We start from the raw sequence: 288,358 nt of genomic DNA, 5'->3' as shown, positions 1-288,358 counted from the left end.
CTGCGGCCCCCCGGGGCACTGAGCCTACAGGGCTGGTCCAGGACTTCAAGACTGAATTACTCACCTGTCATCTTTCCTGATGGAAGGACGCTCAGCACGATTGGTTGGTGGACCATTGTCCTGGCACATCCTGTCCCCCAGCTATCCTCTCAGCTCCTGGTTCTTGGGCACCGTGTCACCTCCGTACACAGTCTGTAGTCGCCCCTGGAGGATCCATCACTGGAGGATCTGCCCCTGGAGATCCACCCCTCGAGGATCCGCCCCTGGAGGATCAGCCCCTGGAGGATCAGCCCCTGGAAGTCCACCCCTGTAGGATCCGCCCCTGGAAGTCCACCCCTGGAGGTCCACCCCTGGAGATCACCCCTGGAGGATCACCCCTGAGGGTCTGCCCCTTGAGATCACCCCTGGAGATCCACCCCTGGAGATCCACCCCTGGAGGATCCGCCCCTGGAGGATCCGCCCCTGGAGATCCACCCCTGGAGATCACCCCTGGAGGATCGCCCCTGAGGGTCTGCCCCTTGAGATCACCCCTGGAGATCCACCCCTGGAGATCCACCCCTGGAGGATCTGCCCCTGGAGATCCACCCCTGGAGGATCCGCCCCTGGAGGATCCGCCCCTGGAGATCCACCCCTGGAGATCACCCCCGGAGGATCGCCCCTGAGGGTCTGCCCCTTGAGATCACCTCTGGAGATCCACCCCTGGAGGATCCGCCCCTGGAGGTCCACTCCTGGAGATCCACCCTCCGAGGTCCACTCCTGGAGGATCTGCCCCTGGAGGATCCGTCCATGAGCCCGTGGCCCAGTCAGCCTTGGGGCATCTGTGTGGATGGTCCGTGTTCTGGAACGTCTGCAGCAGAGTCAGGACTTCGGCCCCGTCGGCTTCCCCTCGCCCCACAGCCGCGCCCCCTCGTCCCCACGCCGCACGCCCCGGCCGCAGCTCCTGGCCCAGCCCTCGCTCGTAAAGAGGGACGGGGCTTCCGGAGGAACCGCCCCCACGAAGGCCGGAACCTGCGGGAGGACCAGGGCCCTCTGTCCGCGGCCCCGGGAGCACCGAGGGGCCTCCTTCCTGGACGGCTTACGGCCCTGGCTCGGGGTCCGGGGCGGCTGCACCCAGGAAGGCCTCGGTCAGCGGCGGCGGCCTGCTGCCCGTGCACGGGTGGGGGCACCGATGGGGGCACGGGTGGGGCACGGGTGGGGGCACGGCTGGGGGCACGGCTGGGAGCACCGCTGGGAGCACGGCTGGGAGCACGGCTGGGGGCACGGCTGGGGGCACGGCTGGGAGCACCGCTGGGAGCACGGCTGGGGGCACGGCTGGGAGCACGGCTGGGAGCACCGCTGGGAGCACGACTGGGAGCACGGCTGGGAGCACGGCTGGGGGCACGGCTAGCCGGCCAGCGAGCTCCCCTGGTCCCCTGGGAGCAGGGACTTTCTAGGGGCGCGGCCTGCCGAGCTGTCCAAGGGGCCGCTCTGGAAAGCCTCTCTGTTCCTTTCAGAACCACCCCTGAAAAGGGCGCAAAGCAAAACAAACAACCCCCGTGATGCTACCCAGGCCCGGGCTGGCCGGCGCCCGTTGGGCCCCCGTCCCCCTGCCCCTCGGGGTGCGGGCCGCCGGGTCGGGCCCCAGTCTGGGGCCAGCCGCTGCCCCCACCAGGGCTGCCCTGGAGCCTGGACGGTGCACCCGGCAACCTGCAACCCGCGGCGTCGGCCTCGCAGGACAGTAACGTGTGGTCGCGGCTTCGTGCGAGGAGGATGCTCCCGGGGGGCTTCCAGGACGCCCTCCCACGTCCGGCTTCCCCCGGCGCTGTCCCTGTGCCTGTCCCCGCCCTCGCTGCCCTCAGCCCTTCCTCCTCCTAAGGCCCCTCATTCCCTCATTCCACTCTTCCAACAGCCTCACCCAGCGGCTCCCCGGGTCCAGAGGTGGTCACCACCGACGTATCCGTAGCTCCCGCAGGTCTTTCTGGGCCCAGACAGCGTCGTCCGCGGCCGGTACGTCGACGGGCTCCCGGACGTCCCTTGGCATGGCTTTCTCCTAAGTCACCCTAAAGTGTCCACAACTAAGTTCCTGACTGTCCTTCCAAGTGCGCAGCTCCTGGGGGTCCCCCGAGGTCTGCTCAACTGTGAGAGCCGGGGTGGCCCCTCGGGCCTGTTGCACACCCCCCACCCCGCTGCCCCAGCCTCCCGGGCCCCCTGCCCACGCTGCTCTGGACCAGGCCACCGCACCCCTGGGCTGCCCTGGCCCCTCTTGCACAGCGTCCCCTCCAGCCCGCCGGCCCCCATCGCTGCCCTGCGGCCTGCCCCCTGCGCCAGCTTCCCCGGCCCCCCTGCCCGCACTGCTCTGCCCAGGCCGCCGCACCCCTGGGCTGCCCTGGCCCCTCTCGCACCGCGTCCCCTGCGGCCACCCTGCCCCTGCCGCACAGCAAACCTCCTCCGGGTCTCCGAGCACAGTCCGCCCTCACAACGTCCAGCTCTTGGGGGGAGCAGAGCGGCCGGGGGGACTCCCCAGGGCCCACGAGACCCAACTGCACCTGCCCGCACACCGCACCTTCCTTCGCTGGGCTGCTCTGTGCTCCCCACTCTGCCGTCCCCCTCCAGTGTCTGGGCCTCCTTGTCCCCCTCTGTGTGCCCTGCTCCTCCTCGGCCCCAGCCCTCCCTCGGGTGCGCCCCCACCTCCGCGCCTCCTTCCTCATCCTAACCTTAACCCTAATCGCCCCCATCCAGCCAACTGCTAGGTCCGAAGTCTGAGCTCCAGTTGAACCCGTGTGGCCTCCAGGACCCCCGACCCTGAGGCGAGGCCTCCTGCTTTGCTGCACCCTTGCATGCTCGGCCGGGCCGTCCTGCCTCATCCGTGCCTGCCCCCGTTTGCCCCTGCTGACCCCACACTCCCCTGCCAGCACCCGCAGACCCCCCCAAGGCCGACCCAGCCCACCTCAACCCTGCCCCCACCCACCCCTGCTGACCCCAGGCTCCTTCGCCAACACCCCAGCCCTGGGGCTTGGCCCTAATCCTGCACTGGGGTCCAACCCCCCAGCTCCGGGGCCTGGTCCTAACCCTGCCCTGGGGTCTGACCCCCAAGCCCTGGGCCCTGGCCCTAAGCTCCAAGACAGCCCCCCCAACTGCTGCACTGCTATCTCCTCAAGCAGCACCACAGGAGCCCAAAGAGCCTGAAGGCCCCGTGGGGAACCCCGCTCGGAGCCCCTCTGCAGGAAGTAGGGTCAGTCCATGGGGGACGGACAATCATGACAAGGCCTCGCTCACACGGGGAGGATGAGACACAGTGACAGGGACCGAGTGGGGAGCCCCAGACAGGGAGACAGGCCGTGACACCCTCCTATTGTGGGAAGTGGACTAGGGGCGGCCGGGCCGGGCCGGGCACGAGGGGGCAGGGACGGGGGAGCCCCGGGGGTGTGCTGCGTGCTGGCGAATGGAGCTCCGGTAAAAATGTACGTGTCCGTAGGTGCATGTGAAGGAGGCCAGGCCCGCCCTCAGCGCTGCCGGGGGTCAGCCCCGCTGGCACTAGGGACCCCCAGCTCCCGGGCCCTAACCCTCCCCCCCAGCTGGGGTCTGTGCTCACCCAGGCCCCGAGCCTGGCTCTGGGTTCCGGGCACTGAGGACACGGAGTGACTCCGGAGAGCTCGTCCCCCACCCCCGGGTGCCAGGGTGCCATTTGGGAGGACGGCGCGGGGTCGAGCTCGGACAGCCCGAAGGCCCGAGGACAGCGACCCCGAGTCTAGTGTCCTGCGCTCACTCTAAGCCTTGCCGGGGCGCCGGGCGCCAGCGGTTGGAAGGCCCCGTTCTTGGGCCCTACCCTGAACCCGATTCACCACCTGCCCACACTTTATCCAGCTTCTTAAAAATATCTCCTCTGGCAGGGGTTGGCGTTGGGTGATGGGGAGCGTGTGTCGAGGTTTCTCCTGGGAGCCGCCCGGCCCGGCCACCTAAGTCACCAGGACAGTTCCATGTGGTCCCGCAAGACCCCGCACGGAAGTCCGGGGATGCCATAGGTAAGCAATCAGTATCCCATTCAAATAAGATGTGACATTTCAGAGGGTCTTTGCCTCCGTGTTTCTGTCCTAAAGATTATGGGGTGTGGTGGGGAGAGCTTTATGGGCTTGGCTTCCAGTGCCATCCTCGCCATCGAGGCCCCATCAGAGCGGCCTCAAGCAGCGTCTTGGGGAGAGGAAGAGCGTTTAGAGGGCACGCCCCACCCTTCGGGACCCCGCGTTGCCAGCCTCGATGCCTTCGCCCCCGGTGCCCTCCTGAAAGCAGGGAAACTGAGGATCCCGTGCCAGTTAAGGCCTTGGCATGTTCACCTTGGCATCAGGCGGCCGCAGCGCCAGGGAAGCCAAGCGAGCTCACGTGCAGACGCCTGAGGGATTCGCTGGAAAACACGACTTTGGGGGGCAAGAAGCTAACAGGAGGAGTTCCAGGTCAGGCCAGTTTACTTGGGAGCAGCGTGCCCCCCGAGAGCCAGACTGCCAGGCCCTCCTGGCCTCCCGCCGGCACCCCGGGCAGCAGGGATGGAGCCGCACAAGCCTGCCCCCCCCGCCCCGATCCTGAGCTGCGGCTGCAGGAGCAAGCACAGCCCGTCCAGGGGACAGCCGCCGGCAGCCCGAGGGTGGCACTGGGTTGTCCCGCCCCTGGCAGCGGCTCCCGCGCCCACGCGAGGGGGCCACGGCCCCAACCCGCCTGAGAGCAGGGCCCGAGCCTGCACTTGGGGTCCCCGGAGGCTTCAGGGCTCATCCCTTCCCCTGGGCCCCGGTCTCAGGCCTCTCCAGTCCTACGAGCTCCCCGGTCGGACTCCCTTCCTTCCTTCACGGAACTAAATTTCATCGGTTTTTACTTGGCAAGATATTGTTCTAGACCGACCGCTCCCATCCTTGCTGTGCGCCCAATCATTTAGAGACTTAAAAAAAAAGAACTGGGCCAGGGCACCTGGTGGCTCAGGGGTGGAGCGTCTGCCCTCGGCCCAGGGAGTGACCCCGGGGTCCCGGGATCGAGTCCCACATCTGGCTCCCCGCATGGAGCCTGCTTCTCCCTCTGCCTGGGTCTCTCCCTCTCTCTCTGCGTCTCTCATGAATAAATAAATAAAATCTTTAAAAATAAATAAATTTATTTGTTTAACTTTCATTTAACTTAAATTCAATTTGCCAACAAAAAGTCTAACACCCAGGGCTCAGCCCGTCACCTGCCCCCTGCCGTGCCTCACCCCATCCCCCTGCCCAGCTCCCCTTCAGCGACTCTGTTTCCCAGAGTCAGGGAAGTGTACGTATGCGGCGCCTCGGACCCACCAGAGACCCCAGTTCAAGTGGGTCACGCGCATTTAGGCAGCAGGGACTTCTTTTTTTTTTTAATTTTTTTAAATTTTTTATTTATTTATGATAGTCACACAGTGAGAGAGAGGCAGAGACACAGGCAGAGGGAGAAGCAGGCTCCATGCACCGGGAGCCCGACGTGGGACTCGATCCCGGGTCTCCAGGATCACACCCTGGGCCAAAGACAGGCGCTAAACAACTGCGCCACCCAGGGATCCCCCAGCAGGGACTTCTAAAAGGCTCCAGCGGGTCTAATGCACAGATAAGGTCAGAAGCTGCTGTGCCAGGTTCCGGGGATGCAGCGGTGACCGAGACAATAGGGCAGGGCTCACATCTAACAGGTTCAAGTCCTATGCCCTCTTGTTGGACGCTGCCTTAATCCCCCGCCAGTCTACCCTTCTGCTAGACTTGCCCGTCCTGGTCTGGGTCCGGGTCTGGGTCTGGTCCTGGTCCTGGTCTGGGTCCAGGTCGGGGTCCGCGTCCAGGTCCTGGTCCTGATCCTGGTCCAGGTCCGGGTCCTGGTCCTGGTCCTGGTCCTGGCCCAGGTCTGGGGCAGGGTCCGGGTCTGGGTCCTGGTCCTGGTCCTGCTCCTGCTCCTGGTCCCGGTCCGGGTCCTGGTCCAGGTCTGGGTCTGGGTCCTGCTCCTGGTCCTGCTCCTGCTCCTGGTCCCGGTCTGGGTCCTGGTCCAGGTCTGGGGCAGGGTCCGGGTCCTGGTCCTGGTCCTGCTCCTGGTCCTGGTCTGGGTCTGGGTCCGGGTCCTGGTCCTGGTCTTGCTCCTGCTCCTGGTCCCAGTCCGGGTCCTGGTCCAGGTCTGGGGCAGGGTCCGGGTCTGGGTCCTGGTCCTGGTCCTGCTCCTGCTCCTGGTCCGGGTCCAGGTCCTGGTCCTGGTCCTGGTCCTGGTCCTGGTCTGGGTCTGGGTCCTGCTCCTGGTCCTGCTCCTGCTCCTGGTCCCGGTCTGGGTCCTGGTCCTGGTCCTGCTCCTGCTCCTGGTCCGGGTCCAGATCCTGGTCCTGCTCCTGCTCCTGGTCCTGGTCTGGGTCTGGGTCCTGCTCCTGGTCCTGCTCCTGCTCCTGGTCCCGGTCCGGGTCCTGGTCCTGCTCCTGGTCCTGCTCCTGGTCCTGGGGCTGGGTCCTGGTCCTGGTCTGGGTCCGTGTCCGGGTCCTGGTCCTGGTCTAGGTCCGGGTCTGGATCCTGGATGAAACGATCTACTGCGTCTCAAGCACGCCGGTGTCCTGGCACAGCTGTGGTGAAGGTGGCGCCTGCCATCAGCTCCATTCCATATTCACGAGCCTCAGCCAGGTTTGGCCCTCAACACTGGCAGATCTTTTCTTGTTTCCTGCCAGCTTCCTCATTTCCGGTCTCTCCAGGTCTCTCCAGGCCTCTCCAGGTCTTTTCAGGTCTCTCCGGGCCTCTCCGGGTTTCTCCAGGTCTCTCCGGGTCTCTCCGGGCCTCTCCGGGTCTCTCCAGGTCTCTCCGGGTCTCTCCGGGCCTCTCCAGGTCTCTCTGGGCCTCTCCAGGCCTCTCCAGGCCTCTCCAGGTCTCTCCAGGTCTCTCCGGGCCTCTCCAGGTCTCTCCAGGTCTCTCCGGGCCTCTCCAGGTCTCTCCGGGCCTTTCCAGGTCTCTCCCTCTCCAAAAGCCCTCTATCAGGATCCTACCTCTCTCCCGCTCAGCCAGTAACCCAGCCTCTGGTTTAACAAAGAGAACAGTAGAGGAGTAAACTCCAAGTAGGAAGCTCTGTCCTGGCCAAGGACACCTGTGCCCCCAACATGCAGCGTTTGCACCCCGCCCTCAGCCGTCCTATAGCAGACGGTACTGATCATGACGGTTCTTTATGTAAAATGACCACAGTCCGGTCAAGATAATGCGGAAGCGGAGGCCACTTTCTCCGAATTCCAAACATCAGGATGACTTTTGTCATATGTGAGGTCTAACCTGGGACTGCCTGGAGCGGGCCAGCGCAACGGCGTCCCTTCCCTTCACGGTGGGGTCCCGTCCTCCTAGTTGGCCCGCATCACAAAGACAAGGTCAAACCTGACCAACGAGCACTTGGCCACTGCGGTGGCAGGAGGTGTCGTGTTAGCAGCTTAGGCTACATTTAAACTGTACAGCAGTTGGTGTAGGGGTTGTTTGGGAGAGTAGCTGGTTACCCAAACCCCGAGGTCATCGGTCTCTGTGGTGGCCCTCCCATGCCTATGGAGCTGGCCCCCCCAGCTGAGGATCTGGACGGAGTTCAATGTCTTGGAAATACTTACCACCAACCCCTGGTCACGGACTCCCAGGACTCCGTAGGGAGCTGTGATGGTCATTCTCCATTTGCCCTTCCAGACCCACTCGCTCCCTTCTCTGCCCTGTACCATCTGGCCTTCCTCCCTCCAGGCCAGGCACCAGCAGGAAATCCAAGGGCGGAGGAGAGAGGTCAGATCACTGTTCATCTCACCCGCCCCCCCACTCCATCCTCCACCGGAGGCCACAGCTGGTGGCAGCCCCTTTCCACAGTGCTGGCTCTCACAGGCACTGGAGACACCTGTCCCTCCCCTCCCCTCCAGGCCCAGAGGTGATAGTGACCTCCAGTGTCCCTGGGGGCTTCGTCATTTCTTGGTTCATCTCTGAAGTGGCCTCTCCAACCACATCCCTTATAAGTAGTCCCTTCATTAGACTCTTTGGTTCATCTCTTTGGGCATGCCAGCCTTTTCCCGCCAAGGCCCTGGCTGTATGGAGTACACGTATGGCCCTATGCCTATGGTGCAGCGTTTCATGGGTGTAACTACTATCATTCTATGTTTTCCTCTTAACTTTTTCTGTTGGTTTAGTCATATGCAACTTAAACTGACTAGCATGTTGCAAAGGGAGTTATCCTAGAGATGAAGGGGTGGGAGGGCAGGAGCCAGAAGTGGTTGGCACCGGCAGTCACTATTCAAGTGGGTTCTAAGCAGGTCTCCTGCAGTCCATGAGTTGGGGCAAAAAGCTTTGAAAACAAACGTGAAAATAAATACATTATACGTCGAGTCCCTTCTGGGTGAAATATGATCACGTTCTGATAAGTGTAACTCTAATGTGTTCATCTTATTTTCCAACTGTATGGAGAACACTTTGAAGATGATTGATTGGTTGGTTGATTGAGGGTGCACACATGCACGGGGGCAGGAGACAATCTCCAGCAGACCAGCAGACGGAGCAGGGGGCCCCACGAGGGGCTGGTCTCACCGCCCTGAGGTCCTGACCTGAGCTGAAATCAAAGGTCTGACCCTCAAGCTACTGACTCACCCGGGGCTCCTGTGTTGAAAACACTTTGAAACCAGGGATCTATGCTACACCTTTGGTCCCCTTATGCCACTCAGCATATGGTAGGTGCTTGATAAATGCTTATGGGGCAAAGGGACTCAAAATAGATGAAAAGTACAGTTGATCAAATGTATTTACTGAGTAGCAACAGGTGGCTAAGTGGAGAAACCCGGGATACATACAATCAATAAGATACTTTTTTTTCTTCAACTTTGATCAGAAGAAAAGTGGATATATTGAGTGAAACCAGACCAAGGAATCTTGGTTAAAAGAAGGACAAAGATCAATTTATGAGATCTAGCTAAGGAGAGAATGAAGAACCTCAGGGTAGAGGTAGGAGTGGGTGATATAATGTCAAGAAATTAAGCAGAAAAGAATGGATTTTAAAAACACAAAGGAAAATAAGACATGGTTTTAAAAATTACTATAGGCAATTGCTTTGTCCCGAATCTTAAAGCGTTCAGATTAAATATTGGCTGCACACTAAGGAGCCATCAGAATTTAAGAGGATGTTGTAAAGATATAATAAGTGAGTCAGTGATTTATGAAAGTAGTCCGGCTCCTTTTCGGTGACAACATCGGTATAAAAGCAGGTGTTATTTCCCATCAAAATCATAAATTATTCATATGATTGTACAGTCTGTGGTGGCCACTGCCTGAAAACACGCCAGACATCGGAAGAATCGAAAACACGAAGTCAGAGTTTCATCTGTGATCACTCACTTTCCAGGTCTCCTTATCCCTACCTTTAGTTACTAGAAGGTTTATGTGATCTTCACGTGGTTGTTGTAGCAGTTATTCCACGACTGGGGTTGTTGGGGGGATGCGGGCCGCAGGAAGCACAGCGCTACCCGGTTATTACCTCGCTCCGGCTACGAAGGGCGCGGGTGAGCCGACGGGCTGCGGCCTCCCGCACGGGACACTTAGTCTCAGCTAAGGGCTGGAGGGTCAGGGCTGCGCAGTGTGGGCACCTCCGCCAGCAGCATCCTCCTCCTTCACGTCGTGAATTAGAAAAAAATACTCAGGTTTCAATGTGCACTTCAAGCCCCGCTGCTTTTAAGGAGGGCACGTTGGGGCGAGGGCAGAGAGTCATGGTTGTGCCCCGGTAGATTGTGGAGGAGGAGGTGTGTGCACGGCCTAACTGGAACGGAACCGCGTCCTAAACGGACTAGACCCGTGTCCTAACTGGGATGGAACCGTGTCCTAAATGGAGCAGAACCACGTCCTAAACAGACTAGAGCCGCGTCCTAACTGGAATGGAACCGTGTCCTAAATGGAGCAGAACCGCGTCCTAAACGGACTAGAACCGTGTCCTAAATGGGATGGAACCGCATCCTAAATGGAGCAGAACCATGTCCTAAACGGACTAGAGCCGCGTCCTAACTGGAATGGAACCGTGTCCTAAATTGACTAGAACAGCGTCCTAACTGGAATGGAACTGCGTCCTAAATGGAGCGGAACTGCATCCTAACTGAAATGGAACTGTGTCCTAAATGGAATGGAACCACATCCTAAATGGACTAGAACCACGTCCTAACTGGAAGGGAACCGCGTCCTAACTGGACTGGAACCACGTCCTAACTTGAATGGAACTGCATCCTAAATAGAGCAGAACTGCATCCTAACTGGAATGGAAATGCGTCCTAACTGGAGCGGAACCACGTCCTAAATGGACTAGAACCACCTCCTAACTGGAAGAGAACCACATCCTAACTGGACTGGAACCTCATCCTAACTGGAACGGAACCGCGTCCTAAATGGGCTAGAACCATGTCCCAACTGGACTGGAACCACATCCTATCTGGAACAGAACCGTGTTCTAACTGGACTGGAACCGTGTCCTAACCAGAAGGGAACCGTGTCCTAACTGGCATGGAACCACATCCTAACTGGACTGGAACCGGGTCCTAACTGGACTGGAACCACATCTTAAGTGGAACGGAACCACGTCCTAACTGGAAGAGCCACATCCTAACTGGAACGGAGCCACGAGGAACCACCGGAGAGGCAGCCCACGGGGACGGCGCCTGCGGCCTGGGCCGGGAGCAGCCTGTCCAGGTGCGTCCTGCAGGGCACCAGCCTGTGAAGTCTGGGCTCCTCTTCAGTGAAGCTGAAAGTTAAAACTGAACTTCGCTGGGGTGCAAGGTGCCCGGCCCTCTGGACGCTGGCTCGCAGAACCGGCCACAGGACGCTCTCAACATGACAACGGGGCTTAGAGCTCGTTAGCAAATTTTCTCCCTGCCGACCAGTCCCCACCAGCGACTCACACAGGGAAGGGGCTGGGAGTAGAACTGGGGGTGGGGGGGACCCTCCCTATTGAAAAGCAGCCTCGGTGCCCTGGCGTCCCCTCCACCCCCTGCTCCCTCTGCCTCCTACCTAACCCCAGCCCTCTTCAGGATCCCGACAGCCCCTTCCAGAAGGCACGATGCCAGACTGAAAATCAGTATTTCCTTAGGAAGAGAGCAGTCGGCTCAACAATATGGGGAACAAGGTAGAGGATCATTGCCATGGGCTCAAACTGTCCAGTTGTTTCCCAACATTAGAATCCTACGAGGGGGGGGGCCTGGTGGCTCGGTTGGTCTGGTGTCTGCCCTTGGCTCAGGTCCCCGTTGCAGGGTCCTGGGATCGAGCCCCACGTCGGGCTCCCTGCTCTGATGCGCCTGGCAAAGATGAGCATCCAGATCCCAGGTCCAGAAGGTGAGCGGCCTCACTCTCTAGCTGTCCGGCTGTCACCATCTCTCCGAGGACACTGCTAACCCCCCATGTCGTGAACTCAGCCCACTGTCTCCTCAAGTTCCAATGTTGCCTGCATTGCTATGTTTAATTTCAAAAATAATACAGGTTTTCATCGAAAAATAGTCCAGAAACACAAGTTTCCCCTTCACGCTCTGCCCTTCTATGTCTCACTGTTAAGAGGTAATATGTTTGGTTCTGGATTTCTCCATGGAGTGGTGTTTGCCAAAAACGGTGTGTGTGTGTGTGTGTGTGTGTGTGTGTGTGCGCGTCTGTGTGTGGTGTACATCCTTCCCTCTGCCCCTGTCATGGCTTACGTCCGTGACCGACAAGGGCAGTTGGTAGGGGACAGCCTGGGTCCTGCCTCAGAGCCCCGGAGTGGATCTCGCTCCACTCGCCGCGGCCTTACTAAGCAGAGACCCAGAGAAAGCTTCCAGAAGCGGGAGGCGGCCCGAGGGGCTGCCACGGGCACCTGTAGGGCTGGGCTTTCGCAGGAAACTGAGCGGGGACCAGGCACGTCCCTTGTCCACGGCGGGCTGCACACTCGGAGCAAGCAAGGGGCCCTCGTAACGAGCGTCAGGACGGACAGGTGACTCTGTGTGAACGTGAGCGCAGGCCAGGTGTGCCCGTCCCACTGGTCAGTCTCTGCCCCCTAACAGTTCTCTACATCTGGGGGTTCAGTGAGCCTCGTAGCCCCTAAAGGGGGTACTCCCTAGCGTTACGGAGCTGGGAGTCGGGTTTATTGTTTGCTGTTTTTACGGTCTTATCTCTGATTTCGTGGGAAGCGTAGGAGCCTGACTCAGGGGCCTTTCAGTGTCCTTGGGGTTTAGGGGAGCCCACAGATTCCTGGAAGCCTGACTCTGGGCCTTTCCCTTATCTCTCCCTGCTCAGCCCCTCTGCCCCTAACTCATTCCTACATCACAATTTTCTTTTTTTTCTTTTTTTTTTTTAAGATTTATTTCAGAGAGAGACAGACAGACAGAGAGCACATGCACCAGCAGGAGAGGCAGCGGTGGAGACAGAATCTTACAACCCTGAGATCATGAGCCCAAACCCCGAGTCAGACGCTTAACCAGGGGTGCCACCCAGACGTCCCAACAAGGGCAGCTTTCTGAAGTCAGAGCCTCTGGGATGTTTTTACCCTTTTATTGCCCCATAGTATCCCATAACTTGGAGTCACTTCACTCTTGGTTTGTTTTGTTCCCTTGTTCGTTTGTTCATCTCGCTCGTTGGAGACTACGGGCCGGGCGTTACGCTGGACCCTGGAAAAATGATAAATAAGGCCGCGATAAACATTCTTAGCAAAAACTTTTTAACAGAACTTTCCCATCGTGAGACCGATGTTTAGAAGGTGCACACGGTGATTCCTGGATAAGCAGCGGGGGCACAGAGTAGGATCTCAGTGAACATTGGTGATTGAGTCAGTGGTTTAAGTTATGTCCGAAGTAGGAGTTATTATAAGAGGAGATAAGAGCTGCAAGTGTTCCCCTGACTTGATCGGTATGTTTTTGTCACAACAAAGAAATATCCGCCCCGCGGTATTCACACTATGCGCTGGATTAGAAACGACTGCCAAGAAGACAGCGGCCAGCCCTGCCCTTCCCTTAAAGCCTCAGGCCGACTGTATCTTTGGAAGGTGACTAAATCAAGGACTTAGGAGACTTTAATACATTGTAAGAACAGAAAGTCATAAAAAAAAAAAAAGCACCTCTTTCTGTGAGAAGGACAAGTTACTGTTTTTCACAACATAGAGATCGAGATGGGCAACTTCCTTTCTCATGTGTTGACGACGAATAAGACGTAACAGTTCACGCAGCTCGATCGCCGGTATCCTATTACATTTCCTGGAGGGTCTTTACGTGAATAATAAAATGACTCAATTATTGGTTTCACGATATTTAAACCGAGGCACGCTAGTGAGCACAGGTCCAGAACTATCCACTAAACAGCCTTCCCCGCAGACAGGGGCCTCCCCGGGTGGAGCTGCAGCGTCTACGTCTACGTCGCGCCGTGAGACAGCAGGACACGAGCTTGTGGGCTTCATCCTCACGCATAGGCCCAGAAGCCCACGCGCCATTTTTTGAGAACTGTAGAAAACCTTATTTATTCTTCTCTCCGTAATGCCCAAATACTTGAACACTATAACGTAGGGAGTCGGTAGGCTCTTCACCCAAACGCGCCTGTGGCCGCGCATCAGGATCCGGCCCCTCTGTGTGACCAGTGGACAGGACATCCAAGCTCCGGTTAGGTCTGTGATTCTCTACAAAGAAAAGTGTCTGAATTTCCACATACTTTGCATCCGGCAGACCGAGCTGCCTGCTATCGTCTCCTGGGCCAGATGCCTGGGCTTTGTAATGCTGTGAACGAGCCCCGAGCCCCGACTGAACAGGGAAGATGAACCCAAGGCGAATGAACTTCAACTTCCATAGTTGGTGTTCTCCTCCGGGGGCTGACCTTTCTGTAGCTTTCGGTGCTTTAGACATTTATTTATTAGAGAGAGAGAGAGAGAGAGAGGAGAACAGGGGATTGGGGGAGAGAGAGAATCTCAAGCTGACTCCCCGAGGAGGACTGAGCTGAGGAGGGCTCCATCCCTCCAACCCTAGACCATGAGCTGAGCTGAGACCAAGAAGACTTGGGAGGCTGGACCCCCGGGCCACCCAGGGCCCCTCACTTTCCACCGCAGTGACCCCAGCCTTTGATTCACCTCAGGCGCCTCTTCCTTGTAGGGGCCTCTCACAGCGTGGGTTTGGGGACGGCCCTGCATATTCTTTTGTCCCAGTAGTTTTCAATTGCCATAGATAAAGGGCTGTTTGCCTACAGGATTTCGGCAAGAGGCACCTAGAGATGCGTCTGGGTTATTCACGCGGTGCCATATGCGATCAGCCACAAGCCCGCGCAAATTCTAAACATAATTAGCCTGTCCAGAAGCGGAAAACGAACATAAGATATTCGTCATTTAAGGTCGATCAAGTTTTGGCCACAATCTAATTCGTCCCAGTTAGAATCTGAGACTGAGCTTGTTTACTTTGAAAACCGCCCAGCAGGGGTGTGACCAGCAGCTCCCAGCAGCACAGAGCCTTGACCACTGTTGAGGAAGGCACCGCCCTGCCATAAACGTGACTGCTGAGCTGGTCACGGAAACCACGGGCCGGAGCCCTCCTCCTGCCCGGAGAGTGGGGGTTCCCTTGGACGGACACCTGCGCTTGCACCGTTTATGTTGGTGATGGTCGCGCGTCCTTCAAGAGAAGCAAACCCATTACCAGGACCCACGAAGTGGGTGGTCACGGAGGGCAAAGTAGTTAACTTGGAGCAGCCCCAGCTCAGCCTAGACTCGGCCACCGGGACCTTCCCTGTGCGCCTGGACACCCGCCTCTGCACCCCGGGCCTGGACAAGCCCCCTTCGGGTGACGGCTGCTGCCCCCCAGTCTGGGGAGGTGGGCAGGCAGGTCCCGAGTGAGGCAAGGCGTGGGGGGACCCTTCCGGCCCTTCCTTAAAGGGTGCTGGAGTGGCACCCAGAGCCCTCCCCAGATTGACCTGTGCCCTGCGCAGAGGTCCGGGGGGCCCTGAGGCTTTCCACCAGGAGGCCACAGCCCCGCCTTCTTGTGCCCCAATGGCTGAGGGGGGGCTGGGGGTTTCTTCAGGAGGCGCACCTGTTCCTGGAGTTCTGCTCAGCACCCTGAAGGCCGCGGTGGGGGAGCAGGTGTCACGGCCACCGGGCGGGTGAGTCCCTGATAGGAACCGCAGGGGGCAGGGGGAAGAGAATGAATGAGGTCAGAGGGCTGGGGGGGCGGGGAGAGAATGAATGATGTAGGAGTGCGAGGTGGGGGGGACGGAGCCCCAGGGGAGGGGTGAGGAGCACCTGGAGGGGCGGGGCCTGGGCCATAACTGAGTCCCAGCCACCCAGGAGCAGGTGCCTGTGGGGCCCGAGCGTCGGAGCCCCAGGGGAGGGGTAAGGAGCACCTGGAGGGGCGGGAGGAGGCCAGGCTCCAGGAGCCAGGGGTCCCACAAGGCGCAGGGAGGGGAAGGGGGATGGCGAGCTCAGGGGAGGCTCTGGTTGGGCCCCTGGCTGAGCCCCAGGCTGTCCTTCCTGGGGGCTCCTGGGAGGGGGTGGATGGTGGCTGAGTCCTCTTGCTCTGAGCTTTCCTCTCGTTCATTTGCAACCCTTTGGGGTCACTGGGTCCTGGCGTTGGAAGGACACAGATTAGGCCGGTTGGCGTCCAGAGCCACCGGGAGGGGAGGAGCAGGGAGGAGTGGGGAGGAGGAGGAGGAGCAGGAAGAGGAGGAGGAGGAGGGGGGGACTGTCGTTTTGTCTTCCGAGGGCCACCTAGGGTCGCGGCGTGAACAGCAGTAGCCCAGCCCTGGGCTGCCCACCCTGAACCCCGGCATCCCCGAGCCACTGGCCTTAGGAAAGGGAGGGGGGCCTCTGCGCAGGTGGGGGGCGCGCACCTGTCTACGCCCCCAGACCCCGAAGGGCCACCTCGCCAACGACTCAGATGCTCTGCCTCCCGTTATTGCCATTTCAAGCTTCGCCGTTCATTCCTGTTGCGCCCCGTCTGCTCCCACACCAGCTCACAACGCTTTGACGTTTATGCTGCATCTTGAAGGGATTCAACTGTTTAGTGACGCTCGGTTGGGCTCGGATTTTGAACTTAAAGTTTGCGAATCCTCGGTGTCGCTCGTAGTCTCATCTATTAGCGGCGGGGGGGGGGGTGGTGTCAGTCACCTTGCACACTGACCTGTAACACGGGACAATAACCAGAGGTGCTCGGTCTTTCAGGCGATCAGGCCCCATTACTCCCATGCCATGCGGCGCCCGGAGGACCCCAACACATGGCGATTGTGCACGGCAAGCAGCGCTGTGCTCCCCAGGGGCAGGGGTGATGCCCGTTCACGGCCTCATGTCGGGCCTGTGCATGGGCTGGGCTGAGGCGTCGGCTGGGGGGCTTGTGGCAAGTTCCCGGGATCGTCAGCAAGTCGAGCGTGTGGCCGTGGGCGCCCGACGAGTCCAGCATGTGGCCGCGGGCACCTGACGAGTCAAGCGTGTGGCTGTGGGTGCCCGACGAGTGGAGCGTGTGGCCGTGGGTCCCTGACGAGCCGAGTGTCCGGCCGTGGGCTCCTGCAGGGATTTGGGTGCCACCCCACCTCACTGGACCTGCAGATCGCCCCATTGAAGCAGAGTCAGGGCCCCGGCCGAAGCTGACAAATCTGGAGTCTGCAGGAAGCTGGACCGACGGCGAAGTCCGACCGGGGCCTTCTTTGTCTCCCAGCACCCGTGGTGCAGTCCCGCCAGGGGACTCCTTTCCTCAGTTGTCGCCGTCTTACCTCTCAGGAGCCTTCTGGTTGGGGTGTTGCTTTCCGCGTTGGTATTTCATTTGGTTTCTTTGGGTTTCATTTTTTTAAGTAAAGCTGGTTAACTTAGCCACCTGGAGCGGGACACGGGACGCCCTGGGTTGCTGCCTCCTGGCCTCGGTTTCTCTCCTCCCGGGGAACCATCTGGAAGGATAGGAAGCGTTTGCTCGGGTGTGATTGGAAAGATTTGTTCTGTAGCGTATCTGCAACTGCATTTAGGGTCAAAGGTCACCGGGAATTTTCAACACCACATGATGTGGAAGGTCTTGGGCTTTGCCATCCAGGAGCCTGAGGCTCTCTGGGTCGTAACGCACTTGCCATATTTGAGGAAGTGACATAAACTCTGGGAATCTGGGGTGGGGGGAGACTTTAAACAAAATATAGGGCAAAATAGAAGTAACCTTACATCTATTAAAATAGCCATTGGAATAAATTTGGGAACTTGTTTCTTTCTTATAAGAAGTGATACTTTGAAAAGAGGATTTGGGACGGTTCTGGACGGAGTGCCTACCCTCACCCAGCTCTCCTGCGGAGGAGCTGAAGCCTCTGACCTGAACCATCGGACACGTGCTCGCTCCGTCCCGTTGTCACACGGTCGGTTAGTGAGCAGCCGCTGCGCCGGGTGTGCGGGCTGCTGTGACCAGGGCCGCCCACACCCTCCTTGAGGCTCCAGTGCAGCAGGGAGAGGCCGTCGCCTGGACCGTACAGTCGTACAGGGGCAGAGTCTCTGTGGCCCTGCGGGAGCTGCACCCCTGGCTCCACCAGGACAGGAGCCCCCACGCCAGGGCTCCCTGGCCTCCCCTTTACCTTTGTCCTCACCTGGCTGCCCATTTGTGTCCTTTGGAAGCTCCTCTGCAGCAAACCAGCGACCACAAGGAAAGGGTTTCCCAGAGTTCTGATGCCTAAGTCACAGCCAAGCTCCAGGTCTGAGGAGGGATCAGGGGACCCCTCGGCTTGAACCCCAGTTGCACAGAAGTTGAGGCCCCTAGGAGGCCATACCTGTGGCTGGAGCCTCCAGCAGAGAACGGCCTCGTGTGGCTGAGCCAACCTGCGGCGTCCACACCAACTGCAGGTAGGTAGCATCCTGGAGCAGGGCCTTGCCTGACTCAGTGTCCCCGGGGCCCTCCCTGGGAGCAGGGCCTTGCCTGACTCAGTGTCCCCGGGGCCCTCCCTGGGAGCAGGGCCTTGCCTGACTCAGTGTTCCCGGGGCCCTCCCTGGGGCAGCAGGGCCTTCCCAGCCCAGGACCACCGTACCTGTTCCATAGGAGCACGTGCCGGCCTGGGGGCCCTGTGGTCACACTCTGGCCTCTCCCTCCTTGGCTTCTGACCACGACCCCTTCTCGTTGCTGAAGGCGGAGATGACCTCTGCCACTGACCATGTCCTCATCACCCTCACCCTTCTTGACCTCATCAGTCCCAGAGGGTGACGACCCTGCCCAAGAGCAGAGACATGAGGAAGCCGATGGAAACCCTAGCACAAGGGGCCAAGGAAAATGTCCTGTGTGGTGCAATCCGGGTCAGGCCCCTGACTCAGCCCCCACATGACCTAACAGTGCCAAGAGGAGGAGAGAAGACCCCAAGAGTCAGAATTCTTCCCCAACACAGGGAGGAGGCACAGCACGGGCTGGGGGACCACAGTAGATGCCGGGCCCTGGGCCCCAGTAAGGTGGGCAAATCGCTGGGGCACCCCAGAGCCAGAGCCGAGGGCACCATCTGCACAGGTCAGCAGACCTGAGTTCGGGGCACAGCCCGTCCCGGGGAGCACCGGGAGTCCAGGCCCCGCATGGGAACACGGGCCAGGGGGCTGGCTGCTGGTGAGACTTCACACACATCACCCTGCGCCCTGCACCTGTCACCTGGCCCCCCGCGCCTCACTCTTAGGAGGCCTTCCCAGAACCCCAAAGACCGTTGCCCTGCCACAGTGCTCACCACGATGCCCACCCCACCTACCCTGCAAGGACCCGGAGGAGGGACCATCTTCTCTGTCTTCCCCCCAGGCCTGGTAGAGAAGACAGCGCCTTGCCTACCGTAGGTCCCTCAATAAAATCCATGTAAGTAAGGTGCTTAAGGGATCGTTTGGGACCAGACCTTCAAGAGAAGGCAGAGGACGTGGTCGGAGGACGCACCGAGTTCGGGCTGACGGTCAGAGGCTTCTTTTACAAGTAGGCGCCCCCCATCGACCCTGCTTTAGTCTGTTTGAGCTGTTATGTGAAAATCCCGCAGCTGGGTGGCCCATAAACCACAGAAGTTTATTTCTCAGGGTCCTGGAGGTTGGGAGGTCCGAGACCAAGGAGCCAGCAGCTTAGGGGCTGCTGAAGGCTCACGTCCTGGTTTACAGTGGGCCACCTCCTGGCAGCGTCCTCTACCCGCGTGAGGGCTCCACCACCGCGCCCGGCCGCCTCCAGATACCATCACACTGCACACTGGGTCTCAGCGGAAGCATGTGAGGGGGACGCAAATACTCAGCAAGCCCATTAATCTCACCGTCTTCTTCTTTTTGGCTTTCATCATGATATTTAGACAATTTGCAATTACTTCATTTACTCGTCCACTTACAGTGGTGTGTCTGTCGGGGAGGGGGGTGACCTCGCATACTGGAGCATCGTTTCCTGAGGACGCGGGCCTTGTGCAGCTGGCTCACTGTGTTATCATAGCACCTGGCACCTGGGAACAGGGAACCGTCTGTCTCGTTGTTGCTGAGATCACTATTATTGCCAAAAGGATTTCTTTAGCATATATAAAACTGAATCGATAGATCAAATCATGAGCTCCGGCACCAGCTTCTCCGTTTTTCCACATACTCCGTGTATCTTGTATCAGAAAACACTTCTTAATGCTTGCAGAGCCATGTCGCCGTTCAGTGATGTGTATTAAAGGATGCTGTGTAGGTGTGACTTAGCCTTGTGAATAAATCCCTCCTAATACAAGAAAACGGGATTTCGTGATTAAGGGGTTTAGAGATAATCAAGAGAGGGTTAAAAATAAAACTAGTGGAGGCAGAGCAGACCAAAGAATAGCTACTGGCAGGCTTTCCAAGATGATGTCCCAGATTATGATTCTACGAGGAAAAAAATAAAATAATTGCTTGCCAAGCCACCTAAAAAGGATGAATTTTTGGAGAACTCAGGAGTGGAGCAGTGACAGGCCTATGCAGTCTAGCTTCTCTCAGCAACCTCGAACTTCCCCCGAACCCACTGTCCTGCCATTCTGAGCGCTCCCGGCCTGGCTTCCCAGCATCCCCACGGTAATGCGGTGGCCTTGGCGGGCTGGTCTTCACAGCCCACACCAGACCTGCTAAGTGAAAAGACAAAAAACAAAACCAAAAAACCCACCACCACCACCACCGACCTTGCCTCATGGAAGCCAAATGAAGTCTTCCCAGTTTGCAAACGTCGAGGAAGGCCCGGCTCAGGCCCTCGGCAGCTGAGGCCTCACTAGCCTGCCTTCGCCCCCGCTCTGTCTCCTCACCTGGGCAAGCCGTGCCCCACCTTCTTTCAAAGAGGTTTCGAGACTAATTTTGTGATCAACAAAACATTCCTTCCCACATGGGGTGCCAGCGGCTCTGTCTTCAACCTCGGAAGGCGTGAAAATGAACCTCACATTCAAAGTCAGAGAACAAACTCTCCCAGGCATCCCCACATTCAGCTCGCTGCCATCCGGCCTGCGAGGTTCCGCCCGGGCTCTGCTCCCTCCAGGAGGCCTGCTCTTGGTCCAGCCCCAGTGGTCATCCTGAGCTTCTTAGATGGACCCAAGCAGTTCACTTTTGTGCTGTTTTCTTTTTTTTTTAAATTTTATTTATTTATTCATGAGACACAGAGAGAGAGAGGCAGAGACACAGGCAGAGGGAGAAGCAGGCTCCATGCAGGGAGCTGGATGCGGGACTCGATCCCAGGACCCCGGGGTCACACCCTGGGCCAGGGTGCACAACCACTGAACCACCCAGGGGCCCCAATTTTGTACAGTTTTCTAGTTGTAAAAGGTAAAAGGAATAAAGTGAGAAGTAGTACAAGAAGCAGGAAATAAGAGAGAGCAAATTATGCCAAGGACTGTTGTGTATGTTACGTAGACAATCTCACCTAATCCTCACCACAGTCGGTGAGTAAGAATTACTCTGCACCTTTTCCCAGATGAAGAAACTGAGGTTCACAAGAGACTAAGTAACTTACCCACAGTTCAGAGCCAGGAAAACAGAAAATCGGCTTGGGCCCGCATCTCTGTATGCTCTTCCCGTACACTGGGAATCAGTAATCCCTCCCTTGCCTCACCCCCAAGTGCGGATCATGCTAGGACTGAGACCAGGAAGATGAAGGATAAGAAAACCATGGCATGTTCAAGAATAAACAATGGGGATCCCTATTTTATTTAAATAAAATAAAATCATAAACATCTTATCAGGCTGAGCACAGCACTCAGAGCTTTGGAGAAGGCAAAGGGGGAGATTTCATTATGATGAAAGAAAGAGCCATTTATACAGCACTGGGTAGATGGTAGAGACGCTCCTGACAAAGTAAACGCAACCCAGAGGTATGATATCCCCAACAGAGGTGACGATTAAGCCTCCACAGACTCTACTGATCAAACCACACCGGTATTTTTTGTTCCCCAGGGGACGTGTGCTGTGGAATCCCCAAGAAAAGCATGAGGATATGCAGTCAGGGAAAAAAGAACCCTTTAGGGAATTGGTTAAATCTTCAAATATCTAAATACCTATCTTTTTTATGAACAAGGTACTTGGATAATTTCTGTGCAATTCTAGAAAACAAAACTCAAATAAAGAAGTGATGCTACAGGAAATCTCACTTCTGTTTTTGCTGGACAGAACTTTTGACAGTTTGAACCACACAAAAATGGAACAAACCACTTCTGGATCTTGCCAATTCCCACTGAGGACAGAGTCCCAGAGCCTGGAAGACCCTTACCAAGCATATGGCAGAGGAAATTCATGTACAGGGAATTAAGTGGGGGCTAACGCCCTCCAAATCCCTTTCAACTGGGATTCTTCAATCCCACTTGCATGTAATAGAGTTTTCTCAAATCTGTACTCATTTCCTATTGCTGCTGTAACAAATTGCCACCAACTTAGTGGCTTAAAACAATACAAATTTATCATCTCACCACTCTGCAGTTGAGAAGTCTGACACAGGACTCACTGGGCTAAAATCAAGTCTCAGAGGGACTGCCTTCCTTCCTGTAGGCTCGAGGGGCAATTTATTTCCTTGCTTTTTCCAGCTCCTTGGCTCACGGCCCCCTTCCTCTGACTTCAAGATCACAATGCAGGCTGAGCTCCTCTTATATCACGTTACTCCAACCCCTTCATTTGCTCCCATTCCACTTTTAAGATCCCTTGAGATGACGCTGGACCCACCCAGACAACCAGGATAGTCTATGTTAATTATTACTAATCTTAATTTCATGTGTACCCCTAACTCCCCTTTGCCAGGTAACGTAACATGCTCACAGGTAGGTCCGAGGAATCAGGACAGGGATGTCTTACAGGGTTGGTGGGACATTGCTCTGACTGTTCCAGTGAGGTTCTAACAAATGCCATCAGTACATCCCACCAGTGTAAGCTGACCTGTGACTCCCTGCTGCCCCTAAAGATCACAGTGGAAAAGAGAAGGATTTGGCAAAACTATACTAGGCCTCCATGGGTTACTTGGGACTCAGTCTATACCTACCTAACTCAAGCCAACCAAACAAAATGGTAGAAAATATTTTTCTGTTTGGTACATTTTACCTCTTGATATGGGATGCCAAGTCACCTAAGTGACCTCCAAACATAACCTTGGGACTTCCGGCTTAGGTAAGTTAACAGAGAAATCAGCTATAACTATCTAACAAGGAAATGTCCAAAATTGGTAGGATAGATGACCAGTAAGAAAAGAAAAATAGGGGATCCCGGGGTGGCTCAGGGCTTTATCACCTGCCTTTGGCCCAGCATGTGATCCTGGAGACCCGGGATCGAGTCCCACGTAGGGCTCCCTGCATGGAGCCTGCTTCTCCCTCTGCCTCTCTCTCTCTTTGTGTCTTTCTTGAATGAATAAATTAAAAAAAAAAAACTTTAAAAAAGAATAAATCAGATTGTCCCAATTAAAAAAAAAAAGAATAAGAAAAATAAAAGGGCAGCTCTCCTCTCTCCATCTGTCAACACCATACATAAGACCAGATGCTGCTTCCACACGCCCTCCCCTCACACACAGTGGGCACTAGCACCCCATCCCCCTCTCCCACAGCCTCAACGGGATCACAAGGCTTCTTCAGTCTATGCCCCAAGCAGGCACTAGCAATGATCAGAGTTGGTACATGAAAGAAAAAAAACAAAACAAAACATTTGCTTTCTCTTTAGGAAAGACTGTTCAGTGACTTCAGGGCTCAGATGACAGTTACTACTTTAGCAGTTGCTCCGTATAGGGCAATGTACTAGAAATCTTGTGTTCAGAAACCGCGTAGAACCCATACCGTCAGCTAGCTGAGAACACAATCTAGTAGCACTTATTGCCATTTTGTTTTTATTGATAGATTTCCTGATGCTATATTATACTCCTTTGTACAGTTGACAACACAAGAGTTAGAGGTGCTGTCCTCCCTCCAATCAAAAATCCACACTTAACTTTTGATTCCCCAAAAACGAATGCTCATAGCCTCCTGTTGACTAGAAAACTTGCTGATAATATAAACAGTTGATTAACACATATTTTGTATTTTATATACAAAATACAGACTATATTCTTACAAAAGTAAAGCCAGAGGAAAGGAAATGTTGTCAAGAAAATCATAAAGAAAAGAATGCATTTACAGTACTCACTGTATTTATTGAAAATAATCTGGATGCGAATGGACCTGGGCGGTTCGAATCCACGTTGTTCAAGGGTCAACTGTACTTAGCTGGAGTTCTATTATTATACTACCTTAGGATCCCCATTATTTGACTCCCAATGGAATTCTTGAATTGTTATTTCTTTTCATGGGAATATTTATGTGAGGTGTTTTTCTGAGAGTCCTTTTGGTCACCATAAATGGTCTATCACTCAGGATTATTTTCACTGTAGTCAATAGAAAACCAGTTCAAGAAAAAAAAAAAAAAGGAATTTGTTGACTAACATCCTGAAAACTCCAGGGGTAGATCTCACATTGGCCCCTTTCCAGAGCCTCAATGCTGCAATGCGCCCACTTCACCTACCCTCCCTTTGAATCTGGGCTGGCCTGGGCGTTGCGTTGTCCAACAGAAAGAGGTAGAAGTGATAAGAAGACTTGTAACTTCTGCTTTTGCACTTTTGGAAAACTCCCACTTGAAAGCCAGGCACCGTGCTGTAATAAAGAAGCTCTGTCTAGACTACAGAATAAGGAGAAGCCACACACAGAGAGACCCTGGAAAAGCAAAGCCACCTGGAATATTCCAAGCCTAGTTGAGCTGAAGAGCTGCACAAATGTCCTCAGCTTACCACAAGCAGCAGAAAACCAGCCCCGCTGAGTCCAGTCAACCCACAGAATCATGAGAAATGACAAGTCACTGTGCTCTGAATCCTTTAAGTTTCAGGGCAGTTTATTTTTTATTTTTTTATTATTTTTTTTTTTCAGGGCAGTTTACCACAGAGCACTGGTAGTTGAAACAGTGTGTTCCTGTGGCCCTTGTATTGTCTGCAGCTCTTCTGAAGAGGAATATTATTTGCAGTTTAGGCAGAACAATTCCTCATTTGTGGGAGTGTCTCATGTTTTGCAGGACTTGCAGAACCATTGGCCCTTACCAGTCATTGAGAGAATCCAACACACCACCCCTCCAGATCCAAGCACTCCCTGCCATGAACCAGATCCAAGAGCAGCACTTACTTCTGGGAGAGTGAGGACTTTAGAGGTTAGCTTCACTAGTAAGGCAGGAACTTATTTGTCCTGTATATCCTGGTCCTCATTATGAGTTGAAACATCTCCTTCCCTGACATTTCATGCTGTCTTCAAGGTAATGGGCTGCATCAGGCCATACCAAAACTGAGTCTATAATGCCTATAAAATTATATGATACCATTTGGTGTAAATAATGCAACCAGATGCGATAAATCCGCATAGTTTGGCCTTGAAGGGGCTCCAGAGAAAACTGTTATCTATCACCAAGTACTGTTAATGTGCAAATCATCAACATTCTTTTTCTAATTTATCCCATTTATTAGCACTTCGGGATCTGGAGAAAATAAGTAAATGAACATTATTCTTGGCTGCATGATCACCCTTGCCTTCCTCTCTTCATGGATCTTTGTAATGGAAGCTCCTAATTTAACAGACTGACAATGCAAGAGCGGATATTGTGGAGATGAAACTCCTCTAAGATAAATATCATTTTCTAGAAGACAGAGGACTTGAGAAGTGACCTCCTAAAATAGAGCTGTCACTAGCCATGAATATCTGTTCCTTGTAAACACCAGGGAGGACCAAAGCTTTATCTGTTAACTTCATCACAGTGGGGTTCCAGAGTTTATATATTCCCTTCTAGAGAGTTTCGAATTCCAAGGACAGCTTCAAGGGCAAGCATTCCTTCAGACACGGAAGCATCAGTCCTTCTATCTCAGTAAGATATAAAATATCCCCTCTACCCCATCCTTTATCCATATCCATTCCCCCTTTCATATTTGCATTACTTTATAATCTCATGTTCCTACTATTGGATGAAACAGGGATGATAATTTCTTTGAGCATATCGCTTGCCTATTTAGCTCCGGACAAAAGCTGCTAGTGTGCTGGGTTGGCCCACGGCATCCAAAGGAGATACTGGAGTCTAAGTTAGAACTTGAATTAGACTTCCCAAAATAACAAAATTTATACTTTAGGTCCTTGTATTTTACTTAAGATTATATAAATTCCTCAGTGATCTTCCCCAATGAAGTAGAAGAGAGAAATAACTAGATTATCAGGGAAAAGAGAAGATATTATGCAAGAATATAATGACATCTGTGTTTCTTGCACGGCTATCTGAACATGGTAATACATGTACAGGTTGTACAAGTGAACGAAGCAAAATGTAGAAGTTCTCAGCTTTGAAAACTAGCTGCTATATTAAGGAAAAACAGAAAGAGAGAGAGAGAAAGAAACCTAAATACCCAATCTGCTAAAATTTAAACCTAAAAATACTCCTTAGAAAAATACATATGTTACGATTCAAGTAGGTGAAAATATGCTACTTTTTACCCTGATCTCTTTTAGAAAAATCTGCTCCTTGGTAAATGAATAATGTGTTTATACTTGAAGTATATTTTTAGTAGTTAACATTTCAAAGTCCATGTAACATTTATTTTAATAAAACTTGATATTTTTTATTTGATATTTTTAAAAAAGAAAAAAGAACATTTTTCATTTTACAGAAGGATTCACAACCAGGTTTCATTAAGTACTAATACCCTTTGGGAAATCTAATGTGATTACACTTATTAACAGTTAACGTATACACAAATTTTCATAAATTGATCTTTTATGTAAATTGAGATACACACCTCTAGCAAGGGCTATATTCATCTCCAATTCCTGAAATGTTAATCTCTCAAAAGCCCTCTTCTCCTCTCTGCCTTAATGCCGTTATTAATCTTCAGTGACCTCTCCAAGAAGTCTCTGACATCACAACCATAACTCTCTTTCTTAGTGTCAACCAAAGAAATACCAAACGACAGACATTTATATTTAATTAGGTAATGTAGTGCCATCAGCTAATCCAGAGAACTGGACAATTTAAATTTCAGAATAAGTCAAAGGACCTGAAACATCTGACAGCCCATATTATTTACCTGTCGGGGCTTAAGATAAAGTATCTATAGTGATCTTTTCTTTTAATGAAAAATGAAGTCTTCTGTGGGAGAGTTCACTATGGAATAAAAAGAGCATCAGAGCAGTTGTGCAGCCTGGGTAGATAAAATATAGATCTACTGACCAACCACAAGAAAAAAAAGAGGTCGACTTACATTAATTACAGTCTCTAAATCTGCCCCTGTTTCCACAGCTATGGAGTGGTGGAGAGAGACCAAAGTCTAAACCTATCTTAAGCTACAGCCAAGTTCTCTTGACACCACCGCACTGCCTCCTGATTTTCCTCTATCAGTTTTCTGACTCCTATATATGATAAGTAAGCATGATTAATGACTGAATCCTGGTGAGACCATTACGTAGTTTTGTTTTGAGGGATGTGCTAATGTTTTTAGTTTCCACTAAGCTCATTTCTGTTTGTCTTGATCACAAAACATGCTGTAATTTTAATTAAAATACAAAGAAAGGGGTAAGAGGTGAGGCCATCAGAGAAGCTGAAAGAAACAAAGCCAACAGGAAGAAAGAAGCAAAGAGTAAAGTGAAGCTTGGTGCTGAAGAGATAAGATAATGAGAGGACACGGAGAGTAAAGAAAGAAGAGATAAATTAGATCTAGAGGATGCAAGTATAAAGATCTGAGAACTTCCTCCCAGTGGTGGCAGACTGAGTAATTTGGGCCAACTCTATTGCTGAAGAAAACTGAAATATCTGGACAGAATATAAAAATCATGTTCTTTAAGTATCAAGCTAAAAAGATAGTATGGAACTACTGGGCCAAGATCTACAAGAAAATAGAAAGCCCGAGATGTGAGTCTGGAATTTTGCCAAAAGCACGTTGGCCAATCTGGAAGAGGCAGCTGAGAGGCTGGGCAGTGCTTCCGACATCTTCATGGGGCTGAAGGGACAAAATGTGTGGGGCCTTCGACGCGGGACTTAGAGAGCTTCACTGAAAGACAGTAGAGGTGACCTAAGCAAATGGAGAGAGATGCCATTGTTCGTGGGTTAGAAGACTCAATATTGCACAGACGCCCCAAGACACAAATAAACCTCTGGAACAGACTAGAGGGACTAGACATAGGCTAAGTCATAAATGGCCCTTGACATAGAGGAGATACTCACGGGAGTGAAGAAAGGAGGGTTGACACAACTGGACACCCACATGAGGGAGATGAAACTCGACTTCCAACCTCACACTCTACACACACACGCCCATTAGAAAAACTCTTGCGTGTATGCATTTGGACACATGACATAAGAATATTCATAGGAACACTGTGAAACAGTAAAATTTAAAAAAAACTCAAGCAACACATGTGCATAAAGAGTAGAATGAATAAAGTGTGGAATATTCACATAATGAAATATGATAGTGCCATGAAAATGAAGGTTGCCACATGGATTTTAAAAATGTCAAAAATGTTGTTAGAGAAAAACTAAAAATATACTAAAAACATATTGTAAAAAAAACCATATTGCTCAGTGATGTAAAAACATATGCATGTGAAATAAAAGCAAGGAATTGATAACTGCAAAACTCAGAAGACTGGATGCCTGGAGGGGGGCGCAGAGGATGGGCTTAAGGAAAGCACACAAAGCACTTAATACTAAGGGTGTTGTTATTTTTCTTAAATCAAGTAGTAGGTGATTGATGTTCCTTTTATTCTGATTGTTAATTTGCATCTGCATTGAAGTTAACAGAAATGTAACAAACACCCGCGTTGGCCCAATACTGATGGGCCAAGTGTGAAAGCAACGTTTAGATGAGGTGAAAACCAAAGGTGAAGGTTCCTATCGCAGAATGAAATTCTTGAGATGGGATAAATCTGAATATTTTTCCAGAAAATAAACGAATCACCGCTCTGCTCTGATTACTTAATATATCATTTCTCAAACGTCAAAGTTGGCATTATAGTGCTGGAACAATCCTTGCTCAGCTCCATGGACTTACAGGAGGCTCCTATGAATGGCCAATGTACACGCAGTTACAGAATCAGATAGATCTTTCCTTTCAACTGGGGTTGGCAAAAGGGAAAGATTTTTTTTTTTTTTTTTTTGCCAGATGTCAAAATAGGCCACTGCTGGCAGTAATGCTGCCCTTTCACCCTAGTAGCAGCTGGATTAAAGTAAACTCTTGCTCCTTCTGGACTTGAGATCTAGTCAGCAGTTATTGTGCAATTTCACTGAAGCAACCTCACAAACAGGACCTCTGTGCGCTGGTGGAGGAAGAAGCTTTCAAAACACTCCGAGAAGCAAAAGCAAGTTTTTGCCCTCACATTTTTAAGAATTTTAAATACTGTGCAAGAACTTACTACTTTAATTTGCCCTTAAAACTTAGATCTAGAAAAGTGGCAATAGAACACCACAGATGAGTTCCAAGATAGCAAAACAGTTTCTGAATTTCTATTTGCACCTTAGCTTTCATTAGATGCCCAGCAATTTCACCATCTTTCCTGCAGCAGTAGGAGAAATGAATCCTTCTAGGAGGTTTCATGCCTGAAATACTTGTGCCCTCAAACTCATGCATTAGGTTACCTGGTGCTTGTCTTCAGCTGAGGAAGAATAATAAGTGGGCGCACTGCCTTGCAGCCAGCAATCTTATCACGCTACCCCCATGCTATAATTCTTTTCTGAACCTACAAGTGAACGGTGCGAACACAACATCATACTTTTTAAAGCTGAAGTCATTCACACCCTTCACAATGTTGGGCTGCTTTGTTGTTGTTATTGTGTTTGCAATAGCAATGATAACACATGATATTACGCTGATTTTCCTTTTTAAGAATATTTCTTTAATCGGATTTACTGTTGTTGGCTATTCTGAGGTCCAGATCTCTCAACAAGCTAGTAAGCCAGAAGTCAGCTTAGGGATTCCAGAACAGACACTGGAGGAGGCATTTGGTGACTTAGTCTTCTAACGTTTGAGAACAAAGCCCCAGCTTGAATCACACATTTTCAGCTGAAGAGTGAGGTCAAAGCCAAACTTTGGAGCCTCAATCATCTTTGATAAAATAATTGCCAAAAATAAAGGGGCAAAGTCTAAACTAAAGGGATCAATGTATCCGTTCAACGAATTCTTATTGAGTATTTGCCATATGCCAGATGTTATGTCAGCACTGATAAAGTAATGAACGAAACAGATAAAAGTTCCTTTCCTCATAGAATTTACACTTCAGTTTAGAGGAATGGGGAGGAATAAACAGTAACAATAAGTATACAAACAGGTATCAGGGAGGGATAAATGCCATATGGAAAAATAAAAAATAAAGCCGGGAAGAAGAATGCGGAGTAGATGGAGTGCGGGAAGAGAGTGCTTAGGGAAGTCAGTTAATGAGAGAAGCTGAGGAGGACACAAATGGCAAGATAACCCGTGTTCATGAATTAGAAGAATTAATACTGTTAAAATGTCCACACCACCCAAAGCCATCTATAGATTCAATGCAATAGTTATCAAAATGCCATTTTTCACAGAAATGGAAAAAAACAACCCTAAAATTTCTAGGGAATGCCAAAAGACCCCAAATAGCCAAAGAAATCTTGAGAAAGAAGAACAAAGCTAGAGACATTGCACTTCCTGATTCAGACTACACTGCAAAGCTACACTAATCAAAACAGTATTGCGGTGTCAGAAACACACACACACACCAAGGGAACAGACTCAAGAGGCCAGAAATAAACCCTCGCGTGATTGGTCGAGGGATCTTTGACAAGGGAGTGAGGAACCCTCAATCAGAAAAGGACATTCGTCAGCAAATGAAGTTGGTGAAACAGGAAAACCACATGCAGAAGATCGAAACTGGGCCCTTATTTTATACTACTCGCAAAAAGTGACTCAAAATGGAATAAAGAAACACAAAACTTCTGGGAGAAGACATAGGATCTCGACATTGGTCTTGGCAGCAATTTTTTGGATATGGCGCCAAAGCACAAGCAACAAAAGCAAAACGTTAATAGTAGAACTACATGAAACTAAAAAGTCTGTGCGCAGCAGAAGAAACAATCCACCAAATGAAAAGGCAATCTAAGAAATGGGAGAAAGCATTTGCAAATTACGTGCCAGATAAGGAGTTAATATGGAAAATGCATAAAGTGTTCATACAACTCAATACTGGGGAAAATCTGATTTGAAAAGTGAATAGATATTTTCCCAAAGAAAACGTACAAATAGCCAACAAGTATATAAAAAGGTGCTCATTGGGCACCTGGCGGCTCAGTTAAGGGCCCAACCTTTGACTTCGGCTCAGGTCATGATCTCAGGTCATGGGATCGAGCCCCACACTGGGCTCCGAGCTTGGCAGACAATCTGCGTCTCCCTCTGCCCTTCTCCCTTGCTCACTCTCTTTCTCTCAGATAGATGAATAAATCTTTCTAAAAATCCTTGCTCAACTTCACTAATCATCAGGAAAATGCAGATCCAGGTCACAGTGTGATATTGCCTGACGGCTGTCGTCACAGAAACAAGCAACCACAAGTGTTGGAGACGATGTGGGGAAAGAGGAAGCCTTGTGGCCGCTGATGGGATGTAAACTGGCCGGTCACCATGAGGTCCCTCAAAACAACCAAAAAAGGAGCTGCCCTGTGAACCAGCAGTTCCACCTCTGGGTGCGTGGGGTGAACGAGATTAAAACAGGATCTTGGAAACATCTTCTCACCACAAAAAGGAAATAGGAATCATGTGACTCGGTGGAGGCAGAGCCGGTGCCCCGGTCACCATCAGGTTGCCGGCTCCGCACCAGGCCCAGGGCGCCCCAGGCTCACACCCACTGCCAGTTGATATATGCCAATAGAGGTCAAATAAATACATTGCACACACGCACACGCGCAGGCACAACCAAAGCTAAGCCTGTGCATTAGAGAAAAGAGACGCTTGCACACCCCCAGCTGTAGGGGGTCGCCTGGGCATCCTCCGACGGCACCTCAGTGCTCACACCACCAGCCTGTGCACCCCCAGACGTGAGGGGGTCACCCGGGCATCCCCGACCAGCCCGCAGCGCTCACACCCACCAGCCTGCGCACCCCCAGCTGTAACGGGGTCACCCAAGAGCCCAGGCCCCTCCCCCCTACATAGGTGGCCCCCTGCGGCCTCCACCTCTCACCCCCAGAGCCTCTTGTAAGCTCACTGCACCTGCCTCAAGCTTACCTTACCTCACCTTGAGGATGGTCATTCGGGTGTTCTGGTCCCCCAGGTGTCACCTGCAGTCGTTCCATCTGAAATACCCAAACGGTGCAGATGAACACGATTCCCCAAGACTTGGTCACCCTACTTGTCCCCTGGTCGTGTCTCCTGGCCACCGTGAGGACCAATCCCTGTGCCCCACTGGCATCCTGCGGCCTTTGCAGGCTGTGGTGTGCCCTCCAAACAGTGTCACCTTGCTCTTCATATTCTGTGACACCTCTTTCAGTTAAGGAGTCTAGAATTATCCTTGGAGTAATTGCCACCACCACCACCACGACCAACAACAAGAAAAAGATAATAAACCGGGGAGGGGGGGAGAAAGAGGAGGAGGTCACATATGCAGAAATCACTAATAAGTTAACAATTTAAGGAAAACAAATACCATAAAAGAAGCATCACTGTTTATTTTATTTATTTATTTTTTTTTAAAGATTTTATTTATTTATGAGCAACACAGCAGAGAGGAGAGAGAGAAAGAGGCAGAGACACAGGCAGAGGGAGAAGCAGGCTCCATGCAGGGAGCCTGATGTGGGACTCGATCCCAGGTCCCCAGGATCAGGCCCTGGGCTGAACACGGCATTAAACCCCTGAGCCACCCGGGCTGCCCGGAAGAAGCATCACTGTTTAAATTGAAAAACTTATACACAAGCGCGACTGACTTGCTAGTTGCCTACCCAATATCTATTTTTTTTCTTCCTTCCTACCAGAATTTTGATTGAATGATTTAACAAAACTCTACCTCTCAACCACGTCAGAGGAAACTGATGTATGTGGCCAGTAAGAGAGAAGTCCCCCCAGCATCTCTGGGTAAGGTTTGCTCTCCTAATGATAATGGAGCTGGCCAGTTGTCTCCTAATATTCATTCTTCTCTTCTTTGTTCCTGTTAAGACCCCTGATTTTAGCCCTGTCTCTGGCTGCTTAAGAAGGAGGGGGAGACGCCACTGGAAAATTCAGGGGATCTCCCTAGCGGCTAAGTTGGTCACAGAACTAAGTTCTGGCCAGGTGGTGTAAGTTGATGTCCTCATTCTTCTATTTCCTTGCCAGCTGGAGTAAAGACATGATGGCCACATCTTGAGCAACCACATTGGATCACGTAAAAGGAGCCACATATTTTGGATGAGAAAGCACAAAGAAAAGGAGCCAAGGTTCCTGACATCATGTGGTGGGATATCAGCTCTGGACCAACTGCATCCAGATTTCATCAATATAAGACTAGGTAAGCTTCATATTTAACTCTTTATGATTTTGGATTTTGCCAAATGCATGTGTTACGCTAATATGGACGCCAATCCTTGCTCTTTATTCTTTCCTTTTCTGGCCTGTAGTACATACCCAGCGCTTGGAGATGTGGCGGTCAGCTTACATCTGGAAGGATGAAGCCACATGCTCAAAATGTTAGGCTAAAAAAAAGAAAAAAATACATAACTTAAAAAAAACAAAAAACAAAAAACAAAAAAAAACAGATGGAAGGGGCCTGGTCCCTGGATGACAACTCTAGATGCTCATTCCTGGACTTTTGGATTCATGAGAAAAACCAACTCATTCCTGCATAAGTTACAGTTTGTTGTTATTTCTGTTACTTGAAATTGAGCACATCCTATCTAGTACATCTCAAAGGAAAGAAGGCCGGTACAGGAAAAGAGAAAAATCTGTTTGTGGGGTCCACAAAATAATGAAAATGAACCAATGATATATCCTTGTAATGAAAATATAAATAGTATAAAAACCAACGGAATGGACATAGGTCTAGAACAAGGCAATGGGCTATGAGAGCAGGTTGAGAGATTCTTCCAAATAACAGATGATGCTACTGGAAAGACAAAAAAAAAAAAAAAAAAAAAAAAAAAAGGGCGAGCACGACCGCAGTTGTACTAGTTTCCTAGAGCTGGAGCGACAAAGCACCACAAACCGGGTGGCTCAGGCAATACCAATTTATGGTCTCCGTTCTGGAAGCTACAAGCCCAAAATCAAAGTGTTGGCAAAGGCTGTTCATTCTGGGGGAAAATCTCTTCTCTGCCCCCCTCCTAGCTTCTGTTGGTTTACTGGCCACCTTCGGCCCCTTCTGGCTTTCAGATATGTGGCCCCGATGTCTCCCTTCGTGCTCACGTGGCATCTCAATGTCTGTGTGTCTACATCCAAATTCCCACCTGTTATAAAAACACTAGTCATGTTGTTCACAAAATAAACAACGGTAGAAAAGTTCCCTGAGCTGAAGAACGACAGGAGTTTGCATATAGAAAGCATCCCCTGAGCGCTGGGCAAGAATGAAAAAAGGCCCACTCCCATTCAAATCATGATAGAATTTGTTCAGAATAAAGACAAATTTTTTAAGTATACAAAATAAAAAATAAAGATGGCACTTCAAAGCAACGAAAGTCAGATACACGTTTGACTTCGTATCAACATGACTAGAGGCAAGAAAACAGCGGAGCGATATGCTTAAAGTTATTTATTTATTTATTTATTTTTATTTATTTTTGCTCCAAGTTTTAAGGGAAAATTATTTTCAAACCAAGAAAGACTATAATTCAAGTGAGAGGCAAAATGAGAAGTCTCAGTTAGCAGATGCGGGACTGTGGCCCCAAGCGCAGCTCCGTGAGCGGGACCTGGCCCAGGGCAGTGGGTCTGAGCCCCGGTCTCTGGCTGGGGCTGGGTTCGGTGGTGAGCGGTGAGCTCCTGGCTGAAATAGCAGAGACGCTTGTCGGCCTCCGGAGAAGTGCCTCCTCCTCCTCCTTGGCCCGGGTCCCTTTTCCCCCCCAGGAGCAAACAGGGAAATACCATCCGCAGCAAGAGCAGTTACCCCAGGGCCACGGAAAGGACAGGGTTTAGGGCGAGGCTAACGCCCACCGTGCCTTTCCCATCCGGGATTCTGCAGGGGAAGTGCGGCCTCCGGAGAGGCTCAGCGGGAGCTTCCCCGGTTCTCCCAAGGGTGCTTCAGAGCCGCGAGGGACCGTGCTGGCTTCCTGAAGGCCACTCATCCATCCCGTCTGGCAGGTACTCCATGTATGGCCAGAAAGGTCTAAAATATTTATGATCCGGCCCTTTATGGGAAGTGTCAGTGGACTCTGCTCCAAGGAACCCACCCTGGGAAGGACCTGAGGTGACCTGGCCTGTCACCTGGACCTTTGCCCTAGCGTGGCCCTATTGTCAGGCTCCCAAGGGTCACCAGGCTGTGATGTCTGCCGTCACCTCCTTCACTGCAGCCCCACCAGCGTCGCTACGGGGGTTGAATCAGCAACTGTCAGGCCACGCGATGCATCTGAACACGTAGGAGATGCTGGCTGGTCCAGCCCGGTGCCCGCTGCCACTTCCCAGGCTGCGGGCAACCGCCTGCCCCGGGCTGGCCAGGTGATGCTGCTGACATTGGCCGGAGCAGCACCGTGCGCCCAAGAGCTACCCACCCATCAAATCCAGGCCGTGCGGCTCCTCCAGGCCGACGGTCCAGGATGGTCCCATCCACATGTCTAGCGGGTGGCGGCTGTCACCAGGGCCAGCGGGCCACGGGGTGGGCAGCCTCCTCCCCAGGGAGCGGTCTGGCTTCTAATGTGGTGCCAAGAGGGCCCCAAGACTGTGGACGGGGCAAGGCTTCCTGAGGCCTAGGCCTGAGCCCAGCCGGCGCCACCTCCACGGTACTTTACGTCCAGATGAGGCACAGCCCAGCTCGTGTCCAAATGATGGGGAAATAAACTTCACTTCCTGGTGGGAGGACCTGCAGGGTCACGAGGCAGAGGGGCAGGCACCCAAGGAACAACTGCGGCCACTGACGGAAAGAATCTATAACGTTAAGTGCATATGTCTTGGGGCCCCCGGTGGCCCAGAGGTTGAGCGTCTGCCTTCAGCCCAGGGCGTGACCCCGGGGTCCCGGGATCGAGTCCCACGTCGGGCTCCCTGCATGGAACCTGCGTCTCCCTCTGCCTGTGTCTCTGCCTCTCTCTGGGTCTCTCTTGAATAAATAAATTCTTTAAAACAAAAAGTTAATATATCTCAAATTCAAATATCAAACAAATATTTAAGTACTTGATAAATGCCAATACTGTGTGACACGGCTTTGCTTTTCTCTTTCCTTTTGAAATTCAAAGCTATTTGAACAGAAGCCTTTTAGAAAGGAAAAGATAAGTTCTTTTGCTCTTCGTAATTGTGTGTCTGTGGGAGGGCATCTGCACGCATGTTACAACAAGCCATCAAATCTAACTGGTTGACCCTCAGTCTTTTCCAACTATAGCAAAATGCTGAGCTTATCCTTGAATTTTAACTCCTCTTTAAATAAAACCACAAAATTCTATTTTGTTTTAAATGCACGAAGTGAAAGGGAATGTGATCTCCTAATTTTTTGCCTTGTCATGAACATCTTCACAATGTACTAAACCAAACATTGCAACATGTCCGCCCCATCCTCTTCAAAAATAGAAGAGTAAATTGACTTTTTTCCTCCACTTGGAAACAGAAACAATAAATAATGATGAAAATTGGAGAAGAATCTAGCAATCTCCTGGGACCTCCCAACCTTCCTTTCTCCAATTGTGTAAATCATCGAGTATTTATATTTATTTATTTATTTATTTATTTATTTATTTATTTATTTATTATTTATTTATTTTCCATCAAGTATTTTAAGTGATCAACACATTCATGATCCGGCTTGCTAGAATAAATCACTTAGACACCTACCCTTGACTATCTAGATTCCTTAGTTTCTCTTAAGCAAATTAATATGTCCTCACATTCCAGGGCCTAAAAAGTGTTATAGTCCCTTCCATTACTTTACATCCTGACTTGCCAGTGCTTTTTTTTTCTTTTCTTTTTTTTATAATAAATTTATTTTTTATTGGTGTTCAGTTTACCAACATACAGAATAACACCCAGTGCTTTTTCTGTTAAGAGGATTTGTTTTCTCTCCTCTACCCCCAATTTTGGACGGAGTATATTTTGGACCTGCTTTCTAGGGCCTGGCTCCGTACCGTGGGAGCTAGCAGAAGACGATCTTTTGAAATGCAACTGGAAAAAGAGAAAGGGCATATTGGCTATTAGCATCCTTAATAAGATGTGATAGCAAACACGTATAAGTCACTTAGGATGTGCCAGGTGCTCTTCTGTGTAGTTTACACACGTAAATTTATTAATTCTCATAAAATTCCCTGACATAGGTACATTACTTCCCTCAATTTTACAGATGAGAAAACTAAGGAACAGAGGTTAAAGGCTTACTTACCCCAGGTTACAGAGCAAAGTGGTGGAGCTGGGGTGTGGACCCAGGCAATCTAGTTCTAGAACTCAATGATTTAATCACTACTTTACACTGTCTCTCCATAAAACATCCAGGAACCATGTTGAGACTATGAAAAAAATCTGATGGTGCTGTGTAGATGCTTGACCCCGAGGCTGGACCAACGAGTAGCGTGTCCAGCCACCCTTTCTTATTCCAGCTTCGTCCTGGGGAAAACCAATGCAGCTCAGTGACTAATAGCCAGAGCGGAGGGAAAAAAAAAAGTGGGGATTAGGAATTGGAGCTGGGCAGTGAAACGCCGGGACCCCTGCACCCCGATGTTCACAGCAGCAATGTCCACAATAGCCAACCTGTGGAAGGAGCCTCGGGGGTCCATCGACAGATGATGGACAGAGAAGCTGTGGTCTGTGTCTACAGTGGGACATTCCTCAGCCATTAGAAATGACAAATACCCACCATTTGCTTCAACGTGGATGGAACTGGAGGGTATTATGCTGAGTGAAGTAAGTCAACCGGAGAAGGACAAACATTATATGGTCTCATTCATTTGGGGAATATAAAAAATAGTGAAAGGGAATAAAGGGGAAAGGAGAAAAAATGAGTGGGAAATCTTCGAAAGGGAGACAAACCATGAGAGACCCCTAACTCTGGGAAATGAACTAGGGGTGGTGGAAGGGGAGGTGGGCAGGGGGTGGGGGTGACTGGGTCACGGGCACTGGGGAGGGCACTTGATGGGATGAGCACTGGGTGTTATGCTATAAGTTGGCCAATTGAACACCAATAAAATATAAATTTAAAAAAAAGGAATTGGAGCTGGGGTTATGGGAGAAGAGCTTTGAGAAATAAGGTGAATCAAGGGGAAGAGGGTGACCCCACAAGACCGAGGCTCCTGGACTGGGTGGAAGAGTCCTGGAGGGAGGACCACACGGTGTCCAGCAGAGGAGCACCACCCACACCCAGGATGGGAGCAAAGGAGACGGCCACTCAGGGTTCCGTGTCCTCAGGGGGCTCCTACACATGGATGGCCGCTGCCCAGCCTGGGCCAAAGGCTTACACCGGAGGGGCGCTGGTCTCCCTGAGCTCTTCAGGGAGACTAAGCAGTTCTCCGGATGTTGCCATGTGTTGAGCTAGAAAACGGCTCAACAGACCAGGGGCGCTGGTCTCCCTGAGCTCTTCAGGAGACGAAGAGAAGTTCTCCGGATGTTGCCATGTGTTGAGCTAGAAAACGGCTCTTCCCCCCCGCCCCAGTCCGCTCTCCCCTTTTCTGTTTACACACTGACATGCAAATGCATTGTTTCCTCCAAATGAGGTGTAGATGTGAATTCACTTGATGGCCTTAACAAAATTAGTCTAAAATAAGGTACCGGTTCTCTATATATGGTCACCAGTGGAAGGCCCTGGACTTCTCCAGTGATGTACAGCAGTATTCTCCACGATGATGGCGCATTCGAAGGAGCGCTCCTGCTCTGAACACAATCAAGGGAAATTGGAGAGAGATGGGGGAGAGCAGAGCTCAGCAGTGCAGATCACCACGGTCCCGGGGCAGGGTTGTGACCTCCACCCCAGGATCGTTCTCAGCTTGAAAAACAGCTCTTGGCGTTCTACCGACTAGAGGCAGTGGGCGACCCCCGGAGTCATGACCCCGGGGCACTTGGGAAACCAGGCCCAGGCAGGCCCAGAAGGTGTGGGCAACTCAAATGAACAGGAAACTTGGACTCCTGTCGGTACTGTCCCTTCACCCGCATGTGCAGCTTCATAAGGAGCTCTCTGTGAGCAAACGTTGGAGCAAGGAGGAGGTACTGAGGTCTGCTCCACGGGTGAGGTCTGCTTACGTTGGCGCTAGCTGGAACTGCACCACCGCACGGTACAGCACGACTCGGGGATACCCTGAGAAACACTGGAGAAGGGAAATTCTCCTAGTGGGTGGATTTCCAAGCAGTATACTTGGTTGGGAAGTTGGCCTGCGATATGCATATAAACAGTCACTTGAATATTAGCAAATAGTTTGGGTAATTGTTCAGGGCCTGGAAGGCAAGAGGTCTGAGGGCCAGTTACAGTGAGGCCTGTGGAAAGGTCTATGGATGGACCCCTGGAAGTAGACCCAAAATGTAGATGCTTCCGTCTTAGATAAATGTTCACCAGAAATCATCCACCTCAGAGAAAGAGCTCAAAGACCAAATGGATAAGATGATGCCACCTACGGATGTCAGCCAACCTCTGTTCCCCCAGCCAGCCCCCGGGAACACTTCAATAGGCCATGAACTGAGTGGCCTTGTGGCAGTAGTAGAAGCTCCACGTGGGCCCAGCATCATAGACCCCCTCCCACCAAAGCTAATCTAGCTATCACCACGGCTGAGTGCCTAACCCACCAGATGCACAGGGCAATGATGAGCCCTCAGTGTGTAGCCATTCATGACTAAACACCATCCACCTCAAAGAGACAGCAGTTCATCTTTATCAGAATTAATATCCAGTCCAGGTCGCTTTCTCTGGCTGCATGGTCTCCGCCAGCTCCAGCATCTGGGGGTCTATAGGATGCCTAACCCACCAGTGTGATGTTTCACACTGCACCATTTCAAACAGAGGAGTCCATTTTAAGACAAATGAGGTGTGACAATGGGCCCGTGACCACAGGACTCACTAGTCCTACTCCACACCCCATTACCAGGAGAAGAGGACCTGAGAGGGTAACAGTGGACCCTAATGAAGACTCAGCTAGAGAGCCTGCTTGGGTTACACTCATACTTTTCCAGGATTCGGTAAACACACAGAATCAAAGGCCAATATATGATGCTGGGTCTCCGTAGTGAGACTCCCTGGATCTAAGAGCCACGGTGTAGAGGCAGAAGTAGTGATTCTAACCCCTACTTCCCTGAGCACAATTCATATTTCCTGTCCTGAAAATGTAAGCTATGTCAAGTCAGAGTTCCTAGTGTGTGTGTGTGTGTGTGTGTGTGTGTGTCCAGGGAGTCAGGGAAGGTGGAGGACACTTCCACCCACTGACCCCGTGAGGATCCCACTGAATTGGAAAGCCGTGCTTGTTACCACCTGGCTGTGTGGGGCTCCTCAGGCCCATGAACCAGCAGGCAAAAAAAAAATCCCTTCCTGCTGAGGAATCAACTCTGATAATCATGAGGAGTTTAGGTTGCTACTCTACAATAAGACAGAAAAGATTATTTATGGAGTCCAGGAGATTCAGTAGGCCATCTCTTAACACTGATGTTGCACGGTTATTACTGTTTGTGGGCAGTTACAGTGAACACTACAGACCACGAAGACAAAAGCCACCATGCGGTCAGGCCGCTTAGGGACGAAGGTGTGGAACTCCTACCTGACTAGCAAGCAAGACAGGCCAACGTGTTTGCCTGGGGTAAAGGAAGTCTAAAGCGGGTGGTTAAAGAAGCTGATGGTGAGTGTCAGCCAGGCTTTGGCATTGGCTGTCGCAGCCGGGACTGCAGCTTAGTTCACTGGCCCACGTGAAGGGCTTTTAGCGGATTGGAAGTAATGCGGAGTCTGTGGTGAACTGATTTCTTCTGCACTCTCAGGAACGAAACGAGGGCACCCGGGTCTTAGAAAACTGAAGGCCCACTCGCAGCGCCTGCAGCCAGAGCTCGGGGATGGTCAGACCAGGGCATCCCTGGCGCTGCTCGGCTCTGTCTGCCTCCTGGGCCCGGGCCCGCTGCTTCACTCCGGCAGTGTGAGGGGTCTTGCCTGCTCTCCTACCCGCCCTGCCCCAGGAGAAGGCCAGACTCACAGCAGCTCGGGTACTGGGCCTGGGACGGCCGGTGCCCCGGGAGCTCCAGTGGCTTCTCCAGCGGCCCACTCCTGAACCCAGGAGACAAACCCAAAACTGCAAGGGAGTTGACGTCCCCGGAAACAAACGTCCCGGGTCAAGAGGCAAAACACAGGAAAGAGCTCTCAGAAAAAGTCTTCTCTCTCTTCCTCTCTCTGTGGTGCGTGGTCCCTTATGGCGTGGCCAGAAGCAGACCGCATGAGCGAGCACCGGAACCTGACTTCTCATGGAGCCACAGCCGTTCTGCCTCCTGGCAGCCTCATGCCCACTTCGCCTTTGCATATCCTCCAATAAAGGGTTATTAGCACAGGAGTTTTGCCTAAGGTTCTGCGTACAAGGGAATACAGGCTGAAAAAGATGGTACGTATCAGTCTCCTTTAGGGGATGTTTCAAATGCCGAGTGTGCCACCGTAGGTACCACTTAGACTGCGAGCCTCGAGTATGTGAGGATGAGAACAGAACGCCACTGCATTAAAGTCTGAAATACTTGACCTAAGTTTGATCCTCTGCTGTTTATGGTGTGGTCTTGAGCAATTCGCTGAATGTCTCTGAGCCCCATTTCCCCCTCGGGATCAACAGAAGGTCAGTACGCTGCACACGGGCTATCAGGGAAGACTGCTTGCGGTGTCTGTAAGACTTCAGGCAGTTGGCCCCTAAATCTCCTAAATCTCAGTTTTCTCATGCATAAAATGAAGACAGGAATGCTCCCTTTCTCACTGATGTGTTTTAAGGATTGAATGAGACCATCATTCATGCAAAGCGCTGGCAAAGTCTTTTGTCTACTATCACTGCCTCTGATAAAGGGTACAAACTCCCTCCCTGCCTTCTGAAAATTATCCGCCTTCTCCAGGTAATTGGGTTAGTTGTGTGCACCTGAGCTGCGGCAAAGCATGGTGCAATTATAAAATATTTTCTTTTTTTTGTTCTGGGAAAAAAAGTATTGTGTTATAATTTTTTCCAGTTTTATCGAGAAATAATTGACATGCATCACTGTAGGTCTACAGCAAGGTGGTTTGGTTTGCATGTATTGTGGAATGATTACAATAGATTCAGCAAAGATCTATCTTCTCATATAGATACAATAAAAAGAAAGAAATGAATAAAAGGAAAAGATTCCACTTGAGTGATGAGAACTCTTAGGGTTTGCTCTGACAACTTCACGGTGTTTCATGTAGCGCCATGCTGCGGGTTACCTCCCTAGTACTTCTTTATCTTATAACTGAACCTTGGTACTTCCAATTCCTCTTCCCTCCAACCCCTGCCTCCAGTGTGCACAAGTCTGATCTCTTTTTCTATAATTTTGGTTCTGTGGGGTCTTTTATTTATTTATTTATTTATTTATTTATTTATTTATTTATTTATTGTGTGTGTGTGTGTGTGTGGGGGGTCTTTATAGAGATCCCGTATGTCAGTGAGGTCATACAGTGTCTTTCACTGTCTGACTTATTTCACATTCCGTTCATGTTGTTGAAAACGTCAGGATTTCTTGTTCGTGGGTGGATAGTATTCCATATATATGTACACACGCACGCACGCACACACCACATTTTCTTGATACATTCATCCACCGATGGACACCAGTTGTTTCCATGTCTTGATTATTATAAATGATATTGCTTTGAACATGGGGATGCAGATATCTTTTCACATCCGTGTTTTCATTACCTTGGATATATTCCCAGAAGCAGAATTGCTGAATCATTTAATAGTTCTATTTTTAATTTTTTTGAGGATCCTCCGTTCTATTTTCCACAAGGGGTGTGCCAGTTTACATCCCTACCAACGGAGCAAAGGTGTACTCTTCTCTCCACACTCTCACCGGCATTCGTTATCTCTTATCTTGTTTTCTGAGTCATTCTAACAGATGTGAGGAGATACGTCATAGTCAGTTTGCATTTCCGTGAGTAATGTTGAGTATCTTAGTCTGTACCTGTTGACCTTTCACATATCTTCTCCGGAGAAACATATGGTCAGGTCTTTTGCCCATTTTTATTTGTATTTTTTGTTGTTGTTTGTTTTGTTTCATTTTTTTTGTTTTTGAAAAGTATGAATCCTTCACATGTTTTCCATGTTAACCCTTGTGTTATAATTCGTGTCCGCCATTCTTCCCTTTCCTACTGATAGAAGCCTGGGCCCTTTTACATGGTCTTAGCTCAGGGGATTGACTCCATGCCGGCACAAACTTCAGCTCATATCTTCCCTGTCCCCCCAACAAAACCGATCATTTCCGGCTTCTTCTCCAATCTCCACTCCTCGTTTTCTCTAGCCCTGGCTACCCCCACAGAAGACAGATACAGCAAATAAGAACATTGATAATGATTCACATCTTCATTCAAGTCTTCATTTGAAATAAATACTCCAGAGGCCCAAATCCGAGGAGAGTGGAAAGACAGATGCTTATCAAGTGACCTTGATTCGTTTGACGTAGGATTTAAAGCAGCCCCCTGTGCAAAATAATTTACAATATGAAGAAATGAGCTTGGCAAAAATGCCATGTCAGAATGCATTATGAAAGATTTTGTAGATCTGTGTATACGATCTGAGTCCGTCAGGCTGGCCGAGGGTTATATTATCCTAGTAATCTGAGAAGCAAGCATCCATCTATCCCTTCAACAAGTCTTTATGCGAGATGGGAAGAGGGAGGTGCCAGATTTTACAGCAGATGCGGGTTCTTGAGCACCACTGCTAGAGTAGCTGCTCTTCCGTGACTCGCAGTCCTGTGACATTACCCGTGGCCTCAGGGTGGCTAACAACATGTTTCAATACCATGAAACACTGTTATTCGTATAATTAGTGGCCTCTTGCAGACATCCAGCTAATACTGATTTCCCCCGTTTGCCTGGATAAAAGGCTGCCTGTTACCAAGAGGCTTCGCAGCAATCCCTCCAGTTAACGGACACGCTCGGGCACTTGTCTGGAAGACAACGGCAGATGTTGCTGTGTCGTTGCCATTGTTTACCACAAACTGCAAGGTGCCTTGGTTACTTCGTCCTTGTCACGGTGATCACTGTCATCATTATCGTCACCATTGTTATCAATATTTTTTGAATACCCACTGAAATGTACTTTTTTCTACTAAGTGCTCTAATGTGTCCTACAGCACGGCTTGACAAAGAGGCTAATCATGAAATAGCACAACAGAGTCTTAACTACTCTTCCAGTATTTAAAAAAAAATCATAAAAAAATAAAAAAAAATAAAAAACAAAAAAATAAAAAAATCATTATTATTCACTTTGGAACTAAAAGTATGGAAGTATAAGCTCAGTGAATGGTCTTTTTGTTTGCTCATCTATACTATTGGCGTCTGGCACATAGAGGCTCTCCGAATATTTGCTAACTAAAGGAAGGTATGAATGAATTTAGTGAATTTAGCACGAGAAATCTTTAGTGAAAATATCCAGTGAGATCTGAGACTCTCTAAGAACAGAAGAGAGATTAAAAAGTGGTTGGTGCCCCTTGAGGTGTGGGTGTTAAGGGACATAGTGTCCTTCTCCATACAACATCGTCCCTAGGGAAAATCAGGCCCTATTTTTTTCCTTTCAGAGGGGAAAAAAAAAAAATCACAGAAGGGCAGACTCTCAGAGGCTCTCCCAGACATCATGTGATCTCACATTGCGCTATTTAAACTTTTTTTGTTAGGACACCGCTGATACTCACATAGGCACAAATATTCTCACGGATGTACCCGAGCTTGAATATAACCCCTAACATTTCCTCTTCAGGAAATGAGGGAATGTAAATAAGAGATGGGTATGACGGTAGAGAGAGCCTTGAATTTGCTCTCGTTACTCTAGAACAACGACAACAACAACGAAATCTTTCAAAAATCTTGGCGCCTGAACTCTTACTGGTGATGAGTCACCTGGAAGCGCATCACAACGGATTCTAACACGGCTGCGTCTCCCAGCACAGCGGCCAAGAGACCTGGGCTCCGGGTCCTCATCATACCCTGGTTAGCTCCGTCTAAAGCAAGTAATTTCCCTCCGTTGAATTTCCGTTTCTTTACTGTAACACGAGAGGGTTGAACAAGGGTCACCCTTGGGTTGAACAAGGGTCCAATCTCTCCATCCGAGGTCGGGGGGAGAGCCCTCCTCGGATTCTGAGCTTAGGGGCTCAGTGTGGCAATCCTGGGACGAGCCATATAGGAGGACTTAGAGCTTTGCCAGTAGTTCGTATATCTCTGAACATAATTTATCCCCCCATCGTTTCTTCCAGCGACTTCTACATTAACAGGAAAGAAAAAAAAGAAAAAAACGGAAACTTTTCTCAAGCACAGAAGACTTTGCAGCGTGCCTGGACTCCGTAAGCTGACGCTTTGGGACATTATCGTTTGCCTAATCTTTCTCCCCCTGGAGATGCACCTCCTTCCGTCCCGTAACTGCCTTGCTCAGTGGTTCAAGTGCCAGTTACCGCACCCCAGAAAAGACACGTCCCATATCCCCCTTGCACACGCAGGATTCTCAATTCTCACAGCAGTGTTGTGAAAGGGACAGGATAGGTGTAGCTCTGCCGCTCATTATAAGTGTCAAAAACCAAAATTGATTCGGTTTCTTAACTAGATTAAAGTCATACACACAGGAGGTACTATGACACAAACCCTAGGGTTGTTTTTTTTTTTTTTTTTTTCCCATTTCAGATCTGGTCTTCTTTTATTTCCCCACAAGCTTATGTACCCCATGACTGGTCATTATATCCTTATCCTATACATAGAGAAATAGAGAACTTACCCAAAATTCTGAGAATAAGGTTAATACAACCAACCAACATAAAAGAATAGAGCAAACATTAGCGGAAGTCACTACAAAGACGCAGAATGTTTGGCAGGTGCAAGGCAGGAAGAGCAACATGGACTGTAGCTTAATAATACCGATTTAAGGGACAGAAATATCAGGAAAGAGGAATTTTAAGATAAAACTACTTTAAAGAGTCCAAGGAAAAGAAAATACGATCATGCTTATCCAACAATGTCTCTGTGAAGGACACGTATAACCAGGGAGACATAAGAATTGTAGTCAAGAGAAAGATAGTCTATGACAAGGGGCAAAGCTAGTTTATCAAAATTCACCATAATCTAAAAAAATATATATATATATTCCCCAAGATTATCCTTTTGACTCTGCTCAGTGTCTGTGTACTAATCCATGACATTGACTATTTAATCACACTTTTTAGTTCAACATAACATGTTTTGAGCTTTTCTTGTGTACCAGACATTGTACTAGGAATCGGCAATAAAAGGATGAGCAAGAAATAGTCCATATATTTACGGAGGCAGGTGAACGAGAGGAAGGGGTTGAGAAAGATCCCTGAGATCCTGGCTCGGGCATCTGGGTGGAGGCCATTAGCCGAAGGCTTATCAGAAGAGGGACAGGATGGGCGAAGAGGTGGGAAAGAAGAAGTTTGGTTTGCGGCCTCAGACAGGCTAAGAATGCTTTTGGCTGCAAGAAACAACCTCAAGCAGCAGAGTTTAAGCAATAGACGTTTGATCGCAACAATGTGAGGTCTGGAAAGCCAGTGCAGGAGTTCGAGGATACCATCAAGGAGGCAGGCGCGATTCTTCTATTTTCCCCCCATCATTCTTGGCATGTTGGCATTTTGTCCTTGTGCTTGTTACCTCATGTTACAAATTCCAGGGTATATGTCAGCTCTTTGATTAAAATATTCTTTGTCATCCCCTTTTAATCACTAGAAGGAGCCACCTAAACCTCCATAATAACAAAAAAAAATCCACCATTCTATGAAATGCATTAATCCAACAGGGAGGATAAGTACCAACAGTGTGTGTCCTATTTTCCACTCTCCATCCAGCTATTGCATAGGTGGTAAGAAAAATAAAAATACAGTCTTAATTGCTAGCTAGATGTAAATCACTTCCTAACTCCAAAAACATTAAGTAAACAGCCATTAAACAGGTAAAAAAAAAAAAAAATCTAAGAACTGATTTGTAAATGGCATTTTCTTTAGAAGCCATGGGTGGTCCGGGAAGCAGGGGCGGAATGTCGTCTGCAGATTATCTCTGCCCGCCCTTCACGTCTTACGAGCAGCCGTTCCTGGCTGGATATTGGAAGAGCATCGCATCCGGGCTTAGCTGACGGCCTAGCGTCCCGACTTCCCCAGAGCAAGGGTAGTACCTAGACGTTCACCTGTGCGCACCAAATGTGCGAGAGTAGGGCTTTTCCTGGAGAACGAGGTTCGCCCAGCGTCCCCTGCAAATTCAGGAATGAGATTCGAGTATTTGTCATTGGCGATGCGTTAGCATTCAGCCGCCTGGGCCAGCTACCCTATTGATGTCGCCTGAATGTTCGTCGGAGCATGTGAACAAGTCGAGAAACCTGTCTCCTTTCTTTCCGGAAAGTCGTTATTCTCTTGTTCAAAGTTAAGGATTTCCAGAGCAGAATGTCTGCCTGGGATGGGGGGGCAAGAAGCACTCAGATGCAATAATACACTGTCCATAGCCCGGAGTGTTCAGCCCCCAAGGAGGACGCCGTCCTCTAGAGACAGACCCGGCGACGGGGTTTTCACAAAGCTCCGATTGCCTCCCGCTCGCCCTTTGGCCCCTGCTCACTCAGAGGGCGTGCAGACACACTCGTGCCCACGGATGGAGCCAAGCATGGGCTCTCTGGCCTACCCCACTTGCACAAGGTCCCCCTTATCTCCTTTTCTTAGTCCCTTGCCAGATGCCATTGTATTGGAGGAGGTGACCCTCTCCCAGACAACTGGGCTTCCTGGAGAACAAAACTGAGTGAAAGCAATTGGGAATTTGTAGGGTATTTATTTATTTATTTATTATTATTATTATTTTTTGTAGGTTTTATAGATGGAATACCCTACTGTATGTAATGGTGCCCAGTGGAACGTTGCTGCTTTCCCATCTCTCTCTCTCTCTCTCTCTCTCTCTCTCTTTTTAAAGATTTTATTTATTTATGAGAGACACACAGAGAGAGAGAGAGAGGCAGAGACACAGGCAGGGAGAGAAGCAGGCTCCATGTAGGGAACCCGATGTGGGACTTGATCCCAGGACCCCGGGGTCACGCCCGGAGGCAAAGGCTCAACCGCTGAGCCACCCCAGACGTCCCTCCATCTATACATTTTTACATATCCTTGGAGGGTAGCCTAAGAGTCTCTCCCATTGATAGAGAATTCGGGAAATCTCTTATTTCACAGATACCCAAAATATACATTAATGTAACGGGTATCTCTGCATGTACTAAACCCACAATGCAGTACCTCAAAGGGACATTCATTACCTATTTGGAGTTCCAGACAGGACTGACAGTGACCGAAGGCCTCATTTCACATGGGGGATTTATCTCTTGCTTTTAGGGAAGAAGGGTGTGGGGGAAGTCAGAGGGATCTTCTTGCTTCTACGGTGCTCTCAAGTCTTTCAGCTAACATATTCGATATGTCAAGGCCCCATGTCTTTGGGCATCACGTCCTGAACCCCATCACTATCTTGACTCCCAGGACTCCATGAGCTCCTCGCGGGGGCATCAGGGCCATATCTGGTGAGAGGGGTTCCCTACCTGGCTAGTTCCTCTATCAGTCAGAACAGCTGCATTTACCTAATAGCTTCACTTCCTTGCCAGCCAGAAATATTATTTTATTTTATTTATTTGCTCTTTTTTAAAAATATTTATTTATTTAAGAGAGAGAGAGAGAGACCATGGAGAGTGGGCAAAGGGAGAGAGAGTCTCAAGCAGACTCTGTGCTCAGCACGGAACCTGATGTGGGGCTTGATCTCAAGATCCTGACGTCATGAGCCAAAATCAAGAGTCAGATGCTTAACCAACTGGGCCACCCAGGAGCCCCGGCCAGTAAAATTATTTAATTCAGTTGGGAAGGAAATAGACTATTCCAGTTTTGCAGATGAGAAATGGCGGCGCTTGCTCTAGCCTTTGGAAAATGGGAGAGGGAAGACGTAGATCCCGTGTCAGCAGACTTCCAGTCCACTGGGACTCGAGTAGGTGAAGACGCAGCGATGGGTGCCGGGCCTCTCACTCGATCAGCTGTTAGGTGAAAAATTCCATCCATTCTGATAGAGAAGGTAGGGAGAGAGAGAGAGATTTGAAGAATACTGTAAACTAGGAGAAAAGAGGCTCTTTGCAAGAGAGTGATTGCTGAAAAAACGCTTTCAAGTATCTCAAAGAAAGAGAGAGAAGTAAATGGATCGTTGATTAAACAAGCATGGTTTTTGCTTGTGTTTCTCAGCGATCGGGTCGTCATTGGGGATCTTTGACAGAGCAGCTTGGGGCGCGTCTGGACTAAAGCGGCCTAAGGGCTTGGAAGAGGGTGAAGAAGTATAGACCACTGAGGTGTAGACCACAGAGGGGACCGTGCCACAGAGAGCAGGTACGAAATAGAGCAGGAGATCACTGTTGGGAGTATTTTAAAGTAGACGTGGGTGTCTTAGGAGGGTGGGCAGTACATTTAGTCGACTGAGTGAAGTTGTGGGTACGTCAGTCTGAAGAACAAATGGTGTGGGATGGTCGAGGGAACCACATCCAAATCACAAAGGGTTAGTAATGTTGGGTATGGAGACGGCCTGATGTCTTCTTCTTGGACTCTTTTTTTTTTAAATAATAAATTTATTTTTTATTGGTGTTCAATTTGCCAACATGCAGAATAACACCCAGTGCTCATCCCCTCAAGTGCCCCCCTCAGTGCCCGTCACCCCATCACCCCCACCCCCCACCCACCTCCCCTTCCACCACCCCTAGTTCGTTTCCCAGAGTTGGAGTCTCTCATGGTCTGTCTCCCTCTCTGATATTTCCTACCCATTTCTTCTCCCTTCCTCTCTATTCCCTTTCACTATTTTTTATATTCCCCAAATGAATGAGACCATATAATGTTTGTCCTTCTCCGACTGACTTATTTCACTCAGCATCATACCCTCCAGGTCCATGCGCGTTGAAGCAAATGGCGGGTATTTGTCATTTCGGTGTCCATCGAAAGATGAATGGATAAAGAAAATGTGGTTTGTGTACACAATTCCTCTCGGACTCTTCAGTAGCAGTGGCGTATGCAGTTATCCTAAGGTTGAGAAAGAATCGAAAAAGAGACGACCTTTAATCAGAAAGAACTTGAGGACACTGGGTGTTATACTACGTGTCGGCAAATACAATTCCAATAAAATGTCTAAAAAATTTAAAAAAAAAGAACCTGCGAATATAAAGCGCTGTAGGGTTGTAACCACCATCGTAAAACATTGTGAAAGGCCTGGGGGTAGAAATAAGGGGTATCGGCTGTGTTTGTGAACAGTTTCGTAGGGCGTAGGCTTGGCCGTTTTCCTCCGTAGCCAGAAACAAACGCATTTTTAAAAATTGTCCCAGATTATTCCGCTGCAAGCCCAGGTATGGACGAAAATCAAGAAGTTCAAGCAGCTGCGCATGTGAGTTATGGGGAGTCGAAGGGTTTGCTTGCAGGGTCGTCCTGATAAGACAGAAAATCAGGGGTCCCAAGGGAAGGACCTGAAAAATAGACACGGGGCTCGTGTGACCATCAAGGTTCGGAGCGGAGTCCAGGGTGTGCAAGGGAGCCTGTGGCAGCGGGTCGCTGCCGGCGAAGGCAAACCAGAGGCTCCGAGTGTCGTCCGGGGCGGCGGGGTGGAGGGTCAGCCTGGCCGGCCGCGGCTCGCTCAGTGCTCAGCTGGCACAACGGACGTCCACGGAGGTAAAGGCCATCCTGAGGTTGGCGCTCGCTCGGGCCCGTGACCCAGAGGCCAAGGCGGGACCTTCGTCTCCTGGCGACAGGCCTTCGGCCTGACCCTGAACAATCTGTCGGGGACCTGCCCACCGGAGGCCGCCTAGGCCGGCCGGGCGCCCCGCTCCTGGGCTCACCGGCTGCATCGAGGCCTTCTTCGTCTCATCTATAAAATGACAAAAATAATAGCAGGTGGCCCGCGAGGCTGCTGGGAGCATGAGCAGGAGGATAAGTAGGAGGATGTCAGCGTCCCCGTCCCGCCAGCTCGCCGCGGCCTCCCGCAGCAACAGCCTCTCCCCCAGCTCCTGGCAGCCGTGCCCTGCTCCCCCCCCCAGCCCCTTACCCTCCTCGTCCTCCGCACTGTAAGGTGCTGCAGGAGAGGAGGACAACCTCAGCCCCCTGCCCCTTCCCCACCAGCCTCTCCTGCTACCTGTGCAGCCCCAGGGCCCCTCCCACGTGCACCACACCCCGAGCCCGGCCCGGCCGTCTCTAAGGAGCCCCCCCCCCACGTGATTTAGGGTCAGCCCCTCCTGAGCTGTCAGCAGCACTCGGAAACGAAACTCAGACGCCCGACAGGAGAAAGGAAACCAAAACTCCCTTCCCGGGCATAAAGGCGGGGCTGCCCCGGCTCCTCCGCCCTCGCTCCCTGCCGGCCACCCCACAGGGGCCCAGCAGCTCCGGGCGGCAGGTAAGACCCAGGCTCCGGGCCCAGGCCGGTGCCTCCCTGCGCCGTCTGGCTGCTCCCCAGGATGACGGGGGCACTCGGGGGAGACTCAGGGTGCAGGTGTCCCCAGGGCCCAGGACGACAGGGGGAGTCGGGGGAGACTCAGGGTGCAGGTGTCCCCTGCAGGGGCTCAGGACGACAGGGGGACTCACTCGAGGCTGCGGGCGCCCCTGGACGTGCTGGGCTCGCCTGCCCTGGGCTGGGGGCGCCCCCGTCACAGCGGGGGCCTGGTCCGATCCTGGAGCGAGGCCAGGTGAGGGGGGACAGGCAGGCCTGTGGCGACGCGTCTGCTTGGTGTTAGGGAAGCCCCAGGATCAGCAGGTCAGGGTCCTGCCGGGGGCGCAGTGCTGGGGACCTGGGCCCGAGGGCACCTGGATGTGACCCCCCGCCCCGGGGTCCCCCCTTGAGGCAGCTTCTCAGCCTCCAGCCCCGGAGCGTGGCTGCAAACCTGCAGAATCCGAATCCGCATGTGACTGGTCAGGGGGTGCTCCTCGTGCATTCGGGTGCTCGGGCGGTAGGTTTGCTCCTGGTGCAGCAGGGACGGGACTGTGCTCGTGCTCAAGGGACATGCGTGGCTTTTCCACTGCTGCGTAACCATCGCACACTTAGGGGATCCCGGGGGCTCAGGGGGGGAGCACCACCTGCGGCCCAGGCCGTGACCCCAGGTCCCCGGATCGAGTCCGCCTCGGGCTCCCTGCGTGGGGCCTGCTGCTGCCTCGGCCTGGGCCTCTGCCTCTCTCTCTCTGGGTCTCTCATGAATAAATGAATAAAATCTTAAAAAAAAAAACAATCACAAATTTAGTGGCATAAATCAATAAAAATGAATTAGTTTACAAGTTTCTGTAAGTGGGAAGTCGAGGCACTGTCTCCTTAGGCTGGAGCTTAAACAAGTGGCCTCACCCCAGGAACCTCAGGCCACACCCTGCCCACCCTCGGGGGGACATTCAGGGCTGGGGGCCTGGGGACTGGGGGCCTGGGAGACTGGGGGCCTGGGGGCCTGGGGGAATGGGGCCTGGGGCTGGAGGACTGGGGGTCTGGGGGCCTAGGGCTGGGGGGCCTGGGGGGCCTGGGGGGCTGGGGGGCTGGGAGCCTGGGGCCTGGGGACTGGGGTGATGAGGGCCTGGGGCTTGGGGGGCTGGGGCCTGGGGACTGGGGGGCTGGGGGGCTGGGAGCCTGGGGGGCTGGGGCCTGGGGACTGGGGGGCTGGGGGGCTGGGAGCCTGGGGGGCTGGGGACTGGGATGCTGGGGGGCTGGGGGGGCTGGAGCCTGGAGCCTGGGGGACTGGGAGCCTGGGGACTGGGGGGTTGGGGGGCTGGGGGCCTGGGGGCCTGGGAACCTGGGGGCCTGGGGTGCTGGGGGCCTGGGGTGCTGGGGCCTGGGACTGGGATGCTGGGGGCCTGGGGGCCTGGGGACTGAGGGGGTTGGGATGCTGGGGGCCTGGGGCCTGGGGACTGGGGGCCTGGGAGCCTGGGGGCCTGGGAACCTGGGGGCATGGGGGGATGGGGCCTGGGGACTGGGATGCTGGGGGCCTGGGGGCCTGGGGACTGGGGGGCTGGGAGGCTGGGAGCCTTTTTTTTTTTATAGTGATATATTTGATTTTATTAACACATAATCACACTCTTAAAACATCTTATTGTAACATTCGAGGTGTATTTGATTTTGCCATTCCCAAATATTATTCATTCATTCACTCACTCAGCAAGTATTCACTGCATGCTATAAACACACAAGGGTGGGTGCTAGACTTTTTCCATAACTGGCCCTAACTGGATCGTGAAGCCTTTCAGAGCAGGGATACTGCACCTTCCTCGTATTTTATCCCAAGCCTCAGCCTGTAGCAGACATTCAACCAATGCAACAAACATATATCACGTAAATGAAAAGTGGGAGGCACTATGCTTGCTGTGCATAACCAAATAATAAAATATTTATTTCTATGTCTTGTTCATCTTTAAACTCAAAATTTAAGAACACGAATGCCTGGGGACTGGGGGGCCAGGGGGCTGGGGGACTGGGGCCCGAGGGCCTGGGAGCCTGAGTCCTGGGTGGCTGGGTGGCTGGGAGCCTGGGGTGCTAGAGCCTGGGGACTGGGGGGCTGGGGGTCTGGGGCCCGAGGGCCTGGGGGCCTGAGGCCTGGGGGACAGGAGGCCTGGGGGGGCTGGGGACCTAGGGCTGGGGGACCTGGGGGACTGGGGGTCTGGGGCCCGAGGGCCTGGGCGCCTGAGACCTGGGGGGCTGGAGGGCTGGGGGCATGGGGGACTGGGGGCCTGAGGCCTGGGGGCTGGGGGCCTGGGAGCCTGGGGGGCTGGAGCCTGGGGACTGGGGGGCTGGGGGCCTGGGAGCCTGGGGGGCTGGAGCCTGGGGACTGGGGGGCTGGGGGTCTGGGGGTCTGGGGCCCGAGGGCCTGGGGGCCTGAGGCCTGGGGGACAGGGGACCTGGGGGGCTGGGGACCTAGGGCTGGGGGACCTGGGGGACTGGGGGTCTGGGGCCCGAGGGCCTGGGTGCCTGAGACCTGGGGGGCTGGAGGGCTGGGGGCATGGGGGACGGGGGCCTGAGGCCTGGGGGCTGGGGGCCTGGAGGTTGGGGCCAGGGGCGCTGGGGTCTAGGTGCTGGGGGTCGGGGGGCCGGGGGTCGGGGGTGGGGGTGTCAAGAATTCCGTCCATTGCTGCTCAGCTCTTCTCCAGATGCACTTTAGGAATTTGAGCCTTTCTGTCCAGTGGTGCCTCCACTCCCTCGGCCTTTTTCCCTAAATTGGGTGGTCCCAGCCATAATAATCTCTGATTTCTCTTTTTTACCCTTCTGTTCTTCCTTTTAAAGATTGTTTAACCCAGAATCCAAGTAAGGTTCTGGGACTACTACGATGGGATGATATAGCTTTCAATTTGTCACAATCTCTTTCATCTTCTTGTAATTTGTTAATAAATTGAGGTTATTTCCCTTCCTTTCCTTTGCCTTCCCTTCCCCCCGCTTCTTTTTTTTTTTTGTCTCGTAGAGATTCTAGTCTTACTGGTGTCATTTAACACGTCCTGTCTCTTATAAATGTCTTGTCAATGAATTATTGCTGCTAGAGTTTTGATTAAACAAGTTAAAATTTTTTTCTTTTCTTTGGAAAATTTCAACAATGGTGCAGTTCCACATGACGGTAGATATTTACCTGTATTTTCGTTGCTACCCCCTAAAAATAACAAGATCTATTAATTCATCAGAAGTTGTAATATAAATATAAATGAAGTTTCCCCATTTATGTTATTGGATCCCCCATGGTTCTGTACCTATGTGAGGAAGGCAATTGAACTTCTTGATTCCAGAAATCCTTCACTTTTGATATATTATCTTTAGATACTGTCTCTGGACTTCCTGGTATGAAAAACAAGGAACTTAATATACACTTTTCTACTATTCGTCCCTTTCTGAACCTCCCAATTTGGTTAAGTATAGTGGTTTTATATTGTCAGGGTTTATCATAGTTTACGGTATTTTAAGACTTAACTCTTGTGATTTGTTTCTAGTTGAATAAAAAAAATGGAAAGCCAAGTAAACAAGTCACAAAATTATTTACTTTGTTATTCATTGTAGAAGAAATTTATGTTTGGCTTGAAATGTGGTTCTTTATTATTAAGACTGCTGTTTGAAATTGATGCTTTTGTAAATTCAAAGTATCATGGATCCTCCCATTTTTCTTTAGAGCTTCCTTTAATTTTTCTGGATCATATGACGTTTCACTGTTTCTTGGTTGTCCTATGCTTGATCTTCCCCTCCCCCCCTAATTTTCTGTTTTATCTCTTTAAAATAAAATTATCAGTTAAGATACGTGGTTGGTGAAAATCTGACTTCTTAAATGTCTGGTGATATGGTCTTTCCTCCCTCTTAATGGATTGAATGACTAGGTACAGAATTCGAAGTTCAAAATATTTTCCCCTGGGAACTTTGAAAACATTGTTTTCTTTTATCAAAATATCCAGTGATGGTTTTCATTTTATGCAGTTCTGTGTGCCAGGTACTATTTTAATCAATTTGTATACATCAGCTCATACACTTAAATAGCCTAAAAACACAACCAAAAAAAAAAAAAAAAAACCAAAAAACACAACGAAAAGAGCGTATCATCATTGTCTGTCCCAATTTTATAAATAAGGGGACTGAGATACAGAGAGAGTCAATAGTTTGCCCGAGATCACTAGGCTACAGTACGTCTCAGAACTTGGCCAATAGTGCTCATGCTTAGACACCTTACACCTTACGCCTCTCTGACTTACCATTTCTTTATAACATATCTCCATTTTTTTGCTCTTAGAGCTCTGCAATTTGAAAGTTCTTTTTTTTTTTAATTTTAAAGATTTTATTTATTTATTCATGAGACACACACAGAGGGAGGCAGAGACACAGGCAGAAGGAGAAGCAGGCTCCATGCGGGGAACCCAATGCGGGACCCCAAGATCACACCCAGGGGCCAGAGGCAGACGCTCAACCACTGAGCCCCGCAGGGATCCCTGCAATTTGAAAGTTCTATGTTCCTCTTTGGTCATTTCTTCCTAGTCCTTGGAAAAGCTTCTCAATCTAAAAATGTGTACTTTTCATACTTGTCATGTAATATGAATGAGTATCTATCATCTATCGTCTATCTATTATCTATCTATTATCTATCATCTATCAATTATCTATCTAATCTATCATCTACTATCATCTATCATCTATCTATCTAATCAATCATCTATCATCTGTCTAATCTATCATCTATTATCTATCTATCAATTATCTAAGCTATCATCTATCATCCATCTATCATCTATCTATCATCTATCTAATCTATCATCTACTATCATCTATCTAATCTATCAATCATCTATCTATTATCTATCTATATCTATCTATCTATCTATCATCTATCTATTATCTATCTATCATCTATCTATCTATCTATCTATCTATCTATCTATCTATCTATCATCTATCATCATCGTCATCATCATCAAGTTTCTCTGCCCTATACTATAGGGTATATTTGAGGGACGTCTCCTTGGTTTTCCTGACAGGGTGCTCAAGGGGATTTCCTTCTGCCTCTTTGACAGTCCTTTCTCAGTTACCTTTACAGACTCTTCCTCTACCCTGTTGGCCTTTATTAAATATTTGTGATCTGCAAAACTGGATTTTCATTCCTTTTTGCTTCTTGCATGATACAGTGTCTCTGTCCACGCAAGCTCATCTATATCAATGGCCTCGTGTGCAATAATATTAAAATTGCTCACATACTCAGGCCTAAATCGGACCTTGTGTTTGACCTCTAGACCTGCATATTTAATTACTCACGAGGCATATTCTACAGCAGGTCCTAAAATCAAGTCAAACTCAGACTGGACACAAATTTGGACTCATGATCTTTCCCTGAAATGTGGGTTTGTTCCAAAGTGTCCTGCCCAGGGAGTGGCCTCGTTCTGCATCCTAATGCATCAGGTGCAATCCTAAGAATCATCCTGACAACACTCACCCTCCCCCTGTTTCTCTGTCCGTATCAGATCCGTGACCAAATTATGTCAAACTTACCCTCTAAGTATTTACTATCCATGGATGCTCCAAACTACCATCAAACTATCTTACACCAAACTATGATGGTTACCCTCCTGCACAATGGTTTTTCTCTCTGCCCCAGGAACAGGAACTTTGTTCCCATCCTGTCTATCGTCTCTACCGAAGCAAGAGGATTCTTTCAAAACGGATAGCCGCTCATAACACTACCTGCTTAGAAGCCATCCATGGATTTTAGGATGAGAACATGCCCTCAAAGGCTCTGCGTCCTCTTCTAGCACGGCCAGCTCTTCCCTCCCTGTCTCCACTCCAGTCTGGCTGGCTTCTATTTTGGATCTAGGACCACCCATACCCCTTCGCGCCACAGGATTTCTGTACGTGGTATTTTGCTGTTCTCTCCGCCTGCTGTTCTCTCCTCCCCTGTTTAATTTGCTTAATTCGTTCCTTGTTTAACTAGTTCTTGTTTCATCTTTTAGAAATCAGCTCAAGCATTATTTGAGGAAAGCTTCCTCTATTCTCTTTGACTTTGTCACATTTGTGATTTTCCATCGTGTATATAATTATCTGATTAATATTTGTCTTTCCTGATGGATTTTAAGCTCCATGAGAACTGACAGCATGTTGCCTTTTTGGTTCATTTTTGTATTCTCCTTGCCTGACGTTTTGCTTAATATGCAGTAGTCACTCAAAACTATTTGTTGATGGAATAAATGAATTTCTGATTTTTCTTCTTTCTTTGTAGGTTTGTCATTTTCTGCAGTTCAGGTTCGGGCCCCAGGTAGCATCAAGAATGGGTAATTTCCAAATTAATTTTTTTTTATGAATTATAACATAATGATTCTTTTTAGAGCTACACAGATTTAATAGAAATAAAATTACTTTATTGTTTCTTTTTCAAATTATAAGTCAATACTTCTCTTTTCAGGTTTAGAAGAGCACATGATGATTTTAGAGAAAATGTCAGAGCTGATTATGAACGCAGTGCCAAAAGCTCAGTGAGTATTGTCATAAGAAATAAAGAGATGTACAATTTGATATCATATATCTTACGTATCTATTTGACATTAAAGTAATGTCTATCTAAAAAAGGTAATGTTTATCTCAGTATATATTATATATAATTCTATATATATAAAAAAATAATTCTATATATATATTTGCACACACACATATATGGTTGTTTAACACAACTTTTTGAGCAGTTTGATGGTGAATGGAAATAGTTTTCTCTTGCTTTATTTGTACACAGTTGTCAATGAACCTATTGTTTTATAAAGAAATAAGATTGATTAAGCAGGAAGCATTTGATACGGGCCTATATGCAGAACAGCGGTGTTAAATTCCTGATTCGAATCCAGATTCTGACACGTGGTCTTACATAATTTGCTCTATCTCTTTGAGCCTCAATTTCTGTATCTAGAAAATGGGACTAATACCGTCTTCTTCCTATAAAGGATAGTCATGCCTATGGATATATTTGAAAAGTCTTAGCATACATAAAACAATTACTCAGCGAATTCACCTGTTGTGATAGTGATAATGGATAATAATAACAGTGCTACTGCCCTTTTTGGGCCTTATGTAGTCGATGTTGTAATTTCGTTTTAATTGTTTTCATTTTAGATATTCCAGTTTGTTCAATGATTTTGTTGAATCTGAATTTTTTCTGATTGATGGAGATTCATTACTTACTACATGCATATGTGAGAAATCATTAAAGCAGGGGCAGGAGCTCCACTTCTTTTATCTGGTTGAATGCTATCTTATGGATCTTGTCAGTAAAGGAGGACAATTTGCCGTTGTTTTCTTCAAGGTAACACGTGACAGTAGTCCTTTTCTGTGATTTAAGAACTAAAACGAACATTTCTTACTATTCTGTAAATGTTTTCCTTATTACAAAGTTCAGTATATCTATTAGAATTCAGAAAATTTAAAGGGAAGAACAACAACAAAAAAATGACTCATAAGCCCAGTATTCAGAAATCACCATATTTAAGATTATATTGTATTCTCAATAATTAAAGTGCATAAGGACACACAGGATCATGAGGGAGGATGAGAAATCTCAACAGAAACTCGCGTGAGCTCTGGATCCTACTTTTCCAACTCTGAGAACTGCTTCTGTCTTCAGAACTCAGCAATTTATTTGAGCCCAGAAAAAATGTCAAACTCATTAATACTGCTTTGTTTATTATTTGCTTTATAGTAAATGCCTCTGAGGGAATATATTCGGTCTTCCTTTCCCAATTATGAATATAATTGGTAAAATATAACAGTTTCAAGTACAGATCGGTCTAACCACTACCACCCCTTTCTTGTCCTATCCCTAAAGGTAACCACTGTGTTACTCTTAAGGATTTTGGTGTGTGTCTGTTCAGTCATTTTGCAACCGACATTATTGTTAGATTTTAAAATATTTTTAAATATAAGCAATGTTTTGAATAAAGAGCCAGGATTCTAGCCTAACGTTTACAGTCTAGTTTACTGCACTAATCTTGATCCGTTCAGAAAAACCTCTGCCTCTTCAGGAGGATCACACCAAATTGCGACCGTTCTCTCAAAGGGATTTACCTTGGCTTCCCTTTCTGGATAATTTATATCCATCACTTGCTTTTGCCTACTTTTCGATCCTTTTTCTTTTTGGAGTGAGATTGGAAAGGAAAAAAATTAGAATAGGAAGGAAAAGTATAAACCTTGGATAAACCTTGACTATTATGTGCCCGCTTAAAGGGGACATGTGTATTTAAATCTAAATTGTGTTTTATGGCTTACATTTGTGAAATGAGAGCCAAGCTTTCAGCGTCTATTCCCTGACTGTAAAGCAGAACAAAACCCGTGTTGGAACATATTCCTTTAATGACTTTAATGACATATATATATAAACCAACTGAATAATAATTTTAAAAGAATACACTTTATCCCATCGCCACAGGATGCGGAGTGTGCATATTTCAACTTCCCTGAACTTCTTCCTTTGAGAGCTGCTTTAATCCTCCATCTTCAGCATAATACGACCATCGACGTCCGAACGTTTTCTGGATGCCTATCACGAGAGTGGGAAATTTTCTTGGAAGAGAGTTACCCATATTACCTGATAGTTGCGGATGAAGGCCTGAACCATCTACAAACACTCCTTTTCAGCTTTTTAGTTACTCAGTCTTGGGCAATGAAGGTCAACGTTGTGCTCTCCTCGGGGCAAACATCTGATGTCCTTCGACTTTATGCATACCTTATGTCAAGCACGTACAAAAAACAAACATTTTTCAAAGAGGTAATTAATACCTCACGACAAATTTCTTCTAGAATTTCACAAAAAAAAATCCGTATTCCTTGACTTAGTTTTATTTCCACCACTTCTATGGAAACTATCATAGGTTTGATAGAGAAGTCTAGAAAATTAATAATAAGGGGATGCACGTACATAGTCGTATGTTCAGAACTTACTGTAATAACAGCCGTGATGGGTACCTCTCCTGAGTCGTTGTTTAGACCTTCGCAGCAGCCCTTTAAGTTAGGTGTTGGCATCATGTGTGTTTTGCGGGTGAGGACACAGACGCTTGGATACCTAATCTGCTCCTCCTCAACACTAAATGAATAATGGAGCACGGATTTGAAAAGCCGCAGCCCGACTCCAGCCCTGATGTGCTGAACCACGAGGGCACATGCTGCCTCCGACTTAATAAAGGGCAGAAATGCATTAAAGTGGAGGCAAAGACTTAATGCGTCTGTTGCTGAGACATTCTAGTGAAATGATCATTAATATGGTAGTTTTAATGAAAAAAAAACAATGGAGAACGGTGATGAGGAAGGAAAATAAGTGAAGTGTTTATTTCATAATACTAAATCATTAACCGAACTTTCAAAGTATTTAGAATTTAATTCTTCCTTGAGGTTATTCTTTTGCTGAATAGGCCTATTTGGCAATTACTATGTTGAACTTCTGGGACTTAAAAATACATACTGATGTTATGAATAAATCTAGTTTCTGTTCAGTTTTCACTACTTATAGTGAATTCTAAATATGAAGATAATGCTGTATTTCATCAAAATGAGTTTTTGAGTTAATTAACATTTTTTTTTTTTTTTATGCTGAGAATAGTGTCTTTCCCCTCATGATATTTGGAGACATCTAGACGGTTGACATGAAATCGGAGAAGATGATTTATTTTGCTTTAGTCAGGACTCCAGTCATTAAACTATACCCAACGCTAGTTGTGTACTGAGAGTAGGACGCCCTGGGATTGATTTTTATATTGGGAAGAGGTACTATAACCACTTGATCCCATTTTATTCTGTTAGAGCAATTTCTGAAGCTGAGCTTGAAGAGTGCCTTACAAACATCCTTCCCAATCTCTGCTTAAGAAGGTGTTTTTAAGCATTAGATTTTATTTCTAGTATAATAATATATTCCCTACTTTACTGAACACTCATTCTAACGAGGCTATTTCGTTTATCTCTTTGAGGACTGTATGAAATGCAAATAAAAATGCAGTATATGTTGGTAATGGTTGTTGCTGGATGATGGGTACCTGGGGGGAGATTATGCTATTCCTTATTTATGTGTGTGTTTGAAATTTTTCGTAATAAAATACAGTGTATTAAATGGACACACTCTTTCTTTTTGAGATGTTGGAAATGTTCTGAAATTAAATTATGGTAATGGCTGCACAACTCTGTGACCTTACCAAAAGCCATTGAATTGTCCCCTTAAAGCGAGTGAATTTTGTCATGTTAATTATACTTTTCATAAAGTCGTTAAAGAAATAAAATGTACTAAATTCCCAGAAAAAAATCAATTCAGTAAAAACAAAATAGTGCTGCCTGGCAGGGTTTAAAAGCCTTGTTGGTGATCTGTAATTACATTAGTGTAATTTTTTTGAACTCGAAAATATATTTTAACAATTATATCTTCAATATATGATTTTCTGTAGTTGGAAAGTGATTAGATATTTTATTTATGACAATTTTTGTGACTTCCTTTTACAGAATGAAAAGGAGATTGAGAATGCTTATAAAGCCCTGATTAAACATTTGGAAAAATGTCGAATTTTAGCACTGGAATCTCTTTTTGGAAATTTAAAATGGAAAAATATGATGGAAGAGGTGCTGATTTTTTTTAAACTCTCTATTTGAACTATTTTGTTGATTATTAAAAAGTTACAAAAATATTACTGAGTTCCCATAGACTTCTCACCCAGAGTCCCTTAATACTAGCATCTGATGTAACCATGATACATTTTTCAAAACCAAGAAATGAACATCAGTATAATACTGTTAACTAAGCTTCAGACATTATTTGAGTTTCACTTACGTTTCCCACGAATGTCCTTTTTCTGTTCCAGGATTCTGTCCGGGACACCACATCTACATAGTCATTTCTCTCTAGTAGCCTCTAGTCTGTAGTAGTTTCTCAGTGTTTCCTTGTCTTTTGTGACCTTTATGTTTTTGAAAAGTTTTTTTTTTTAATATTCCTCAATTTAGGTGTATCTAATGTTTTCTTATGATTGGAATGGCGTAATGCATTTTTGGCAAGAATGCCGGTGAATGTGTGAATATATCAAAGGGTTCATGGTATGGATAGATTTAACACTGGTTAAGCTGATGCGTGCCAGCCTTCTCTACTGTAAAGTTACTATATTTCCTAACTATGCAAATCCTGTTTCCTCTCAGAATTTGCCAGTTAATTTTAGAGCCCATCGACGGATCTTGTCTGCAACAGTTATCGCTAGACCTGTTTGCCTAATGGTTATTTTGTATTTCACTTTTTCCTTTTACTTTTATCACTTGGAATCCTACTGTAAGGGAGAGCTCCTGTGTCTCTGCCCTTTACTTGTTTATTTATTTATACCAGGATGGACTAATGGATATTTTATATTATAGATTGAAGTCCAATATTGCAACTGTTTTGGGGCTCAAGTTGTTCTAGGTTTGAACATTAGAAACTCCTTCAGGTTTGCACCTGTGTCCTTTTGCAAGCCCCACCCGCTCCCCATCTTTTGCCTTTTCTAAAACCACTTTATTGAGGTATGATGACATCCACTGTGGTGATGGTTACGTACGTGTATATTTTTCTTCCGATTCATCAGGCCCTATCCTTTTGAGCACCACAGAATGTTCCATTCTCATCTCGTGTTTTCTCTGCCTCAGCCTTGAAATTAACCACTTCTCCAAGGAGTTCTGGTTGCTTTTGTTGGAAAATGGCATTTAGGAGCCAAGACCTGAGAGCTGTGTTTGTTCATTTCCACCAAGGGGTCATTGCTATGAGGACTTTTCAGCAGACACAGTTAGGGGACATCTGTATGCATGCCAAGCCACGCATATATGCCCGTCTACCTTTTATCTATCTATCTATCTATCTATCTATCTATCTATCTATCTATCATCTATCTACCTATCTATCTATCGTCTATTTATCATCAATCATCTATCATCTATCAATCATCTATCATCTATCTATCATCATCTATCATCTATCTATCATCTATATATTTCTATCTAATCATCTATCTTAAATATCATGCATCCATACTGATAACTTCTACTCCAGTCCAACTTCACATCCTTCATTTTACCCCACCCCTTTCTTTATTTGTAATTTCTTTCTCCAATTATGAGAAATTCAGCTCTCCTTACATACAACGCATTTACCTATTTTTTCAATTCTAGTATATACATAAAGTAGTATTAGACTTGCAAAATATATCTTGTGAGAAACATATTTACTAAGTGGATTACAGGATTTATGTGCAGTTCTTTTTATCTTTAGGCATTCTTTCCAAGTTATTTAGGTTAGTTCTTGCACACCCCATTCAGGTTAGTTATGTTATTCATTACTAATACAGTTAGGTTCCTTGGTTAGTATTTGTATTTCACTTTGGGTCCTTCCCACCCACTTCTAGATTGTTTTTAATTATCTGTTTACTTTGAGGGGTATATGAAAGATAAAGGAAGGATGCTTTTGATTCTAAGAATCAGAGATGTACAAAAAGATATGCTCAAAGAGGTGACACTTTGTTCTTATCCATGCTACTCTGATCCCATTCACCTCTACAGTTACCCCTTTCCTAAATATTTTCTTTCTTTTTAAAAAATATTTTATTTAATTATTAATGAGAGACACAGAGAGAGAGAGAGGGGCAGAGACACAGGCAGAGGGAGAAGCAGGCTCCCTGCAGGGAGCCCGACGTAGGATTCGATCCTGGGACCCCGGGGTCAGGACTTGAGCCCAAGGCAGATGCTCAAACACTGAGCCCCCCAGGAGCCCCCAAGTACTTTCTGTAAGGAATTTGTCTCTAGTTTCAGGTTTATCCTTCTTGCATTTTTATTTTTTGCACAAAAATAGACATGGGTCTATTTTCTTACAACCTCTTCTGTCTTAAATAAAGGATCACATAGTATAGATATAGCACCTTTCTTTTTACACTTAGCAGCATGTTTTAGAAACCATTTTAAAGCAATTTATAGATATCTTCCTCATTACGTTATACAGCTGTATAGCACTTCCTCATATACTATATTTAACTAATTTCCTACTATGGAATTTAATTTTCAACATTTTGTAATTATAATCAATGCTGTAATAAATAATCATATGTAGTAGGTGTGATTTTGTATTATTTTAATTATTCGTTGGGGTTATCCGTTTATACTAATATATCATCTGTGAGCAGTGATAGTTTTGTATCTTTTTACCCATTCTTATGCCTGAAATCACCTTTTCCTGTCTAGATGCATTAGGTAACAAACCTGGTATAGTGGTGGATTGTAGCGGAGTTAGGGTGCACCTTTGCCTTGTTCTAATCTTAGTGGAAATGTTTCTAGTATTACGTATACGTACATATATACATATCTATCTATCATCTATTATCTATCTATCTATCTATCTATATCTTCTGATGTTAAGACTGTATCCCTCAACTTATATTTTTTGAGTATTTTTATCATGAATATATATTGAAAGTTTGGATACAATTATGATTTTTAAATCTTAGTTTTATTAATATGATATTTTGTTATAAACGTATTTTTAAATATTGAAGCAACTCTGTATTCCTGGGATAAATCCCATTTGATCATGATATTATTTTCTTAATATGATGTTGGGTTTTGTTTGCTAATATTTTGTTTAGAATTTTTGCATCACTATGCAAAATACTGCATAGTGATACTTAGTGAAATGAGTGATACTTTTCTGTAATTTTCTTTCTGGGCACTGTATTTATTTGGTTAGATATCAGTGTCATGTAGGCTTCATAAAAAATTAAAATATTTATTTATCTTTTCAACATACCAAAATAATTTATGGATCATTGGAATTATTTGGGTTTTGAAGATTAAAATAGAGTTTCCCTATAAAGTCAAATGGGACTGGTGCTTTTTTGTGGGATAGTTTCTTAATTTTCTCTGTTTGTCCTATGGAAATTAATTTATTTAAGCTTACTAACTCCAGTGGGGTCAATTCTTATAATTAATTCTTATGAGGAAATTATCCATTTATTTACATTTCAAATAATTTATTTGCATAGAAGTTTGCAAAGTAGGTTATATGCTTTTTAAAGATTTCTTGTTTCAATAGTTATTTTACCTTTACCTTTTTAATCTGTAGAATTTTTATTTCTCCCATTTATTAATCATCAAATTAGCTAGTGGCTTTTCTATTTTTTAAAGTTTTTCAAAAATCCCTGGAATTTCGATTTATTAATTAGATCTATTTACCAATTTTCTTAATTTTTGCTTACTTTTACTTTTATGTTCCACTTCCTTTTGTTTTCCTTTAGTTCAGTTTGTTGTTCCTTTTTAGATTTTCTTTTTGGAGCTGAGAATTTAATCCATTTTTTTTATTCTTTCATTTTTAGTGTTAAATATGTTTAATGCAATGAATTTTCCTTTGGTCACTGCTTTAAATTTATCCCATAAATTATGATGTGTAATGTTTTTATAATCATTTTTATAAATTCTTTAATTTCAATTTGTATTTCCCTTTCACCTAGCAGTAGCTTAATTGAAAATGTTTTTAAGCTTCAGAATGAAGGGTTTCTGTGCCTTTTTTAAAAGAAACTAAATTCTACCTTTATTGTATTTTGGTCAGAGTGCTGTTTATGGTTTTTATACATTATAGAAGCTTCTGATGCTTTCTTTGTGACTTAACACATGACCAATTTTTAGGGATGTGCTGGGGGCACTTAAGAGGAATAGATGCTCTCTATCACCAGAGTTTAATTCATAGAATCTACATTATTGATTGTACCGTTTAAGTCATCTATCTTTTTGGTTATTTTTTGTCCATTTGGTTTCTCATGTACTGGGAGTAGTCTATTATTAGTGTGTTTTTGAATATAGTTCTTTTAATCACCTGTAGTTTTTGCTTTGTAAAGTTGGTTGTGACATTATATGTTGCATAATTATCCATGTGAGATAAATCATTCGTAAAGGTTATGTCTCCATGATGGATTGTGGCTTTTAGAATAAGAGTGCTTTTCTTTTTCATATTTAATGTCTTTCAGCTTGAATTCTTCTGAGCTGCTGTAAAAATTGCTAGCCTCTCTTCTCTCCTTTCCCCTGCCATTTTCCTGGTATACTTTTATCCACCTTTTATTTTTAGTCCTTCTGAGTCACTTTAAGTTGTGTTTCTTGCATACCATATGTATTTGAGTTATTAAAAATTCTTCACTATTTTATTTTTACTGGATGCAAAATACTTCCCTAATGCAAAACACTTAAATTATTTGAGAATTGGCGTCTACAAATAATTCTGCATGAACATCTTGGTACACATTTTGTGTTATTTACCTAGCCTGGATAGCCGGTCACAAAGCATCAATATAATTAATATATAATCATATTTGTTGCTAAATAGCTCTGCAGGAATTATGTACCTATCTCTACTTTCATTTGCAAAGCACAAGAGAAATGACATATCACATGATTTCCAGAGCTATTATCATTAAATATTCTTTGTTAATTTATAAGTAAAAATATGCTATTTATTGTTCATTTGTTACTAAAGAGGTTGAACATTTTTCTATTTTGTTAATATTCATATTTCTTTTGTGAATTATTTGCTCACATCTTATTAAAGGCTGAATGTTTTATTATTGATTTATAGGAACTCTTTACATAGCTAAATTTTAATGATTTTACCAAAATATTTATTTTCCCATCTTAAAATTTTGTTCATCATTTTTAACAGAAATATTTATAGTATGTAGCCATATCCATCTTTGTAGGATTTCTTCTAGCAAGATTACTTGTTAATAAAAATATTTTTAAAATATCATGACACTTATAGTTTTCTTTTGTGACAGGCATGTGAAACTATTTCTCTGCTTAAGCAATTCTGGCCAGAAGGATCTGACATTCGACGTGTTCTTTGTGTTACTTCATGCTCATTATCTTTGAGAATGTATCATCACTTTTTAGAAAACAGAATGAAGACTAGCTCTGATCAGAAAACTAACATCCAAGAGGTGCGATTGTTAAAACTTTACTGTGAAACACCATTGCTTTCTATTTTTGATATTTTATTGATTTTCATATACCTTTTCTTCCTTTTTTGTTTTTTTTGGTACTTTATTTCCCCAATTTATTTATATAAATTTCTCCCAAAAGAGGAAAAAACTGGAATTTGTTTATCAGTAATATCTATGATCCCGTTATATGTTTTAGTGTTTTACTATAAAGACATTTCCCCTTAGTACACATTTAGTCAAACTTACCCAATCATCCAGAAGAAGGGGAAATAAGAAAGGAAATTAGCTTTTTTGTGAGAGCTTACATTATAATGTTCTGGGGTCTTTATATGCCTTGTGCCTTTATATCCTCTCAACAGCATTTTAAGGAAGGTATTTATTCCCATTTCACATATGGGAACACCAGAGGTTTAGACAGTCCTTAATTAAATAGCGATGTGGATTGAGGATTGAAACCATGTCTGTCTTATTCAATTTCCATAATGGCAAGTGTCTTTAGAAAGAACACGCTGTAGAGTCTCAGTGGCATGAGATGCTAAAAATGCTAAGCTTTTAACCTTCTTTATGGTTGATAGAGTAAGAATCTGCTATCCAGTATGGGTTTGCTCTCCAGCTAGATAATCATCCCTATATATACAAATACACACATACACACACACACACAAACACGAGTACACATACTATTTTGTATACAATCTGACTGCTGGGGGATTCTTTTTTTTTTTTTTTTTTTTTTTTTGGTGGGAGTGCAAAATGTTTATTAAAGATTAACATCCATGGATAAAAGGGGGAAGAAGCCGGATTGGGCAGGAAAGTGTTAAATTGTGAGCCAGGCCACCAACCTGTGGGGAGCTGGGGTGGAGGGGATGTTGCCTCTTGCAGCTAACCCAGGTGAAGCCAAGTGGCCAGGTCTTTGTCTTTCTGGGGGGCGATTCTTGCCTGAAGGTTTTTATTAAAGAAATATGGAAATTTTTGTAACTTTTTGAACCCTCAGAAATGAACAGGACCTACTACCTTTACCTAGCATCCTTTATATTTGGTTTTCCAGTATCTACTTGAATATGTTCTTAGTAAAATATTTTTTACATGATTAGGTATGACTTTTAAGTTATTGTCACAAAAATGATACTAAACCAACTGTACCTCTTTGGAACTTCTGATCATTAGACCCTATCTGGCCCCATGGAAGCACTCCAAAATGAGTCTTCGTTTTGTTTTACTGGCAACCCTGCAAACATTTGAAGATGGCTAGGAGATCCTTGTCCCATCATGTTAAACATGCCCATTTCTTTACTCTTTTTCTATTTGGGTAAGTTTTTCAGATGGGTCCTGGTTTATTCACTCTGGTAATATTTAGTGTAACTTTTAAAATATGCTTTGCACAGAGTAGGGCATTTAAAGCATGGTTTCACCTGTGCAAAGACCCGTGCGATCATGACTTCGTTAGCCGCTGGGTCAGCTCATGTAAAGTTGGGCCTAACTAAAAATACTTGTAAAATGCTTTATGTAAACTGCAGGCTAGCTGGCAGTTGCCTATCCCCTTACCTGACTTCGGTATTTTATATGTAGCCAAATTAATGTATGAAGATGAGAATTCAAAAACATACAGAATGAAGACTGTAGTCAAGCAAAATGCGTCTGCCGACCTTTGTGGTGCCGCATGCGTGTCAAATTTCATAGCCTGCTGATCTCTAGTTTACCTCCTTTATCTTATTCAGGTGGAAAGTAATTGCTTAACCCTGCAAGAGATGGAAGATTTATGTAAACTGCATTGTCTCAGTGTGGTCTTTCTACTTCACTTACCTCTTTCTCAAAGAGCCTGTGCTAGATTCATCACTTCCCATTGGACCAAGAACGTTCAGACTCCCTTAAGAATGGTAAATATGCTCTTTATTAGTTTAATTATTTATTTTTTTGTTTCAATCATTTGATATAAAGAAACCACAGTCACCTTCAAATATAGGTTTATAAGGGGGCGCATGGGTGGCTCAGTTGGTTAAGCATGTCTTGATTTCAGCTCAGTTCTTGATCTCAGGGTTGTGAGTTCAAGCCCCATGTTGGAGCTTAACAACAACAAAAGGATTTATAATAATGTCAGCCCTTTGGGGATCTTAAAGGTTTAATGGTCTAAGTCAGTTTCAGGTTTTCATGTTATTAATTATAAGAGATTGGTGACCATTGTGTTCTGCTCTTGAGAGGAATTGAAGATATAAATGTAATAGTTATTTCTGTCCATTATAGACGTTATTTAGAAAAAAAATGTAGACTTTAGGAAAATAGAAAAAACAAAAGAAACACCCAGTGACCCATTATTCAAGTCAACAACTATAATATTTTAGGTTATTTTCTTAATTTTTAATGAATACAACTTTCTATTGTTATTTGTTATTGTTTCTGACATTAGAATGAGTATGTATATTTATATTTGTATATTGGAATGAATATATATATTCATATGTAAATATATATAAAATATTTTTCTTTTCACATATTTTTAAATTTTCTTTCATACTCTTTGCTAACCTCATTTCTTAATAGCTACTATTTTTTGTTCAATGTACCATGGGTTACCTGCCCATTTTCTCATATAGATTATAAATGCTGCTATTCTCCAGATTCTCTGAGTATAAGGCTTTTCCTTTAACTTGAGGATATTGACTTAGACTTCATGCCCAGAAGTGGGATTAGTGCATCAATTTAACTGGAAAATTTTGGGCAGCCCCGGTGGCTCAGTGGTTTAGCACCTGCCTTCAGCCCAGGGCGTGATCCTGGAGACCTGGGATCGAGTCCCATGTCAGGCTCCCTGCATGGAGTATTTGTGGGGATGATGCCATCGTATGAAATATAATTGCAGAGGAAGATCATGAATTCAGTTCTGGAAATATTGAGTTGCCAATGAAATACCCAAATGGAGCTATCTAGTAGGCAATTTGAAATACTGGTTTGGAGCTTAGCAGAGTGGAATGAATTCGGGATAAAGATTTGGAAATCACTAGCCTATGGAAGTTAATTAATGCCATGACAGTGGATAAAATTAGTTTGGGAAAGACAAAAGAGCCTTGAATAGAATCCTGAGGTCTTTTGATATTAAATGGTTAGGAATAGAATGAGACACTGGTGAAGGACACTGACAAGAGCTACTTAGTTTATTTTAGGGGAGTAAATTGTATTGAGAAACAAAGATATACCACTATGTCCTGCCTAGCACTTTTGAAGGCTTGTTTTTGAGAAAACAATGATAGTGGCATCAATATGTGTTATTGTATGATTTTCTTTTTCTAGCAGTCTCAACAACATGACCATAGGCACAAGAAAACAACTGATTGGATGCTATGGAAAAAAGAGACAATATAATTTTGGCACAGAAAAGCTATTAGTGGACCTATTAGTATTATAAAAGAGAAAAAAAAGGGAAAATAGATTTTACTATCTTTGGAAGAAGGTGGTAAAAATGATAGACTTGGTTTCATGGAGATAAATCAAATGGACTCCATTGGATGGGGGCAAGTTGAGGAGCTGTAGAAATGGAAGTCCCGATACGATCCCAAAAGAAGTGTGAATGATCATTATGCAAAGTTAGAAGGATGGGTCAACAGGTGGGAGTAAGACGCTCTTCATCAGGCAACGTGGCAGACATTATTATTGTTTCCTTGTCTATGTCTCCCGTTCACTTACTTTTTCATCTTACTCTAAATGTCTACAACTCTCCCCCTGCAGGTTTTGTTTGCTTGATCTGAAATGCTGGGTTATTAGTTCTCAAACCGTCCACCAAGGACAGATAAGGAATTGGTGGGTGAAGACCCCAGCTTCCTTGGATATAGGTTGAGATAACCCTGAAACGTATTGTATGCTGGCTCCCAGAATTCCCTACTGGAATTGAGTTTCAGTTGTCTTCAGTGTGGGAAATGGTCCCTGTACTTCCTGAGGGAGGGCATCTGAAAGTTCTTGTTGGCTCTAAGTGGGTCATGCTAATTAATTGAGAGGCAGGGGGAACCTGCTAGTCTTCACAGAAGTCTCAGAGTCAGATGAGGGGATAAGTGGGAAATGACATGGAAAAGACCCCTCTAAATCTGAGTACTGTATTTCAGTAGACGGTGAGGTCCATGGAACCAACTGAAAGTCACTCCATGGCCTCTGACCATTTAATCTCTACTCAAGGGACCTGGGTCTATTGCCTGTGTAGCGTACTGCAGAGCGAGGTACGACTGGAGACAGCCATGCTGAGTGGTGGGCACCATCTTTTTTTTTTTTTTTTTGGACCAAAATGAAAATGACACTTGTATAAACACCCCTATCAAAGCCTGGCATGGGAGATTCAGAGAAGATTCATGAAGAGAATTGACCTAAGTGTGACTAGGAAGTAATTGAATTGGACTGATTTTACTTTGTAGGGTTTAGATTATATTTACTGAAATAGCATAATAGGTATGTAGGATCAACAGTCAAAATTCAGAAACAGAAAAATACATTGATTGGAACCTAGGTTTATAGTTGTGAGCACTTACAACTGCTCTAACAGAAGCGTTAAAAGGTTTTATGATGTGACGTACACAATACTATCTGCTGATGCTCAGGGGAGAAAATATTCTCCTATATCCCAGAACACATTGGGGAACTTTCTTCTAGACATTTTGATAGTCTGTTAGGAAGAGGCCGACTATGGTTAATTAAAGGAATAAGAAGACTGCATTTCCAGGTCCTTTTAGTTTATTTAATTTAAAAGATTTTATTATTTATTTATTTTTTAATTTATTTACTTGAGAGAGAGTAAGAGCACGTGTGAGTGTGCATGAGCAGGGAGCAGGGCAGATGGAGACGGAGATGGAGAAACAGACTCCTCATTGAGCAGGGAAGCCTGGGCAGGGCTCCATCCCGGGACCCTGGTGTCATGACGTAAGCCTAAGGCAGATGCTTAACTGACTGAGCCATCCAGGCTCCCCTAACTTATTTTAGATATTTCCGAAAAGTTATGTCAGGTTAATACATTAAAACTATTGATATGACATGTCAGATGTTAAAATAATACATTAGGGCATCAATGTTATTGTGCTATGAGTTCTGTTGTTATTTCTCAGATAATATTTGATTTTTTGTCAACTTTTTATAGGATGTGTTACATATACTCAGTTACGAGTGCTATGAATACGATAATTGTGATATTGATTTACAGATTTGGATGAATGCTCTATTTGTATAGTTTTCATTTATAACGAGTTTTATAAACAGTTTTTTATAGACAGTAGTCATCAGGAGAAAGGATATTACAAAGTCTTTCTGAATGATGGAATGTTCTAAGATGGTTCTGCGGGACATACTTTGTGGTTTTAGCTGATAGAAAACGTCATTCTTTAACTAGGAGCATGGATTATGGACGCGATGATAGGAACAGCTGCCAGTTATTCTGCACCAGCTTTTTGTGTGTACTTTACATATAGTGCCTCATTAAGACATAACAATTCTCCTCTTATGCCCTCTTTTTACAAATGAAAACCTTGGCAAATTGAACACCAATAAAAAATAAATTTCTAAAAAAAAAGAAAAAAAAAAGAAAACCTTGGCCTCGGAAAGGCTAAGTGGCCCATTAACACAACTAATAAATGATCAAGGTGCGAGATAACTCCATCTCCGTCCAGCTTCCAAATCTGTAACCTTCCCACCACCCTCCGCTCCCTTGATGCGGGAAACAGCTGATCATCCCATAATCAAGCACCCCTTAGGTCTCTCCTATTTCCATGCTTCTCTTTGGTAGCACCCAGTAGCTGAAGGTGTGAATTCAGGGAGCCTCTCTGAAATTTTGACAATAAAAGATATATTCTGAGGTCTCTGGACCTCTCTCCCTCAAGCATACTGAAGGGAGAGTTTCGAGTTTACTGAAATCTTGACACGTGGAGACCACATGGTGGCACTTCTCACGTGAAGTGAATAAAATGAGGATTGCTTGCTGTACTGTATTCTCATATTACTGTTATTTACTCAGTGGTATTTTGGGAAAGGCTTGCATGGTATGAACCTTACATGGCAGTGGTTCTCCAAGGATGGCTCCCCTGAACAACAATATCGACATCACCTGGGAACTTGTTAGAAATGTCAATTCTTAGGCTTCATCCCAGAGCTACTGAATTAATCTTGGGCTGGGGCCTAGGAATCTATGTTTTATTTGACAGTCTTTCCAGGTGAGGCTTCTGCTGAACTTGGAGAACCACTGCTCTATGGCTCTATGGAGATCTCTTTAGTATTTTATTGTAGGTAAAACTACAGTGTAGGTAGGAGGCTCCCACTCTGATATTTATGTCTTTTTCACGAACCTTGGGCAATCTCCCTAACGTCTGTTCCGAGCTAGGTTGTCCAAAGCAGTAGCCTATAAGCCACAAGTGGATATTGAACACTTGGAACGTGGGTAGTATGAAATGAGTTGCGCTCTATACTGAAAAGAAACACTAGATTTAAAAAAAAACTTAGGTGAAAAACATGTAAAGTATTCTGTTAATATTTTTATATTGATTATACATTGAAATGATAATACTTTGGATAAGCTGAGTTAAATAAAATACAATTTTGCTTGTTTTTTTTTTATGTGACTTCTAGAAAATTTAGAATAAAATATGCAGCTTGCCTGTGTTATATTTCTGTTGGATAATTCTGAGTTTGATTTCCATATCAATATAGAGAAATAAATGGTTCATATTTGGGAAGCATTTGGTTTTATCATTGAAGGAGTGTGGAGCAGAGGAGCCTCGGTTATCCCCTACTGAACCTAATTCCCCAAACACTGTCATTGACTGAAAAGATGACTAGGCTCTCACTCACTAAGATAATTTACTCACGTCTAATCAATGCTAAACTAGACGTGGCCAGTAAAGACACCCTTCCCGTGTTAGGCGTGAATATAGCCTCACTATCATAAACTCAGCAGGTACACACCAGTGTAGGTGAAAGAGAATCTTTGAGTTTGAAGCATCTTCTAGACCCCTGAACAATCAAATGCTATTTTTTAAAGATATTTTATTTATTTATTCATGAGAGACAGAGAGAGAGAGAGAGAGAGGCAGAGACACAGGCAGAGGGAGAAGCAGGCTCCATGCAGGGAGCCCGAGTGGGACTCGATCCCGGGTCTCCAGGGTCACGCCCTGGGCTGAAGGCAGGCGCTAAACCGCTGAGCCACCCAGGAATCCCCTCAAGTGCTATTTTTTAAATCATCTTTTGACCTGAAAGTAAAATTGGAAACAGTAAAACCTCAGGAAAGAACAGAGGCACATTTGAAAGCGGAAGTATTTCTGTAGCACAGAGACTGTATCTGTGGATTAGTGCGAGAAAAAAAATTGTATGGAGTCAAACACAGATTTCTATGATTCAGAATAAAGAACTATTCTGAATTAATCTTTTGGTCAGTTTGGTTTTATTTTATGATCCAGCCTTTTAAGATATAAAGCATTCATCATTATCCAGCCTGAAAGGACTTACAGTAATAGGACTTGGAAGAGCCCCGCCAACTTGTCTTTTCACTGGATTATTGATACATTTGAAGTTATATTATATTTTATTGCTAATATAACAATCATCAATGACTTGGTTTTATTTCTGATTTTCAGAAAAAGTGGTGTGAACATTTCATCTTAAGTAATATGAATATTTTTGAATTTTGGAATCTGAATTTAATTCACCTTTCAGACTTAAATGATGAGCTTTTGTTGAAGAATATTGCTTTTTACTATGAAAATGAAAATGTTGAAGGTACCACCTTAGTATATTTTTATGATTTTACTTTCATCTACAGATAAACATTATAAAGGATTTAACACTTCAAAATCATTTTCCTATATGTCCAACATATAATGTAGCAATTATTTTCCTTTCAGTCTTTGTTTATACATGCATATAAGTTTTATTTAGTTGCAATGAGAGTGAATGTTATATTTTAAAACATTTTTAGCTTAATATACTCAAATATTCTTGAAAGAAATATGTGTATGAGTATGTGGCATTTCTAGATAATTTTAACTGTTGAATTTTTCATTTAAATATATGGAAAACATTTTTAAAATATTTACTGTAAGTAAGGCAATTATCCTACTATTATGAGATATTTAGGAAATTTTAATTTTTTTTCCAAAGACAAAGCTGATTTATATGTTATATCTACTTTGTTTGTTTTTCCTTTGGATTATTTTTTTTAAATAAATGTTCTGCTGTTTCTTAATAGTCAAAGAAAAAAACATATTTTAAGAGAGCTATAAGCCATTGCGCATTCTTGAAACTTCTTTGATGTCTAGAATTTGGTTCCTACATATTGCTAACATTGGAATGAGTTAGCTACATATAAATTTAGCAACTCTCTAAAAATTTTCTCAGTCTCTGAAAAATAAGTTATATTCATTTTTATTGGTTGTACAGTTATGCATGGTATAACTTTTCTTTTTACCTGCAAAATGCATATTGATAATCTGTTATTGTTATTTGTGATTATTGTAATGTATATATTTAGGCACAATGTGGAACTCACCAAAAATTTCAGTTTTACAAATATTTCAGAACTCTATGAATTTAGTCAAAGTATGTGCTTCTGTATATACAGGAATGACTTTTAATATTTAGTACTTTTAACTATTATATAGGCCTACACTTGAATTTAGGAGATGTCATTATGAAAGATTATGAACATCTCTGGAATACTGTTTCAAAGTTGGTCAGAAAGTTCACTGTTGGAAAGCCATTTCCTCTGAGAACAACGGAACTTTCTTTTCTTGAGAAGAATTCATCGCCAATCAAAGGTATAAATTTCTAAATTAATTTGAAATAACAGTTTAAATCTCTGAAATTTTTTTTTGAAAACTACTAACTAAATGCCGTAGATCTAAATAATTTCCTGGTACTATGCATTTTAATAATAAATTACCTTTTGCTATATCATTGGGATGATATGCTATGACTATAATTTTGAAGACTTATAAGTTTTGCTTGTGGGGGATCCCTGGGTGGGTGATTCAGCGGTTGAGAGTCTGCTTTCCGCCCAGGACGTGATCCTGGAGACCCGGGTTCGAGTCCCATGTCGGGCTCCCTGCATGGAGCCTGCTTCTCCCTCTGCCTGGGTCTCTGCCTCTCTCTCTCTCTGTCTCTCTCTCCATCTCTCTCTCAATGTGTCTCTCATGAATAAATAAAATCTTTTTTAAAAAAGTTTTGCTTGTGGCTAATGTTGCCAATCAAAAAAAAAAAGTCAGATAAATGTGACTTTCATTTCTATCAATATGGCAGCATAGATAAGGGGAAAAATCTCTTTGGGGAAACAATTGAAATGCTGATAAGGCACACAAAACATCTTTTTGTATTATAGCTAAGCTCAAAACAACACAAGTTCAATTCCAGGAGCCAAAAATAAAGGGAAAGACTGATCTCTGGGTAATACAAAATGAATTAGCCTGATAATTTCTAATTATAGGTTCATTTTCCTATATGGAATCTGAGGTTTCAATTATTCTATTAGTAGGGTCAAGAAGATAGATAACTTTCTAAACTAGAAAATTAAAGTGATCAGGAGAATCTTATACATTCTCTGTAGAGGAAAAACATCATAAGCCCTGGTTTTACAGGATACAGATTTTACTCATACTCTGCCAAATATGAGTACAAATACAAATTTATAAAACAACAGAGGAAATCAGCTGCAAGAGAAACAGTAAGCTGTAGAACTAGAACTTCTGGAAGTTCTGTCAAATACCATCGACACTTTTTACAGAGCTGGAAACCATAATCCTAAAATTTGTATAGAACCAGAAAAAGACCTCAAATACCCAGAGGAATGTTGAAAAGGAAAACCAAAGCTGGTGGCATCACAGTGCCTGACTTCAAGCTCTATTAGGAAGTTATAATCATCAAGACAGTGTGGTACTTGCACAAAAACAGACACAAGGATCAATGAACAGAGTAGAGAACCCAGAAATGGACCCTCAATTCTATGATCGACTCATCTTTGACAAAGCAGGAAAGACTATCCAGTGGAGGAAAAGACGGTCTCTTCAATAAATGGTGCTGGGAAATTGGGCAACCACGTGCAGAAGAATGAAACTGGACCATTCTCTGACACCAGACACAAAGATACATTCAAAATGGATGAAGGATCTAAATGTGAGACAAGAATCCATCAAAATCCTAGAGGAGAACGCAGGCAACACCCTTTTTGAGCTTGGCCACAGCAACTTCTTGCAAGATGCATCCATGAAGGCAAGAGAAACAAAAGCAAAAATGAATTATTGGGACTTAATCAGGATAAAAAGCTTCTGCCCAACAAAGCAAACAGTTAACAAAACCAAAAGGTAACCTATAGAATGGGAGAAAATATTTGCAAATTACATATAAAATAAAGGGTTTGTATCCAAGATCTATAAAGAATTTATCAAAATCAAGACCCAAAAAAGAAATAAACCAAACAATAGGCAGAAAATATGAACAGAAATTTCACAGAGGAAGACCTAGACATGGCCAACAAGCACATGAGAAAATGCTCCGCATCAATGGCCATCAGGGAAATACAGATCCAAACCACCATGAGATCCCACCTCACCCCAGTGAGAATGGGGAAAATTAACAAGGCAGGAAACAGCAAATGTTGGAGAGGATGTGGAGAAAAGGGAGCCCTCCTGCACTGTTGGTGGGAATGCGAGCTGGTATAGACACGCTGGAAAATGGTATAGAGGTTCCTCTAGAATGTCATATTTTGTAATTATCAGAAGTAGAATATGCTATATGTATATTTAAAATGCTCAGAGAAATAAAATATGAAATTTGAAACATGAGAAAATCAGATAATTCTAAAAATTACTATTTACATTTTAAAGTAACCAAAGGTTAGAAATGAAAATATTGTCAATGGACAGGTTAAAAAGCTGATTTGATATTGCTAAAGAGAATGTGTGAACTAGAGATAGATCAAAAGAATTACACCTAAAAATAGAGATGACCATGTTATACACCTTAAGCTTACACAATGTCATATGTCAATTACATCTCAATAAAGCTAGAAAAAAAAACACAAAGAAATAAGAGATGAAACAATATAAAAATATGTCAAAAACTAAGGTATAATGAAGAAGTTTAGCCTTTTATTAATTCGGAGATTTGGAAAGAAAGAATGATCCATCATGGATAGGTATTTGCCTGGATTGATGAGAGACAAGAATTTGCACATTTAAGATGGATGAAGAATCCCAAGTGGGATAAATTAAGCATATGCACACACACACTCACAGATAAATACACACACTGGATGCAATATAGTAAAATTATAGAATATAAAAAATGAATATCTTAACAAGTTACCTACAAAGGAACAAAAACTAGTCTACAATAGATTTCTTCTATAACAATGAGAGAAACCAGATTATGGTGAAATTGTATATGATTCCTAAAATATTTAAGAATGAAGAAGTAATATAAACATGTTTAGAAATATAAAAACTGATTTTTATCCATCATCGTAGCATCATGGACGATATTTCCATTCCATGAATTTCAGGAAGATTCAAATGTCCCCCTAAGGAATGTGAGAAAGGAAGCTAAGGGGAATTTGGGATGTGTTGATACAAGTATATTTTTCAGAATATGGGGGAAGAATATACACTCTTATGTACTGATGAATTCCACTAAAAACTCTCAAGTACAAGTAATTTATTGATCCCAGGAAGATCAAATAAGGGAATGGTTAGGTAGGATCCGGAATGGAACAAGACCAACGCGGGAAGTGTTAACAAGTGGGTTTCCACCGGGGCAGCTACAAGTAGATTTTACTGGGAATCTCAGAACGGTGTGCAAACTGCCTCGGAGACGTCTTACCTGAGGGGCAAGATAGCTGGGGCATTTACCCTACAAGTCCTATCACGCTTTTGGCCGAGGGCTGTCTGTGGGGCATTGCATCCTTAGCACCTGTGGCCTCCTGCGTGGCAGTAAGGAGAAGAGCGCTCAGGCAGAGAGTTGCAGAGACTTGCAGTAAGAAGGTGTCAGGAAACACGGGAGCAGTGGCCACCAAGGGGATAACGGGCAGAGCAAAGGCAGCTTACCTAGAATCATGGACCAGATGTAAATAAAAAGGTATTTATTAGCCAACTATTATACATAGGAAATACATGTGATGCGCATGTCTACGTGTGTGTGTGCTGGTACATATGTGATACCAAAGAGGATGCAAGAAAATACTGTAATGATATCAAATTACCTCATTATTTTCTATATTTCCCCCTACTTTTTAAAGTTTCATTTCTATAAACGTATTTATATAGATCTATGAGTGAGAGTTCCGTATTCAAATTCCTTGTCATGAGGATAATGAAAGAAATAGACATTTAAAAATACCTACCTGCATGCCTAAGTGCTGCCTATTTCTTCATACTCTACTATGTTCCAAAGTGTTTTAATGTGGGCAATAGCTTTATGGGAAATCAACCAAAAAAAAAAAAATTAAATAGTTTTCTTAAAAAAAAAAAAAGAAAGAAAACTAGAACTGAATTGATAAATGTAAATAAAATCAATGAAAAATGTTTTTTAATGTAAAGTTTTAGAAAATGATGTATAATATTCCTGTGTGAAAGTTTCACATTTGACATTTTCTTTTTTTTTTTTTTAACTTATTTACAGATACTTTCAAGAAAAAGGTTCCTAATTTGGGATTTATTTCAATGTCATCTGAAGTGGTTGATAAGTTCGTTGGCGACCTTTTGAAAGATCTCCCTTTCTTGAAGAGGTATAAAACCGAAAATACCTCAGTAAATGGGTGGAATGGATGATTTACTCATTAAAGATTCTACGAAATGGAGTATATTAGATGCAATATGTGTTTGTGACACATAATGAGTTTATAGCAAATTTATCAATGTCTTTGATCGTAGCTAGGTTAAAATCAACATGATTTTAATTTTAGAGTAAAATTACTGCAGCTGGAATTTCTAACTAATGAATTGATTTTTAATTAATGGATTAATTAATGAATATTTGTTGATGTTGATGGGACTGTTAGAAATGTGGAGTAGATTCTGGGTTCTAAAGCACCTAGTAAACTGCTTTTTGGATTCTAACAGCCACATCCTATTACAGAAAGAGGAAGCGTGGCGATGGTTTTTTAAAATATTAAAAAATGATATCTGTGCTGTGTTCTATTTAGAGGCATGAAATTTAAAGCATGCATATTTTTTTGTCCCACAGTGATGATCCTATTGTAACGTCACTAGTTAAACAAAAGGAATTTGATGAGCTTGTGCACTGGCATTCTCACAGACCCCTTAGTGATGACTATGACAGGACAAGGTGTCAATTCGATGGTGAGTTCTATGACTATGGTGAAATAAATTAAAATCAATTTCACTCTTTTTTTATTTTGTAATAAAAAATTGTATCATGAACCACAGGTTATATTTCTTGAATAATAATAGTCTCAGAGATATTTAGGTGCATGTCAGTAGAGATGGTAATGAAAAAGTCCCATCGTTTACTGGTAGTCACGGGGACGCAGAAATGCAGATGTCCTAGGAAGTGCAGCAATACTGCATTTGTCCCCACAAGAATTCAAGCCTTTTTAAAATAAATATGGTTTGTAGCTTAAGATCTTTGTGTATTACTTGAAGCATTGCTTCATAATGCTGAGGCCATTGTCTCTCAGGCAGTTTCAGCCACTTTCACACCACCCAGTTGATTAAATGCAACAAGTGCCAGTATTTGATGTGTCTTCATGCTCAGGATGGTTGGAACTGCAAAAGGAGGCTCATGAAACCACTAAAAGTAGACCAGGAGAGATTGAATTAGGGATCTTGTCTCCTTGGTTCATCCCTTGTCTTCATCTCACCTTTGCCTACCCCTATGCTTACCTCCACCGTCCTTCAAGTTGACAAAACTCACTTCCAGAAGAATCTAGGAGTGCTCATAGTAAGCTCGCTCATATGTATCAGCCTCTTTATATAAACAGCTACTAAGATCCTGCAAGATGTGAGGGGATCTTTTAGATTGACCATTAATATCCTTCCAAGTGGTTTAATTCGATATGTGTAGATGCAGACATGGAAAAAAATCAACTGGCTTAATTATCCCTTAATTGTAATTTTCCTTTGGTTTGGGAGGAAGTCATACCTTGATTGTTGGAGTTTCCTATGTCAGTGGATTTTTCCGTAGTGAAAGTGTTTTTCAGCTCCCAGACTCTTGAGTCTGTGGCTATGGTTTGGAGTAAGGATTTTTCTGTCCAGCAGTGCCAGAAGCCAGAGTATCCAAGATGGGTATCTTCTTGATTTTGCCTCTACCTTCTTCTTAAACCCATTCATAGGGCAGATAATAGAGGTAAAACTCAGAATCTGACATTCTTTTTAGCATCCTGATATTGGCTTTAGGATGTAGACAGTGAAAGAATGTTTCATCACTTCCATCCTTTAATAAGGTAAGGAATGAGTCCGTGAACAAGAATTAGCCTGACTTAAGATTCCCTCTTTAACAAAAGTAAATTAGACTAAATTGCTGTTTTAAAATAAAAAATACGTGTGTGTGTGTGTGTGATGGCATGAAGAATTAGTGAGAATGCTATTGAAAAACTCTAAGAGTTTTACATTTTAAGCCTTGAAAAACTATAGGAGTCTTACATTTTAAGTCTTTTCTTTTTCAGAAAAATCTAGAGATCCTCGTCATCTTAGGAACGTGCAGAAGTATAATGCTTTTCAGCAATTTTATGGGAATTCATTAGAATCAGTCTCTCCAAAACTCATTGTAACTCAAGCTGTAAAGCCAAAAAAGAATTTCAATGCACCCAAGAACAAAAAGACACATGTAGGTTCTATTAGTTCTATCAAGTTCTAAAACTTTTTTTTTTTTCATCTTAAGTTGATATTTGTCCAATTCCTCTGGTAGTTTCTTTGCATGCTATGACTTTTCTTTTTATGTATGATCACTTAGGTTATTTTATTTACTTAGTAAGAAAGTCTAGCCTCTTCTGTACAGAATAAAATATATATTTATTTGAGAGAGAATATAAGAATATAATATAAGTAAGGTACTAAAGGCTTGGATTTAGAAATGTTGAAGTAAAATTAAAAATATAGTTTTATTGAGTTCTGGTCTAAGATGGCAATACAGGAGGTTCCTGAACTTGTCTCCTCCCATAGGCATAGTGAACTTACAGATAAATACAGAAAAATTCTCTCTGAAGGCAATCTGCAAAACTAGAGAAATAACACCTTGGACAAATGGAAAAAAAAGAAAAACCCACAATAAAATAGGCAGAAGAGGCTGAGACATAAACTCCCCCCTCCCCCGGTGCAGAGATATATAATTGGAAGAGAACTCAGAAGTCCCAGTTTTTCCCTGAGGAGGAAAGGATTAGGACCACATTTGCTTGGGAGTTAGGGAAGGCTCCATGGAGGGAATAGCTTGAAGAACAAGTAGGAAACAGGGGCGGCCATGGAAGAGTGGAGGAGGAAAATCCGTGCCAGAGAGATCGGCAGGGACCAACGCAGGAAACATGAGAAAACTGGCCTGATGTCTTTGATTTTATTAATTTACTCTTTGATTTGTAATCTATACCACTCAGAAATCTACAGAATTATGTGCAGAGGGGCTTTATGGTGATTAAATTTAATTGTCATAAGTTTTTAATTAACAGAGGCTTTAATTTTAAGAAACCAATACTGAGCCTAAAACTGTTCCTATTCAAGAATGGGATGATGATCAAAATAACCAATATACACTTAAGAATATTGTCTCATATATGAAATTTAATCTTGGACTATTTCCAACTTGTTTCATGATATGTTTCCCCGCCCCCCCCCCCATTATTGGGCAGGAAACCAAGGCTGAAATAATTGCTAGAGAGAATAAAAAGAGGTTATTTGCTAAGGAAGAAGAAAAAGAGGAGAAAAAATGGAATGCTCTGTCATTTTCTATTGAGGAGGAAATGAAAGAGAACTTAAACTCTGGAATAAACAACCTGGAAGATTTTTTGAAATCATGTAAAAGTAACTCCGTGAAATACCAAGTTGAAATGGTAGCGTTGAATGCCTGCTTGAAAGCATGGAAAGAACATTGCCAAGGTAAGGATATGTCATTCTATACTTTTCATTTTGACGAATTTGAGAATTAATAAAGGGATGTAATGACGACAGCTGCCATTCATTAACTGGAAGTTTGTGTTAGAAGCCGTAGGTGGATTCTGTGATCCTATCCTTACAAATTCCTCTAAGTGTTACTTCTTTGATCAATGAGCAACCTCAGAGTGGCCAATATGCAGCACATTCCTAAGCAAATTCAAGTGCAATCAGTCAAAGATGGGCTAAAGACTAGCTGCTTATAAAATCGTGGGCATCGTCAAGGGAACCAGCAAAGACAGGGCGCTGCTTGGGGACAACCTGCCACTCGGTCTTGAGATCTGAAGTGCACACATTTTCTTTCTGGGTAAAAACTGAAGATTATGTTTGCTGACCATGCTGGATTCTTCCAAACGTTGCTATGGCTTCCGTGTGGTCTACTTTGCAATTTCTGTAGCACGTATAGTAGAATAAAAAGGAGACAGGAAGAGGAAGATAAGGGGAAATAAGCCTGGGTGGAGGATGTAAATCGAGAGCAGGTGGTCATGTGCCCAGAGCTCCAAGCTGACGTGCCTCCTGGTGAGCCTAGGCGATGGGTCTGACTTGGGCGCCTCCGCACCTGGATCCTTTAACACATGGTCACCAGGCTCTCCTCCCTCCACCCTCGTCCTATTAACCTCAACCTGCTCTAGCACAGTTAACCTTTCACTGTGGTTTCCGTCAGAGAGAGAAAGATAAGGTTTGGCTTACACATGTCTCCCCAAACCAGCTGCTGTATGTGAATTTGCAGGTGACTGCCACTGAGAAGGATCAAAATTAAGTGGCTCACCCTCTTGAGGGTAAGAATTCTACATTGAATTTTTTTTTTTTTTAGTCTCGTATAGCATTCAGTGGGTGTTTGGGGTATTTGTTAGACAGCTAAAATGCAGATTTACTGGAAGAAATTTGAAAGTGAACACAGCCCTGACATCGTAAGTGTGCGAAGATTAGCAATGAGGAGGAATAAAAAGGGCGTGTATACCTATACCAAGATGAAGAAGAATTAGCACCGTCTGTGTCTGGCAGTTGCATAGATTGAATTGACGACTTCCAACGATCACACCAAATAGTTACCTATGGTCGACAGTAGGACTCGGTAAATGCTGCAGAATTTCCAACCAGATATTTAAAGTTATGTAAATATTTTTCTTTGACCATAGTAGAGAGGGGATGAAAATAATAGGTGGGGAATAGCTCTGGGGTTCCCCAGAACACTTACACAACCTTGCACTTTATCAGTCTTGTTTCTGCCATGAACTATACGACTTCTTTTTGTGGCCATTATTTGCACAGCTACTTCCCGGTTATCCATGGAAATGATGAAATGAGTATAGCCGTATTTACCGAGTCCCCTGTATTCCCAAACCCTTATTAGTGTTAAATAGTGGGTTTAACTAGGTCAGATTGGTAGCCTGGGTGACTAGTCTTGGATAATCAAACATTATTTTTGATAGTCTTTATAAAGATCATATTGTTTATTCTTTGCCAAGGTGAAACCACAAAAGACTTAAACATAGCTGTTCAAATGATGAAAAGGATCTATTCCTTGGTGGGAAAATACCCGGAACTTTTGCAGGAGGCAGATCAGCAACTCATAGCCAGATGCCTGAAGTATTTAGGATTTGCTGAGTTGGCAAGTTCTTTATATCCAACCCAGGTAATTTTCAGAATAGCTCCATTTTAACAGAATAATTATTGGGTGTACAGTAAATGTCTTGTGCAAATACAGTCACCTCTTCTAGATTTTTCTTTTAATTAGCTGACAATATTTACTCCTACGTTCAAAGCCATTACTAGTAATTCAGCTGCTCGAACTCAGAATAATCTAGAATTAGAAAACTAATACAAATGTTTGTCTGGACAAACAGATTAAATGCCAGTTCATTCCTGCAGACCCTTAAAACTACTACTGTGTTTAATTCTAGCAAACAGTTTAAGAACTATATTGTCCTTGTTCCGTTGTCTTTAAGTGTCTTAGGTTGTAGCTACAAATACCATAATGGACATTTGAAAATCCTGATGCTTATCAATATACTGAGAGTTAAGATAATGACTTAGGTGGTAAAGAACTTCTTCGATAAATATTATAAAACTGAAAAGACGGTAACATGCTTTTCTCATAAAAAGTGCTCAGTAATAAGTATTTTAATTATTTAAATAATATTTTAGTTTAAAATCACTTTCTCAATGGAGTTTTGAAATAACATAGGTTGCAGAAGATGACATAAAGAAGAAAACAGATAAATACTCAGTTGGCATGGGGCCTGTTCGGTTTCAACTACAATACATGGGTCATTACTTGATACGAGATGAGAGAAAAGATCCAGATCCCAGAGTTCAGAATTTTATTCCTGACACATGGCAGGTAATAATGGAATGAAACAAAAATTTTATTTTATTTGTATTTTATTATTATTAAATGTGATCTCAGAAACTTCTCATTATGGTGACTCTGCATATTATATTTGGCATGAACTTAATATTGAGTCATGTCATCGAAAATTATTTCATCGTTGGAAATGACAAAATGGAAACTATTTTCTATTTAAAGAGAGTAAAATTTTCATTTCATTCATGTTTTATAAATAGGCCATCTCCTTGGAGGTACTTTGAAGAATTCACATATCTATTTTTCAAGTTCCGTCTGTGTCATGCAGGTGTATCATTGTGGAGCAATCTCCACGTTTTCACTGCGTCGTAGGATTTCATATGTAAATGTGCGCAGAGCAATTGTGGTAGCTTAAACAATATAGCCATTGTTTAGACATTTACATGCTCTGCCTGTCACCATAGTAGCCATCTTTCGATAAATAAATGCAAAATTGATGGATATAAAATTTGAAATAAAACGGTGTGCTTCTGCATAAATTGAACTGTATACAATTGCTGATAAATTGAACATGTTTAGCTACGAAAGCGCAATTTCATAAGTTCAATCTAACAGATTTCCAGTACAGAATATGACTTTCTCTTTCTTAAGTCGATGATAGTAGGATATCTGTAAAAATTCCTGCCTCCTTTTCGGGAATGGGAGGACCAGTTCCTTACTTTAGCGCAGGACACAAAACAGCCAAGTGCTCTCTATAAATCCCACACACGTTGTCCATTTTATTTTGAGGTGTGGCCCAGAGTGGACCTAGATCACGAGTGTGCAGGCTGAGGTTGGGGGATGTTTTTCCATCTTCTGTCCATCATAGAAATGTATGATTCTTGGATTAGTTATCATTTTGATGAATAAAAAACATAAACTGAGAGGATGGAAATTTTGCATGCCCTCCAAAGTAGCCACCTGACATTCTTCTATATAAAAAAGTACAAGCTAAGTGGTAAAATGATGAATGACTGATTTTTTTTTTTCTCTTCAGCTACCATTTCACTATTACAAAAATACACATTGGCTGCTTCTTAGAAATACTTAATTTCTCAAAGCCTTTAGAGAAGGGCTGTATTTAATCAATGACAAACACTTGGGAAAAAAAAAAAAGAAATCTTCCCAATGAGAAGATATCTATTCAGGCTCATTTTTCACATATGAACCCACCTTCAGATGCTCAAAACATAGCATTTCTGTCTTCTGAGAGAATGCCAGGAGTTCTTCAGGTTTTCCCATATGTTTTTTCATGTGTTCTCAACTCCCCTTCATGCCATTTGAAGTTCAGAAAATTACATTAGAAGTGAACCAATGGATTTGTTTTGGTAACGGGCTGTTCACGTGCTCCCAACCCTGCAGCGAGAGCTCCTTGATGTTGTGGATAATAATGAGTCAGCGGTGATCGTTGCCCCGACGTCCTCGGGCAAGACCTATGCTTCCTACTACTGCATGGAGAAGGTGCTGAAGGAGAGCAACGAAGGGGTGGTCGTGTATGTCGCACCAACAAAGGTAGCGCTCCAGTGACTCGAATTTTCTTTCTTTCCTAAACCTCTTTTTAAAATACTGCATGTAGTCCCGTGGTGAGTCTGTCTCACTTTTTATGATTTACTTACTTTCTAGTTGTATTGATGTATTTACTGATGTATGATCGGCCCGTAACCTTGTACTACTTAAGGTGCACCTCACATACACTGAGAGATGCAGACGTTGTGAGCTGATTGCCAGGGTGAGCTTGGTTAACGTCCATCACCTCATGTATCTACAAACGTTTTTTTCTTTTGTTTTTTTTTTTCTTTTTTTTTTTTTCGTTTTTTTCTTTTGATGAGAACTTTTAAGATCCACGCCCTTAGCAGCTTTCAAATATGCGATGCAGTATTGTCCACTAGCGTTCCCATGCTGTACATTCCTTGTCTACTACTTATCTATTTTATAACTGGAAGTTTGTACCTTTTACCCCCTTCACCCATTTCACCCACTGCCTCCCACCCCTACCCCATCATTCTGTTCTCTGTTTCCATAAGAACCAGAGATCCATCTGACCGTCCTTCACTTGACCTTTCTTCTATCCTTCACTCAACAGCTCCTCTCTAAGCCTTGGTCATCCAGGGATTCAGCCATTTTTTCCAATGTGTGAGCGACATTTCCTGTTTTTTTCTTCCAATTAAGCCATTTTTCCCCCATTTTACTTTAAGTTGAGGTTTATCAATGAGGTTCATTTGATATATGCATAGCAAATATCTCAAGAGCATGTTAGTGTATTTAAAATAGATGTGAATAAGACAGGCTGTTAAGCTTTCTACACTTACAATCATACACATTTTTAGACGGTCCCTCTCCTTCTTTGAGGTTTCATCTCTGCTTTATTATGTGATTATTGAATTTCTTTCCTTGTCAATCAGGCCCTTGTTAATCAAGTGGCAGCAACTGTTCATAATCGTTTTACCAAAAGTCTGCCAAATGGTGAAGCTCTATGTGGTGTTTTTACAAGGGATTATCGTCATGACGCCTTAAACTGTCAGGTGAGATATATTGATTAATGCATTTGTTTTCAAATGTGTAATAGTACTAATATATATCTATTTCACCAGAAACTCAGCATCTTCCCAAAGCCTCATGGAAATAGTTTTCTGAATTTACAAAAGATGAAATGGCTTTACAGAAAATTTAATATCGTCACGTTCCAGAGTTGAGAAATAGCACTCATCTTTCTCTAAGGATACTTATATTTTGATTTCAGATTTCAGTTATAGTTTATTGTATAATCTTGGCTTATAAATGGATTCGAAATGATCTGAAGAACCCAATGCTATAAAAAGTAACAAACACCAATTTCTAACCAGAATGACTTTTTTTTGACGATTAGGATATAGTCGCTTTTTTTTTTTTTTTTGATGAGTAGGATACTCATCATGATTTTTAAAAATTATTATGTATTTATTTGAGAGAGAGAGAAAGAGAGAGAGCGTGTATGTACAGGAGGGGCAAGAGGCAGGGGAAGAAATAGACTCCTGGCTGAGCAGGGAGCCTAACATGAGACCTGATCTCAGGACCCTGCGATCACGACCCGAGCCGAAGGCGGATGCCTAAACCAACTGAGCCACCCGGGCGCCCTGATACTCATCATAATTTAAAATATGTTGTATTATTGATAGAATACCTGATGCTAAATAAGTCATAGATAGTTTTCCTCCCTAACAAATCCATAAATCAATAAGACTGAACAAAAAAGTAGAAAGTTGATCATAGAACATTACAGAGCAGACATGAAGATGTGCCCCCCAGACTTCCTTTCAAGGATGGACCCGCTGCCCAGATGTGGGGACGGTGGTCGGGACCAATGCCAGCTGCCAATTCTTCCATTTCTGCTCCACAGTCCACGTCCGGGGGCTGAGTTGGGCAGGGGGCAAACACTGGGACATCTCAGCCTGCAGTGGAAGGGCTCTGACAGCAGCATGGGCTCCGAGGTCTGAGCCGCGTTGGCCAAGGTTTCCTCAGGCCTGTTTTGAAGTTCAGCCTCTCCATCGGCCCAGTCTTACTTTTCCCCACATCCGTTGTTGTTGATCCTAATGTTGTGACATTTTTCAAACAAAACTATCTTAGAGTCAGAGGAAGAAATAAACCTGTGATGGTTAACTCTCCGTTTGTATTACTTTGAATGCTTTTAAACAAGAATTAAAAATAAATAAATAAACAAATAAATAAATAAATAAGAATTTAAGCTTCAAATCTGATATTTTACCACGTTGACTCGTAAAAATTATAGTTTCATAAGCTTTAACCTACTATGTCACAATTTTAATAAAATATTCTCAGAGTGATACTAAGTCATTAGCAGGTACATTCAAGAGTTGGAATTCTATCGTTTATATTCTCACAATGAAGTCTGTACGTAATAATAAGTACTCAAAATTTTTGTTTATGCAATGTTATTTTTAGGTACTTATTACAGTGCCTGCCTGCTTTGAAATTCTGCTATTATCTCCTCATCGCCAAGCATGGGTGAAAAGGATCAGATATGTTATATTTGATGAGGTAGGTTCGGTATTGCTACTCTAGGTTGATCTCCTAGTGTGCATCTGTGCTGTAATGAAGATATCTGGTGCTTCAAGACACTTGTCCCTTGGTATAGAGCTCAGGTCAGCGGGGGGCGCTTCCTTCCGAATGGTTTCCTCAGGCTCTTGGCTCCGTTTCCGCGTCGTGACTCAATAGGGGATGTCAGCATGTGCTGCAGAGGTCTGTACAGCAAGGGGAGGATTAACCTCCATGGTGTAAGTTTTCCTGGGGAGAGGCTTCCAAATCCAGTCTTTGATCTCTAAAGCAGAGCATTTTGGTCTCTAACAATGATAGCAGTTAAGTAAGTTATTTCATCAGCCGTGGACCCAAAAGAGAAGCAAGTGGCACAGTCAAAACATAGCAATTCGGGAAGAGTTTTCCAAAAGTGTGTGCGAGGGAAAACTATAAAGGTTAGCACAGCAATCGAGCATCCCGTAGGGGTAGGGGCCTAGCCCTACGCTTGAAGGGACAAGGGAAAGAAGCAGTTACTGAGGCACGAAGGAGATCCTGACCGAGGTAGCCACGTTGGGAGAACTTGCGTCAGTTGAGGGTCAGGGCCAGTTCAAGGTGACCTTTCGGGAAGGGACCCAGTGAAGGAAAGACCTCATTCCCATCCTTCTTCCCTTCTCCTGATCCCATCAAGGCTCTCCGTTGGCTAAGTCCGGTGGGACCAGAAAGCATTGGAGTCCTTGTAAGGTTGTCTCTATAGGTCAGTTTCCCGGGCCAAAGAGAGCAGGAAGGAAAACAATGGAGATCATGGGGGCCGAAGGAGGATATTTATAACACTTTTATTTATTTATTTATTTATTTATTTATTTATTTATTTATTTATTTTTAAAAGATTTTATTTATTCATGATAGTCACACAAAGAGAGAGAGAGGCAGAGACACAGGCAGAGGGAGAAGCAGGCTCCATGCACCGGGAGCCCGATGTGGGATTCGATCCCGGGTCTCCAGGATCACTCCCTGGGCCAAAGGCAGGCGCCAAACCGCTGCACCACCCAGGGATCCCCATTTATAACACTTTTATAGTAGCATCATTAAAGATAGTTATTGGAAGAGATTTAAAATACTCCGAGGGATTTTCACCCTAAAGGGAAAAGAATGATAAGCTTGTATTTAACTTAATTCTTGTCGACGTGGAGCTGCTGAGCAGGCTATATTTTTTTATTTGTTTGATACTGATTTTTGTGTTTATTTTTGGTTACTCCGTATATATTGCATCTTGAAGGCCTTGAACATTCCCGTTCAAAATAAAAAGTCAACAATTCTCTCTTTGCAATCAAGAACGTGAGTTGTAGTTGGACTCTAGATTTCAAAACTGAAATGCTGTGACATTGGGTACCTTAATTTCCCCATTTTTTTTTTTTTTTTAAATCTACGATAGTCATACAAAGAGAGAGAGAGAGGCAGAGACACAGGCAGAGGGAGAAGCAGGCTCCATGCACCGGGAGCCCGACGTGGGATTCGATCCCGGGTCTCCAGGATCGCGCCCCGGGCCAAAGGCAGGCGCCAAACCGCTGCACCACCCAGGGATCCCTCCCCAGTTTTATATAAGGGCAAAGCTGAAGGGTTTTGAAGGCTGTGCCTCTTCTGTCAGAGTCAGAGAAAAGTGCTGTCTGCTCTTATGAAGCATTCAGCAGAGTTGTGTATCATCCGACCAGGCCCAAACCAAGTCTTTAAAAAATGTCTAAAAATATTTTTTTAAATTTATTTTTGAGAGAGAGTGTGCACACGCGCGCACGTGCATGCACAAGCTGGGGGCGGGGCTGAGGGAGGAGCAGAGTCCTGGCCCAGCAGGGAGCCCCGTGGAGGACTGGATCCCAGGACCCTGTAATCACGACCTGAGCAGAAGGCAGATGCTCAACTGATGGAGCCACCCAGGCATCTGAAAAAAAATATATTTTGAATCATCTGGCTTTCTGGTCCTTTCCAGCTAATTGCCTCGTTCCATGATTTAATGTGTTGAAAGAAGACCACGTTTGAGAATCTTCTCTGAATCAAGTTCAATATGACTTACTTGGTTAAAAGACATTCATTCATTTATTCAGCAAATATTTAAGGGGTGCCCCCGGCATGCCAGGCGCTGTTGGTGCTGGGAGTTGCCCGGGTCTCAGGTCGCAGAGTGACTGAAAGAAGGGAATTAGTACAAATGACGAGGCCGGCCCCCACGGGTACAGGTTGTCGGGAGAAAGGGCAGGTGTCCTGACGGTCACGAGGGCAGCAGGCTGGTAGGAAGGTGGCCCTGGGGTGGCCGTCGGAGGAGCCTTTCTAGTGGAGTGACATTAGCCTGGATTCTGGAAGTTGCAAGGGGGGAGGGGGGGTAAAAACGTGATAAGCAGAGGGAATGATACACGTGAAAGCTCTGGGGGAGGAAGGGCGTGTTGAAGGAACACAGAAAAGTCTAGGGTGTCCTACGCAAGGGGGGAGTGGTGTAGGACGGAGGGCTGCGAGGAAGCTGGAGAGGCAAGCAGGGCCAAGTTACGCCAGGTGTCAGGTACGGCCTGCGAGGAGCTAACATTCTGCCCCACGTGCAGGGAGGCTGTGGAAGACATTTAGTTAGGGACACGGCCTGATCTAATCTGTCCTTTTGGCCGTGACTCGAAGAAGGTGGGAGGCATCAGGTGAAGCTAGGAGAGCAGTCAGGAGGGTACCGGGGTTGCAGCTGACGTGACGGTGACTTGGGAGCGGTGGACGCGGAGAGAAATGCATAGATTTGAAAGAACTTTTTTGAAAGTAAGAGAAAGAGGAATTATTGATGGATTGGTTATGGGGATTGAAGAAAATTTGTGTCAAGATTTCCTATTACCTGATTTGGGGCTATTTATATGAACTCGGCACGGTCAATTCAAGGTAACATGAGACCGTGTATAGTGACTGGAGCTTCTGTGTCTTATTTTCATCTGTCATTTTTAAATTAGCTTTTTAAAGGAGAAGTTTTTTTTTTTCTTTAATAGGTCCATTGTCTTGGCGGAGAAATTGGAGCAGAAGTCTGGGAGCATCTCCTTGTCATGATCCGATGTCCCTTTCTGGCCCTTTCAGCCACTATAAGTAACCCTGAGCATCTCACTGAGTAGGCATCACGTTATAATTTGGATAAAGGCTCTTGTATTTTGAATGTTATACTTGCATATAGGTTCCGAAGCGTTTTGTGACTTTCTGGCGAGTCTATTGACTTAGCTCTGGCTACTCAAGCAACGGAGCATTGGTAGCACCTCGTGGCAGGTGCTGAGAGAGGCCACACGCGATAAAGGAAAATCAAGGGCCGCCCTAGCCAGATCTGGGATCCAGTAGAACATTTTTTTCCATTTGTCAAATAAAGTTCACCAGAAATGATAAATCTGTGTTCTTTTTTTTTTTTTTTTTTTTGGTCTGTTAGCAAGAAATAAAATATGAAATAGTATGACATCCTCTGCCACAGACCTGGAGATTTCTGCCACTGTCCCCCTTTGTAGATGTTTAGAAAGAGAGCAAAGCCTTACTAACTGAAAGGCCTATGTTGTTTTGTCATCGGGCTAGATTTCTGCCTAGTAATAGTGACAATTAGAGCCAAGGCTCCCATGTGCCGGGCGCTATTCTAAGCGCTTTGCAAATATTAGTTTATCTTAAATACCCAACAATCTTTATGATTTACTATTTCCATTACTACTATTATTTTTTTAATTTTTAAAATTTTTTTGTTCTTCTTCCAACACTACTATTAAATAGTGTTTCTACTACTCCTACGATTATTTGAATGTAGGACGGGGAAAAAGAGACATGAAGAATGTAAGCGATTCAAGCAAGAGCCTCGGGCAGCAGTGAGGAGGCTCGGCTGCTCGGCCTCCAGGGCCTAGTCCTCTACGTACGATGTTTAAGGCACACGAAGTCTTTATTCAAGATGTTTAAAGTCATAGGAAGTGGAACTATATTATTGTCTACATAATATGTAAATTCGTTTCTTAAGGTGGCTGCAATCAGTGAAAAGCTACTGGAAACAAGAAGACAAGACAATGAGAGAAAATACTGCTTTTAAAAGAAACGCTGGGGATCCCTGGGTGGCGCAGCGGTTTAGCGCCTGCCTTTAGCCCAGGGCGCGATCCTGGAGACCCGGGATCGAATCCCACGTCGGGCTCCCTGCATGGAGCCTGCTTCTCCCTCTGCCTGTGTCTCTGCCTCTCTCTCTCTCTGTGTGACTAACTATCATGAATAAATAAATAAAATCTTTAAAAAAAAAAAAAAAAAAAAAAAAAAAAATAAAAGAAACGCTGGCCGTTGCACCAAGTCTCCCAAAGATTACTTCCAAATAGAGGAATCATATAAAGTTAGACTTGGTATGTTTGGAATTTTTCTTTCACCTTAAAATCCTTCCAGTCCTCACGTGTCCACTGATTCGGAAATTCTCGCTCTTCATCGTTAGTGCTCTATGGAGAGAGATACAACGATTTAGAGAAGCACATATGTTCCATAAAACATCGCGACGTTTGTTTCGAGCATTTTCACCCGTGTGCCGCGCTCACAACGGATCACGTAAGTAGTGCTTTGGCCATATTTGCTCCGAGTAATGCAAGTTACTTGTATACATATTATAATCGAACAGCTGCCTATTTTACGGAAATTACGGAACTGATACTTTATGACAGATACTTAACCGTAGTTTTATCTCTTATTTTGCTATATTTTATCTCAATGAATATATGTGACGTGTGACATAACATAAATTGAAGGTGTGCAACATGCTAATTTGATATGGTCATATCTTGTAAAGTACGTGTGATAGCAGTATTTAGCACCTCCGCCACATTATATAATTATGCTACAATATCATTGTCCATATTTACCATATTATGCGTTAAACCTCTATGTGGTGTTTCCTCATTGCAGATTTGTTACGTCCCCTGCTAACCATCATTTTATTGTGTTTTTTTTTTTTTTTCTTTTTTTACAGGTTCGACTTTTTTAGATTCCACATCTAAGTGATACGATGCGGTTCTTTCTCATTCCCTGACTTACCTCTTTATAACTTAGCGTAACGAGTTCAAGATGCATTCGTGTTGTTTCAAATGGCAGGGGATCCTCCTTTCTCAGCGTTAAATAATATTTACTAACTTCAGTTTTTTAAAAGTAACAAAGATGACTTTGTGGTCATCAATGAAACCTCAGTGGTGTCTAGAACCACAAAGCTTGAAAATGACTAAAATTTTTAACCTGAAGTTTTTTTTTTTTTTTTTGGTTAATTTTACTTATTCTTGTACATTATCTTTGTCCATTTTTAATTCTCAGCATCCACATCTCTCTGTCCCCCCTGGTGACGCTAACCCTTAGCGCACAACTATGTACGGGCGGCTACTAGTACATGTGAGAATCTGATCCTTGCAAGGCAGGTCAGATAAGGAAAAGACATTTCATTAACAGCAATTACATGATTTTTTGGTGTGAGTCAATAAAGCGGAGGTCTTAGGATATTATTTGGGGCATCAGGATGCCTGTGGAGGAGTTCTTAGTCTTCCTTGCATAATTATCTTTCTTTCTCATCCTGTTCTTAGGAACGGCCCATTCAAGGTCTCATTGCCTCTCAAAGTGATAATCAGTCATTAGTTTGCCTTCCTTTCAAAACCTAGCAAGCAGGAAACATTCCAAATTCTGTTGTCAGCTAAACCTCCTAAAACATAATTACGATCTCGCCATGCTTTAATGGCTTTCCGATGGACGTGACTAATTGCACGGCTCCTTGGCTTGGCTTCCTAGGTCTTCTCTGACCTGGCCCCCAGATCTGGAGGCCCTCGTGATGCATTTTGCTCCTGGGGTATTTCACCACGGATGCCAAGTGCCGGTTGTTCAGGTCCTGTTCATATTTTATGACTCTTCTAGTGTGAAACATCTTCAGAGTCCTTCTGTGACTTCCTAAGCTGGGCGCAACCTTCTCTCCGTAGTACCTTGCCTGTAATTTCCTGCATGACACCAATTATGATCAGCTCCCTGCTAGTTGCTATCTCCTTTATCTCACTAGAATAACTCCTTGAAGACAAATTTGAATTCTTATGAGTTCCCAAAAACTGTGTCTATAAAAGAGATGATTGGGATCCCTGGGTGGCGCGGCGGTTTGGCGCCTGCCTTTGGCCAAGGGCGGAATCCTGGAGACCCAGGATCAAGTCCCACGTTGGGCTCCCGGTGCATGGAGCCTGCTTCTCCCTCTGCCTGTGTCTCTGCCTCTCTCTCTGTGTGTGTGTGACTATCATAAATAAATAAAAATTAAAAAAAATATATTTATAAAAGAGATGATTAATCCATGTATGTTGAGTAAAGGTAGCTAACTTAAATTAAGCATTTACTTTGTGTTCTAAGAATTTTATGCATTTTGTCCCTTTTAACCATCACAAAAGTTTTAGAATGGATGTCCTGTTAATATTCCCGTTTTAGAAACGAGGAAGGTGAGGCTTAGAGCACTCACCCAACTCCTTATTGCACCACAAGTAAGTAGTGGGGCCAGGATACAATCAAGGGAGACTCCAGAGCTCACCCTGTGGTCACCGCACTCGGGGTGATCTGCTGCACAAATACCTGAAGGAGTGAATGAGTGAGAAACACTTTATAGCCTTTGGGCTGATGCAATGGCTTCTAAAGAGCAACTGAATGACTTTTTTGGTGTGAATGGTGATTTTCTAAGAATTTATTACAAGAGTTTCTCTTTTGTGTGGCAATGGCCCAATTCAAACTAAATAACACTAAAATATGGACAAAACTCCTGTGACCTCACATCCCAAACTTAGAATATAGATAATAACCCACACATAAATAATAGACTTCTTTTTCTGTCTCTTTCTTTCTCTTTCTGTTTCTTTTTTTCTTTCCCCATCGTCACCTGGCATTTTTAGAGCAGCGTAGTATTTAAAAATATATATATATATTTATTTTGCATTGGATGGTTCCAGGCAGGTTATCTTATTTTTTTTTTTTCTTTTTTAAGATTTTATTTATTTATCCATGAGACACAGAGGCAGAGACACAGGCAGAGGGAGACGCAGGCTCCATGCAGGGAGCCCGAGGTGGGATTCGATCCCAGGTCTCCAGGATCACACCCTGGGCTGAAGGCAGACGCTCAACCCCTGAGCCCCCCAGGTGCCTCAGGCCTGTTATCTTTAAGTAGCAATGAGTGTAGTGAGCTTGGAGCACCTAGCACGACTGGCATTTTGGTCCAAGTGCCTTTCCTGTACTTTCAGGACAAAGTGGAAGCAGCAGAACTGCTGCAGTATGCTCTGACCCGCTATGACTTCTGCGAAGGTCATAGTGTTGAAGAGTCTCCTTAGGACTTCTGGACTTTTGCAGCAGGAATGGAGGGTGACCTCAAAGGCTTGGGCGTTATTAAGTGTGTTGTGGTAGCTGTTTGTGTGGCACGTGTTCATGTAGTGTGTCCCCTCTAGCGGCAGCCATACGGAGTGAGCAGACCTTCCCAAAGGGGTAGACTTATTATTCCTGGTGTGGTGTGCCGTACCGCAGATCAATATGAAAGAACTGATCGGCCAGAAAAAGCTTGATAGATTGTGGCAACGTAAAGAAGAGAAACATCCACCTTGATCCCCGCCCCTAGAGCTCCATCCTAGAAGTAGTTTCTGATGGGAAGGGATGGAGCAGGATGGGTAAACTTCTATCCACATGAGGCTTCTTTCTGGGAGAGCCCGGCCTTTGCAACCAAATACCAAGCCCGGGGGGAGCAGGTGCTCATCACGGAGAGATGTCAGTCCCAGGAGGTCCTTGAAAGAACCATCGCCTCTTTCTGCTCAGTGCATATCAATTCTTGCCTTCGCCTGTGGCCTTAGGGACAATGTGGTCTGCAGAGCAGCATCGTAGCACAATGCTGTCGTACCTGCACATGAAGGATGGTACGGATCTGTGACCTATTTCCCATCCTTTTCCACCTCGGCTGGCTCGGACTTTGCCAGGTCATTAGTGACTCTAGTGGAGAAAACTGGATTGAATCCCAGCTCTTAGCCGGAGTCATTAAACCGCTTTCACAAGTCAGCCTTGTAAGTTGGTCACTGACAGTTGAGGCGCCAACCAGGTGCCGGGTGTCTCCCTAGACCTATTACATCCATCACCTAACTTTTTTTTTTTTTTAATCTAACTTGATTCTTACGACGAGTCTATGGCGTAGGCAGAGTTGTACATTTTAGAAACGAAGAAACTCAGCCTTCGATAAAAGGTGAAGAGTCTTAAGAAATCACAAGCAAAAAAAAAAAAAAAAAATAGAAATCACAAGCATTCTCGTGACAGAAATAAGACTTCTATCGTAAAAACGGTGATAATTTTCGGGTTGATCGTACATACCTGTTTCTTAGGCCAAATGAGTCACCACTTCCAAGTCATATTTATGTTTTGGTGGTGGCGATAATTAGATCCAGTCTCAGCATATTTGATGTTCGTATTACAGCATCGTCCGTAATCGCTGTACTGGGCATTAGATCTTCAGGACTTCCTTACCTACTAGTCTTTGAAATTTAAAACTCATCCTGTCATGTTTATCTCATTTGGTTTTACCGGTTTAGGTGAAAGTACAGATATTTTAATTCCTGTATTATAGATGAGGAATCATCTAGAGGAGGAAATAGAAAGGGATTTTCAGATTCAGGCTCTGCTGTAGTCTCCATCCTACTAAGCAGTTTTCTTCCCCAAGGGCCTCGTGTTTGCTATGGCTTTGTTAGTGCAGAATTTCCAAACCTGAGTTTGGAACTTAACTTAACTTCACAGCTATTTGCTGAAATGGGTGTCCTGCTGTGAAAAGATGTGGAGAAATCTGTCTAGGATGGTCCCTTCTTTAAGACTTACCATTTCCGATGACAAACCTTTAAGAAGCCCATTGAATAGACCGCCCCCCCCCCTGCTTTCCTTTAAAGATGACCTATTAACCTTTCAGGGATCAGGGCTTGATGGGCGATTGATTTGTAGCAACAGCAGTTGAAACCACTAAAAAAATCCCACAACGCAAATTTTTGGGGAACGGGAGTGTTTAATTTATACCTTAAAATGCTTGTGGAAAAATTAATGACACGCATATCAGAAAGGCTTAGAGCAGAACCAAGTGACTGACCTGGGAAGGAAGCTTTCCTGAGCGTCTCAAAGGCGATCCCCACGTCTTAGTCTTGAAGTCGGCCCAGCTCCTTTCTCAGAACTTAAGAAAATTAGGTTTGCCCCTTTTTAGCCTGGGTTGGTGCTCCGAAACAAAGAACCATATTCATAATTAAACCCATTTCAGCTACAGGGTACAGGTCGGGCTTTCCTGCCTAAGCAGCCCGCCCATCTTTTAGCTTCCGGCACTCCGACTGGACATGCAGAAGCAGTTTATAGAGAATTAACCCAATTAAAACGTTTTAGGAAATAATGCAAACGCTTTTTGGTGGATTTTTTTAATTTTTTTTAATTTTTTTATTTTTTTTACAAAATCAGTCAAGCTCTTGCTTAGTGTTTTGTTTATAGTCAGCACTTATCACCCTTTGAACATTTTAGTTTAGTGCTGTTTTCAGTGTCTTTGGGCTCCTGGTAGTGACTTTGAGGCTGCTGACTGAGGAAAAAGGAAGAACAGGAGCTGAAAGAGAGGTATTCATTTGGGGTCTTGGAATTGCAAATTGGGGCCAAAGGCAGATTGTGTCACACTTGAAAAGTAAGCGCCAGGGGTCTTTATTAGCCAGTTGGAGTATCAGGAAACTTACACAAGTTGTTTTCCAAAGATTAGGATCGGAAGATGTGCTTAAAGTTGATGATTTATTGGTTTTCTGAGTGCATTATGTCAGTGGCTAGGAAAATATCTTTTTCAGTGTCTCTTTCTCTCTCTCTCTCTTTTTTTTTTTTTTTTTTTTTAGATTTCATTTATTTATTTGAGAGGCAAGAGATAGCAACAGAGATGGGAGAGAGCGCAGAGGCAGGGAGGGGAGGGAGAAGCAGGCCCCCCTCCGGGGCCCTGGGAGCCCGACCCCAGCCCAGGGCAACCTTAACCCACCGCCCCGCAGGCGCCCCCAGGGGTGGGGGCAGTTCTTCCCAAGGGCACACACCCAGCAGTCCTGTTCTCAATCCTAGGTCTTTGCCCACTTCAATATTCCCGGTTCCTGTTTCAAAAAACGAGATAAGGTTTTAGTCCCTGAACAGAGGCTCTCCCGGGCCGAGACATCACACTGGTTCACAGGACAAATCACAGAACATGAGATAATATGAAAGGATATGAAACTCTTAAATTTTATTTTAAATGTAGATCGAAAAGTACGGATTCCCTTGTGACCTGACCCTTTCCCCTCGAGAAACGGTCCAGCTTTACGATACCATGCTTCAGTTTTGGGAGAGCTGGCCCAGGGCCCAGGTACGTAATAATTACGCATTTAATTAGAATTAGTCTTATTATAGTGGATGGGGACGTCGTTGTTCAGAAGGATAAAGTCTCACCCCTTCTGATCCTGTGCCTCTCCTCTTCTAAAATTATTGATCGATTGTTTCCGAAATAAAATCACCCCTTCTCAGACATTCTTCTTGCTAATATTTTGTGTTTCACTTTAGTGGGGTAAAATGCCACGGAATCCCTGAAAATATTTCTTTTTTTCAATTTCTGGGATGTTAGAATATTTTAGTTTCCTTTTACGTCTTGGATGCATATTCCTTTATTCTCTCATCGCACTGCCCTTCCCTCCTCAGGCCCTACGTGCTGTCCGTTTTCATCTTCTACGTGGTTTTGCTCTGCATTCTTCCTTTGAAGAGTTCATTCATCCTATTAGGTTTCCGTCCGGGAAACTTGGGGTAGGGGCGGGGGGGTTAGAAGACCTTCAGTAATCTGTACTCTCAAGGAGCTTGTGATTCTGTTAATTAAATGCATAATTGAGAAACATCTTTGGATTTTCTTGCATGTTTTTTTGTTTGATTCTGTGGCATTTCTTTTCAAGGAGTTGGATCCGGAGAGATTCATTCATTTTAAGGATAAAATAGTCATTAGAAAGTTGGATGCCAGAAAATACGAAGAGAGCTTAAAGGCAGAATTAACCAGTTGGGTTAAAAATGGCCATGCCGAGGAGGTAATTTTCACTTTTTTTTTTTTTTTTTTTTTGGCAAAACCCTATGTTCTTTGTTTTCTTGACTTTCGTTGCCATCGCCATCATCATCATCATTACTGTTACTGTTTTAGTCTTCAATGTTTATTTTAGGGTTTTCTGTTGAACTGGAAGTCTAGGGATTTTGAGATAGAATAGAAGGGGGAAAAGGAAATTGCTCTTTGCTTAATCCTCTGGCTTTCTAAAGCGCACAGCAGGAGCCACCTTCCATAAGAGGACCAGAACAGGGACGCCCGTATCCGCGGTCACTGTTGATGCCTTGACGCCAGAGAGATTGAAATCACAGTAGTGGTGGCTCCGAAGCATGCTTTAGAATGTGGCACGTTGCTGGGGACTGTTGTGTCCCTTGTCTGTTTGCTTGAGTTTCTTTCTGTTCGTTATGTTCTCTTTCTGTCTTTCTTTCTTCTTCTTTCTTTTTTCTTCTCTTTCTTTCTTTTCTCTTTCTTTCTTCTCTTTCTTTCTTTCTATCCTCTTTCTATTTCTTTATTTCTTTCTGTATTTCTTTATTCGTTCTTTCTTTCGTTTCTTTTTATGTCTTTCTTTCTTTTCTTTCTTTCTTCTTCTTTCTTTCTTCGTTCTTTCTTCTTTTTCTCTTTCTTTCTTTCTTCTCTTTCTTTCTTTCTTTCTTTCTTTCTTCTTTCTTTCTTTTTTCTTCTTTCTTTCTTCTTTCTAAAAAAGTATTTTATTTACCTGAGAGATAGGAGGAGAAGGAGCAGAGGGAGAGAGAGAAAGAGCAGCAGACTCACCACGGAGCAGGGAGCTCCCTGCCGGGCTTGGTCCCGAGACCCCGGGATCATGACCTGAGCTGAGGGCAGACGCTTAGCCTACTGAGCCACCCAGGCGCCTGTAGGGATTTTTTTTTTTTTTTTATGATTTTTATTTCAATTTGTAGGAACTATTTGTGTCTTAGAACCTTAACCTGGAGTCATAAGTTTTGCATATTTATATTAAGTAAGTTGATGATGGTCTTTATATTTTGAAGTTTGTTTTGTTGTCACACATTGAGGTTTCTCATTTCTGGTAAGTGACATGTGCCAGACTTTTCCCATTTGAGGTTTTTTTTCCCATTACATTTTAATTTAGGTAATCTCTTTCCACTCAGAAGCATAATTAATTTACATTTCCTTCCATTTATTTTTGTCATTTAAAGACATTCAAAACATATCTGAAAGTGGTTTTTATACACGACATGGAGAGAAACTGATTTACTGCACCTTTTGCAGTAGTGGTACCGGCATCATTTACTGAGCGACCTCTTTCTGACTGATTTGTGTTGCCTTACATAATTGCATGTTAAATTTCATATATGTGTGCATGTATATAGATTAGTCTTTTTGTTGTTCTTTGGTGCATTGATTTGTATATATCTTTGGTCATTCTCTACAAAAGTTTATATTTTCATAATTATTTTGTTATTATATTTTATTTTAAAGAAGCACAGAAACACAGACTAGACAACTATGAAAATATTTTAGCTGAAAGTGGTAGTTCCTTTCTTTATTATGCAGAATTCAAAACTAGTGATTTTTTATTCATTGCTACAGGCCAAAACAGTTCTGAAGAATCTTTGTCCTGATTCAGTTTTTAGTTCAGAAAACACAGTCAGCATGTTTCCACTTCTCGTTGAAAAGCTAAGGAAAATGGAAAAGTTACCAGCATTGTTTTTTTTGTAAGTCATTTTAATTTGTTTTTGTTTGTAATTTGAATCAAGCTTATTCTGTTGAGGAAAATTACAAAAATTCACTGTTATAATAAAGTATTCATAACTATTTCTGGTGTTCACTTATCAGAATGCATATTTAAAAAATATACCTTCCTCGTTCAGTTCTTAAAAAAATATTTTTACTGGTGCTATTACAAATTACCATCTTTAAATAGTTTCCCACTCTATTTTGTTGTTGTTGTTGTTATCTTCTTACTACAAACTATTATATTTTTATTTAAGTCTTGTAAATTTCGAGTAAATAATGAGATTCTTGGCAAAATAAATTGAATGTTAACACACACAAGTATCCCACGTAGAATTAAAGTATCCTTACAACGTGCTAGCGTATTTGTTGGTGGTGTATTTTATTGTTTTTAATTTAAATTTAAGAGAACTGTAACTTAGAGACACAATCTTGCTAACATATATATGCTATAGCGTGAAAATAGCTTAAAATTGAATGTAATCATCCAGTCTAGGTGAGGTATAAATTATATACTTAAATATACCTATATATATATATAAATATGTATCAATACATATATTTATAATTAAGGTATATATATTATATATTTATATATATTGTATATAATTATACCTAAATATATTCACTACATAGGTAACACTATATCCTGGATTAACTTTGATCACATAGTTTGGGATCAGAATAAAATGCTTTCTTTACTTTAGACAATTTCAAACTACTTTCAGCCATAGAAGCTTAAACAGGCTACAGATATAAATCAATCAATCAATCAATCAATCAAGCTACATAATTTTGCTCAGCTGGCAAAGTTTAATGAAACTTGTTTATATATAACAGACATGTAGTAGGGGGTCATTATTTGTGATGTATATTTAAAATAATGATGATAATTAAATGTATGGCTGTGTTTGGAACTTTTGGAGATAACAAACCTTTTACCTTTTTTTGTTGGCACAAGGAAAAAATTTCTGAACTTTTGGTAGTTGTACCAAAACTGTGTAACTTGTACCAAAAGTTACACAGCTCACCTACTTTACTTTAGAGCATGGCTACATATTTTAGTTAGAAAGAAACACAATTCTGTAGAAAGCAGTAGACTGAAATCTGCTGACCCAGAATACTGTACTATATGCTTCAAAGTAAAAGAGTAGATCTTAAATCTTTTCACACTAATACACAAAAGGCAACTACGCGGAGGTCATGGATGTGTTAACTAATGTTATATTGGTAATCACTCTGTGGTGCACATATGTATCAAATATATTGCATTGTATACCTTAAACTTATAAAATGTTACAAGTCAATTAGATTTCAGTAAAATGAAAAAAAAAAAAAAACCACAAAGGAATCCCTAAAATTCACAAAAGATTTGTGAAATCTGAACTTACATATTTTTATATGATGCTAAGGCCTTTGACCTCAAGATGAGTGGAATTAATACAAGAGCAACTACAACAATAATACAAATCAGCAAAACAGCATATATATATATATATTTTTGTTTTTGTTTTTGTTTTTAAACTTCTTTTTCTCATCTTGTTTTGGAGAAGGAGCGATCTCTTTTCTGTATGTAAATAGGGAAAATCCATTGTTCTCTCTCCTTTACCTGTGGAGTATCTGAGTACATTTACAGGAAAAATTTCCACGGGCTCTGGTTGTTGCCTCGGGGTAAGGTCTGCTGCAAGGAGGGGAGCTTACTGTTTCCTAGAAGGTGATTAATAAGGAGTCTGCTGACCCAGGCACCCTGTGTGCCTCTTGGGGATAAAACTCCTAAAGATGGATATTAAGAACTCAACAGGTATATGTCAGGATGTGAACAGTAGATGGAAATATGATTTAGATTTTATTGATGAAATTGTTTTCAAGGTAAGCTGTCTTTTCATTTATTCGTAGATTCAACTTAGAAGATGTAGAAAGAAGGGCTGCAAGCTTGAGGTATTTCCTGTTGCAAAAGCAAGCAATACAAAGGCCTCCCAAAGCTGATAAAGAGGCCCATGACTTGATTAACAAAATTCGAAAAATCAGAAAATCCATCGAGAGACAAAAGACAATGTAAGTATTTAATGAAATGAATTAGCGGTTAAAGGTCAAAGTACTTCACAAGTCCAGTCAGAAACATGCATTGAATGCGCTACAAGGAAGTTCTAGTAACTGCCTGGACTTCTTTGCAAATTGTGTAAGTTTGGGTGGGAGAATGGGGTAAAGACTGGTGGTGATGCTATTCATATGCATATACCAGAGCTGCATAGACGAGTGTCTTTCAGGACTCCCGGGAGGCGGGACCACGGCCTGTGAGCATGGGGGGTTATTACCTGCCATAACCGCGCCTCGAAGAAGCGTGTGACTCCAGCTCTGGGTCAGTCCTCAGAACAAAGTCAGAACGCGTCGTGTCTTGGATCACCACAGGGATTTAGCATCACGGTCACATACGAGAGCATCTAATGGATTTGAGAACTGACTGCAGTGTCAGTTTTATGGTTGAGAACTTTGCTTTTGACTCCTCTTCCCTGCTGTTCTCATGTAGAATCCTGACAACTCTGGTCCTCGGAGGTCATGGTCTCCCTGTAATTCCCTCCTTCTGTAGATGCTCATTATGAGTCTTCCTTGAATGACTGCAGGGGTCTTCTTTTTAGACTCCAGAGCCTGGGGGTTCACTACTCTCCAGCGTAGCTAACAGTTGCTCTTGCTAATACTCAAATTGATTAAATTATTCCATGTTCAGTATTCTTTCTTCTTATTTTGGCTGTTGCTGTATGCCAACAGGTTTGGGGCTTTGCCATGACTTTTCCCATTTTACTCCCTACCACTCCCCTCTACCCATATTCAGCATTGCGGTTCTCCTTACATGACCTGTTCTTCTACCTCTATGTTTTCACATGATCTGACCCATCTGCCTTAAGTGCACTCTTTTCTGATTGTCCCCAAAGCTTACACTCATAATTTTGCTCTCTTCTCTGAATCTTGCTATAATTCCCTAGTTAAATTTAGTAATCTTTTCTTTTTCCTGTGTTCTTGTTACGCTTTCAGTGTTTAGTAGATCAATTATTATGATGCTTTACTGTTATTTTTCACTTGTCTTTCTTTTTCCTACATTATTAATGTTTTCCTCTTTTTATCCGCAATGCTCAGCATATTGCTTGGAAGGTAAGATATTTTTAAATGATTCCGAGCAATCAAGCTCAGATATTTTTTTCAAAGTAGACACAGCTTTTAGAACTTCTCTGAGTCAGATTTCTCAAGCTCTAGAGCAAGCTGTACTTTGCTGCTGACCTTTCTTATCTTCCCTCTGCTTATTGTGATGTTTTCTTGGAAGTAGTGGGAGGTGAAGAGCCCAGACAGGGACAGCATCGGTAGTATAAGCCTTTTCGGGAGCTGATCTCTAGGTGACCTTTCTTCAGGACACTGGGAGCCATCATTTCCAACTGGATTAGTGACCAACAATTCAAATATAAAAATATAAAAGATGTTTTAATATCTTGTTCAGTACCACCATTATATGGAGGGTAAGAGGGGATCTTATCTTGAACCTTGTGTTTTGGAGGGTTCCCCTCTGGCCCTCCCTCTTCTATCTGTAACTATTCCTATAATATTAGGAGTCAGTGGATCTTGGGAGGCATAGCCACCCAGAGCTCATTCTCACCCTTTTATTTTATTTTATTTTATTTTATTTTATTATTTTATTTTATTTTATTTTTTTTCTCACCCTTTTAAATTCCATATCATTATGGAGCTATATGTGTCAAGGTAGAAGGAGAGAATATATTTTATTTGACAGTTTGTTACTTTGATTTAAAACCGGTAGTTAAACAACAATATGTGGGCCTCCATTAGTACTTTGCTCCATGCTCTGCAAACATTAGGGCCAGGCCTTTCCATAGTCACATCATTCTCCCTTGAGTTAAGGGTAATGTTATTTGGAGGTGGAAACTCTTAGTTATGGGATACAACTGAGCTCTTCTTATCATTTTGAAGTAGTCTTATATTCACAGCTAGGAGACAATATGAAAAAAAAAAATTAAAGAAAAGTAAGTGAGCTGGGTATAAAAGGCTGTTACATTGACAGGTAATGGATAATATGGTCTGATGACACAGCCAGGGTTTATGCAATCATGTCTGAGGGAAGATTCCTTAGTAGTACACCCTGAGATGAAGATATCTGTTTAAGTGATTTATTGAAAGGTTACACTTATGAAGGACCTGTAGGAGAGTGAAGGAAGAAAAAAAAAAAGAGAGGGAGAGAGAAAGCAAAGAAAACATGCATGGATGTGAGTTTTGCTGGAACATTGGCTGGTCCTGGTCCAATAGGGAGATCTGGGAGCATCACAAAATGTCCCAGCTTGGGTCCAGGGGGCTGATTTCTATACCTCATATTAGTCAATTACTGGCTGTAGACTCCTCCTCTCTCCCAAGAGAGGTTGTAACCTCGCAGGCATTTCTAGGAAGCTCTTGTCAGTTAAGGACACTTCTCCAGGGAACGGTGTAGCTGAAAGCCCTTGCTTAACAACCAAACTCAGAGCTGTCACAGCCTTTACCACAAGGGGAGAGGTACAGTGGCCTGAAATTGGCAATGTGGAGCAAGGGAGACACCTACCTTACCTCCAAGCCTGATGTCATGAAGGCTGAGACAGAGAAAACGATCACCAGTGTAGCAACAGAGGTCGTCTGAGGAGAACTAGATTTGGTAAGAAGGCAACTTGCAGCAGAGACGAAAGGGAACGTTCAAGGAAAATATGGGTACATAGAGAAACGTCTACCGAAGGACCACCAGTCCCAGAGGCTTATAGGGGAGTGCATTAGAGGAAGTGCAGGAGAGGTATGAATCAAAATAGTACAGATGTATGTAGGAGCGAATGTCTGGGTGATGAGGGGATCTGGGAAGCCCTGGGCTCACTATGGTAGCTGAATCTGACTATTTATTCCTTAAAACTTATCTTTATGAACAGAGATGAGAGAAGCCTGAAAAATCCCAGAAAAATGGATCAAAAGCTAATATATGAAGCTGAACATAATAATCTACTCAAGATTCTAGAGAAGAACCTGGAAATCCCTGAGGAGTGCACATATGCTAATCAAAAAGCGATAGACGCTGAGGTCAGCTCTCGGAATGAAATACTCCAGGAAATGATTTCACTCACCAGCCATTATCTCTCAGTTGTAGACAGTGTTGAATGTGATAACTGAATGTGATCTCCAGTAGAACAGAGATCTCTGTGTGTGACCTCCTAGCTACGTGTAACTCGAGGGCTCTGCAGAGCATATCTAAAAAGGACAGGATCTGGCTTTATAGATTATTTTTTGCTTGTTAACAATTAATCCCTGAGCGGGTCTGTCCTTTTATTATTTATTCTTTCATAGAAAGGCTTTTTCACATCCTGAATTCTAGACTTCCATCCCACATGCCTCATTCGAATATTTGGGTACATGTGGTTCAATACTCTTTAAATAATGAATTTGTCAAAATCAGAAGCTGTCTACATCATAGTTAGTACATTCCACCAAAAAGACATTGAAATATCTAAAAGTGGCATGCCATTTTTTCTTCAAAAATTTTTTGAATGAAAATAATCCATGCTTAAGGTCGATGAAGTTGAAAATACAAATTAGTAATAATAAAAGCAATGGTGTCAATCAGAAGGAATCACTGCCCTTTGGATGAACCTTTCATACATTTTTAAATGGGGACTATGTACACACACAGTTCTACTGTATACTTTTTTTTTTTTTTGGTAAACTACACAGTCTCTTCCTTTTTAATAAGCATAAATTTACATCATCATACGAATATCTCCTCAATATTCCATTGCATGGATGACTAAACAACTGAAGTATCTCTTGCTTTTGGATACTTAGGGTTTTCTTTCTTTCTTTCTTTCTTTCTTTCTTTCTTTCTTTCTTTCTTTCTTTCTTTCTTTCTTTCTTCTTCCTTCTTCCTTCCTTTTCTTTCTTTCTTTCTTTCTTTCTTTCTTTCTTTCTTTCTTTCTTTCTTTCTTTCTTTCTTCTTCTTCTTCTTCTTTTTTTCTTTCTTCTTTCTTTCTTATGCTTTCTTTCGTTCTTCTTCTTCCTGCCTTCCTCCTTCCTTCTTCTTCTTCTGCTTTCTTTCTTTCTTTCTTTTTTTCTTCTTCTTCTTCTTTCCTTCTTTTTTCTTTCTTCTTCTTTTTCTTCTTTCTTTCTTTCTTTCTTTCTTTCTTTCTTTCTTTCTGCTTTTTCTTCTTTCTTTCCTTCTTTCTTCTTCTTTCTTTCTTTCTGTCTTTCTTCTTTCTTTCTTTCTTTCTTTCTTTCTTTCTTTCTTTCTTTATTTCTCTTCTTTTTCTTTCTCTTTCTTTCTTCTTTCTTTCTTTCTTTCTTTCTTTCTTTCTTTCTTTCTTTCTTCTTTCCCTTCCTTCCTTCCTTCCTTCCTTCCTTCCTTCCTTCCTTCCTTCCTTTTTCTTCTTCTTCTTCTTCTTCTTCTTCTTCTTCTTCTTCTTCTTCTTCTTCTTTCTTCCTTTCTCTCTTTTTTCTTTCTTCTTTCTTCTTCTTTCTTTCTTTCTTTCTTTCTTTCTCTCTCTTCTTTCTTTCTTTCTTTCTTTCTTTCTTTCTTTCTTTCTTTCTTTTTCTTTCTTTCTTTTCTTCTTTCTTTCTTTTTCTCTCTCTCATATGCAGTGTTTATCTTTGTACATATAACTCTCCACACAAGTGGATTTCCTCCTTAGGGAATCGCCATGTTTAAGGCCATTTATGACTGATTTACAGTGAGAGGTAAGTGCTCTCCAACCATACAGGGTATGGAGCCAGCTCTGCCTTCCTGGAGAAGTCTTTTTCTGCCCAGGGAGAACTTTGAGGCTCCACAGAGAGCTGACTTCACTCAGGCTATGACAGGTCATATACTCACGCCTCCGCTAGGTGTTTTCTTTACTGTTTTGTCAGTATTTTTCATCTCTAAAGTGGGGTGAAACAGAGATAGCATGTTCAAGGATTTGGGAATATTTCCTGTAGTTACTGTTGCTGCCATAAAATGTTATTGGTTCTCACGTAGAGTTAATCTCAAGCAGTTGCTTCATTTAGTCAAATTATTACATAAGGGCCGCCCGGGGGGCTCAGCGGTTGAGCTTCTGCCTTCAGCTCAGGGCATGACCCCAAGGTCCCGGGATCAAGTCCCACAACGGGCTCCCTGCATGGAGCCTGCTTCTCCCTCTGCCTGGGTCTCTGCCTCTCTCTAGGTCTCTCATGAATAAGAAATAAAATCTTTAAAAACAAAACAAAACTATTACATAGTATGACTGCTACTTTCATTTAAATATTTTATTCTGATTTAAATTCAACTTAGATAAGTGATCAAAGTCCCTAATACTCTTGCTTCTTTCAGACTTTGCAGATGGTGTTTGATCGAGTAAAATTCACAAGAAAAGGTGCAGAGCTGAAGGCTTTGGCAAGAAGGGGTATTGGATATCATCACAGCTCTTTAAGCTTCAAAGACAAACAGTTAGTTGAGGTTCTTTTTAGGAAAGGATTTATTAGGGTAGGTAAATTTTTTCATCCTAAAAGTTGAAGCTGTGTCTATATGAAAGTGAATGTCCATGAAATGGGAAAATAGCAATTCTTTCTTATCTAATTATATCATATATATATATATATATATTTATTTATTTATTTACAACTCAGGATATCACTGCATAGTCTTCCATCTTATTTAATTGAGGGAGGGGATTTGAAATTCATTATTACCTCTTTCTCATGAATTAAAATATTCCCTAAACAGATACTTTTCCAGATATTTCTGGAATGAAGTATGCCTATTATGATCTTGCAACAGCAACCCCTTGCTTTTTCATTAATAATTTCTAGGGAATTGTGCCAGTTGTTCACGTGATCTTCATTACAGACATCCTTTCATGAGCTTAGAGGACACTTATAATAGGGTTTTGGTCAAATCTTTTCTCAGTGTAATAGCTGAAGTCAGAGCAAGAATGTGTCACTTCCTCGGGGCTCATGCCTATCTTGGCAGTTTTTATTTGAGTCGCCCCTACGTGCTCTCTCTCCTGTCACTGATGGCAGATAAGACAAAGATTACCTTACGTAGCTGGAAAGCCAGCCCTTATTACGTTTTATGTAGTATGTTACATGAGGGTGTGTGCAGATAGTCTGGATAAATCCACAAGGACAATTAATATAATATCTCAGTTCAGACCTTGAGTAATATTTAAAAATAGCCCCTGAGTTTTTAAAAGTATCCATATCAAATTCTTTTGTATGATGTATATTATATTTGTGTACGTGAGAAAGCGAGAAAGAGGGATGCCTAGGCTGCTCAGTGATTGAGCGTCTGCCCGGGGTCCCGGGATCGAGTCCCACATTGGGTTCCCTGCAGGGAGCCTGCTTCTCCCTCTGCCTGGGTCTCTGCTTCTCTCTGTGTCTCTCATGAATAAATAAATAAAATCTTAAAAAAAAAAAAAGAAAGAAAGAAAGTGAGAAAGGGAGAGCAAAAGGAGGGGGAGGGAGGGAGGAGAGAGGGAGAGGATACCACTGTAGGTAAGTATTTCTTAATTTTGAATAATGTGTTGAAGAAAATCAAAAGGTAATATTTTAATCTGGATTAAAACTAAGACATATCGTTAACAACTTTGCTTGGCTTTTCTCCCAACTAATAAGATATTTATTTACTTTAAAAGTCATTAACTAGAGGGGCGCCTGGGTGGCTCAGTCAGTTAAGCTTCTGCCTTCTGCTCAGGTCATGACCCCAGGGTCCTGGATGCAGCCCCCGGGTCGGGCTCCCCGCTCAGCGGAGAGTCTGCTTGTCCCTCTCCTCTGCCCCTCCCTCCACTCCTACCCTCTCTCTCTCTCAAATAAATCTTTAAGAAAAAGGACAATAACTAGAGACAAAATTTTCTACACGCTTATACATTGAGGAAGAGAGGTACACCTATTTTGATTGGCATGTCTTGTGTCTAAAATAGTATATGTAAAAAAATAAAAAAAAAAAAGTTAAACAGTATACGTTAAATAGTAGAGGCCTAAATACTACCAGTTTACTAAATGAGTAATTAGATGACTCCGGAAAAGGCAATATGGAAATAGTGATAGCTTTGTCATAGAGAACACATTTCTAAAGAGGTATTTCTTCTAGTTACAATATAAATTTAACGTTCTTACTTTTCCCGTTTTTGTTTTCATTAACGAGCTTTAGAAAAAGCTAATAGAGTATGCATTTCATTTTCACAGATGTGTAGATCTCAGTTACAGAGTAACTCCAGAAAATTATTCCACATTGACATGAAGCCATGGCATATAAACAATCAATGAAAAGAGAAAGAGAGGGCCACTGGAAACACTCAGCATAAAAAAAAAAAAGAAAGAAGAAAGAAAGAAAGAAAGAAAGAAAGAAAGAAAGAAAGAAAGAAGAAAGAAATACTCAGCATTATATGAGAAAATGAGCAAAAGTTGGATCATTTAAGAATCATTAAAGTTTGCCCTGGTGCCTTTTTGGTCAGTTTGTCAAGGCAATTCCGGGGAAAAATGAAACTGTTTTGCTCCTATTATTACAAGATCCGTAATTTCCATAGAAATAACCTTCACAAGTAAGTGGTCGTGGGCGAAGCAGCAATAGCCCAGAGGCGGGTTGCTAAGTGTTGCTGCCCCGCCAGGAAGAAATCCCCTTTTCAGTCCCTCATTAAGAAACAGTCACTGAGGACCTGTCCCCGGCCAGGGACTCCCGTCCCCGGGGATGCAGTGGCCAAGAGGGCTCGGGGCCCAGTGGAGGCAGCAGACCCACGACTGCCACCTGAGCATCACAGTCCCACGAGGACGCGTGTGCAGGCGGGGGGTCGTGGCCGGTGGCCGGTGGCCGGTGCTTGCTGTGGCTGCGCTGGTCCCGGGTTTTCTGTTGGACCTTTGAGCCGAGAACTGAATCAGCCAGACACGCGTTGGCAGGAGCGGGCCCGGGAGCGTGTGGGGTAGGGGGTCTCCGTCGGGGGCGCCGGGAAGCCCAGCGTTGGCCTCCTCCTGAAATGCGTTTCGTGAAGGATTCCTTTCTCCTCTCCCTAGGTGGTGACAGCTACCGGGACACTGGCTTTAGGAATCAATATGCCCTGTAAATCCGTGGTTTTTGCTCAGAACTCCATCTACCTGGATGCCCTCAATTACAGACAGGTATTGCAACACGCAGCAGGTGAATGTGCGGCCCTCAGACGCTGACACACAGGGCCTGCTATGGGGCCTGCGATCGGGAAGGCACCTGCCAGCTCTCGGGCCGGCGCCCCTGGACCTCCACTCGGGCCTGCCCATCGCTTCCGAGTGTGGGACGCAGAGTGGCAAGGGCGCGAGGCCACATCTGGCACCCAACGCTCAGGCTGTCATCAAAATGCCCTCCTCTCCTTCTCTCCAAGCACTTCCTTCTTATTCCCCCGTAGGCCCCATTTCCATCCCACAGAACACCCCTCTTACTTCCCGCCTCTTCCCCAACCTCTGTCCTTGTGCTCTCTCCCCCGGGGCTGTGTTCTGCACCAGCTCCCTCTCCCACGTCACCTTTGCAATCGTGTTGGGCTCCGGAGCCAGGGCCTTATGACATTTCCGATGACGAGCTTTGGGGTCAAGGTGCCACGGTGTGAGTCCTGGATCTTCCCCCTCCTGGTGTTTGACTACGGACAAGTTTCTCCCGTGCCCCGCGTTCCTATTCCCACATCGTAAAATGGGGATAATGGTCGTATTTACCTCACATGGTGTGTGTTGCGAGGCCCGTATCAGAACAGTTCAAAGGATTTAGCGCATTCTGAGCACCTAATAGATGAGAACTAATACAGCTTCTATAAAGGGTTTGCTTTCTCTGAGTAGCATTTCTGAATTTTATCTTACTCATGTATTTCTTCAATCTGTGCACAATTTGCATGGTGATTGCTAGTGCAACACACCCGTGTGTAGGAAAGGAACAAGGGAGGGGAAGTGGGGAAGGACAGAATTGGGGTAAATAGTTCAGCTCTAAGTGAATTTGAAATTAGGGGCCAGTCTTCTCGTCGTGCTCTTTCGAATTTATATCATGATATGAATATTTAGCACCATTTTTGACACGAAGCAAGGGCGTAATGATAACTGCCTCGCTCTCAGCTCTGTCTTAGTTGGATTCTAGCTCCAGTTTACCTAACGGTTGGGCGTACGCACGGCTTACTTGCTCCAGCCCCACGTGAAAGGCTCGTTTCTCACACTGCGATGGACAAAATGTTTAGGGGAGTTTTACTTTGTGATTCTCTTCGGTTCCAGATGTCTGGACGAGCCGGGAGACGAGGTCAAGACCTGATGGGAGATGTATATTTCTTCGGTATTCCGTTGCCCAAGATAGAAAAACTCATTAAATCCAACGTTCCTGAACTGAGAGGACAGTTCCCTCTGGGCATCACCCTGGTCCTGCGACTCATGCTGCTGGCTTCCAAGGCAGACGACCCAGAGGATGCTAAAGCCAAGGTATCGTGCTTGATCCTCGGGGGTAGAGTCTCCATTGCCAGCCTGGCTGTGGTCAGCCTCGCTTTTCTTTCGAGGTCTCTAGCGATGACTTTTCAGTTTCACTGGCTTTTTGCGCTTTGCAATGTCTCGCATTGTGGAGGGTTGGGGCTAGAGAGAGAGGATAATTGTTAGTTTTGTCTCCTCTGTCAATCACAGAATTTGTGCTGAATGGGCATTTGGAATTAAGGGTTACTGTTCTTTCATGTGGGATCGGTGTTGTCCTAGAGTAGTTAAGGGTGCTGCTGGCTAGAGATTTGATTTGATTTGATTTGATTTTTTAAAAGATGTTATTTATTTACTCAGAGAGAGAGAGACGGAACATGAGGGGAGGGAGGTGCAGCGGGAGGGGGAGAGAGAGTCTCAAGCAGACGCCCTGCTGAGCTCAGAGCCTGACTCCGGGCTCCATCTCATGACCCTGAGATCACGACCTGAGCAGAAATCGAGAGTCAGATGCTCACCCCGCGGAGCCACCCGCATGCCCCTGGCGGTAGATCTTAAAAGATCTGTGTTAGATTCCATTTTCAAAAGGAGCAAGATGATTAGTTGTGATCATTTCATAACAGATGAGTTTATTTTTTGCAAAAACACAAAGCAACCCAAATTCATCAAAGAATATTTAGATAATATAAAAGGTTGCAGGAAGACAAAACGCATACAGGTTTCATCATCCAAAGCCAGTCTTATTATCATTTTGGTATTTGGCCACGCATGTACATTTGGTTTTTAAACACTGATATATTTGATTAGACGTTGATATGATTTTGAACTTTTCCTGAAATTTTCGCTGAGATAAATATTTTGTGTCTAATCTCACCATGAGAGATTTAAAATTCATAATAAAACAATTTGATTTTTATTCTTATGAAGATGCATTATTTTTGTATATTGAATACTAATATTTAATATTGTCTATTAATTCAGATACTGTTTGTTGATGCGAGGAATCTTTTAGGACTTTCGTAATGAGTTGGCTCTTCTGGGGCTGCTGGTCTAACAGTGCAGGCACCTATCATTTTAGACCAAAACTTCCCCATTTCTGCATTCTTAATTTTTACTCCTGTGTAGGAGAGAAGAATAGATCTTTTAGCAAGTTTTTTAAAAAAAAAATTTAAGAAAGTTTATTGGAGTGGTTTATTTTCTTTGCCTTGGCATATTCAAGAAAATCTATCTGTAATCTTCACACATAAAAAGCTCAAGTACGGACATAAAGTTCTCAGAATTTTCTCTACTCATCACATGAAAGTAAGATGGCTTCATTTCCTCTGGAGCATACTGTTAAAGAGGAGTAGAAAAAAAATAATAAAATAAAAAAATAAAGAGGAGTAGACACTTTTAGTCTCCCCTAAAGGAGCCACATAATTCCTACTCTCTTGTCGTTAATTTGATTTTTTTCTGCCTACGTATTTATATGAATCTTTAAAAAAATCCTTAAATTTCAAAATCTGTTTTGTGGGCCATTTTTAAAATTGATGTTTTAGTTATTACATGCTAAGAACTTTGAATCTTCATAATCAGTTTTTAAAATTGTGGTAAAATAAAAATAACGTAGAATTACCATCTTAGCCGTTTTTAAGTGTACGATTCAGTAATGTTAAACTCATTTCCATTTTGCTACGATCAAGTGGTTTTGGAACTAAGAAGAGATTTCTTAAGTTAGATCTTTGATATTTGCTTCTGTTTTCATTTGTCCAATTTTTTATCAAGAAAAATTATAATTTTTAAATCAAGAATTCTTTCTCTGTACTCTATTGCTATGTGTTTCTTCATTATGGGAGAACCTGTGAAATTTATCTTTCACATCGCTGCTGCCGCTCTCCGGTTTCAGTTCTGCTCTGTAGTTATACACATGTGGATTTTAAGTCTGCTACCGGAATTTTAATTTTCCTGAAATGCTTCACTATTTCTTACATCACTCTTCCACATATTAATAAAGTATTTTTTTTAAATGTCAATTCATAATTATCCATTTACCTTATGTTATTTTGCATTGTCTTGCAGAGGTCGTATCTTATGGTGCCCATCAAGGATGCCAAATAATTTTTCAAAAAACAATTTTGCTCCATAAAGAAAACCATTTTTTTAAGAAAATCATTTTTTAAAAAGATTTTATTTATCTATTCATGAGAGACACAGAGAAAGAGGCAGAGACCCAGGCAGAGGGAGAAGCAGGCTCCCTGCAGGGAGCCCGATGTGGGACTCGATCCCGGGACCCCGGGGTCACGCCCTGAGCCCAAGGCAGATGCTCAACCACTGAGCCCCCGGGCGTCTCAAGAAAACAATTTTTATAGGTCAGCCCCCTACCCTTTTCTTACGATGGTTCTGCAGAACCGGATTCCCGATGATCTTGCTGAACTCACGTCTCCCTGCTGTCCCACATGAGCCCACCGCCTGCCCCAGGGATATTCAAGGCACGTTACAGCCTGGGGACCATGGCTTTGCTGTTTCTTTTGCTTCTAACGTCTTCTCTCAGTCGTGTGCGTAGCCTCACTCCTTTACCTCATTCAAGTTTTGGTTCTAACGTTACTCTCAGTAAAGCCTCCTGACGTTGCCCTTTCTAAGTTGTGAATGTTTCTCCTGTGTGCTGCGCTGTGATCCTGATTCACTTATATACGGCGCGTGCCCCTCCTTCTGTACATCAGGTATCTACCACCTATCACCTATCTATCTATCACCTATCATCTATCTATCTATCATGTTTTTACTTATTTTCTCTATATTTCCCACTGGAATGTAAGCACTCTGTGGCCAAAGATCTTTGTCTTCATTCCTCATATAGACATTTAAAAAACATTTTTTAGCATGACTGAATAACTTTAGGAAAGCGATCAATTTCCTTATAAAAAAATTGATCTATTGTGGGTTTTTCTATTTTCTCACTTTTGGATATAGGTACATTAGTGTCAATCTGTTGGATTACCAAAGAACAGGATGTATGATTTCACTCTGGCTTCTCTCTGCCCTCCTAAGTGGGGCTCAAATACCCTATTAAACGTGAGGCTTGATGAGTAGCTTTTGAACCACATGCTAGTGTGTAGTAGATTTTAACACTTATGTAGCTTTTCTGGACTGGAAGTTTATTGACCTACTTTTGCCAGTCCTGCTGCCACATTGCCGTCAGGGTCCTTACTATCTTAGTAAGGCTTTAGTTATGTGTCTACAGCTCTAAGACTACAGTGAACTACCATGAGTTGCTCACCCTCTTGCTACTCTGCTGTTTTCTTGCTGTTGCCATCTATGACTAAATGTAGAGCTAGAGAAGAGAGAGAGAGAGAGAGGTGGTAGGAAAGGGCATTTTTGGGGACCCTCAAAAAGAATCATCCTAAAGTAAGGACGACGTACACTATACCCCCTGCCTTTCTGCCTTCTCTCTCTCATCCGTTTCCTCCCACCTTCATTTCACATAGTCCGCCGGCCTTACGATGAATACAGGTTCTTCCCAGGTTCTATGAACTCCCAGGCCTGATGGCAGACAGGCTCAAACGTGATGATGCTGGGAAATTTTCCTCTTACTGGTATTTCATAGACGTGTTAGTGCGCAGCTCCACGGTACCTGAACTACGCCCCCGGTGCTGTTTCACAGGGGAAACCAAGCGATGTTTTCAGTACTTTTGTTTTAATCGACATACTTCTGTTATTTTTGCCGCAACGCTGCAGGGCATGCGACAGCAGACCTTGTTTTCTTCCAGAATAAACTAAGGGCTGTAAGCTCTTAAACTGGGTTCACATTTATTACCCGGTTATTTGGCAATATGCTTCAGTTCTGATGGTCGTGTTTTATATGTTCTATTTGTTAAAGGAAGGATGTGCCATGTAAGAAGAAGGTAAAGCACATAATGTGAAATTTAACTGAATCTTCTATGTTGCTCGTCGTGTCTGTGTGGTATAGCACATACGGCTGATATCCAGCCTTTATATTCTTTTATGTGATAGTCAGGTGCAGCCACAAGAGGAGACAGAGATAAAGCTCGGGAAAATAAAGTATTATATTTACAAGGCTTAGAGACAGGAGTCACGGCACACTACGGGGCACCGTATGTGAAGGACACCAGGCTGGTCTGGAGGCAAACGACGGGAGGAGCAGGAAGGTTTAGGTGCCTCCTTTATTATAGTTTCTATGGAAAAAGCGAGACAGGTCAGAGTAAGCAGTCTAGGATTGGCGACTGTGAATAATTCTCCTGGGTTTTGGGCTCTGCAGGTGGCCTCTTGTTGCCTGGGACCTGGCTCCGGGGTGACGTTGGACAAGAAATATTGGCTAGGTGTGTGAGAACTAGGGAGGAAGCAGCTGGGGGTATACACTTGGGACTGGTTGGTTTGTATATGGTAGGCATGCTCTTGGAGACGTTGTTGTCACCTTCAGGAGTTAGCTAGGCCTGGGAGCGACAGTCTGTCTCCAGCCAGAAAGGATATTTGTTTTTCCGGAAAGGTTTTTTAAGATGTCGAAACATCGTAAGATACAGAAAACCATTTAAAATTAGAGCATATCTATATTACTGTTTGCAAATATATTTCATAAAACTAACATGGTGCGGATACTCTTCTTTAAAGGTGCTGTCCGTGCTAAAGCATTCATTGCTGTCCTTCAAACAACCCAGAATCACGGAGCTATTGAAACTTTACTTCTTGTTTTCTTTCCAATTCCTTGTGAAACAGGTATGATTGCCCCTTGTCTTTTTGTGAAATAGGAATGGCACTATCTTCATTTTTTTTTTTTTATCATGCTGAATTAATTTGTGGTCTTTACAAGGTTATATCCAATGACTAATATTTCTTTACTTGATATGATTGTCACATATGAGCCAGATAACAATTACCAATTCCTCTTGTATTGGTATTAAATACTATTTTAAACTGACACTGAATAAGTTAGTTATTAATTACTATACGTGGGTGAGTTGAGTCAAACTAATAAATTATTTTTGTTTTTTAGGGCTATTTAGATCAAGAAGGTAAACCAAGGGGGTTTGCTGGCCTTGTATCACATTTGCATTATCATGAGCCTTCTAATTTTGTTTTTGTCAGTTTTCTCAGAAAAGGCCTTTTCCATAATCTCTGTCAGCCAACTAGGAAAGGTAAGCTTGCTGTTCTTGTGTATAATCTTAAAATAGCAACAGAAACTATAGTGGAGCTAGCACTTCAGGACAATTTTTTCACCAAAAAATAACACAAGTTAATATTTAGATAATTTAGAAATATTAAATTAGATAAAATAAAGTTTTATATACCTACTAATATAGGTTATATGAGAGACAGCCATCTTTTGTGTCATCTATTTTAAAATGTTAGTTTCTCATGAACTTTGGTAATTTCTAGATTCTAGGACTCAGAGCATATTTTAAAAATATATGATTTTTTAATAAATATCTTTATAATTAAATTTAATATGTGCAGAGCATAGAAAAGAGATATAGGAAAGCATTATGTTAAATATAATATTCACCATTAGTATTTGTGAATTTTTTTCCAATCATATTTTCTTAGAGTATAAATGTACAGTAAATATATAAGTATATGGTATAAATATATATAAATTTATATATTTAAATAACTAATTAGAATCTAGAATCTTCCTTGAAATATATTTTGCCAATATCATGTAATTTTTTGTGAATTGCACTTTGATGCCTGCCTAATATTCCAATGACTAATATATTTTTTTTAATTAAAAGCCTTCAATTTTTAAAATTAAACTGTAGACCTTTAAACAGTGTCCCTAAAAGAAGTGTTCTCCTTTTTGTGCTTAAATTTGTTATATTTCCCAATTCCTGACAAATGCAGTGCTTTTCATAGCATTTCTTTATCTTCTATCATAATTGATAGCAACACTTTGTGCAAAAAGTCTAGTCACTATGCTCTGAGCATGCACTGTTCCATGAAACAAGGGTACTCAGGAAATTCTATCCCCCCAAAAGCTCTGTGGGCATGGGTAGCGTGGGGTGGGAGGGTGTATACTATTATAATCATGGAGGTAGAAAATTTGATGACTTTATGAGGCATGTGACATGGCTATCACTATTTTGTAAATATGGAAACTCAGACACAGAGAAGCTAAATAAACTGCCATGGCCATACAATTGTAATAAGTGTCAGAGCCAAGATTCAGGTATAAATGGTCTGAGTCTAGAGCCCAAGTCATTAAAGGTAGCACTTTTTTAATCACTACGGTGTAATATTCATGCGTTGTGAACGGTAGAGAGTAAGTCAAAAGGGTGGTGCCTTAACGTGAGTGGCGAGAAGGTAAGGAAGGGAGATAGGACTTGGTCCTTGGTGGGCTGAGTTTTGGAAAGCCTTAAATGCTAGGCTAAGGAGATTGGATTTTGCTCATTAGATACTGAGGTGTAATTGGAGATTTTTTGAATGGCCGAGAGAAATGATCATAAAATGCTTTAGGAAAACCTATCATAGCTTGAAGTTGAGGGTGAGAGGAGTGGATGGAATCCAGGTGAGGAGATGGGGCAATTTGGGGTTAGAATGAGTATGGTATGAACTAGTGTGGGAGTAGAAAGCAGGAAGAAGAAGGCACCGTTGCACACTGTCAGTTCCTTGGTTGCTGTATTTGTTACAGATTTTCCGTTTCCATGAAATGAAATGCAGCCAAACATTCAACTTAAATGTCAAAAATGGGGATGACTGGGTGGCTGAGTCAGTTAAGCATCTGCCTTCAGCTCAGGTTATGATCCCGGCGACCCGGGGTCGAGCCCCGCACCTGGTTCTCTTCAGCGGGGAGCCTGCTTCCCCCTGCTTCTCTGTCAAATAAATGAATACAATCTTTAAAGAAATGTTAAAGATGAGATTGACGCACCTTTTTACCTTTATAACAAGGCTCTTTGATTTGTATAGGTTCAAAACATTTTTCTCAAGATGTTATGGAAAAGCTAGTGTTAGTATTGGCCAATCTGTTTGGAAGAAGAATTCTTCCAGCAAAGTTTCAGGAAACTACTATCAAGTTTTATCAATCAAAGGTAAAATTCATGTTTCTGATGACATTAAAAATTACTGTGATTAAGTAGATCCCACCGTAAGTGATTCAGCAGCAGTAGAATTTTATCAATATAGGGCTCATTTGTTTTATAGAATAATAATTTGTTCTATCGGTGATTACTGTCCTAGTTAACCTATAATTCATAAGCTTCTGCACATAAATCTATCAAAAGAAGAAATGCCTTGAGGAAAAATAAGATAAAGAATTTTGCTCATGTTTTCCATTTTATTGTATGATTGTATCAAATTGTAGCATCCAGTTTCCATGAAATGAAATGCAGCCAAACATTCAGCTTAAATGTTAAAAATGGGGATGTCCAGTGGCTGGACATCCAGTGGCTAAAATAAAAATGTAGATAATTAGACAGTAAATGAACTAATAGTTCCCATCATTGAATCTGTAGTTCCCTTAGGGTCTTTTCACCTTGAGGTGGGGCACAGGTAAGAAATCTTATGAACTGTAATGTCCTCACTGAAAAATATTAGAACAGTCGTTGAAGAAATCATCCCTTGACTCACATAGAATAAAGGCAAGAAAACTCTTTTCCAATTTTGTTTGCAACATATTCTTTGATCAGGATTTGCCATTATTAAATCAGCATCAAATACTGTTCCTAAGGTACCCCAGTAGGATCTGAGAAAATGGGATAGGCTGGTTATACTAAATAACATTAGTAAAAGGTGACAAGGAACCGAGAGATGAGCAAATCTATATTGTCTAGCTCCACAATGTCAAATTACAAATCTTAGCCCTCAAGGAATATTCTCTTGACCAGTGAACACAACTTAAGTCACTGATCTATCATCACATTTTTTTCATCACAAGTATACTCTTGAGGTATTATTCATTTTGTTTAAATGATTTATATTTAACTTAGAAAAGTTAGTACCTAAATTCTTACAAGGAAAAAGATATTAAAAATATACAATAAAGAAATGTTTTGCATGGACATCTCCTGTCTCTCTCGCTGTCTGTCTCTTTCTCTTTTATTTAAAGGTTATTGGAAATTTGTGCACTTCCAAGTAGGATGTAGTGAGTGGTTATCATTCGTATTGAGACAGAGAGCTGTGGAAACAATGAGGATTCGGCTGGCTAAATTATAAAATGGCAAGAACTTACTAATGGTGTGATGGGAATCTCTAATCATGGTTTTCTCCCAAAGGATTTGTTGATTCTGGACAGGGTTTGACAATTGTACTTAGCATATTCAGAGAGCCTCTCCTATGAGATCAAAAAAAAAAAAAAAAGTTATTAAAGCTTTTAGTGACCACATGGGGCTGGAGTGACAGAAATTGAGGAGACGGGGTTTCTATGAGTTTACTGAGAACGTTCACTGAGCATCAGATCTGCATGAAATGTTAGGTTACTACACCAAATTGTTTCTAGTCTTGTGGCATTTATTAAGTAAAAACCCACTAGAAGGAAGGTTCTGCATTTATTCACAGGCTTGTATTCCTCTCAAGACATTTTTGAAGACTTTTAGAGCCGGAAGATGTAAAAGGTTAGGAAGCTCTGTAGGAAAGAGGTGGATCTTTGGGAATCTTTTAGGACTGAGTAAACGAGACCCACCAGCCTCATACTCAAAGTCCCAAGAGGGTCATGACCCAGGAACAGAGTTAAATCAGGTATAGACTTGGGACGCCCGGGTGGCTCAGTGGTTGAACATCTGCCTTTGGCCCAGGGCGTGATCCTGGAGTCCCAGGATCAAGTCCTATATTGGGTTCCTTGTGGGGACTCTGCTTCTCCCTCTGCCTGTGTCTCTGCCTCTTTCTCTGTGTCTCTCATGAGTAAATAAATAAAATCTTTAAAAAAAAATTAAAAATATATAAATCAGGTATCAACTGAAACTTAATAAAACTGGAAAACAATACCAACAATATCACTTTAATCTCTACTTGGATTGGAGTGATCACATTTTAATCACATAACCAAACACAAAAATGGGAAAACTCACTCTGGTGGAAGATAACATCATTTAAATCCTATCAAGTCCTAAAAATTTATGGTGAAAAAAAAAAAAAAAAGCCCCAGAACTAAAAAGTAAATAAGCAAGCAAGACTGTATGACCAATTGGCAGGAAGAAGAGCAGGCAATAGTAGTAGATACACAGATAATTCAGATATTGGGATTAAGAAACAAAGAATATAAGTATGATTAATATGTTCAAGAAAATAGGAGAAGTGATAGACAAAATTTATGAAAAGATAGAGAATTTCACCAGATAATTAGAATTTTACCATATAATTAAATGGAAACTTCAGTATTGAAAAATATAATGTCTGTATTTTTTTCTATGACTTTTATAGTTTCAAGTCTTACATTTAAGTATATTTTTCAATTCTGAAAAATATAATGTCCGTATTTTTTTTCTATGAATTTTATAGTTTCAAGTCTTACATTTAAGTCTTTAAAATTTGAGTTTGTTTTTATGTGCAGTGTATGGTAAGGGTCAATTTCATTCTTTTACACGTGTATGCCAAATTTTGCCAAAATCATTTGTTGAAGAAATTATCCTTTCCTATCGTGTGTTCTTGGCACCCTTGTCAAAGATCTGTTGACCATATACATGTGGATTTATTTCTGGACTTATTCTGTTGTTCCATCAATCTATGTCTTTCATTATGCTGGTACCATACTGTTTTAATTACTGTAGCTTTGTAATCTATTCTGAAACTAGGAAATGTGATGCCTCTGGCTTTGTTTTTTTCCCCTCAAGATCATTTTGACTATTCAAGGTCTTTTGTGATTCCATATGATTTTTGAGATTGTTTTTTATGTTTATGTTAAAAATGCCATGGGATTTTGATAGGAATTGCAATGAATCTGTAGATCAATTTGGATAGTTTTGACATCTTAATAGTAATTATTCTTCCAATCATGAATATGACATATCTTTGCATAATTTGTGTCTGCTATAATTTCTTTCATCAGTGTTTTATGCTTTTCAGTGTAGAGGTCTTTCACTTCCATGGTTAAGTTGATACCTAAATACTTTATTTTTTTTGATATATTACAGATGAGATTGTCCTATTTTTATTTTCAGGTACTTACTTAGTATGTAGAAACAACTTTTTTTTTGGAAACACAACTATTTTTTAATGTTGATTTTGTATTCTCCAACTTTGCTGATATTGCTTATTAGTTCTAACAGGTTTTGCTGTATGTGCTAAAAGAAATATCGTATACTTTAGGCAGACAAAAAAATCTAAACTTGTAAATGTAACGGGGCATGAAGCACACTAGAAAGGATAATGTGTGGGTAGATATAAATAAATATCTACTGTATCTAAAAATAATTATAATGTATTATGGAATTTATAATATGCATACATAACTAAAATGCATGACAGTCATAATACAAGTGTTGGGAAGGGTAAATATATTTGAGTATTTTAACGTTCTTACAGTATTAAGAATTGTAAAAATTAAAAATATATTTTATAATAGTTTTGACATCATAATGCATCAATTATCTTCTAAAATAGTGTACAAATAAGTGTTAATAGAAGAAAAGGGTGAAAAAAATCAATGATTTAATTTTTCAGCTTAAGAAGCTAGGAAAACAAAACAAATAGAAAATCTAGCAGGGTAAATTTTACAAATATCAGGAAAGAAAATGGGACATTACTACAGATCTTACTGTGAATATCAAAAAGAATAAATGAGGATATTATGAATAATTTATGCCGGTACATTTGATCACTAAAAAGATAAAAACTAGACAAAATAATATGTAATATATGGTCCAGACAGAAACTGAATACTAAAATAGTATATATAATCTCAACTGTATAAATAAGTACATTGAATATATATGTGCTAAATACTTCAGGTAAAATACTTTTTTTTTATTTTATTAAGAAAAACCCCAACAATTATATGCTGTTTATATAATTCACATCTTAGCTATAAGGTCCCAGAAAGATTGAAAGTAAAATGATAGAAAATGAGATATTCCAGGTAAATACCAGAAGAATCAGAAACACCTTAACTTCCTGAAAATTAGACAGATTCATGTAGTTGAGTAAGCCTTTTAACACTGATTTTTTAAAAAATTGTACTTGTAATGCTTACTGTGATAAATACCTTTTAAATATAAGTAGAATTCTTAAAAAAAAGAAAATTTAAAAATTAAAATAAGAAAAAATACATATAGGACAAAAATGAAATGGAATTATAAAATATTTTATTTAAAAAATAATAAAAGAAACATACACATACAAGATGTAATTCATACAATGATTAGAGCAAAATTGATAGCCTTATAATCATATCTTAGAAAAGAATAAAGGGTGAAAAAAAATCAGTGATTTAATTTTTCAGCTTCAGAAGCTAGGAAAACAAAACAAATAGAAAATCTAACAGGATGAATTTTCCAAATATCAGGAAAGAAAATGGGACATTACTACAGATCTTACTTTGAATATCAAAAAGAACAAATGAGGATATGATGAATAATTCATGCCAGTACATTTGATTATTTGGACAAAATGGGCAAAGTCCTACAAAATGCAACCTCCAAAACTAACCAAGGAAGATTAAAAAAAAGTCCTGTGTCTGGTATCTATTAAAGAAATGTGTTCAATTATTTTAAAAATTTTCCTACAATAATATAAAAAGTGCACTTACTGTGAGAACTGGGTATTGTATGGAAGTGTTGAATCACTACACTCTACACTTCAAACCTATATCACACTGTATGTTAACTGTACTGGAATTTAAACAAAAACTTTTTTTAAAAAAGGTGGTGTTGATTAATTAGTGTGAAAGTAAATTTTTAAGAGTGAAAATACAAGTTTTCATAAATGTATAATAGAAACGAAAAATGAATTTTACCTCAATTTCATGGATGAAGGGATGAAACAATTACATTATTAAATAAAGAGGTAACTACAGAATTGTATTGCAGTGTTCTTTACCATTCTTCCAAAGTTTCAGTTTTCAAGGAAGGTATATAGAGCTCTCTTTTAAAAAGAATATTTGGCCTTCCAGTGTTTTTAATGATCTCCCTGATGATTTAGGTGTTCCTTGAGGATCTCCCGGAGGATTTTAATGATGCTTTACATGAGTATAACATGAATGTTACAAAGGAATTTGCCTCCTTCCTACTAAATGTTGCCAAGTTGGCTGATATGAAACAGGAATATCAACTCCCATTGTCAAAAATAAGTAAGTATATCTTAGCTCCACTGTGGAACAATTTAAAGAAAATATTATCTTCCTAAGAATATTTTTTCCCAGAGAACTAGTAGAGCCTGAGAAAGATCAGTCTGCCTTAAAATAAGGAGATTCTTCTTGCTTCCCCAAGAAACAAACTCTTGGTTATTATTATTATTATTATTATTATTATTAATTATTATTTTTTAACCCTTGGTTATTAGAAGTGTAAAGGGCAACAGAGAATGAAACTAGAGTCATTTATAAACCATCTTGATTAAAGGTTGCTTTTGGGGCAAGCCTGACAAACAGTAAGGATATTTATGAGATGAACAGAAGTGAGATATCATTCTATCGCTCATTTTCTTGAGAGGAAATAACATATAGACTCTTGGCAGGTTACCTGGGCCCAAACTCTGGTCCTGCTATTCCTGGCAGTGAGACCTCGGGCAATATTCCATATTATTTCAATAACCCATATTCATACTTCAATTTTCTCAAGATATATAAAAAAAAGAAAATAACGTTACTTACCTCGTTGGGGTAAGTTTTAAATAATTCAGTTAATATATATGAGCATCTTAAAATGGTACCTAGCACATAGTAAATGCATTAATCTTTGCTCTTATTTTTCATAAGCTATTGGATAGAAATCTTCTAGGGGAAAGTAAACAGGAAAAGCTGGCTGGGATAAAAGGAAAGGGTTGAGCCATGGGAAGTAATTTCCCACTTTCATTAAACCCTAACATCCTCAATTGGAAAAAGTAAAGGAAGCGGAGCCTATTACTTCCTGGACCTTATTAAAGTGGGAAGCAGCGTGGACAAAAGCAGACGGGAGCAGTGGAACATTGTGAGCATCCCAGAGAAGGCCAAATGGCAGTGCCTTCATTACAAATCAGAGCCAACTTCGGGTGCATAATCCGGGACTTTTTAAGAGTAGGAACAGAGGGGGCACCTGAGTGGCTCAGTCAGTTAAGCGTCTGTTCTTCAGCCCAGGTGGTGATCCCAGAGTCCCTCATGGGGGTGCGGAGTCCGGGATCATAACCTGAGTCAGGGTCCCTGCTCAGTGGGGAGTCTGCTTCTCCCTCTGCCCTTCCTCCTGCTCGTGCTCTCTCTCTTTCTCTCACTCTCCCCCAAATAAATAGATAAAATCTTTAACAAAAAGAGCAGGAATGGAAAAAAATATTTCTTGTTAATATGCCATTTTCAAACCTAGTGATAGTGGCCTCTTGGAATACCCTGTCTGGAAGGATTGTGGGGGGAAAAAGCACCAAGGTAATAACAATAATTCTATGTTAGCATTGCAATTTAAATGTAGTCTTTTATTGCCTGTTGATCAAGGAACTCAAATATAATACAAAATTTTATGATATTGATGACGTATTGATAGCTAACCGTTACTGAGTGTATTCTGTGCCAAGACATGCTGCTCACTTTACGTGATATATCCCATCCAGTCTGATACGGGTCCTGCCACGCGGAATGACTCCCTCTGTAGCATGGCCTAGAGTATGTGCATGAAGCTTACCAATTTGGCTGGTTTTTAAAAAAACTGATCTATCCCAATCTATTATGACCAGATTTCACAGGAAAGGAATGTGAGGACTCTGAACTTGTGTCTCACTTGATGAGCTGCAAAGAAGGAAGAGTAGCAATTTCTCCATTTGTTTGTCTCTCTGGAAACTCTGATAGTGATTTGCTTCAACCAAATACTCCAAACCATGTAAGTAGAGATGGGGTTTATAAATAAAAGATCTTTAAGAAAGAATTAGATTTAAACTTCTAGGCTGTTTAAGAAGGATTTGATATTTCGCAAATTGAAAAACAAAAATTCCAGGTGTATGAACAGAAATATCCAGGAAATGGTACTCTTGAGCCCTGTAGGATTTCTGTTTTTTTTTTCCGTGTTGGCCTGAGGAACCCTGCTCCATTATACAGAATTCCCAGCTTTTCTTCTGTCTTTATAGGTTGATGCAAGTTTGCTATGCATAAAGCACTTAAAACTATCTTCGGGCTTTCCCAGTATTGCTACAGAGGCCACAAATCCCATATATATATTCTGGATCACTGATGTCCAAAGTGGAGTACAGAGAACTAGCACATTGGGAACATGCTGGATAATCCACTGAATGCTGGAATCTTGTAGGAATTTAATGCATATTTTAACACAGTTTGTGAAAAAAATAAGTTTCGTGATATTTGATACGGTTAGACACTAGTGTCTCAATTCCATTCTCATCTCAAGTCAGTCTGTCCTCTGTTATGTAAAATAGTCTACCTAAAAGAATTTTGAGAAACTAAGTTGACCCTTGTGCATTTTATTTTATTTTTTTAAAAGATTTTATGTATTTATTCATGAGACACACAGAGAGAGGCAGAGACACAGGCAGAGGGAGAAGCAGGCTCCCCGTGGGGACCCCGATGAGGGACTCAATCCCGGGACCCCAGGATCACGACCTGAGCTGAAGGCAGGCGCTAAACCACTGAGTTACCCAGGAGTCCTGACTGTTGTGCATTGTAAATGGACACATACATTTTTATCACAAATTCAAATAATTTCTAATGATATAATTTCCAGCTTCAGATAAATGTTGATATGTTAAAATAATGCCATCATATCATTTTTAATGAATAAAATGGAATATGAATACTGAAGCATTTGGATACCCATAATTATAAAATTAAAAACAGTCAAGAATAAAATTTCTAATGACTTAATTATAAAATTAAAAACAGTCAAGAATAAAATTTCTAATGACTTAAAATTTGGGACAGTTCTTTTCTCTTGGAGTTAGATCATACATTCCCTCACATAATGTAATTAATATATTTTTAAACACCAAGCCACCCTATCCATTTCTAAGCTTAAATAGTATGCAATTTCAATTTAATGGTTATTTTCTGTTAATTACAGAAACTTAAATATAATACGGATTATGAGGATTACTAAAAATAAAATTAATATTGTATTAGAAATATATGTATTAATGCAGTGGCTGAAACTATTTATAAATTAGTCCATATAACTAAGAATGAATATTTACTTATTTTCAGAATGAAACAGGGTTCCATCACCGAATTTCAATTTGAATGTTGAGAAACCTTATTCAAATAGATAAGTAGCTTAGAATTGAACAACTTTCGTTATGCCAGTGATACACAATTCTTCTGATTCCTTCTGAGTTGTTTGTCTCAAGTCACCTAGCAGTCTATTATCACAAATATATTTTTAATGTTCTTTTAATTAGCAACTTAATTAGAGCCACTTTAATTTTGTTGAATTCAAGGAATTGGAAGCAACCTAATTTAAAAGGGAAAAATGCACTTCTTATGTAGCCTTTAAAGTCATCCACTTTCTCATTAGGAAAGCAATATTGCTCTTTGTGGCTACCCTGTACGTTTTCAAACCCCACGTAAGTCTGAGGAAGCTTTTTGTTTTATAAGATGAGAGAAAAGCATTTATGAAAGGAGAGATGAGAAAGAATTTTTTTTTTTCACTGATCATGTACATGGTTTAAAAATGAACCTGAGACCACTGCTCAGGGCCTAGGGGAAGCTCTCAGGCTAGTTCTTTACCCTCGTCGAACGAACGGTGTCTTACGGAATGTGGAATTTTTGCATAGAAATAAGAGCGGACTGAGCCCCGCTTGTAAGATCAATGACTTTATGAAGGTTTTTTCCCTTGTATTTTATATCTATAATTACAATGAATTACTTATATAAGACGTTTGCAGCTAATCACATGGAAAACAAGGCATTTTGTTAAGTATTATAATTTCCCTTTTTCTCTATTTTACAATTAACTTAACGGATGGTCAGTACCTACCATTAACTTTTGGCTCCTTTCCATATGCAAATTTCCCCCTCGAGTTTTGGAGGGACTTGATACAGTTTTAATAGGATAAAATGTCTATGTCCTGTTGCTGTGCAGTCACCATCAATTAGAAGAGATCTTTAAGGTGCAGGGAATGAACTAAGACGGGCCTTTCGTTGTTCCTGATGGTGCGCTAGGGAAGAGCGTGGTTCTAGTTCATTTATTTTGAAGCATCCTGCACTGATGAAGATTTCCAGAGTATTCCTCGATGACAGCACGCCCTTTGCCTTACCCCACTCACTACATACAATTTCACTTTACTAGTATCCTAGTACTCTCAAGATTCTTTTGCTTTTATTGGTCGTTACCTTTTAATTCAATGTTAAATAGACATTCACGATATCTTTAAATCACGCATCGATAAGCTGCAAAGCATAAAACTAAAATGAAGACTCACGGACTCAACACCCATGGGCTCCTCCTCCATTTTATTCTCTTGTCTCCCCTCTTTTGCCTGGATGTCAATTATCCTGAATTTTGTGTTCTTTAATTCTTTACAAAACATCATATTCCAAAGTCGCTTTTTATATTTGCTGCTTTTGTATGAAAAGCAAAGGAATCCTTACTGCAGTCTCCTGCATTTCTTGTTTCTGTTTTCTGGACTCAACTCCATGCTCCCAAGATCCGTCCACGTGGTCGCATGAAGCTCTATCTTATTTTTACTACTTCACAGTATTTCAGAGCCGTTGATCTATTCTCTTCTTAGAAACTGTTTGTTTCTAGTCTTCACTGTTACAAATGCGCTGCCACAAATGTCTAGTACACGTGCGTGGCAGTTTCCCCTTGAATGTAAAATCTTCTGGATTTTTGAGGTCACAACAGTTTTCTAGATCGTGCGAGAATAAGAATATTCCAAGAAACTCTTAATAATAAAAGAGCTTTCATGCTACTACCAAACCGTTTGGAAAGTTGTACCGATCGGTGTATCGGAGTAGTTCTCATTGACCCCGTATAGTTGTAAAATAAGCAGACATCAAAAGCGAGTGACTTGTGTACCTCCTATTCTTATCTTTCTTCTCTTTCCCCTATATCTTCCTTTTTATCCTGGTGGTGGTTGGGTTTTTGTGATTGGTAGAGTCGTTCAGTCGAACTCTTCAGACAGAAAAGGCACTGGTTCTCTGATACTCCGTTTACAAGGTATCTCTTAGGCCAATTAGGATAATAATAATAATAAAAAAAATAAAATTAGCCTTTGTTTTCTAGTGAGCCTTGCTGTGATTCTCATGGCTGGGTGGTTGGAAGTGTCCGCGTGCTCTGAGGCAGTAGGTTCACGGGCGGTACCAAGTCACCCTGTAGGCCTGCTTCAGGACGCCACCAACCCACTGTGTACGGAAGACACCCTCTGCCTTCATGGTGAAGAGTGTGCTTCAAGAAGGCCGAGTACAGAAAGGAAGTTCACAGCTCGGTGTCAGAGATCGGAGACTTTCTTTGCACGCAAATAACGAGAAGAGTTGTGTTTCTTTAGGTCGTTCTGCGCACAATTGGCATCGATCACAGTCGGGCTCCTGTGCTGTGGTCGCAGACATTTGACAACCAAGGAAGAAGAATGCCACTCAACGCTTATGCACTTGATTTCTACAAACATGGCTCCTTGACTGGACTAGTCCAGGACAACAGGTGGGCTTATCCCCCTTCTCTTCTCCACCACTTAGAATCTTGCTCTCCTTCTGTCTCCACGTCTGCGTTTGTGTCTCTGGCCCCGTCTTCCTCTCTCCTTGCTACCTCCACCTCCAGTTCCATTGCTGTATCCGTCTCTACATCTTATACCTTGTGGATGAACCTAATGAATTTTAGGCAAAGCTTTTTATGATTTTAAGTAGAGTTGAATCATGCTAAATAATATACTGGAACTTTTTCCCTGCAGATCAATGATGAGAGAGAAAAACAAACTTTGTGTTATTTTTGTTTGTGGCTTACCGGCAAAATCTGGGGACTTAGACACCCTCGCTTGACCCAGAGATGTCCCCTACGATTATGTTTCTATACGTTCACAGATGTGTTTTTATTTGTTAACATCCTATTTATTCAATATAAGATATTTTAAAACTGACAAAGAATAACAAACAATGCGATACTCACCATTATCTGAGAAAAGCATATAAAAAGGCCTATGACTCATCTTAGGACTGAGCATAGGGCAGTTGTTTTAGCGCTTTGGCAAGGAAATCATTTTCCAAAACAGTAAGGCGGGGTGAACCCTCTTGGATTTACCCGAGAATAGAGAAATTGGCCCAGACACTGAGCATATAGATGTGGGAGGGACCTTCTTCACAGTAACCAGGAATTCAATAGACATTTTACATAAAATCTTGAACGGTCTTTATTGAATTAAAGGATTTAAAACTCGGGACACTAGAGAAATGTTTGATATTTTGGGGTTTGCTTGTTTTGTATTTCACAGCTCACTCACTGGATTTTACTCTTTTTTTTAAGTTTTTATTTTAATTACTCTGTGTTCGTCATGACGAGTGCCCTCCTTAATCCCCATCACCCATTTCACGCATTACCCAACCCCCCACCCATCCCCCGGTAAACATCCGCTTGTTCTCTATCGTTAAGACTCCATTTCTTGGTTTGCCTCTCTCTGTGATGTGATCTCTCTCTCTTTCTCTTCGCTGGTTTGTTTTATTCTTAAATTACACAGAGCAGTGAAAGCCCTTGGTATCTGTTTTTCTCTGGCTGCCTTATTTCACTTAGCTTTATGCTGTCTAGCTCCACCCATGTCATTGCAAATGGCAAGATTTCATTTTTTATGACTGGATAATATTTCATTAAATATATATGATATATAATAATACAGTGTTACCTATATATCTATATACATATACCTCTTCTTTATCCATTCGCGGTCGATGGGTACTCGGCTGCTTCCACATCTTGCCTGTTGTAAGTGATGCTGCTACAGACATGAGGGTGCATGTAGCCCTTTGAATCAGGGTTATGTTTTCTTTGGATAAATACCCAGGAGTGTGATTGCTGGAGAGCAGGGTGGCTCTAATTTTAACCTGTTGAGGAAGCTCCACACTCCTTTTTCTCACAGTGGCTGTACCAGGCCTCACTCCACCAACAGGGCAGGACGTTTACTCATTATCCACGTCCTCACCAGCACCTGCTGTTTCTTGTGTTTTTTATTTTAGCCATTCTGCCAGGTGTGAGGTGATATCTCATTATGATTTTATTTTATTTTTTTTCATTATGATTTTAATTTGCATTTCCCTGATGGCAAGTAATGATAAGCATCTCCCCGTGTCTGTGGGCCATCCGTACGTCCTCCTTGGAGAAATGTCCTTTCAGACCTTCTGCCATTTTTTAATGGACTGTTTTTTTGGGTATTGAGTTTTATAAATACTTTATATATTGTGGTTGTGAGCCTTTATCAGATATGTCATTTGCAAATATCTTCTACCATCCCCTGGGCTTGTCTTTTCATTTTGTTAATTGTTTCCTTCATTGCAGAAGCTACTTTTTTTTTTTTTAATTTCTTTTTTTGAGTTGGCTCCATGCCCAACATGAGGCTTGAACTCATGAACCTGAGATTAAGAATCCTACATTTTACCAAATGAGCCAGCCAGGTGCCCCTCAAGGTATTTATTTTGTAGTCCTAATAGTTTATGTTTGCTTTCATTTCCCTCACCTCAGGAGACTAATCTAGAAAAAAGTTGTTCCATCCAGGGTCAGGGAAGTTATTGTCTGTGTTCTCTTCTAGAATTGTTATGGTTTCAGGTTTCACATTTAGGTCTTTAATCCATTTCTAATTTACTTTTGTATATGGTATAATGAAATTTTACAGTTTCATTTTTTTTAAAGATTTTATTTATTTGAGAAAGGGAGAGAGAGAGAAGGAACAGGCCGAGGGTCTGAGGGAGAGGGAGAAGAAGACTCTCCGGTGAGCAGGGAGCCCATGTAGGGCTCGATCCTGGGATCCCTGGATCATGACCAGGGCTGAAGGCAAACACCTCACTGACTGAGCCCCCCAGGTGCCCCTTCCAGTTCCATTCTTCTGAATATATGGTGTCCAGTTGTTCCAACACCATTTGTTGAAGAGACTACCTTTTTTTCCATTGGATATTCTTTCTTGCTTTGTAGAAGATCGATTGATCATATAATTTTGGGTTTACTGCTGGGTTTTGTATCTTTTCTATTGATCTATATGTCTACTTTATGCCAGTAACACTGTCTTCATCATTACAGCTTTATAATGTAACTTAAAGTTTGTAATTGGGATCCCTTCAGCTTTGCTTTTCTATTTCAAGGTTGCTTTGCTGTATTCAGAGTCCCACGTGGCTCCACACAAATTTTAGGATCGTTTGTTCCAGCTCTGTGAAACATGCTGGTGGTATTTTGATAGGGATTGCATTAAATCTGTAGATTGCTTTGAGTGATATAGACATTTTAATAATATGTTTTCTACCAATCCATGAGCGTGGAATGTCTTTCCATTTCTTTGTGTCATTTTTCATCAGCATTTTATAGTTTTCCGAGTACAGGTCTTTCAGCTCTCTGGTTAGGTTTATTCCTAGGTATCTCGTTTTTGGTGCGATTGTAAATGGTATTGATTCCTTAATTTCTCTTTCTGCTGCTTCATTATCGGTGGATAGAAATGCAACAGGTTTCTGTGCATTGATTTTGTATCCTGTGACTTTACTGAATTCATTTATTAGTTCTAGCAGATTTTTAGTGGAGTCTTTCCAGTTTTCTATATATAGTATCATATCATCTGCAAATAGTAAAAGTTTTTACCTCTTCCTTACCAATTTAGATGCCTTTTACTTGTTTTTGCTGTCTGATTGCTGTGGTTAGGACTTCCAGGACTATGTGGAAGAAGGTGGTGAGGATGGACAGCTTGGTCTTGTTCCTGACCTTAGAGGGAAAGCTCTCAGTTTGTCCTCACTGAGGATGATTTTAGCTGTGGGTTTCTCATGTACAGCCTTTTTATGTTGAGGTATGTTCCCTCTAAACCTTCTTTGTTGAGGGTTTTTATCATGAATGGATGTTGTACTTTGTCACATGCTTTTTCTGCATCTATTGAGATGATCAAATGGTTCTTATCCTTTCTTTTATTTATGTGATGTTGGTTGCTTTGTGGATATCGAACCGCTCTTGTAACCCAGGAACAAATCCCACTTGATCATGGTAAATTATCATTTTTTAAGTATATTGTTGGATTTGGTTTGTTAGTATTTTATTGAAGATATTTGCATCTATGTTCATCAGAGATATTGGTCTATCATTCTCTTTTTTATGGTATCTTTATTTGGTTTTGGTATCAGGGCAATGCTGGCCTCAGAGAATGAATTTGGAGGTTTTCTTAACCCCTTTTATGTTTTGGAATATTTTGAGACTAGGTATTAACTCTTTAAATGCTTGGTACAGTTTGCCTGTGAAGCTATCTGGTCTTGGACTTTTGTTTGTTGGCATTTTCTTTATTACTAATTTGATTTCTTTACTGATATGCAGTCTATTCAAATTTTCTATTTCTTCCTGTTTTAGTTTTGGTACATTTTATACTTTTAGGAATTTAGAAGTTAGTTATTTTTTTCAGGTTGTCTAATTTGTTGGCATATCGTTTTACATAATATTCTCTTATAATTGTATTTTGGTTGTGTTGGTAGTTATGTCTCCCCTCTCATTTGTAATTAAAGGTTTATCAATTTTATTGATATTTTTTCAAAGAGCCAGCTTCTGGTTACATTGATCTGTTCTATTGTCTTTTAGTTTTTATATCATTTATTTCTGCTCTAATCTTCATTATTTCCTTCTTTCTGTTGGTTTTAGGTTTTGCTTATTGTTCTTTTGCTAAAGAACAATTTTGGTTATTGTTCTTGTTCTCTTTTGGGTATAATGTTAGGTTTTTTTTTATTTGAGAGTTTGTTTTCTTACTTATTGAGGTGGACCTGTATTGCTATAAACTTCCCTCTTAGAATCATTTTTGCTGCATCCCAAAGGTTTTGGACCATTATGTTTTCATTTACATTTGTTTCAATTTTTTTAAAATTTATTGCTTGATTTCCTGGTTGACCTGTTCATTGTGTTGTAGCATGTTATTTAACCTCTATGTATTTGTGGTTCTTCCAGATTTTTCTTATGATTGAATTCTTAGTTTCTTAGGGTTGTGGCCACAAAAGATGTATGGTATGATTTGGATCTTTTTGAATTTGTTGAGGGTTGTTTTGTGGCCTATTATGTGATCTGTTCTGAAGAATATTCCATGTGAACTGGAAAAGAATGTGTATTCTGCTGTTTTAAGGTGAAATGTTCTGAATATATCTGTTAAGTTCATCTGGTCCAGTGTGTAATTTAAAACCATTGTTTCCTTGTTGTTTTCTGTTTAGATCATCTGTCCAGTGATGTAGGTGGGATGTTAAAGTCCCCTACTATTATTGTGTTATTATCAATTAGTTTCCTTTATGTTTGTTATTAACTACTTTATGTATTTAGGTGCTCCCATGTTGGGTGTGTAAATATTTACAATTGTTATATCTTCTTGTTGGATTGTCCTCTTTATGGTTATATAGCATCCTTCTTTGTTTCTTGTTACAGTCTTTGCTTTAAAGTCTAGTTTGTCCAATGTAAGTACTGCTAGTCTGGCTTTCTGACCTCCATTTTGACATCCATTTGCATGATAAATGTTTCTCCATCCCCTCACTTTCAATCTGTGGGTGTCTTCAGGGCTAAAATGTTCTTCTAGGCAGCATATAGTTGAGTCTTTTATTTTATTTATTTATTTATTCATTCTGTCACCTTGTGTTTTTTGATTCAAGTGTTTAGTCCATTTACATACGAAGTAATTATTGGTGGGTATGCATTTATTGCTATTTTATTACTTGTTTTGTGGTTGTTTCTGAAGATTTTCTTTGATCCTTTCTTGTCTTTCTCTTTTTCATAGTTTGCTGATTTTCGTTAGTGATATATTTGGATTTCTTTCTCTTTATTCTTTGCGTATTTATTAGTGGTTTTTGATTTTTGGTTACCATTAGGTTACATCTTCTGCATATAGCAGTCTATATTAAGTTGATGGTCCTTTAGGTGTGAGCCTATTCTTTACTCCCCTCCTCTCCATGTTTTAGATATGTGGTGTCTTATTTTACATACTTTTATTTTGTGAGTTCCTTGGCTGGTATTTTACAAAAAGATTCGTTTCTTTTGCTTTTGTGTTTTGTACATTCATACTGTCACTTTTGGTTTTTCATTTCCCCTCAAAGATATTTTTTGAAGGACTGGTGTAGTGGTCATGAAGTGCTTTAATTTTTGTTTGTTTGAGAAACTTTATCTCTTTTTCTATTCTGAATGATAGACTTGCTAGATACGGTGTTCTTGGCTGCAAGTTTTTTTTTCCCCATTCAGCATTTTGAATATATCATGCCACTTTCTTCTTGCTTGGAGAATTTCTGCTGCAAAACAAACAAAAACAAACAAACAAACAAACAAACAAACAAAAAAACAAAATAAACCTGATAGCCTTATGGAGTTTCCCCTGTATATAACTGCCTTATTTTGCCTTGCTGCTTTTATTTATTTTTTAATCACTGTATTTTGGTGTTTTAGTTATGTCTTAGTGTGGATATACTTTTGTTGATTTTGTTGGGAATTCTCTATGCCTTCTGGATCTGGATATGTTTTTCCTCCCCCTGATTAGGGAAGTTTTCAGCTATCATTTCTTCAAATAAATTTATGTCCCCTTTTCTTTCTCTTCTTCTGGGACTTTTGGGACTTTTATAATGTGAAAAAATTTTTAAAGATTTTATTTATTTGAAGATAGAGAGAAAAAGAGTGAGAAAGGACATAAATGGGGAGGAGAGAGGGAGAGGGAGAAGCAGACTCTCCACTGAGTGGGGGAGCTGGACATGGGGCTTGATTCCAGGACCCTGAGGTCATGACCTGAGCCAAAGGCAGACACTTAACTGACTGAGCCACCCAGGCACTCCTATAATGTGAATGTCATTACATTTGATAGAGTCACTGAGTTCCTAAGTGTGTTCTTATTTTGCATAATTTTTTTTTCTCTTTTGTTCAGCTTGGTTACTTTTTATTACTGTGTTGTCTAGGTCATTACTTTATTCCTCTACTTCCTCCATCCTGCTGTTCATTCCATCAAGCATGTTTGTCATTTCATTTATCAAGCCCTTTATTTCTGCTGTGTTATTCCTTATCTCTGTGTTAAGGTTCTCACTCATGTCTTCCACTCTTAAGTCCAGCGTGTATCTTTATGATCATTCCTTTAAAGTCTCTGTTTCACTTAGATCTCTGGCCATGGCCTTATCCTGTTCTTTCATTTGGGACACATTCCTCTGTCTTCTCATTTTGTATAAGTTTGCATCAGCTACTGTGTGTTAGGAAAGTCAGCTACTTCTCCTGTTTTTGAGCTTCATACAGAAAAACTCCTGTGTTGGGAGATGCAGTGTAGGAAGGGGTTTGAGATGGTCTTCCTGGAGAAAGGGTCCAGAGTGCTGGGACTAAGGCAAGTATGACTCAGAAGGGTGGTTCCATCAGAGCATGGCACGTGCAGAGTTTGTCATAAACAAGTTAGGTACTGAGTGCTGGCAGGGTACTGGTTCCTGCAAGTAGCCCTGTGCTTATGCTGAGGGGCGGGGGAGGGAAGTGGTGCTGACCAGTTTCTTTGTTCACAGAGGGGTCTCTTGTGAGCACTGTCTCTCTGGGACATGCTCTGAGAAGAGCAAATAACCTCCCCACTGTGTGCCACAGGCACTCTTCAAATTGCTGTTTCCATGCTATATATCTATGGGTTGTTGGCCCTGCCTTCTCTCTAAAAGTAGCTCTAATGACCCTGGGCCGTATCCGAGCCAAGCTCACTGACCTTTAAAATTCCAAGCTTTAAGCTTCACTGGTTGCAAGAACTCATGAAATTTGACCCCTCTCATTTTCCAAGCCAGTTGCTATGGGAAATCATCTTCCCTGTATACTCCGCTGTGTGCTAGTCTGTGTCTTGCCTGCTCCACTTTCATGGCTCTTACTCACTGCAGTGGCCATTATCCAGTTCTCTCCCAAACAACGTCTCTGCTCTTCATACCTTCAATGTGGTTTCTTGTCTGCCTTGATTTGTGGAGTTTTTTCTGTCAGTCTTCAGGTTGCTTTCTGGGATATTATGATGTTTTTATCATTATGTAGTTGTGTTCATGGGATGAGTCAAGCCTAGGGTCTTTCTACTCCACTACCATCTTCCCTCTTGGATGGGATTCTGATCATTTTTCAAATATGACTCATTATTGTAAATAAAATTGTGACATTAGTAAATAATTCATTTGATTTTTTTTCCATTTGATTCTCCAGCTCCCATTCACTCTCCTGAGCTTACAATTTTCCTATTTTGATTTTCTCCTGAGATGATCAGTCTCCTGTGTGTATTGATTATGTGTGGTTGTGATACGTATGACTTTTGAATTTATAATCATTATTCCTGTTGATTGAATCATCATCTAGGACTTGTGGCAAAATATTTCTAGTAAATATGTCTTGATGGACAAAAGTAATTTATTATCAACAAATCCAGCATTTCAGTATGAATTAAGTTCTTTAATGTTTTCATACTATTGATTTTCAAAATTATATTTTATTTAGGCTACATGAAGGAGCTGCATATGACTTGTTGAAAGATTTTGCACTTACCATTAAATCTATCAGGTATGTATGTTATATATTTTAAATATTGATTTCAGATTTTCCAAAAATTTAACCGTAATTTGAAAAACATTGACCTCATACTTAAAAGTGCCACTGAGCTTGTTAGATTGACAAATTTCAACTGCCCAAACATTTTGCAGAGCTTCTCTTCAACACCCTGTTGCACTGGTTTATAATAGGATTAATTCCAAATCCCATTTGACAGAAGGTTTCATTCAAATCAGAGCCCCAGCCTCAGGCACTGCAAACAGCAGGATAATGTTCCAAAGCCTCAAGAATTCCTAGATCCCAGTATTCTCAGTTTTCACAACCAGTGTCGGTGAGATACATGATACGTCAGAAAGCCCCTTAGGGCTCCACCAGGTCTCTGGTTTATATCAACTTACATATTCCAGACTCTCTTGCTTTATACAGTGTTTTTTCCAGCCTTTATCAGTCTGGTCTCCCATTTGGCTTCCTGTTTTTTATCCTGCCATTCTACTGGCATGGGGAATGTGGGACTCAGTGGGGACCCAGACAACTCTAAACTTTATATGGATACTTCCATCTAAGACTTTTTAGAAGGTCCATTATTAGGCCCTTCTAGTATTGCCTGGTTAAATATACATCTTTCTAAAGCCTGTAGTCTACACATACTTTAATACTTTATGTTTTTCCCTTTTCTACACTTACTTTAAAATTATATATCTTCACATACATGCACATATGTAATTTACCATGAATCTCTTCATGAAGCTCTTGGTATTCAGGTCATTGTTTTTTAATTTTTTGATATGAGATTAATCAGACCTGTTTGGAGGTTTCATACAGAGAATGAAACTATGGGGATGCTAGAGCAGAGGGAAATGCTCACTATCTTGAGCATCTCTAGGTAGTGTATTTCTTGAGTGGCTCATAGTTATTCAAGAGTACCCTAAGAAACTCCACAGACTTTGGTTTAATCTCAAAATCTGGTCCTAGGAATATCATTCATTCATTTATCTAAAATGTATTGAAATACTATTAGTCTGAGACATACATCTAAGGATTTGAGATGTACAGAATCAACAAATCTATCCCTGCTTTAAACATAATCTTACAGTGTAGTGTGCGGAAACTGACTTGTAAACTATTTCAAAGGCAATAAGGGGTAGGATGACAGATAATGGGGGCAACCTTGGATTCAGAGAAGGATTTTCAAATGAAGTAATTTTTTCACTAAGCCTTAAAGGATCTTAAGGGATGGGGCGGAGGAAATAGTGTTTTCAATGTAGAGAAATGAGAAAGGGTGGTCTGATATGTCAGGCGTAGGCTTCAATCTCATTCTACTGGCATGGGGAATGTGGGACTTGTCACAGGGGTGGGGAAAGACACTGAGTTGTTTAAAGCAACTTTAAAGGCAATTTGGACAGGCATTGGAAAGGGTCTTAATTCTCATATCATGGAGTTTGGACTTAATATGCTGAATAATGTATAGGTAGTACATAGGCATGAATATGCTATGGGTCCATGGCATATGGTTGGTTTATATACGTGGCAGAGACTCAAAGGCTATGAGACCCAAGCAGGTCAGAATGAGTGTGGATCTGAATTAAGGAAATAGAGTAATGATAGAAAAGAATGGTTGGTTGGAGAAATATTTATGAGATAGAATTCAGAGAAATTGTCAAAGTTCATGTAGCTGGTAATGATAATGAGGTTTCTATTTTAGTTACAGATACGTAAGAAACAGAAGTGAGGATGAAGCTTGAGGAGGACCAAGAACCAGAAACAATGACTTAGAATTTATACATGTCATGTAATACCTGTGGGAATTCATTCGAGGGGAAATGGTCAGTGTCATAATTATAGGTCTATGACTAGGAAGAAATTCAGTGTTATAGATACAGATCTGGTCATTCTCTGCAGTAGGTCAGTGAAGACACTAGGAAAAATTTTGGAACTCTAGTGGAACCAAGGTAGATAAGGAATTGCAAAAGGCTGATGAAATGTCAGATCCTGATTGTGGTCAGTACTTTATCAGCTCAGCTGCACTGTTCATTCTTGGATTTCCTCTCCTTTCTTTTCACCTGCATATTCATTTCTTGTTGCTGCCATAACAAACTACCACAAACTTCATGGTTTAAATCAGCAGAGATTTATTTTCTTGCAGTCCTGGAAGCCTGAAATCTGAAATGGGTCTAACTGGGTTACGGTAAAGATGTTGGCAAAGCTCATTTCTTTCTGGAGACTTTAGGAGAATCTCCTTTATTGTCTTCCACAGCTTCTAGAGGCTGCTGGCACTATTTTGATCATGGTTCCCTTCCATCTTCAAGGCCAGCAATGGTGAGGGAAGTCTTACATTGCATCACTCTGATGAACTCTCTCCTGCCAACCCTCTCACAAGAATCTTTGACTATATTGCCCCCACCCAGATAATCCAGGATAATTTTTCTTTTTTTTTTTCAGGATAATTTTTCTATCACAAAGTCAGCTGATCAGCAACTTCAATTCCATCTGCCACCTTAATTCTCTGTTACCATGTAAACTAACATGGTCCTAGATTTCTGTGAATTAGAACACAAATAAATTTTTCTAAAGATTTTGTATTTATTCAAAATACAATGAGGACACTGATGTGGGACTCGATCCCAGGACCCTGGGACTATGCCCTGAGCAGAAGGCAGATGCTCAACCCCTGATCCACCCAGGTGTCCCTAGAACACAAATAAAAGACACTATTCTGTTTATTACATTCTGTTTTAAATTTTTTTCTCACATATCTAGGTAAAGGAAGGAATATTTTGATTTTCATAGAAGTAGTTACTTGTGGATTTCAGTATATACTGGACACGGTAGCCAAAAAAATACAAAATAGACTCCAAAGAAATGTGTGGAGAAAAGGAAGGGACTTTGTGTTGCTGCTATTGAAGGGAGATGGGAGAAGGTTAGATGGGATTTGGTGGCCCTGAAAATCTTCTTGCTAATCGATATGAAGAGGAAGTGCATGGGAACTTTTTTGTTATATTATTATTATTATTATTATTATTATTATTATTATTTTCTATACAAGTTTTTTTAAAGGTAAATATATTTATCAGTATTCTTCGTATTTTGCTGACATTACATCATATAGTGGTATTTACTTAATTCTTCCTACCTGTAGAAAGTCCTTCTTAAAATACTGACTCTCACTAAAATGTGTGCTCTCTGTGTGTGTGTGTTTCCATTTACAGTGTGTCCTTGCGTGAACTATGTGAAGATGAAGACGACAACGTGGTCTTAGCATTTGAACAATTGAGTAAAAGCTTTTCTGAAAAACTTGATGAAGTTTAAAAACAGAGACTATCCAGACCACTTAAAATGTTGCTATGGGCATTTTTCAAGTCATATTTTATGATCCTCATACTTTTTGTCAGAAATACACATATGATGGAGTGGAAAGAGCAAACACTTTGGATTCAGAATTGTGATCACACCTGTCATGTTCTCTTATAAATACCTTTAGACAAGTCATTTAATATTTTTTAATCTTGGCTTCTTTAGATAGTTGAATAATAATGCTTATATTTCAACTAGTTTATGGACTGATTGAGAAAATCCAAAGATTTTTGTGTGTGACCGAAGAAAAAATTTTACTTCGAGAAGTGTAAACAAATATGACATTCTCAGCATTTTCCTCCTCGATGTCATAATTTGTAAAAGTCTATCAAGGCTAGAAAAAGCTATTACAGTATCCTGGAGTAGAAATATATTTTCTCTAATTAACTTAAATGTGATTATATGACTTAGATATATATTTTACCATCTCGTAATCTTGACTTACTTTTTAAAAAAATATGAATGACAGTTTTGGCATAAGTCCCATGAGGCTTTAAAATAAAATATAGCTGGTGATTTGGCTTGATTTTAATTGTATATAAATGACTGAAAACCCACAAATAAATACAATGGGTGTAATCAATTTATCATTGGTCTCTTTGTATTAAGTCTGTACATCTTTCAATCCATTTGCACACATCTGGATTTTATATATAATAAATAATTTATGTCTAATAACTTTCCCTCCATAATCTAAGCCTCAGATTATAGTTTTGGAATCTATTTTAGGCTCTAAACTTGAGCAGAACATTTTATCCTCAGAGCTAAAGGTCTGCTCTCTCCTATCTATGTCTTACTGAAGATAATCTTTTGTATGATATTATTTATACATATATTAATTGGCTTAGAAATATACCTGTGGCTGAGTGAAGTAAGTCAATCGGAGAAGGACAAAGATTGTATGTTCTCATTCATTTGGGGAATATAAATAATAGTGAAAGGGAATATAGGGGAAGGGAGAAGAAATGTGTGGGAAATATCAGAAAGGGAGACAGAACATGAGAGACTCCTAACTCTGGGAAACGAACTGGGGGTGGTAGAAGGGGAGGAGGGCGGGGGTGGGGGTGAGTTGGTGACAGGCACTGAGGGGGGCACTTGACGGGATGAGCACTGGGTGTTATTCTGTATGTTGGTAAATTGAACACCAATAAAAATTATTTTATTAAAAAAAAGAAATAAATCTGTGGTTCATTTTGTCTGGAGATAAAGGAATAATACTCTGTTACCTGGAACTGACCCATTCCTGCATGTGCCATGTTAGGAGACTCCAATTTCTTCAGACTAAACCCATTCATATTATTTTAAAATGTGCACTGCAACAATTGCTGAACACAAAATACTTAGAAATTAAAGTGATTTCTACTGACCTCTATACTCAAAACACTGATACACAATATTAATAGATTGTCACGTCACATTAGTTTCTACCTTTTAATTGTGGTTTCATAAATCTGATGGAGACATGAAGATTTTTTTTCCATATGACTGAGCCAATCTGGTTCCCTAATTTTTAGAGGTAAAATAGGATTATTTCCTATAATCTGTCATTCTGCTAAAAGGGAGTTGTATCTAACCTTTTTGGGGTGGGTCTAATGGGAAGCTTCCTTTGTTTCCTTTTTGACTTTTAGCAAAAACTTTAAAAAGTAACTTGGAACAACTTATGAAAAGAGAGATTATACAGGAACTCTTTTATGCTCCATTTGTTGTAATAATGTGAAATTTTTCTTTCTGTGAAACATGTGCAGAGACCCTTGTGAGATTTACTAGAGAAGCATTATTATCACCATAATTTATTCCTTTTTCTTATGAGAGGAGAAAATCATGTTGGCATTAGGTCTATAAAGGATCTTCTATAAGAGCCATTTATTAAAAATTTGTATTTTGATAAATACAAATTATAGGTGCAAATGCTGGCATAAGAAATAACATACTATGCTTGCTTCAGCACTGCATAGGTTAAAATTGGAATGATACAGAGATGATTAGCATGGCCTCTATAGAAGGATGACATGGAAATTTGTGAAATGTTCCATGTTTAAAAAAAGAAAAATAAAAAACCCATACATATATGGTTAATAATATATGACAAAAAGGCCACATACTAGTTACTGATGAAATCATAACCTTATGAAGAAGTGAAGCTTTCCCTTGGCCCAGTTACTGATTCATGTAAAAAAAATGTATATATATACATATATAAGCCTATATATATATATAGGCTTAAACTTCTCCTAACATGTCCGTATCTTCCTTTCTTTTAATAAAAGTCAAAGACAGAGCAGTCCCATTCCTCCTTGGTCTTCCTTTGTGCAACCAAAGCAACTAGACATAACACAAAAACAATAGGAAACTTGTGACTTGAGAAATGACATGATACTGAGTTTTCTTACTGTCTCTTGTAGTCTGAGGAGAGGCTGATCACGACCTCACTTCACCATCTCCAGGTGCCATTGGGACCATCCAGCCACTCCCTGACCTAGCATCTATGTGAATAAACAAGGCGGTATGAGGTGGAGCTAATTAGAACCCCACTTTTACCCCCTTCCCTGGTGTGTGTGTATTGAGGAGGGAGGATGCTGAACCTCTTCCCTCAAACAGCATTAGTAAGAAAGAATGAGTTGGTGACGAGTCCTTTCACAAGAGACTAATCAACGCTGTCCCGCATCCATTCCTGTGACCGCTGAGCTCCCATCCTCATCCTAAAACAACAGAGCAGTGTGAGCGAACCCTGTTTCCCCCTTCCCTGTTGTGGGCAAGGCCTAGTAGGGAAGGTCCATACATATCCCCACTCAGAGGCAAGGAACAAGGCAGTGAAAGCATGATTCCACTTTCACCAGGGAGATGTCAGGAGCCTGCCAGCGAAGCTGAACTTCAATACGTCACTCTCTGCATGGAGGCAATGTGAGCTTGGGCTCCTATAGCCAGCGTGATGCCAGCAGGTCTAGAGGAAAGCTGAACTGCCACCCACCCCATTCCTCATGCTACACCTTACCTCACTTTCTAAAAAAGCATATTAAATAGGCTTGAGAGTCCCCTAGCGTAATATCTAAAAGGTCCAAAGGATACAGTAAAAAGCCATTCATCATATCAATAGAGAAATCAAAACCTGAATGAGAAAAAAAAAAAAACAAAAAACAAAACTGATACTTATACCAAGATAAAGTTAATGTTGAGATTAAATTATAAGGATTTTACATTATCTGTCATTAAAGTATTGCAACAAGCAAATGCACATGCTCTTTTATTAAAAACTTATTTATTTTAGACAGAGAGAGCATGAGTGGGAGGGGCAGAGGGAGAGAGAGAGAGAATCACAAGCAGATGCCATACTAAGTGAAGAGCCCGACAGGGGGGCTGATCTCACGACCCTGAGATCAAGATGTGAGCCAATATCAAGAGTCAGTTGCTTAACCAGCTGCACCACCCAGTCTCCCTACAATTGCACATTCTTTTGAGACAAATAAAAAATAGAAAATCCCAGCAAAGATATAGAAGTCAAAAAAATATGGAGATGACGTATGATGGATTTGGTAAACTTTCAGTAGATCAACAGAATTTGGCAATCTGAGTAACAGAAAGTAGACTGAAAAAGAACAAAGAAAGTTTTAGAGACTAGTGAGACAATACAAAAAAAAGCTAATGTTCATAAATTGGAGTCTCAGAGGAGAGAAAACTGGGTGGGGTTGAAAATATGCTCAAATAAATAATGGCTGAAAACTCCCCAAATTTAGGAAAAAAAAAAAAAACTACACCTATAGAGTGGACTCCATGCAAAGCAAAAATCATAATGAAATTTCTGGAAACAGAAAATGAAGAAAAAATCTTGGAAGCAGACAGAGAAAAACAACACATAACCAATAGTAGAATACAAATTCAATTGACATTGGGTTTCTCATCTGAAACCAGGAAGGCCAGAAGTGGCACAGTTTTCAAGAACTGAAATTTTAAATATCTACCAATTAAAAATTCTATATCCAGTGAAAATATTTTTTTTTTTTTTAGAAATGAAGAGAAAATAAAAACTGTCCACTCAAAGGAAATGGAGATAATTTTCACTAGCAAAACTATCCTTCAAGAATCGGTAAAGGAAGCCCTTTATATTTTTTAATTTGTTTTTATTGGAGTTCGATTTGCCAACATAGAACATAACACCCAGTGCTCATCCCATCAAGGGCCCCCCTCAGTGCCCGTCACCCAGTCACCCCCACCCCCCACCCACCTCCCCTTCCACTACCCCTAGTTCGTTTCCCAGAGTTAAGAGTCTTCATGTTCTGTGTCCCTCACTGATTTTCCCCACTCATTTCTTTCCCCTTTATTTCCTTTCACTATTTCTTAAATTCCCCATATGAGTGAGACGATGTGATGATTGTCCTTCTCCGATTGACTTACTTCACTCAGCATAATACCCTCCAGGTCCATCCATGTGGAAGCAAATGGTGGGGATTCATCGTTTCTAATAGCTGAGGAATATCCCACTGTAGACACAGACCACAGCTTCTCTGTCCATCATCTGTCCATGGACACTGAGGCTCCTTCCACAGTTTGGCTATCGTGGCCATTGCTGCTAGAAACATCGGGGTGCAGGTGTCCCGGCGTTTCACTGCATTTGTATCTTTGGGGAAAATCCCCAACAGTGCAATTGCTGGGTCGTAGGGCAGGTCTATTTTTAACTCTTTGAGGAGCCTCCACACAGTTTTCCAGAGTGGCTGCACCAGGTCACATTCCCACCAACAGTGTAAGAGGGTTCCCTTTTCTCCACATCCTCTCCAACATCTGTGGCTTCCTGCCTTGTTAATTTTCCCCATTCTCACTGGGGTGAGGTGGGATCTCACTGTGGTTTTGATTTGTATTTCCCTGATGGCAAGTGATGCAGAGCATTTTTTCATGTGCATATTGGCCATGTCTAGGTCTTCCTCTGAGATTTCTGTTCATGTCTTTTGCCCCATTCATGATTGGATTGTTTGTTTCTTGGCTGTTGAGTTTAATAAGTTCTTTATAGATCTTGGATACTAGCCCTTTATCTGATAGGTCACTTGCAAATCTCTTCTCCCATTCTGTAGGTTGTTTTTTAGTTATGTTGACTGTTTCTTCTGCTGTGCAGAAGCTTTTTATCCTATGTCCCAATAGTTCATTTTTGCTTTTGTTTCTCTTACCCTCATGGATGCATCTTGCAAGAAGTTGCTGTGGCCAAGTTCAAAAAGGGTGTTGCCTGTGTTCTCCTCTAGGATTTTGATGGATTCTTGTCTCACATTTAGATCTTTCATCCATGTTGAATGTATCTTTGTGTCTGGTGCAAGAGAATGGTCTAGTTTCATTCTTCTGCACGTGGCTGCCCAATTTTCCCAGCACCATTTATTGAAGGGACTGTCCTTTTTCCAGTGGATAGTCTTTCCTGCTTTGTTGAGTATTAGTTGACCATGGAGTTGAGGGTCCATTTCTGGATTCTCTATCCTGTTCCATTGGTCTATGTGTCTGTTTTTGTGCCAGTACCACACTGTCTTGGTGACCACAGCTTTGTAGTACAACCTGAAATCTGGCATTGTGACGTGGATGGAACTGGAAGGTATTATGCTGAGTGAAGTAAGTCAATCAAAGAAGATAAAGAACAATCATTATATGGTTTCACTCATACGGGGAATATAAAAAATAGTGAAAGGGATTAACACGGAAAGGAGAGAAAAAGAGTGGGAAAAATTAGAGTGAGATAAACCATGAGAGACTCCTAACTCTGAGAAACAAACAAGGGGTAGTGGAAGGGGAGGTGGGCGGGCAGATGGGGTGACTGGGTGACGGGCACTGAGGGGGGCACTTGATGGGATGAGCACTGGGTGTTATACTATATGTTAGCAAATTGAACTCCAATAAAGAATATATATGTATGTTTTTACATATATATTTTTATTTTACTTATATATATATGATGATAAATGGGGTAAATTATTATTATCTAAATTTAAAAATTCAAATAACATCTTAAATAAAGAGATAAAATATGTTACAATAATAAAAATTTCAGGAATGAGAGTTGTTTGAGGTAATATTCAAGGGGAGGATAAAATCATTGATAAATTTGGGCTTCTTTTCCTTTATAGACTTATTTATTTGTTTTATGAGAGAGAGGGAGAAGGGAAGGAGCAGAGGAAGAGGGAGAGAGAAACTCAGGCAGCCTCCATGCTGAGCGCAGAGCCTGGGCTCAATGCCATGACCCATGAGATCATGACCTGATCCAAAACCAAGACTGGGATGCTTAAGTGACTGAGCCTCCAGGCATCTCAGTTTTGGACTTTTATAAACTAAATAAATTTATATAAATTATATAAATTTGTCAGTATCTATTGAGAGAACAGAATTTGAGTGTATAATGTCCAAACTACAGAAGAAAATAAATAGCATGAGAAACATCTAAGGCAATCAGAAAGTAATCAAGAAAGCAGATAAAAAGATTTAAAATACAAAGCACAATATAAAATGGTAGCTACATTTAGTTACAATGGTAGCTAAATATCAATTGATATTTGATATATCAAATATATCAATTATATTAAATATATTATATTGAGGTTCTTGCTTTGCCTCTGATTTTATTCCTTACTCTTTTCTCTTAGAAATCTTTTAATGTAAAAGTAATACTCCTTTTATAACCTATTGCTTTTATTTATGCAAAGAGAAAAAATAATGCTTATGGAATGGCTTTGATTTTACATCACTGTATTCTAGAAATGGTAGAAAATTGTAAAATTAAGGTAAAACATTTAAGCGAATGGAGATCTCTAGGAGATTCACAATTATTTCCTCCTAATGAAATGTAGTTTGCATTTTTGGCGACACTAGCTTCCCAATTTAAGAGGTGAATAAGATCCAAATTATTTTGGGCTATTTTAAAAATACTATTTACTATTATCATTGTGGTGAAGTACACATAAATAAAATAAAAAAAACATTCTGCAGAGAACTATTTAACAACATTTGGTGCATTCGTAATGTTGTGCAACAACTAACTCTATGTAGTTACTAAACATTTTCATTAACCCAAGGGGACAGTTTGTACCATTAAATTGTAACTCCCAATGTCTCATTCCTTCATTCCCGCAACCTTTGGCCATTTAGTAATCTGTTCTCTGTCTATATGGATTGACCTACTCTGGATATTTAACAGGAAAGGAATCATACAATATATGTGACATTTTGTGTCTGACTTTTTCCACTATCAGAAAGGCCCATACCTGTTGTAGCATTAACAGAACTGTACTCCTTTTTATAGCTGGATGCTATTCTTTCGTATGTTATGTAGAGTTTGTTTACTTAGTTGATGAATATTTAGGTTGTTTCAATTTTGGGTTATCCTGAACTCCTGTGAACATACATGTACATATATTTATTTGAGTACCTGCTTTCATTGCCTCGGTATATCCCTAGGAATAGAATGACTGGGTCATATAGTTACTGTAAATTTAACTTATGGAGAAATCTCACCACATCCGTAATTTTCCTTTTTTAAAAAAAATTCTAGGGGGCCATTCTAGGGGGGTGTGAAGTGATACATATCTCATTGGGGTTTTGATTTGTATTTCCCTAAAAAATAATGAAGTTGAGCACCTATTCATGTTATGACACAATGTATATATTCTCTTTGAAGCAATGGGTTTTTAAGTCCTTCACCCGATTCTAGTTGAGTCGCTCTTTGTTCTTGATTTGTAGGTATTCTTTGTATGTCTTAGATATAAACCCTTACCAGATATATGATTTGCAAATATTTCTCCTATAAGGTATCTTTTCCATTTCTTGATAATGTTCTTTGGTACATCAAGGTTTTTAATTTTGATGTAATCCAGCCTATTTTTGTTGTTGTTCATGCTTTTGGTGTATATATAAGAATTCATTTGCAAATCCAAGTTAATAAAGATTTATCCCTACCTTTTGTTTCCTTTTTTAAAAAGAATTATTTATGTATTTTGGGAGAGACGGAGAGGAAGAGAAAGACAAGAGACAGTTGGGGGTGGGGACAGAGGGAGAGAGAGAGAATCTTGAGCACAAAGGCTGAACCAGGGCTCGATCTCAGAATCCTGAGATCATGACCTGAGCTGAGATCAAGAGTTGGATGCTTAACCAACGGAGGCCCCAGGAGTTTTCGTCTGGGAATGTTCAGGTTTAGCTGTTGAGTCCATTTAAATAAGTTTTGAGAAATATCATTGATACATTTTTAAAAAGTTAGTATATATATAAACCAATATATATTAAAAGCTCAAGCTTTTAAACCAGGGAAATGTCTCTTCCAACTTTGTTCTTTGCATTCAATATTGTGTTGGGTATTCAACGTCCTTCGCAGTTCCATATTAATACAAGTTTGTCTTTTCTACTTCTAAAAAGGGACATGTGGAAATTCTGATAGGGATTGCAAAGAATCTATAGATCACTTTGGGTAGCATTGCCATCTTATCAATATTAACTCTTCCAATCCATAAACAAAAGGTGTACTCCCATTTTTTAGCTCTTCTTTAATTTCTTTCATCAATGCTGTATTTTCCAGCATACAAGTCTTCAGACTGGGTACATTTATTCTTAGGTATTTTATTTTTTAGATGCTATTGTAAGTGGATATTTTTCCTTAATATCCTTTCCAGGAAGTGCCTTGCTTGTGTGTAGAAAGATGACCGATTTTTGAGTGTTGATATTGAACTCTGCAGCTATAAAATTTTTTAGCTCTGATACTTATTTTGTGGCTTCTTCAAGATTTTCTATATATGGGAACATGCCATCTGTGTGTAGAGAGTTTAGCTTTCTCCTTTCCAATTTGATGTCTTCTTTTTATTCTTCTTACATCATTGCTCTGGCTAGTACTACCAGTAAATGTTGAATAGCAATGATGGAAGTGGACATCCTTGTTGTGTTGCTGATTTTAGAAAAAAGCTTTCAGTCCTTTATTATTATGTTAGCTGTTTTCATAAATGTTCTTTAGTATATTGAGAAAGTTCTCTTGTATTCCTAGTGTACTGAGTGTTTTTATCATGAAAATACTTTTTTTCAAATGATTATTCTTCATTAACTGAGGCGATCATATAGCTTTTTTTTACCCACCTTCTTTCTATTAATATAGTATATTACATTGATTGATTGTCTTATGTTGAATCACTCATGCATTCTTGGATAAATCCCACTGAGTCATAGAGTATAATTTTTTAAATATGCTGTTGGACTCAGTTTGCTGGTATTTTATTGAGGATTTTTGAATCTATATTTATAGGGATATTGGTGTGTAGTTTTCTTTTCTTCTGATCTCTTAGTCTGATTTTAGTGTCAGGCAATACAGGGCTCAAAGGATAGTGAGTTAAGACATATTTTTTCCTCTTCTGGTTGGAAGAGTTTGAAAAAGATTGGCACTTACTCTACTTTAAATGTTTAGTAGAATTTGCCAGTGAAGCCAGCTGGGATGGACTTGTTGTTGTTGTTGTTGTTGTGAGGTTTTTGATAACAGATTTAATTTCTTTGCTTATTATAGGTTTTATTAGATTTTCTATTTCTTTCGAGTTGGTTTTGATAATTTACGTACTTCTAGGAATTTGTGAATTTAATCTGATACATGTATATATCAGATACACATACATATATATAAATACATATATCAGATTAAATACATACATTAATAATTAATTATATAATACAACAATATTGTGATTATAATAATTATAATATTAATTATATAATATATAATTATATAATATATAATATATATGTATAGTTAGTTGTTCACAGCACTTCTGTATAATCCTTTGTATATTTGTAGCATCAGTAGTAATGCCCTCATGTTCATTTATAATTTTATTTATATCTTTTTTTTTCTCTGTAAATATAACTAAATGTTTGTCAATTTTGTTGGTCTTTTCTGAAATCTAACTTTTGTTTTATTGAGCTATTATTTTTCTATTCTGTTTTATTTATGACCAACTAATCATTTTTATTTCATTTCTTCTGCTTAAGTTTTAGATAACTCTCCTTTTTCTAGTTCTTTAGGGTACACAATTAGTTTGTTGAATTCAGATCTTTCATTTTTTTCAATGAAAAAGGCATTAACTGGTATAAATTTCCTCTGAGTACCACTTTATCAATATCTCATAAATTCTGGTATGCTGTGCTTTTACTATCATTTATTTTTGAGTGTTTTCTAATTTTCCTGAGATTTTTTTCTCTGACCCATTGTTTACTTTTTTCCATATAGTTGTCAATTCCCCAATGCCCCTCATGTTAATGAGTTTTGGCTTCACTCCTTTATAACCTGAAAAGATACTTTGTATGACTTAAGTATTTTTAAATACATTGAAACTTGTTTTGTAGACTAACATATGGTCTCTTCTGGATAATGTTTGTACAGGAGAATAATGTATATTCTGCTGTTATTGGGTATGTTGTCCTTTAGGTCCAGTTGGTTATGATATTGTTTAAGTAGTTATTGCCCTACTAATCTTCTGTCTAGATATTCTGTCTATTATTGGAAGTAGGGTGTTGACGTCTTCAACTATTATTTTAGAACTGTCAGTTTCTTTTTTAAAAAATATTTTTTTAAATTAACTAATTTATTTATTTATTCATGAGAGACACAGAGAGAGAGAGAGAGAGAAAGAGGCAGAGACACAGGCAGAGGGAGAAGCAGGCTCGATGCAGGAAGCCAGACAGGGGACTTGATCCTGGTACCCCGGGGTCACACCCTGGGCTGAGGGCAGGCCCTCAACCCCTGAGCCACCCAGGGATCCCAAGAACCATCAGTTTCTTTCCTTCATTCTACTAATGTTCACTTCGGATGTTTGAGGGCTCTATTGTTTGATATTTACGTATTTTTAATTGTGATGTGTTCTAGATGAATTAAACCTTTAATCAGTATATAATGTATTTTTTATCCATTGTAACAGGTTTTTTTTTTAAAGATTTATTTATTTATTCCAGAAATGGAAAGAGAGAGAGAGAGAGAGAGAGAGGAAGGACAAAGGGAGAGGGACAGAGAGAGTCCCAAACAGACCCCCCACCGAATGCAGAGCCCAATGTGGGGCTTGATTTCACAACCCTGAGATCATAACCTGACCCCAAATCAAGAGTCAGACATTTAACCAACTGAGCCACTTCAGTTAGTTAGGTCCCCTCTCTTGAAACAGTTTTTTTTTTTTTTTTTTTACTTAAAGTTTATTTTGTCTGATATTAGTATAAGCCACTCGGCTGTCTTTTATTTGCTATTTGTATGCAATATATTTCCCCATCATTTCACTTTTAACATCTTTGTGTCTTTGGGTCTACTGCCTCGCCTTCCACTTTCTGCTTGGACTAATCCTAGAGCTCATGAGTTGAAAGCATAAGATCTTCTCAAGTGTTTTTAGCCGTGTGTCCTGCCTTAGGTATGTGAATGGCCTTCTACATCCCCCTGTATAGGGGGAATGCATAGATTTCCCAAATTTTCTTCACAGGTTTTTATTACTCAGTTGTACTGCTTCAACTGTAATCTTTTGCTCCAGACAGCTGCAGGTGGCTCATTTGTCTTATGATTTTTCCCCCCTTGAGTGAGTTCTGAGTTGGACCAAACAAAGACAAGTGCCTCACCCTGGTCTTTTAGGAAGCTCCCAGACAGAACAGACAGATAAACATATTCTTTGTTAGTAAGCTAGTGGATCCCTGGGGGGCTCAGCGGTTTAACACCTGCCTTCGGCCCAGGGTGTGACCCCGGGGTCCTGGGATCAAGTCCCACGTCGGGCTCCCTGCATGGAGCCTGCTTCCCCCTCTGCCTGTGTCTCTGCCTCTCTCTCTCTCTCTCTCTGTGTCTCTAATGAATACGTAAATAAAATCTTAAAAAAAAAAAAATAAGCCAGATCTGCTCCTTCCGGAACTAGGAACCCGAAGTCCACATTAGGGGCAGGCTGCTGTCTTCAAGACTGTCACTGAGCTGGGAGGAGGATGGAGAAATAACAAATAGAAATATCACAAATTTTTCCTACTTTCTGTAACTTTTTTCTTGATTCAGAGTCACTATTTTTCAGAGTTCTGACAAAGTTAATTCTGACAGTTTTTGCATGATTGTTTTGGATGCTTCTGTGGAGGGATGGCTCTTAAAGCAAACTACTTTGCCATTTTCAGTGACATCACATACAAGTTTAACCTCCTTAGGGCTAAACTGAGCATAGTAAAATACTGAATACAATGGACATAAATCCCTCTCTGCAGTCTTTCCATATCTGATTTAATTTTGTCTCTGGAATGGCCAGGAATTCAGGGGTCATTTAGTATTTCCTGTACTGGAAGTTAATAACACACCAAAAGCAAATTTATTCCTTTAAACATTTTTTTCCCTACAGCTTAAATATGGGAGATGCTTTTGATTTAATCAGAGATTTTTCACTTGTTATTCGATCCATCAGGTATAGTAAACATTTGGGCTAATATAAACAGCTAAACGTCATTAAGTACAAATAACAATGATAATAACTTAAACACTTATTTTTTTTTACAGGATTTTACTAAGTGAATTATGTGATAGTGAAGATGATAATGTTATGTTGGCATTTAAACAACTAAGTGAAACATTCAAGACAAAACTTTGGGGAAAAAAAAGACATTGAGAATGTTAATCTTTATTGCTGTGATCCTGGAAAATAGAAATGGTGAAGAAATACCACCCTTTTGTGTTTCAGAAAATGGCCTACTATATAGAACTATTCTTTCTCATATGACTTAGATAAGACTTGCACATGACCCCTGTTTACCCGTAACAATCCTCAACACGCCCTTCAAATTCCTACTCTTTGTCTCATAAATGATTAATTGAACTATTCTCCCCTACTGACCAATCTGGACAAATTGTAGGCTAACTTGACTAAACTTTACTCAGGTTTCTCCTTTCCTTGGACTTTCATCCACCCTTTGGTTCCTGCTGAAAACTAACTGGAGGCGTCCCCAGATCAACTGTCCATTCTCAGTTCAATGACTGGCAACGTTAACCAGAGAGATCCCCACGTGGATTGTCCAGTCACACCACAAGTTCATCCCATTCCTCCACACTCGATTCTTTCCAGCCTTGTTTATTCATTCCCATAAATCAAACATCCTTTGCTGGTTGATTCTTGAGCCCCCTGCAAACCTCACGGTCAGAGCATCCTTTCTGTTGCAGTAGCCCTTCTTTCCCTATTGCAGCTCCTCTCTCCATTTATTGCAATAGTCTTTTTGAATAAAATCTCTCCCTATCTAAGTCCAGATTTGATTTTGATTTGACAACACTGTGCCATACCAAAGAAAAAGCATTACCTAGCTAAAGTATAAATTCCACAACGTCCTAAAGTACTACACAAAAATGTCCTAACCAGGAAAATTTTAATTTAAATATCTAAATTATCAGTAGGAATTCTAACAATTTTGCTTGTTTTAAAACTCTTAGCTGAAAAAAATTGTAGGATAACTATGCTTAATATTTCAAACAATTACTACCTTTGACTGAAATGCTAATGAAATATTTTTTATTTTTATTATTTTTTTATTTTTTGAAATATTTTTTTAAAAGATAGAAATCAAAGCCAATTTAAAATATGACATATACCTCAGCAGCAAGTTGAAATATTGTAAATGATTTCAGAAGTCTAATTATTCTGAAATATTTCATGTTGTGCCCATTCACTGTGTTCTAAATGTCCTGTATCATTTTTGCCTGTAAAGAAACAGGTTCTGAATATATTTTTCACTTCTGAGACTGATTGAGACAGATCTACAGGGAATGGTCTACAGGCTATTGAAAAAACATTCCATGTAGAATAGAGAACTCCTATCAACTTCACCAGTTCCTCTAGATTTATTGCATGTGTCCTCATTTTCCTTGGTTGACTTCATTAATTGCTGCTTCCTGGGATCTTGGGTTTTGTCTTTTCCCTTGTGTATATTGGGAGCCCTCTGTTGTGGACTCACCTGTCCCTGTTTCTGCTTTTATTCTTGGCTAATTTGTGGCATCCATCTAGATGGTCTCCCCAAACTGACCTTGTGAGTATTTTTCCCTTGCTGCTCCTAATTTACTGAATCCTCAGACATGCAAGGGGCCAGGCTTTCCTGATGGTACAAAGCACACAGTAACTTCCAAATGACTTTGATGTGGATGTTAAGAAGGAAAGACAAAAACAATAAGCAATGACTTTTATGACACTGCATGGGCAAATGTTGGGTTGGGTAGGTGCACGTATTTAAAAAATGGGCTAGAAATAAACTGCCTTTACCAGAATGGTTGTCAGATGTACTCACCCTCAACCCCCAACTCAGGTATGCACTCCCACACAGACATAGACATCCATTTTCACATCTGGTTCTCTTACACATCTACGCCTGACAAGCGTCTACCTGGCTGCATCTTGCAGTTTTATAGCTTCATTTTCTTTTAAATAAAGGCAGCTTTAGACGTTCACTGTAGCTTTATTGCATTTGTAAGAAAATCTTGAAAATTTCTCCAAGGGGGTTGGCTACACACCGTGTTTTCCCCATGCGTGCTAAGAACAGCTCTAAGTAGATTTTCTTGTAGGGAATTTATAATTCACATTTAAATAAAATATATTTGGGGACGCCTGGGTGGCTCAGCGGTTGAGAGTCTGCCTTTGGCCCAGGGCGTGATCCCGGGATCAGGGATCGAATCCCACATCGGGCTCCCTGCAGGGAGCCTGCTTCTCCCTCTGCCTATGTCTCTGCCTCTCTCTCTGTGTCTCTCATGAATAAATGAATAAAATCTTTAAAAATAAATAAATAAAATATATTTCAGTGAAATTTTTATTATTCCATTAGACACAATTCAGTAAATTTCTGATTTCGAAGATAAGTACAAATCCAGTCTCATGTACTTTTATCCATAGATTTTTCTTTGGCTTACAATGATTTTAAAGAGAAAAGAAAATATGATTCTATAGTTTTGCTATAATGTTTCTAATGATGCAAACTTATCGCAACTCTGTATTTTGACATGTTTCTGAAGAGGAGTGCAGTGTCCTTTGACTTAGTAGTCTTCGGCATCCCCAGCGCAGATGGCAAGCAGAGCTTTCTCATAATGCCCTGAAGCAAAATTCTGAAACAAACAAACAAAAACAATGTATTTGAAATAAAATATCTTAGTGTTTCTAAAAATGAAGCATGATTCTTCTGAACTGCTATGAGAAAGATCCATGGGCCATTAGCATTTCCAAAATTGTTGACCTTTCTCATCTAAAGATTTAGTATGTCCTGAGAACTATTTCGAGTGGAAGTTATTGAAAAATAATACCATGGTTATAGTCAATACAATAGGGTTCGTCTAAAGTTGATTGAACTCTAATATGTATTTATGAAAAGAATAACTCACAGTAGAATTAAATCTTCTCCTCAACTTTGAAAGAGGTGCCCTAATATTATTGCTATAAATCAGTTCAGAATCTGAAAGGCAAGTTGACAATATGCCTCCAAAGACTTCAAAATGTTGTACTCAGTAATGCAGTAGTTCTACTTCCAGAAATACAGCCTAAGAAAATGATCAATTATTGATGAACACAAAAACTTACACCAAAAAATATAGACATTTTGTATAATAGTGAAAAAGTAAAAAAAGCAATATTTAATAATGTGGGGTAGTTTATGTATTTTATAACAAACAGTGGAATACCATGATTCAATAAAAGTATTCCTTTATGTAGTAAAATATCAATATTTATATATTTTTAAAAAAGATAGCATCTAACATTTTGTTACTGATCTTGTGTGATGGAGAATAAGGGCAATTTTTATGATTCTTTTTACGGTCTTCTACAGTTTCTAAGTTTTTCCAAACAATAATAGTAATAAATAAATAAACGGAATTATAAAACCTGTGTTAAAAATCAACTATCATATTTAATGTTCTCTCACACAAAGTCATGTAATTATAATTCACTGTTTTAAATGTGGTCAAGTTACATTAATTATATGCAGACTTTGAGGTGACTGGTGAGTTGCGGTATCTATATTAGAATTATTTTATTCATTTAGAAAATGAGTTAGGACATGTATTTCTCAATGAGAAATATTCATTGCCACTAAAAGCTTAGGGTTTTGAAGGTAGGTGCAAGGAGGGTTTTATCAAAACAAAGAAATAAAATTTCTCTTAACTGCCACAATGCCTCCTTTTGGAAACCACTTTGGCTGTGCAAAGCCCTACAGGGTCTTTGGTGTGTGTGTGTGTGTGTGTGTGTGTGTGTGTGTGTTTCTGATCTTTTGGTCCTTAGGTTGTCAAGTTGCTTCTGGATCCCTCTTTTAATCAACTGAAAAGCTACTTTATGCCACTGAAAATGTCAGTGTAAAGCACTTTGAACAGGTAACAGCACTTAGCTCTCCGTGCGAAGAATAAGGTAAGATACAGTCTAAAGGTCCCTTGGTTCAGCGTTCTGCTGAATTTCATCCTGAAATTCTTTATGATTTTTTTGAATGAGAGGTGAAATATTTTAATTTTAGGTTGGGTGCCCCAAAGTACATAGGCGGTCCTTATATTCTAATAATTCTTTATTGGGTCTTATCAAAATGCAGACTAAAGGTTGGGCGAATCGGATGGCGAGGCTGACTGTGCTTCTGAATCGCCGCTGCTTGGCTGTCAGGGGCCGAAGGGACAGAGGAGAGGAGAGTGTTCCAGAGCACAGAGCGGCCAGGTTGGGTTTGTCCGGGTCACCGGTTGTGGGGTTTCCCGGCGGCCCTGCCCTCTGTGCCTCTGAGGGGGCAGCTGAGCGGACCGAAGAAGCCTCCTCCCACTACGTGCAGCCTTACAGCCAACCGTGCTCTTCCTGACACAGCTCATGCTTCGAACTGAAGTCCCAGAAGGCACAACCATGCCATGAGGCGATGGATATTCTACCTGAACCCATCAACGATTTTTGTTTAAAATACATCAAAGGGAAACACACTGCTGCTGAGGTGAAGGCATCGCCTCGTTTACCCGGGGAGGCCTTGAAGGCTGTGCCATGTGCCGACACGGACCATCCTGGCCAGAAGAGCTAACTTTTTAGATTCTCGCACGAAGTCATTTAAACGAAAGCTCTTATTTCAGTTTCAAAAAGGTTAAACTGTGGGTCACAAACAAATCACGTGCAGGAGGTTTACTTTGATGTCATGGAATAGGGATTTCCCGTATCTCTCTTTGTATCGTTTCCTGATGGTCATCAGGTCTATCTCACTTCTGGCGATTAGAATCCTGATTACAGTTTTATTATGGAAACCGAAGTCCTAAAAGAGACAGAAAAGGAGAGGAAAAAACATCAGAAAGCAGGGCCTTGAGGTCAGTCTACCTAAGGCAGAGCTGGCGCCCTCCTGCTCAGACCCTGCAGGGCCCCGAGGCCCGGGCCCGGGCCTTGCCCCGCACCTGGCCTGCGCCTGCGCCCGCGCCCTTGGTGCCCTGTGCTGGGTGTGTGCCCTGCCTCCTTCCCTCTAGGGATTCGTCTCGTGGAGGTGCAATTGACACGCTCTTACCTATTCGTACGTCCTAGTGGTTCAAGGTCTATGCGTTACCAAGGGGCCCCCAGACCGGGTGTTCACCAGGCAGCTTTGCACCGCGTCATCCTGACAACATTGCTGCCGAGTCCCCGAGGCCGTGTTACATCGGCTCCATTTATTTCCTTGTAACTGGAAGTTTGGGCCTCCTGATCCCCCTCAGTGGCTCCGCCGTCCCCCACCCTCTCCCTCTGTGACCAGCAGCTTGTGTCCTGTGGCCATGGGTGTGTTTGTGTCTTCTTTAATCTACACGTAAATGAAATAGCAGAGTATTGGTCTTTTTCTGTCTGAATTATTTAATTTAGCCTCATACCCTCTAGGCCCACCCATGTCCCATGTTTTGCCAATGGCAATATCCTATTATTATTTTATGACTAAGTCATATTCCTGTGCATGTGCCTGCCTGCGTGTGACACGTTGCTTACTGACAGACACTTAGACTGTTTGCCGGCCACTGCGCCGAGCGCACGGATGCACACGCCTCTGCAAATCGGTGTTTTTGTTTTCTCTGAATGAACAGTCGGAAGTGGAATTGCTGGATTGTATGGCGGTTGTAGTTTTGGGTTTTTTCAGGGAACTCCATGCTTTGTTTCCACATTGGCTGCCCCAGGGTTCATTCGCACCAGTAGCCGATGAGGCCTCTCTCTGCCGCACAGCTCGGCCAACCAAGGCTTGTTCTTCTGTCTTTGCAGTGACGGCCAGGCTGGCAGGCGTGAGGGCGTGAGGGCGTGAGGGCGTGAGGGGATGGCTCCCTGCACTGGTGATGTGCTTTTCCCTGATGACCAGTGACGTTGGACATCTGCTCGTGTGCCCGCTGGCCGCCGGGGAGTGGCCCTCGGAGGGACTCCGGAGCGGGGGTGGGTGGCGGCCCTGGGCCCTGGGCCTGTCTCTGCTCTCAAGGCGGACGGGGAGCTGAGGACGGGCGCTCTGACCGGTTTTCTGACCCTAGACAGACCTCGACTGTCTGTTGCCCATTGGTGGACGTTTTAAGGTCAATGAATGGATTTCCTCTACCTATAGTCCAGATGCTCTTTAAACTTCTGCTTCCTCACTGGCCAGGACGGTGCGTCTGGGCACGGGCCCCTCAGGGATGCTATTTCCGGGCTCACGGCCTTGATGCTGGGCCTCATCTTTTCACCCTGAAATAGGTCCTTCTACTTGTAGCCTAGCGACCTTCACACTGTCGCCTTCACGTCGTGATATAGCAGAAAAGTCCGATCATGTGCTCTTTCTAGATAAAAATTCTAGCCCAGGGAAGGAGGTGAGCTTAGAATTATGTTAGACGGACGTTGGTATGTCTGAGTGAGACAACAGTTACGTTTTTATTCTGTGGTCTATTATTAAAAACTGTAAAAATAAAAATTCTGAGCATTCGAAATATTTTTGGATTTAAACTCAAGGACTGAAAAATACAAAAATCAATTTCTATATCCTAGCTCTGGAAAGAATATTACTTTACAAACGAAGTTCTATTTGTCTTTCCAAATGGAGTAATGGGGACATCCAGTGGCCAATGAGCATAATATAAATTTTTTTTGAGCATTAGATTTTTGATGTCTAAACGTTCTGTGTATAGACCTCTAAGCCATATTTTCACAATTTGAGGTGATTAAATTAAGTGACTCACCCGAGTTCCCTTATTTAAGTTATATATCATTTACTTAGAGGGCACGAGAGAAAAATCTCTGTAGACTTTCTTTGGTTAGGGGTAGTGTAAACAGCTTTACCAATATTTTACATTTGAGGTCATCATATATCAAAAATTCAATTACCTGAATGTACAATCTTCCTCTTTACCTCCAAACCAGTTGTGAGTACATGTATCTTCAATTTTGTATTGAAACACACACAGAAGGAATAGAATTTTTATTTATTATTGGAATAAGTACCCCTTAGCTTGGGCAAATTTGGCATCAGAGTAACTAACTACACTTACTTCCCCAGGATCATTCGCAAGTGAAACTTTTTTTTTTTTATTTTTTTTCTTGCAAGTGAAACTTCTGTTTGTGGAGAAGGACACTGTTTAAATCATTCCATAGCACTGACCAATACATTACTTAAAAATTTTTTAAAATCAGGTCAATTTTTTCTGCTTGGAAACATATAGAATAAAATAGAAGCAGAAGGCTGTGAGCATATGTGTTCTGAGGATACATAGGTTGGTTCTTGTACATAAATAAAAAATACTCTTTACAAGATACATGATAGAAATAGTCTCGACTATTATCGTATTATCCCAGCGTGCTAGATACTTTTAATAAGTTGGTCTCTAAAAATTACTTTGAGGACAGGATGCTGATTACTAAAACTACCGTATTACTAATTTTTTAAAAAAAATAATTTTCACTGAGCTTTTGAGGCTATAATATGTGTATAATGATTTGTATCAGGATCTTTCTTTTTTCTAAAAATGTGTCATGCACATCATGGGTGAATTGTGCATTATCTCATGAATTTAAACCTCTTGGTTTTTAAAAAATAAATGCACCAAAGGAGGTGTGATTGGCAATCACACTAAACTATGAATAAGATTCTCATTTAATTATTAAAATAGATTTAGAATTTATTCTTGTCTAGCCATTTCTTTTTAAGGTTTTTTTTTTTTTTTAAATAACACTTTAGGTTTAAAAATAACCAGTGCCATTATTTCATGTCTTTAAACTTCAGAAATGTAGCAATTTGTTACTAAGGGCTTATAATGTTTTGACATTTTCTGCTTGATACTATATGTTTTTTACTTGCATTAAGCTTGAAGTGGGGTCTTTGGCAAAATATAAAAGTATTTGGATTTGCCAGTTTCTTCATAGGCTGAGAAGAGCGAAAAGCTCCTGGGGGATACAGTCCCGAAGGAGCCATGCTTCTCAGGTAACTCATTCCAATGCAGAGAGAGAGCAGAGCATCATTCGTTTGGTGGGTCTCATTTAGTGTATGATACATTTTTTTTCACTTGAGCATATTTTGTTTGAAATGAAACAAACAAAAAATATTTAAATAATATTTAAATTTAAATTAATTTAAATTATATTTAAATAAAAATATTTAAATAATAAAAGTAAACCTAGTGCTTTGAGAAAATAGACATGATTTTCTGGAGAAGTTTTAAAAATATGTTGGTCATACTTACATGGATTGCACTATATAGTCTATAAGCAAAATAGGCCGGTTTGTCTCGAACACAGAGAACTAGGAAAAATCAGAGAAATCAAAGACAGTGAGAGTGACAATATATATTTCCTTCAGAATTTGGGAAACAATGAGAACACTTCTTTTTTTTTTTTCTGTTAAAATCTTGGAAGAGTGATACTTTTTGAGTTCTGTGTGGGACCCCTCACTGCACACTACAGTAAAATTTCACCATTTAGAATAGCGGTAAAACCATAACCCATAGAAAAATGTAAAGCAACAATATTATAATGACTCATTCAGGTTTTCATTGAGTCTATCTCTACCCCGTGGTGATCTGTTAGTTCCTTCACGTAGCCTACTACAGAAAAATGCGTCCTCTTTATCTGAAAATTAAATAAAACTTCAAAGAGACCCAGGTTATCACCACTATTATAGATTTTTATTATTGTGTGACAATATGCAAATGATTCATTTTCCCAAACATTATTTTTAATCCCTCGTAGACTTATGAGTAGATTTGAGGTCTCTCTCTCTCTCCCTCTCTCTCTCTTTCTTTAAAGGTTTATTTACTTACCTAAGAGAGAGAGAGAGTGAGAGGGGGAGGGAGAGAAAATTGGGGGAAGGGAGAGTGCAGGGCAAGGCTTGGAGGAGAACCTCAAGCCGACTGCCCACTGAATGTGGAGCCTGACATGGGTCATGACCACAGCTGAAACCAAGAGTCGGATCCTCAACCAGTTGAGTTACTCAGGTGCCCCAAATCTGAGGTCTCTTAAAGAAAACCTGGATGGGCCATAAGGAGCCTGGACCAGTGTTAGGATCCTGTCTTCTACTCAAAACCATTGTGGCATTAGAACCCCTCAGAGCCCGGTGAACTGTTGTTCTTGTTGGAGGTCAGTTGATGATTATTGCCATTCAATAGTGTTTATTTGAATAAGTAAACAAATTAATAAGTAAACGAATAACATATGTGAGGTTATAACTTCTGGCCAAAATAAAAATCATCACAGTGGAGTTTTCTCTGTAGTTCAAATGATAATTTTAGGCTGTGAGACTACGCCTTCATCTTTTACTTTTTTTTTTTTTTTAATAACTGTGAGCTTCATAGTACTCTTGAGTCTCTGCTAGAATGTCGGCACCTCGAGGAGAAGTAGCTTTTGTTGCTGGTTTTGTTGTTTTACTGTTTCATCTGCAATGTCTAATTCAATGGCCGGAATAGTACGTAACTCAATACCTGTTTATTGAATAAGTGAATGAATCAGTTAAATTGTTTTCTGGTATTTCTCATGTCCGCTATCTCCTCTCACTCACGGCTTTGTTTGTGGTACAGTCTACAGTGGAAAAAGTTATCTTGAAATTCAGATGACACGAGTTCTAGTCATAACTTCGTTGCTCATTAGTTGATAGACTCTGAAGTAGTCAGTTAACCTCCTTGGACCTTGTTTGCTAAATGAGTTGTGATATGATACGTGGTTATTAAACTATGTTGAGAATTAGCCAAAACAAATGTACTTAATTCCCAGGAAAACACATAAATACTCATATATCGTATACTATTTTAAGGATTTCATAGAACCCACCAAACCTTTTTATGGGAACCTAGCTTAAAACACCTTTACAAGCTAAGTTATAAAAACCCTGTTACCTACCCTCTCCAATGCCCATGTATGTTTGTGCCATTCTAGGAATGGAAAATCATAATATTCATTTATTGAAGAAATATAAGTGATTACTCTACGGGGATATTTCACAAAGACCTTTCACTTGTAGTTCCTACGATGTAGGCTGTCAAGTCCTAGCACAGCACAGGTACAGCATAGGTAATTTGAGAGAAGTTGTTATGGGTGACCTCCACTGTTTTCCTCTCTGTGGAAAGATATCTTTTCTTAGGAAAGAGACGGAGGCATGTCTGTCTCTCTCACAAGCCTGCAGAAATCACTACTGAGAAACGGCTTGGTAAATCTGTGTTTATGGTAGAACTTACCCCTAAAGGCAAAGTGCTAAAGATGATGGCAAAAAACTCTTCTTGGAGAAAAGGAAGCCGTGTTGCTAGCATTAATCTGCTCTTTAACAAGGGGTTGGAAGCCAGTACGTAGAACATGAATTTAAAGATGTGAGATCCCAGTTATCGGAGGGAGTATCTGAGAATTCAATGTCTCCCAGTAGGAAAGTTGAACCAGCTCTTAGGGGAGGGTATTAGTTTATTAAAGTTACAATTTGCCAGCTTAGTGCATTGTGTCAGTAGCTAATGTACTTCTCCTCTACAGAGTTAACATCCTCACTAAGTAAATTAATGGGAAAGTGACTCAATGAAGAACATACTCATGCATCTCTAATTCGGTCAGAGCTCATCAGCATTTATTGTGGAATAAAAGGCCTTCTGTACACCAAATAAATTATTACTTACCAATTGCAACTAGCAACTCTTGGAAGTATCCATCATAGCATTCATTGATGGCATCTACTATGTCTTGCCCAGAAATATTCTGAAATTCCTGGAAAACTTCAACAGATTGATGTAATTCAAAGGAGATTTTGTACATATTATAAACATATTAGTATAAAGATATTAAATATAAATTTAAAATATAAATATTGATTATATTGCTAGAAGTAGTGAAGGCAAATAAACTAGAGGGGTGCAGGGTGAGTTGGAGTAGGCTTTTACAGATTTTTTATACTATTTCATATATGCAGAAAAAAACAGTTTTTTTTAGCTAAAAGCAATAGAAAGGTATAAAAGTCAAACAACATACAAACTGATAAGAATGTATCTCTAAGACCAATATGGCAGCTTCATGTAAATCATGTCATTAATGATAATCTCCTTGATTTATAATGGACTAGCTAAGCCATGTTCACTCTATTTTCTTCACGAAAACATTTAACATACCCAGGAGAAAATAGCTAATTTATTTGAGTAAGTTCTCCACCAGAAACAGATGATTTAAAAGATCCAACATTTAAAGGTTATATAATTCAGTTATTGGAAAAAATAAAGTCAGAAGAAAATTGTATTCCTTAGTAGTGTCATTAGCTGAGGCATGTCTGTATACACATAATTCAAAGTAAGTTCCTTTGTCTGTGACATTTCCCTTTCTTGCCTTCCAGTTAACGACTTGCTTTTTATTATACAATCAGTTAAGTGGCTGAAGAGAAAGTTAATTAATGATTACCCAGCCAGAGTTGCTGATAGCTTTTGTTGCATAGGATCATCTGCAGCATGGTTTTGTGTTCCCCTGTCTTCTGCTGGCAGGCTTCCCACAGGACCTGAAACATCACAGAGCTGGCAAGTAGCACCCAAACACCCCAGACCATTTTAACACATTTTTTTCATAGTCATTTTGAGATCTGGTTCTAGTCACCATCGCATCCTGAGCAGCCATCGCAGGGTCTGTATATCCTTCCTCTCTGGTTCCCTGTAAAATAAGCACAGGTTTTCCTCTGTGAGTTTTCTCAATTAACCACCCACATAGGATTATTGGGACACAAATCTTTGAACCACCAAGTGCCTTGGTAAAGTCTGAGAAAATTCTGTCATTATTTGGAGTTCATCTACATTTGTTGAGTACAATATGAAATACAGGTCCTTTTTGAAAATGTGGGTTTTATCTTTTCTTTGCACCAGCGGTAATCTTTCAGAGATGCTGAAATATTTTTCTCTTCTGATTCTCTGTACAGTATCTTCTTCCCGTGGAACTGAGCACCCAAGGCCTGGCCGTGGGTAGTACAGATAGATTTAACATGGTCAGAGTGAAAACTCAGAGAGAATGCATGAGCTAATAATATTCAGTCTCTGACTTGTCAAGTAGGATATGTGCAACGATAAGATAATAACGAAATCCAGCTTTTGTGGAGTAAGAATGCTTTACAAATGTTTCAGGCCCACGCCCATGGAGAGATGTCCATTGCAACCCGGAGGCAGGAGGGCTAGCCAGAGCAGGAGACTCTGGTCTCCAAGGACTATGACAAGCGGGAGAAGAAGTTGGGAGAGGCATGTGATCACAGAGTTCACTTAACCCTTCCCTTGGGTCGAGATCTGGAGGGAAAGCTTTTCCTTTTCCTTTTTTCCTTTTTAACGACGCAGAGAGAACACGGAGAATGCAGTGGCTTCTGCTATCATCTTTTTGGACTCTGGAAATGGCTGAGTCCGAAAGAGCTGAAGAATCCCCTCCAGTGAGAGTGAGGATGAGGCTAAACCATCATAGACGGTTACTTGGCCCTGATCAAAATGAGACAGAAAAAGGAGCATAAATTAAGCAGCCGCGTGGTTTGGCAGCTGCTGGTGAGAAGTGCTTATGCCCTGGACGTCTCTCTCTCGTCAGCTACGTGTCCAGAGTTGTCCAGAACTACCTACCACCCCACAGCCAAGCTGAGCAAGATGCAGAAAATATCTTCATGATCGAGAGACTCTCTCTCACATAAAGAGATCTCCTAAACCACACGCGCATGGCTCTCCACCTCTCTCTTGTTATTTATTATTATTATTATTATTTATTATTATTTAACAATAACTTAGAAGTTGTGTATCACCTAGACTCGTCCACCTAAGGAGGAGTTGGTACAAACTTTTTTTGAAAGACACCGGATAGGTTTTTATGGAGCCTTTTAGTTTACAACATGAGGTAAAAGGGGAAAGCCAGTTCTCCCTACCCAATATTTTACACAGATGTAGTAAAATGTTTCAGATTTTAGGGAATTGTAATGGATTACAAATCCTAAAAGTTGGGGATTGAGTAAAGAATATCCAACTTCTTGAATTTTCCAGTTGACTCTTCCCTCACAATAGTAACCAGCTCTAATTAGCTACATACGTTTCTTCAAGGCCATGTCTTAATATCCGGAGCGTTGCTATTCAATCAGTATCCACTAATTCCACTTCAAAAATGAGTTTTGTCTTTGGTGGAATTTTGGCATCAGGCTGTCCTTTGCATAGGCCCTGTCCCCTTCTATCTCCAGGTGAGCCTTTTCTCCCAGTAAATGCTTCATCCCATCCTCTGATGACTTTGCCTTTTCCAACCTGCAAACTTTGAGGTGTGGCATTTTTCTTCTCCTCTGAACTCTTGAATATTAGCATCAAAGCCAGTCCCATCCTATAGTGTTCCTCTAAACCAGCAGTGAACAACTTTGCCCTTTTTGGGAAGTTGGTTTTATATCTAAGAACAGATCTTATATGTTTTGGTGGAGCCTCATCCAGAGTCTCTTCAGACGTGGTTTCCTTGGATTTATCTTCATTAAGCTTCTCATTTTTCACTGCTTATAGCCACTTTATACTCATCCTTTCATTACCTTTTGAAATGCTTATTTTCAAAAAGATGGTCATAGGCTGTAACCAGATGGGTCTTGTTAGCTGTCTTGGTCACATTTTTAATGTTTCCTAATAACTTCTGTTCCACAAGAAACAAATCTGAACCATGGTCCTGTGGAAACTTGATAAAATCCTTGTTGGGTAGCTGCTCGCTGTGTATCTGCTCACAGTCCAGACCCACTACGGAATATCAGGTGACTAAGAATGCACACATCAAATTCTTATTTTTAAAATCTGTGTATTTTTGTATACAAGTGTGCTTTCTACATAGATGGGCAACACTAGAAGACAACACTTAAATGTGAATGTCATTTCATTAAGTGGTAGAATTTTGGGAGTTATTTTCAAATTGCACAAGTCTTGAGGTGGAGGGAGCTTAGGGGTTGTATGGTTTGGCCCCTTATCTCGAAGATAAAAAATAAATGAGTTTACAGATACTAAGTGAATTTCTCAAGGTCTGATTGTTTTGAAAAAGATGATTTTTAAAAAAAAATTTCAGTGCCATATCTGGCCTGAGATTTGGTTACTATACTCTTCCTTAGCCTAAAGAACTCATTTTCAGAGAATATCCTCTGGTCAGTGTCTTATGGTTTTAATTTACTCAAGTAACAAATGACAGAAAGCAATAAATATGCTATGTCTTCTATGAATATATGCCCTTTCTTTAATAACCAAGTTATTATGGTACTTCATAGTCTTTATCTGATTTGACTTATCAGTAGGATTTGTTTTTTGTTTTTGGTTTTTTTTAAAGATTTATTTATTTTATTTTTTTTAATTTATTTTTTATTGGTGTTCAATTTACTAACATACAGAATAACCCCCAGTGCCCGTCACCCATTCACTCCCACCCCCCGCCCTCCTCCCCTTCTACCACCCCCAGTTCGTTTCCCAGAGTTAGGAGTCTTTACGTTCTGTCTCCCTTTCTGATATTTCCCACACATTTCTTCTCCCTTCCCTTATATTCCCTTCCACTATTATTTATATTCCCCACATGAATGAGAACATATAATGTTTGTCCTTCTCCGACTGACTTACTTCACTCAGCATAATACCCTCCAGTTCCATCCACGTTGAAGCAAATGGTAGGTATTTGTCATTTCTAATAGCTGAGTAATATTCCATTGTATACATAAACCACATCTTCTTTATCCATTCATTCATCAGTAGGATTTGATGTGATGCTCACTCTTTCCTCCTGGCTATGCCTCCATCACTGGGGTTCCAGGATCCTACACTCTCATTCTCCTTTTTTCTACCCCCTGGGTTACTCCTTCCTAATCTTGTGTATTGGTCCCCCCTTTACTTTTCAATCTCTTAATACTGGAAAGTTATCGTGCTCAGTTTTTAGTCCTGTTCTTGTCTGCATCTACAATCCTTCCCTTATTAATCTTAGCTGCCCACGTGGCTTTACATTCTATGTCGTAATGATACCTGATTTTACATCCCTAGCTCAGATCTAACATCGGAATTTCTGGTACATATATTCCAATTGGCAGCCCAACGTCTTCACATGCAACACGTTCAAAATCTATCTCCAGGTCTCCCTTCAACTCAAAAACCTCCTATATCCATAACCCTCCAGATCTCAGTTTATATCAACTCCATCATTCCTATTGCTCAGACTAAAAAAGCTAATATTTTCCCCTTCTTTTTTACTTTACATCCTCTATCCAACTCCTCAGGAAATAATATGGACTACTACCCTCAAAGTACATGCAGAATCTGGGCACCTCATCACTGCCAGAGCTCTCCTTCGGGTCCAGACTAACATCGTATCTGGACTTTGTTGCTGCTCTCGCATCCATGTTTTTTTCATCCAGGCTTGTTTCTAACCTGTCTCCCTACTTTCTTCCCTGACATTGCATCTAGTGTGAATATTTTAAAGCATAAAATCATATAATCATTTCTCTTCTCAAAATCCAGGAACGAGTCTCCTCTCCCCATTTTGTTCACAACAGAAATGAAAGTCCTTACAAGGCTGCAGATTTGACCTAATTCCCTCACCTGCTACTTTCCTGACATTACTCACCACTCCTACAACACGTTTCCGTGGCTTGCTCAGGTGGCACCAGCTGGCCTCTTTGCTGTTCTTCACAACCGTCAGCCATTCCCTTGCCTTGGGACTTTTCCTTAATTTTTCTCTTTGCCTGGAATGCCCTATCATTAATCATTCATTTGCTGACACATTCTTTCTAGATGTTTGTTCACATCTCCTCTTTTCAATGAGATTTACCCTGACTTCTGTAATATTGCAACCCACCCGCCATGCCCAGCCCAACAATTTCTATCCCCATGATCTTGCTCTCCATACTTTTAACTGCCTTCTAACATTCTGTATAATGAACCTGTTTATTAAATTTTTTCTTGAACTTTTCCTTCCCCCTTAGAATGTAAGCTTCTTAAAGATTGATGATGTCTTTGTCTCTTTTGTTCACTGATAATTTCCTATTGCATAGAATCATGCTTGGCACGTTGTAGGCACGTGACAAATGCTAATTGAGTCAGTACTAAAAGAATATAGGAAAGCTAAAGGAATAACTTTCAAATAACAGAATTCAAAGATCAGCTATATTTTGATAGCTTTGTAGTATAACTTGAAATCTGGAATTACGATATTTCCACTTTTGTTTTTCTTTTTCAAGGAGTGCTTTCACTATTTGGGATATTTTGTGGTTACATAAAAATTTTAGGATTATTTGTTCTAGTTTTATGAAAATGCTGTTGGTATTTTGGTAGGGATTGCATTGATTATGTAGATTGCTTTAGGTAGTATAGATACTATAGCAATATTCTTCCAATCCATAAACATGGAATGTCTTTCCATTTTTTCGTGTTGTGTTCAATTTTTTTCCAACAATGTTTGACATTTTCCAGAGTACAAGTCTTTCACTTCCATGGCTAAGTTTATTCCTAAGTATCTAATTTTTGGTGCATTTATAAATGTCATTGTTTTCTTGATTTTTCTTTCTCTTGCTTCATTATTAGTGTATAGAAATACAACAGATTTCTGCAGACCAATAAAACAGAATAGAAAGCCCAGAAATAAACCCACAATTATATGGTCAGTTAAACTTTGACAGAGCGGGAAAAAATATCCAATAGGAAAAAGACAGTCTCTTCAACAAATGGTATTGGGAAAACTGGACAGCTACATGCGAAAGAATGAAGCTGAACCACTTTCTTGCACCATAAAAAAATAAATTCTAAATGCATTAAGGACCTAAATGTGAGACCTGAAACCATAAAAATTCCAGAAGAGAGCACAGCAGTAATTTATCTGACATCGGCCATAATGACCTCCTTTTAGATGTGTCTCCTGAGGCAAGGGAACAAAAGCAAAAATAAATTATTGGGACTACATTAAACTAAAATACTTCTTTACAGTAAAGGAAACAACCAAGAAAACTAAAAGACAACCTACTGAATGGGAGAAGATATTTCAAAATGACATATCCAATAAAGGGTTAGTATCTAACACATGTAAAGAACTTATACAACCAACATCAAAACCCCTAAATAATCCAATTAAAAAATGGGCAGAAGACCTGAACAGACAGTTTTCCAAAGAAGACATTCACATGACCAACAGATACATGAAAAGACGCTCAACATCACTCATCATGAGGGAAATGCAAATCAAAACCACAGTTAGATATCACTGCACACCTGTCAAAATGGCTAAAACCAAAAACTCTAGAAACAAGTGTTGGTGAGAGTGTGGAGAAAAAGGAACCCTTGTGTACTGTTGGTGGGCATGCAAACTGGAGCAGGCACTGTGAAAGAAAGAGAGCATAGTGGTTCCTCAAGAAATTAAAAATACAACTACCCTACAATCCACTAATTGCAGTAATGTGTATTTACCTAAAGAATACAAAAACACTAATATGACGGGATATATGCACCCCTATGTTTATTGAAGCATTATTTACAAGAGCCAAACTACGGAAGCAGCCCATCAATAGATGAATGGATAAAGAAGATACGGTCTATTTACACAATGGAACCTAGCTCAGCCATAAAAAGGAATGAGACCTTCCCATTTGCAACAAGGTGGTTAGAGCTACAGCGTATCACCCTAAGTGAAATAAGTCAGTCAGAGAAAGACAAGTATCGTATGATTTCACTCACATGTGGAATTTAAGAAACAAAAAAAAATGAACAAAGGGGGAAAAGAAAGAGACAAACCAACCAAAAAGCAGATTCTTAACTAAAATGAACAAATGAATGGTTACCAGAGGGGATGTGGGGGTGAGGGATGGGTGGGTAGGTGAAGGGGATTAAGAGTACACTTATCTTGGCGAGCACTGAATCAACATATGAAATTGTTGAATCACCATATTGCACAGCAGAAACTAATATAACACCGTATGTTAACTACACTGGAATTAAAATAAATAATGAAAAGATCAACTAGTAGATGTAAGAAGATTTTACAGATCATTGAATTGAAATTTTCTTGGTGATTTCCAATCACACTGCATAGCTAAGTAAATGCCTACTCTTTCAAAGTTTGTGAGAAATATTTAAGAATTTTCTGCAGTTCTGATTATCTGAAATATTTTTTGGAACGTTAGATTTTTGACATTAAACTTGACATGGTGCTTATCCATTTACTTCCTTTTGCAGTTAATTACCAAAGGCACTTCTAAGCAGACTGGTAGATTAAAAACAAATATATACGTGAATAAGTAAGTTTGTGATTTAGCTTTTTCCACCAAGGCAAAGTCAAGCTGGTTTTGTCATGTAAAAATCCTACAACAGCAGCATGGTGTGTGTAGCTGATGTAAATGCCAGAGAAATGACATAAATGAGTACAGAATTTGAGGTAGGGGCAAAATAAAATTGTGGAAAGGAGAAACTAAGGGAATGAAAACCTGGCTGAAAATATTTGAAACAGGTAAGTGGACTAGAGATGATCACTGAAATCTGATGGCAATGGCATCCCCAGAGGTCTCATTGTACAAGTTTGAGAAACGATTGTAAGGAAAATCCTAAGAGCTGAGATGAAATGGAAACACTTATCATCTCCAGTGTGATTTGCACATACTCATTGATTAATCTCCAAATGAATAATTTTGTATTATTTGACAGATAATTAGATCTCCTGTATATCTAGTTTTTTTTTTTTATATCTAGTTTAATAAAAGCATGCATGAAGTGTGGTAAGCCCATTTAATGACTGGCATGCAGTTTTCAAGAAGAAGGTGTTCTGGCTGAGTTGTTTCCTTATTCAAAATATCCTTTTTTGAAAATACTTTAAAGGTCAAGTAAAAAATCTTCTCTCCCAGGAAATATGACAATAATTTCCAACATTTTCCATTTCATGAAGATCTTAAGGCTCCTATGCTCCAATCCTCTCAATCTCTATTAATTCCACAAAAGAGGTGAGCCTGATTTCCATGATGTTAAAAAGATGAAAGCCACAGATTGTTGGTACTTTGATTCTGAAAATCAAATAAAATGCAGAGGCAAGTAGTAGATGTAATTACAATAATTGAATAATTTTAGAATATTTGTATTGGGAGGGAATTGAGAGAGGAATGAGTTCACATTCCTTAATTTATAAAGCAAATCCCTCTAATCTGAATCTCAAGAAGGTAAAATAATAAATATAAGGACATACAACTGACTTAAATACAGCTAAGAGGAAAAGATATATAGATATATACCTTGTTTTACACAAAGTCTATCTATTATCTATCTATGTACCTATCATCTACCATTTATATATATACAAAGAGAAAAGGAGATTGAGAAAGCGAAAGACAGACCAACAGAGAGAGAGACACGCACACGCACACGAGAGTCAGAAGGAGCTGGACAGAGAGAGAAATGATCCCAACTATAGGGTGGAAGAGATTTGTTCACGCTGAAGTAGCCCTCAGTTATCTGGTTGGAAGTTATCAGTCTAAATTGCACAACCTTTGGGAATAAATTCCATTTCCTTTTTGTAAAATGTCTAGATCGATTCTCTCTGAAGTGGTGTACACCACAGGTAGTGGTCAGGAGAAGGGATAAGGTTTTTCGGTTCCCTAATTCACTGTTTATTTTTTCCGAACCAAATTTACTAATTGAAATGCTAGGTCAGAAGCTCCAAACTGAAGAGCCACTGATGTAGAAGTCGGGAGTCAGTGGGAACTCTTCAAAACATTAAAACCTCTAAGAGAAATTATACATTTAATTATATATATGATCATTTATACATAAACAGTATGAATTATCATGAGACTCCTGATCTTCAAAAAGACTATTATTAAAGGAGATTATCCTAAGATACCTCCTCTTACTTTAATTTCTATTGTAATTTAAGGAATTTTTGTAATATTGTAATTTTAAGGAATTTAAACTGTGTATTATTTTATACTTGTGTTTTTTAGATTTTAAAAGAAATATACTGTGAAACCTTATAAGTATTTAGTCTTTAAGTAAACTATTTTTGTTTATTCATTTTTTAAAGATTTTATTTACTTATTTGAGGGAAAGACAAAGATAGTGACAGAGATGGTGGGAGAGAGCACGAGTCCCCACTGGGCAGGGAGCCTGACGCGGGCTCCGTCCCAGGACCTGGGATCGTGGCCTGAGCCAGAGGCCTTTGCTTAACTGACTAAGCCACCCCAGCACCCCTTTAGGTAAACTTTATTAATTTTCCTTGGCATCTTATAAAATCTAGGTCTCTTCACCCTCATTTCTTAATATTCTCTATTGGAAGGAAACATTTACTCGCTGAAGTAAACTACACTGAAAAGCTATTTCAAAGTTAAACACACACACGCAATTTAATGTTCCAACTCTAGAAATTAAAAGTAAGAAGTAACACTTTATACTGTAAAGTCATGATCCAAATTAGGAAAAACCCCATGATGACATAAATTACTTGTGCTGTTTTAAAATACGTACGTCTCTATAGATAATATCACTATATATACAAATACACACACATATACACTTTATCAATAATAAAGTATTATTGTTTAATTTCAGGGAAAAGGAACTGCAATTACAAATAAGATTGATTGGGATGCCCAGGTGGCTCAGAGGTTTGGCGCCTGCCTTTGGCCCAGGGCGTGATCCTCAAGTCCCAGAATCGAGTCCTGCGTCAGGCTCCCTGCGTGGAGCCTGCTTCTCCCTCTGCCTGTGTCTCTGCCTCTCTCTCCCTCTATGTCTATCATAAATAAATAAATAAATAAATAAATAAATAAATAAATAAATTTTTAAAAATAAATAACTTAAAAAAAACAAACAAATAAGATCGATTGCCTGATTACATTGAGAAAACATGGGTCACTGGTGTTTCCTGCCATTTTCTGTCATGCTTAATTTTCAAACCTGTGTGTTGTTGGCTTTTTTTTTCCCCTGCACTAGAAGAATCTTTGCTTTGAAAGATCCACTGCAATCCTGATTCTTAGATGTCAGTACTTTTAAGTGGTGTTTAGCTCAACCATTTAAGAAGTACAGAGATTTTGAGAGGTTATTTGCATATTGGTCATTGACGTTTTACCAAACAGAAGTAGAACTGGAATGGAGTCAAATGGGGTTGGAGGAAGGAGAAATTAGATTTAAACAATGGGGTGATAGTGTACTTAGGTCTGTTTTCATATTGTAGATGTGTAATGGGAATCCTTCCGAGCCTTGGTTTCCTTGTCTCTGCAAGGAGGGGATATGGCCGCTGGGTTCCAGGGAAAGCTGATTCTGAGACGCAGATGAGCACTCGACTTGTTTATTATGGAGTGTGCTTGGGAGAAACACTTAGGGAAGAGAAAGGAGGAAAGCAGGATTTGGGAACAAAATCTCTGATAGAAGTCTAAGAGAATGCAAGATTATCTAATAAAATACATTTCATTTCCTAGAAGAGAACGTATATTTTTCACCAATAAATTGAAATACATTTCTATTTGGATATTAAGAAAATAAAAACTTGTTTGATATTAGGCTGCAACTCATGGATTTACAGTGGGACTGCTGGTTTCCTTTATTAGAGGCAACGCCTAGGCTAATATGAATTTCTGACTGGAAAACTGTGGTTTTATTATTATAATCTATTTATTTCAAAATATTTTATTTATTTATTTGAGAAAGAGAGAGCATGAGCAAGCGAGAGAGAGGGCAGGAGAGAGAGAGAGCACAATCGGGGAGGTGGAGGGGCAGAGGGAGAGGGAGAAGCAGACGCCTCGCTGAGCAGGATGTAGGGCTCCATCGCCAGACCCTGGGTCATGACCTGAGCCAAAGGCAGACACTTCAATGACTGAGACCCGGGTGCCCCAAGGGAAATAGTTGTCTTAAGTTATATTTTGTAGCATCATTAGTTACAATTTTTAAAAAAAAATATTATGACCTTTTTATTTTTTTATTTTTATTTTTTTATATTTATTTATTTATTTATTTATTTATTTATTTATTTATTTGACCTTTTTAAATTGAGAGAATGTGTGGTGTTTTTTTTTTTTTTTTAATTTTCGTTTAATTTCCAGTTAGTTAACATAGAGTCTAATATTGGGTTTAGATACGTAACACAATGATCCGACACTTCCGTGAGACATTGGGTACCCATCAAAAAGACTCTGGGCCATGACCCAAGTGGACGGCAGACACTTGCTATACTTAGCCACCCTGCTTTTCAATTAATTTAATTTAATATTTAATCTAATCTAATCTAATTTAACAAACTTTTTAATTTATTTGAAAAGCCAGTGGATTTGCTTAGTACTATACCACCTTTTTAAAGTGAACAATTTGAAAAAAATCCAATAAGTCCAAATTACCAATCTCTCGTAAACCTAGTGCAGTTAATACTTGGTTTCCTCAGCAATGATTTCCTTAGGAATGTTTATTCCTAATTCAAAACTGGCAATAACTTGGGCACACGCACCCCTACCACACAAAGAGGATAAAAGAGAATTAAAATCTGTGTTGTCTGGCAATGAATGGAGAGTTAGTGTTGCAATCTAATATAATTATTCTTTAATTCAATCATACAAAATAATGTGTGAAGTACAACATGAAATTTTTAATCACAAGAAACACATATTAAGAGAACCCATGCCACCTGTTTGGACATGTTAATACACCCGGGATGAAGAAGGCAGGAAAATAACATTATAAGAAAAGAAGGAAAATAAAGTAGTCATGTAAATTCGCGCATTGCCTTTGCTATCCTAGAGGAAATATTCACGTTCTCACTTTATGTTTCTAGACAAGGTAGAAACCATTCTTAATTTCATATTTCTTGTGTGTAGTAAGAGAATATTTTAACATCGGAAAAGTCTTACAAACTTTGTTGTTTAAAAAGCAAAGTTTTGCGGAATTAAAAAAAAATGTAGACATCTCTGTAAGGTAAATATTTGAATTTGTGATTTTAGGGAAAAAAAAATCAGCATAGGGCTGTGGGTCTATTTTCCCGAGTAGCTGGGGAATTTGCTGTATTTTTTCCTCAACTGGATGCTTCCTTGCTTCCTTTTATTCTTTAATCTAGTTGGAACTAAGAATTCTGATTGCTCTCCCTGCTGGAAGATGGCCGGTGAGACAATCTGAGTAATAAAAGAGGGAATTTGTTAATAATTTTTTCTTGCCTAAATACACGTCCCTTGCCTCCTGCTGCATCTTCTCACTGTTTCTTGTCTCACTTCACCTTACATCTGATTGATCTGATCAATTTGAAGTCAAAGAGAATGGAATTAAGAAATTAAAGATGATAATAAGGGGAAATTAGCTTTTATTCTTCATAAGTAAGACTCTCGTAAGTCACAAACGGGGCTTTCAGTGGATGTTTCTATTTGTTTGTGGTAAATGATCATGACACGTGCAACTTAATTTTTTGCTGCTTACACAGATATGATAATGGATAAAATCTCCCGATTTTATCGTCTTGCATGCTGCCAAAGAATGCCCCTGTGACTCTCTACTGCTTACGGACAACTTGTCAACCCGCATCTCAGCCAGAAATTCCATCCGACAAATCTGCCCCATTCGGCGGGCGGGCGGGCGTCCTGCGAGCCAGCCAGCATGCCCACGCAGGACCTTTCCATCCACCCTGCACCGCCTTCACTCGTCCTCTCCGGGGGTGCAGGCGGCACTCAGTTTCCAGAACCCTGGCACAGACCCATTTTGTAGGAAGCCTGTGATTTCAGCAAGCACTGAACATTATCCTCCCAGAGTTTTTAATGAATTTGTTCTTTGCAGCATTTATTTCCGAAAAGTCCGACTTGCTTTCCACATACCCTGCACGCAACCTTGTTCTAAGACTCTACCGTTGAATAGGGGGACATCATTCTCATGACCGGGAAGCTGAGCTACTGGGAGAGGTGGCTGTGTAAACACATCCCACATTATATGGATAAAATAGAATAGAAATACCCAAGGCTGGCTCAGAAGAGAGCAGCTCCTAGGAGTAGCATGGGGCTTTGAAGAGGGGGTTCAATCAGAGGCCCGATGAGAACTCCTAACTCCCGTACTAGCTCTCACACTAGCATTTTTTTAAAAAATGATTTTATTTATTTATTCATGAGAGACCCAGAGAGAGAGGCAGAGACACAGGCAGAGGGAGAAGCAGGCTCCGTGTAGGGAGCCCGACGTGGGACTCGAACCCGGGACCCCGGGGTCAGGCCCTGAGCCAAAAGTAGACAATCGCTGAGCCCCTGCAGGTGCCGCTCATACTAGCATTTTTGAAATGTGCTTGTTGGAACAACTCAGCTATCAATCAACCAAGTACAGGTGAATGTTGGGCTGATGCATTTTTTTGCACATGCGTAGTTCATCGAGGCCAAAGACAAAGCAGAAGAAATAAAAGATTAAACTGGGGTTGGTTTTTGTTCATCTCATAAGAATTATTCATGATAGGATTCATCACATAAAAATTTACATATATCCAGATTAAAATTGTGTATTATACACATCATAGCATATAGTATGGTGAACACCATCATTCTGCAGGTAAGATTAGAAGTAAGGCCGAGAATCGTTCACACCGCGATCTTTTAAAGATCATTTTAAACAGTGACGCGATAAGGATGTGCCAAAAATCAAAGCATAGGTAAAAATGGAAAGAAATTTACCCTTTAAAGTATTTTTTTAAATAAAGTGCCTTTAAGAAATCACGCAGGACATTTTATTTGCTGGTCTGTGTATATATTGCTCTCCTCCGGGAAATTCTCTGCTTTGGCCCCAGTAGTCATCCTCCTGGATTCCCTCCTTACTGTCCCAGGTGTCTTCATCTTCCCTCCTCTGTTGCTCCCCGGCCTGCTTCGGTTGTGGCTTTCAAGTCTCGTCTGTATATTGACAGCTGGACTCCGGACCTGTTTCATCTTCTTTGAGGACAACCAGCTGGCTTCTGGGCTACCCCCCCGGGAGCAGGGGAGTCACCTCGTGGAGGTCTGGCCGGCGGAGCGTGAGGGGAAGTGGCAGGCATCCCAGCGAGGCCACCCCAAGTTCCCGGGCGGCCTCAGCACCTGTGCGCCTGCAGGGCTTAGGAGGAGCGGGCGGGGGGGGGGGGGGGACCGACGGGCCAGCAGGTGGAAAGGGCCGGTCTCTGCAGCACTAGCAGGGGGGCCGCAGCCGGGCCGCGACACCTGTTCGGGCCACCTGGGAGCCTACTGAGCGGCAGCTACTTCGCGCTGCTGGGGAGCTGCGAGCAAGGGGCTGGCCAGGTGAATAGGTGCTGCCCTGCAAGCAGGAAGAGGGGAGAGTAGAGAGGTCTGGGAGTGTGGCGGCGAAGGGGCCACTGGGGACCCCAGCACTGTGAGCTGGGGCTGAGGAAGGGCCGAGAGGCCGGCGCCCCCAGACAGCCCTGCAGCGGGCGGCCGGCCAAGTTCATTCATTATGTGAGGACGTTCAAGGGACTGGCCCTCGGTTGTGGAGAAGACAGGTGTGGTCGGGGGCGGGAGGGTGCAGAGGGCACCCCAGGAGAGATGCTGGGCCGCGGCGAGGTCTAGGCAGCGTTCCCTGGGAGCAGTGGCTTTAGGGTCCTTCTGAATGTCTTGGAGGCCACACTGGACACAAGGGGCTCCTCGGGCCGCTCGGGTCGCCAGGTTGGCTGCGGGGGGTGCAGGCCCCGGGCGTAGCTCCACGGGCCAAGGGAGGGCACCTCGGAGCCGGCAGCTGGGCCCACACGTGTTCAGGTTAACAAAGACATAGGCAGCGACTGATGGAGGCCCTTGGTACCGGAGGGCTCAGCACAGAGGGACAAAGGACCTTGGCGGGCGGCCCGGTTCCGTCCAGTGATGACTCCCCACCTGAGCATGTGGGGCCCTGGGCCCCGGCGGCCCAGGGGCGGCCTCACCCGGTCTCCTCCTTCTCGGTCTTCCTCTACCTTCCCAGGTGTGGCCCGTCCCCCCGTACTCCCCAGGAGGCTCCCATCCATTCTTTTTTCTTTAAAGGCGGTGAAGTCTCCTCTGAGCTCCGCGTTCCCACCCCCACAGTCCATCCACCCAGGGTTCTTAGGGAGATGTTACGCCAACTACCAACGGCTCGGCTATGTTCTTGACATAAAGAGAAAAGTTTTGGGGATTCAGAAATGCTTGTTTCATCAAACACACACACGCACGCACACTCCTACAACGTGAAACCAAACCAAAACACTGGTCCTTAAGACATTTTTGCCAGCTATGGACTTCCACGTTTTCTTTTGAGAGTGAAGAGCTGAACACGGATTCCCTCTACATCCCTGACTGCGTTTGCTGAACTGGATGACAGGAATATCCAAGAATATGCGTCCGACAAAGGCTGATTATATCTAAAACACATTATCATGCAATGCTAATGTTTGGGATGTTTTCAAGAAATACTAGTTGAAATACAATAATTACGTCCCGTGTAGTCAGTACAGAAAGATAAAATAAGGGTCGAATTTTAATTATTTTAATTTGAAGCCGTAGGGTTCTTTTGTGGGAACGTGTAGTACCACAGAATTTTCAAAGGTAACGCTGAAGATCGTATGCTGGCCCTTGGGAGTCTATAGGATTCAATTCAGATTCTGCATTTCTGCTTATTACCTCTTTAGACAGAGAGCAAACGCCTAATAGTTTTTGATTCTGTTTTTTTTTTTTAAGATTTTTTTTTTTATTTATTAGAGAGAGAGAAAGAGCAATAGCAGAGGGAAGGGTAGAAGGAGAGGGAGGAGCACACCCTCTGCTGAGCAGGGAGCCTGATGTGGGGCTCGATCCCAGGACCCCGGGATTATGACCTGAGCCGAAGGCAGATGCTTAACCATCTGAACCACTCAAGTGCCCCGATTCTTGTCTTTTTAATTCCAAAAATGCTTACAAGAATATTTATATTACAGTACTTTGTAGTTTTAAAGTGAGAAACGCACTTCTCCCCTCCCAGGGCACTAGGCCATACTCGGACCTCAGAAGCTAGTACGCACCAAACCTGTTTAGTAGTCTTAAAAAAATAGAATTAGAATTCTAATTTCTAATCTTTTAAAAATAATTTAACCTTTTAACACCCTCATAATATGTCATTACTCGTGTATATGTCTATAATTATAATCATCGTATATATAGTAGATTTTTTTTTAAGAATAGAAATGGCGTATTATTTATATTTGTTTGTTTCTATATCCAATCCAAGCTTCTATTATAGCGCTCTGAGTTTGGATGGTATCCAGTAAAAGTCATTATACTGGATTTACTGTTAAACTAGAGTTTTCTGTCCTATTTTTTGAAAATGAAACGTATATTTTTTACTAGTGCAAAAAGGTGTGAAATTTTGAATTTCGTACCTGGACCAGGTTCATGAGAGTATCTCTGAAGTGTCCTGAGGTCTCTGAGTAAATGTCTTCTTGAAGATTGCTGCCGTATTCTAGGAAGAAATAACCGTCCATGTTAAAGGTATGATTTATTATAGAACCACATGTCAACATACTTTTTTTAAATTTATTTTTTATTTTTATTTATTTTATTTATTTTTTTTCATTTTTTTCATTTTTTTTTAATTTTTTCAACATACTTTGAATCAGTTAATGTCATTGTCCCAGTTGTGAGTGGAAAGTACAGGAAATACAATCAATCTATTGACACTTCTTTGTCGTTTACTGCCTCCTCCTCGGATAAAGCCAATCTTCTAAAGAATCCACCAAAGAAATGTGACACCTAACTAACATAGGCACAAGTCTGTTTTCTTAAAAAAAAAAAAAAAAAAAAAGAACCTATTATTTTTATTCCAAAATTGAAAAACAACGTCGAGAGTCGTTTAACATTCTCTAATTCTCAAAGTCTGTAATTCTGCATCCTCTTTCCATAGACCCAGCCCGTAACTTGTCCCAAGTGCTTTGTCTCCTTTTCATATTTTAGGTGAAGGTTCTTACTTCCTTCCCTTTGGGAATTTCCTCTTGTTCTCGTTCGATGCCACGAGCTGACTGTCTAGATTAGTATCTTGACATTCAGTGAGAGGTAATACCTGATGCAATGCAGCTTGAGGTATTAGGCTTTTTTTGGAAAGTAAAACTAGTCAACTTTATTACTTTTACGATGCGTAAAAATATGATTTTGAGATAGATCCCAGGGATTATGAGATGTATGTACGGTGCAGTAGTTACCCACATTTGTCGAATTTGCGAAGAGGTCATTGATCGCCCTTTGCTTTAGTCTCTACCCGGTCTCTCCTGGGTGAGAGATAAATGCTCCTGAGCCACAGCGCTGTGCACCTGCCTGTATTAACGTAAGCACTTAGCTTGTAGTAAGTTGTACGTATTTTCTTTTTTTTTCTTTTTCTCTAAATTTTTTTAAAATTTTTATTTATTTATGATAGTCACACGCACACAGAGAGAGAGGCAGAGACACAGGCAGAGGGAGAAGCAGGCTCCATGCACCGGGAGCCCGACGTGGGATTCGATCCTGGGTCTCCAGGATTGCGCCCTGGGCCAAAGGCAGGCGCTAAACCGCGGCGCCACCCAGGGATCCCTGTTGTACGTATTTTCTTGGAAACTTTTCTTAACTTGACTGTCTAGAGAATCGTTTCATTTTTGGCGCCTAATCATCAAGTTTACTTAAGTGGGTTTAATTGGTCTTGAGTGAGAATAAATATTTCAAATATAAGGGTATCTTAGAAGAAAGAAACAAAAAAAAAAGTTTAAACTGGAATATTCTGTGCATTTGAAGAATCTAAAGTTTATATGTGTGTAAAGCATAGGCACGTATGTGCATTTCCTTACGCAGATAGTAGGCTTCTCGCATCTGGAAAATTTCTCCATTTGTTCTTGAAGCTAAAATATCAATGAGGCAGTTTTCTTCAGTGCCTGCTCCCTGAAAGACAGAGAAAGGGAGAAATAGAAAGGCATTTGTATTGGGAATAATAGTGCATCTCCTATAATAAAGATAAAGATAATAAAGATTTACAACATTCCTGGTATTCTGAGAGGGCGGAGGAGAAAGAAAGCGTGTTTGGGACGAGGATGGGCTCGGTTCAGTTCTGGCTCTGCTGTGTACTAGTCACTTGCCCCTGAGAAGATACTATTTTCTGAATCCCTGTTCCTTCATTTAGAACAAAACAACACGGACATTTCTATATAATGTGGAAAAAAGATGTTTGAGCTCATGACACTGATTTTGTTTTTTTTCCTACTAGAATATCAGTTCTTTGCAAAGCTGAAATTAGAATTTCGGTCTCTGAGTTTCCTAAAGACGATTCAAGGCCCGGTCTCTGCCTCTCCCTAAATGTGGAGTTTTGTACCAATTGTCTAAGGTTTGGACTGGGTACTTTCTCGGGTCTCTAACAGCTGTACACGTACGTTTTTCTATTACAGTGATTGCAAAGACCGCACATCTTCTGGAAAGTCTCAGAAATCCTTACCATTCAACGTGACCCTAATAAACGATAACCCTTTATCTAAACAGTAACCTGAGACTTCCTTCTTCTAGTTTGTAGGCACATCATTTTGCAAGAGGTAGGAATTGCCACATTAAAAAAAAAAAGCGATTGGTTTAAGTACATATGAATTTTATACAATGGTTATTCTCATCTGCAAAAATGATGGCCAAAATCCAAGTTCCCTTAGTGTCCCCTCCCGCTCCCTCTTTCCTGCCCCACATCACTCCCAGATCGAGTAACTTGATCACTGGCAGGCATCATATTGGAACGATTGCAACAATTCTGCAGGTGTTTAATATCTGTGTTTGGAAAGACATAAAAAGCCTTTCACACCCCATCCCTGGCCCAGAAAGTCTCTAACAAATCTGTAGTCAATTTATTTCGTGGGCGTGACTTCACTGTAAGGAAGAATTATTTTGGTTCTTCAGAAGTAAGATTTTTATACATTGGAGCAACAGTTTTTGTAAAAGAGTAACTTAAGGTCACAGAAATAAATAAAGATGTCTATATTTTATCTCTGACTCAGTATCCTACCTCCACGTAGTGAGTCCGATACTCAACAAAAATCTAAAGAGGTTCACACAACGTAGAACATTTTTGCTTAATATATGAATACACACTAGGGAGGGACAGAGATGAACAGCCCCGGAAGCTTACTTCGTTCTTCCTTGTGGTTCAGCACGGAGTTGGGTCAGTGGGTCCGCGTGTGCACAGCAAACGAACAGACTGGTCCCAGCCACTGGGGCCTCGGGGTCCCTCTTCCTAACAGGGTCACTTGTCCTGAGCACAGCATGGGCATCGCTCTAATTTTGCTCAGATATCCCCTCCTCTAAACCTGATCACGTAGAGCAACATCCCAGGCAGTTCCCGCTCTATTGAAATATTGACTCGCGCTTCCTCCAGGCGTGTTTTCCTGTCAAACCATTACCTTCATGGCATGCCAGAGTTCATGGGCATCGTAAGATGGCGGCGGGTACATGAGGCCAACCATGACGTCTTTGAAGTGATCTGAGAGCTTCTCCCGCAGGTCCCCAATTAAGTCCTATGGATGGAGGAGCAAAGACTTTTATTATATTAGTTACCAATTTTACAAGAGAAATGGGATAATTACAGAAAGTCTTCTGACTACGATTTCCTTTTCTATGCCAATATGAGTTGTAGGAACTGATGGACTTGAGGGTCTGAGAACGCCTGATGTAGTCGCATCTCTGCATGAGAGGTCATCCACAGGGACACTGCGGTCACGTAAATATGAAATGATCTTCTTTCCCTAATCCCAACACCAACCTGTTGATCTCATTATGAAAATAAGTAAAAATTTGAAGCTGAAAAACATCGTGGTTGAGAGTTTAGTTTTCTTGCGTGGAATTAATGAAGCACTAGACCTTAAATCGAGCATGCATCTTATTTTATCATTGCAGTTCAACGATTCAATCAACTTGTGTAGATGAACTGAGTAATCCAAGAACTTTCATCAAATAGCTGCATTAATACATTTTTGAAAAAATATTGAAAGTTAAACCCTTAAGGAGGAAAAACAAGCGTGTTGAATGTTTGTCCTTGGAATACATATTATGAAAGCATGATATTGATCATTTTAATTTTGACTTTTGTTTTGCCAGTGTAGAATGGGCATTTTAAAATCATACATGTTAGGGGCACCTGGGTGGCTCAGTTGGTTAAGCGTCTGCCTTTGGGTCAGGTCGTGATCCTGGGGTACTGGGATTGAGCTCTGCATGGAGCCCCTGCTGGGGGGATCTGCTGCTTCCCCATCCCTCTGCCCTCGTCCTCCCCCCAGTCCCTGCTCATGCTTTCTTGCTCTCTCTCTCTCTCTCAAAAAAATAAATAAATAAATAAAATAAAATAAATAAATAAATATTTAAAAATTAAATATTAAAAAATATATGTTATATAAACATTTTTTGCAATGTTACAAAGATATTTGAAAGATATTTAAAACTTAACATTTATCACCAAGATATATAGAGTACATTCAATTTTATTTAAAAAATATGCAATATTTTAGTTCTGAGGTAACTCAACAGGATTCAAGTGAAAGATGATGAGGAATAATAAGCTTTATTAGAATAAAAGATAGTCATAATTTTAATTTTATTTAAGATAATCTGACAGCACCATTCCTACATTGTGGGTTTTCACTTTTAGTAAATAAAAGCACTTATCTGTAAGTTGGTAACTGGTAATACAGAGAGTCTGAATCGAATTTCTGCTAGGGTCAGTGACTCCGGTGCTTGCAGTATATACAAGAAGCATAAGATCCCTTCTTCTGTAGAACTTATATTCTATTTAATTCCCCCCTTATGCACCGTTGACCATTTCCGATTTCTCTACCAAATACTTGTTAAGGTGACACGAGCCAGACACTCTTCTAGGTGGTGGGACTACATCAATGAATAAAACATATATAAACATATGAGCTTATGAAACTCACATTCTCATACACTCAGGAGCTCAAAAATTGTGTTTGAATGAAAGATTGCGGTTACTCAACACATTTGATTTAATACTGTTTCCAAGACATAGTAGGTTTGGGAGAAACGCAACAGAGTCTCTGTTTTCAAGGAGATTCACACTCTAGAAACCCAGAGGTGACATTTTATATGTCGACTTGGTCAGGTCACAGTACCCACACGTTAGGTCACACATTATTCTAGATGTTTCTGTGACGGTATTTTGTAGATGAGATCAGCATTTGAATCAGCAGGCTTTGAGTAAAGCAATATTCTCCACAATATTAGTGGCCCTCATCCAGTCTTTAATAGAAATAGCTTTAATAGAAAAAGCCTAACCTCCCCTGAAGAGGAGAGAATCCTACAAACAGACCAGCCTTGGAATTGGACTGCGGCTCTTCCCTGAGTCTCCTGCTATGGGTTTTGAGTTTGCCAGTCACTGCAATCCCATAAGCTAATTCCTTAAAATCTCTCTCTCTCTCTTTAGCTGGACGGACAGAGCTAGCTCATGCCACCTCCTTAAACAGCTTGCCATTGCTCTAATGAGGACGTTTGAGCACCTTATCCTATCCTTGCTATAAGGTCCTACGTGATCTGGACAGGGAAAGAGTGAGGGACAGAGAGACTTCAAGGGGGAGAGAGATTTTTTCCCCCTTTTATTAGACCTGTGGGAAGAGTAGATGTGGGTCTGGATGGTGCAGAAGGACCGGGGTGGGCTGGACGTGCTGAGCGTCTGGGTGGCTCAGGTGAACCAGGCCTGCGCGCTCTCTGGTGAACACTCTCCCCAGGGGAGCCCCATCCCGTGGGGCCTCGGGCTTCCACGGGCGGCCAGGGCCCTCAGAGGACTGCTGTGATGAGAACCCCCCAGTACCCCGATGCTAGGGACCCTCTCCCAGGCTTGTCTGTAAGGGGCCAGGTGCAGGCCGCCTGCCAAGCACACGGGCGTACGTGTGCATATCGTGTGGGTCCTGCGTGTCTGGACAGCCCTGACTAATCCCTTCGGAAGGTCGGTCGGTGAGGGAGGAGTGCACCGCGGGGGCAATCCTTGTGTCTGCTTAGGTGTGTCTGCACACGCGGGTGATAAGTCCATCTGAAGGACTGCAAGACCCACTGGAGGAGAAGAGGAGCGTCAGATTAGACTTGCAGCACAGAATTATGTGACAAGGGGACCTTGCTCCTGCAGGAACTCGGGACCCAGGGCAGCTTTTGGTGGCCAAGGAACTCTAAGCCTGTGTTCTATTAAGGCACAAAATAATTACAGCTTCTTAAAAATGATATTTTTTTCTCAATATGCATCATCAAGAGGAATGAATTTTGATTAATATTCTAACTTTGAGTTCTACCCCTTAAGAGATTAAAATGTAATAACTTTTTATATGAAAAAAAAACCTTGTGCCCTTAAAATTATTTCCACAAATAATTTCCCATTATTATGTTGTTCTAAATATCTAGGATGCACAATGGTCTCTCCCAGATAAAATATTATGAAAATGCTTTTTTAAATCAGATATTCATGCAGGAGATCTAGGAGTCTGCGATAGATCTAATAACTACTTTTTGTTAATGAATTACAAGATAATTTTAATCACTCTGTCATTTTTAAGTCAATCCTACCTTGCATAGGTGTTTTAAGGGTGAAGTCAAGCAGGTGTGGTACTTGGGTCTTGATACCCTACGCTCAAACTTCAACTTAGCTGTTGGGATCGTGCCTTCTGTCCTAGACACGCAACCCAAGGACCTAACCCCCAACACTGCCATCCTGACGGGGCTCTCTTGGCTTCCTCAACCTTCCGCCCATTCCCTCCCCCCATGCCCACCTGTAGCTCTTTCCCAACAGTGAGGTCCTTGCCTACTTGTACTGACACATAATGGAGATATTCCCTTCAATATGTCTGGTAATGTGCTTCCACGTGAATTTGTTCTCTCCGTACAATGCAATAAACTTTAAAATATATATGGGGAATCCCAGATATTTGAAAGTCAAAAAAAATATTTCTGGATGATTCAAGGATCAAATAATAAATCACAAGGAAGTCAAAGAATATGTTGAATTTAATGAAGGTGAAAAATACATGTTAAAATTTGTAGGATGCAGGTGAGACAGTGTTTGAAGATAATTTTTTAGCTTTAAATATTTATTTAAATATTAAAATATTTATGTTATAAGAAAATATAAATATTTATGTTAAAATATTTATGTTATAAGAAAATATAAATATTTATGTTATAAGAAAATATAAATATTTATGTTATAAGAAAATATTTATGTTATAAGATATATAAATATATATTTATATAAATATATAAACTTTATATAAATTTATGTGAACTTATAAATATAAATATATTAAAATATTTGTTATAAGAAAAACATATGAAATAAATGACCTAAGATTCCACATTAAAAAAAAAACTAGAAAAAAAAAAACTAGAAAGAGTAAATTAAATTGAGAATAAGAAGGAAGAAAAAATAACAGGATCAGAGACCAATAACATAGATAATTGATAAATATTAGAAAGTACCAATAAAACGTCTGATTCTCTAAAAAAAAAAATCAGTAATGTTAATGAAGTTCTAATTAGACTTATCAAAAAAAAGAGAGAAAATACAAAATATCAGTATTTGGTATTTTAGAGTGTCATGTACAAATACTACAGACATTAAAGGAAAAAGAAATTTTATGGACACGTTAATGCCACTAAATTGTAAAATTTAATTGAAAAAGGCCCATTTCTTGAAAGATACAAATTATCAGAGAAAACTCAAGCAGAATTTTACACTCAATCTGAATTTCCTTACAGTAATCAAGGAGATTGAATCAATAATTAACTCCACCTTGCCAGTCTCTAGACCCCAGTGGAATCAGCTATAAAATCCAATATGTAAAATATGTCAAAAGAGTGACATGTAACGACGAGATAGGATTTATCCCAGGAAGGCAAGGTCAATTTACACTTGAAAAAATCAATAAACTCAATTCCTTGTAAGTAGAAAAGCTGCAAGATATCAATAAATGTAGCAAAAGCTTTTGAAAACGTTTAACATATAAGCATAGGAAAAACTCTTAGGGAAGAATGGATAGAAGGAATTTCTTCATGTTGATAGAAGGAATTTCTGAAACTTTAGAGTTGAGATGACGCGATCGTGAACAGTGAATACTCCTGCCCCAGGACTGAGAACAAGGCAGAGATACTTGCTCCTAAGCCACTTGTATTCGTGTCACGCACGACGTACACACCCAAAAAGAAAAGCTAAAACTGTGAATCTTGCAGAAGAAAGCGTAGGAACAAATCCTGGGTCTTGGTGTAGCAAGGAATTCCTGGATAGAGTACGTAAACGTAGCAATCCACACGTGGAAAGAAAAAAAATGATGCATTTCACTTCATCAAAATAAAGACTTGCGTTCTTCCAAGGAAACCACGCGTGTTTGGTTTCACACGTCCGACAAAACACTTGTGCCCAGAAGGCATAGAAACTTCTTAAAACCCAATAATGCAAAGACGACCTGATCAAAACACGGACCTGGGATCTGCGCTGTTAGCTAACCTAGGAAATAAGCAAATGAGCGCTAAGAGCGGAAAACGATGCTCACATTGGTCATCAGAGTAAAGGGAGTTAAAGCCACGATGCGCTACCACTGCACGTTGTTTGGGGCGTCTAAAATCACAGAGACGGCCAAAAGAGGGTGACAGGAAGGATGTGGACCATTTAGGGCTATCGTGCCTGTGAAAACTCATCAGGTTGTATTGAAATGAGTGTTTCTTATAAACGTGCAGTTTATATCCTCAATATTGTGGATTTTGAGTTTTATTTTAGCGTGTTACTTTGGCATCTGCGAAGCCGATGTTTCCTAAAGCTTGGATTGACGTAGCTCTTTCAAATAGATCCTTTCCTGCATCTATGGGCTATGCTAGTTAACACTCAGGTTCAAATGATCATTTAATTTAGTAATTTTCCGCATTTTTTTCCCACCCTAGAATCAAACACCCCTTGTAACACTGGGGCCGCACAGCAATGCATCCTTACCTGGGGGGCAGCGGGGGGCGAGCGGGGCTCCTGGGTGGGAGGCCCTCCAGAGCGGTAGTATAGCACCTGTTTGGAGCAGGGGTGCTTGCTCTCCCCCCCCGCCCCCGGCTGAGCGTCGCTGGGATGGAGGGGAGCAGGACCCGCAGTTGCCCCTGGCTCCAAGTGGCCTGGGAATCTGCAGGTTCTCTGAGCGACTTTGGCCGCCGGTCATTGCAATGTCCCTTCCAGTCCGGAAAGCAAAGGTCCTCCTCGTGGAGATTTAAGCAGAGGAGCGTGATGACCACGTGGCCCACCAAGTGTCCCCGTTCCCACCTGTCAGGTGGTCTCTGCACGTTGGAACGACCCTAATGGTTCATTACCACGAGAACCAGAAGATCCCACTGTACAGGGGGCAAAGCCGTGGCACGCAGAGCTCAGCTCGAGGAGCAAGTTCCACGTGGCCAAAGAGCAAGTGCTGGAGCCAGGAGTCCGGCTCCCCGTGTCTCCCCTGGACACGCGCCGTGGGAGCTGCAGGGGCAGGTCAGCCAGGCGGTGCGCACAGCACACAGGGCCGAAAGTGCTGTTTCACTCAAATCCGGTGCAGCCCCCCGAAGGCTCGGGTGCACGTGGACTGGGCGACCCCCTTCTACTGGGAGAAGACGGGGCGGCTGGCAGCCGACGGAGAGGCGCACACTGGGGTGACCCCTCCTCAGGGCCCTCCTCTAAGTGGGGCCGTTGTTTGCTTGCCACCCTGCCCTGTCCTCGCATCCATCGCTCCAGACCCCCACAGCCGGGCGACAGCGGTGTGGTACCCCCAGTCCGCAGGACCCGGCCTCTCCCTCGGGCCTCCTAGGTGCACGGTTGAGCCCGGGACGGGGCCGAGCACAGGGCGTGCGCCTCGCTCACGAGTGAGTATGTGAACTAGTGCAAGCATGAATGACCGATGTCCACCCAGACAAACCCCCCTTTTTTGGGCAAACCCCCTTTTACTGATTGCAGGTAGAGCATCGGGTCAGCGCTCAAGGGGACAACGGCTTGGGCCTCGCGGTCCCGAGGCCGCGGCTGGGGTGGGCAGGCCGTGGCCCGGCGGGTGCGGCGCGGGCTGGCGGGGCCTGGGGCACACGGCAGTGGGCTTCCAGGATTTCCGTGAAGGAGACCGTGCCAAGGCCCTCTAATGGCCTTGGGGTCTGGGGTTCGGGAGGGGAGCCTCTGGGTTGCATCCTGGCCTGCCGGCGGGGTGCTCAGCCCCTCGGCGCCGGCTCCCCTCTGTGACGCGCACCCAGCGGCCCTGATCTAAGTCCAGGGACACGCAGCTCAGATGGAAAGCGTACGATGTTTCTGGGCCATATCAGACGTACTCAAGTGTCTTTCCTGTCCTCAAAGTGGATTCCGTAACTCGCTGCTGATAGGGAATGGCCGGGTCTGGACCGGCTCCCCCCGAGTCCTCTCTCCCTGGCTCTTTCTCCACGTCAGGATCGCACCTACTGTGTTATTTCCCTCAACGTTTGTGTCATCCAAGCGTCAGTAGCTTCTATTGTCTCAACTTAGCAAGACACCCAGAAGCAGGGGCTCTTCCGCCTTCTTTCCCGGCTACAGGGCTCGGCCCGGCCACAGTCATCAGCCCCCTCTGGGAAGGTCAAAGCCTCCGAAGGACCGTCCCTCCTGCGTCTGCCCGGAGCGACCCTCGGCACACCGGGCAGAGCCACCCCGAGCGCACACAAGTCCCATCAGTCGCTCAGAGGCCCGTCCCCTCCTCGCCCAGGGCCGGCCACCAGGGAGGCCGCCGTGTGGTTGTCCGGGAAGCGCACGTGGCTGCAGGGGCTCGCAGGTGTCCTCGGCCACCTCTGGGCCTTCATCTCCTGCAACCCCCCTCCTGGCCTCCCGCTCGCTGAGCCCGGAAGAGCGGGCCTCTGTCCACGCGGGGCCTCTGTCTGCCCTTCCCTCTTCCTCCAACCCTCTTCCTCTAGATGTCCTGGGGGTCGCCCCTCGCTGCCCTCCTGAGCCCTCCTGCCCTCGTGGCCCGGCCTTTGTCACACGATCTTAAATCCTACCCGGTTCCCTAGTACTTACTGCGTCCCTCACCAGGCCTCATCCTTTTCTCCGTGACGCTGTCACGTTCTAACATGACTCAGTTTACCATTTCTTCTATCTGTCTCACCAAGATGGGATGGAAGCTGCCTGGCGGCAGGGCCTTTGCCCTGGTTTCCTCGCCGCGATCACACCAGCCTGCAGGACTGTGCCTGCCACGGGGTGAGCCCGCTCAGAGTGGGTCTAAAATAAATAAGTGGAGCCCACTTGGGACTCAACACGTACCTGCGTGGGGTCATCCTTGGCTCTCCCAAGATGCACAGGGAAGGGCCCTATCGTCAGACAGGTTTTCCGAGCGGAGGGAATCAAGAAAGGCAGGAGTGATAACGGCCTCGCAATGCGAAGTGTGCTGAGCGCCCTCCTGGGGGAGGGGGTGTGATATTATCAGGACATCTGAGAGGAGATCTTGCTTTCCGAGGGGAAGATAAATATTGAATAATATGCTTCAAGAGCTAAAACCTGCACGTTCAAGGAGGAGCCTTCAAGTAGGTGCTCCAGTCAAGGCCTTACGTTTGCACTTGGCTTTATAGAAATAGCCTCGCGGATGCAACCTTTGCAGCGTCACTCACCCCAGCCCGGCCCCCTCTGCTTTCTTGTTTGCCGAAGATCTGCCCTAAAGGGACTCTGGGCACCGCAGTGTGGCCCGGCCGAAGCGAACGGTGCCTGCTCTTCAAGTGGAGCTGCTCTGGGTGACGCTGAAGCTGCAGATCACCCGCGGGGCCGCTCTTCCCGCTGCTCCCTTTGAACGGAAAGCGAAGTGGTAGTTTCTTCTTCCTCGTTCTTCTTACCTTTATATATAATTATGTGTAACCAGGGGCAGGAAGTAGACATATGACCCACATTTTGCTTGTCTGAGCATGCTCAGGGCGACATTTGTGTATGCTTTTAACTTATAGGCCTTTTCCTATTATCATAAAGAACCAATACTCGCTCTTTAAACCCTCAGTGATGTAGGCCCCTCTAAAGCGCGCCTTAGAATTTCTCTTAGCTCCACCTACCCCGATACTCATTGTATAAATACTCGCATAATTTTATATCGTATCATAAAAACATTTGTGCAAGCCGCATTGTCAGCTCACTGTGGTAAATGAATATTCTTTTGAACAGCTCCACTTAACGGCCGTTTTCACACTTTACTTAATGATTCAATTTTCAGCGGGAGTCTGAACTAATTTTTGTCTAGTGATGATGATAATACTTCGGTCTTCTGGAGAAACGTAGTATATTAAGTTTAAAGTCCTCTCCTCCAAACGTCACGTTAGGAGTAACATTCTTTTAAAAGTACGCTTGATCTCGGAATAAAGAGAAATCCCTGGGGGCCAACACCAGGGGATAAATGAAAACCAGAGGATAAGCAAATGAGCTGACCTTGGAGATGATCTTGCAGATGACTGGGGAGAGTAGGGGTTGGTTTTGAGAATGATTTGCTTTAGGTTTCAGTGCCCAGGATGGGATGTTATATGAGGACAAGAGAGCATTTATGGGGTCACTGTAATGCAAGGAACTATGAGGCTGGGAACCTCAATGGATTATACCCACAGTAAAAGTATGAAGTAGGAAAAAAAAATATATCACCCAGCATTGGAAGGTGAGCAGAAAGCTTACCTTGCATTGTCTGGGTTTTAAGTAGAAGGATATTTTCCCGGAGACCTTCACAATAATAGAGCTGTGTCTCCCTTGGGCAGGATTCTTAAATTTATTCTACTGTATGCACAAGAACTGAGACCTCCATGAAGAGAAACCATCATCAAAGTTGATCCAGGGCTGGTGATTCTCCTGGGACACCAGGAAGAAGCAAATGCCAAACAAGTCAGAGATTCTCTGACTCTCCAGAAAAATAAAATAAAATAAAATAAATAAAATAAAATAAAATAAAATAACAATAAATAAAAATTTAAAAAATTTTAAAAAATCTCACTAAAAAAAAGAGCATCACTTTAAAAGTTCTCATAACAAAAATATAGTATGCACTTAAAATCAATTTTCCTGGAGGATAGACAGTGGACTCTACATGTCGCAGAATTAAAACTTCATCAATTTGAGACAATTGGTAACAACAGGAAAAAACACTATGAAAAAATGACACCTCAAAAAGAAAGTAAATAAAATTCTAGAAATGAAAAAGTTCTAGAATTTAAAGACGTAATATATATTTTAAGGAGTAGCTAATAAACAACTGAGTTGGAATTAGTAAATGGGAAAACTACCAGAAAAAATTGTAAAAGATTCCGCAGAAACAGAGAATAGACGATACAAATAAAAGGTTAAGGGACTTGGAAGACTGAATGGCAAGAACCAACTGCTACCGCGGGAGAGAATGTGGGCAATACCAGGGCAATACTATTTCAAATATCATATACTCTCTGAATCCTCAGTTATTTAGAGAAAAATACACAAGCCTATTAACTAATACTGTGAAACTACAGAATATCAAAGATTAAAAAAAAAACTTTAAAACAAACAGAGTAAGAGGTAATCTACAAAGGAAGACTGTTAATGAAAGAAGGGATTTCTCAAAAGTTGTCCATGAAGGCTAGGAAAAAAATAAAAATTATATCTGCAAAGACCTAAGGAAAAGTAACTGGAATTCAGCCAGGAATGCTATAGCCATCTAAACTAATACTCAACAATAAAATGATAAAGGTATTCTTGAGGAGGGGACTGAAATCATACACCAATCATTTGTCATTTCTGGGAGAAAAAAATGCTAGGAAATCATTTTTTTTTTCTTTTTTTTGAAAAACGACATTGAGACCAGAAACACGGAGTTGCGTATTTGAAGAAAAACAAACAAAGAAATTGAAAATTATGAATAAAACTGAAGAGACATTAACCCATCAAAAGCTCAATAATCATTAAGTTGGGGGAGTATAAAATAAGGTAGGATAAAAATATTCAACAATAACAGTATACTGCCTGGAAAAGCCCCCAGCTCTTGGTTACCTGCGGCCCAGCCCGCGAGGCCACCGCCAAGACACAGCGGCACTGCCCCGGGAGCCATGCCCAGGGTGGACGCAGTACCAACCTTTCCAAATGTCAGCCTCCTCTAGACCAGCCCAAAGGACCAAGCCAGCGCCTGTGGCCAGAACAAAACGTGGCTCTGGCCACCGAGTCAGGAGTGCACAAGGTCGAAACACGGGGTCCGCAGGGATGAAGCTGCCACTTCTTGCTGCAGAACTTTCGGTGGGCCCCAGCCATGGAAGTCCGTGTGACTGAGAGGCGCACGGGTGACACACGGGGAGGAAATGTCCTGCTGACTGATGCAGAGCCTCTTGCTGTCCTCCCGTGCCTGCCTTCCTCTCCCCGCTACCCCAGCCTCTGCTGCTTTCCAAAGAGGAATGATCAGGAGTCGCACCAAGGTCTTGTCCCACGGTGGACGAAAACATTCCTGCTGTTGGAGCGTGCTGGGCGGACTCTTGGGAACAGAAGGACCCAATTTCTTAGGAATCTGTTGGATACAGCTGCCAGGTCGCCGTTCTGTGTGGTCCTGTCGGTTGAAATTGGGGCTGCCTCCAATTCAAATGATGGGCGTGGGCAAGGTTTGCAGTGGAAAAAGGAAAACTACGGGAGCTTGTGCTCGAGGCCCTTTGGGCGGCTTTCACTCTTCTGCGAGAACAGCTTCCATGATGGCTACGGTTGGAATGGATGTTCATTGGTCTCCCCTGGGAGTGCCTTCACGTGCCAAGGGAGATGCTTTTGGTGGGAAACAAGCCGCACGTAGGGAAGGGCTTCTGCCTACAGCACAATGGGGACGGTTCAATGACCCCGATGACCACGATCTGCCGTACGTCTCTGTGACGGATGGCTTGTTGATGAGAGTCTCGGTCAAGAAGAGCCAGCATCCGACAGGTGCCTCTTGGTGTCTTAAAATTGTTGCCTTCGTCATACAACTATGCACAGCACTTAACCGAATGCTGATCTCTGGGGATGACTTGTTCCTGGTGATCTCATTTTGGGGAGTCAACTGTGATCAATGATTGGAAAGGTGGGAAGAAATCAACCAATCTCACCTAATGGAGACGGTACACTGAGGGTAACAGCTGGCCTGGGCCCAGGAGAATCATGGTTTTACATTAAAAAAATGGCAGCTATTCCTTTGGGGAAAACTTTAACCCCACTCTGCTTCTTGAAACAAGCTACTGAGTCAATGGAGTCTTTAGTCAATTGCCCTAAATGCCTTGACTGGTTTATTGATGGTTCAAATATGCTAAACCCAAAAGACGTCCATTGGGTGGCCGTGGTTGTTCAACTCAGCAATAGCAGTGAAGAACCAAAAAGGGACTTTTTATTTTTTTTAATGGGCAGAAATCAAGGCTGTTTTCCTAGTTCTGGCCAGTGCCCCTCTTGAAAAACTTTTTAGTCTTTCAACCCACTCTGGGTTGTTAGACCTATCACTTTGGTTTGACCCTTGGAAATGTACAGATTCCATATGAAAAAGGACTTTTTGGAGGGCTGTGATCTATCAAGACAAACGGTGGCTGCTGATGGGAACTTGGGTGTCCCTCTCACAGACGTCCATGGTGAGGACTCATTCCCTGCTAAGACCGACTCAAGCCTGCACTGCCCGTATTATAGTGTTGCTCCCGGATCCGTCATCCTCCTGGACATCAGAACACATGCACTGTCACACGCTGGGCGTGTAGTGTTTTATGTGCTTGAAACCAAGGTGAGCATTTCTTGCCAGCTTTGTGAGCTGACTTGCCTTGACTTGCCTTACTCAGTGTGAGCCAAGTCATCATTCACAGGGCACTGCTCCTGCACAGCCGCGGCTGATGGGACGCGCCAGAGTTGACTTCCTCTTGAGGTTACTAGAAGTCCTGGAAATCGTTAATACTTTGTCAAGTAGAAGCACAGCTGTTCCTGTTGAGTCAGCTGACTCTGGACACAATTATTGTCCTTGAAACTAATCTGTGTCATGTGTTTGCCTTTCCAGACTACTTGCAGTCTGGTACATGGTGCCATGTTTATTATCAAAGTCACTCAACTGATAGACTGATAGTGAAGCTATTTGATGGAGCTCCCATAGTTCCTGCCATCCATTGGTTTCTGGTATTGGTGATAATTGATTGACTCAATAAAATTTCTGACTCTGTCTGCTTTACCTCCTCCTGCTGTACACAGCTTAGTAGGGCCATTGGTCACCAAATGGAATTTTCCCTCCTGGATTATAATCATAGTGAAGTGGGGGAGAGGGTTACTGTGATATTGTGATTATATATATAATATTTAATAACATACATAAATATATACATATTTATATATTTATAAATGTATAAATATATTTAAATATAAATATAAATACTCATATATAAATATATATTTAATTTATATGTTACATTTATAACATTATATATTTATTATTTATATTATTTATATAAATCATGTAATCATATATTTATTATTTGCTAATAATTATTAATAATTATTTACCAATAAATAATATTTATTATCATAAATCATATATTATTATATATTATATATTTTATATTATATTATATTATATTATTTATATATAAATTTATTATAATTTATATGTATTTATATATAAAATATATATTTAATATATGTAATAAATATAAATAAATAAATATATATATTTGGCTTTTATCCCCGTGCCTGGCATAGAGCTCCTGAAACCTTATACTTTTCTGATAGGAGTGAGAGGATCATCTTTTGTTACTCATAAAAACCCCCTTTCAATCAGATCTAAGTTTATGGTCAGAAGGTGATCTTAGAGGGAGGGGGCTGATTACCAGAGGATTGGGTTGGAACCCGCAGCCCTACTAATCTCTAGGAAGACAGGGGGGCGGGGACTATCTCATTCATCAGTGACCAATGATTCAATCACTCGTGCTTATATAGTGAAACCTCTACAGAAACTGTAAAGAGGTGTGAAGTGCTTTCAGGCTGCTGAACGCCTCAAGGTGCGGGGAGTCCTGCACCCTGGCCCACACGCCTTGCCCTATACACCTCTGCCACTTTGCTGTTTCTGAGCTGTATCCTTTATAATAAATTAGTAATCGTAAGCACGGCACTTCCCTGAGTTCTGTGAGCTATTCTAGCAAATTACTGAGCTAAGGAGGATGTTGTGGGAGCCTCCGAATTTCAGTTAACCAGAGGTATAGGTGACAATCTAGGACGTTGAAGTGGGAGACACTTTTGTGATATCGCCTGTAACCTAGGATCTGTGGTTAGTTTGAGAATTATCTTCAGTTTGAGGAAAGTAATTCACACATTTGGTATCAGAAGTGAAGTGTTGAACTGTGTAGAGAGAAACGGGAGTTTTCCTTTAATCATGTAGACTTATTTTGAAAATTTTGCATTCTATCCTGACCAATTTTGGGTATGAAGATTCTTTTCTTTCTTCCAGCATTGTCAGCCTCGGAGTGTATTGGTTACTCTGCTCGGTGGGTGGCCGTCTAAGCAGAAGTGGGCTGAGGATTTGAACCAATTCTAGTTCAGCCACCAAATTACCTCTGTAGTTCCACAGTCCTGGATCATAAGGATAAAGCTCTTTCGTTGGGTACACTGCTTGTGTAACATAATGGCTTTTTTTGAAGTTTTATAAAAACGTCTTTGTCCCTCCTGCACCTGACCCTTCTGAAAGAAAGTTCTGAGTCTGAGTTGGAAATAATACAAAAAATGAAGTCTCAACGACTAGACAAGTGACAGTTTCCTAATGGTGGAGCAAGAGCAACAACCTTGGCAGCTGCAGAGGAAATACCTAATCACATCACCTCGGCTCTGGAAGGTAGGACGACCGCAACTCACTGGTCAAGGTTGTTATTGTGGACGATGGGCTGGTTCTAGACTTCCTCCTTGTGGGCAAAGGTAAGGTCTCTGCCATCGCTAATACATCTTATTGTATCTAAATGAAGACTTCAAGAGGAAAGGTCATGTCTAAACCTTAGGAACAAGCCGCTTAGCTTTTTTAAATAGGCCCTGATGACTTACGGGATTTGTTGAGTTCATTGGGTCCAGGCCCCTGGAGTGACTGGTAGCGATACCGCCAGTTGACCTCCCCCTGCCGCTGGGATCTTTGATAGTTACATGCTATATGAGACAAATTCATGGCTTTAGTCTCAGCCTTCGTTGGAATCATAGGAGTGGCTTCGAGCATGCTGGGCTCCTAGGAGAAAAGCCAATGGTGAAGGGGCATGTAGTGAAATGAGATGACAGGCGATGTTGCTGGAAGACAGTTTTCCGTAGGTCTCGTGTTTCTGAGTGTGGCGCAGAGTGAGGCACCGACAGTCGCGTGTTCTAGACCAGCTTTCCAAGTGTGTTCATGTGGTGAATGGCACCCTCAGGTAGACGGGCTCACCTTAAGTGCAGGGGGCAGCCCTTCGCTCTGCCCATTGTCAATGGGTCAAGTCTCTCATCACATGGCTTCTTCTCTGCAGGGCAACCCACCGTGTGTGCAAATGTCACCTACTCATTTTTGCCTTGACCTTTGGGATCGAGGCTCAGGGAACTGGTGCAAACATTCTGACGTTGTGGCAGCTGTGACTGTGAGTGAGAACCCGTACTTAGCCTTCGCCGCAGGGGCCTCTTGTCTTCTACCAGGATCTACGTTCTCTCGGCTGCTTAGCTTCCCACTGTCTCGGACGTCCAAGTCTCATTACCTTTCACAGCTTTTGGCGCATTGTACAACACAACTTGAAATTAAAACATATGTTTGGAGAAAATATTTATAGTCTACATACACAAGAAATAACTGACGTCCAAATTCTATAAATAATTACAGTCAGTAAATGGCAGACTACTGAAAGAAAAATACACAGAGAATCTAGATTTAAAAGGGGAAGAAGCCAGGATGTCTATTAAAAAACAAAAAAAACATGAAAAGATGGTCAACGTTACATTTTACCAGGGAAAAATGCAAGTTAAAACCATAATGAGATCCCATTTATATCCATAAAATGGGTCACAACTTCAGAAGTTTTATGAAGATTTAAGGGAAATGGGAATCATTATATATTTGCAGCAGGTGGAGTGCAGATTTACAGAATGTTTCAGATAGTTCGAAGCCCAGTCAGAGCCGGCTTCCGCAGCATCTCACTTTCTCCTACTTTCCGTCTTTCTTCTTCCCTCCATCCCTCCCTGGCAGAGATCAGATGTTATTTTAAAGACAAATAATAGTTCAGGCTGTAATGAGCATACACAGAGGTTTTCTGAACTTATAAAATTTTGATTGATTCTACAGAAAATCTTCCTGAAATTATAAATTACGTTCCTGGTAGTTAAGTTTTACCGAAAGGAGTATATCGAATCCATTATATACTTGGAAGATGAGATAGTTGCACCATTTTCTTTTTTCTTTTTTTAGTTGCACCATTTTATTTATTTTATTTTTATTTTCTTTTTAATTTATGATAGAGAGAGAGAGAGAGAGAGGCAGAGACACAGGCAGAGGGAGAAGCAGGCTCCATGCACCGGGAGCCCGACGTGGGATTCGATCCCGGGTCTCCAGGATCGCGCCCTGGGCCAAAGGCAGGTGCTAAACCGCTGCGCCACCCAGAGATCCCAGTTGCACCATTTTAAATTACTTAATTCACGTTTAAGAAATCGATGTGTGATAAATTGTGTGATGAATTTAAGCTTTTGAGGCTAAAACTACATCAGCCCTCAGTTCTAAGGTAGAAGTGAGGATAGACGAACAGGTGCCGCGCCTATCGCTGGTGCTCGTGACAAGACAGTCCTACCTGGGGAGTAGCGAGGGTGATTTTCTAAACAGCTACTTCCTAGGTATGTTGATAGTTCAATATCAGTGTTTTTAATCAAAAGCTGAGATATAATAGCAAAAAAATAGCGTTGTAAGAACAAGATGGGTCTGAAGAGTGAACCAGACTCTTCACACATTCACATGTCTGCCTTTTTTCCCCCAAAAAATTTATATTTAAATTCTAGTTAGTTAACACTTCACGCAGTATTGGTTGTGTTGTTAATTTTATCCTCTCTGACTGGTGTGAGGTGGTATCTCATCGTGGTTTTGATTTAAGTTTCCCTGATGATGAGTGATGTTGAGCATCTTTTCATGTGTCTGTTAGACATCTGTACGTCTTCGATGGAAAAATGTTCACTCATGTCTCCTGTCCACTTCTTAATTAGACTATTTGTATTCTGGGTGTTGAGTTTCATAAATTCTTTATAGATTTTAAACACTAACCCTTTATTATATGTGATTTGCAGACACCTTCTCCCTTCCGTAGGCGACCTTTTAGTTTCGTTGACTGTTTCCTTCACTGTGCAGAGGCTTTTCATCTTCATCGAGTCCCAGTAATTCATTTTTGTTTTTGTTTTCCTTGCCTCTGGCGACATGTCTACCATACCAAGGTCAAAGAGGTTGCTGCCTGTGTTCTCCTCTAGGATTTTGATGGCTTCCTATCTCACGTTTGGTCTTTCATCCATTTTGAATTTATTTTTGTGTCTGGTGTAAGAAAGTGGTCCAGTTTCATTCTTCTGCACGTGGCTATCTAGTTTTCCCAGCATCACTTGTTGAAGAGACCATCCTTTTTCCAATGGATATTCTTTCCTGCTTTGTCAAAAATCAGTTGGCCATATAGTTGTGAGTCCACTTCTGGGTTTTCTTTTCCGTTCCATTGATGTATGTGTCTGATTTTGTGCCAATATCATACCTGTCTTGATGACTACAGCTTTGTAATATACCTTGAAGTCTGGAATTCTGATGCCTCCATCTTTGCTTTTCTTTTTCAAGGCTGCTTTGACTATTTGGGGTCTTTTGTAGCTCCACTCAAATTTTAGGATTGTTTGTTCCAGCTCTGTGAAAAATGCTGTTAGTATTTTGATAGGGATTGCACTAATTATGTAGATTGCTTTGGGTGCTATGGACATTTTACAATGTTTGTTCTTCTAATCCATGAGCATGGGATGGTTTTCCATTTCTTTGTATCCTCTTCAATTTCTTTCTTTTCTCTTTTATAGATTTCAGAGTACAGATCCTTTACCTCTTTGGATAGGTTTATTCCTAGGTATTCTATTGTTTTTGGTGCATATACAAATGGAATTGATTCCTTGATTTCTTTTTCTGCTGCTTCATTATTGGTGTATAGAAATGCAACAGATTTCTGTACATTGGTTTTATATCCTGTGAATCTGCTGAATTCATGTATTAGTCCCAGCAGTTTTTTGGTGGCGTCTTTGGGTTTTCTATCTAGAGTATCATGTCATCTGTAAATAGTGAAAGATTGACTTCTTCCTTGCTGATTTGGGTGCCTTGTGTTTCTTTGTGTTGCCTGACTGCTGACAGACTATTTAAATAATATGTTAAATAGTAATGGTGGGAGTGGACATGCCTGCCTTGTTCTTGACCATAGAGGAAAAGCTCTCAGGTTTTTCCCATTCGAGAAGGTATTAGCTGTGTGTCTTCTGTATATGGCTCATGATGTTGAGGCGTGTTCCATCTCTCCCTACTTTGTTGAGGGTTTTTATCAAGAAAGGATACTGGGGCAGCCCCAGTGGCTCAGCAGTTTAGTGCCGCCTTCAGCCCTGAGATCGAGTCCCACATCGGGCTCCCTGCATGGAGCCTGCTTCTCCCTCTGCCTGTGTCTCTGCCTCTCTCTCTCTCTCTCTCTCTTTTTGTGTCTTTCATGAATAAATAAATAATCTTTTTTTTTTTTAAAGAAAGGATACTGTATTTTGTCACATGCTTTTTCTTCAGCTATTGAAGTATCACATGGTTCTTATCCTTTCTCTGATTAATGCAGTATAACACATTGACTGATTTGTGAATATTGAACCACACCTACCACCCAGGAATAAATCCCACTTGGTCGTGGTAAATAATACTTTTAATAAACTGTTGGATTCGATTTGTTCGTATTTTATTTAGAATTTTTGCATCCATGTTCATCAGATATATTGGCCTGTGATTCTCCTTTTTAGTGCAGTCTTTGGTTTTAGAATCACGATAATGGTGGCCTCGTGGAATGAGTTTGGAAGTTTTGCTTCCATTTTAGTTTTTTCAAACAGTTTGAGAAGAATAGGTATTAACTCTTCTTTAAATGTTTGGTAGGATTCCCTTGGAAAGGCATCTGGCCTTGAATCTTTTTTTTTTGTTTGTTTTTTGGTAGATTTTTGATTGTTGATTCAATTTCTTTGCTGGTTATGGGTTAGTTCAGGTTTTCTATTTCTTCCTGTTTCAGGTTTGGTATTTTGTATGTTTCTAGGAACTCGTCTATTTCTTTCAAATTGCCTAATTTGTTGGTGTATAATTTTTCATAATATTCTCTTATTATTGTTTGTATTTCTGTGGTGTCAGTTGTGATCTCTTCTCTTTCATTCATGATTTTATTCATTTGGGTCCTTTCTCTCTTCTTTTTGATAAGTACAGCTAGGGGTTTATCCGTTTTATTAATTTTTTCAAAGAACCAGGTCTTAGTTTCATTGATCAATTCTACTGATTTTTTTATTTGTTTGTTTCTATATGTTTACCTCTGCTCTAATCTTTACTATTTCTCTTCTCCTGATGGCGTTAGGCTTTATTTGCTATTCCTTTTCTATCCCTTTAAGGGGTAAGGTTAGGTGGTATATTTGAGAATTTTCTTACTTCTTGAGGTAGGCCTTGTGTGCGGAGGGGCAGAGGGAGACGGAGAAACAGACTCCCCGTTGATCAGAGAGCTTGAGGTGTGGGGGTCAATCCCAGGATCCTGCAATCTGATGTGAGCCAAAGGCAGATGCTTAACTGACTGAGCCACTAGGTGCCCCTCAACTGTTCTAAGTTTATGATAAAGCACAACCAAAAAGCCAGCACCAAGGTTTGCTGACCCCAGCTGATGTCTTTGTTCCTGTGCTAGTGAACATGGCAGCACATTGGCACCCTCAGTTCTTTTGTCCCCAGAGAGGCTGTGCCACCACTCCCAAATGCACTCAAGTGGGGAAATGTATCCTCCCTGTGCGCCCCGGGGCATCCTCTGGTCTTGTTGCCTGCTCCAGGTTTCTACGTTCTTTTCCCACCAGAGCACTGCCAAGCTCAACAGGCATGACCTTGGGGATGGTGTGGACCACCAAAACTTCGAACTTTGTGCTCCACTGTTTATGAACACCTGTGGTACACAGGCCTTCTCCTTTCTCCAGTCAGCGGTTTTGGGGAAGAGTTTTTCTCATGCGATTCCTTGTGCGTGCTTTCATTCTTTCTCTCTCTCTCTTTTTGTCTCACTTCTCTCTCTGTGACCAGGGCTCCCTCCCCTTTGTAGCACTTCTGATTCTTTTCTCCCCCAGATCAACTCTCATCAACTCTCCACAGCTCCTGCTGTCCACAGGGTGGCTGATTTCTACCTCTGGCAGCCTACAGCACCCCCCTCTCTTTGGCTTTCTTAACGTCTCTCTGCATTTCTTTTCCTTTTTTTTTTTTTTAAGACTTTATTCATTTATTCATGAAAGACACACAGAGAGAGGCAGAGACACAGGCAGAGGGAGAAGCAGGCTGGCTCCCTGTGGGGACCCCAAGGTGGGACTCCATCCCAGTTCCCTGGGATCATGCTCTAAGCTGAGGGCAGATGCTCAACCCCTGAGCCACCCAGGCATTGCCCTCCACATTTCTGCACTGAGTATCAGCTACGTTAGTCTGCTCAGGTTGCCTTGCCAGTTTACCGTAGACTGGATGGTTTAAACAAAGCAATTTATTTTCTTACAGTCTGAAGCCTGGAAGTCCTAGATCAAGATACTGGCAGGGCTGGTTTCTAGGGAGATATCTTCTGGCTTGCAGATGGCTGCCTTCTTGCTGTATGGTCCCACATGGTCTTTTCTTTATACATGCACTGCTGGTATCTTTTTTTCTTCTTAGAAGAAAGAACACCAGTCCTATAGGATTAGGGCCCCACCCTTATGACCTCATGTAACCTTAGTCATCTCCTTAAATGCCCTATCTTCAAATACAGTTACTTTGGGAGGTTAGGGTTTCAACATTTAAATGTTACAGTTGAGGCTGTAACACCAGCTTTGTGCCTGCCACTGTCATAAGTGCTTTGGACACAGTAATGAACAAAACAAAGACTCCTCTCCTTGTGGGGCTTGTGTTAGGGAGAGATGGCAAACAATAAATAATACGTACATATAAATAAATCAGGTAGTGTGTTAGAAAGCAGTGAGTGTTAAAGAAAAAAAAAAAAACCCAAAAATAGGTGAAAGAGATGTGGGTCCTGGCACAGGCTTTGGGTGGATGACAGTTTTAAACAGACCAATCAGACTGGGCCTTCTGGAGTAGCAGACATTGCCCAAAGCCTTGAAGAATATGAGGGGGGTAGCAGGATAGGTATCTGCTCTTGTTAAATCTGGTGCTCATTCGGTTGAGAACAACAGGCATGGAGAACTTTGAAAGACATGATTTAGAGTCGGATAACCTTGGCTTAAGTTCTAACTTTGTATTGCTCAGGGCAAGTTAGCCTCGGCACTAAATTGCATGACCAACCCCACCATTTTAATGAATTCTACATGCCCGGGTACTTCAGAGCTGATTATCCCTGTTGCAGATGAAAACTGAGAGCATAAATTAGGTTGATTACATCCAGGAATCATTGTCCAAGTGCTGAACTTATCAGGCATGTATAGTTCTCTGCCTAGCCCCAGAGGTGTTTCCTTGTTCCCCTGGTTTTGCTGCACTGGCGATAGCATAGTGTTTACTTTGGTGTGGAAGGTCAGGGGAGACCTCATCATTGTGTCGGTTAATTAATATGTCAGTCAGAGGCGTTCCAAAAAGGCTTTTCATTTGGGTGTAGGGATTAGTGTGCTCTGGGTGAGGAAGAGTTGATGAAAGTCAGCCATCCTTCACTAGTGTAAAATGTCAAGTAGTACGTATTTATGGAGCGTGCCTACACTAGCGCTTTGTGCGGCAGCTAAAAAAATAATTCTGGCAAATCTTGATTATCCATATTAATAAAAAATAATATCAAAGACTAACATACAGGAAATCTCTAAACTCTCACTATGGAAAGGCAAAGATAGCAAAAGTTTAAAGTGGATGATACAGGAATGTCCCCTCCCCTTTTTTAAACATAAATGTAAGTAGGCAAAATAGAATTCCTTAGATTCCCTTGTTCTGTAAATGGAATGCATCTTCTAGGTTAGGCCCTGGGCCGAGCTCTGGAGGGATTGCAGCAAATAACCTGGTCCCTGCTTTTCTAGGGGATTTCAGTCTAGTCATCAAGAGAAAAAAGTGAACCGACACAACCCAGTGTGGCAAGGCCATGGTAACAGTATATATGGGGAGTTCTGTGACCCCCCCCACCCCCCAAGAAGCTAGCTCAGGGCAGAGGGTGAGTGTGACAGGTGGGGAAGGTGGGGAAGGCCACACAAGCAACCGAAACTGCCTTCACAGTGTCATTGCACAAACATGACTAAGCAATCTCAGCACATTATGTAGACATTTGGGCTAGACGGTAGGGACGGATGAATGCATTCCAACTCTCAAAGATTCAGGTTCCGGTAAAGGGAAACACATATAAACAAGCTCACTGATGTGCCCCTAGGTCCTGAGGGGGAAGTTTTGTGAATACAGTAGCAGCACGAGTCCGTTCCACTCTGTTTGGGGTTAGTGGTGTGAGGAACTGTGCATGTCGGGAGGAAGAGCGGGGTGCAGCTTGTGGCGGGAGGACATCAGGCCCCTGAAGTAGATGAAGCAACCTGATTAAAGGGGGGGGCACGGGCCTCAATGGTCTGCAGAAGTATGGATAGCTCAATGGTCTGCAGTCACTGGTGTGTGAAGACGGGAGGGAAGGAGTACGACGGAGAACAGAAACAAAGTAAGCAAGGCTTTGTGTGTCCTGGGAAGCTACTGGCGTATTCTATGGACTTGTGGGTATTTGTGAGGCAGAAGTGAGATAAACACTCAGGGCCCGAGTCGAGAAAGCAGAAATCTGGATTTGGAATTGTTCTGGCTTCCGTGTGGGGGATAGACCAGAGCGGGAAGGCATGAGGGTAGCAGGAACCTGGTAGGAGTTTCCCACTAGTCTGGGTACCAGATGAATCAAGACTGTGCAAGTGGGAGAAAGAGAAAGAAATGTGAGAGGAAGAATAATTCTCAAGGCTGGATAACAGATCGCATGACAAGGGTGTTTTGGAGGAAAGGGGCCAGCAGGATCCACTGTCATCCGTTGGCGCTGCTGTGGTGTTAGCCCAGCTTTCCCTTGCAGTGTGCGCCGCTCAGCAGAAGGGAGGGGGCCACCAACCCTGAGACCCCTGAGAGTGTGAGTTGTTTAACGGATTTTACGTTCCTTGAGTGTAAGTACGTCCTTTCTTAATGTTTTAATCTGTTTTAGTGTAATTTTGTGGGACGTAGTAAAGTAATGCCTCCAACCTAAATTGACCTGACGTATAAAATGCAAAGATGTACGTACACTTTGGGGTTAAAAAATACTGAAAAATGACCACTCTTATAACAGTATGCATATTAAAATTACATTTGATTAGTGGTGCTACCCACAACTTTGATGGTTTCTACATTCTCTTTCAAAAGGAAACTAGCCCTGGGATCATAGGAACATAAGCTTACATAGCAGTTTTACCTGGAAAAAAGAAATAAGAATGCTTGGTTTTCTTCTATGGTTTAACTCAACTAATTTACCCCAAAGAAGGGGTAGCTTCTTTGATTATTAATTTATACTGCAACAGAGGGCTATCCTTTATTTCATGTGTTAGAGCTGGTTAAAGACTGAGGTTTAGAGATGGAGTGAATTTAGAAGAGCTAACTCTATAGGGAAAGCTTTATGATTGCTTCATCCATAATGCTCAGTTGACAAAGTAATTGGTATTTCAGGCCCTTTTGGCCTGAAGAGCTTTTGTTCTGAATCTGTGGTTTAAATGCATAACAGAAGAAAGGAATCTTTAATGGCACTTGCTTTGGAATTAGAAGGTGATTACTTTAAAGCACGATGGATAGTTTTATTGCCTTGAACTATTTTTAACTGCTGCCGTTCTTTTTTAATGGTCTCTGCCACTGCAAGCTGTGAGAAGAAAAGCTAGTACAGAATTCACTTTGGTTGAGGGTTAGGTGAAGACCCGTGGAGAATTGCAGGAAAGATCTTATTTTTCTGACCCAGTGATCATTAGCCCTTTCTCTGCTTTCCCTAAAGCTCGACACAGGGGCGTTTCCAGCACAACGTTTCTGGTCTCACTGGGCCGAGCAGCAGCGTGGGGCTATCGGAACGTCTATTTTGTGAAGCCGAAGGGTCTTTGAGAAGGGGCTGGTTGGTAGAGTCACTAGGAGTGTGAACGTGCCTCACACACGGACACGTCTTTCTTACAGTCCTGGGAACATGTTAGACCCATAGGAACCGTTTCCGACACGCGGTGACTCTGAGATCTTTGTCATTGTGAGACCGAGGAGAAGAGCAGTACCTGTTTTCTGAAACGGTTAGGATTTCCCAGGAGTTTGCCCTAAAATAGGTCAAGCGGAAGAGACCCTACCCGGCCGAGCACGCTCTGGTAGGCCTCTGCGATCGTCAGCCTTTGAGCGGTAGAGCGCTGAGTTAGGACGGCGACCAGCGTGTCTTTGTCGCAGCCTGGAGAAGAGGAATATTCGGAGATTAGTCAAGGTGCCGCTCTGTACTTTGGAAGGAGCCATCATCTAAGGATCAAAAGCCATGGCCCCGGCATCGTCCCCGATGGTGCTTTAGAGCAGTGAGCGATTTTAACTAAAATTGGAATCGTAGAGCAACACTTGATGAGGGCTGCGTTCTTCTTCCCTCTCATTTTAGTGCTGTTCCTACTGATTTCCCCTTAAAAAGATCCAATTTAAGAAATACAGAGGGAGAGGGATAAAATGCATGTCTCTCATCAGCCGCCTCTTCCACTCCACCAAAAAAGGCTTCCTTGACCTTCGAGCTGATCGGTGCTCAAATGGGTGCAGCATCGTTCTCATCTTACAGTTAAGAGACATAGTTTGTAAGGAACATGCACTAAGACAGAAATAACAGCTACGGTTCAAAACCTCCAGAAGGAAGAGCAATGGAGAAGGAAAGTGTGGAAGTGCGAGGGCCGCGTGACCTCCTGGGGGACTGTGTGGATCTCGTGGCCGCCAGGTAACACGGCCTTCGCCTCCTGTAGCCGAGGCTGTTTCTGGGCTGTCTGAGGCCTCCACTTCCTTATATGCCAACTCCCCGTACCGATATAACACCTGAATGCACAGCTAGGTTAGACAAATTTAGCCCTAGTTGTAGTCATAGTAGAGTGAGCAAGAAGGCCTTAACATTTCCCTCAGCTTGACTAAAATTTAGGCAGGTTCTTTCTGACTATAGACTCTTGTTCCCCCTTTTCTGGGAGCATTTGCTTTGGAAAATTTGCAACTGTAGAGTCTTCTTTACTCCTTTGAGAAATAAATCTGCCAATCACTTCCCAGTTTTACAACCCAGAAATGTCTTTCCCAAAAGCTTGGAAGCCATCTCTTGGAAATATAATCATGAAGAAAGAGAGAATCCCTATCTCCCAGTCTCTGTGGGGGAACAGGGACCTTACTTTTCTTAAGAAATAATTAGCAGGGATCCCTGGGTGGCCCAGTGGTTTGGCACCTGCCTTTGGCCCAGGGTGTGATCTTGGCGTCCCGGGACTGAGTCCCACATCGGGCTCCCTGCATGGAGCCTGCTTCTCCCTCTGCCTGTGTCTCTGCCTCTCTCTCTCTCTCTCATGAATAAATAAATAAATAAAATCTTAAAAAAATAATAATTAGCAGACACAGATGACCTAATCACATTGACAAACACCCCCAACTCCCAGTGTTCTCCAGTACTTTTCAGCTAGTCGTCCCCTCCCCACTGCTCTCCAACGCTCGAAAACTCTCTTGTCATTAGTTTCAGAGGAATTAAGTTCAGTCTCTCTCCTCTATTGCTTATGTCTTGATTTCTGTTGCAATAGTCTCAAATAAAGTCTTCCTTGCCTGTTCAATTCTGTATAATATAATTTTTCTTTGACAAAAGGAGACATTTATTGGAGAAGAGGAAAAAAAGGAATTGACAGGCTAGGATGTTAAGCAAATCATCTTTTTGGATGCCCTTAGGTTTTTAGGAAAGCAGAGTCAGGTGCTGAAATAGCCAGTAAATGAAGGCAGGTGACTATGATTTACCTAGATAATTATACCATGTGAAACAAAAGGAAGAGCAGGATGTTTTATGCAGGTGAGAGGAATGACCGGAAGGTGTAAAATGGGGGGAGGGAGGCTAGAATCACCTCTAAATACTGAAATTTATGGTTTGTGAGAGGCATAGAGTAACATATTGCCCTGGGGCTAGCTGGTTAATACCCTGGACTCAAAGGACGCAGAGCAGTTCTGTAGGAGTCTGTTAACTGCATGATGGGAATTCCAAAAGGAATACATTTTTAATAATAAATAGATTTTTCAGTTACATCCATTTTTGTTTTTACTATCATCACATTTATATGATTGCAATAGTCTTCAGGTTTTTTGTGTTTTTCTCTTGAGATTATCTACAACCTACCTCTCTGACAATCTTCATTTTTCAAAGTGTTCCTAGTAATTCTTGTTTATTTATTCCTCTAGGATATTTCAGGTTAATTTTATATGAATCTCAAAAGTTCATTAAAAATTTTAATTCAGATAAATGTAAATTTAGGAATCAATTTTGAAAAGTTATCTTTTTTTTGTCACTATATCTGCTCAATTATTTCAGTGTTTTTCTTTTCTAAAAGACTTAGTAGAGGTGGGGCAAGACGGCAGAAGAGTAGAGTCCCCAAGTCACCTGTCCCCACCAACTTACCTAGATAACTTTCAAATCATCCTGAAAACCTACAAATTCAGTCTGAGATTTAAAGAGAGAACAGCTGGAATGCTACAGTGAGAAGAGTTTGCGCTTCTATCAAGTACAACTTGTTTTTGGCCACTCTGCACTGAGCAAAATAACCAGAAGGAAAAACTCACCACAAAAGAAAGAATTGGAAACAGTCCTCTCTCCCACAGAGTTACAAATTTGGATTACAGTTCAATGTCAGAAAGCCGATTCAGAAGCACAATTATAAAGCTACTGGTGACTCTAGTAAAAAGCATAAAGGATTCAAGAGACTTCATGACTGCAGAATTTCTATCTAATTAGGCTGAAATTAAAAATCAGTTGAATGAGATGCAATCCAAACTAGAAGTCCTAACGACGAGGGTTAACGAGGTGGAAGAACGAGTGAGTGACATAGAAGACAAGTTGATGGCAAAGAGGGAAACTGAGGAAAAAAGAGACAAACAATGAAAAGACCATGAGGATAGATTAAGGGAAATAAACGACAGCCTGAGGAAGAAAAACCTACGTTTAATTGGGGTTCCCGAGGGCGCCGAAAGGGACAGAGGGCCAGAATATGTATTTGAACAAATCATAGCTGAAAACTTTCCTAATCTGGGAAGGGAAACAGGCACTCAGATCCAGGAAATAGAGAGATCCCCCACTAAAATCAATAAAAACCGTCCAACACCTCGACATTTAATAGTGAAGCTTGCAAATTCCAAAGATAAAGAGAAAATCCTTAAAGCAGCAAGAGACAAGAAATCCATAACCTTTATGGGGAGAAGTATTAGGATAACAGCAGCCCTCTCCACAGAGACCTGGCAGGCCAGAAAGGGCTGGCAGGATATATTCCAGGTCCTAAATGAGAAGAACATGCAGCCAAGATTACTTTATCCAGCAAGGCTCTCATTCAGAATAGAAGGAGAGATAAAGAGCTTCCAAGATAGGCAGAAACTGAAAGAATATGTGACCACCAAGCCGCCTCTGCAACAAATATTAAGGGGGACTCTGTAGTAGAAAGAGGAAGTCCAAGGAAGCAATCCACAAAAACAGGGACTGAATAGGTATCATGATGACACTAAATTCATATCTTTCAATAGTAACTCTGAACGTGAAGGGGCTTAATGACCCCATCAAAAGGCGCAGGGTTTCAGACGGGATAAAAAAGCAGGACCCATCTATTTGCTGTCTACAAGAGACTCATTTTAGTCAGAAGGACACCTACAGCCTGAAAATAAAAGGTTGGAGAACCATTTACCATCCAAATGCTCCTCAAAAGAAAGCAGGGGTAGCCATCCTTATATCAGATAAACTAAAATTTACCCCGAAGACTGTAGTGAGAGATGAAGAGGGACACTATATCATACTTAAAGGGTCTATCCAACAAGAGGACCTAACAATCATGAATATTTATGCCCGGAATGTGGAGGCTGCCAAGTATATCAATCAATTAATAATCAAAGTTAAGACATACTTAGATAATAATACACTTATACTTGGTGACTTGAACACAGTGCTTTCTACAATCAACAGATCTAAGCACAACATCTCCAAAGAAACAAGAACTTCAAATGATACACTGGACCAGATGGATTTCACAGATATCTACAGAACTCTACATCCAAATGCAACTGAGTACACATTCTTCTCAAGTGCACATGGAACTTTCTCCAGAATAGACCACATACTGGGTCACAAATCAGGTCTTAACTGATACCAAAAGATTGGAATCGTCCCCTGCATATTTCCAAACCATAATGCTTTGAAACTAGAACTAAATCATAAAGAAGAAGTTTGGAAGGACCTCAAACACGTGGAGGTTAAGGCCCATCCTGCTAAAAGATGAAAGGGTCAACCAGGAAATTAGGGGAGAATTAAAAAGATTCATGGAAACTAATGAGAATGAAGATACAACCATTCAAAATCTTTGGGATAAAGCAAAAGCAGTCCTGAGGGGGGAATACATCACAATACAAGCAGCCATCCAAAAACTGGAAAGAACTCAAATACAAAAGCTAACCTTGCACCTCAAGGAGCTGGAGAAAAAACAGTAAATAGATCCTACACCCAGCAGAAGAAGAGAGTTAATAAAGATTCGAGCAGAACTCAATGAAATAGAGACCAGAAGAACTGTGGAACAGATAAACAAAACCAGGAGTTTGTTCTTTGAAAGAATTAATAAGATAGATAAACCATTAGCCAGCCTTATTAAAAAGAAGAGAGAAAAGACTCAAATTAATAAAATCATGAATCAGAAAGATCACCACCAATACCACAAAAATATAAATGATTTAAAAAAACTATGATGAGCAGCTATATGCCAATAAATTAGGCAATCTAGAAGAAATGGACACATTTCTGGAAAACTGCAAACTACCAAAACTGGAACAGGAAGAAACAGAAAACCTGAACAGGGAGATAACCAGGGAGGAAATTGAAGCAGTCATCAAAAACCTCCCAAAACACAAGAGTCCAGGGCCAGATGGCTTCCCTGGGGAATTCTATCAAACGTTTAAAGAAGAAATCATACCTATTCTACTAAAGCTGTTTGGAAAGATAGAAAGAGATGGAGTACTTCCAAATTCGTTCTATGAGGCCAGCATCACCTTAATTCCAAAACCGGACAAAGACCCCACCAAAAAGGAGAATTACAGACCTATATCCCTGATGAACATGGATGCAAAAATTCTCAACAAGATACTAGCCAATAGGATCCAACAGTACAGTAAGAAGATTATTTACCGTGACTTGATTTATCCCCGAGATGCAAGGCTGGTTCAACACTCATAAAGCAATCAATGTGATTGATCATATCAGCAAGAGAAAAAACAAGAGCCATATGATCCTCTCAATAGATTCAGAGAAAGCATTTGACAAAATACAGCATCCATTCCTGATCAAAACTCTTCAGAGCATAGGGATAGAGGGAACGTTCCTTGACATCTTAAAAGCCATCTACGAAAAGCCCACAGGAAATATCGATCTCAATGGGGAAATACTGGGAGCCTTTCCTCTAAGATCAGGAACAAGACAGGGATGTCCACTCTCACCACTGCTATTCAACATAGTACTGGAAGTCCTAGCCTCAGCAATCAGACAACAAAAAGAAATAAAAGACATTCAATTGGCAAAGAAGAAGCCAAACTCTCCCTTTTCACAGATGACATGATACTGTAGATAGAAAACCCAAAAGACTCCACCCCAAGATTGCTAGAACTCATACAGCAATTCAGCAGTGTGGCAGGATACAAAAATCAATGTCCAGAAGTCAGTGGCATTTCTAGACACTAACAATGAGACTGAAGAAAAAGAAATTAAAGAGTCAGTCACATTTACAATTGCACCCAAAAGCATAAGATACCTAGGCATAAACCTAACCAAAGAGGTAAAGGGTCTATACCCTAAAAACTACAGAACACTTTGGAAAGAAATAGAGGAAGACACAAAGAGATGGAAAATTTTTCCATGCTTATGGATTGGAAGAATTAATATTGTGAAAATGTCAATGTTACCCAGGGCAATGTACACGTTCAATGCAATCCCTATCAAAATACCATGGACTTTCTTCAGAGAGTTAGAACAAATTATTTTAAGATTTGTGTGGAATCAGAAAAGACCCCGAACAGCCAGGGGAATATATTAAAAAAGAAAACCATATCTGGGGACATCACAATGCCAGATTTCAGGTTGTACTACAAAGCTGTGGTCATCAAGACAGTGTGGTACTGGCACAAAAACAGACACACAGATCAATGGAACAGAATAGAGAACCCAGAAGTGGACCCTCAACTCTATGGTCAACTAATATTCGACAAAGAGGAAAGACTATCCACTGGAAGAAAGACAGTCTCTTCAATAAATGGTGCTGAGAAAACTGGACAGCTAAGTGCAGAAGAATGAGCCTAGACCACTCTCTTACACCAGACACAAAGATAAACTCAAATGGATGAAAGATCTAAATGTGAGACAAGAAACCATCAAGATCCTAGAGGAGAACAAAGGCAACACCTTTTTTTGAACTTGTCCACAGCAACTTCTTGCAAGGTACATCCATGAAGGCAAGAGAAACAAAAGCAAAAATTAACTACTGGGACTTCATAAAGATAAAAAGCTTCTGCACAGCAGAAGAAACAGTCAACAAAACTCAAAGACAACCTACAGAATGGGAGAAGATATTTGCAAATGACCTGTCATATAAAGGGCTAGTATCCAAGATCTATAAAGAACTTACTAAACTCAACAGCAAAGAAACAATCCAATCATGAAATGGGCAAGAGACATGAACAGAAATCTCACAGAGGAAGACCTAGACATGGCCAACACACACATGAGAAAATGCTCCGCATCACTTGCCATCAGGGAAATACAAATCAAAACCACAGTGAGATACCACCTCACACCAGTGAGAATGGGGAAAATTAACAAGGCAGGAAACCACAAATGTTGGAGAGGATGTGGAGAAAGGGGAACCCTCTTGCACTGTTGGTGGGAATGTGACCTGGTGCAGCCACTCTGGGAAACTGTGTGGAGGTTCCTTAAAGAGTTAAAAATAGACCTGCCCTATGACCCAGCAATTGCACTGTTGGGGATTTACCCCAAAGATACAGATGCAGTGAAATGCCGGGACACCTGCACCCCGATGTTCACAGCAGCAACGGCCACGATAGCCAAACTGTGGAAGGAGCCTCGGTGTCCATCAAAAGATGATGGATAGAGAAGCTGTGGTCTCTGTATACAATGGAATATTCCTCAGCCATTAGAAACGATGAATCCCCACCATTTGCTTCCACATGGATGGACCTGGAGGGTATTATGTGAGTGAAGTAAGTCAATCGGAGAAGGACAAGCACTATATGGTCTCATTCATTTGGGGAATATAAAAATTAGTGAAAGGGAATAAAGCGAAAGGAGATAAAATGAGTGAAAATATCAATGAGGGAGACAAAACATGAGAGACACCTAACTCTGGGAAATGAACAAGGGGTGGTGGAAGGGGAGGTGAGCGGGGGGTTGGGGTGACTGGGTGATGGGCACTGAGGGGGGCACTTGTAGAATGGCACTGGGTGTTATGCTATATGTTGGCAAAATGAACTCCAATAAATTAAAAAAAAATGAAGTTAAAAAAAAGACTTAGTAAAGATATGTGGAGTTTTTGTAAATGGCAAGAAACTTTAGTTTGCTAAACAACATTAATATTTGCATTTAAGTTGACATTTAAAGCTATATTATTTTTATTTTGTTTCTTAACACATAATTGCTTAAATAAATGACTTTAAATTTTATGACCATAAAATTATCTGGTATTTAGGAAAATTATTGAACTCTCACAATGTTTAGTAACTTTTTAGTTGATTAGCTTAGATTTTGAGTTATAAATAATATACTCTGCACATAATAAGAATTCTGACTTCTTCTTTACAATCATTATAGGTTTTTCTTTCTTAACCTATTGCATTCTGACAAGAATTTATAGATAATTCTTATATTCTGGTTTAGTAGAAAAGCTTGGCATAACAAAGTATAGCAATTTTATAGGCTTTTATGATGTACAGTTGATTCTTGTTATTTGTGATAGTTTTCTATAAAGTTGGATTAACACTGAATTAATAGATGCTGAAGTATCGCTAGGGAGAAAATATACATTTAGGTTTCTACAACCACTGGTCACAACATTTTTTCAACAGAAATGCCATTTATAACATATCTGTTTGTGAATGTCCTTATAAAACAAGCCTGTCTTTTCAGCATTGAAATCCTTCCTTTCCTCATTTGCTTTTCCTGTATTAAATTTAGGAGGTGTTTTTAAAGAAACTCTTGAGGCATTCTTCTATAACCTACTGATCTATAGAACTTGTTCAACTGAAAGTTTAACAGTTTTTATGCTGTATGACCTTTTGAAATATGTAAGCCATCTATCACTACTTTCAAAAGAAAGGTGATCACTACACTTTTTATATTATTATCAGTTTTCATGTCATGAACTCACAAATTTAGCTGCTTTTCCATAGCTTTATAGAACAGATAATACTTCACATTTTTCTGGACAGCTTTATGTGTAGGTCAGTGAATTTTATCTTTTTTTCTAAATGTACTATATTAGTGATTTATAAACATTAATTGCATAGCTAACAGTATTAGAACTCATGTCTGAATGAAGCTTATCTGATACACAAATTTTTTCCATAATATTTCTTCTTGTGCTTGAGAACATTTGACAGTACTTCCCCACAACATTTGGGGGGAGTATTTTAGAGGACACAATCACCAACCAAAAGCATAATGTAGCATTAAATAGACCCCAAAAAGGACACTTGTTAACAGGATAAGAGCTGGGACAGGGAGGGAGAGCATCATCTTGTCTAACGTCAACTGGAAATATGCAGTCTGGGGACTCAAAGTTTACACCTCTCTGCGTATGACTGTTAATGACCATGAAAGCACAGCAAGTATTGATTTTGGTGTTATGGATGAATTTTAGCTAGTAGTCAAACTGGCAAATGTGGAATCTGTGAATAATAAACATTGACTTACGGTCAAACAAGTAAAGGTGGCCTACTAAGCAAGAACATAATTATTACTGAAATTTCAAATTATATCTAAATAGCAGTGAGTGGTCTACACAGATAGATTATAAGTAATGGGACAGAGTAAGACATACTATGCTAACATATTGAGAAAAAAAAGCTGGAGTAGCTCTATTGATTTTAAGACAAAAAACTTCAGAAGAAGGAAAATTGTGAGGGATAAAAGAACCATTACATAATGATAAAGGGACCAATTCTCCAAGATGATATTATAAATCTTCATATGTATAAGCCCATTGAAAGAGCATCAGAATACATGAGGCAAAGACTAATAGAGCTGCTAGGAGAAACAGATGAATCCACTATTTTATCAGGAGTTTAATACCTCTTTATCATAAATAGATCCAGCAGGTGGAAAACTTGTCAGAACATGCTTGAAATCAACAACATCAATCAACTTGATTTAACTGATAACTATAAAATACTTTATCCAAAAACAACTGATTACTTACTATTCTCACACACAGATGTAATGCTAAAATAGACTACATAAAATATACCTTTATCAGCTTAAAAAAATAGAAACAATACAAAATATGCTCTCAGACCACAGTGGCACTAAACCAGAAATGAATAACAGAAAGATAATTGGAAAACCCTAAAATGCTTGGAGATTATGGCACCTGGATAGCCCAGTGATTGAGCATCTGCCTTCAGCTCAGGTCTTGATTCTGGGGTCCTGAGATTGAGTCCCACATCGGATTCCCCGCATGGAGCCTGCTTCTCCCTCTGCTTATGTCTCTGCCTCTTTCTCTTTGTCTCCCATAAATAGATAAATAAAATCTAAAAAAAATATTTTAGATTAAACGACACACTTGTAAATTACATATGTGTCAAAGAAGGCTCAAGACATTTAAAGAATTCAAACTAAATGAAAATGAAAATATAAGCTATTGAAATTTGTGGGATGCAGCAAATGAAATGCTTAGAGGAAAACTTATGGCCTTGAACAAATATGTGGGAAATAAAGAAAGACCTAAAATCACTAATGTAAACTTCCACCTTAAGAAATTAGAAAAAAAAAAAAAAAAAGTTAAAGCAAGCAGAAGCAAAGAAACAACAAAAAATTAGAGTAGAAATCCATTAAATAGAAAACAAGAAATAGAGAAAGTCAGTTAACCTGAAAGCTTATTCTTTGGAAAAAAATCAATAAAATTGATAAACCTCTTCCCAAGTTAACTAAGAAAAAAAGAGAAGACACAATTACCAACATCAGAAATGAAAAAGGCTACATTACTACAGATACTATGGGTAAGAAAAGGGTAAGAAAGAAATACTAAGAACAACTGTGTGGGCACAAATTTGATAATCTAGATGAAATGGATAAATTTCTTCAAAGACACAGTCTTCCCAAACTTACACAAAGAGAAGTAGACAGTATGAACCAGGCCTATATCTATTAAAGGAATTAAACACATTTAAATACTTGTGAAAACAGAAAGCACTTGGCCCTGATGGGTTCACTGGTGAGCTCTATCAAAGTTTTAAAGATTAAATTATATGATTTCTTTTACGGTGTCTTCCAGAAGATAGAAGCATAGAGAATACTTCCTAAATCATTTCATAATGTCAGCATAACCCTAATACCAAGAACAGAGAAAGCATTACGAGAAAGGAAAGCTATACACCCATATCTGTCATGAACACAGATATAAAAGTTCTTCCAAAAAAATTGGCAAATTGAATTCAACACAGTATAAAAAGAATTATGGATTATGACCAAGTGGTGTTTATTTCACATAAGCAAGTCTTATCTCAACATTTGAAAATCAATTAACATAATTTATCACATCAATAGAATAAATAATAGAAACTGTTGACTGTATCAACAGATGAAGAAAAAAACCATTTGACAAAATCCTGTGCCTGTTCAAGATAAAGACTCTCAGCAAAATCTATTGGGAACATTAAACTTAATTGGGACAAAGATAAGGAACAAAGCAAAGATGTCCACTCAAAATAGAACTCACTGTTTCAAAAAAGATTAATTTTGAATTGTATCCAGCTTTGTCAAGAATTAGGCAATTAGGATAAAAATAGTTCCAGCTGTCCAGCATCTCACAAGGATGATTTGGAAATTATACATGTTAAATGTATATGTTGTATATATAAATTTAATTAATTGAGACAAAATAAATACAGTTATTCTTAGATTGTATAGATAGGGAAAGTAGCTTCTAATGGTAAGGGATTAGATGTTGGGCTGCACTACTAAGGAATGTTAACTGAGAGTTGTTCCTTTTTAGTGTGATTGGTGAATTTTTATACAACTTAGGACAATTTTTGTTAAAACTCTCATTTTCATTGTTTTAGAGTTTTTTTTTTTTTTTTGCTTTCTGATTTTTTTCTAAGTAAACCATAATAGCCAAGTTAAAAATCAACAACGATGATGGAACCACATCATCCAACTAGAAAGCTTCTGAAGAGGAAAAGAAACAACAGAATGAAGAAGCAATCTACAGAAAGGGAGAAAATACTTGCAAACTATATACCTAATAAGAGATTAATATCTATACACATAAGAATCTTATCCAACTTAATTGCAAAAAATCAAATGATCTCATTAAAAATGGGCAAAGAACCTGAATAGACATTTTCCTAAAAAAGACATACAAATGCCCCGTAAGTCCATGAAACGCTGCTCAATATCACTAATCATCAGGGAAATGCAAATCAAAATTCCTATGAAATGTCGCTTCATACCTGTTAGAATGTCCATCATCAGAAAGACAATATATGTGGACAAAAGGGAATTCCTCTTGGTAGGAATGTAAATCGGTAAGGCCACAATGGTAAGCGGTATGGATGTTCCTCAAAAAATTAAAAGCAGAACTTCCATATGATCCAGCAGTCCTGCTTCCGGGTGTTTGTCTAAAGGAGATGAAGTCACTGTCTCATAAAGAAATCTTCACCTCCGTATGCAATGTGGTAGGATTCACAGTAGCCAAGAGATGAAAACCGCTTAAGTCCCATTAACAGATGAATGGATAAAGAAAATGTGAGACTCTCTGTCTGTCTGTCTGTCTCTGTCACACACACACACACACACACACACACACACATACAGAGGCAGAGACCCAGGGAGAGGGAGGAGCAGGCTCCCTGTGGGGACCCCCCCCTCCATGGGGACTCCTCCCAGGACCCGGGTCACGCCCTGGGCCAAGGCAGGTGGGCACCCGCTGAGCCCCCCAGGCGCCCCAAGGCCACCCTGTCTTTCAGGTTAAGAGCTTGCTGCCCCCGGGAAGGCTGTGCAAATTTTATGCAAACATTTCAGGGTTTACCTTCAGGCTCACCAGAGGTCTGAAAGCAGGTTTTAGGTAAGGAAGACCTCATGGGTGCTCGCCAGCTCCACTTCATTTCTTAAAGATTAAAACTTGTTGAAAGAATTCAACGGTTCGCCTCCCTTGTCTCTACAGTCCTTTTCCGGACTCTCGTGCCATTCACTGGGCACCCGTCCACGGAGGCCCCGCATGCCAGGCTCCACACTCGGGGGGCTCTGGGGTGTGCGGTGACACAGAGGGACACCGGGGAGCAGAGAGGGGGCCCGGCCGGCAGGGCCCCGGGAGTCTGCAGTGCCCACATTCAGGGTCCAAAGGGGAGGAATTACTTGGAGGGAATCTTGGAAGGAATTGGGATTCAAACTAACAGGAGGAGAGGAAAGCGTTCCATGCAGGGGACTGTGGGCTAGTTCACAGACACGTGGAGAAGCAGATCCAATTTGGGGAGTAGCAGAAAATTCAATTTGGCTGGAAATGAAGCAGAAAAGAAATAGGCTAGTAAACAAACAAGGACAAAGAACGATTTTTTTTTCCCTAGGATGGATGGATTGATTAATTGATTGATTTTTTTTTTTTTTTTGGTTTGGGATTCCAGTTAATGTACTTATGAGGTGACATTTAAGGATTTAAGGCAGAAACACATCAAGATCAGATTTGCGATTGAGAGAACAAGTCACTTCACCATTATTGTCCTTTTCTATTATTTTTCTCCTCATTATTTGCCCAGCTTTTTGTTTTAATCTGTTTGCCTTCTGTTAGGCAGCAGCTCTCTGCAGATCCCAAACAAGGTAAAGTGAAAGAGATTACAGGCAGAGCTGAAAGGGGTAACGGGGCTTACCGAATCCTTGGAGCGCCCCCGCCAGCATTTGGGCATCCGCTACGGGGTTGAAATTGGGAGCTGGGAAGATGGTTCCTTGCACCTGGTGGAAGAGCCAACAAGAAAGAGATTGCAGTGTTTTACAAGAAAGATTCCAACATTTTTTTTTTTTTTTGGGGCAGATAGATGAGAACAAAAATACATTCTGTATGTTTCAATTACCCCAGGACATGCATTCACGTCTATTAAACGAGTGTGTTAATCGCGCGTTAATTGTAGGGAGCAAATTTGGTTGAGTGTTTTTTTTTTTTTTTTAATCCATCGGCCTCTATTATATTGGTTCTATTATTTATCTACGAATTTGAGATTCCAGGGCCAATAGGAGAAAATGTGAGAATCAAATAAGTATAAATCTTTGTAACAACAGTAAACATTTTCTCAGGAACTGGTGGCTATTTAGAGAAACTGAAAAGATAGTTCTGTGGGGGAATTCACGACATTCACATGGATTAGAAGCGGCTCTTGCCACCACAGCTTTTTTAGCCATCAGGGGCCCTACAATCATATTAGAGAAAGCCAAAATATTTGAATTTGGATTGCCAGCTTCATAAAAATCTAGGTGGTGTAGATGAGGCAGAGATTTGTTTAGCTGAGGCCTACCCTGCGGAGGAAAACGCAAAAACCTGGCTGAAGTTCCATTTAAATTTTCTTTCTTGCTAGTAATAAAATAGCAGAACTTGCTATTTTAATAAAATAAAATAATTTGCTAATAACATGGCAGATTCTCTTCGAAATATGTCAGGCTTTGAACCCACACGGTCCATTATCTCAGACAGAGCCAGCCAGGACTAGCCCCCACCCCCCCGCCCCCCATCATCAAACTCAGCACAAGACAACGATCAATCAAAATCCATTAAGCCTGGGAGCTGGGAGCTGTCCCCGTCGGTGGCCGGTGTGGCCACAAACCCTGGGGAAACGCCTTCCCACGACAGGTGCGTCCACGAGACCCCGAGAACTCAGGCCTTCACCAAGCCCTTCTATGCGCATAGTATCCCAGCTGAGGATGCAGTTTTCTAACTGTAGAAAATTAATTAATTAACGAGAAGATTGCACCATAATTTCTAGTCCAAGACATATACTGAGAGCAAAATATTTATGAAACGGTTTTAGGGGGACTAAGAAACTCGTTCACTTGAGTTAAAAATGAAAAAAAAATACATTCAGTTCGGATTTCCTTTGATTAGGGTCAGTGGTCATGAAGCTGTCTGTCTGAAGTAGACTGGAAACCCTATAATCATTGGGATACAGTCGTATTTTCATAAGTGCAAAACCTTTTTTTAAATGCCGACGTGCACAGATGCTTGTAACTCCAGTGAGAGTGTGGTCTGCATCTTACACGCCGAGGGCACGCGGTTGGCTCCCATGCTCACGTCCATCGGACGTGATCTAGAGACAAGTTCTCCAGAGCCAGGCCTCAGTTCCGTGGGCCGTGTACTAAGAGCCATATGACTGTCACCTCCTTTATCCCCTACACGTCCCCCTGGGACTCTACTAAGAAGTCAGACTTTGGTTCTTCTTTCATTTAGTAGATTAAGCCTCGGCAGCAAATTCTAATGTAAATTCCTAGGCCGAGTTCTCCTCACCTGAAGCATCTTCCTTTAAATCTTGTTATCCAAGAAGAATGAAAGCTTTAAACTTTCGAAATAACAGCCATCTATCGAATGCGAGAAATTGTTTTCTGCTATTTGTCACTGCCTTTTTGTCTACATAGTTCTTTCTCAGTTTTTTCCGCCCGTTGGGACAATCAAGATATATTTGGAAACAGAGATACTTTATTTCCCCTGTTTTAGGACTCGGATGATTTGTTTGGACAAGTCTTATGTGGACAATAACCATTTTTTACCTTAATTTTGCTGACTGCTATCAGCCAGAGGGCTGTTTTAAACTATACAAGAGAAAATAGTTTTGAAAACAATTTAAGACATTCTGCTAAATAGGCGTAAGTCATCCAGGCAGTTTTAAAGCACGGAGTATGCAAATGTTTACAGCAGAGCATTTCATTGCTGGCTAGACTAGAATTTTCCAGAATTTCTACTGGAGAAAGTGCTATAAAAGAAAAGCATTTACCTTTATTAAACAGAAGAAAAAACAGCTTTAAATGTTATAGATAAAAAGCTATAGATAAAGGAAGTTGTAAATGTTTATTGTGATTTATCAGACACAATCTGTAGGTGAAAGGAAAAAGTCCAGTTTTTTCCTTTAGAGTTTTTGGTTGTTGGTGATCCTTGTTGGTTGTACTAGTGCAACATATTTTTATGATATAATATAAAAATCATTCTTTTTTTTTTTGTTACAGTTCTCACCTTCTTTGCCATTTAAAGCCCCTATTTCCTTGTCAGCTGGGATTAAAATAATACACTAAAAATGTCTTGGAAAAAATATTTGAGACAAAGTAAAGAAAAAATTGTAAATGCTTAGTAATTCACTGGACGCAATTTTTCTAGTAAGCGTTTGTCATTTATGGCCGTTTATATAGTAAACCATTATTTTTATTTTTAATATAAGAGTAAACCATTTAAATATATTCCCTATTTAAATATAATAGGAAAGCATTATATTTATTTTTATGCTAATTATTTATTTCATTTAAGCTCAAGTCAGCAACATGATTCCATATAAGGTACATACTGTTCCTTTTACTAATTTTGTCATTGGGATACTGATTTTATCCTTTAATGGTAATATTTTTCCAGCTTTACTAAGAGGCGATTGATATATAACATTGTGTAAGTTTAAGTTGTTTTAACATGATTTAAGCTGTACGGCATGTACGTGTGTAGCGTGTCCAAGATGATCACAGTAAGTTGACTGACACGTCTATGGCCTCACGGTTGCCTTTTTATTTTTCTGATAAGAACATTTAAGAGTCACTCTTAGGAACTCTCAAGTATATCATACAGTATTGCTAACTAAAATCGCCGTGCTATACATTAGATCCCCAAACTTCTTTTCCTTATAACTCGAAGTCTGTACTGTGGCAAACCTCTCCCAGTCTGCCCCACCCTCCCCTGCCAGCCCCTGGAAATCCCCAGTCTTTTAATGATCGGTTTGACTAAACTGACCAGTTAAGTCTATTTAAACAGTCAATTACTAATTTCTAATTTTGTCCCTGGAATGAAACAATTATGTAAAAAAAAGATTGATTAATGGTTTGGGCCATAAAACTTTTTTTTTTTTTTTAAGATTTTATTTATCTATTGATTGATTGATTGATGAGAGACACAAAGAGGCACAGACACAGGCAGAGGAGGAAGCAGGCTCCATGTGAGGAGCCCGATACGGGACTCAATCCTGGAACCTGATATGATGACTTGAGCCTAAGGCAGATGCTCAACCCTGAGCCCCCCAGGTGTCTCGAGCCATAACATTTTTTCAAAGGATATGATGTACCTATAGGAATATATTCATGTACTTTAAGGTAATTTGATCTTTCCTTTGGATATTTTTCCCCAAATTTGTGCTCAACCATAGTCTGTGCATTCCTAAATACCCAACACCAGGCTCTCCAATGAGATGAATCTATTCTCACCACTTCTTCTACTAACTCCCTAGAATTTACTGCATTTTAATTTAAAATCAGAACCTTATGTTTTCTTATTAGCTACCTATTCTTAAAATTGGGAATTTCACTGAGTCATATATAGTACTTGTTGCTTATAACACATTGCTGTGCTAAGTAGCTAGTCTTTGGGTCCATTAATTATCCTTCTAGTTACGTTTTATGCCGGTTGACTGTGATATATCAAATCTATGTAGTGAGAATTCTTTTTAAAAATATTCTCATCCACTGACGATGTCACTTTCGTTAAATAATTTATTTAAAAAAATGAGATTTTTGGCTGAATGACCTAGCTTTATACACAATAAATATGATACAACTTTTATTTTTTTTTACAAATGCAGAACATACATGAATTAAGAAGATTCTTTTATTCATTGTGTTTATCGTATTTGTTGCTTTGTATTAGAAAAACTGAACAGAGGAATAAATGAGAGAGACAAACAAGAATCACCCTGGAGGAGAGGGTGCAGGGGAGGGAGAGGTTCCTAGTTTCCCAGGGCAGAATTTTTTCCAACCATATGCATGAGCAAGGAAGTGATCTGGGAAATGGGAACATGGCGAGTCTCGATAGTTGACTTCTGTGAGGAGCAAAGAGCAGAGGTGAGGAGCGGCAAAGACATTATGACCAAGGGACATCTAGAGATTCTTAGGCAGGAGAGTAAAATAGTCTGATTTGACCCCACAAATAACCCTGTATTCCAATGTGAAGGATATAACCAGAAGTGATGCAAGTGGCAGAGATAGCTAATTTGGAAACCCAGTTGGAATTTAATGCACCCCTGAACTGAGACAAATAGCATACACTTAATAAAGATAGATTGCTTAGTCAACTGGATGTAACTCAACTCAGTAATTTTTAAGATATATTTTAACAACACAGTAACAGTAGTTAAATCTTCTGAAAGAGTCAGAGCCTGTTGTTTCAGGTGTTTTTGAGCATATATGCCTTTTAAAGCAATGCTATTTTTAATACACATGTTCCTAATTTTTCACATCTTAGAGCTAATTGGAAATTTTGAAAAATTGGATGCTTTCCTGTATGACATGAAAATAATGAGCATATGGTAAAATTATTTTATTTTTATTGCTCTGAAAACTGGCAGATTTAGAAATAGTATCACTTGTCAAAGGTAAAATAAATTCTAGTGCCTGTCATTTCGATTTAAATTCTTACCACAAGGTAATCAAAATATAATCTTTGCTTCTAGTCATTTGTGAACTCGGGTTTTGACAGAGGAATACAAAATACTCCCTTTTTAAAAGACAGAATAAATTGCCCCATAAACTCATTAAGCAGAAGAGCATGAGTGATTTGTAGACTTAAAGTTGGTTCTAGAATCTAGCCTGAGTAGATAATGAACAGATTTCTTTAACTGACACAAAAAAATTTAAATTATTATCTGGAAATGAATACGAACTGAAAACAAAAAATTCACATCTATTCTGCTCAGGAAGTTGATAAAATTATTTGCAACATCTCATATCAATAGGCACATCAGTAAGTACATCATATTTCATTTATTCACAGCTAATCCAGGGCCGGCATCCATAAGGCCGTATCTTTCTAAAGTCAACATTCATAGGCTCTCCACATTTTAATCCTTCTTCTCGTGTGGCTTTTGAGTTACATTCAAAATCTGAAAGTCTTGACTTTTGGACTTTTGGACTCTGGAATACTAGCCATGCAGTTTGACAATTTAGTGACTGGATGCTTGATAGAGTCCGGGTTTCCATGAATGGTTGAACATCATCGAAATACCTTGGTTTTGGTTTAGTTGAGGGGACTAGATCTCCAGTTAATCTAGGAATTTTAGAGCCATGAAAGGAAAAACTACAGAAATCTTGGGATTTCCTTTCCATAGGGAAAGCCAGGCAGGTATTCACCTTTAGGGCATTGGTTTTTGGGGCTCCTCTGCCTCAGTCCCAAATGCCCTAAACTCTCCAGAAGGTCTTCGGCCACCTGATCTCTGACTTATATCTGACAAGAGTCGTTCTGATGGGATTTCAGTGGCTTTGAACACAACACGGAAAGATGCGTTACAGACACATTGTTCCTCTCTTATCCTTCCACGACTAATCCGCCCTTCAGTCCAGTCCCGTCAGCTCTGTCCTCACAATAGCTTTCAGGTGATTCCCCTTTTTAAAGTTTCTGTTATTAGTACGTTAGCCTTTACCACTTTTCTTTTGGGTTTATTTCAATAGGCTGCTAAGTAGGCTCAATTTTCCAGAATGATCCTTCTGAAAGATCAAACACATCTTTTGTCTTCCCATGCTTAAAATTGTTAGTACGCAAAGCAATGCTTCTCATATTAGTTTTCTACTGTGGTGCACAGAATAGATGATTTTCACATGAAAGAAACAGCCCTGAGAACATTTAGGGTTATGAGCACATACCAGTATGCTAGCCTTAATCACATTTTATTTTCGCCTGCTCAGCAGAGTAGATCGTAATGCTGAATGAGAATCTCATAATATAGGGCAAAACATGAGTTGTAAGGAATAGAAGGATACATCCGTTCTTTGGCTTATTAGTATGAACGGCAATATCTATCTTCGGGGCATATTGCTGCTCCTTCCTATGACTGAGAATAGATGACTTGTGGGATTCAGTTCAAATATTTTAACAGAATAAACAATGCTCTTCATGGCTGGTCCTTCATTATCTGAGTTCATGTGTATTTTCTCTCTCCTAAACCTCTCAACTCCCACACCATACACACACAGCTGCACACTCCAGCGTAGGGGGCCATCTGTATCGCTGTTCGTTCTGTTCCGTATGTGTGGAATATTCCCCCTTCCTCCCACAATACACACACTCCATCTCTTGACTCTTGTAAACATCTACTCAAGATTTAACTTCCAAGCTTTGACTCCAGTATCAGCTTTCCCAGGAAGCCCTTCCCGACGCGTCTAGTAGAATCGTCTGCTCCTTCTCTGGTGCCCACAATGTATCCTATGCCAGGGCTGTACTATATCCTGTTAGAACACCAGTAGGAATATCAGCAGAAAATACTAATCTCTAATTTTACCAGGTTTCTAGGAATAATGAGTTCTATTAACTGGGCTTCCTTCATTTTGTTGAGAATGAACCCTAATGTGAATGATTGTGCAAATTTGGAGATCGAACTGTTCTCATGAACAAAGGAAGAATATTTGGATTTCTAGGAAGCAATTTGGGAAGGTATGTGATAAGTAACAGGAATGGAGAGTGAGGTTGAATTACTTTCTTTGATTTCTCTCTGCTATTCACAATTTCTCATTAATATTTGTTAAAAGGTACTGTATATGGATTTTTTTTTCAGACTATGGAAAAGGATGAATTATTTGATTCAGTTTGGGTAAATAAAATAATGTGTTGCTGTACAGTCTCATGTGGAAAAAAATATCTTGACAACATAAAATGCTGAGAATTTGAAGTCCAGACAAGGCTTTAGACTTTACATCACATAATCAGGGTATTTAAGGCAGTTTTATGTCTACATCCTCTGTGCAGACTCTGGCTTATGTGTCATCTTGTCCTAAAAGACATAGATTATATGGTGTTATTTTATTGGAGGTGCTATATATGATTTGACATCATTGCTGTTTCAGCCTTTTCAATAGACTCTAAGTTTTCAATAGAGTGTGAGAATTTTGATTTCACCAAATTGACTTAAAATTCGGCTAAATATAATATAATTCACATCGGTTCTGAGCGTTGCCTCTTAGAAGTTAAAGTTCACAACTGGAACATAGTTCTACAGCATGTAATGTGGTGGACTGAGCTTCAAGTTTATGTGCAAATTCCCAGTTAAATTACTTAGTAGGCAGGAGTGCCTAAGTGGCTCTGGCGATTAAGCATCTGATTCTTGATTTTGGCTCAGGTCATGATCTCAGGGGTGTGAGATTGAGCCCTGCACTGGGCTCCATACTCAGCAGGGAGTCTGCTTGGGATTCTCTCCCTCCCGATCCCTCTGCCCTCCCATTCCGACTTGTTCTCTCTCTCTCTCAAATAAATAAATAGATCTTGAAAAAAATATTACTAGGCAATCCAATAAAATGGTAATTACCCCCTAATCACCTTATCTCAGTCAGAAGCACCTTCTCTTTCCTTTTATAACCCTTGTTTTTCTTATGAGATTAGGAGGCTTGGAAACAAGGTCAAGATGTCGCTGATCCAAAGAGAATGCAATTGACATGGACTTTAGAGAATGGGTCTTATTAGTAGGGGGTGAAAATGGAGGATAAAAAAGTTGAGCTACTAAAAAAGAATGAATTTGCTTAAAAAACATATTCAAGGGGAAAATTAAGATTACCCAGGAAATAAAATATCATATCCGCTGTCAGTTTATTTAGTTATTTTTTGAAGAAAGTTAAAAAACCACAATGTGTGTAATAGATTGTGCTGCATCTTATCATTAGTTTTATTACTGTACATGAAATGCTTCTACACAACGGATTCAAGGCAGATGATAACTTGTATCATAAAAATCTAATAAAATATCACAGATTTTGAGAAAGAGATAATCTAGTGAAAATAGGAAAGAGTTTAAGGGAAGTTTTCTTGAAGAAGTTTTGAGGCAAAAACCTCATGTTTGATTAGATTTCAACAAGTGGAAATGTGTTGTTTGGAAGTCTCATGTGTTTTCATGAGGTTCTATCTCTCATTCCCTTAAATTGTTTTATGGGCTGACATTATTCCTTTTTTGCTATTTCATATTATTTCTAGCCAAATTTTCTCATCGTTATTGTGACAGTATTACAGTATAAACAGTATTAAATACTTGAAACTAAGAGAACAAAAGACCTATGAGATAATCTTCCATTCTTATGGAAAGAATGTTTATCATACCATATATTTATATTATTATATATGATGTTTCTAAGAAAAATATCAGATAAAAATAAAGCCATTCATAATTAAATAAAAACAAGCATTAAAGATTCAAATCTATCCAACGAGTAGAGTTTTTATTATCTTTGTCTGCACAAATATTCTATATCGACCAGATAGTTTAGAATAAATGGTGTGAACATTTAGAGAATTACAAAAAATATAAATAATCACATTTTTGATATTTTAATTTTATTTTTATTTCTTGATATTTTCTCTTTTTCCAAATAAATAATAGAATATGCCATAAAGGTATCATTATGCATTTAAACAGTATCTTCAGAGTTATTTTCTTGTCACCTAAAATATATACATATTTTTCACTTTCTTTCCAGCAAATCTCTGAAAATCTCCTTCCACGTCATGAAATGGTTTTGAAGGAGAAATTCTCTAGAGAACAGAATATAACCTATAAGGCTTAATATCTTTCTTTGAATGAAACAACAGATGGATTCTGAATAATTTAGGCAACAGCTCCCCGTTCATTAGTTTGACTTATTGGAAAAGACAGCATGCTGGTACCACCACCAAGCCCTCCTGCTCTGAGACAGCAATCACATTAGAATCCCTTGGCCCTCAGATTGGTCTGAAGGATTTTTCAGGACCGGAGAACACAGCATAAATCAAAGTGAAGAGGAAGAACCTGCAGGGTTACAAGGCTTCCTCCCCAAAATAGAAACACGTGGCTGGAACCACTGTGAGACTGATCATCAGATGGCACTCTGCGTGACTAGTTCAGCTGAAAGAGAGGAACGTGTGTTTTTATGTGATCTTTTTTGAAAGCTCTATTGTTTAAAGTTCCATGCTAATAAGGCTAAATGTACATTTTCTCCTTTTCTTTTGTAGCTTTACAACACTGCCCAACCCTTATTAGAATGGCCGAGCTACACGTAGGTGAGTCCCTTGTTCATCAGAAGCTTAGCACTTAGCTAGTATGACAAAGATTATAAGAAATCTGGAGTGACATGATTTATTCCTGCTAAAAACTGAAAGAATACAATATATATTTATTATGTGATAGTCTGATGCATTTTTAAAAGAATTTATTTTGGAGAACACACTATTATTCCAGTTGTTCAAACATCCTTAGGGGGACAACTATTTCAGTATTGCTTTTAGAGCTATTTGAATATTTTTCAATTAATGATGGATTTGATGTTTCTAATTAGCTGAAGGGCAGGACTAAGGATATGTAAAGCAATATAGCTGGATAATTCCCCTTTTTTCTTTTGATGAAAAATACACTGAAATAAGTGAACCTGGAAGCAATTACTAAAATTAAATTAAAAAATAAAATTTTGATAATAAATTGATAGTGTTTCATTACCCAATGCTTCAATAAACAAAACTTCATTTAGCTGAGAGGCCACAAAAAGAATGGATTAAAAACTGTGGTTGGATTTGTCTTAAACCTATCCCAATTTATGGAAAAATATTTGCCTTACTTGGAGCCTTGGTTAGTAGACATCCCGCAGGAGGAATGACACAGATTTTTTAACACTACCATTGTACCATTATAGAGTCTTTTCTTAGTTATTAGAATATTTTATTTCAAATCAACATTTTCTCTGTATAATAAGCATTGAAATATAAAAATAGTTTCTTTTGTTAATTTACAGTCACTCTCAGACATATCTGATCTACTAGCTTAGTCACAGAAAGGTATTCCTTTTATTTTATTTCTTTTATTTTGGGGTATCTGAAGATACTAATTCTTTTTTTTTTTTTCTCTCTATTATTCTGGTGATAGAGAAGGCAGTGGTAAACATCATACCTTTACTTTTTGTGAAAGTAAATGGCCACTGATCTTTTACCGTAATTGGCCTGGAAGGATACTGAAAGTATAATTTGTACTCAGAGAGATAGATGCAGGGAAAGAAAGCTGGAATAAGTGATGCGCAAAATCTCCAAGCGGGTCAATCTCTAATCTTAGTCTTTAGGTTTCATTCATACTTGTCAGTAGACTCTTTAGTACTCATTGACCACGTACTTCTTAGACATAAATTTAAAAACAAAAATCTCCATATGCTCCATCTATATGGATCGTATCTGACCCAAATGCTAGAGTCACCTCAAGTTCTGCATATTATGTGTGAAGTCTTTTCAAATTGTATCAAGTATTATTTATCATTTACTTTACATCTCTATTTTACATGGCCTTGCAGTTTTTGCATTTGTCTTGTCCTCTAAATTTTAAACTTCTGGAGGACAGGTACATTTGTTTTCTTGCTTTGCAAAAATTTAGGCTAGTGCCTTAGATGTAATAATATAGGCTCTTGGAATGTTTACAGAATATAAAAATACATGTACTATAGTAACAATTTTAGTTTATCCGGTAGTTTTTAAAAAATTCATTACTCATATAAGTAGGCTATGCTCTATATACTTTCACTTTCACTTCCTTGGCAATCACCTCAGCAGTCTTGTGAGACTGATAAAACTAATCTTATTTCACAGATGATGAGATTATGAGGCTGAGAAAGTTGTTTAAAGCCATACATACAGGTAATGTGTCATGAAGCCAATACTCAAATCCAAATTTAACTTCATGGCTAGTGCCCTTTCCATTATAGCTATAATTGATGTAAAATAAAAATAGCATGTATTATTGAGGCCTTTTTCTCATCTTTGCAAGAAAAAAAATCTAGTTGCAAAGAATCTTGCTGGTAAAAACAAAACCCTAAAAGCATAAGCTCTTACTCAAGTCAGTTCAAAGAGAAAAAGAGGTGTGTGTGTGTGTGTGTGTGTGTGTGTGTGTGTGTGTGTGTGTGTTAGAAGGAGGGATTGAGAGAATGTGAAAAAGCCAAAAATAGACTCCCAGTGACTGGGTCACCAAAATGCATTGAAGAATGGAACGTAATATTTAACTTCAAGGTATTTTCAGAACTCCAATAATAACCTCTCTTTTATCATGAACCCCCCAAAAAGGTTGCTTGGGATGGCTTTTTGTTGATGGTGTTTTGAAAGAATGAATAATTAGGGTTTTGTCCATGATAGGGTTACCACCATGGAGAAGAGATAGACTGAACAGAAATGGAAACACAGCCTGAAGGGAGAGACCTGTTCATCTTTATTTCCTGTGTTCCTCCAGCCTCAGGCAACCATCTTTAGAGAAACAGCCACAGAGATAATATTTTTGTGACTTAGTTTGAATCTTAAAGAACAGTTATGACTTTGATCTACATCTAGGCTATGCTTTCAAAGAAAATTTGTATATATTATATAATCAAAATAGACCTTAATGATCAGATGACTAACACAGATAATGATATTAAGATAGTCCTAGTTACATTATTTCTCAAATTGATGCAGAAGTATTTATAAATATGAACCAATTACTAAATTAGTCATTGTAAAGTCTTTACAACTTAGTGAATAGACGTCGAGGAGTTTAAGAAAGAGAGAATTGAATTCACCCACACGGCTTCTTATAACTAAGATCTGAAAGTTTCTTCATTAACATGACTTAACATTTTTAGGAAACAATTTCCTAGGAAGATATGATTGAAAATAACTTATCTTCGTACAGATAGTATTAACTTTATCTTAATAATATGTGACAGAAGACTACTAAAGTTAACCTAATTAGAGTAAAATTGATAGCATTGAATGGCCACTTTTTAAGGCTCAGGATAGCCAATTCGTAATTCTTGGTGCTTGTGAACATTACCTTATTTGGCAAAAGGGATTTCGAGGGTGTAATTTATTTCAGGAATTTGAGATGGAGAGATTATCCTGAAATATGTGGCTAGGCCATAAATATCCTAAATGTCCTTATACAGGGGGTGGGCTATAGAAGAACGGAACATCATGATCAAAACCAGATGCTATATTGTTGGCTTTGAAGGTGAAAGAAAGGGACATGGCTTAAGGCAATGTGGGGAGCTTCTAGAAGCTAGAAAAGGCCAGAATCCATTTCTCCCTCCACTCGAATGCTATTAAGACCATCAAGGTAGAGTTTCCCCTTAGATTTGCTTCATCATCAGAGTGTTTTGGTAGCATTTTTTTGGGGAGCTAGCATTTAATAAGATATGATGACATTTGAAGTAATATTCTGTCTGGATAAGTAAAAGGTAATGCTAATAAAGTTCAATAAGTAAATAAAGATTATCACTGAAGTTACTAGGATAGGTATACTACTGTGAAAGATCATAGAAGAATTTCATGTGACTAAGGTCAATTAACGAGGATTATAAAAGATTATTTCTAGTAGAAAATTCTGTTCATAGTCCAGAATATTTAATCAGAAAAAGATATAGTGATGAGACTGTAAATTATAAAATAAAAAATAGAGCATGGAAGCATAATTGAGGACATTACATTTAATGTACATGCATCTGAAGTGAGCAGAACAATGGAAGAAAAGTAATACAAGAGAAAAGATAGAACAAAATCAGGTAATGAACAAATCACATCTTTGTGAAAAGCGATAGTCCCATATTGGCAAATATTAATGAAGAAGTCAAGATTAACATTTAAGACACAACATTTAGACATATTCAGTTTGCTTATAAGGAATGATCAAACTGGGATTATAATTTTCGTCCACAAAATTAAATGTTAGAAGACATTTGATGGGTCTTCAGAGGAATTCAGAGGAAAAGATCTAGGATTTAGAAGTTTTAGACCAAACTATAATTTAAGAGAAAGGGCAAAAAGGAAAAATAGCATACACATATCCTTTCCAAAACCTAATACTTAAGAATGATTCCAACCCAGAGAAATCTGAATCAGGGTAACATAGTAAGTGAACAAAAGAAGTAGGTTCATACTCTTAATACTACAAGTAAAAAATTGTCAACTCTCGTTGAATTTTCAATATATACCAAGAATTGTAAAATAATTTACATAGTATTATTTAACTCCCAGGAATTAAACTAACAATCAAATATGCAAACAAGTGAGATTGGTACTATTGCCACAGATAAACTGAGATTTTGAGAGGTTAACTTCTGTTTCTAGGTTACCTGGTTGGTAAATAATGGTTCCCAGAGGCCCAGATCTGTCTGATTTTAAAGCCTGTGTTTTTTTTTTTTTTTTTTTTTTTTTAAGCCTGTGTTCTTAATTGCTAGACTAGACTCCATATATAGAAGAAACATAGATGGGAAATTTTTATCATTAAATAATTAGCATACTATCAATATAACTGATTTGGCAAATAAGGAAATCTTTGAGAAAAAAGTCAAAAAAATAATTTATGGTATTATCTACAAATTCTTGTTAAATATTTTAATGATTGTAAATAAAAGGAAACATCTGCCAACTGCTCTTCTTATGCTTTTCATATCTTTACATATAGTTATGTTTTTCCAAGTGGAATCATATATTACGTATCATGTGGTAATCTGTTTTTTCTTTTCATATTGTACCACTCCATGGGTATTAAAGTCTATTCTGCTATTTTCTTATCTTTGAAGGTAAAAATATCATGGACATACCTAAAAATACTTTGTAACCTTTCTTATGAATGGTCTAATTAAGTTCTTATAACACTTATTGAATTTCATTAATAATATATTATTTAAAAAGAGATAAAATAACACTTAGGTCTAAATGAACATACCCACACCCCCAAATAAAATAATGTGTGAATGTGTTTTGCAAACCATAGTATTCTAGAGGTGAAGGAGAGATTTTGCTTTTTACTATTTGTATAGCTGCTTTGTGATTTAAGCAGTATTTTTATATTCTTTTCTTATCTTGAAGTTATCAGCAAGGCTATATCTGGCAAGGGGAGTGTTCTTATTTCTATATCACAAAAAAAATAACTCAGTTTTTATACAAACCTGTTGGTTTCATAATTACCAGCTCAGCATAGTAAGAGTTCTGACTTTAAACCTAGTGCTTTTCCAGTATATCTTATCTTTCAACTCTATTCATTTTTTCCTTTGTTGATTTTTTTCTCTATTTCAAAACATTAATGCTGCTTTCATATTTGTGTATGTCTCACAAAGTGGTTAAACATTTCTAATGCAGATAATGTAATCTAGAGGGCATAAAACATAATAACTTCACATATTTGGAAGGTTAAATGAGAAGCACATTCAGTATAGGATCTAAATGATTTCTCATACTCATGTAACACATGCAGTCTTGGATTTCCTACCTATGGAGATTACGCTGCTATTTAATGTGTGAAGAATTGGATTTCATGGATTATTGAAACAATTTCTACAAAATGATGTTGCGACCCTTAGATGAATAGTGATTCTAAAATTTCAGCAACTTTTCCTCTAATCTGATATTTTTGAGAGGTTAGTAACCTGTACTCTCAAAGCTCAGTAATCTATTTGACAAAGAGAATCAGCCTCCTAGTAATTAAAATTTCTTTAGCTTTTAATACAGAAATCAAAGATAATATTTTCTAGTGAACTGCATGTTTTTGAAATGATAATGAGAAAAAAATGGCCTCTTTTGCATACCATTTTATTTCCTTTTAGGACACTGAAGGACAACTGTGGAAAATAGGATGCTCTATTTCTACCTAATTTTACTTTTATAATAATTCTTGGTTTTAGCTAGTTTTACATTTTTCCCTTTCTCTGAATTAATATTAACTAAAGCAAGAGAATATGATCTCAAAGAAAAGCCAGTTTGCAGCTAAATAAAATCTTGGTTGGGTAATCCATAAATAAGTTGGTTACATATATAATAAGGAAACTGTATATTTCTGTATTAAGGGAAATTTAACCCAAAGAAAAGTTTTAGAATTTTGGAGTTAATTTTGATACACATATAACTAATATATATTCTAAAATTAAAGTAATGTTTGTTTAGGGTAATATTATTTTAAATAAATGTCCTGTATGGCATTTTATTATGTTTGGTGAGTGAAGATGTACAAATATCAAAAGAAGAGAAAGAAAGAAAAATGTGGTATCATAATAAAGGTGGAAAGCATTAATTACTAGAAAATTTCTTTATAGACATTCGTTGTTCATCTAGCCGTAGTTTGCTCTGGAGATGAAGAGACAAAAGGAGCACATTATACCTTGATTGGTTTTATCGATTGGCTCCTGGCTTTCTACTTCCTTAATAAAATGCACTGATGGCATTAGAGTAAGGAATCTAAGACAAGTGAGATGTCTTAATTTTATTAATAGCTAAAAGGCTTGAAAAATGTTTAAAGTATTAGAATGTAATTTCTTAAGAGTGCCTGGTTTTATAAGGTCATTGGACTTAAGTTTTATTATGCTTTTCCTTGCAAATGTTCATCAATATTCTGATAAATAACAATTAATAAGTGATCTCATTGAGAAGTATGTATCTTAGAAGTCATCAAATTTTTAGGAAGTGAAAGATGATTCAGAAAATATTGATGGTCACTAAACTATATGGTAAGATGCCCCCCAACTTTTTTTTTTTAATTTTTGAAATAATCTGTCAACCGTTTGCCAAACTACACTATGATACCACGACTGATTCAGGAAATGATAGTCATCCACATAAAGGGGAAATCTAGTCTTGTTATTTTTAAAAATAATACTTGGTTATTTTTATACTTCAAAGCATTGATAACCCATCTAAAATTTTTGTAATATGTACTCAAGTACAATTCCATTTTCTGTTCTAAATTGCATTTGGAACATTTTTTACATCGCTTTTCTTCACTTAAAACGTGTAACAGTTGAATGTAAGAGCTAAATCAATACTAGTACTTAGATAATGTACAAAAATTGAGAACATATGTTAAAATTCATCAAAACTTATATGATATCTTATATTCAAGGGAAAATCTCTGCCAAATAAATATGGTGTGTTAAATAGGAATGAGTATGGATTGCTCCACACAGGACATACATTAATCTCCTTTTTGGAAAGTGATAGTTGATAGAAATATTCATTTGATAGACAAATACTAGGGGGAAAAAAAAGGGCCAAAAAATCATATGATTATACAATACTAGAACAGGATTTTAACTTTGCTCCCTTTAGAATTCAGTTTTCATCAAGGCTCTAACCTGCTGGCAAAACAGCAGCTGCCAAGTGCATCCACATCCCAAATGGAAGGATAAGCCGCCTGGGTGGGGCTTGCAAAGAAAATTCTAGGAACCAGTTTTCTCTCACTTAGCAACCTTGAGAAGTTGAAGAGGGTCTAATTTAGAATTATAGATGGGATTATTTTGGGAGAAATGATAGCGTTCTCTAAGACCTTTCTGCCATGCCAGGGTAAGTGAGGTGGAAGCTGAAGGATGCTAATACCATCTTCACGGAGACCACAGAGAGCACTGGATCCGTGTTCCTGGAGTTTGGGGGACACCGTGGACTCTCACTGGGAAAGGCTAACGGTGAGGCTACATGGGTAACTAGCGGCTTTAGGTGAAGAGGGGTGACTTCACCAGGAGTGCCCGAACTCTAAGAATTTATGTACATCCAGAGGTGGTCACACTCCCAGAGTTTGTTGGGACATAGGACGTCTTGAGTGTTTACCATGGGCCAATTGAGAGCCACAAAGTAGGAAGATTTAGTCATAAGTCATTTTGAAGGATTTGGGTCCAAATCTTCTTTCAGAGGATTGATAGGAACTTTAGAAGCAGACTGATAAACTCCAGAGGATTCCTGGCCATGAGAGGTATCCCCCAAACCTCCTGTGTTCCAAAGAAACATCTCCTGTGGCCAGAGAACTTTAGTGCTACGTGACTAAAATACCTGTTAAATTAGACCGAAGATTTTCTGGAACATTTTTCCCATATACTCACCCTTCCCTAATTCTGGAGGCATTGAAGGCCTGTCAGACTGCTCTCAGGTATGAGGGACAGACCCAAACAAGGATAAAAAAGTCAGTCTTGCCTTCTTTACTGATGTAGGAGTTTGGCCTGCAGGAGCCGGTGAGAGAGAAACTTTGAATAAAATGTTCAGGAGGGCCTGGGTGGCTCAGTGGGTGAAGCATGTGCCTTTGGATCAGGCCGTGATCCCAGGGTCTTGGGATCGAGCCTTGAGTTGGGCTCCATGCTCAGCACGGAGCCTGCTTCTCCCTCTCTTCTCCGCTCCTGCCCTCTCTCACTATCTCTGTTGTTATCTCTGTGTCTCTCTCTCAAATAAATAAATAAAATCTTAACAAAAAAATAGATGTTCAAAATTTTTACCTCCACAAACAGACATTTTTTAATATCTATAAATTTTTGTTAGTGGAAGTGACTTATTAATATGCAATTAGGTAGAGTAATAGACTCATGATATCTCCTATGAACTGAATGTTTGTGTCTCCCACATTCATATGATAGAGCCCTAATTCCCAATGTATTAATATTTGGAGGTGGAGACTTTGAAAGGTAATTGGATTTATATAAGGTGTAAGTGTGGGTCTCCCCCTCCCCGCAACAGAATTAATATCCTTGTAAGAAGAGATCAGAGCAGTCTCTCTCTGCCATGTGAAGACCCAGTGAGAAGAAAGCGTTCCGCAAACCCGGGGACAGGCTCTTTCAGAAACTGAATCTGCTGTCAACCTTCATCTTGAACTTCCTAGTCTTTACAACTGTGAGCAAAAACCCTGTGTTGGTTAAGCTACCCAATTTATTACATTTTCTTATAGCAGCCTGAGCTAAGACAGGACCTGTAGGAAACTAGCCCCATGGTGCTGAAATGGACGGTGTGAGAATAAAAAAAGTCACGTATATTTTTGTTTCTAATTAATAGCCCAAGCTTAACTGCCTAGAAGGTCATTTTGCTATTTTCCAAAAATAAAGGATAAATAATATAATAGTGCATTAATTTACATAATCAGAAAGTTAACAATGTGTCAGAGACACTTATTTTAAAAAAACTAAAACTTAAATTGCTTTGTATCTTTCATTGAAATTCTTTGTTCTATTTCACCCCATTGCCTGCCTTAATGGACTTTCTCAGTCTATATTTCTTTCATTCCCAAAGAAATATTTAACAGTGAGAAGTGAAACCAAGTAATAGACATTTTAACTACAAATTACAAAGCTTTGTAATTGATTGAGTACCTGGGTGGCTCAATCGGTTGAGGGCTGCCTTTGGCTCAGGTCATGATCCCAGCGTCCTGGGGTCTGAACCCAGCACTGGGCTCCCTGCTTCTCCTCTCCCTCTGCCTGCTGCTCCCCCTGCTTGTGCTCTCTCTCTCTCTCTGTCAAATAAATAAAATCTTAAAACAAAACAAAACAAACCCCAAGGCTTTGTCTTTCCTGTTTTTATTTTAAATTGAATTATTCAATCTTTGATTTGTAACCATTAGATCCATACTCTCTTTTTGGTTGGTCTGCTTATACCTTTGCCAGTGGGGTCTGTGTGAAAATAATACTGATATAGCAATGATTTCATGGTCTATTTTGATGTTTTGATGGCTCTCCAGAGACAAGTCATGAGTTCCCCCACCTAACGTGGAGTGTGAACTATACTAGGAACTGCGTGAAGTGGTCAGTGCCTCATGTCACTGCTTAGGATGCCTCCACGTCTATATCTAATGCATCTTTATTTTCTATAGTTCATCATATGCCAGAGTAGAGGAGGTGGGGCATTAAAAAAAGACATTCATCCATCAAGTAAGTGAAAAGGTAAAGCAAGTATCATGTAGCATTAGCTAGGAAACATCTGATAATTGCCTTCTCTGGATATTATAAAAAAATATAAAGTGTAATCAGTAAAAATTAGGACATTCTTTCCACTCCCCTTATTGATGAACACATATATCTAAGTAAGGCTGGCTTGGCTTCAGATAATCACTATCCCTTGTTGGACAATGTAGCAAGTTCCCTAAACTCTCCTGATTCACCTTTTGTGGAATTACAGTCATAGATACATTGTTTGCTTGAGTTGTCACGGAGATTAATGGGATATATATATTCCAGTTAGTAGTAGTTTTTATTAATCTTATTTCTCCTCTTCCTATTCCTCATTATCATCATTAGCTTCAACCTATACTCCTGCTTAGATTTTAATTGTTCTTATGAGAATTCTAAGAGGCAATATCATTTTCAAAAAAATCATTTAGATGCAAAATTAGAAATAATAACTTAATTCAGTTGTAAAATTAAAACTTGCAGTCTTTTATTTTATTTTTTATTTTTTTAAACTTGCAGTCTTTTAGATACCCACACATATACCTATAATATTTTCCCATTTCTTATATACTTAGAAATTTGTAAATTCATAAATGCTTTCAACTATTATTGATCTAAATATACTGTATAATATTGTATAATATTGAGAAGTTGGTCACAGATCCTAGCAGCTTTCAAGACTATATGGAAATTTTCTAATCAAAAAAAGACAGGAGAAACAAAGTCAACCATTTACATTAACCATGCAAGTTTGGCACCCACAGTACTCAGTTTCAGTACTTAAAGGACAATTTATAGCTTTAAATGCCTATGTTAAAACAAATTTAAAAATTAAGCTTTATCATAAGAAATTAGAAAAAAATTGAAAATTATACTTAAAGCAAGCAGAGAGTAGGAAGTAAAAAAGACAAGAGTAAAAATAAAACTTAAAAAGAAAAACAAAAGAAAATAAATGAAATCATAAGCTTATTCTTTGGACAGTAAAATTGATAAAATTCTAGCAAGTCTAACAAAGAAAATAGAGAAAATACAAAATAGTAAATATGAAAATAACTGAAGACATCACTACCAGAAGGAATGCTATGAACAATTGTGCCCGTAAATATAATTTTAATTCCTTAGCAGACAAAGACTATCAAAACTCACTCAAGAAAAACAAATGACATGAAATGTCTAATATCTTTTGTAGAAATTAAATCTATAGACAACAAAGAGAACCTCAGGGACATAATTTCACTGGAGATTTCTGCCAACCATTCAAGGAATGAATAATAACCAGTGTTACCAGATCTCTTATAGAAAAATAGAAGATAGGGGCAGACTGGGTGGCTCAGCAGTTTAGTGCCCGCCTTCAGCCCAGGGAGTGATCCTGGAGACCTGGGATCTAGTCCCATGTCCGGCTCCCTGAATGGAGGCTGCTTCTCCCTCTGCCTGTGTCTCTGCCTCTCTCTTTGTCTCTCATGAATAAATAAATAAAATCTTAAAAAAAAGAAAATAGAAGATAACACTTTCTAACTCATTTTATAGAGACATATTTACACTAATACCAATATAAAACCAACATTACAAGAAATAAATCTTATAGGATAGTAATCCTTATGGACAAAGATGCAAAAACACACAACCTGATATAAGAAAATGCAATGCAGGAATATATAAAAATAATAATGTACCATGACAAAGTGAGTTTTATTCCAAGTGTGTAAAGCTGAGGTTACATTAAAAAATTAATCAATTTATTTCATCATTTTAATTAACTAAGAAGAAAACTCATATGATCATCAAAATATGATGTGAAAAACTCAAGTATAGCATTCATTCATGTTTAAAAATCTTAGCAAACTTGAAAGAGAAGGCAACATTTAAAATTTATTTTTATTTTATTATTATTTATTATTATTATTTTTAAGAAATTATTTATTATTGTTATTATTATTATTATTATTATTATTTTCTCTTTATTGGCCCACAGCAAGCACACCCTCGGTGATAAGAGAATTACAAGGTGGTATTGACAGCCCTAGGGAACTAGGGGACCAGTCCACTGACTGGTGCAGTTAAGCTTTGGGGTGGGAACCAGCTGCAGTGGAACTGCCAGCACCACATGCTGAATTGGGGTGCATCATTTGAGCACATAGATGACTTTGTTTCCTGGAATTGCATCCATCAAATGGCTGCAAAAACATCATCCCTCCCCAGAAGGGATTCTAAAGAGGATAATCAAATCGCATCTTAAGAAATAGTAGGTGTGTATTGCACAAGCCCTGTTTGAGAAAAAGCACTGTTTCTCTTGCCAGCTCTGCCCTTTCTCCTGACTTGCGTTGTTCACAAACTCCTGCTATTTTTCCTGGTCCCTTTTTTTTTCAGTGTGTAATCAATCAGTTTCATATTCTCTGTGGAACATATTCTACATTCATCCTCTGTTGACCAGCCGGTTCATCGTGGGCCTCTTTTTTTCTCTGGGCCTCAGTTTCTTTCTTTTTTTTAATCTAATTAAAGACATCTACAAAAACTTTTCAGCTAACATTATACTCAATGGTGAAATATGAATGTACTCCACCACTTGCTCCATCACTGCCTTCATACTGGGAACAAAGCAAGGATGTCTTTTCTTATCATTTATTCAACATCTTACTGAAAATCAGTATAATAAGATTAAAAAATAAAACATGTATATTATACAGGTCTTTCACCTCTTTGAGTTTATTCTTAGATGTTATTATTATTTTAATTATTATTTTAATTTCTCTTTCTGCTGCTTCATTATTAGCATATAGAAATTCATTGGATTTCTGTACATTGATTTTGCATTCTGCAACCTTACTGAATTCATTTATTAGTTCTAGTAGTTTTTTGGTAGAGTCTTTAGAGTTTTCTATATATAGTATCATGTTATCTGCAAATAATAAAAGTTTTTCTTCTTCTTTACCAATTTGGGTGCCTTCTTAACTTTTTCTTGTCTGATTGCTGTGGCTAGGACTTCCATTACTATGTTGAATAAAAGTGGTGAGAGTGAATATACTGGTCTTTTCCTGACCTTAAGGGAAAAGCTCTCAGTTTTTCATCACTGAATATGATGTTAGGTGTGAAAACTATAAAACACTGATGAAAGAAATTGAAGACAACACAAACAAATGGAAAGATCTTTCATGCTTATATATTAGAGGAATGAATATTATTAAAATGTCCATACTACCCAAATCAATGTACAGATTTGATGCAATCTGTATCAAAATACCAATATCATTTTTCACAGAAATAGAATAATCTTAATATTTATATGGAACCACAAAAGACCCCAAATAGCTAAAGAAATCATAAGAAAAGCAAAGCTGGAGATATCACAATTCCAGATTTTAGGTTATATTACACAGCTATAGTAATCAGAACAGTATGGTACTGGTGTACGGGCACAAAAATAGACACATAGATCAAGGGATCAGAACAGAAGTTCAAGAAATAAGCCCATAATTTTATAGCAAATTAATATTTGACAAAAGAAGCAAGAATATGCAAAGAGAAAAAGTCTGTTTAACAAATGGTATTGGGAAAATTGGACAGCTACACGTAAAAGAACAAAACTGAACCACTTTCTGACACCATACATAAAAATAAACTCAAAATGGTTTAAACACCTAAATGTGAGACCTGAAACCATAAAATTCCTAGAAGAGGACATTGGCAGTAATTTCTCTGACATCAACTGTAACATTTTCTTGATATCTCCTGAGACAAGGGAAACAAAAACAAAAAATGTTGGAATTACATCAAAATAAAAAGCTTCTGCACAGCAAAGGAAACAACCAACAAAACTAAAAGATAACCTACTGAATGGAAGAAGATATTTGCAAATGACATATCCAATAAAGGATTAGTATCTAAGATATATAAAGAACATATATGTAAGTCAACATTCAAAAAAAAACAATAATCCAATTAAAAATGGGCAAAAGACATGAACAGACATTTCTCTAAAGAGCATGTTCAGATGGCCAACAGACACATGAAAAAATGCTCAACATCACTCATAATTAGGAAAATACAAACTAAAACCATAATGAGATATCATCTCACCCCTGTCATAATTGTTAAAATCAGCAACACAAGCAACAACAAGTGTTTATCAGGATGTGAACAAAAAAGAAGCCTCATGCAGCATTGGTGGGGATGAAAACTGGTGCAGCCATTGTGGAAGACAGTATGAAGGTTCCTTAAAAAATATAAAAAAGTAGAATTACCCTTTGATCCAGCAATGAGACTACTGGGTATTTACCCAAAGAATACAAAAACACTAATTGAAAAGGACATATGCACCCCCTATACTTAGTGCAGCATTATTTATAATAGCCAAATTATGGAAACAGAACAAATGTCCATCAATAGATGAATGGATAGAGAAGATGTGGTATGTAAACAATGGAATATTATTCAGCCATAAAAAGAATGAAATTTTGCCATTTGCAACAACATGGATGGAAGTAGAGAATATAATGTTAAGCAAAATAAGCCAGTCAGAGAAAGACAAATACCATATGGTTTCATTCACATGTGGAATATAAGAAACAGAATAAATGAATGCAGAAAAAAAGAGAAACAAACCAAAGAACAGACTTCTTTTGAAAGATTTTACTTATTGATTTGAGAACGAGAGATGGCAAGAAAGAGCAGAGCAGGAGGGAGGAGCAGAGAGAGAAGCAGGCTTCCCACTGAACAGGGAGCCTGATGCAGGGCTCCATCCCAGGACCTTGGATCATGATCTGTGCTAAAAGCAGATGCTTAACTGACTGAGCCGTCCAAGTGTCCCAAAAGCAGACTCTTAACTATACAGAACAAACAGATGACTATCAAGGGGGAAGTAGGTGAAGGGACTGAAATATGTAAAGGGATTAAGAGTACACTTATCTTGATGAACACTGAGTAATATATGGAACTGTTAAGTCATCATATTGTATACCTGAAACTAATATAATACTTTATGTCAATTGTACTGGAATCAAAATGTTTTTTAAGATTTATTTGAGAGAGAGAATGCATGAGCAGGAGGAGGGACAGAGGAGAGAGACGGGGGAAGCAGACTTCCCACTGGGCAGGGAGCACATCATGGGGCTCGATTTCAGGACCTTGAGATCATGACATGAGCTGAAATCAAGAGTCAGATGCTTAAATGACTGAGCCCCCCAGGCATCCCATGGAATCAAGATATTTTTAAAAAGGCATATATATTGAAAGAGAAGAAAAAAAACACTCTTGGCAATAATTAAAGAAGACATAACTTAACGGAGATTTTGTACATCATTTTCATGGCAGAAAAACTTAATATTGCTAAAATATCAATTCTCCTCAAGTTGGTTTGTCAATTTAACACAATCCCAATCCCAATCCCATCAGCATTTTATGTAGATTTGAACAATTTGATTCTAAAATACCCATACAGATGAAAGGACCTAGAACAACTGAAACAGATTTGAGAAAAATGTGGAAGAATAATGTTGATTTTAAGAATTGTTATGAAATCACAGTAATAATGATATTGTGGTATTGATTAATGTTCTGGAAAAATAGATAAATGGAATAGAACAGGATATCTTGCAATAGAGCTGCATGCATATGGAAAAATAGCTTTTGACAAAGTTGTAAAGCAATTCAATGAAGAAAGAAGACTTTTTCCAAGAAACAGTGTTTTAAAAGCACTGTCCATAGTGCTTTTAAAGCACTATGAGGATGTCCATTAAAAAAAAAAAAAAAACTTGATCTATAGCTCACATGTTACACAAAAATTAACCTCAAATTGACCTTAGCCCTAAATAGAAATGTAATTGTCTAAAATATCTGGAAGAAAATAAGAGAGAAAATCTGCATGACTTTGTGTTAGTAAAACATTTTTAGAAATGACAATAAAAATATAATCTGTGAGGAAAAAATTAGGCTTTGTCAAACTTGTAAATTTTTGATCTGTGAAAAAAACTGTTGAAGGAATGAAAAGACAAGTCCTGGAATCAGAGACTATTTGTAAATCACATATCTCATGAAAACCTTTTTTTCACAATAAAGAACAATGAGAAATAAACAGAAAAAAAATACTGAATTAAAAAATAGGTAAGCATTATAAGCAGACCTATTCTCAGTGAAGTTATGGTAAATAAGCATATGAAAAAGTACTAATATCATTATACACAAAGAAATGCAAAGTAAAACTACAATGAGATAATGCATCCTAATAAATGAAAGAAGCTATATTCGTAAGATTTCATGGTCTTTGATTCTATTTATATGACAATCTGGAAAAAGCAGAACTAGAGGAATGGAAAACAGATGAATAATTGCCAGGATTTGAGGGCTTGGGGACATGGTTGACTATGAATGGGAACCGTGGAGGGATTTGGGGTGATGAAAGTCTTCTATAAGGAAATGTAGTATTGGATGATGACTCATAACTCATACAACTGTATAGCTCAAACACCATCTTCTGTCTCACATAAATTTAAATTAATAAGATCGACTAGAATGTAGAGGGAATCCAACAAGGAACGCAGATCGTAACAAGCAAATCTAATTTATAAATGAGTGTTGTACCCACAGTGAAGTGGTTTGGGAGAAGGGACATGTCCTAACTTTGGCAAATAGTGTTTAACCAGATATCATAAAGCTAAAGATAAAAATTTTGTTGGCAAAATTGGTCCTCACAGGGCTGTGGTTTACCACATTTTAAACTGTACTTATGCTAGTGTTGAACAAATAAACACGTTTTAGGTATTGGCAGATTTTTACTGTGTGAGGTTATAAATAATAGAGGAATATAAAATTTTGGTGCTGGATTAGATTGACGTTATCGATATGAAGATAGATAATAGCCAGAGAGAGAGAGACAGACACACACACACACACACAGAAAGGTGGGTAGTAGATGGATAGATAGGTGAATAGGTGGGAAGATCTAAATGTACATACGTGCATATAGATACGTGCAGATATATGGGTTAGCATTTTCACGTATTTCATGGCTCTGTCATCTAAAAGAGTTTATAAGCAATGGTTCCCCTGTAGAAATGAGCCCACCCAGCATTCAGATCTCAGTTTTTAAAATATTATTATTCGATTAAGGGAATCAGGGATCCTCAGAGAAGTGGTTAATGCCAGGACTGGGGCCGGAAAAAGTACAATAGACCTCTTAGCACACTAGAGTGCAGTATACCTATCCTAACAGTTCCTACATTGAATCTTAGATTACATGAATTTGCTTTTGAATATACAAAGAGACTTAAGAAGGAAACAAACCTAGAATATAAAGCTGCATTTCTATATCTTTTTTTTTTTTTTTTTTTTAAAGAGAGGAGATAAAGCATAGTATCTGAGAGGGAGGTGACTCACCTGTTTCTTGGTTGTTATTGGCAGACAAGTTATATATATAACCCAGTGATTCTGAGAAAGGCTCTTATTTAATACTTCCTTCTTCTAACTGAGTTAAATAATATTTTCTAAAACCATATTTCAAACTCTGAAGCATTCAACTTAGTCCAAATCAGTATTCTACATAAGAAAAAGACCAAGTCCACTAAACTGTAAAATTAGAAGACATTTAGTATCTTGAAAGAAGATCCTACAATTCACAATATCTGAGATAAAATAAGACCTGGAGAGGAGTGAGATCTTGACGAGCTTCTAGTGAACCTTAAGTTGTGATAGGTTCAGTTGCGACCTTGTTGCACAGAAAATTCCTCATTTCAAAACCAATGATTCGCCTATATTGAGGGTTCACAAATCTGACCCTTTCTTGCCTTGCAGGGACTACTGCACTCACTGTGAATATTTACTTTTATATATATATGAGCTACGTGCTTGATTAAACCCACAGTAGTCAGTATAACCGGTGATGAAAAGTACACAGAGGGTGTGTGTACCTCCAGGTACCAAGGCTTATCTTACAGCATCTTTGTCTGTTCTCCGACATTTTGAGCCTGGCAGCTAAATGACAATCTAGAAGAATGTGTACATATATTCAACAATTCTAAAGAACTGAATGGTAATTCAAGAAGATGACTATTGTGGTGATGGCAACAACATAAGGACCATAAAATACAATGGTTTCTATATTTTTTAAAGGATTGCTAATACACATTACTTAGAACAATGTGTCTACTGGGGTTGAAGCTTTTTTTAACTTGAAAAAATATTTCTACAGTGCTTCCAACTCTGGCTATTTAAAAATAAAATAGCACAAACGTTACAATTAAGAAATAGGATGATAAAATACATTAAGACATCTTGTTGCTTTATTATTAATTGCCACAAAATAAAGAGGAAAAGCCCATATGAGTAAAGTGATTCCCATTTTATCCACAGCGGTACCTGAAACACATCTTATGTACAAAGAGCCTATAATTATTTGTATGTTTTATACAGGATACTTATAATACTGTTAACAGTTTTTCTGGTTCCTTTTAGCATGATTATCAGAATGTCTGAAGAACAGCAATAGAAGGGTAATTGAGAAAGAATATATTCATAATTATATGTGGTGTAAGGTGGGATCTTGGCAAAGGAAATGGGTCTCAAGAGGCAGTTTCTTTAAATGCCTGTGTGAGAAAAGCACGTCCACGAGTTATAGGCAGACTTTCAGAATCTTTGGAGACAATTCAAAAGCAGCTGAGTCAGGGACTGATAGTGTGAACTCTGAAATACTTAAAAAGAAATGCAATCCATTCTTTTTTGGTGAATCAAGCTGGACTATCCCTGATTACAAGGAGTTTCTGCTGATAGAAGAAATCTATGGTGGATGGAAGACTGGGTGTGGGTCCGGGAGGTGGGGCTACAAGGGGCCAATCACCCGGGAATGCCCGTGCTGTCTATTTGCTTTCTCAAGTCCACCTAGTCCCAGAAATGTATGACTCATTAAGATAACTGGGTCTTGTTACGCAAACATCATTTCTTAAGACTTTAATCTTGTGGTGTAATAAGAGAAATACAGGTTTTTAAAAGTGAGTTGTGATAATCCGATGACTTTTTTCCTGTGCTGTCTGTTATATAGGTTGATTAAGTAGAAAAAAAAAATATAATTAGCCATGTGTTTTTTTTTCTGTTGTCGCTTTTCCAACTTTCAATGTTGTTTAAACTTGAAGAGGATTTGGTTTTAACCTAATGTTTATTTAAGTGAGTGAATTGCATTAATGTTACTAATAGAAATATAATGGAAAAATAACTTTCGGAATGACTTTAAAATAATCTGGGCCCTGGCATTTAAGAGATAAAATAACATAACAACAGATCTGGTGAGCAATAAGTGGAATCACATCTTCCACAGGCCCTATGATCTGTTTACTGTAAGCACTTTTGAGAGTGGAACAGATTCTACAAATTTAAGTTTTTTTTTTTTTTAAGATTTTCTTTATTTATTCATGAGACACACAGAGAGAGGCAGACACAGGCAGAGGGAGAAGCAGGCTCCATGCAGGAGCCCAACGTGGGACTCGATTCCCGGTCTCCAGGATCACGCCCTGGGCCAAAGGCAGATGCTCAACTGCTGAGCTACCTAGGCGTCCCCTACAAATTTAAGTTTTATTGCTTGTCTTGTTATTATGGTGAATGCTCTAAGAATTTGAAAGCCAGAACCAAATTCTTTTTCACAGTCTCCTCTTTAATGTTTTTACCTCCTACTTCATGTCTTTGTTTAATTCTGGAATAACGATGGTTCTTATACATCAGTGGGATACAGATTTCAATAAGTCAGAGCTTTTGACAATCATATTCACTGTTGTTTCCCTAGTACCTAGAATTGAGAGCAGACATTGGACTGGGAGACCAGGTAGGAAGCTATTTCGTAAAGTTGACAAGTGATGATGATGCTGTAGCTTGGACCAGGATAGTTGTAATGGAAGTGCTGAGAGGTAGTCAGATAATGAATATATTGTGAATGTAGATAGAAAAGATTTTGATAATAGATTGTTTTTAAGGCACAAGAGAAAGAGAGGAGTCAGAGATAATTTTTTTTTTTTTTTTTGGCCTGAACTGTTAAGATGATAGTTTCCACTGAGTGAGTAGACATCTGGTCATATGACTGGGATTGAAGCAGAGATGCTAAATTGAGATGTAAATCAGGAAACTTTGTCTATACATTACAGTCAAACCATCATATTGGGATAATGACAAAAGGAGTGACCATAAGTAGGAAAAAGAAAAGTTTCAGTTGAAAGCTAGAACATTCCTGGCAAAGGAGACCATGTCAAACCACACTCACATATCTAATAAAATGAGGAATGAGAACTGGATGTGGGGTTCAGGCACATGGAGATCACCATTGATGTTCAAAAGGACAACTAAGGCGAAGTGGGTTTGGGTGAAAACCCAGTTAAAGTGGGTTTGGAGAGAATCAGAGGAGAGGAATTGAATATGATGAATGCATTGCACTTTCAAGGAATTTTGCCATAAAAAAAAAAAAAAGAGTCTGGAAGTAACCAGTGAGGGAAAAAAGTGGGATTATGAAAATTTTAGTATGGTAGGAGCTATTCACAAATAGTGATTATGCTGAGTTTAAGAGACTATGTATTTCCATTCATGAAATTTTTGATGTTATTCAATTTTATTAATAGATTTGATGAATAATGGCATACATACCTGTGTATGTGTATGTTTGCGTGTACATATATATGTGAGTGATGGCACACATATATGTGTGTTTATGTAGACTTAAACTTGGTAAAAACAGCTTCATCTCTAGAAGGAGCTCACTGGGTTGCTAAATGCCAGGGCTTTTGAGTTAGAGTGGGATAAAAGTGCTGGAACTGCCACTAAATAAACACCAATACTCGTGTGCCTTTTTGGGGTACTGTTTATGCTTCAAGTCTTCTTAGCGTTTTATCTGCCACTTAATTCTCAAGAAATTCTTTCAACACCGGTGGTATCATCACATCCACTTCACAGGTAGAAAACTGAGAGGCAGAAAGGTAAATTTTTCTCAGTCATATGGGTCCCACGGGGGCAAGGCTGGCTCTGACTTTATGTTTCATTATTATTCTACAGTTGTATTTGCTTGGCCTTTACGTTTAAAAGTATTCTATAGCTAGTATATGGGGCCTTAAAAATTTAACAACATACTTCTATGTTGCTTCAAGGAAAAAGTCACCACATTTAATTTTTCCAGTCCAATATACATTAATTCAAGAGGCTTCAGCAAGAGTTGAAGCATAACCAGCATGATTCATAACTTTTGTTGAATCGAAGTGTGTAAAGTTCAGACAATGTAGTCTTGTGATAGTAGAAAGCAATCTAACGTATGAATAACCTTTTATTAATATTTGTTCAGTAAGTCATACTGTAGATAAATAATCAAAGTCAGATTTCTTGGATGGAAGTTTTTCTCTCAGGAACACCTTTCGATAGGAAAATCCTGCTTTAAAATAATCTTGCCTAATCAACAGCTTCTGCTCCTCTGGGAGGTCTTCTCAGCTCACAGTTACTGTGGATGGGATGCCCTGAATCTGTGTTGGATTTATGAGGGCTCTTCCTGCTTCACATGTACTTCACTGCTAAGTACCAGTCCACATTCGTTTGGGTAAAAGGCAGACTATCATGTTACGCACACTAGAAATGGCCTAAATTGCTGTCGTTTGGCTTTGACGCTCTTTGGGGAGCCATTCTAGAGACAGATTTATGAGAAAGAGCCATCCTTTGCCATCTTTGTAAATTTACTGCTGCTAATTTTCTACCTCTTAACTGGGTTCCCAAAGGACCTACTTTTTGCTTTGAAACACGAAGTCTGTAATTATGTAGGATAATCACACTTCGGTATTTTTTACCTTTTTCTTGTGTGTGTGTTAGAAATAGTTTTGGAATTAGTATCCTGCATCACCTCTTCCTGGTGTTTCACTTGGAGGAAAGTATAAGCCTCAGTATATTTGGGTGGAAAATAGGAACACTCTCCTTGAAGGTTGTGAAGACTGAAAATAATGTACTGTAGCACCACTGAACAGAATATCTGGTGTTTCCAAAAAGAATTTTAAAACTTTTGCATGTCAAAGAGTATTCTTGTGGAAAGATTTTCTGTGACTGTTAAAGTAGACAAGGTGTGCAAAGCTCCTGGTGTATAGTAGAGATTCAGATAATTTTAACAACTGTTTCTCTACTTCAGGCATTATACATAATGTTAATTCAGATTGGACGATGATATCAATATGTAATATTGCTTGTAATACTTCTACAATTAATATTTTTCTATCAATCAATAAATATGGTTGAAATAGGAAAGTTGTCAAAAGGATTGGAAAAAGAATAGGAGTAAAGTTTACTTTGAGTCAAAAAGGAAGAATATAATCAAATCCAAAGTAAATAAAATTCTACTATATAAAAATGGGGATCAACTAATGACAAAACAGAACAAAAACAGCCAACAATTTCAGATATATTCCTAGAAGAATCAGACCAATATATTTGGACAAGGCACTATATTATGGTGACTAAAAGCTCAAATGACATGGGGGTACTGGGTTTGGATCCTGGGTTTTGGCAGATATATACATATATTAGCACTCTTCAGTGCGGTTTCCCTCAATGTAGGAGGGATATTATAATAATATCTTCCTAAAAGGTGATTTGTATCTGACTAATTAATAAAACAATTTCAGACTTTCCATAATCATTTAATTAAATCTTGCTTTCAGTAGACAACCTTTTCATCAAGCACATAGGTAAAATACACTCATTGCATTAAAGGTAAATTTACTTTCTTAATGTGATAAACCCACTTAAACTAGCCTTAATCATTAAGGGTTATCTACATCCATAATTTTATAAAGTAATTATAAAGGATTACATATGATTATTTCTTTCAGATGTGCAACTACTTTTCTATGAATCTTGTCTCTTGCTTGACTTATATTTAAATTTTCTATATTTTTAAGTTGATACTAATGAGTTACCTCAGTGCCTCTCAAAAATGATCACATATTCATATCAAGCATTTAAGTTCAGATGTCAAATATTGAGTAGAAACGGCTCAGTAGAGGACCTAAGAGCAACCAATCAACAATCATCCACATTATAATATGAGTTTTTCTGCTTTATTGCCTGGAAAAGCTTGTCTTTTGCCTGAGAACACCAGACTCAAACAGCGATTAAACAGATGAATTTAACCTCAACTATTACCAAATTCTAATCACGTGGGTCACATATCTCAAGATAATAAAAAATCACCTTAAAATATAATGAAGTTGATTATGTAAAACCATTTTATTATCAAAACGTGCTGAGATAATACATAAAACCTAACATTTATCTCTTAAATGATCAAAAATACTTAAAATGAATATTTAAGCATGCTCAAATCAAACTCTTTAGTCTCGGATATCCTTTATCTGCTCTAGAACCCTAGGCCATTGTTGCATTTCTTTAAAATCTTATCATCTTCATAACTTTTAATATTCCCTGAAATATAGCTTATATATCCTTCCTTTGATAAATTGGCATACATGGCATATAGAATATAATATTATTTCCAAATAATTATATTTGAATGACTATAAAGTGAGAAAACAGTAGCTTTTTACAAATTAAATCATTTGTAAAATCATTTACCATGCTGGTCTAAATTACCTCATCACTTTTATTTCTCTGTAGTGAAATGTAACTGCTGCACAATTAATAAAACTGTAATGTTAAGTTTTAACTGCCTGTGAGATCCTAGAATCTCAAGACGAGATTAAGCGTAAGGCAACAGTGATGAAAAGTGGACTCATTTTAGATCCTTATTCAATATTTAATTTGAAAAGCAAAATAAATGAAATTTCTCAAAAATTAATACTTTTTAAATAAGTAAATAAAATTATTTTTTTTTGCCAAAGTTTAACCAAATAATTATGCTGTGATTTTTTTTTGCATAAAACTTTTTGCAGTAAAACTAATAAGCTTCCTGAGAACATTTTTTTATTATATAGATTTAAAAAATTGTCATCAACACAGAACACAGTTACATATAATTTCTAAGACCATGCATAATGGGTATCTTTTAAAAATGTACATTTAGACAACTGAGTGTCTATGTCAGCTCTTCAAAAGTTCGTGGCCTTTAGAACAGTTGGATCAAAATGATTCAGACGAGAAAAAAATACTAAACTGAGTTATGCCTTGCTTAAATTCAACAGCTAATCATTAAAAAATAAACTATTTTCTGTAGAGAACATAGATTTAAAATAAAAATTAACAATCACATTTATTTTTAGTTTCTTATAGAAATACATATGGGGAAATATAACTTCTGTGAGAAATCAAAGAGAGGTCACTTATGAAAGTAACGGCATCTAAATTCCCTTTATGGAATAATAAATTCAAAAATAGCATAGGTTTGAGATTTAATAATATTAACTTTATTTAATAGCTATGTTGAACACCTACTAATTAAAAATTTAATGAAAATAAATTAAAATGTCAATATTTTCTGGTGAAAATGTCAAGTTCTACACTGAAATGTTATAAATAAGGTTCAAATCTCAAAAGACTGGAAACGTTTTATAGAAGCAGCCGTTATACTTACATAGTCTCCGCAGAACATTTTGATGATTGAGGTTAACTTCAGAGTAAAACAAAAGAGTTTTAGTAAGTGATCAGTTGCATAGGCTTGTCTTCCTATGGAGACAAAGAATCGAGGATCACGGTTCAAATTTATATGTCTACTGTTCACCTCAGTCTCTCGGGAAAGAAAATATAGGGTCAATTCATGTCTCAAGATACAGTATTTACCCTGAGTTATCAGTCATAGGTGACCAGGTAGGAATATTGCACAAAATAAATAAAACCTCTGGTCCTGTGTTGATTTAAGGAACATACATTAGCCAACCAATGAAAGAAGTGTAATCTTTAGAAAAAGCAGATGACTTATGGAAAGGCAAGTTGATTAGTCACAAAGTTAATGATTTATTTTCTGCTTTACCATTTTTAGATAATCTTCCAGGTACTCAGGCCCCTAGCTTCATGTTTCAAATTGCTAAGTTCTATGTGCATCTATATTATTAAGTATTCTTAACTACCGTGTATCTGGTCATAAATTAAAAAAAATAATATATTTAGGTCAGAATTGAATACACAGCAATAAGTCTTTGGAGAAACTATAAATTCATTATCATTTTCGGACTTCATATATATTTTCATTTTACTATTTAATTTTATTACATTTTAAGGAAATAGTTTTAAAAATACCTTCAGGGATCCCTGGGTGGCGCAGTGGTTTGGCGCCTGTCTTTGGCCCAGGGCGCGATCCTGGGGACCCGGGATCGAATCCCACGTCGGGCTCCCGGTGCATGGAGCCTGCTTCTCCCTCTGCCTATGTCTCTGCCTCTCTCTCTGTGACTATCATAAATAAATAAATAAAAAATTAAAAAATTAAAAAAAATTTTAAAAAATAAAAATACCTTCAAATTCTAATGAATTGTTAGGAAATGTCTATCTCCTAAGTTTCAAACATTATTCCAGATATCAAATAAACATGTATTATATCATTCTACTGCCATTTATTGAACAGCACAGAATTCATTTAGTCTATAAAATTTTTAAAAAATTTTGAAAGTGAATTACAGGTAAATAATTTTTCATTGAAAGAACATAAAATTAAAAAAAAAAGAACATAAAATTACAGTAAGTATCAGTGGAGCAGCTTCCATAACTACTTTGCTCAAAATCAGTCTACTGTTAAAATATGGATGAAAATCATTAAGCAAGATAATGCAATGTTTACTATGAGCAGAAAAATATATCTGGGGCATTCAGTTCATAAGATTCTGATTAATTTAATAATATACTTGGTACCATGTTATGCCTGCTCATGAAAAAGTTACAAAAAATGAATCATTCTGTGTATATGTGTGTACACGTGTTTGTACGTGTGTCTGTATTTATGTCTGAATTTGTCTTGTGTTTTTTCTGTGTGTATGTAAAGAGCATATAGTAATTACTAATAGCTTTATACTTGCATGTATACAGTTCAAGGTTAAAAACAAAGGAAAATTTATTTTTCAACTAAAAATATCATTTTCTTTCTTTCTTTAAAAAAAAATTATTTATTTTAGAGAGAGAAAGAGAGAGAGGAGCACTTGGGGGGAGGGTCAGAGGGAGAGAATCCTTAAGCAGATGGCAGGGAGCGTGGACCCTGAGACCGGGCTTGATCCCAGGACTCCCTGGGTTCATGACCCGAGCTGAAATCCAGAGTCACAGAGTCAGCCACCTAACCAAATGATCCACGCAGGTTCCACCATTTTCTCTGTTATGGTTATTTTTAAAAGTTGTGTGATTTGTGGCTATAATTATAGACTGTGTCAGCGTGAAATGAAAATTTTCAAAATATTTGAGACAAACATATTTTCTCTAATATTATCAGATAATTGAGAGAAAAGAGATTTGGTGATATTTCCTACTTTCCTTCTAGATGATGATTATTTTATTTTTATTCATCATTACTTTGCGACTTAGCTTTTTTTTTTTAATTTATTTTTTATTGGTGTTCAATTTACTAACATACAGAATAACCCCCAGTGCCCGTCACCCATTCACTCCCACCCCCCGCCCTTCTCCCCTTCTACCACCACTTTTTAAAAAATAAACTTAGTTACAACGATGAGGTCTGGGATTTGCTTAAAACATTTCATGTGAAAAAGGCGTGGGGAATGTTAATTCAGTATCACAAAATCTTGAAAGTTGTTCAAGAGATGGCAGTGCATTAGATAATTCAATTTTTGTTTATATTTGAAAATTTTCATGATAATTTTTTGAAGTTTAACTTATTTAAATATGATTAAAATATTTAACATATGGAAAACAAGAAATGCTAACAGTAGTTACTAATAGTAAAAGTTATAAAGCTTTTACTCTATATTAGGCACTGTTTCAAGCAAATTTACCCATATAAGTGAATTTAATTCTTACAACAACTGTATAGGTTAGGCGCTATTACCTGTATTTTCATGAGGAGAATATTGAGGTACGATGTAGTCAGAAAATTTGCCCAAAATCATACCCTAAGAAGTGCTTCAGTGGAAATTTGAGCTTAGGTAGTCCAACATCAGAAACTATAACCTCAATGTCTATGGTATAAAGATATTCTGTTAAATAAATAAGAAAAAAAAAACCCAAAAGATAAATAAATAAGACAGGAATTACATTGAACAAAATTTAAAAGCATATTCTTGATTCAAAGGTATTTATATTTTAGTAGATGGGTAAAATTCATAGTATACAAGGTGAGAAATGATAAATGCCATAAGCAGGTTATGGAAACTATGGACAATTTCATAAAAAGCAAATTACTTTCGGCTGTGAGAAAAGCAAAAAGTAGCATTTGAAATACAAATTAGAAGGAGGGAAAGGGTCTTCCCGCACAGAAACGGAGAAACAAACACTTGGGGGTAGAGGAGGGAGGTGGAAGGTCTGAAGTGTGTACCGTAATTGTATTAATTCTAAATTTGACTTTGAAGAGTGACATATGGCCTATACCAAATTTTTCCTGTTACATTTATTTGAGTTAAAATTCAACCTTATAGGTACAAAGGAGGAATACTAGCAGCGTTCAATATATTGGAATTAACGTTGTCCCTGGTCACAAATCAGCACATGCTGGATCAGAGAGGAGATAAGCTAAAACTGTATAAAAAGACAGAATGACTTCGAGGCCAAAAAGACATGCTTGTAACCTGTCAAAGTCAATAATTAAAAAAAAAAAAAAAAAAAAAGAAAAGCGATAAATCCAAAGGCAGGTGGGTTAGTTAGACAAATGGGGCAAATATTGGTTGTACCCCACTAATAATTGCTTAAGTTAGAGGTGCGGTGGCCTGACACTAGGTGTGGTGTAGGTTATTGTTTTTACTGTACTGATCATTTGATTTCTTCATTTCTGGTACACGTATATACTCCGCTGTTCCTTTGATTTGGGGCTGAGCCATGTGACCAGCTCCACCTGATGGATTGTGACTTGGGGGTAGCATGGTATGGCTGAGCACAGGCTTTTATTATTTATTTATTTATTTATTTATTTATTTATTTATTTAGGTTGCAAATTAAATTTTTTTTTTTTTACATCTTTGCATCAATGTTCCCACATCCGTATCCATTAGATCCGTGGGATTAGATCCTTTTTTTTAGTTTTTTTTTTAATTGGTGTTCAATTTGCCAACAAAAAGCATAACCCCCAGGGCTCATCCTGTCAAGTGCCCCCCTCAGTGCCCGTCACCCAGTCACCCCAACCCCCTGCCCACCTCCCCTTCCATCACCCCTTTTTCGTTTCCCAGAGTTAGGTGCGCAGGCTTTTGGATACCTGGAGGTCTTCTGCTGGTCTGGTCTGCGGCTTGTGCTCTCCGGCACCTTCTCTCCAGAAGGGCAGACACGCAGGTGAGAACCCAGGGGCAGCAGGCCTCAGGGGCGCCTCGGCCTCTCGATTTGCAGTAGGCATCGAAGGCAATCCTCACCTGGGCAACGTTCACCACTGCATTCTGGCTGGAGGCAATTCAACCTTGACCTTATGAATCTTTTTTTTTTTTTTTTTTGGAAAATTATTCACTAGGCGATCATCTAGATAAAATTTGAATCCCTGTGTAGTATGTCATACCAAACAATCATGTAATCCTCCTAGGAGCCAATTTTATATATCCTTCACTCCATTTATTAGCAAATACTTATTAAGCAACAGATACGTGCCTAGAAAGGCACTAGGTGCTTGGGGTACTTCACTGAACAAGACAAAGTTTCCTTCCTTGTGCTGCTTATATATATCAATTAATAATTTGGGATTTCAATTTTATACATGATTCCAAAAAAGGCTTATTAATGTAGGTTGTTTGATATAAATTTGTCTATACTCGTATAATAATATTGCCTCCTTGAGCACTACAAAAATACCTAAAAATAACAATTGTGAGAAGATGGCTGTAAATAGAACAAATTTCTTTTCCAGTTCAACAGTGGTTTTTAAACTGTTTTGTCTCAATATTCCCTAATGATTTTTTTTAAAAGACTTTTATTTATTTATTTAAGACAAAAAGAGTGCTGAGCAGGGATCTTGAGTGAGGAGGAGAGGGCTTGATCCCAGGACCCTGAGCCAAAGGCAGACACTTAACTGACTGAGCGCCCCCAGCGCCCCTTCCCTAATGAGTTTTGGAGAATTATGTACATCTTTATCCTTCTAAAAGGTGTTGTATAAATATTTTTATTCAAGATTAGATAGCTGCAATGTATCTTTCTACTCTTTGAAAAGCCTCCGCTGATATCCCAATACAGTAGCAATTCCATCCCCTCTGTCATTAAAAAAACATATAATAAGCCCTTAACAGTTGCTGTTGTGCATCCTTCCTCGGCCTCTCTGACCTCCTATTTCCATCCATTTCCCTTTCAGATGTCTGTCCTGAAGTGTAATGTATGTTTTGGAAAAGTCATCTTATTAAATTACGTGTGTACATTTTTTTTCCTCTGAGCTTGCCTGTGTAGGTTTCCATTTTCATTTAAATCTGTAAGCTACTCGTTCCTTTCCCCTAATCTTTGTTATTTTTATAAACAGCTTTATATGATCTACAATTAACCACATCCATCTAAAGTGTGTTATTTGATAAGTTTTGAAGGTATATACATCTGTGGAACTGAAACCAAAGTCAAGATTCAAGACATTTTCATCCCTCACAAAGGCGTTCCCGATCTTTGTGTCGTTTCTTCCTCCATCTACCTCTTGCCCTAGGCAACTACTGATCTGGTTTTCGCAACTCTGGATTAGTGTGATTTGTTGAGAATTTCATAGAAGTGGGATTGTAGGCTACGTATTCTTTTTTGTCTGGATTTTTCCAGTAGAATATTTCTGGGATTGATTTCATGTATATATCAAGTGTTCATTCCTGATTATTGCAGAGTAATATTCCATTGTGTGGATCTGCTACATATTATTCACCCATTTACCTGTTGATCACCTGGCGGTCACATAAGTAAGGATGCTTTTATGCCAACGCTTGACATTATCACCTCTTAAAATTTTAGTTTTATCAGTGTGGCTGTACCACACTGTGCTTCGCGCTTGCAATCCCCTTATGACCAAGGAGACGGAGTGTCTTTTCATATACCAAATGGGCATTTTTACATCTTCTTATGCAAGTTGTTCAAATCTTTTATCCATTTTCCAACTGAGTTGATGGTTTCAGTGCCGAGTTATAAGAGATCTTTTTTCTTTATCATCTTCAATTCACAAATGCATGCTTTAAGTGCGTGCCTTGTCTTTCCATTTTTGAAATGATGTCCTACGAATGGGAAATTTTTCTTTATTTCTAATTAGTAATTGGACAAAGTCCACTTAATAATTTTTAGATTCATGCTGTTTGTGTCTTAAAAGGTTTTTGCCTACTCCAGTGTCACAGTGTTTCTTTTAGAAGTTTATGGTTACATTTCCTACAGGAGATATGATCAATACTCATATTTTGTATGATGTAAAGTACGAGTCATGCTTTATTTTTTCTTTCCCCCCATAGGGAAGCTCAGATTTACAGCTCCATTTGTTTATAAGATTTTCTTTTCTCCGTTAATATATCCTGACACTTGAGTCAAAAATTATTTTACCATATATGTATTAATAGGCTCTGCGTTACACTTTCCTTTCACCAATATTACACTGTCTTAATTAATATCAAATAATGTGATTTTTCACACTTGATATACTTCTCTTTCTCCTACTCCCGTTCTTCTTTCTCCGCTGCCTCCTTTTTTAATTGTGTGGCTCCTGTGCATTACTTCCATTATTTTATGAGTTTTAAAACAGCCTGCCAATTTCTTTTAATTCGGATTGTACTGAATTTATGGGTCATTTTGAGAAGAAATGATCCCTATACAATATTTAATCTCCAAATTCATGAACACAGTATATTTCTCATTTATTGAAATGTACTTTTTTCATGGATATTGTGTTGGTTTTAGTTCATTAATTTTATTTTAATTTTATTAAAAGACCTCACATTTTCTGATTCCATTGAAAATAATATTATATTTGGTATTTTATTTTACAGTTATTTAGTACTAATAAATGGGTATAGCATTGATTTGTATATATTTACATTGTGTTCTATGACCTTGCTAAGTTAATTTGTTAGTTTTTTCAGCTCTTTCATAAATCTTTAGGATATTCTACATAAACAGGTCAGTTTGAAGAAAAAAATATAATTTTTTCTCCTTCCTTTCCAATCTGTATTTTTAAAATTTATTTTTCTCTATTTTCTTGGCTAAGAATTTTGAATAAATAGTAGAGTAGGCATCCTAAACTTTTATGAATCCTAGGAGGGAGTATTCAGTTTTTCATCATTAAGTATATTACCTAATGTATATTTAAATATACCTTAAAAGATATATTTTCAGTCTCCTATTCATAGTGTACCGAGAGGTTTTTTTTTTCATCATGAATGTTTGGTGGATTTTTAAAATTTCTTTTTTTGAAACTATTAAGATAATTAAATGAACTATTTCCTTTATTGTATCAATATATTGAGTATAGTAATTTATTTTGAATGTTAAGTTAACCTTTATTCCTGCAAAAAATTCTGCTTGGCCACTATGTATTGTGTTTTTAATATATTGTTGAATTTAGTATTCTAATATTTTCTTTAAAAATTATATCTAATATTCATAAAGGATAAAATATTGGTATTTTCTTTTTCTTTTTTTTAATATTTTATTTATTTATTCATGAGAGACACACAGAGAGGGACAGAGACACAGGCAGAGGGAGAAGCAGGCTACAAGCAAGGAGCCTGACATGGGACTCAATCCCAGGACCCCGGAGTCATGCCCTGGACTGAAGGCAGATGCCCAACTGCTGAGCCACCCAGGTGCCCTGGTATTTTCTTTTTCATAATAGATTTGTCTAGCTTTGTTATCAGAGGAATAATGACCTTATAAAATTAGTTATGAAGTGTTTCTTTTTCATCTAATTTTGAAAGAATCTGTGTAATATTAATATTATTTCTTTCGGTAGTAGTTGATTGATTTCACTAGTGAAGCCATACTAGTCTGGATTTATTCTTGGTAAAGTTTATTCCTATTATGGATTTAATGTTAAGCTACTCAAATTTCAATCTTTTCTTATTTTTATCATTAACATAAATTAATGTATTTTTTAATTTAAATTCAATTAGCCAAAATATAGTGCATCATTAGTTTCAGATGTAGTGTTCAAGAATTTATCAGTTGCGTGTAACACTCAGTGTTCATCACACCACGTGCCCTCCTTGATGTCCATCACCCAGTTACCCCATCCCCCCACCCACCTCCCCTCCTGCAACCTTTAGTTTGTTTCCCAGAGTTGAGTCTCTCATGGTTTGTCTCCCTCTCTGATTTCTTCCCATTCAGTTTTCCTTCCCTTCTCCTATGATCTTCTGTAGTGTTTCTTATATTTCCTACATGAGTAAAATCATGTGATAATTATTCTCTCATTGACTTATTTCACTCAGCATAATATCCTCCAGTTCCATCCACATCAGTGTAAATGTAAGTATCCTTTCTGACGGCTGAATAATATCCCATTGTATACATAGACCACATCTTCTCTATCCATTCATCTGTTGATGGACATCTCAGGTCCTTCCACAGTTTGGCTACTGTGGACATTGCTATCATGAATTTTGGGGTGCAGGTGCCCCTTTGGATCACTACATTGATATCTTTGGGATAAATGCATAGTAGTACAATTCCTGCGTCATAGGGCAGCTCTATTTGTAACTTCTTGAGGAACCTCTACATTGTTTTCCAGAACGGCTGCTCCAGTTCACATTCCCACCCACAGTGCAAGAGGGTTCCCCTTTCTCCACATCCCTGCCAACATTTGTTGTTTCCTGCCTTATATTTAGCTGTTCTGACTGGTGTAAACTGGTATCTCATTGTAGTTTTGATTTATATTTTCCTGATGACAAGTTATGTGGAGTATTTTTTCATGTGCTTGTTGGCCATGTGTAGGTCTTCTCTGCAGAAATTATCTGTTCATGTCTTCTGCCCATTTCTTCACTGGATTATTTATTTTTTGGCTGTTGAGTTCTTTATAGATCTTGGATTCTAGCCCTTTATATGATCTGTCATTTGCAAATATCCTCTCCCATTCTGTAGGTTGTCTTTGAGTTTTGTGGACTGTTTCTTTTGCTGTGCAGAAGCTTCTTATCTTGATGAAGTCCCGATAGTTCATTTTTGCTTTTGTTTCTCTTGCCTTCGTGGATGTATCTTGCAAGAAGTTGCTGTGGCCGAGTTCAAAAAGGGTGTTGCCTGGGTTCTCCTCTAGGATTTTGATGGAATCTTGTCTCACATTTAGATCTCTCATCCACTTTGAGTGTATCTTTGTGTCTGGTGTAAGAGAATGGTCCAGTTTCATTCTTCTGCATGTGGATGTCCAATTTTCCCAGCACCATTTATTGAAGAAACTGTCCTTTTTCCAGTGGATAGTCTTTCCAGCTTTGTCGAATATTAGTTGACCACAGAGTTGAGGGCCCATTTCTGGATTCTCTATTCTGTTCCATTGATCTCTGTGCCTGTTTTTGTGCCAGCACCACACGGTCTTGATGATCACAGCTTTGTAGTATAGCTTGAAGTCAGGCATCGTGATGCTGCCAGCTTTGGTTTTCCCTTTTTAACATTCCTAAGTCTATTCAGGGTCATTCTAGTTCCATACAAATTTTAGGATTAAGGGATTGCATTGAACATGTAAATTGCCCTGGGTAGCATAGACATTTTTCACAATATTAATTCTTCCAATCCATGAGCATGGAAAATTTTTCCATCTCTTTGTGTCTTCCTCAATTTCTTTCAGAAGTGTTCTGTAGTTTGTACAGATCCTATACCTCTTTGGTTAGGTTTAGTCCTAGGTATCTTATTCTTTTGAGTGCAGTTGTAAGTGGGATTGATTCCTTAATTTATCTTTCTTCAGCCTCAGTGAATAGAAGTTCAACTCATTTCTGTGCATTGATTTTGTATCCTGCCATGTTGCTGAATTGCTGTATGAATTCTAGCAATTTGGGGGCGGAGTCTTTGGGATTTTCCACATAAAGTACCATGCCATCTGTAAAGAATGAGAGTTTGACTTCTTCATTGCCAATTTGAATGCTTTTTATTTCTTTTTGTTGCCTCATTGCTGAGGCTTGGACTTCTAGTACTATGTTGAACAATAGTAGGGACAATGGACACCCCTGTCATGTTCCTGATCTTAGGGGAAAAGCTCTTAGTTTTTCCCCTTTGAGAATATTTGCTGTTGTCTTTTCATAGATGGCTTTAGTAATGTTGAGATATGCTCCCTCTATCCCTGTACTATGGAAAGTTTTAATCAAGAAGGGGTGCTGTATTTTGTCAAAAGCTTTTTCTGCATCAATTGAGAGGATCATATGGTTCTTTTCTTTTATTAATGTGGTGGTTCAGGTTGATTGATTTGTGAATGTTGAACCAACTTTGCTGCCCAGGTTCCCACTTGGTTGTGGTGAATAATCCTTTGAATGTACTGTTGGATCCAATTGTCTAGTATTTTGGTGAGAATTTCAACATCACGTTCGTCGGGAATATTGGTCTGTAATTCTCCTTTTCTCATGGGGTCTTTGGTTTTGGGGTCAAGGTAATGCTGGCCTCATAGAACGAGTTTGGAAGTTTTCTTTCCATTTCTATTTATTGAAACATCTTCAGAAGAGTCGGTATTAGTTCTTTTTTAAATGTTTTGTAGAATTCCCCTGGGAAGCTATCTGGCCCTAGACTCCTGTTGGGAGACTTTTGATTACTGTTTAAATTTCCTTCCTGGTTATGGGTCTGTTCAGATTTTCTATTTCTTCCTGTTTCAATGTTGGTAGCTCGTAAGTTTCCAGGAAAGCATCCATTTCTTCCAGATTGCCTAATTTGTTGGCATATAGTTGTTCATAATATGTTCTTAAAATTGTCTGTATTTCCCTGGTGTTGGTTGTGATCTCTCATCTTTCATTGACGATTTTATTAATTTATTTTCTTTTTGATAAGTCTGACCAGGGGTTTATCAATCTTCTTAATTCTTTCAAAGAGCCAGCTTTTAGTTTCATTGATCTATGCTATTGTTCTTCTAGTTTCTATTTCATTGATACCTGCTCATATTTATTATTTATATTCTCCTGCCTGATTTATGCTTGGTTTCCTATTCTTCCTCTAGCTCCTGTAAGTGTAAGGTTAGCATGTGTATTTGAGACATTTCTAATTTTTAAAAAGAGACTTGTATTGCTATGTACTTCCCTCTTGGGATCGCCTTTCCTGCATTCCAAAGGTTTTGAACAGTTGTGTTTTGTTTTCATTTGTTTGCATGAATTTTTAAAATTATTAAATTTCCTGATTGACCAATTCATTCTTTAGTAGGATGCTCTTTAACCTCTAAGTGTTTGGTTTTCTTCCAAATTTCCTTTAGTGATTGGGCTCCAGTTTCAAAGCATTGTGGTCTGAAAATATGCAGGGAATGATAGAAATCTTTTCATATTGGTTGAGACCTGATTTGTGACCCAGTATGTGACTCTTTTGGAGAAAGTTCCATGTGTACCTGAAAAGAATGTGTATTTTTTTGCTGTAGAGTGGAATGCTCTCTCTATATTTGGAAGTCCATATGGTCCAGTGTGTCATTCAAAGCCCTTGTTTCCTTGTTGATCTTCTGCTTACATGATCTGTCCACTTCTGTGAGTGGGGCATTGAAGTCTCCTACTACTAGTGTATTATTATCAATGTTTGTTTCATTTGATTATTAATTGGTTTATATAATTGGCTGCTCCCAAGTTAGGACCATAAATCTATATAATTGTTGGATCTTATTGGATAGACCCTTTAAATATGATGTAGTGTCTCTGTTCATTCATTACTACAGTCTTTGTTTTAAAATTTAATTTGTCTGATGTGAAGATTGCTACTCCAGCTTTCTTTGAGGTCCATTAGCATGATAAATTGTTCTCCACATCCTCACATTTTAGGCCTAAAGTGAATCTTTTGTTGGGATGCCTGGGTGGCTTAGTCATTGAGCATCTGCCTTTGGCTCAGTTCATGACCCTGGGGTCCTGGAATCCAGTCCCACATCGGGCTCCCCATATGGAGCCTGTTTCTCCCTCTGCCTGTGTCTCTGCCTCTCTCTCTCTCTATCTCTCATGAATAAATAAAATCTTAAAAAAAATAAAATGAATCATTTGTAGACAGCATATGGACAGGTCTTGCTTTTTTATCCAATATGATATCCTGCATCTTTTGATTGAGGCATAGCCGATTTACATTCAGAGTGACATTTAAAAAATATGCAATTAGTGCCATTGTTTTACCTGTAAAGTCCCTGTTTCTGTGGGTTGTCTCTGTTTCTTTCTGGTGTATGTTACTTTTGGACTCTCTCTTCTCTTACAAGATCCCCCTTATTATTTCTTGCAGGGCTGGTTTAGTGACCACATATTCTTTTAGTTTCTGTCTGTCCTGGAAGCTATTTATCTCTCCTTCCATTCTGAATGACAGCCTCGCTGGATGAAGTATTCTTGGCTGCATGTTCTTCTCATCAGGACCCTGAATATGTCATGCCAGCCCTTTCTCGCCTGCCAGATCTCTGCGGAGAGGTCTGCTGCCTATCTAATGTTCCTGCCCCTGTAGGTTAAGGAGTTCTTGTCTCAAGCTCCTTTCACAATTTTCTCTTTGTCTCTGAAATTTGCAGGCTTCACTATTATGTTAAGGTGTTGATCTATTTTTGTTGATTTGGGAGGGGTCTTCTCTACCTCTCGGACTTGAGTAGCTGTTTCCTTCCCCAGATTAGGGAAGTTTTCAGCTATGATTTGCTTCCATATATCTTCTATCCTCCCTTCTTTCTTTTCCCTCAGGAACCCCAGTAATTCTAATATTGTTTATTTTCATGCCATCACTGATTTCTTGAAGCCACCCCTCATGGTCCATTGTTTTTCTTTTCCTCAGCTTAATTCCTTACCATCAACTTGTCTTCTATGTCACCAACTCTGTCTTCCGCCTCATTTACCCTAACTATTAGAACATCTAATTTAGTCTGTATCTCATTTAAAACATTTTTAATTTTGGCCTGATTAGATATCATTTTTGCACAAAGAGATTATTTAGTGTCTTTTGTGCTTTTTTTCAAGCCCAGCTTGTAACTTTATAAATATCCTGAATCCCAGCTGTGACATCTTCCTTATAGCCGTATCGTTTAGAACTGGGATAGGGAGTATTACCTCTCATTCTTTCTTTTGTTGTGAATTCCTCCTTCTAGTCATTTTTCCCAGAGAAGAATGGATAAAATATGAACAAATTAAAACTCTGCCTCAAGTGAAATACACAGTAGACAATTTCAAAGAGGCCAGAAACCAAAATCCCAAAATTGAAAAGATTACGAAAGAAAAAAAAAAAAAAGGAAGAGAGTATATAATCTCCCAGGTGAACAAAACAGGGTGACCCACTTGGTCCTGAGTGTATTTTGGTCTGTGTGTTAGAAGACGCTAAATCTCCAAATTTTATAGAAAGTAAAACTCATATATTATACAAAAATAAAATTGAATACAGTGAAAGATGCCAAAAATGAATATACCTATAAAATATTTAAAAAATTAAAGTTAAAAAACCCTTAAAAACAAAGAATTGATAAAATAAGAAACTAGTTAAAAAGGAAAAAAAAAAAAGAAAATTTTAAACAAATTTAAATGAATCATGAGAAAAACTCTCAAATTCTATATGTGCTCTCCTCTAGAGGTGGGGTGTTACAGTGCTGAGTGCTCCATAAACTTGGTGTTCCCTGTTCTTCCAGCTGGTCCGGGGGAGATGCCTGCAGGGCTGACTCTCAGGTGTCATTGCCCCAACAGTTACGCCACCCTTGCCAAAGGCCTGAGCTCAGTGTGAGCTGATTCTGTTTGTTTGTTTTTGTGGCTTTTATTCCCTGAAGGCTTTCCACCCTCTTTAGAGGACGAGAGAATAAAAATGGCTGAGCCAGAGCTGGAAAGACCTGGGTCCCCTTTCTTAATAAACCTGCAGGGATACGCGGTCTTCACTCTTGTAGGTGTCACACTCTGCAGATTCCTGGGGTTGGTGCCCACACTGATCCTCCCTAGGGGAAGGTGGAGGGTCCTGTTTGCTGTTCTTTGTGGGACCCTCAAAGAGAGCAATTGCCTAACCGTGCACACTACACACACCCCTCTTGAGGGGAGGCAGTGGGACCCCACTTTCTTGTCCTTTGCAAACCTCCAAGCCCCCTGACCGAGAGCTGTCACTGGATCCTGAGTGGTTTGGGGTTTACGGTGAACCGAGCTGAGAGCTGTCTTCTCTCTCACAGACCATAACAGGTGCCCAGGTCCAACGCTTGGGAACTGTTCGGGCTCAGGCACCTTGTTCTCTCTGTGATCCGGGGATCCTGGACCACATTGTCCCACCTAGGATTCTGCTCCCACGGCACTACTGAGCATCTCTTAGGCAGGGATGTCCCTCCCTGGAGCAGATTTCTGGAGGTTCTGGTTGTGTGCTGTGGTGCTACATCACTCTCCAGTAGAAGGCTTGCGGGGGCTCCCCCTCCCCTCCCCTGGCTGGGCCTATCTTCTGATGGTTTCACTTCTCATCAGTTTCACTTCTCCACACTCTTCCCTTGCAAAAAAAAAAAAAAAAAAGTGTTTTTCTATTTGTAGAATTCCAGCAATTCTTCTCTTACATCTCAGATTGGATTTATAGGTGTTCCAAGTGATTTGACAATCATCTAGCTAAATTCAGGGGAGCAGGTGAACCGAGGCCCGCCACTCTTCTGCTATCTTGCCTCCTTCCCTCCCCAATTTCCATGTCTTATTATGTCCAAATGCTTATAAGAGGGGCTTCGAGGTCTTCTCCTAACTTACTGTATGGGCTAATTTAGAATTAGTTTCTAGGACAGTCTACTGGATATGTGTCACACTTTACTATTTCTTTGAATGTCTAGTATTTTTGTTTTAAATTGCCAGTGCCTCTTCTGATCCTAAACTCACTTTAGGCACTTAGACCATATGAGACTATGTTTTTTTCCTGCCTATTTGCATTATCATAGCTGAGGGGGTTGAGAGAACTAGTAATTCAAAAGTAACAAACTCTTATTCTGTATGTTGGCAAATTGAACACCAATAAAAAATAAATTTATTATTAAAACAAACAAACAAACAAAAAACAAAAAAAGTAACAGACTCAGGTTCTAAATTCTCAAACTCACATTTCTTACTGTTTTAGAGCTGATTTATGAGAGTGAAATTTCCTATGGTTTCTGTATGATTTTGGACAACTTCTAGTAGCTTTTTAAAAAATATTTTATTTATTTATTCATGAGAGACAGAGAGAGAGAGAGAGAGGAAGAGACACAGGCAGAGGGAGAAGCAGGCTCCCTGCAGGGACCTAATGGGGGACTGCATCCCAGGACCCCGGGATCATGACCTGAGCTGAAGGCACACACCAGCACGGAGCCACCCAGGTGCCCCCATAGCTTGACTTTTTATTTTATCCAGTTGTTATAACTGTCATCTGTTATAATTATCATCTCTCTAAGGTGGTTGAGGCTACACAACTACTTTAGTTGGACACCAATACTGGAAGTTCTCACTTTATACATTGAAAAATAATTTGTAAAAAAAAATTAATCTGAACATTTTAAAAATGTTCAAAATATTGAACATATGGGGCACCTGGGTGGCTCAGTCACTTAAGTGGCCAACTCTTGATTCAAACTCAAATCATGATCTCAGGGTGGTGAGATTGAGCCCTGAACTGGGCTCTGCACTCGATGAGAGAGCCTGCTTGGGATCCTATCCCTCTCCATCTGCCTCTTCCCCTGCTGATGTGCTTGCTCGGTCTAAATAAATAAATAAATAAATAAATAAATAAATAAATAAATCTTTTTTAAAAACTCCTGTGAACATAAGCATTTAAGTGTGAAAATTGTTTCTTCCTGATAGATGTCCTTGGAGTAATAGCGTGCATTTTGCCAAAAATACAAATGTCTTTAAAATACATTGTAATATAGTGAAATAGATAAATTACTTTCTCAATGAGCACATGTATCCAGGCATGACAGTTACGGATAGCTGGAATGAGAGAGAGTATAGCACACATTCTAGTTGTACTTTTTTAATAGGCGTAAACTCTGAGAAGTGAGTTTAATAAGTACTTTGGTAGGAATAGCAGTTTTGTTACAGGAATGTAACTTGGGGTACCTAAAGCAGTTTTTCAAGCAAATTCACTCATAATTGGTAACATATATCCATGTCATGGATAAATGAACAAAATGTGATTTTAAAAATTATCTTTAGGGGCACCTGGGTAGCTCAGTCAGTTAGGTGTCTACCTTTGGCTCATGTGGTGATCTTGGGGTCCTAGGATTGAGCCTCAGGTCATGCTCCGCGCTCAGTGGGGCATCTGCTTCTCCCTCTCCCTCACCCTGTGTGAATTCTCTGGCTCTCACTCTCTCTGAAAGGAATAAGTGAAATCTTTAAAAAAATTATCTCTGGACTTTGGACATATTCTTATATTCTAAAGTCCATTAAAGTTTCACTCTAATTGGAAATTTGCACTGACCCTTTCCATTTTGTAGCAATAGAATTCATGAATAAAAATAACCCATTTTTAATTATTTTTCAAATCAGATCTCCAAATCCTTATAGTAGAAATTTAATTAAAAGTCAAAGAAAAAAGTAACATACTATAAAATTATTTTCATCACTCTGAAAATTAGATTCTAGCACATTAGTCATGTATATTAATTTGAAACAAAGTTCATATTCCTGGAATAATAATTTTTATATATTTCATAGAGATTAGAAGTCAGAGAATCATTATCATTCATGAAGAAGAAATATTTGTGCTGCCAAATTGGTATCATCTGAAATTAATATTAAAAGCAAAGTATATTAAAAAGCAGTATTACATACTTCTGGATCATATATAGCTTGGTTTATAAATCCTTTTTCCTTTGTTTTGAAATGAAACATAGGATGAATCTTATTCATTTTTGACATGTTTAACCTGGTAATAGAGAGAAACATGTGTTCTTATAGAGCAAATGTGGCCATAGAGCCTTGAACTTGATTTAACTTTTCTTGAAATAAAAAATAGAACTCATATCAAAATATGAAAATATTATTTTTCATATATATATATGCTAATCTTTTCCATTGAAGTAAATATGTTTCTGGTAAAAAAAAAAAAACAGATTCTGTTATAATGTGTAGCTATGAGGTAATTAAAAAATAAACATTAGAATTCATGTATTTAAGTATGTATGGCCCTTCACCTTGGGAAATTATACCTTAACTATGCTAAATGATGCCATTTTTCCACTGATTAAAGAGTATTTTAAACACCTGTTACAGCTTTGTTGTAGACACTTTAACTGATTTCATTTATTACTCAAAATGATTCTATGAAATAGGCATTATTTCTTCATAACATAGATAGGGTTGAATAAATTGAAAATTAGACTCAAATAATGCCACTTGCATCTTTGTTTATATTGTTATTTTTTATTTTTTTGTTTAGGTTTTTAATAAAGATACGGGCATAGTAGGGCAGGGAGAAGGGAGTTCAGCTGCTTCTCAAGGTCCTTCCTATTTGCCAAATTATGATTCATCCCCAGATTGAGCCACCATTTGTGCAATGTATCTTGCTTTGGAAGAGCTTGCTAAAAGTTTCTGGTGGGATCTTTAATGCCTCTTTGCACATGTAGCTAAGCCAGGCTGACTGACCGGTAATAACAGTTATTGAGGTTATTGTTGGATTTATATGGGGATTATGTTAGAAATGGTGCATTTTGACCCTCACCTCTGATTCCATGACAAATTCTGTCCTACAGAACACTGGGGTTCCTTCACTTTCCAGTTTTCTTGGGCTCATTATCTGGGCCATATTGCAACCCCATTGGTTATCACCCAGGAATTGGGAAGGGCATTTTTCCTGTGGCCTAGTTCCTCTCATGTCTCAAGGAACATTCAATTCTGCCCATTGAGCAGATTTCTTACCTCTTTAATTACTGTGATACCATCAACACTTCAACAGTATAGCTGCTTTCTAGATTGCATGCAGTTTGGGTTGGCCTTTTGCCTTTGATGACCACCTACAAACCATCCTGGTTTTTGTCACTCTTTGATAATGTGTCATAGGGAGGGGACCACTCTGTTACATACGTCCTTATATAACTCCACAGGGAGATGTAGGACCCGAAGGGATGGCAGCTTCTTCCTGTACTTATATGTAATGAGTGCCCCGCGCAGTCCTTACCACTATGGATTCCTGAGTATACTATTTTTAGTTTAAAGAGGACATTTTCTCTCCATTTTCCTCCATGATATGACATAATCCACAAAAATATCTATCTTTAAATAAATTTATATCTTCCATACCAGAAACAGTTTCAATTAAAGCCCCCATAACAATAATAAGCCGAGTCGTTTTCAAATGCTGTACTTTGAAGTTGCACCAGATTACTTTGTAGTTCAAAATACCAGCAGTTACCTCTGGGTGGCAATACTGGACTTCTTAAATTTCTCAGATGTTACGTATGATCTCTAATAGAAACTGAACAACTTAACAAATTTTAGTACTTTTTGCTTTGATTTTGAAGTTGACAGAAATAATAAATGATTTTTTGGTTTTCTGAAGAATGCCCTAGTCACCCCTGTCCAACAGATGTCTAGGCATTTTACTATTTTTGTTGATCCCTGTACTTTAGTTGAGTTAATCAGTCATCCTCTGGAGACATGCAACTAACAAGTATTTATAATTAAGTTTTAGTTTAGGGTTCAGATTGATATAAAAATAATATATCATTAATATAATAATTAACTATACTTTCCAATTGAATCAAGTCTATCTCTAATACCCACAACATATAAAAAACACACAACTCAATAGCAAATAAAACAATTCAAATAAAGATGGGGATTGGAACTGAATAGACATTTTCCCAAAGAAAACTCTTTATACAAATAGCCAAGAGGTACGAGAATAGGTGCTCAGTATCACGGGTCATCAGGCAAATGCAAATCAAAACCATGAAGTATCACCTCACCTAAAAAAGCTAAAGACGGGATAACAAGTTTGGACAAGGGTGTGGAGGAAGAGGGTCCTGTTGGTAGGAATGTAAATTGGTGCAGTCAATATGGAAAATGATATGGGGTTTCCTCAAAAAATTAAAAAATGGAACTACCATATTACCTAGCAATTCCACTTCCAGGTATGTATCCAAAGGAAATGAAAACAAGATATTGAAGAGATATAGTAGCACTTCCGTGTTCACTGTAGCATTATCTACAACTCCCAAAGTGTGGAAACAGTTTAAATGTCTGTCAGTGTATGAATGGATACAGAAGATGTGGTTTATACATACAATGGAATATTTTACAGCCCATAAGAAAGAAGGAAATCGTGCCATTTACAACAATATGGATGGCCCCTGAGGGCGTTATGCTAAGTGAAATAAGTCAGAGGAGAACAAATACACTGTCCCGTATGATCTCACCTACATGTGAAATAGAAAAAAAAGCTGAAGTCACAGAAACAGAGAGTAGAATAGTGATTGCCAGGGCTGAGATAAGGTGGAGGGGGGTTGAGTGGGAAGATATTGGCCAAAGGATATCGTACATTTCCAATATGAAAGTTTGGGGGATTTATTGTACAGCAAAAAAAATAATAATAAGAGTCTTTATCTCATTAGATATAGCAATAGCAGAATAATTTAAATATCTGAAAACACAGTAAAAACATATTTTCCCATCCATATTACATGAATACAAGTTGGCCTTGAATTTCTATGTGAGTAGAAACAGAAAAGAAAGCATTAGCCAAATTGATCACAAAATTAGTTTCCCTTAGCTTGTTGCACAGTTTGAATATGTAATATCATATTGTGTACTACTTGTGGCAAGGGGGTGTTATTTATTAAGATTTCTATAGTCTATAGTGAATCTCTCCAGGATTCATTGGCTTTTCTCACAGGTCATTAAATAAGGAATTTGTGGGTATTGAGAAACTTGCATCTAAAAGAACTTTAATTAAAATTAGAATTTCTTTATGCACCTCAGGTATCCAACTCTAGTCCATCCTAATTGTTTTAAATTAGCCACTTGACTGAGCTCAGATAATTTTAAAAGTTCCCATCTACCATGTGCCATTAAAAGAGAATGAAAAATAGATCGTCAAGACAATGTTTTTCCCTAATAATTTGGGTAAGAGTCTTCCATTTGAACATTACATCTGTTCCCATAGTACATTCTGGTAGGGTAAGGCAACCACACAAAAATTCGTTAATAAATTCCCATATTTTAAGCCGTACTGTTACCTGTATCCTCTACAGTTGCTCACTGCATCTCCCCACATGAATTATATTGCCGGCTAATTTTTCCTTATGAGGCTTTAGTATCACATCATATCGGGCACCAGTGTCCAGCAATCTAAAGCTTCTTCACCACCCTCAGAACATTTCACCCTTATTAATATTAACAGGTTTGCAGTCCTTGCTAGAGGATTGAGCTAAGTGACTTTGGTCCTCCTGTCATCCAGAGTCATATTCTTCACTTTTGTTCCATTCAATTATAATTGCCATAGACTCAAGGATTATAAATTCCTCTTTTTTATAGTAATCAGAGTTTTCATAAATTATTAAGGCTAGGACAAATTGAGCAAATCTGTCACAGTCTTGCCATAGTTTGAAGAGTTGGTGCAGCAGTCAGATCACCTACTCTTTATAGGGCGATGCATTAAAATTTTAGAGTTACACCATCTACGGTCTCCTTTTTAGTGCTATTTTAAATCAATCTTCTGAATACTTAACATTCAGCTTAGTCTTTTTGAGTTTTTAACTCCTTTTATTCTTATTGTCCTTCTTTGGAATAATCATAATTATTTTTTTCATCATTAGTTCCCATTTGCAGTAAGTGGGCAAGAAGTTCCACCACAGTCCCCCTCATTTCATCTTGTCTCTACAACAGTTTAGTCATATTAGGAGTTCAAGCACCTAGAGCCTCTTCTATCAAAGAATCAACCACATCTTCACCAAAAGTGCAGTTAGGAGAAATTTTAGAATTATTACAACTAATCAAAGTTACTTGTTCTCTATATCTCAGCCTCAGAAGTGTGCTTTAGTATTTAAGGAAGATTTGGACAATGATTTTTAGGCGTATGTAATTTACTTTGCCTTCATAGAGCTTAACAAATGAGGGGTTTGCTCCTCCATCTATATTTCTGCAAAAGCTTCAGTACGTGAGGGCCCCGAGTAAGAACTAACATGCTTGTCTATTTAACAGGATCGGATACAAAGGAAATAGTTCTTTGATTTCCCAAGTTGGTTGATGTCAGTAGAGGTTCAGAAATGAGTTTGGATAATCTATGAATTAGCTCGATGATTGAACTGAATATGTCTGTGTTTCTGCAGTCTTTTGATTTTATCCCATATTAGCTTTCAGGGATTTTTGTTAATATAGGGACTTTATTTTGACAAAAAATAGTCACCTTCCAAACTCTCATTAGACATTATTGGCTGAATCATATGCAGCAATTCTGTGGCCCTAGAAGCCACCAAATGTTTCTGTTACTATATTTTTCTGCAGAAAGGACAAAAGCAGCCAAGGTACAATATGCTTCATTGACTTGCCTTCTTTTTGAATTTCTTCTGTATATTTATTTATGCATTTATTTATCCTCCTAGCGAAGGATCTATCCCTCCAACATCCATCGGTAGGCATTCCTCATAAAAATCATTGCAACATTTGTGCAACTTCATGCCAGGAGTGGGCAGAAAGTCATTTAGCACCAATGGTTCCTGGTGCCTCCCTTCTTTACATTTGTATTCTCCCAAACAGAGCTTTTACCTTTACTCAAATTATAAACTATTCCATCTGCACAAATTGCAATGGGTCACATAATTTAAAGATTCTATAGAACGTACACCTGAAAGGTATTAATAAAGGCACTAGAATAGTAGAAAGAGTATGGAGAAGTGTCAAGCTCCAAGAGAGATTTCCAGGGGCAGCTTCCCAAAGTCTTTCTCATTTGCACAGAACACACTTCACAATCAGGTTGAACGATCATGGTATGTATGATAAATCTTAGTTTTGAGAGATATCCCTGAAAGATTCCAGTGGAGTTTTCAATGCCCCTAGTCACTTACCCAATCAAAGGTGTCTAACTGGAAATACCAGGTGTAAGCCATGAATAACTTCACCAGTTTGGTGCCACCAGGGAGATAACTTTTGAACTTTAAATAGTTCATTATAAGTTATTACTTATATCTCTTGCTTCCCTTATTTTGATCAAGAGTCAGTTCCAGACTTCCAGTTGACCCCAGAGACAAGCATAGAGGTTCCTGTTTCAGCTGTAAAATAATTCTTTTACCCAGGCCTATTAAGGCACAGGACACCTGGCCAAAGTTTACTCAGTGAATAGGGGACAGAACAAGAATTTGAACTCAGACATCCTGGCTCTGCAGGCCTACACTGAGCCCTACGTCCTTGGAGGCATTTCTGTAACATTTTGTAATTACTGTAGAGTCATTTAGAGTCTCAGAGGACAAAGGCCACTAAAACCAAAAGCTATTAGTAAACAACTGAATTGCCCTATATGATTATCAAATTATTACAAGTGCATTTTGAGGTTTAATACTGTACACAGACTCGAAAACCCTGAATGGGGATTTCAACCTTCAGTGAGCTCACAGGAGAGGAGGGTCAGGGAGATGTGGCGTCTTGCAGAGCTCCACTGATCTGCACTGTTATTTACATTTCACCAGATTTATGGGTTAATCCCAGCACAAGACACAGTGAAGCTACCTGCTACTTGAAGTAGATCACTTAGGACTATTACCTGCCGCTGCTGGCAGGGTGCACGACATCAGAAGCAGCAAGTAGCTGTGCTTCAAAGGGATTCATGAGAAAAGTGAAGTCTCCCGATAAGCCTGGCCTCAATTATTTTTCAATTTTAGGCACTTTTTTTTTTAATTATGTGTAAAGCTTTCCTATTAACTACTTGATTTTCTACTTTCACTTGAGGATTGACATCGTCCTGTAACTAACTTGAAATTTATGTAAATCGTTAAAATAAAAAAATATATATATTTTTGCCTTCTATTCCTCAATAAAATTATTACTTTCTCATGTGTTTATTTTAATATGATGATATATAAATGTATGGTTGTTAATTGCTATAATTTGATAAACTTATTGAGGCTCTATCCATTATTATGCAAGTTTATCTTAATGGAATATTCTTTCTTTCTCTCTTTTTTTTAGAGAAAGGGAGAGAGAGAGAGCGTGAGGTACTGAGAGCAAGGGGAAGGGGGTGGAGGGGCAGAGAGAAAGAGAATCTCAAGGAGATTCCCCCCTGAGTGTGAGGCGCAATCTCAGGACCCTGAGATCATGACCTGAGCCAAAACCAAGATTCAGATGCTTAATCAGCTGAGCCACCTAAGCACCCTATTGTTCTTTATGTTTTTAAAACAAGGTCAATGATGTCAAGATATTAAGCTAGCTTAAAGTAGATCAGCAGAGATAATATTATTAGTTTTATTTTTTATTATTAATAGCTTTATTAATATGAATGTATGGGGCAAGTCTATTTCCTCAGTAATTCCTAACTATTGGCAGCTAACCTCATAAGAAAAATATATGAAATGTACAGCAGCCATGCAAAAGTAACAATAATGCAGTTATTTCTAGCCCAGTGCACACTTAAATTCTGTTAAAAAATGCATCATAGGCACACAAATTACTAACAGGTAAATATTACCTTAAACCAATGGTTCCCCAAAGTGGTTGTTAGACCAGCAAGGTTATATTTCACTTAGAAAATTGTAAGAAATGCATACTTTTTAGTCCGACTCCAGACCTACTGAATCAGAAGTTCTGGGGAAGAAACCTGTTATCTTTGTTGTAAGCAAATGATTCTGATAAATACTCCTTTGAGAACCGCAGCTTTAAAGGACGATGGTTCTTCCCATAAATTGTCAAGGTGTAGGGTTTATATTTCAAAGGAATCTGCTCTTTGTTTCTAGGTTCTACTATTTTCCAAATGTTAAATCTTTCCTCTTTCCTCCTTCTCGTCTTTAACTTGGCCATAATATGATGGTACCAAAATTGTGGCTTTGAGAACTAGAGGTTGGGTTGGGCCAACGACAAAATTTGTTTTGGGATGAGTGAAGAGGGGTAGATATAGTATGATAGGCTAAGAGTGAGGAATAACGAGTGTGGTGAAGGTGTGGAGAAAAGAGAATCCTGGTGCACTGCTTGGGGGAATGTACACAGGTTCAGTCACTATGGAAAACAGTATAAAGTTTCCCGAAAAAATTAAAAGTAGAAATTCTATATGATTCAGCAATTTCACTTCTGTGTATATATCCAAAGAAAATTCTGAAAACAAGATCTCCGAGAGATATCTGCCCTCATCTGTTCATTGCAGCATTATTGAAGATAGCCAAGATATGGAAACAGTCTGTCTGCCAATGAATAAGTGAATAAAGGTGTGTTGCTTATAAATAATGGAATATTATCCAGCCACGAGAAGGAAGAAAATCCTTCCATTTGAGACAACATGGATGGACCTTGAGGGCATTATGCTAAGTGAAATAAATTGGACAGGGAAGGACAAATACTGCATGGTATCACTTATATGTGGAAAAAGATAAAAAAAAAAAAGATTAGTAAATAATAAGTCGAACTCACAGAAATAGAAAAGTAGTTACCAGGGACTGGAAGTAAGGGAAAATAGGGAGAGGTTTGCAAAAGATACAGACTTTAGGCTGTAAGTTGAATAAGGTCTGAAAATCTAATATATAAAATGGTGACTTTAGTTTATGACACTATTGTATCACTGACATTTGGTAAGAGAGTAGAATTTTTTGAATATTCACAACGCACACAAAGATGAATATGTGAGGCGATGGATGCGTTAATGAAACGGGGGAAGATCCTTTCATACTGTATGAAAATATCAAATCTTCACAACATACACTTTAAATATCTTATAATTTCACGTCACTCATGCCATAATAAAACTGAAAAGGAAAAAAAAAAAAGTGAAGTCTTGAAATGGGCTATGCTTTCACAGAGTTGCCTCGGCTCTCAGGCCAAGACCTGGGAAAAGGGGGTAAATGGATCACAGGAGGTTGGCATTACTCCTATGATTTGCAGTGTCGCACAGACAGCCTAGCCATTTCATGAAGGGCTTTGATGTTACCAACAGCAAGATTATTATTCATCAAAACCCTGTCACTGAGGCCTACGTGATTCCAGTCACTTTCTAGTGGCACATTGCCATTCAAGAAATACACTATCTCTCCATTTAGTTTTCTAACTTTTTATTGAACTCCAATCTAGTGGATTTATTGTGGGCTCTTTAGTTTATTTAAATAATCCCATAGTTTTATTTAGTCTGTCATAAATCACAGAGCCAATTTAGAATATAAAGCTCCTAGATTTTAATATAATATTTTTTATTACCACATGTGTTTTCATATAGCACCTCATTACATGCAAAGCGTCTTCCTATGCGTTTTTCTTCAATGGGCCCCGGAGCACAAGGATGTCAAACTGAGAGGCATCTGTATGCAAAGTGCACGGATACAAACCAGGGCCAACTCTAAGGCGGCAGCTGCTTTGCTATGGTTACTCTGTGTGGTTGTGTTGAAGATAAGCTCATGGGTTTTAAAGTTATTATCACGATTCAATAAAAGGAAGCCATGTTTTAGGAAGTGAAAGAGGACTTTTATGCAATTTAGATTCTATTTTGTTTGCTTTGAGGGGAGAAATAAAATAGCAATCTTTCTCTGGATGAAAATAATGTGGCTACCACTTTGGACTGTACCAAACCTAACTTGACTTTTTGCTTCTTAATTTGCACCTTGGTTTACCCGTCTTTCTTAGAAATCCTGAGGGACATGAATTCCTGTTATTTAGTCTTTTATTTAGTCTTTTCCTCATCATTTATTAAATCGTCTTCATTTATTAAAATATAGACTTAAAATGTGAGAGTGGTCCTTTTAATCACATTAAATTCAGATCCTTGGAAAAAATATAGCAAACATATCAAGCTTTCACCGTTTACTAATTTAGTTGAAATTAAATGGGTACATCAATAAAACAAGAAAACAATTTTGATAAAAATGCAGTATATGTCTCTACACACACTCTGCATGAAAATCTCTTATGTTGCTCCTAAATTATTCTGAATGTTGACTATTTCCCACACTGATATTTGTGATATTGTGATATTATAAACTGATGATTTGCAATTGCTATAGACTGACTTTGTGAACTGAAAAAGACATTCTTGTCGTTTATTGATTACTATCTATTCTAAAACAAAGAGAAAAGAACAAATAATGAAGAATAGCACTTGATTCATGGTATGCTTTCACAGGAAGAGAAATTTTCTTCATACATAATTTTTATTTAATTTTTCTTATAGATAGACTTTTAGATTTATTTCATTTTTTAAAACTGTCATATCTCTGAGATATTCAAATATATATTAAATATTGTATTTTCAATGTATTATGTAACATGCTATTACCTACACAATACTTTGAATGATGGCTTGATGTTTTCATTGTATTTATTTTGCTCAGGATTTATTGATTTTTTTTTTTTTTTTTGATCTGTAGGTTTATAGATTTTATATTATTTGGAAAAGTTTTGGCCACTTTATTCAAATATTTTTTTCTGATTCTTATTTACTCCCCTTTTATGGAACTTCAATTATATATCTGTTAGACTGATATCCATGATCTACTGAGACTTCCTTTGTTAACTGCCATTTTTTCTTTGTGTGCTTCAATTTCTATAGCAGATATTACTATTTCCTCAAGGTCACTGATCTTTCCCAGTGTTTAATTTGATTTCCATCTCAACCAGTGAATTTTTTATTCATAATTTTCAAGTTTGTTTTTCTTTATGTTTATATCTATATGTTTTATATTTTTCCTTACCTTTTGCCTTTTTATTTTTATTATTAGTTTCAATTTCTTGGATATTTTTGCAATAACTTTTAAAGAACTTAACTGCTAATTTTAATATTTTTATCATGTTTAATTTTAATTTTATTTTTTTAAAAGATTTTATTTATTTATTCATGAGAAACAGAGAGAGAGAAGCAGAGAGACATGGGCAGAGGGAGAAGCAGGCTCCCTGCAGGGAGCCCTGATGTGGGACTCGATCCCAGGACCCTGGGATCACACCTTGAGCCAAAGGCAGACACTCAACCAGTGAGCCACCCAGGCTCCCTTTTTTCTGTTTTTATTAACTGATTTTTATCTAGTTTATAGATCACATTTTGTATATTTTTTTTGTAGGGGGGGAGCAGGAAGGATTACATGACAATTTTTCATTAGTTACTGGCATTGTATTTATAATATTGTTTAATATTAATATTTTCTTATCTTTCTCTGTAGAATTTTGGGGCTTGATTTGGCAGACATTTTAACTGTTTGTTTCTGACTTTTTCTTAATCCTATTAGCATGGGTCTAAAGATTTGCCAGATTAAGATATAGAAAACCCAGTCAATTTGAAATTCAGAAAGTCAACAGATCATTTTTTTTTCAGGATAGTATGTACCATGATTTTATTTAAAAAAAGAGGGTTTAAACTATTATTTTTATTTATTCTTCTTCTTATTTTTAAATTTAAACTCAATTAACATATAGTGTATTATTAATTTCAGAGGTATAGGTCAGTGATTCATCAGTCATATATAACACCCAGTGCTCATTACATCCCATGCCCTCCTTTAATGTCCATCACCTAGTCAACCCATCTCTCACCTCCCTCTCCCGCCATCCAGCAGCCCTCAGATTGTTTCCTATGATTAAGAGTCTCAAAAAAAAAAAAAATGTCTCTTACGGTTTGTCTCCCTCTCTGATTTCATCTTGTTTTATTTTTCCCTCCCTTCCTCTATGATCCTCTGTTTTGTTTCTTAAATTCCACCTATGAGTGAAATCATATAATTGTCTTTCTCAGATTGACTTATTTTGCTTATCATAATACCCTCTAGTTCTGTCCATGTTGTTGCAAGTGGTAAGATTTCATTTTTTGATGGCTGAGTAGTATTCCATTGTATATACACACCACATCTTAATCCATTCATCTATTGATTATCCCATGTAATACTATAAATAAAAATTAGGACATTAAACTGAACCTTCAATTGCAATATTTGAGACATATTTATGTTAAAAATGTTGTTTATCTGAAATTCAAATTAACTAGGTATCCTGTATTATTATTTGCCAAATTTGTCAATCCTAGGAGTAAGTCTATTAGGAGTCTACAAATGATTTGGATACTCACCTATACCTCTCTAGTTTGGTAGGTTGAGAATTGATCATTTCCTATCCATCTGACATCTAGGAAAATGCAGCTTTCTTTTGCTTGACCTTGTGGATTTTCATTCTCTTTGGTGCAGTTTAGTTGTTAGACAAGAAAGAGGAATCTTGTATACATTTTTTAAACTCTTTAGTTTCCTTTTTTTATTTTTTATTTTTAATAATAAATTTATTTTTTATTGATGTCCAAAAAAAAAAAAGTCAGCCACTTAACTGACTGAGCCACCCAGGCACCTTGAAAGATGTTTAAGATTCCAACTTAAGGGGATCCCTGGGTGGCAGCAGTGGTTTGGTGCCTGACTTTGGCCCAGGGCACGATCCTGGAGACCCGGGATCGAATCCCACATCGGGCTCCCGGTGCATGGAGCCTGCTTCTCCCTCTGCCTGTGTCTCTGCCTCTCTCTCTCTCTCTCTCTCTCTGTGACTATCATAAATAAATAAAAAAGAATTAAAAAAAAAAGATTCCAACTTAAGAACTTCCCAACTGTGTGTCCTTGGGCAATTGCCTACCTTCTCTGTTTCCTCAGTTGTAGAATGAGGTTATACATACAGTGCCTTCATCATAGGGTTGTTAAGAAGCAATGTAACAATATATGGCAACCACTTCAAATAGAATCTGGCAGAAAATAAGCACCATAACAATGCTCCGTATCGGGGCACCTGGGTGGTTCAGTTGGTTAAGCATCTGTCTTCAGCTCAGGTCATGATCAGGGTCCTGGGATCAAGCCCCATGTTGGGCTTCCTGCTGAGTGGAGAGCCTGTTTCTCCCTCTCCCTTTGCTGCTCTCTCTGCTTGTGTGCTGTCAAATAAATAAAAAAAAATATTAAAAAAAAAACCTCTTCAGTTTCCAATGACTGTAACAATCACCATGGACTTGATGGCTCAAAACAACAGAATTTTACCCCCTCATAGTTCTGGAGGCTGGAAGTCTAAAATTAACATCACTAGACTGAAGACATGTGACCACTTATATTTATCTAAAAATGAGCATATTCTTAGCATGTGCATCACACTACTGTCCATTCTTCAAAACATAGTATTTCTTCTTTCCATTGTCTATTAGCATGCTTTTCCATATACTGAAATAACCTTTTCATTGTTCATCAAATTTCTAATTAGCTTCCATCTCTTCTTGGAGACTCTCCTTTTGATTCCTTTAGGTCAGTAACACAGCCTCACCCTATGTTTCCTGTTATATTATATATCTTTTGTAAATACCATTTATATTCCTTTAATTACTTATAGACACCATTGTGTTAGAGAGAACAGAGTCCACAAGATTAGTTTCAGATTTGATGATTTGCTGGGAGGACTCATAGAGTTCACCAAAAGCCGTTACAATCACAGGTGTGGTTCATTAGAGCTAAAGGATACATATTGAAACCAGCCAAGGGGAAAGATGCATGGAGCAGAGTATAGGAAAGATCTAAATGTGGAGCTTCCTGCTGTCCTCTCCCTATGGAGTCATGGCAGGTATTGATCTTACTTTTCTGGTATTGATGGATAATGATACACATGGAATATTGACAACCAGAAAAGCTCACCTGAGCCTTGCTGTCTAGAAATTTTATTGGTGCTCTATTGTGGACAGTCTGCAAAATTGACCTTCAATCTCCAGCCCCTCCAGAGGCAGAACAGGTATTATGTAGCTGATATTGAGACCCCAGCCTTTCTAGAGGTAAAGCATATACTGTGTGGCAGGCACACAGCTCCTCTCATAAATCCATTGTTAGGTTTCTCAGTGGCCAACGCCCCAGGTTCTCCCATCCAGCAGGACATTCCAAAGGCATAAAGACCACCTCCCAGTATCTGAAGCAAATTCAGATTTCTCTTTGGACAAGTTATTTATTTATTTATTTATTTATTTATTTATTATTTTTGAAAAGATTTTATTTATTTATTCATGAGACACATAGAGAGAGAGTCAGAGTCATAGGTAGAAGGAGAAGCAGGCTCCCTACAAGGAGCCTGATGTGGGGACTCGATCCTAGGACCTGGGATCATGCCCTGAGCCAAAGGCAGACACTTAGTCACTGAACCACCTTAGCATCCCTTATTTTTTTATTTTAAGATTTTTATTTATTTATTTGAGAGAGAGAGAGAGAGAGAGAGAGAGAGAGAGAGAGAGAATGAGCAGAGGCATGGGCAGATTCCGTGCTGAGAAAGGAGTCCGATGCAGGGCTTGATCCCATGACTCTGGGATCATGACCTGAGCTGAAGGCAGACACTTAGCTGACTGGACCACCCAGGTGCCCCTAAGTTTAATTTTTTATCATAATTTTTTCTCACTAGACTTTCATATGTTTTCTAATCTTTAGCATATATTTTTCATAATCTTTAGAGCAATAATATTCCATACATTCTCATATTAATGGATACATATTTTCAAGTGAATAAATATGTGAATGTGATATATGTTAATCTAGTTGTTGGTATGTGATTCCTTATTTTCTCAGCATATGTGGTACTATTTTAAGGTAAAAGAGCAAGAGTAATACATCAAAATCTAAGTAGTGAATTCTGTGTTATGTTAATGAATTAGCATAATCCTAAATTGAAGCAAAGATTATTTCCTACTCTGTATATGGGAGAAAGTATGAGACAGAGTAGAGGGAATGGAGATAAAAGATTAGTTCGCACCAAGGACACTGACTTCTGGAGGATTGTTGTGGACCGAATTCAGTCTCTACGAACCTCATGTGTTGATGTCCTAATCCCCAGTACCTCAGAATATGAATGTATTTGGAGATAGGGCCTTTAGAGTTAGGGATTAAATCCAATATGCCTGGTGTCTTTATAAGGTGAGGAGACGGGGACACACACAGAGACACCACAGATGCGTGCACAGGAGAAAGATCATGCAAGGACTCAAGCAGAGGCCATCTGCAAGCCAAGGAGAGAGACCTCAAAAGATACAAAACGAAAAAAAAAAAAAAAAGATACAAAACGTGATATAAGACCAAGATACCTTGATCTTGGACTTCTAGTTTCCAGACCTGTGAGAAAATAAATTTCTGCTGTTTAAGTTACTCAGTCTGAGATATTTTGTTAGGACCGTCCTAGCAGACCAGTACAGAAATCCTTCTGCAAACTCCACAAAAAGCTGTTCATTTTAGTTCCAGAACCAGTCCATGAAGAATCAACTGAAAATTAAATACAGCCGAAAGCTCTAAATCCCGCCACCTGCTAGAAATGAGTCATCTTGAATTGTTTACACTTACAATCATAGCAGTAGTAGTAAATGAGAGTGAGACTTCAGGAATTCCCGCTCCCAGACATCTGAGAGTCTGATGCCGGCTGGGGCTGCTGCAGTAATTATGCCCGGAGATAGAATCCGTCACAGATCTTAGCGGCTGTGAGTTAAAATACAGCAGGAATCACCCAATGTAATCTTGATTGAAAGCATTTCAGGACAAGTGAGGCACTTGCATGATAGAAGGATCATTGAAAAGATGAATTAGTCTGTATGTGTGTCTGAGCTTGCTGCAAAGTTGCAGGAGCCCCTGAGGAAAGAAAAATGCAATAAGGTGAGAGAAAGAGAAAAGAAGGAATGGAGGAAAGAGAGAGAGAGAGAGAGAGAGAGAGAGAGAGGAATAAAAAGTGTTGAGTGTAAGCAAGCAGCGGACATAATATCATTGACTAGTTATTATTGGAAAGAAATGGAAATGATATTCCAGGTATGATGGATTAACTACATCGAAAGGATTTTAAATGGCTTTTGCGGAGGGTAAGCCATTATGGGCAGTGTCTTTCACAATATTTCTATTGCTGAAACAGTAAGAAATAGCGATAGCAGAGAGGAAAACCATGGACATGTGACCTGACTCTAAGCCTTTGAGTCTAGTGGGGAAGAGACTCCTTCCTTGTTCTTTCTAAAACAAACTGCCTGAAGGCCCTTCTTTTATAAACGCATCCTGATGATTCACTCAATAATTAATTCAAAAGTGTTTATTGACTATTTCCACTGTGCCAGACTTTGCTGCGAGTGCTAAGGTCACAGCTGTGAACAAAATAGACAGAAATTAAAAAAAAAAAAAAACAGAAATCACTGCCTCATTACTATCAAGAGGTTAAACGCTGGAAGAGCAAGAGTAACAATAAAACAAGTTTTAAAATGTAAAGAATGTTAGATGCTGCAAGTACCATAGAGAAAAAACACTAGGGAAGGGAAATTGGGAGTGTTCACGAGTGGTGGAAGTTTCCATTCTAATAGGGTAGACTAACAGGTAAACGGAGAGAAAATGGCTTTTAGGCACAGGCTTCTAGGAGGTGAGGAATCATATCATGAAGATATTTAAGCAGAATGTGTTTCAGGCTTAGGAAAGAATAAGGTCGAAGTCTTCAAACTTAAAATAAAATAAAATCTCCAAACTAAAAATGTCCCTGGCGTGCAGTTGAGGTAACAGGGAAAGGTAGCAGGTGATAAGGAAGAAAGGGGAAATGATTGTAAAACCCATCTAGGGACTCATTGGCAAGAATAGGACCTTTGGCTATTTTAGGAGGGGTTAGAAGACGGTGGAGGACTTGGCCTGAGAGGTGACATGCTCTGACTTAGGTTTTAACTGAATCACTCTGA

General features: G+C 40.3%; 2 protein-coding genes, 1 long non-coding RNA gene, 1 other non-coding gene and 1 pseudogene across 7 annotated transcripts; 2 read left to right on the top strand and 3 right to left on the bottom strand.

Moving 5' to 3' along the window:
• Positions 1-49,360: 49,360 nt before the first annotated feature.
• Positions 49,361-51,922, bottom strand: LOC118350758 (uncharacterized). The gene is made up of 3 exons (XR_004805168.2): positions 51,517-51,922; positions 49,805-50,510; positions 49,361-49,675 (listed from the first exon to the last, which is right to left on the bottom strand). It is a non-coding gene; the product is annotated as an uncharacterized LOC118350758 (long non-coding RNA).
• DDX60 (DExD/H-box helicase 60) lies at positions 50,877-143,354 on the top strand. Of its 4 annotated transcripts, XM_049094374.1 has the most exons (40): positions 50,877-51,032; positions 56,716-56,965; positions 57,334-57,385; positions 57,517-57,586; positions 58,215-58,404; positions 59,524-59,862; positions 61,578-61,694; positions 66,896-67,057; positions 68,779-68,937; positions 74,650-74,791; positions 75,673-75,828; positions 79,682-79,787; positions 80,246-80,361; positions 81,687-81,847; positions 82,860-83,106; positions 84,630-84,796; positions 85,349-85,504; positions 86,870-87,019; positions 87,910-88,029; positions 89,447-89,542; positions 92,521-92,636; positions 93,510-93,590; positions 93,815-93,876; positions 93,963-94,072; positions 99,783-99,887; positions 100,462-100,590; positions 102,171-102,295; positions 104,211-104,369; positions 107,261-107,408; positions 109,660-109,812; positions 112,335-112,439; positions 113,544-113,744; positions 118,329-118,433; positions 118,711-118,852; positions 120,621-120,742; positions 125,784-125,931; positions 127,500-127,642; positions 131,259-131,410; positions 139,370-139,432; positions 142,627-143,354. In XM_049094374.1, the coding sequence occupies exons 3-40, from the start codon at positions 57,382-57,384 to the stop codon at positions 142,724-142,726; spliced, it is 5,127 nt and encodes a 1,708-aa protein (XP_048950331.1). In that variant the 5' UTR covers positions 50,877-51,032; positions 56,716-56,965; positions 57,334-57,381; the 3' UTR covers positions 142,727-143,354. The 4 variants fall into 4 exon arrangements, with proteins under 4 accessions (XP_048950331.1, XP_048950332.1, XP_048950333.1 ...); XM_049094375.1 differs by lacking the exon at positions 56,716-56,965; XM_049094376.1 differs by lacking the exon at positions 59,524-59,862.
• Positions 143,355-144,705: 1,351 nt separating this feature from the next.
• On the top strand, positions 144,706-144,810 carry LOC112652403 (U6 spliceosomal RNA). Its single transcript, XR_003131419.1, has one exon. It is a non-coding gene; the product is annotated as a U6 spliceosomal RNA (small nuclear RNA).
• Positions 144,811-157,522: 12,712 nt separating this feature from the next.
• Positions 157,523-256,178, bottom strand: ANXA10 (annexin A10). The gene is made up of 12 exons (XM_025435917.3): positions 256,002-256,178; positions 222,487-222,568; positions 209,472-209,566; positions 185,416-185,529; positions 183,832-183,922; positions 182,401-182,480; positions 166,741-166,794; positions 166,552-166,645; positions 165,783-165,878; positions 163,377-163,435; positions 159,866-159,988; positions 157,523-157,832 (listed from the first exon to the last, which is right to left on the bottom strand). The coding sequence occupies exons 1-12, from the start codon at positions 256,017-256,019 to the stop codon at positions 157,764-157,766; spliced, it is 975 nt and encodes a 324-aa protein (XP_025291702.1). The 5' UTR covers positions 256,020-256,178; the 3' UTR covers positions 157,523-157,763.
• Positions 167,974-170,491, bottom strand: LOC112652391 (peptidyl-prolyl cis-trans isomerase FKBP3-like; annotated as a pseudogene).
• Positions 256,179-288,358: the final 32,180 nt, after the last annotated feature.

The sequence above is a fragment of the Canis lupus genome, chromosome 15 (genome assembly GCF_003254725.2).
Source record: "Canis lupus dingo isolate Sandy chromosome 15, ASM325472v2, whole genome shotgun sequence".
NCBI classification, from domain to species: Eukaryota; Metazoa; Chordata; class Mammalia; order Carnivora; family Canidae; genus Canis; species Canis lupus.
The sequence above is the reverse complement of the archived record's forward strand: the minus strand, read 5'-3'. Positions and strand labels throughout refer to the sequence as shown.

Excerpts from the sequence above, each read along its gene's own strand:
- DDX60 (XM_049094375.1), top strand. Across the intron at positions 59,863-61,577 it reads AACAAACATTTTTCAAAGAG|AATGAAAAGGAGATTGAGAA; the intron begins GTAATTAATACC and ends TTCCTTTTACAG. Across the intron at positions 68,938-74,649 it reads TTCAGACTCCCTTAAGAATG|AAAAAGTGGTGTGAACATTT; the intron begins GTAAATATGCTC and ends TCTGATTTTCAG.
- ANXA10 (XM_025435917.3), bottom strand. Across the intron at positions 183,923-185,415 it reads AACTCTGGCATGCCATGAAG|GGAGCAGGCACTGAAGAAAA; the intron begins GTAATGGTTTGA and ends TCTGTCTTTCAG. Across the intron at positions 166,646-166,740 it reads TGGCTGCTCAGGATGCGATG|GTCCTGTGGGAAGCCTGCCA; the intron begins GTGACTAGAACC and ends GTGATGTTTCAG.